The sequence below is a fragment of the Phascolarctos cinereus genome, unplaced genomic scaffold, assembly GCF_003287225.1.
Source record: "Phascolarctos cinereus isolate Bilbo 61053 unplaced genomic scaffold, phaCin_HiC Scaffold_726;HRSCAF=1367, whole genome shotgun sequence".
Taxonomy (NCBI): domain Eukaryota; kingdom Metazoa; phylum Chordata; class Mammalia; order Diprotodontia; family Phascolarctidae; genus Phascolarctos; species Phascolarctos cinereus.
The window spans coordinates 264,305,947-264,557,470 of NW_027556098.1; the positions used below are offsets into that span (position 1 = coordinate 264,305,947).

The window sequence follows — 251,524 nt, forward strand, 5'->3', positions numbered from 1 at the left end:
TGGAGAGGTAGATTCAGGAAAACCTAGAATATGAAACTGGAAAGGACCTCAGAGAGCTAACCCTTAGCCAATCCATAAAGCCTATCTATGACTTGCCAATCCAGCCTCTCCTTGAAGAATGAGGGGAATTTTGCCTCCCAAGGCAGCCCATTCTATTTTCAGACAGTTCTAATTGTTAGGCAGTACTTTCTCAGATTAAGTCAAAGTCCACCTTTTTATAATTCCTACCAACTGGTCCTAGTTCTGTTCTCTGAGACTAATCAGAACTAACTAACTATACAACCTGATAACACTTCAAGTAAGACAACTTTCCTGTCTCCTCCTTAAACGTCTCTTCTTTGGCCTAATACCGTTAGGTCTTTCCACTGTTCTTTATACAGCAGGACACGTGTCTAGGCCCTGGTCTATACTCACCTACCACCAGTTGGGGGCCATTTTAATAGTCTAGGCCTGAAGTATTAAGAACTTGAATTGGGGTGGGAATAGCAAAGACATCTTGAATAAATAATCAGAAGAACTAGGCTGCTGAATCAAATTCCTCTCCACCTCCTCACCAGCTGCTCTGCTCATCTCAAGACAACTGCCCTCTTGTTTGGTGAGTCCCTGGCCAGGACTGCCTTTTCTTTTGGGACCCTAGCCATGCTGTTCACTTCATTCCCAGGTCAACTCACTTTCTGAACTTCCTTACCTCCCGAACTACTGCTGTAAAAATTTCCCTTCCTCTGAGCTTTCCAGCTCTTTATGATTTGTTTTCTCCTATTAGAATAGAAGGCCGATGAGAGTAGAGACCATCTTGTTTTCTTATATTCATATCTCTAGTACTTAGCACAGTGCCTGGAACATAGTAATTCCTTAATAAATGTCTGTCTAGTCTATCTCTCTCTCTCTCTCTCGCTCTCTCTATCTATCTGAATGGATGTGGGGGGAAAGGAGGAAGAAAGAATGATCCTTACACTTTTGGCCTTTCTGACTGAGTTAATGATAATAATGATGATGATGATGATGATGATGATGATGATGATGATGATGATGATGATAACATCAGCAGAAATAAGGATGTTAAGGAAAGGGTCTGGTTTCAGGGGAAAGGCAAGTTTTTAAAATATATTTTTATTGATTTATTTGGTTTTTATATTACCTAAATTTTCCCCTAATATTTTTCTCTTCCTCACTCCCTCCCAGAGAGCCATCCCTTAAAACAATTTTTAATAAAATAAAAAGAGGAAGAAGGGGGAGGGGGGAATCAGCAAAGCAATCAACACATAAAAAAAAATCTGAGATTACATGTAATGTTCCACATCCATGTAATCCCACATCAGCTAAGGAACAAAGGGAGGGCTCTTTCCCTTTCTTCTCTGGGGCCAAACTTATTTTTTATAATTTTGCAATAAAATAATCAGTTTTGTTTGTTTTGTGCTTGTTCTTTCTATTTACTGTCCATCATGCTAAGGATGACTCATTTTCCCATCCTGGCTTCCTTCAAGTTTTAGCTCAAAAACGACCTTTTGGCATGAGGAAAGGCTAGTGGGGATAGGATTTCCTCCCACTTATCCTGCACATGTATGTATATGATTGTTTTCATGTTGTCCTGTTCTTTAGAATATAAGCTCCTTGACGGCAGGGGCTAGGTTTTTGCTTTTCTTTGTGTCCTCAGAACTAACTCAGCACCTATAGTAAGCCCTTTATAAGAGCTTGTTGCCTTGTTGGTTTGTTGACATGACATTTTTGTAGCCTTTGGGTATATTGTTTTCCTGGCTCTACTTATCTTCACTTTTCATCAGTTCATGTAAGTTCTTGTGTGTTGCTCTCTATTCATTATATTCCTAGAGTATGAAGTATTACAAAATCTCAGTGATGGAAGGGCCCTCAGAGGACATCAGACCCTGCTCCCCTTCCCCTAGCCACTCTGCATAAGATGGTCCCAGGCAGGTAGAAAAGCTATCTTCTCTTCAACTTAAATAAGCAAGCAAGATTCCCAACTTGTGAAAACTCAAGTCATGGAAAATGAAGAGGAATAAGAGCAGTGGGAACAGTAAAGAAAGGGAGGAATAGTACCCTAAAAACCATAAGTGTCCTGTAGGTGTCTTCTCAATCCTATTTCCATGAGGTCTTGGTTTGAGGTTTGAAAAATAGCAGAAACCAGGTGGAACGAAATGGATTAGAGGTGCCATCTTCCTCTTCCCCTCACCCTACTTCCTTCCTCACTGACACATTCCCTTATAAAAATAATATCTGTAAAGTGCTTAGCACAGTGCTTGGCACATAGAAGTTGCTTAATAAATGCCTATTCCTTTTCCCTTTCCCTTAGCCTGGTGCCATCCAAAATTGACAGATCGGGGGTCAGAAGAACTGGGTTTGAATTCCAGCTCTGTCTACTTATGTGATCTTAAGCAAGTCATTTAACCTGATTGGGGCTCAGTTTCCTAATTTATAAAATGAGAGGTTTAGATGAAATGATCATTAAACCTCTCCCAGCTCTGATCCATTTACCATATACCAGGTTATGGCTGATGGGGCATTTGGATAAGACTTCATTGAAGCTCCTTATGGTACTCACAGTCTAGCAGAAGCTAAAATAGCATCACATTATTATATAATGCAATATATCGCATAAGAAGGGCATTAGAGGGATAAAACAAAGTGATATGTGAGGTCTGAGGGGGAGAGCTGAGTGACCTTGCCTCCTTCAGCCTGTTGGCCCCACCTGGAGAAATGTCTCTGTTGGCTCTTTCTGTCCTTTCTTTTTGCTAGTTATCCATGAGGCTGCATAATCTGGGGGCTTATTTCCTGCAGATTTGGGGAGAGGATGTGTGTAGGGACCTATCATGAGTACAATATCAGGTCAGGATATTTCTTGCCATTTCAATTCCGGCTACCAGAGCTCTCTCTCCCTTTAAACAATCCTCCGAATGTGGGTAGCTCCTCTAGAGTCCAAGCCACTGATAAGAGAGGGAAAGTTCAGGCTTTCGAAGCCACTACTCCTTCAGAAAGGGGCTTTCAGGCTCACGAATGGCAGCTTTAGTGTTTTAGTGAAGAGCAGTGAAAGCCTCAGGGAAAATCAGAAATCTTATACTATGAGTCTTGTCTCAGTGTTCCTCTCCAGACCCCAGTTCCCCTTTTCTTTATTTTTGCCAGGGATGCATCCTCATAGTCAAGAACCTTTGTCACCTGGGACTACTTTACCCACTGCTTTTGATTAAGCTAAGAGTACATGGAGGAAACACCACTAATGTTTAACTAAGTAAATCATAGAGTCATGGATTGTGAAAGTCTGTAGGGGCCTGAGAGAGTGGCAAATTCAACCCTTACCCAAACTGGAAATCACATTTGCAACATTTCCCAAGATGACGTCATCCAGCCCACGTTTGAACACCTCCATTAACTGGGAACTCACTACCTCACATAAAAACTCCATTTTTGGGAACTGCTGAGATTATAAGCCTTAGAACTCAAAAGGGCATTTAAGATCATCCAATTAAAGTCCTTCATTTTACAGAATAGGAAATGAAGTTCTACAAAGGTGAAATAATTTGACTGAAGTCACACAGCACAGGTAGTAATTAGTTGGTTTAGGATTTAAACCTAGATCCCTCTGATTATAAATCCAGTCTTTTTTTCCATACTATTTAGTAACTTATAAAATTTTTAATACATTAAATGAAAATCTACCTCCCTGTAACTTCTACTCACTCATCCAAATTCTGCCCTCTGAAATGACAAAGGATAAATCTTATCTTCTTCTTCCATGTGAAAACTCCTCAAACGTCTGAAAACTTGGACTATATCCGTGAGAAATTGTACATTTTCTCTTCTCCAGGCCAAACGTGTGGTACCCTTAATGTCCTCAAAAGCAAATAAGTTGCTTTAAAATATGGTGACCAAACATGAATGCAAACATTCCAGATGTGATTGGATAGATAGGCTACATTTTGTGGCTATAGAACTGAGTTTTCACTTCCTCCATGTAAGTATTTTTGTGTTCCAAATATGTTCATTCCTCTTTCACTTTTTTAGAGACATTCTCCATTATGGATTGATTTTTCCTAATCTGATAACTGTTTTTTTTTTAATTCTGTATTTAGACCTTTACTTTCTAACCTATATTCATTCCTAATTTCTTCTTTTATGGATTTGCCTTTCACTTTTGAAACATTCGGTAGTTTCTTGTTGTTGTCCGTGCTCTCTGAAGGGATTTGCAGGATTCTGTCTTTCATTGGACCCTATTAGTTTATTTTTCTTCATATTATAACATTTTCCTTTTTTAAAATTTTATTTTTAGTTTATGGAATAAAACAAGAATGTCCATAACATAGTACAATAGAAAAGATTATTGTACATGAAACTGCAAATCTACTACGCACAACTTGCTATTCCTTTCAAATATACAACAAAATTACCATGTAAATTTCTTTTTTTCTTTTTTTCTTCCCTCTCCCTGCCCCAGAGATGGTTACTATTAGACACAAATAGGTATGTGTGTGTATGTATATATTTGTGTGTGTGTGTGTGTGTAAAATTATTCTATACATGCTTTTATTTACCAGTTCTTTCCCTGGATGCAGATAGTATCTTTCTTCATATGTCCTTTATAGTTAATTTACAATGGACAAAATAACTTATTCACTCAGTTGTTCTTAGAACAATATTGCTGTTATTGCAAAGAATGTTCTCTTGGTTCTGCTCATCTCACTCTTCATTATTTCGTTCATGTTTTTCTAAAATCATTGAGCTCATCATTTTTCATAGCCCAGTAGTATTCCATCACAATCATATACCACAACTTAAACTAGATAAACTAGAGGCCTTCCCAGCAAGATCAGGTGTGAAACAAGGATGCCCATTGTCACCAATATTGTAATGGAAATTCTAGCAATAGCAGAAAGAGAAGAAAAAGAAGCTGAAAGAATCAGAATAGGAAATGAGGTAATAAAACTATCTCTTTTTGCAGATGATATGATGTTATTCTTGGAAAATCCCAAAGACTCACCTAAAAAGTTAGTTGAAACAAAAATTTTAACAAAGTAGCAGGATATAAAGTAAATCCACACAAATCATCAGCATTCTTATATAGCACAAACAAAACTGCCAAAAGAGATAGTAAAAAATACCCCATTTAAAATAACTCCTAGACAGTATAAAATACCTGGTAGTATACCTGCCAAAACAAACCCAGGAACTATATTAAAAAAAATTTTTTAAACTTTCTACACAAATGAAATCAGATTTAAATAATTGGAGAGATATTAATTGTTCATAGGTAGGCAAGTCCAATATAATAAAAATGACAATTTTACCCAAACTAATTTGTATATTCAACTCTACATTTTTTAAAAATTTACTAAATTAGAAAAAAATAACAATTCATTTGGAAAAACAAAAAGTCAAGAATATCAAAAGCAATAATGAAAAAAAAAATAAGTCTAAAAAAAGGAGATGTAGCAGTACCAGATCTTAAACTGTTTTATAAGGCAGTAATTATCAAAACTATCTTGTACTGCCAAAGAAATAGTAAAGTAGATTGATAGAATAGACATACAATTTAAAATAGCAAATAAATGTAATAACCTTGTATTTGACAAGTGTAAAGTCTTAAGATTTTGGGATAAGAATCCATTATTTGGTAAAAAAAAATTATTGAGAAAACTGAAAAGTAGTATGGCAGAAACTGGACATGAACCAATATCTCACACTATTTACCAAGATAAAGTCAAAATGGATACATCACCTAGATAATAGAGATTTTACAAGAAATACTATAATATTTCCTAAGAGACCTTTGTATTCTCCTTTAGTTTTACTTATTTTTCCCTGTGTTTTTAGGATCCTTTCTGTTTTATCTGTTTGTTAGGCGGTCTTTTATTGGAATGTTTTCTCCTGATATATTTGGTGTTTCCACTTTTTTCTTAGATTCTCTATCATTCATTTTCTTTCTACTTCCCCTTTGCTGGTGAGTAGATCCTCCAAATGTGGGCTTCAAGGCTATTGAGCCTTCTTGGGTTAGGGGCTATAGAGACCACTGGCCTGGGTCCCAATCTTAAGTAACCTCAGTACGTACAGGACTAATCCTGAGTTTCAATCTCTTTTCCTTCAAGTATTATGGAGATGTCCTCTCTAGTACCCAACCCAATTCCTCCCTCTAACTTCTACCTTTCCTTCATATAGTTTGGTAGAATCAGTGTATTCTACTCTTGCATGATAAGAAGGATGTGGGAAAGGAATATTTGGACAGTTATCACAACAGAGGGGGATCCCAAAACAGAACCCAGTCACAAGCCTTTGAGTTTGCTTGTGTTTGCTCCTAAGGGCATGTGGAAACTGATGAACATGTGAAAATTGGTGAAGGCCATATGCAAAGAACATGCAAAGGTTGATGGGAGAGGGGTGCTGAGTGAGCCCTCTAAGTATTAAAGTTCTCCAATGGTAGTTCATAAAGGATTTTTACCTTATCAGTGGTTCTATCTTCTATGGGTTTAGGTATAATTATTCTACATCTGACATAATTCCTCTTTTGGGGGTAGCAGGTAGAAGAATGATGATAAATATTTAACAATCATCTCCCAAAAACAAAAGATAAATTCATGATACCCTTTTCAGATTAATCTGCATTATTAACATTTTCTTTACTACTTTCTTAACTATAAACAATCAACAGAACAAACCAAGCCCTGATTTGTAGTGTTTGTTATTTGCCAAGTTGTAAATGCTCACGCTGAAAATTTTGTAATTGGCTCTCAAGCTGGTATGAGATGGTTCCAGCACATTCCTGGTTTAGTGGAATGAAGAAGTCTGCAGAAAGAAGACAATCTTACATCTTGCACATCATGTGGCCCAAAGTATCTGATTTATTGGGTTGAGGGCTTATAATCTAGACTTGGTCAAAGAAGGCCCTGCTTGTTTTTTCATTCAATCTTCATATGACATTTTCTCATTCCTTCACAATACCAATTGCCCTTGTCTAGACAAGGCCCAGTTTGTCAGCATTCTTCTTTTAAAAAATGGTGCCCAGAGGCAGGTAGGTGGTGAAGTGGATAAAGCTCCAGCCTTGGAGTCAGGAAGACCCGAGTTCAAATCCAGCCTCAGACACTTGACACTTACTAGCTATGTGACTCTGGGCAAGTCACTTAACCCCAATTGCCTCACCAAAAAAAAAAAAAGTGGTACCCTGTAGCACCAGTCTCGAATATTACTTTGAGATTAAGCCCAAATACCAGCCAGACATGGTTTCACGTACCTTTAATACCTGATGTTGGGGAGACTTTGGCTGGTGGAGTGCTTCAAGTCAGGAGTTCTCAGATGGAATGTGCTAAACCCACCAGGTATTCACACTAAGTCTAGCATCTCCTGAGGCAGAGGTGGGAGCCACTAGGCTGCCTAAGGAGGGGAGAACTGGCCTGGCTGGAGCAAATTGAAGCTCTCATGCCAATCAGTAGTGGGATTTGGTCCCTGAGTGTGGCCACTGGAGGTGAAGCTGCGAGGGAGGGGGTAGAGACAGAGACAGAGAGAGCAAGAGACAGAGAGTGAGAGTAATCCTACAGAGAAATAACCCAAGAGTAGAGAGATACACCTTCTTAAGAGAGAAGGGGATCTTAAATAGAAGAGGATTACCTACAAGGCTCCCTCAGCTGGAGAAACAGTAAGGAACTAAAGCCACAGCATGAGGAGCAGAAGACCTGTACTTTTAGGGACCTGTACTTGCAGGTGCCTGTACACAGGCATTTAGCCTGTGAATTATTTAGGCAGTGTAGGTCTGATGGGAAGCACCAAAGAACATTCACATTTCAGGGAAAGACTAAACCACAGGGTCACAGTCAGAGTCATGGAGGGACTGTGTAGGACCCTATGGAAGAGGTTTCCCCAGATTCCCCAGATTTCCCCAGTGAAAGCCCCAAGTTCAATTCCCTTCTGGAGGGTGAGTTTAAACCATGGATGGACCTGAGTCAGGAGGACTCTAGGACCTTGGTGAAAAAGGGAGCCCCACAGACAGGGAAGGGAATTGTGTTGATTGCTTATCAGCTACAATGAATGCTTTGTGTGTTTTCTCTATCTGTTTGTGGGTTCCTGTGAGTCTTCTTTGCCTTCTGCATTCTCTGTGGAGTGAAATAAAGGCTGCCCTGTAATAAGGGAAAAAAAATGTGGTGCCCAGAAATAAACACAGTACTACAGATGTGATATGACAGATGGGCTCCGAATATGACTGTGGAATTGAGTTTGAAGTCACTTCCTCAAGGCTTTCTATTCCATGAGATGTCAAGGAGGGGCCTGTATCTTCTGCTTTCTCAGGTCACAGACACACCTGGTCCCCTGAGGAAATGGAACAATAACCCTCCCAGACACGGCAAAGTGGAGTCCTGCCCAGATGAGGGCAAGCTGGGTAGTCAGAGGCCTGAAGACAAAGGAACAGGGGACATGGATCTCAAACCAGGGCACATGGCTTTAAAGCCTGGCTCTACCCCCTCAGCTCTCGGTGTAACTTTGAGCAATCCAATGAACCTTCTTTGGCTTCAGTTCCTTCTCTAAAAAGATGACGAGATGATCTCTAAGGTTCCTGCCAGCTTGAAGTCCATGAGCCTTCAGTTAGGCTTGGTCGAGAGAAGAGACTTAGCAGAGATATAGAAGAGGGATTAGAGTTGTTTTCTTTGGCCCCAGAGAGAACCAGGACCAATAGGTGTAGATTTCAAAGAAGCAGATTGAGGCTTCATGCAAGGGAAAACATTCTAATAATTTGTTGTTTAGTCATTTTTCAGTTGTGTCCCAACTCTTCATGACCTCTTCTGGGATTTTCTTGGCAAAGTGATTTTCCATTTCCTTCCCCAGCCCACTTTACAGATAAAAAAAAATCGAGGCAAACAGGGTTAATTGACTTCTCCAAGGTCACACAGCTAGTAAGTGTCTGAAGCTGGATTTGAACTCAAGAAGAGGAGTCTTCCTGACTCCAGGCCCAGCACTCCTTCTACCATGCCACCTAGCTATCCCTTGAAACAGCTCCTTTCTCTTCCTTGTGCTGACTGGGGATGTCACAGAAATATCACTTTTAGATTTGTTTATGGGCAGACCCTGAGGTACCATGTTTAAGAATCCCTGTTAAACCAAAAGGTCCAACCAGTGTGCTCAGAACTACAGAGGGGATCCATTGGCCTCGTGTATTTGACCCCAACCAGCTACCAGTGGGATTTCTGAGAGGTGAACAGAGGGAACTTGGGGCAGGTTTTGGACAGAGAGAGAAGGTCCAGGAAGGAAAGACAGGAGAGTGTCCCAAAAGTAGAGGCATCATAGGGTTGATGTTTGCCTACTTTAATGAAAACAAGATTCAACCTGCTTTGAAACAGCTCCATAGTAATCAGAGCTCTGTTAGTGATTGGAGTAGATCAACTACTCCAATGCACTGGGGATAAAGTCCTAGACCGCTAGGTTGCACAGTGGATAGAGTGCTGGGCCTGGAGTCAGGAAGATCAAATCCAGCCTCAGACACTTACTAGCTGTATGACCCTGGGCAAGTCACTTAACCCTGTTTGCCTCTGTTCTTCATCTATTAAATGAGCTGGAAAAGGAAATGGCAAACCCCTCTAGTATCTTTGCCAAGAAAACCCCAAATGGGGTCACAAAGAGTCAGACACTGAAATGACTGAACAAGAACAAAAGTGCTGGAGTTAGCTTAGAAGGCTCCCTGGATGTACTTTTCTCTCATTGAAAGGAAATGCTCTACCCTTCCCCACTTTACTGCTAGAGAAATTCCATCTTCATCAGAACCACATTTCCACCTCCATTCCCCCAGAACAGGGCACTGCATCTGAAATGAACTTCATTTCTCTCTGATCTTGGAGAGGAAATCTTAATCTTAATTCCCTCCACTTCTATCCTTTCCCAGAAGCCCCTGCTGCAAGTGATACTAAAACCACACTGTGGGTCCATTTAGGATCACAAGATCATTTAGAGCTGGGAAGAACTTTTAAAATCATCTGATATAACCCCCCTCATTTTATATATGAGGAAACTGAGGCACACAGAGATTAAGTGGCTGGCCAAAGATCAGACAGGAAGAAAATGGTAGAACCAAGATTTGAACCTTGGCCTCTCTTATTCCAAATCTAGTATTCTTTCTACTGTACCCCAATCACTCAAATAAACTTTTACCTAATCCCAAAAACATATTAACTAGGAAGGGAGAGAAAGACAGAGATAGGGAGACACAGAGAAAGAGAAACAGACAGAGAATTAGGATCAGCTGGAAAGCTGGGTATTAGAGTGGATACTAGAGGTGCTCTCCGGGGTGTTAATGTGGCCCCACCCCTAGGCAGGCTTGGGTAGATTCTACACTAAGACAACATTTGGGGCCCTATCTGCTCACCAAGCTCCCAACAGCCCAATTCTAGCACTTCCCATGATGAGGAAGTAAAGCTGGCAATTACTAAGGAGGGAGGAGAAAGGCCTAGGAATATGATGCCTCAGCAGATTCCATTCAGGATGGGGGAGGAATAGGGGTCTTACTCACTGTGATGCCTCAGCAAGTTTAAAAAATAATTATCTCTGAGCCACACTTCCAAAGTTATTGGAATAAAAAAAAAACAGCTTTACTCAAGGGAAGAAAACAAGGGACAGAAATTAACAGACCATTATAAAGTGAGTAGAAGAATTTGGTTTCCCTCTTTCATTTCTTTTCTTCTTTCCTTCCTTCTCTTTTTTCTGCTTTTCTTTTTTCTTTACTTCCTTCCTTCCCTTTTTTCTTCTTTCCCTCCTTCCTCCCTCTCTCCCTCTCTTTCTCTATTTTTCCTACCATGCACCCTCTCATTCTCCCTCTCTCTCTCTCTCTCTGCTCTATGATTTTAATAGAATTGGGGCAAAGGTGCAGAGGTTTCCTCTTCACAGGATGGGGCTACTGGCAAAGATCACCTCTTCTCATTGGCCCCTGTTGGGCACATTATTAGCAGTCAGTAAAAAATAAAATAAAATAAATGAGATAGATCACAAAATAACAGTAGAGAACCCTGCTCCTGGGTGTTGTCAGGGCAAAGTCTCATTTCCCCTAAGCCATTCACCCCACACAGAAATTACCTTCTTTCTCAGACAGCTCAGTTTCTATTCAACTAAAGGTCAGTCTTGCTAGAAAGCTGACTCAGTAAGTTTCTCTACAGTCAACTTTCAATTATCCCTGGGTAGCTCATCTTCTTTTAATCACTGGCAGGTGCTCCCTTGTTTTGCAGAAAATAGACAAACATAAAGCCAACCCCAAAATAATATGCAAAGGAGTACTCTCCTCTGGATGAAGCCAGAGTAATCGAAATGTAATTGGGTTTAGATATGCTATTATTTTATGCTAATATTTGTCAGAGAAAACAAAACTTGTAAATGTATAGGTGGTACCATGTTACTCAGGTAGGTTAGAGATTCTGAGGAGCAAGTGAAGTTCTAATGAAAATCAAGGTTTCAAAGGAACTGTAGTTGCAATGGTATAAAATGGAAAGGGCCTTGAACTTGGAATCTGTGAGCCAAAGTTTGAGTTTCAGTCATGCCACAGTTAACAGTATGAACTTGGGAAAATCATTTAACATCTTGGAGCTTCAGTTTGCTAATCTGTTACAGAGGGATAAATGAGTAATAATCAGATTACCTGCTTCCAATGGTTGTCATGATTAAAGCATTTAATGTAAGCAGGCAGTGTGAGATTGGTGGGATGGGAATGGAGAGCCACAGTCAGGATTACACAAGATTTAGCAGCCACCATATTAAAAGAGTAGAGGGCTTGGAATATGATATTCTGGAAGGAAAAAGAGCTGGGATTACAACCTACCTAGCAAGACTGAGTATAATCCTTCAAGGGAAAAATGGATTTTTAATGAAATAGAGGACTTTCAAACATTCCTGATGAAAAGACCAGAGCTGAATAGAAAATTTGACTTTTAAATACAAGATTTAAGAGAAGAATAAAAAAGGTAAACATGAAAGAGAAAGCTTAAGGGACTCAATAAAGTTAAACTATTTGTCTTTCTAGGAACTTCATCATTATTAGGGCAGTTAGAAGATAGAAAGAGAGTGTGGGAGTGAATCAATTATGTTGGGATGACATTAAAAAAAAAGATTGGTAAGAGGAATGCCCTAGGAGAAGGGAAAAGAGGAAAAATGGGGGAAATTATTTTACATAAAAGAGGCATGCAAGGAAAAGTTTTTACACTGGAGGAGAAATGGGGAGGGGGCAAGCAATGCTGAACCCTTACTCACATTTAAATTAATTTGAAGAAAGAATGTGTGTGCATTTGTATGTTCACTCAATTGGTAATAAAAATCTATCTTTCCCAACAGGGAAGTAGGAGGGGAAGGAGGTAGGAGAAGGGAGGGACAATAAAAAGGACAGTGGATAACAGAAGGCAGTAGTCAGAATCAAAACAGACTGTAGGGGAAGGACAGGATAAAAAGAGAAAGAGGCGAATAAACAGAAAAAAAAATAGGATGGAGGGAAATGCCACAGTTAGTAATCATAACTACAAATGTGATTGGGATGAATTCACCCATAAAACAAAAGCAGATAGCAGAATGGATTAGAAACCAGAATTCAACGATATGTTGACCACTGAAAGCCAATGAACTAATAAATAAAAGAGGGGAAAACAATAAGATAGATAAACCATTGGTTAATTTGATTTTTTTAAAAAGAAAAAACTAGAATACTAATATCAAAAATGAAAAGTGTAAATATGCCACTGATAAAGATGAAATTAAAGCAATTATTAAGAGTTATTATGCCCAATGTGCCAATAAAACTGACAATTTGAGAGAAATGAATATTTACAAATATATAAACTGCCTAAATACTTAAATAACCTTATCTTAGAAAAATAAAATGAACAAGCCATCAATGAGCTCCCTAAGAAAAAATCCTCAGGACCAGTTGGATTTATAAGTGAATTTGAGCAGAAGGGATTTATAACAGAAATGTAGAGCTGGCTTAATATTAGGAAAACTATAAGCATAATTGACATAATAACTAAAACAACAAAAATTATATGATTATATTAATAACACAGAAAAAGCCTTTGACAAAATACAATACCCAGGCCTATTAAAAACAGCAGAAAGCATGGGAATAAATGGATATTTTCTTAAAATGATAAGTAGTATACATCTAAAACCATGAGAAAGCATTATTTGTAATGGGGATAAACTTGAAGCCTTCCCAATAAGATCAGGGGTGTAACAAAGAAGTCCATTATTACCACTATTATTCAATACTGTACTATTGATGCTAGCTACAGCAATAAGATAAAAAACAGAAATTGAAGGAGTAAAAATAGGCAATAAGGAAACAGAACTATCATTCTTTGTATATGATCTGATGATATACTTAGAGAAGCCTAGAGAATCAACTTAAAACAAGTTGAAACAACTAACAACTTCAGCAAAGTTGCAGGATATAAAACAAGCCCACATAAATCATCAGCATTTCTATATACTACCAACAGAAGCCAGAAGGAGGAAAGAGAAAGAAAAATGCCATTTAAATTACCTGTAGACTATATAAAATACTTGGGAGCCTACCTGCCAAGACAAACCCAGGGATTATATGAACACCATTACAAAACACTTTTCACACAAATAGATCTGAACAATAGGAAAAATAGTAATTGCTCACAGATTGGTTGAGCCAATATAATAAAAATGACGATTCTACCTAATTTAATTTACTTATTCAGTGCCATACCAATCAAACTACCAAAGAATTATTTTATAGAGCCAGAAAAAATAATCACAAAATTTACCTGGAAAAACAAAAGACAAAATATCAAGAAAATCAATGAAAAAAATGTAAAGGAAGGTGGCCTAGCTGCATCAGATTTCAAACAATAGTACAAAGCAGCAATCATCAAAACAATCTGGTACTGGCGAAGAAACAGAGTGATGAATCAGTGGAATAGATTGGTACATAATACACAGTAGTAAATGACCATACTAATCTAGTGTTTGATAAAACCAAAGATCCAAGCTTTGAGGGTAAGAATTCACCGTTTGATAAAAAATTGCTGGGAAAACTAGAAAGGAGTTTAGTAGTAACTAGGTATAGACCATCATTGTACACCATATGCCAGGTTAAGGTCAAAATGGATAAATTATTTAGACATAAAGGATGATATAACAAGTAAATTAGGAGAGCATGGGAAAATGTACCTGTCAGATTTATGGATAAGGGAAGCATTTATGACCAAACAAGAAATAGAGGGGATTATGGGAAGTAAAATAGATATTTTTAATTACATGAAATTCAAAAGTTTTTTCACAAACAAATGCGACCAAAATTAACAAGGAAAACAGGAAACTGAGGGGAAATTTTATAGTAAGTTTCTCTCATAAAGGCCTTGTTTCTCAAATGCATAGGGAACTAAGCCAAACTTATAAAAATAAGAGCCATTTCCCAGTCAATAAATGGTCAAAGGATATGAATAGGCAGTTTTCAGAAGAGAAATCAAAGCTATCAATAATCACATCAAAAAATGCTCTAAATCACTACTGATTAGAGAAATGCAAATTAAAACAACCCTGATTGTTTGTCAGATTGGCTAACGTGACAGAAAAGGAAAATGACAAATCCTGGAAGAGATGTGGAAAAATTGGGACACTAATGCACTGTTGGTAGAGTTGTGAGTTAGTCTAACCATTCTGGAGAACAATTTGGAACTATGTCCAAAGGGCTACAAAACTGTGCATACCTTTGACCCAGAAATACCACTACTAGGTCTGTATCCCAAAGAGATCAAAGACAAGGGGAAAAGATCTATTTACACAGAAATATTTATAGCAACTCTTTTTGTGGTGGCCAAAAATTGGAAATCAAGAGGATGTCCATCAACTGGGGAATAGCTGAACAAGTTGTGGTAAATGATTGTGATGGAATACTATTGTGTAATAGCAGATGATAATAAGGATGGTTTTGGAAAAACCTGGAAAGACGTATATGAACTCATGAAAAGTGAAGTGAGCAGATCCAGAAGAATGTTGCACCCAGTAACAGCTATATTGTAAGGATGGTCAACTGTGAAAGACTTAACTATTCTAATCAAGACAATTCCAAAGGACCCAAGATGAAAAATGTTATCACATCTCCAGTGAGAGAAGTGAACTCTGAATGTAGATTAAAGCATACTTTTTTTTTAACTTTATCTATTTTTTTTGTTTCATCTATTTTCATTTGCAACATGGCTAATATGGAAATATGTTTTGCATAATGTCACATTCACTGTTATTGTTCAGTCACGTCTGATACTTTTTGTGACCCGATTTAGGGTTTTCTTGGCAGAGATACTGGAATGGTTTGCCATTTCCTTCTCCAGCTCATTTTACAAGTGAGGAAACTGAGGCAAACAGGATTAAGCGATTTGCCCACAGTCACATGACAAGTAAATGTCTAAGGCCAGACTTGAACTCAGGAAGATGAGTCTTCCTGACTCCAGGATTAGCACTCTCTCCACTGCACCACCTAGCTGCCTCTAATATCACATACACAATAGATATCAAAATGTTTGCCTTCTTAAGAAGAGGAGAGGGGTGGGAGAGAATTTGGAACTCAAAATATTAAAAAATGAACATTAAAAAAATTTTACATGTAATTAGGAAATATTTAATGAAATCAATAAAAATATATTTAAAGAAAGAAAAGAAAAGAAAAGAATCAGGGACTGAACTAAGAGCCAGTTCTGGAAAAGTAAGTGAATTTGATTGCATCAGCAATGGCCCAATTGACATTAGATAATATAAATTTGTTGTGGGCCCAGTCAGCATAGGGGAAGGGTAAGGGAAGAGTAATTTATTAAACATCTACTATGTGCCAGGCAGTGCTAAATGCTTCCCAAATATCCCCTTTGACCTTCACAACAACCCTGTGTGGTAGGTGCTATTATTATCCACATTTGAGACTGAATGATGGCATCTAACTTCCCTTCCAGCTCAAAATCTGTGATCCTTTGAATTTATGACTATGAGTATGTTATTGAACTCCATGAGAAAAGAGAAAGAATGACCTGGGGGCTAATAGATAGCAGTCACTAGGATATGAATTAGGTGATATATCTGGAATGCACCTGAAAGGAAGAAATGTTGACAAGTGCAGAAAGAAGGGAAAATTTATGGGGCAACTAGGTAGCACAGTGGATAGAGCTCCAGCCTTGGATGCAGGAGGACCTGAGTTCAAATCTGGCCTCAGACACTTCACACCTACTAGCTGTGTGACCCTGGGCAAATCACTTAACCCCAACTGCTTCACCAAAAAGGAAAAAAAAAGAGAAAGTTCTGGAAGGGGCTCTGAGGAGCAAGAAGCATGTTGACTCCCCCCACCTTGTCCCTAATACATGTTGTAGTCTAGGCAAGAGGCCTTCTTCATACATTTGGGGGTTTTTTTATTACTATTTTTTATTTTTGTTTGTAGCTTGGGCTTTTTTTAAATTGTAAAACTAATTTCTTTAAAGGATATGGATTTTATTGAGGACGCCCCAGTGTTTGATACAATCAACACAATGTCATCTGCAAATAAAAGCATCTGGAAGAACTCACCATTCTGCAATGAATCCCTTTTCAACTTGAACTCCATTGGCTCTCCTCCATGGCAGTGATGAATTCCGCTGGAAAACATGTCTCCCTGTTTTATGTCTCACCTGATATTAATGATCAGAAGCTCATCTTGTCTCTGTTATTATTTCTTTTATAGAATCTTGAATAATTTTGATGGATGCAGGAGAGATACCTAGATGGAAAAGAACCTTTATGGCAGCATTTTGATTTACTGGACCAAAGGCTTTTTTATAATCAACAAAAAATAAGAACATTGAGATTTTGTATTCTCATTATCTTTTAGCCAAATGTGTGATGATGAAAATGTGATCTACTGTAGAATGTTCTTGCAAAAACCTCCACATAATAAATTAGTAGGCAAAAAGCCTACTAATCACATCATCAAAGATATCCTCAATACACATGTAGATTATTCTTATAAAAATTACATATATATATATATGGGAAAGTAAGCATATGGGTTAGTAAGTGCTACTCTTATGGTCACTTTTTTTGTAGTCTTAACTAATAAAACTAATAAATTTCCATGCCTTTGGTGTCTTTCCCTTGTTCAGGTATGTTGTGAGTCAGTCCCTCAAGACCTTCACAACTGTGTAACCTTTGGGCACAGATCCCCTCTGTATATCCTTGGTCTAATCTAGCTGCTGTCCTCTGATTTCTTCTCATTACTGACATTTCTACCTCCCCAACAAATAAATGACCAGGGCTGGAATGCTAGAGTCTGAGTACAATCAATGGCTCCACTGATCTCGATGGTGAAAAAAAGTTTGTCATAAAAATCCTTCAACATACTTTCCATGTTTCTTCTGCTTGTAGCCCTCCTTTCATTTTTATTCTTAAATACCCTGAGGATGACTGTTTCATTGGGTCTCTTTCTTAAAGTGTCTTTTTATCCTACCCTGGTTTCTCTCTGTTTTATGAAGCAATGATACCCATGATTTTCCATTAGCCTTTTCTGCAAGATTTTATAAGAGACCACATTCTAAACCACTGCTGATAAGACTTAACAGGGATAAATTGTGCAATCACAGGACCATAAATTCAGAGCTGGAAGGGATTTTAGAGATCCAATTCCATCATTTTATGAGGAAACAGAAAATGGGAAGAAGTTATGTGACTTGACCAAAACCACTGAGGTAGTAAGTGCCAGAGAGAGGATTTGAACCCAAGTCCTCAGATACCAAATCCATCATTCTTTCCATTGCATATACTTGGGTTCAAAATTATCAAGTTCACAAATACTAAAAAGACAAGGCATACCTGGGCAGTAGTTTGAAAAAAAAGATCTGGGAACTCAATATTGAGTTAAATATGTTCTATGACAGCCCCTAAAGCTAGTGTGATCTTGGACTGCTACTTGGCCCTAAAGGACAGAGACAGGTACAACGGATAGAAGTTGAAAAAAGGCAAATGCATGTTTGATCTAAGGAAAAACCCCTCATAATTAGAGCTATTCACAAGTAGATTGGGCTGCCTGGAGAAGTGGTAGATTCAATGGAGGTCTTCAGGCCAAAGCTAGAGGACCACTTGTGTTAAGTTATAGGGGCTCCTTTGTCATGTATAAGTCAGGTTAACAAGTAAAGTCAATAAGCATCTACTATGTGCAAGGCATTGTACTAAGTGCTAGGGATACAAAGAAAGGACATACACCAAAGAAAACCAAAAATCAATCCCTGCTGTCAAAGAGCTCACTTTGTAATAAGCTAATATAGGATATATATGTTGTTGCTGTTTATTGTTCACTGAGTCTGACTCTCCATGACCCTATTTGGGGTTTTTTTGGCCAAAGATACTGGAGTAGTTTGCCATTTCCTTCCCCAGCTCATTTCACAGATGAGGAAACTGAGGCAAACAGGGTTAAGTGACTTCCCCAGCCAGAAAGTGTCTGAGACCAGATCTGAACTCATGAAGATGAGTTTTCCTATTTCCAAGCTCAGTGCTCTATCCATTGCACCACCCAGCTGCCCCAGGATAATGCCTTCTCTCAGTTGATTGCCACTAAATTATCCTATATATCTCATACATGTGTGTGCACATATATATATATACACGGGTGTATATACAAACACATATGATATAGTTCATATATGTATATATACACATATATGTATATTTGTGTGTATATGTGCATGCATTAAATAGGATCATTTAGAGCTAATCAAAGAGAAGACACTAGCATGAAGGAGGATTAGGAAAGGCTTCTAGAAAATGTAAGATTTTACCTCGACTCGAGGGAAGCCAGGAGGCAGAGATAAAAAAGAGAATTCCAGGCATAAGAGACGGCCAGTGAAAACACTTGGAGTGTCTTACATAATGAACAGTAAGGAGGACAGTGTCACTTAATGGAAATGGGGGTGAGTAATGTGTAAGAAGACTAGAAAGGTGGGGTGGGGGGAGTTGCAGGTTATGAAGGGCTTTGAATGACAAACAGAGGGTTTTATATTTGATCCTGAAGGTGATAGGGAGCCAGTGGAATTGATTGAAGAAGGGGTTGATGCAGTCAGACCAATGCTTTAGGAAGATTCATTTGACAGCTTAGTGGAAGATGGATAGAAATGGGGAGATACTTGAGCCAGGAAAACCAACCAGCAGCCTATTGCAATAGTCTAGTCATGAGGTGACAAGATCCTGCACCAGAGGAGCTGTAATGTCAGAGGAGAGGAAGGGACCCACACTCAATGGCTTCTGAGGATCCTGACTCCAGGAGCTTCTCCTCTGGAAAGGGGGCCAAGACTCACACACTTGAAGTGATACTCTAATTGTAAGGCACATTACATGATCAGCAGTACTGTGCTACAGCAGAAAGAGGCATTGTTTTGCAGTTGGAACACCTGTGTTTGTATCATGCCACTGACCTGACCTGTGAGCCCCTGTGCAAATTACTTGACCTCCCTGTACCTCAGTTTCCCCATCTGTAAAATGAGGAAATTGTAGTGATGACCTCCGAGGTCCCTTCCAGCTCTAAATTTCTGTTCTTATGATTCTGTGATCCTTTCTTTGCCACTTATCACCTGGATGACCTTGAGTAAGACATTACCTCTCTCTGGGAATCAGGTTCCCCATCTGTAAAATGAGGTGGCCCTGCTAATTGATCTCTAAGGTCTTATCCAGCTCTAAATCCCATAAAGCATAGGCTTTAGGATTCAAAGGAGCAGGAGAGAATTCAGGGCTGGGCAGTTCAGGGAAGGCTTCACAGAGAAGGTGGGATTTAACCTGAGCCTTGAAGGGTTAGGGAGATTTAAGATTCTAGGCAATTCTAATTGCCTGGGCAAAAGTATTCAACAAGCAATAAATATTTATTAAGTGACTACTTTGCAGGAGGTATTATATTGAGACCTGGGAATAAAAAGACAACAGATAAAACAGCCTCAACCCTCAAGGTGCTTACATTATGCTGAAAATATGGGGGCAGGAAAGCACAAGATGCGTTCAAAGAACAGAGGAGAGCAGTAACACGCAAAAATGAGGGATGGGTGAAAGGGAGGTTGGGATCAGATTATGGCAGGCCTTGAATGCCTGGCTAGGGAGCTTGGACTTTATGGAAATACATTAAAGAATGTTTTTGGGTTTTGTTTGTTTATTCATTTACTTTAAACTTAAATAAACAATAAGAAAAGAAAAAGAAACATTATAAACTTAAATATTAAAACTTAAATACAAGATAAGAAAAGAAAAAAAAGCATTGCCATGTGCACAGCAGAACGTAAGAAAGGATTCAAAATATACAGCAATAAATTTCCATTTCAATAAAGCCTATGTAACAAACACTATGCATTGTGTTCAAAGCAGTCCATCTTTTCTTTTTTCTTTCTAAGTTTTCTTTTGTTCTCTGCTGTACACTTTTTACTTTGGTTTTTCCCCCCATCCTCCATCACCCCACCGCACCCCACCCTGCTCCCAAGAAGGTACAATTAAGCATGGATATATTTATATACACATATACAAAGATATATACATATATATGCATACTTACACATACATTTGTTTAGATAGCTATAATCTTACTCATATAAACATATACACTCATATGCCTCTATGCAAGACTGTACTATACTTAATTGTCCTCTGCTTCTCTCAGGGTGGATAACATCTTCCTTCATAAGTCCAAGTCTTTCCATATTTTTCTAAGTCCACCAACTTGTCATTTCCTACAATACAGCAATATTCCAACCTTATAACTGTCTAGTTATTTTAAATAGTCTAAAACAATATTAATTAATATGGCTGACATACAGTGTAGTTTCCCTATTTTTCTCTTTTGATTAAATCTATTTTAACTTTAACTTTGTATGAGATCACAATTACTACCTGTTTTTTTTTTCCCTAATAAATTCTACTCCTGATCTTTATTTTATCTTTGTATCTCTTATCTCTAATTATTTTTTTAATTAGGAGTTTGACATGATGAAATTGATATTTCAGGAAGATTATTCCAACAGCAGGGAACAAAAAGGCCACTCCCTCATTTTGTGTTTCTAACAACTCAGATTTAAGCAGAGTTCATTTCAGGGTCTCCATTTTACATATGGCAAAACAGAGACCTCAGGAGTGAAATTACTGGTGCCAGGTCACACACTGAAGTAGGGGGGAAGCTACAGCCCAGTCCAGTAGGGCCTCTGCCCAGGAGGGAAATGCCATTTTCCATTCAGCTATTCACAGACCTGCCTTCCCTCATTCTATCTTTCCATCTTTAAGTGTACCAGATGGAGGGACTTTTGCTGTTTTTTGCTCAGGGAGGTATTTTCTTCCATCAAATGGTAAGAAAAACAAAATGGAATCATCGAGGTCTTTCTAACACAGTTTATCTTTAAAATACCATTTGTCCCTTTCTCTCTGTAGGAGGCAAGGTCTCCCCTTTTCTTCCATTATTGCTCTGGACACTTTCGTAACAAGATCTGCGTTTCTTCATCAAGTCTTCTGCTCTACAATCTTTGCCTTACCTCCCTCGCGCTCAGCACAGAAGCTGAGGGTAAGGGCCCACTGTTGTTGACCATGCAGGAAAGAACCAAGACCCAGGAGGGCGGAGGCAAGAGTTGCCACCTGCTTTCCCGAATGTACGATTTTCACATAGAGGAGGCCCTTCTAGCCTTAGGACAACGCTGCGAGGTAGGTAGTTTAAATAGGATTATTCCAATTTTACAGAGGAAGAAATGAAGGCTCAGAAAAGCTAATTTGATTATGTCGCCCCACCTATTTGATAAGCTCCAGTGACTCTCTATTGACTCGAGGAGCAAATTTGCCATTTAAAGCCTTTCACAACCCTGTCCCTTCCTACCGTTCCAATCTTCTTATATTTTATTCTCCTCCAATCCAGCAGCACCTGCCATCTGGCTGTTCCTCATATGGGATGCTCCATGTCTTTTCACTGTCTCCCATGCCTGGAATGCTCCTCACCCCTGTCTCTACCTTCTCTATAGCTTCCTTCAAGACTCAGCTCAAATTCCACCTATGCAGGAGGATTTTCTCGGTTTCCCCACACCATCACCTCCTGCCATACATACCCCTGTCCCAGTCTCTGAGACTATCTTCCATCCACTCTGCATATATTTTGTATGTATATCGTTATTTGCCTACTATCTGCCCCCCTTAGAATGTCCTTAAGGATAGGTCCATGGTTTTTGCTTTTCTTTGTATCCCTAGTGCTTATCCCAGGGCCTGTTACATAGTAAGTCCTTTGTTGTTGTTGTTGAGTTGTGTCAGTCATGTCTGACTCACCGTGACCCCATTTCAGGTTTTCTTGGCAGAGATGCTGGAGTAGTTTGCCATTTTCTTCTCCAGCAGGAACTGAGGCAAACAGGGTTAAGTGACCTATCCAGGGTCACACAGCTAGTAAGTGTCAGCTCCTCCTGACTCCAGAGCTGGCACTCTATCCACTGCACCACCTAGCTGTCCTCCAGTAAGCCCTTAATAAATGCTTATTAACTGACTGCTAGCTAGTGTCAGAACCTAGACACTCTTTCCATTATAACAAAATAGAGAATTTAGGGAAGGACCTAGGTGTGCCCTGGTTTTGATGGTAGAAAAACTACAGTTCCCTTTGAAACAATATGGTGGCTTTATATAGCAACTGCTCAAATTATTCAGATTTCTCTCAAAAAATCATCACATTTGGGCCTGAATAATTCAGGTGACTTGGACCAAAGAAGGAGTTGCTTGAAGCTAACATATTACCAGTCAGTCTAGGGAAGTGGAGTTATGTACGTTGCTTTCCATGCCCTCATATTCCAATTTGCATACGTTGGCAACTTACTATTCAAAGAGCCCTAACTCTAATAGGGATGTCAAATAAAATACAGTTAGCACGTTTATGTTACCTCTGCCATTTGTACTTATAGAGGAGTCTATGAGGCAGGAACCCTGATTCTTGAGGCTGTTCACCCAAATTAGAAGCTTGGTGTGGAGACAGAAGAATGCCAAGGACATCTTCCCTGGGTATGATAGTCCTTGGACTTTTGATTGAATGACCTTGGTCACTGGCTGTGACCCTCCCTCTGTAGAGTCCCTACAGCATATGTATGTAAGGTGTTTTGCAAATTCTAAAGCATTACATACGTACTAACTATAATCATTTCTTTATTTTTATTGTTACCCCATTATCATCATCAATCATCATCATCATTTTCATCAACATTATCACAGAGACTGCATGGTATCATAGAAGGAGTGTTGGATCTGGACTAAAAAAACACTGGATTTGAGTCCTCCTATGATATTTACAAGCCGTGTGACCTCAGGTAAGTCACTTAATCTTCCCAAGATCTCCTCAGAGCAGAGCTAATGATGCTTATACTCCATTCTTCACAGAGATGTTGTAAGAAAAGTCCTTTGTAAACTTTTTTTTAACTGAACTGACTTAAGTGTGTAGGAAATTTCAAGAGAGCCATTTCCTCTATTGAAAAAGCTCAATGCCTTCTCTGCACCTTAGAAAGCTGCTTGGGGGACTTAGAGGTTAAGTGACATGTGGGACAAAAAAAGGTGAAGCATAGGCTTGGAGCTACTGGGGCATAACCACTTATAAACAGAAGATGCAGATTACCCATTGATTCCTTTTCATTATTTGTCTTTTCAGAAAGAAGGAAAGAGGGGGAAAAATATTTCTGATGGCCTCACCAGACCTCCATTAATTGTGGAGCCATATGTGGGGGTCACTTCATTTTTATCATTATATGAGGCCAAATGCATGTTGTTTGGGTCTGATGTGCTGATGGAACGTTAATAGGTTGCTTCTCTTCTGCACGATAATGCTAATGATGATATTAGCATCTTAACCTTCCCAGGGGGAATTCTCTATCCCCACATGGTAAGATAAGCCATTTCCAGGCCTTATGATGCCCATCACTTTGAGCAGCTCCCTCTGGACAATCTTATCATAATCATACCTTACATTTGTATAGAGCCTTATGGTTTCCAAAGAGCTATCATATTTATTATATCACTTGATTCTTGAAATAGAGCCATGAGATGAGGGGAGTAGGTATTATTTCCAACTTCTATAAAGACACAAATGATTGGAGAATCAGCATGGGGAGCTCTTGGTGTAAGAAGCCCCATCTCTGATGGTAGATTGTGACTCATCTATGACTTTGTACAGGGGTTCTTAAAGTTTCTGTGTCATGGATCCCTTGGGCAGTCTGACAAAGCTTTATGGACCTCTTCTCAGAATAATGTTTTTAAAAGATAAATATATAGAATTACAAAGGAAATTAATTAATTTTTTAATGTTCAAAGATTCCAGGTTAACAACCCCTAATGGTATATAAACCCGAAAGAGTTGTCTGAGGCACATAAAGATTAGGTGACCAGCCAAAGGTCGCATAATTAGGCAGTATTAGAGGTGGGATTTTAACCCAGATTTTCCTAATTCCAAAACCAGCACTCCATTACCTTATCCTCACTGCCTCTTTATACCCACTTCTTTTGCTGTTCAGTTGTTTCAGTTGTGACCGACCCTTCATAACCTCGTGTGGGGTTTTCTTGGCAAAGACACTGGAGTGGTTTGTCATTTCTTTCTCCAGCTCATTTTATAGTTGAGGAAAGTGAGGTAAACAACGTTAAATCCCAGAGTCACACAGCTAATAAGTATCTGAGGACAGATTTGAACTTAGGAAAATGAGTCTTCCTAACTCCAGGCCCAGCACTCTATCCACTGTACCACCTAGCTCCTTTCTACCCATTTTACAGATGAGAAAAATAAGGCTTAGAGAGGTCAAGTCACACAGTTAGTGAGAAGCAGAGCTGGGATTCGAACTCAGATCTCCTGACTCCAGGTCCAGGGACCTTTCATTTTGCCATATAGTCTCTTACACTAAGGGGCAGTTAGGTGGCACAATGGATAGAATGCCTGGACTAGAGTCAAAAGGACTCATCTGCCTGAGTTCAAATCCGGTCTCAGACACTATCTGTGTCACCTGTCAGGTCACTTAACCCTGTTTGCCTCAGTTTCTTCATCTTTAAAATGAGCTGGAGAAGGACATGGCAGACCCCTCCAGTATCTCTGCCAAGAAAACCCCAAATAGGGTCACAAAAAGTTGGACACAACTGAAATGTCTCCGTCACTATATCAAGGCCCCAGCTCAAGGCTCATACTAAAATGCTGACTACTTGTGAGTGTGGCTATAGTTTTCAAATATTCCATATAGTTCCCAGAGTACTTTAGACAATAAATATTTTAATTCAAAAGTGTTTACAACCAAGAAAAATTTCATGTCGTGTTAAATTCAAGGGGTAGAGAGGTGAGGTGATTTGAGTTGGGGCAGGAGTGGGGGGAGAGGACATTTTGAAGAGGAGGCAAATGCCAGGAAACAGAAAGAATTTCTGGAAAGTTAAGAATTTCCAAGTAGAACTGAACTGGATCATACTGTGTTATATTTAAGATGACCAGATATTCTAATTTTTATTAGGACACTCCCAGGTGCTTTTTTTTTTCACCAATACTGTGTGGGTAGGAATCTCTGGAAGTATACCCACAAAAGGTTTGGCTATGCCAAGGAGGAGGTAGTTAAATTGTAAAGAACTTAACATTGCTTTGTGAATAATTACCAGCTGAACTGATTCATTATCAGCTTGATATGCTTTATAAATTGACTTATCATGAAAGAATCCAGGGTACCAAGCAGTTAGTATATGGCTTAGAGTACCAGGAATCTTGGCCGTGACAACAAGGTACTGGCCAGCCCCCGCAAAACTGCAGCCTCCCCAAAGGCAATGGGAAGCTCCTGAGCTATGAATGCTAGGTATCCCTCCCCCCAGCAATCCTAGAGCTGCGGAGGAAAGAAAGCAATGAGTTCTTTTTTCTCTACCTCTGCCCCTCAACCTACCCCTTCTCCTAATCCCACACTGACTGGTCAGGAAATGGTCACTACTACTGTTCCCAGAGAGCAACAAAAGGTAGGCCTGGAGCCTGGTTCGGTGTAGGAGGGAGCCCAGAGTGGTGAAATGCTCAAAGCAAGGAGAGGGCTTCTCCCCAGGAGACTTAGAGGACAATGGTCAAGAAAATCTTCAAGCCCCACCCCCTCCCAATGTTCCTCCAGTGACAAGGAAAGAATATTGTCCTGCTGATCTTAAGGAAGCACATCCCCTTCCTCAGAATTGTGTTCATATTTTTTTTCCCTTAGAGGCTTAATCAGGAAGGGAAAATAATCTTCTTACATTATTATTAAAAGCATCAGCTAATCCTGCTGTGAAGAACTGTAATTTACTTCTGGGGGGAGGGGGTGCAGCATGACGGCCAGAGGGAGAATTTTGCCTTAGGAAAACACAGCACAGGCTCACAAACACTCTTGGTTTGGCCAAGCTCCTTACCTTCAGTCCTACATTTTCCTGTTCTATTGCTATTGCTATAGAAATGTAATCATTGTACTGGGAACTCAGAACTACTCAATGGCCATCCTCTCCTACCCCTCTGGTGTCCAGCACCCCACCTTCCTTTATCATGCCAAGAGGGGCAGCTCCAGGCAAACCTACCAACCCACCTACCCCATCATCCACAGTTATTTCAGGTGGATGTCATCAAGGGGCACAGCACTTAGAAAGCACAGGAAAGATTATCCTACAGTCCTTGTCCCCATGGACTGCCTAGTCGATTATTATTAATAGTAATGATAGCTTTTAATTTTATTATTAATAATACTGTTAGCAACTTTGTCTAATAGAAGAGGCTGATGAAATGGCCATTCTCTTATGGCCTATGTTCTCATCATAAATACGTGCAAGTCATTGGACTATTATAAAGTTGTGAAATGATATTCTAAGATGAGATGAAATTCTAGAATCCCTCTGAGGAGGGGCAAGGAGCCACCTTGCAAATGTGGAAGATTAATGGAGCCACACTAATATCTGATGGGCAAGAACTGTGGAGAAGGAAATAAAATGAGTTCTCAATCTTCTCTGGCCCTGGATCCACCCCCCCCCCCGAGGAGTAGAAGGAGATAGAGCGGTGGAACTCATGATCTGGCCTAGGGAAGTTACCTTAGGATGGTCCTACCACCATAATGAAAGTAGTCACAGCAGTATAATGTGGTGAAAATGGAAATGGACTTGGAGAAAAGAAAAGACTTGGCCACCAATTTCACCTCAGATATTTATCAATTGTGTGACCCAGAGCAAGACATTTAACCCAAGTTCCAGTTGCTTGTAGATAAAATGGGTACAAAAATAGTATCTACCTCACAGGGTTGTTGTGAAGATCAAATAACAAAGTATGTCAAGGGCTTTGAAAACTGAGCTATTATTATTGATTAATTGTTCTATTGATTGGATTGGCATTCCCACCAGGATGTTTAAAGGTGCCTTGATGAGAAGGGAGCTAGTGTATTTTGAATCGTATAGGGGGTGGCACATGGTAAATCTATGCCAAGAAAATCCCGTGGACAGTATTGACATGCTAGGGACCATGGGGTCATGGAGAGTCTGATACGACTGCATGACTGAAGAACAGTGTGGTGAATGCAGAATAGAGACCCATGAAGGCTGGGAGGGACAGCATAGCTCCCTGTTTGGGGGGCCTTGGATCTTTCTCCCCCTGTGGTATCATTTTGGTGGGTAGGCATACTGATATATGTTTGAGTCAGCCTGTGATGCTAGTGACTTTAGACAAAAGTAGAGGAGTGATGATGAGAGTTAAGATCAGATTCAGACCAGAACTGCCTTTCGGAATCCTACCAGCTGAGCTCACTCCCTGTTTCCTAATCCTAGGGAAGAGGCACAAGGCAGAGTTCACCAGGCTACATGACAGTGGGAAGGACCAAGAAAGACTTGAGGTTTAAATCAAAAAGCAACCCAGAAGGTGACTGGAGATGTTGGCAGGGATGGTCATAAGATGGTTCCCCTTCTAAGGAAGAATCATTTAGACTTACCATATCACTTAGACCATAGATTTAGAGCTGCAGAAGAACCTTAGTTATTATCTACTCCAACCCTTTCATTTTGTTGTTTCAGTTAATTTTTAGTCATGTCTGACTCCCCATTGGGGTTTTCTTAGCAAAGATACTAGAGTGGTTTGTCATTTCCTTCTCTAGCTCATTTTACAGATGACAGAACTGAGGCAAACAGGGTTAAGTGATTTGCCCAGGGTTACACAGCTAGTAAATGTCTGAAGCCGCATTTGAACTCAGGTCTTCCTAACTCCAGACCCTGAGCTCTATCCACTGCACCCCCTAGCTTCCCTCCCTTTCATTTTACAGATGAGGAAACTGAGGTCCAGAAAGGCTGTGACTTGCCCAAGGTCACACAGGTAGTCAGTAGCAGAGTCAGCTTCCAAACTCAGTTCAATAGACTCTCAATCCAGTGTTCTTTCCATGATGTCACACTGGCTGGCCAAGTCAGGAGGGAAGGTGGTTGGGAAAGGGACTAATTAGTCCATGAAGCTGCCTAAGTCACATGTGGCAAAATGAGTGATATCTTAGGGCAAAGTTTTCAGGTTCCATATCTCTTCAGTTCTGTATTTTCTAGGTTGGTTTTATGCTATGTCCTTTCCCTTCATCACTAGGAAAGTCCTTTTTGAAAAAAAAACACAACCTCTGTCTCAAGTGGACTAATGGGGGAAAAGAGGGTGTCCATAAAAATATCAGGGGAATCTGGAGGGGTCTTAGGATGCCTGGAGGCCAACTAAAAACTCATGACAAGAGTAGAGAAACAGGAGGGGCTGCCATCCCCAACAACTCTGAGATGTGGCCTGGATGAAAACTACAGCATAAAATAAGCAACCCAGAAGATCTGGGGTCTGGAGGCAAAAATTGGTCACCTTACCATATCGGATCACTCCTTTTGACAGTTTGGTGGTACAGTGGATAGAACACTGTGCCTGGAGTCAGGAAGATCTGACTTCAAATCCAGATACTTCCTAGCTGTTTGACCCTAGGTAAGTCACTTAACATCTGTTTACTTCAGTTTCCTCAACTGTAGAATAAGGATAATAGTAGCAGCAATCTCCCATGGGTGTTGTGAGGATCAAATAATATTTGTAAAGCTCTTAGCACAGTGCCTGGCACATAGTAAGCACTTTTACTTTCTTTACAAGCATCCATGCCCTTCTGAGAGATAGAAAGTAAGGGGAAATGGATCTAAGCTACTGTAAGTCATATGGTAGAAAGAGGACTGTGCTTAGAGTCAGAAGACCTGAATTCAAGTCAGTCTGTCTGGGCCTCAGTTTCCTTATCTGTCAAATGAGAAGGTGGAATGGGATAGCCTCTAAAGTCCCTTTCAGACCTAATATTCTATGAACTTGTCCTTAACCTATATTTGCACTGTGCACTTTACTTTCCATTCATGTCATTATTCTGCTGCTGATCTTGTCTTCTCTGTGTGCTTTTGTGTCCTTGCCTCTGGTCTCAGATAAGCAGTGAGCCCCTCAAAGGTGGGGGCTGCCCCTGGCTGGTCCTCTTTGAATTATGCTAAGAATTTAGAAGTTGCTAATGAGGTTCTTCTTAAGGGTTTTTTGCTTGTGAGGATGCCAAACTAATTACAAAAGAAGGGGCTATGATCAGATATCGAGAACAATTTGGGAATGCATTAGAATCACAGGATCATTGAAATTTAGAACTGGAAGAGAGCTTAGGGACCAGCCATTCTAATGCCTTCATTTTATAGACGTGGACATCCGGCCCAATAAGGTTAAGTGATTCACCCAAGGTCGCACAGATACTCAGCTACAAAGGAAGGTTATGACTTCTCTTTTGGAAACGGCTAAATGTCTGAGATGCTTTAAGTGTCTGGAAGTGGTTGCCTTCAGTACTCAGAGAACCAATAATGATCAAACATTTGATCCTGAGGGCTGAAAAGGACCTCCAAAGGTTATTTAATCATAGAGAGGCTGCAGGGTTTCATGGAATGAATAAGGAACCCAGAGTTAGTAAGCTCTAAGCTCAAGTCTTATCTCTGATGCCTATTAGCAATGTGACCATGGGCATGTCACCGTTATCTCTCTGAGACTCAGTTTCCTCATCTGCAAAACAGAGAAACAATATTTGGACTATCTTTCTCACAGAAGTTTTGTGAAAAATTTGTTGTCAGATCGTTTCAGACTCTCCATGACCCCATTTGGGGTGTTCTTGGCAAAGATACTGGCATGGTTTGACATTTCCTTCTCCAGCTCATTTTACAGATGAGGAAACTGAGGCAAACAGGACTAAGTGTATTGCCCAGGGTCATATAGTTGGTGTCTGAGCTTTGATTTGAACTCAGGTGTTCCTGAATCCAGGCTCGGCGCTCTATTGCACCACCTAGTGGCCACTTTGTGAGGGAAGCACTTTGTTAAAACCTTACAGCTCTAAATGAGTTATTCTTTTGTCTATCACCCTCCTGTCCCCTTCTGTCCAGCATATACTTCAAGGCAAAATGATATTCTTCAACTCTGCTCCAAAGACATCAGATAAAAAAAAGCCAGTGATGAAAATTAGCTTGCTTTCGATTCATAAACACTTGGGGACTTGAGAACAAGATTTGGGTTAAAAAAAAAAATGAAGTTTTCCTTTGAATCTTGTGTTTGTCCATCCCTGAGCCGAGTGCTAAACTCCTCCAGGAGGGCAGGTGATCGTTTGTATAGCGGCCTATGGGAGTAACCTGCATCTTTGGTACTTTCAGGAAATGGGGAGATGGAGAAGGAAAAGTGGTGTTTTGAATTCTTAGAAACTCTCCTTAGTGCTACACCTGTTTAGGGATAGTTTGGTCAACTTCATGATGACAGCTGACATTTCTATAGCTTTTTAAAGTTTATAAAGTACTTTATACATTATTTCATACAAAGTTGTCTCAGTAAATTCCTCGAAGTTCTTTGCAATCTGGCCCCTTCCTACTTTTCCTGGCTTCTTACACATTACTCCCTTCCATATGTTCTATGGTCCATCCATGCTGACCTACTTGCTGGTCCTCCATCTCCCATCCCTGAATCTCTGCGCTGGCTGTCTCCCATGCCTGGAAAGGTCTCCCTTCCCACCTCTGCATCATGGAATCCTTGACTGCCTTCAAGACTCAGGTCAAACAGAACATTCTACAGGAGGTCTTTTCTGGTCCCTCACTTGCTGGGTGGTAGTTGTGGCTGTTCAGTCATTTCAGTCGTGTCCAACTCTGTGATCCCATTTGGGATTTTCTTGGCAAAAATACTGGAGTGGTTTGCCATTTCCTTCTCCATTGAAGCAAACAGGGTCAAGTGACCTACTCAGGGTCACACAGCCAGTAAGTGTCTGAGTTCAGTTTTGAGCTCAGACCCAGCACTCTATCCACTGTGCCAGCTAGCTGCCATATGCTTGTTTCTTCTCTTCTAAGGTTACCTTGTATCTACATTGTGTGTAATTTGTATATACCCATTTATGTACGTGTTACCCCCTCCATTTGAATGTAAGTTTCCTAAGGGCAAGAACTATTTCCACTTTTCTCTGTAACCCCAGTGCTTAGCATATCGTAAATGTGTACATTAATGCTTATTTATTAACCAATTAATTCTCATTACTGGTATCATCTCCACTTTACAGATGAGGAACTTGCCTGTAGTCATATAACTAGTGGATGCCAGAAGCAGGATTGAAATATGGTTCTCCTTCACAGGATCATAGAGCTCTAGAACTGGAAGGGACCTCAAAGACAACCTATTACTCATTTTGTAGATGAGGAAATTGAGACCCAGGTAGGTTAAGTGGCTTGCCCAATAGGTAGTAAGAGTCAGAGACATGATTTGAACCCACATCTTCTGACTCTGGAGCCAAAGCTCTTTCCACTGTACCACACTACCTCCCTCTGCTTTTCCCTTTGGAGCCTGAGAAAGAAGTCCCACTCCCCCCTTTTTTCTCCCCTTCTCCTCCTTCCAAGTCCCTCCAGTGTAGCACCATGACAGGCAGGCTCCAGCTTTCCTCAAGCACATGGGGAAGATCTAAATGCCACGTAATTCAGTTAAAAGAAAAGGAAGCAAACCTCATCACAACAGTTGAAAACATGAAAACAACAAATAAACAGCTGCTTTGAGCGTGAGCCCAAGTGGCCAATTTGATCCTTCTTAAAAGAAAAATGCAATCTTGTGTATGCAAGCTTGGTTGGCAGCGGGGAAGGGGGAGCAGGGAAGGGGGGTGTCTCTTGAAGGAGCTGCAGCTGTACAGAGCTCAGACAGCAGCATTAAGCAGGCTTCTGTAACAATGTGGTGGATTAGAGAAGCAAAATCCACAGAATACCAACTCATAACCCAAGTCTAGCGACTCAGTTTAGGAAAGCAGGGTATATGTGTGCGTGTGCATGCACGTGCACACACACACACCTGTTGAATTCCTCTACAAAATGGATGCACCCTGCATGAAGCAATCAATCAATCAATCAGTCAAGCTCTGGTATAAGAAGAATCCCTTTACCCATTCACAGAACCCCAGGATTGGAAGGGACCTCAGAAACCATCTATTCCACTCCATCTTTGAACAGAAATCCCTTCTCACATTGCTGACAAGTGATCATCCAGTCTCCACTTGAAGACCTCCAATAATGGAGTCTTTTACACACACACACACACACACACACACACACACACACACACACACACACACACCCCTTCCAAACCAGCCCATTCCACTTTTGGATAGTTCTGATTATAGGGAAATTTTTCCTTCCCTTTAGTGGAAATCTCCCTCTCCGTAGCTCTCACTTGTTACTCCTATTTTTACTCTCCATGGCCAAACTGCGCTGTTAACTCTATCTTACCTAATAATATCACTACCAATAACTTTTGCATTTCATTCAACAAGCCTTTATTATAGACATACATAAACACACTTGGAAACACAAGAAGCTTTATAGTGAAGCCTTATAGATAATTAGGAAAGGAAGGAAGGAAGGAAGGAAGGAAGGAAGGAAGGAAGGAAGGAAGGAAGGAAGGAAGGAAGGAAGGAAGAACTTACTAAGTGTTTATATGTGCTAGGTATAGAGTAGCTAGGTGGTACAGGGGATAGAGCACTGGGCATGAAATCAGGAAGACTTATCTTCATGAGTTCAAATCCAGACTCAGACGCTTACTATCTGTGTGACCCTGAGCAAGTCACTTAATCCTGTTTGCCTCAGTTTCCTCATCTGAAAATGAGCTAGAGAAGGAAATGACAAACCACTCCAGTATGTTCACCAAGAAAACCTCAAAATGAGGTCATGTAGAGTCAGACACAACTGAAAACGACTAAACAACCATGTATTTGGCACTGTGCTTAGCTCCTTTACAAATATTATCTCATTTGATCCTCATGACGACCTTGGGAGATAGGTGCTATTATAATCCTTTTTTAATTGTTGAGGAAACTGAGGCAGAGAGAAGTTACATGACTTGTCCAGAGTCACATACTTAATAAGGGTCTAAGGCCAAAGTTGAACTTAGGTCTTCTCAACTTGAGGTCCAACACTGTATTCACGGTACTACCTACCTACCTATAAGCTTAGAGTGTGTCAGGCACTGTATTAAGTGCTGGTGATACAAATACAAACAAATAAAAAAGACAGTGCCTGCCCTTAAGAAGTTTATATTCTAGTAGAGGAAGGCAACATAAAACAGGTAACTGAAAAGCAGGGAAACAGCTAGGTCATGGTGGAAAAGTCTGGAGAATGAAGGATGGCTAGTCTGGGCCCTTCCACAAAGTGGAGGTTCTGAGAAGAACTCACCGATAGCAGTAAGGGTCAATAGGTGCACACAGCTGAATCATGGCATTGAATTCTGGAGAAGTATCCTAGATATCGGGAATATGCCCACTGCTCTCTGCCCCGACAGCTAAGGCCCTTGTCCAGACCTTGGTGATTTAGACCTAGATGACTTTCTTCTTTTGTCTCTCAACCTTTCCTCACTCCAAACCACCCTCTTGAAAATCCCATCCTTCAGTTAGTTCCAATCCTGGAATGATCCTATCATTGTGTAGATTAAATATCAGCTTCCACACATTTAAGATAATGCTCCCTCCATTTGCCCAATAATATTTCCTTCTATATCTCAACCTAGCCGCTCTATTACAGTACATCTCCCTAAACGGTATCTCCATTCACGGAGTCATTGGTACACGGATTCTTCCAATCCATGTCTGGGGTCTGTGGGCATGACCAGCAGAGGGAAAGGGCTGGGCAAGGCCCCAGAAGTCTGAGATATTGTACTTTGAAGCACCGTTAGAAGCTAGGAAAGTTACGTGACTAGCCCAGGGCCACACAGCTACGTAAGTGTCTGAGGCAGGATTTGAATTTAGATTTTCTTGACTCCAAATCCAGCATTCTTACCACTATACCACCTAGTTACCTATGTGAGCAACAGACTAATGGCTCGGGGAGGTGGGGCGGAGAACTAGGAGCTGGACTCTGGTTGAAAGATGCAGAAAGGAAACTTTCAGCTCAAGATAGTGAAGAATTCCCTTATAATTATGTCTCTGCAAACATGGAATGGGCTGCCTTGGGAAGAACTGAGTTCCCCATGACTAGATATCTTTAAAAAGAAGTTCTATGAACCTTCATCAGGGATATCATGGGGGAGGTGCCTATTTTGCTGTGGGTGAGACGAGATAGTCTCTCAAGTCTATTCCAATTCTGTGATTCTGTGAAGGCTACGAAACTCTGGGGAGACATTAGTAAGAGAGAAACACCCTGGCAACCTATCTATTGTTGTTGTTCAGTCCTTTCCATTATGTCTGACTTTTCATGACCCCATTTTGGGGGTTTTCTTAGAAAACTATAGATAATAATAATATCTAGTATTTTATATTTGTTGTTGTTAAGTCATTTTTCAGTTGGGTCCAACTCCTTGTGACCCAATTTTGGGTTTTCTTGGAAAAAACATTAGAGTGATTTGTCATTTCCTTCTCAGTTCAAACAGGGTTAAGTGACTTGCCCAGGGTCACACAGCTAGTAAGTGTCTGAAGCCAGATTTGAACTCAGGAATTCTTGACTCCAGGCCCAGCACACCATCCACTGAGTTATCTAGCCCTCCTAGGTCTATATATAGCACTTTACAATTACCTCGTTTTATCTTCACAGCAACCCTAGAAGGTAGGTGCTATTATCATCAATTTACAGATGAGGAAACTGAGGCAAATAAAAGTTAAATGACTTGCCCAGAGTCACCCAGCTAGAAAATGTCTGAGGCCAGATTTGAACTCAGGTCTTCCAAACTTCAAATCCAATCCTCTATCAATTGTGCCATCTAGTCACAGAGATACTGAGTAAAGTTAGCAAATTCTTTCCCACCTATGAAACAGGATTATATTATAGAATGAAGGAGAAATGAGGGAACAAGTGGGACAGGAGAGGGCTGGGGACCTGAAAAGTAAGTAGAGTCTAATATATGGAGAATAAATAGTATACAAAAGCAATGTTGAGCATAGTTAGAGAGGCATGGGCAGGGAGTCTTGTTTAAGGGCAAAAGGGTTCTCACTCACTCCACATATCTAATCAGTTGCCAAGTATTATCAGTTTTACTTCTACAGCATCTCTTGTGTCTATCCCTTTCTCTCCATGCTAACAATCCTTTCTATGTCTCCCTGGCACTTTGCACAGTGGCTAACATATAGTAGGCAATTAATAAATGCTCACTAACTTGACTCGACCACCACCCATGGTTAGACCCCTGTCACTTTCAGCCTATGCTACAAGAATCTCCTAAAAGGTTTCCCAGACTACTGTCTGCCCCTCTCCTGATCAACCTCCACGTAGATGCCAAAGTGATATTCCTAAAGCACAGACGTAGCCATGTCACTCAAAAAACCCCCAGCAGTTCCCCATTGCTTCTAGGATAAAATACAAAATCCTCTCTGGTATTTAACAATGGGGCTCTAGCCTACCTTTCCAGGCTTATTCACACACTGTATATGCCATCCAAACAAGACTATTTGCTGTTCTTTATACACAACAATGCATCTCCCAACTCTCCGTGCCCAGAATGTGCTCCTTCAACTCTTAGGATTCTTAGCTTCCACTAAAGCTCAGCTTGACCTCCTACATAAGGCTCTTTCTGATCTGCTCAGCTGGTAGCATTTCCCAAAATTACTTTGTATATGTTTTATATTTGCATATATGCTATGCAAATACACAAGCATATTTATGTACGGACATATACATACATATGCACATCCCTACACATGTTATTTCTCCCAACAGAATGAAAGCTCCCTAAGGGCAAGAATGGTTTTACTTTGGTATCCTCAGCACCTCACACAGTGCAGTCTATTCAACTGTAAAATGAGGTTGGGCCCTGTGGTCCCTCCTAATTCTGTATCTATGATTCTGTAACCCATCAGTGTTTGAAAGCAGAATGGTACCTTAGAGAGAGCATTGGAATGGCAAACAGTTGACCTGGATTCCAGTCTCAACTCTGCTACTAAGCTCTTTGACCTCGGATAAGTCACTTTAGACCTCAGTTTCCTACTCTATAAAATAAAGAGTTTAAACCAGACAATGTCTGAAGTTCCTTCCTGGCATTCTGAGGCTCCATGAAACATTCTCACTCTGAGTCAAATCTACCCTCATCAATGTTAGATTGAAACCTATTTCATGTAGTTCTGTCTGCAAGGTAGATTAGGACATGGTGATCTTCGTCCAGTACATTCACCTCTCTGCAGGTATAATTACATCATCACCCATGCAATTCTATTACCAAATATAGTTTTGGTGATAGGGATGGGCAAATAACCCCCAACAGGCTTGATTGTCAACATTTGCAAACAATTCATATCTTCATCTCCTTCCTCAAGGTATCCTCTAGAGGAATATCTCAGTGCCCAGCTTTTCTAGAAATATCTCCCTGGACACTGGACTGCCCATGAGTCTGCCTTTCTCTTTTCCATCAAGTGCCTGGATTCTTAATTTAGGAGCTAATTCTGGTTTAAATTACTCATCTCAGAGATAGAATTAGAGGCTGGGTGATGATTTGGAAAATACAATCAATTTACTCCAGTTCTTACATGTCAGATCCCTCTAATAATGAAGCATTTACTCTAACCCTGATACTGACAAGGAGCCATTAGCCATGGGAGTCAGGAATGGGCTGTCAGAAACCAACAGCACAATCTCTAAGTGCCCCCTCTGACCCGAAGGAAGGCAGCAAGAGGAGAAGACAGAAGCTCTCAGGTGGTCAGAAAGTGGAAGGTCTAGGTCTAAGCAAGTAGTTGCTCACTCCTCAGCAAGGTAGAACAACTTCCTGAGAGCAGAGAAGGTATGTTCCCATAGTACTAGATCACAAATCAGTGTGCTTTCTCTTCCCTCCCCTGGGGAAGCCAAAAAAAAAAAAAGATCTGATGGGCTAAGGGATATAACCCCATTGTCCTCTAGGGAACTTCTCCCATTCCCCCAATCCCTGGCAGATGTCCAACCTGAGGCCCCACAGTGGTCATCAATGTCCAGAGCCCGATCTCGTGTGTTGTAAGAGATGGCTCATCCCATCATTTATCTCCACTGTTGGCTCAAGGAGGCTTAAATGGCTTTGTAGGAAGAAAACTCTATGCATATTTCATGAAATACATTTCCCTGCCTGTTTAATTGTGGGATCCTTCAGGGAGGTAGGGAGACTCACCACTCCTAGTGAAGCCATTTGAACTGACGGATGGGGCTCCGGCCATTAGCTGGACAGGGAGGGGAAAAAATAAGCTTCTTACTGACCTCTTCTAAATCCTGCAACAAAGTCACAATACAAGAGGGCTCGAGGACCTTCATTCTGACCTTGGGCAAATGTCCTTCCCTTTCTGGGCTTCAGTTTTCCAGGTTATAAAGTAGGTGAAAATCCCTTTTCACCTACAGTCTCCCCTCTTTTCATACACACCCCCCTTCCCAGCCATACCTACCACACAGGGATATACTGAGCTTTCATAGACATACACTCACCATATTTAGCACAATACTATTATCTTACATTCATATATCATCACACTGTTCTCCAAAAGACAGGCACCCCCTTCATTTTCACTTCTTTGCAACTATAAAAAGAGCTACTATACATATCTTTGTACATATGAATCTTTTTCCTCTTTCTTTTGGTCTCTTTGGGATATATAGGCTTAATAAGAGTATTGTTGGGTCAGAGGGTATGCATAGTTTAGTGACTTTGGGGGGCACGTTTTCAAATTGCAAATTCCAAAAGAGCTAAACCAATTCACAGCTCCACCTACAGTGCACTAACATACCTGTTTGCCTCCAGCCCCTCCAACATTTCTCTCTTTTTTGTCATCTCTACTAAATTGATTGGTATGAGTTCAAACCTCGGTTGCTTTAATTTGCTTTTATCTAATCATTAGTGATTTAGGGCATTTTTTCATCCGGTTGTTGATAGCTTGGATTTCCTCCTTTGAAAACTTTCTGTTTACATTCGACCATTTATCAGTTGAAGAATGTAGTCACTAAATACAAATGTTTCTCTCTCAGGGGAGCCTAGAAACTACACACACACACACACACACACACACACACACTCTAGGCAACATGGAAACCATTCATACTAATTTCTAGGAAACCTGAATCATCTACCTTCAGTAGATTTAGAGATACCCCCAAATTTTGCCTAACATTTAACTCCAGTATATTGGTTCTTTTTTCTCAGAAATTATGAGACAAAATAATAATTCATATTTACAAGAGTATATAGCATAGCCCTATCTTCGCAACAACCCTATGAAGTAGGTAGTGCGAGTATTATTATACCCATTTTAAAGATGAGGAAACCGAGGCTCAGGGAGGTTATTTAATTTGACTTGATCAAGTCCAGACAATGAATAAGTGATAGGCCCAGGATTTGAATCTAAGTGACCTGACTCTAAGTCCAGGGTTCTGTTGCCCTATACAACAAACTGCCTAGGTAGGTCCTTCTGGAGATAATATTAGAGCTGTCTCTATGGATCACCACAGCTCAGCTAAGTATAGGAGAGGGCTCCCTTCCATCCAAGTAGACTTGTAGGTGATCTGAAGGCAAGGCTAATATATCTGGGAAAGAAGTGGGTCTGGGGGGCTAAGAACCCAGAACTTCCAAAGGTCTTCCATCATCTTCCCTCTATACTGATCTCAGAGAGATAGACCATTGAACTCAGCCTCTGAGCTATGGAGAATCTAGAAGAACAAATCCCTCTTGGGTTCTCCTACCTACCCAACCACCTACCCCCTCACCCCCATCTCTTTATTTCAAGCTGGCCGAAGGAGGCTATAATCACTTTAAATAAAAATCCTGTTTTGTTCAGAGTAACATAATCACGCTCACTCACACACAAACACACACACACATCTCGCAAGCTTTCCCACACACCCTCCAAATGTCACAGAACTGGATTGTGCACAGATGGTTAGCTTAGTCTCACGGATCCCTCTCCTGCCAAGCCCAGGTATGCTGTCCGGATTCCTGAAATCACTGGGTGTCCAGATGTGGGAGCATATGCCTCTCATCACCGAGGCCAGCCTTGGTGCCATAACATAGATATGTATATATGAGACAGTAAAACCTACATTATTGGGGATTTAGGGTGTTTGCATTGCTGAATGAGGGATTAGAGACCAGAAAGCCCAAAATGACCATCCACTTTCAGAGAACAGAGCTAGAAAGCTCACACCATAGTGTAGGGGCTGAAGGTTCTAAATGGTTCACCCTCATGGCAAGGACACTGCAGGCCTGACCTCAGAGCTCCCTAAATACATCTAGCCAACCATCAAACTATCTCCATTCCAAAGTTTGCCCACCTCCCACCAGGCTGGTGTAGCTACCTCTGGGTTATTTTTAAAGACAAAAAGACAAGACTGAGGCTAAAGGAGAGACACAGGTGGAGGGAGAATATACAGTGTTCACTGGGGCCAATTGAAATAACAGGAAAAATACTCATTGTAATATCACTAAGCTACCCTACTCCCAGCAACTCAGGGGTAGGGAAGCTGCAACAGTGCACAAGCAAAATCTATCTCAAACACAATCCCCTTGGTTCTGAGACACCTGGTCCCACCCTCCCACTCCCAGGCTTCCTCTCCAGGACCCTAACCTTTGTCTCATCAGCATTGTTTCCTTTGCCCAGAGTCAAAAGGCTAAGGTTCCCTCCTCCTCTTCACCAATATACTTGTCTCACCTTTCCCTTTTCCCCATTGTTTCCTGCCCCTCTGTTCTCAGGCTCTGGTTTATTCCATAATGCCAACGTGGCATTTGTTCTGGGTTCTCCTCTGCTGGCTTGTCACATGTCTATGTGCCTCCCCTTGGGCTCCAGGGTCCCCAAGGGCAAAGAAGCAGCTGTTTGCCATGCTCTGTATAGGCACCTATGGAGCCAAACCAGCCGTGGTGGAGAGAGTCAGACCCCACTGTTTCTGAGCTCGGCTCTTTCTTCAGCTTTGGAGAAACTGGAGAAATTACTCTCTGGGAAGAGTGGATGAGAGTATCTCTTCAGTGTCACTGTAGGTCCACATTCCTCCCTTCTTTCAACCCGCTCCCTCTCCCCACACCCCCCACCCACCCTCAAAAAAAGCCTCTCAGCAGAAACAAACATTTCCAATGAGAGTTCCCATGTTTACTGCCAGGTGAATTGCATTTACTGTGCCCAGAATTTGTCTGCACAGCATTCTGCTAGTCAGAGCCCTCTTCTCCCACCTCCGGAAGCAATTAGCCCTCAGCACCTTCAGTGGGGGGAGGGAAACAGGCCAGCCCAGACCAAGTGTTCTTAACCTGTTTTGTGTCATGGATCCCTCTAGTTGTCTGGTGAAGCCTATGGACCTATGTAATGTTCTTTTTTTTTTTTAATTCATAATTGAAAGAAAAGCTAAATTTCAGTTAGAGATGAGTGAAAATAAAGATATCATTTTCCCCCATTCAAGTCCAAGGACCCACTGAAAACTTTCCTCAGATCTCAGGTTAAAAACCCTTTCACTACATGCTGGGACAGTCTTCCATAATAATTCCTCCTTACTTTCCTCTCCCCACAGGGCCTTCTCTGGTCCAGGTCTGCAACTCTAATACGGGTTCCTTTGATCATCCTTCATGTCTCCAAGTATCCCCCAGCTCTAGAACACAAAGTGGAGGCATTCTGAACCACAGAAATCTCAGGCTGGAGAGGACCTGCAGAGGTCAGTGCATCTAGGTTCCTATTTCCCAAAAAAACTCTCCCTTAACTGTTTTTAAATGCACATTTCAAATCTAAGCAGGGGCAGCTCTATAGACAACCTCACCCCCAAGTTCTCACATTTCACCTAATATGCTAGCAATGTGGACAAGGTAGAAAAGTCCCAGATATAGCAATAATAACAATAATGATAACACCTGATATTCATACGCTTGGTGACTTTTGAAGCACCTTCTCATCTATTATTTCATTTGATCCTGCCAGCGACACTATGAAGTAAGGTATTACTAATCTCAGCTGGTAGATGAAGAAAGTGAAAAGCAGCATGGTGTCGCTGAAAAAGCACTAGCCACGGCATCAGAAAACTTGGGTTCAAGTCCTGACTGTCCTACCATGGGACTTTAGGCAGGTGACATAGCTTCCCCTGTCCTATTTCCTCATCATTAAAGTGGGATGATAAGAATGTCTGTATACCTTCCCCCCCCACGGATGTTGGATGGATTAAATGAGATAATGTAGAATAATTATATTCCATAAATGTAATAAGCTTTTATTAAATGGTATGGTCAAGATCACACAACAATCCACCAGTAGGGGAATAGAGGCCAGGAACTCAAATCTTCTGTCCATCTTTTCAGTCCCTGCTGCCTCTATGATGTCAATAATTCTGATGTTTGTTGAAAGGTTAAGCCAAGGGTATGGACCATGGGGAAGTCCTGAATGGGTTGAGCCTCACTCCAGGGGAATTCAAGTATGTTTGGGTGGGTCTGTAAGGTTCTTTCTGCACTTTTCCATCAGAAAAAGAGAAGTAGCGGCCTTGGCTCCTAGAGGCTCAGCCCACACAGCACCAAAGGATCTGGTGACCTCCCCAGCTTGCCTCTGGGAAATCATTCAGCCTGGACACTATTTGGATCTATCTCAAGCCCCCTCTGTAAAGCACCAGAGGCTATCTGAGTCTCATCAAGAGGAGATAACTTGAGAAAAACAAACGGTAGTAGTGGAGGTCAAGAAAGCCCTGACTCAAGGAAAGCAAATGTCAACAAGACAGATGGTATCACCCAGAATAACAATGATCTATGCTCTTGAGCATACTACAGTGGGAAGGTCCTACTGTGCTATGATTCTCTCTGATATGTTTCTTAATGTTGTTTCATCAGCAACAAGAAAACGGAATTATACTTGTCGGGCTGCTTGGCCTCCACAGTCTGGCCCCAACTCACCTTTTCACTCTAGCCAAACTATCTAGATCCCTCCAATACACCCTAGACTTTCTTCTTCCTATTCTTTATACCTAGAATCCCCCCTTCGTATTTTTCTCTCAACATCCTACTCACACTACAAAACCCAACTCAAATGTTGCCTTTTCCATGAATCCTCCCTTGCTTCTTCCAGACAGAAACAGCTTTTCCCCCTTTTCTTATGGCAAGAGGCTTTCCCATTAACTTTGAATGTGAGGGCTTCCAGGCAACTTCACCTCTGAAGAGTTTAGTTTGAGGACAGATGATTCATTTCTTCCCCTGCTCCTATTCTAGAAGTACCTACCTAGATGGTACAATATATAGGGAGCTGGCCCTGGAGACAGAAAGACCTGATTCCCATGTGACCTCAGACCCTTCCTAGCTGAATGACCCTGGGCAAGTTACTTAACCTCTGTGTGCCTCAGTTTCTTCATCTGTAAACTGTTGATAATAATAACACCTACTTCCTAGGGCTGTCGTGAGACTCAAACAAGATATTTACAAAGCATTTAGGACAGTGCCTGGCACACAGTAGCCCAGTAAATGCTTTTTCCTTTCCCTTAGCCCGTGGTTTCCTGAAGCCCCTTGAAAATTTCCAATAATAGGGGCACAGTCCACGTACAGAAAAAATCCCTGCTGTTCCCACAACAATAAAAGAAGAATCAATTCACCACTGTTCTTAGCCCTTTCAGAGCCTCCTCCTCTTCCTTCTCTGGACCACCCTGTGCTCTCAAAATGCCCCAGATCCCTCCAGTTTCAGAGGAAAGTGATCTCATAAACAAATTCACCGTAAGGTGTTAATGTGTTAATATTCCTAAGGGCATTTTGTTAATACTCCTTGAGGCATTTGATTTTTTTTAAAGACCCTGAAAGTGATTATCCTCAAATTGATATTCTCTATTGATATCCAAATATTCAAATGGATATTCTCTATTGACAGAATTTCAGGCACTGGGTGGGAGAAAAATTGGGGGCTAGGGCCTTGCAGGCAATCCTTAATGACCTCTAGGCACTTCATGCGCTGACTGGCCTAATGGGAAGGTAATAAGAGGGTGGGAGTCTGGGGCTAAAGTGGGAGGGGCAGCTGCTCCTTTTTTCTTCTCCTCACCACCTCAAGTCATTTTGCTTGGGTGGCTAAGGCAGAAGGAGAGGCTGGCGAAGATGAGAAGCATAATTACAAGTCAGGAACAGACAAAAGCTGCTACTGAATCCGAGGCCTAGGCAGTTGGAATCCACAAGGGGAACAATTAACTGATAAGAGTAAACTAATTGTTATTCATATTAAATTAGGGCACAGGTGATTTGGAAAAAATCTATAGACCCTCCCATATGCTTTGCGGGTTTTGCATTTTTATGGGGCCCTTCTGGGATTCGGATTATAGAAGCAGAGCATGGAGCAAAATGGAAGGCCAAGATCTTGTCCCTGCTTAACTACACAATAAACACATGAATGTTCATACAAGAGGAGAGGGCTATGGGTTTGCATATTAAGCATTTCTTGTGTTGGGCTTTAGGGGCAGGTTTTGGAAGGGCAGAGTATGGAAGGCCAGATACTCCTAGTAGGTGGGAGGATAGGCTTCGGGGAGAAGATTCAGTCACCTGAGAATCAGACCGGGAAGGTACAACATCAAGCTGTGGGGTGGACAATTCCTGAGAGCTCCCCGGGCTGTAGGGTGAGCTTGCGTATGCACAGCAGTGGAGAGTGGGGGTGGGGGGGAGGGGGTTAGGGGGCGGTCTAGACTCCGCTCAGTGTGAATCTGGTGAATGGAGGGGGTGGGGTGAGAGGGAATTATGGGGGGGGGGGGAGATGGAGTTTTGTGTGAGCAGGATAATGCAAGCAGGGTTGCAGTTAATCTGCCTGGGAAGCTTTTTTTTGTGGACCATTCCAGCTTCACCAAGGAGGCCTCTTCATTCTCATTTTAATTCTACATTATTGTTTTAAGTCGGCTCTAAAAATTAATATTTAAAATAAGAAATAGGCCATAAACAGAGCCTGGGGCTAACTTGTAGGATGTGTCCCTAGAAAAGGGATTTCATGATGATTATTGTTATTATAAGGACGAGGGTGGTGTGTGGATGGAAGCCATGTATCCTTTCTTGTTCCATGCATACAAATTCCCATTAGCTAAAGAGAGAACCAAAGTCTCCTTCTCCCAACAACCCCACCACCAAGAATGGCAGAAATACCAGAGCTCATCTAGTGCGATTCTGTCTTTTTACATAGGATGAAGCCTTGACCCAAAGGAATGAAAGGATCTGTCCAAGGTCACACACTGAATTAGTGGCAGGCCTGAGGCAGCTAAGTGGCAAAATGAATAGAGTCAGGAAGATCTGAGTTGAGATCTGATCTCAAGCACTTACTAACTGTGTGACCCTGTACAAAGCATTTAACCTCTGTCTGCCTCAGTTTCCTCAACTGTAAAGATAATAATAGGTTGTTCTGAGGATAAAAATAAGATATTTGTAAAGTATTTTGCAGACTCTAAAGTACTATATGAATGTTAGCTATTATTATTATATGAAAATGATTTGTGAAGCTTAAAGTGCTATATAAATACTAGTTATTATTACTTGAAACTATTCCCATCTTATTCTCTTTCCCCTATACCTTCAGGTATGTCTTTACTCAGTCCTACTATGAGAAAGAGTAGAAAGGCATGGTCCTTGTTCTCGGGGAGTCAAAGGATAGATTCTTTTAGGGTTTTGGAGCTTAGAGAATCATATACACATACAGAAACCAACCAAAGCACATAATTATCATCACAACAATGTTGCAATGACACCTCTTGGACCTGATCTGGCTCAGATGTGGGTGGCAGTGATAGCAGGTGAGACATAATGGGACTCTGGATTCAAATGAGGTTGAGAGACAGGATGTGAAGTCTGGATAGGTTTTTGGGTCCCCTCCATAAATCTCATCCCTCCCCCCTTTCTGCTGTCTTTTATCACCCCTACTTAACCACCTCTGTCCTCCTTGAAGCCTAGGGAGTAATTTATGGGATAATTTATCAGAGAAAAGGGAGATGTGTTTGGTAAACAAGGAATCTGAGTTATTCAACTTGGAGAAAAGACCGAAGGGGTGAAGTATATGTGCATGTCTGTTGGGGTTAAGGGTAAGAAATACTGTTGTTCAGTTGTGTTGGACTGTCTGTGACCCTAATTTGGGATTTTCTTGCCAAAAATACTGGGTGGGTTTGCCATTTCCTTCTCCAGCTCATTTTATAGATGAGGAAAGTAAAGCAAACAAAGTGAAGTGACTTGCCCAGGGTCACACAGCTAGTGTCTGGGGCCAAATTTGAACTCAGGTTCTCTTGATGCCAGGGCAACCACTCTATCCACTGCACCACCTAGCTACCCAGGAAAGAAATTACTACACCACAATCTGATGTTTTGAAGGATGGTATCACAGATAGTATGCCCCACTACACTTCATTACTAAATACCAAAATGAAAATGGATTTAAACTCCAGCAGAAAAAAAAATTTAGGTTAACATAACTCCTGACTATGAAGGCTGTAAAACATTGGAGTGTTTAAACATTCCCCACCACCACCACCTTTACTGGCATCTGGAGGGTGGTGGTGTAGGATAACAGAAAGGGCTGGATGGCCTTTTAAGGCTTTCTTCCTCATTTAAGATCTTAGCTGATTTAGAAATTTCATCTTCTTGGGATCTTCCTCTACTCTGAAGAGCAAGCAGGCAGCCATTAATTCCTGGGCTTGGTACTGGGCCACAGGTGCTGTGTGTGTGAGACTGGGGTAAGGATGCAGATGATTAGTGGATAAAGACCAACAGCTCTAGCAGAACTGCAGAAAGCATTTATTGGGAAGTGATGCCCTGATTTAGCATCACCTGAACATGAGGTGTTAGGTGGCCGCCCAGGATAAAGCAGGAGCCTTGTTCATTCTGCTCTTTTAAGAAGTATCTCCATTCCAAAACAGCACAGCAACACATACAGGAAACTTGGCCTTACCCAAAGGATGTGTATACTTTGGGCATAGCTGATATGGCCATGCCTACAAGCTAAGCCCCAGTGGAGAAGTAGCCCTTGCATTGAAGTCTATTAAAAACATGCACAAAGATTTCTTCTGAGCCTTCCACAATTTAACTGAAAGCATTTTAAATGGGCCATAGCTCCACAGGACTTCAGAAGACCGTATCTATGAGTACAAGAAAGCAATCACACATTCATACATGTGTAACTCCCTTCCCCCTAAACACACAGGCATATATATCACACTGCAAACATGTACCACAGGGACACAAGTACAGTGGGCCCTTCTGACTAAAGCCTGGAGAAATGCATGCTCATTCCTTGTTTCAGACCTCATGGCCTCCGGTATCAAATCTTAATTTCTTAAGATCTTAATTTGTGTTCCAAATCTTAATTTCTTAAGATCTTAATTTGTTGCCATCAAGGCCTTACTAAAACCCTAGGCCCCCAGGGTAGAGACAAACACTCAGATCCTCCTAGGGCTGGCACAGTTGTCTTCACCTTGGAAAGTCCTGGGTACAATGGTGAGGAAGAAGCACAGTAGCCAACATCCTACTGCCCTCTGACCCCATTTTTATGTAAGTGGCAGGAGGCAGAGGAAGACATTTCTGATCTCAAGCTCATCAGTGCCTTCAGAGACAAGACATACCGGGTACCAGAGTAGAAATCCCCACCTTGACTCAAGTGTTAGACTTCTTAAAACATAAATGTATACACACACACTTTTAACCGGGCCCACTCTCTCCCACCAATAGATCTCAGGGTAAAAGTCATGCCCCAAACAGGAGCCACAGTCTAAACTTGGGGTGGGAAGAGTGGCCCCTTCAGGGCCACCTCTAGCTCTGCCTCTTCCCTTATGGACCTCTCTCCCTCTTCTCAATCTTCCTCCCTTCCCTCCACGCACACCCATCCCAGCCCGGAAACAATCACCCTTTGACAAGCGAAGCTGCTGAGCTGAGAGCCAAGAACGGCTCGGGTGGGGGTAGGGGGTGGCAGCGGGCATCCCGGCCGGGTTTAACTCTAGAGGAGCGAGAGCGAGATGCCCAAGTCCCCTTCCCCAGGCCTGCGGCCCCCTCCCCACACATCCGTCCTTGATCCGCGCCGTGGGAGTCCCGAGAGGCTGGGGTGATGGAGAGGGTGCTGGGGGAGGAGGGAGTAGATACCAAGCCCACGAGGGGACCTTTCCTCGCTGCTCCTCCCTCCCTCTCTCCTCCGCCCGTTGCAGGGAGGGCCCCCCGCCTCAGCTGGCGAGGTTGGTACAGACCATTAGCAGTGCAGGTCCCGCTGGCAGCTCCCTCTCGGAGGTGGGGAGGAGGAAGAGGGGGATGGATGGGGCGGGGGAGGGGGGAGAGGAGGCAGGGTGAAGAGGAGCTGTCAGTGCTGCTGGAAGCACGGGCGCATCCGCCGCCACTGATGTGATTCTCCGCTCCGACCCCGGGCTCTAGCACCCCTAGTCGTCCTCCTTCTCTTCCTCCTCCTCCTCCTCTCCTTCCTCCTCCCCCTCCCTCTTTCCTCCCCCTCCCCTCCCTCCGGCCCCCTTCCCTTCCTGGTCCCTGCTCCTTCTCGCCCTCCGGCTCCGGCTCTGTATCTCGAGCCCAGCCTCCTCCAGACTCTGGCCGCCTCTGTCGCCTCCGAGCTACGCGGAGGTGCCGGGTCGGAGCGCAAGAGCCCCGAGGCGAGGCGAGCAGAACCAAAGCCGGGGGTGGCGGGGCCGGGGTCCGCGGGCTGCCGAGCTGCCAGAGAGGAACGCGGCAGCGGGGAAGGCGGCGGCGGCGGCGGCGGCGGCTATGAAGTGGCCCCCGGTGGCCCGGAGCCCGAGCGTACCCAGGCAGGGAAGCGAGGGAGCCCGGCGCCCGGGCCCCGGGCAGCACCAGCGGGGCGCCGCGTCTGGGGATTAAGGGCTGGAGAGAACTGCGCGATGGAGCTGGACCGAGCCGGGGAGGATTCAGACTCGCGAAGCCAGGTAAGTCTCCCCCCTTCTTAGCCCCCCCTCCTCCCGGTCTCCCCGGCTCCTGCGTCCTCCCCCATCTCTGCTCAAGGCTCTCCCTCTTGCACTCTTTCAGCCCGCCGCCGTCACAGCCGCTGTACAGAGCCCCTTTATGCATCTCTATCAGTACCCATCCCATGTCCGTCCCTGTGTGAGGAGGGGGAAGGGCAGGCTCCCCACACACACCCCAACCCCAGGAGGGAGTAGGCTGAGGCTGTCAAACCAGGCTAGGGAGGCACCGGAGAGAGGGGGGACTGGGGGGCTACGGTTGGGGAAGGCGGTGACTGGGAATGGTGATGGTGCGTGGCTGTAAGGTTTCCTCAAAGGAGAAACCCCTAAACAAAACACAGCAGTTCCAGATGAGAAAGGCTTTCAGTTGCAGGGAGGTGGGGGGAAGAGACAGAGAGCTGAAACCTACTCACCAGATTCCTACAAACTGTCCCAGGCTAATGGGCCATCTGCCCCTTCCTCCCAATCCCTAAACAAGTCGTTTACTATCAGGCTCCCCACTAGGGATGGAGGGGAAGAAAGAAATCAGGGGGGGATGCGAGTCCCTTTACTCCATTCCTGCTTCCACCACCATCAGCCATTGGTATTCCCATTCATCTTTAGCTTGAGCTAACTTCTCTGATGGGGACACAGGATCTGAGGGGCTCCAGCTCGAAAGAATCTTAGGAGTGATGGAGGAGAAAGAAGAAAATAGGAGGCAGAGATTTCCAAGACTCAGTGATTGCCTATGGCATGATGAGGAGACAGCTAGTGACTCCAATTTACAGCTCACCTCCCCTTAGTTCTCTCCATATCTGAAATCCCTGGGCCCCCTGCTCTCCAAAGTCAAAGAGTACAACTTTAAAAATAGCAGCTGGGAGGCAGAGGAAGGAGGAGAGGAAGTCACAGGACCCATCATTGCCAGGGAATAGAGGTGACAGCCTGGCACAGAGTAACTAAGGTCAAGAGACTACACATATACACACACACACCCCAGATATACATACCCTTCATACCTAGTAATTTAAAAGGTCTTAGTACCTAATTGCTATCTTCAGTTCAGAATGAAGTTAGGATGACTTCTTGAGGGAAGGCATTAGAAGTTTCCTTGACACAGGCCTTTGGAATAAATAGACTCCTTTACTAACCTCTTGTCTGCGTCTCATAACTGGTGGAAGGGTATTGCCAGGAGTTTTTTGTGACATGAGGCACCTAGAAAATGGGAGAACTCCAGGACTAGGCAGTACGACCATGTCTTGTGGTTCGATTACATCGCACAGCATCGTGATGGTTTGTGAAGCATTGCATTGTTGGAACACACCCTTCAGTTTGTGTGGCGGGTGTTGGACAGCTCTACAAGTTAATGTGGCATGGTTGGTAAGCATCCCTGGATTGTGTGGCATAATTATATGGCACTATAAGAATTGTTCTGTTTTGCTGCTGTGTTCTATAGTTTGACAATTTCACTACCCTACCCCCTGGTACCATGGAAGACAGGAATTGTGACATTTCCCTTAGATCCTGCAAGGTAATGACTGCTAACGGAACAGAATCAGAATCTAATACATCCCTCTCTTTCAGCCAAACTAGACAAAGACATTTACCCCTTGGGTCACTCAAGGTGAGAATCCACTTCTAACTATATATAGCCCTTCTGCTACCATGATCTTCACATCCTTCTTGGTGCTGTCAAAAAGAGGAAAGATAGTTTGGAGGGAGTAGAAAAGGTTAATGCCCTTGACTGTTCTCAGAGGCGCCCTAGTGTGGCTGGGGGCACCTCTTATGTAATTGCTTTTTAACCTGCCATGATATTAAGAAAATAGTTGGGTAGGGGAGTGATTGTGTGTGTGTGTGTGTGTGTGTGTGTGTGTGTGTGTCTACATATAAACAAGCTGAAGGTATTTGAACTAGTATACACATATGCCCCAGCATCTCTGGTGGGGGAAAAGAGAATTGCCTACATATGTTCCATGCTTTGGTAAGTGAACATGTAGATTTGTTCAGACTTTTCTAGGCTAGAGTATTGGCAGAAGCAAATCACATAGAAACAAAGTCCCCCAACTACAAGACTTGTAGGAAAGAGTTGAGGAGAGGCCCAAGTCCAGGGGTAGTGCCCCACTTCTCCCATTCATTGCTAGAGTTAGATGCAGTTCTCTACAGTGGCCATGGTGGGGATGGGGGGGACAAGCTCCAGAGAGGAGGAGGGTGGTGGTCAAGGTGGGCTTTCTCCTTTCCCCAAAAAAATTCTGGGTGGAAAAGAAGTGTTGGCCAGAAGCAGGTTTTGAATTGAAGTGAGGGGAGCAGAAAGGAAATGGGCCCTGGGTGGGAATCAGGATTAGAGATAGGGCTCTGGCAACAAGGTTGTCAGGGGCAGTATCTTTGATGCACCCCACAAACTGGTCTAGCTAATAGGAACAACCGAAGAGCCACCTGAAGGCTGCACCAAACTAGAAAATTAGGGGAAGGTAGCAAGCAAGGAAGAGAGAGACATAGTTTCTGAGTGTATATATTGGACACTGGATACACCACTCAGATGTGGCATGCAGTTTCCCAGATTTCACAGTCAGAGTTATGGCTCTAATAAGACCAGGGAAAGAGAGGGCCTTCTTTGTCAAGCTCTAGGACAGCCTCTACTTTTGCTTGGGAAAATCTAGCAGGGAAGTGAGTCCCTGTTGCAGGGTGGCAGGGCATCTAACTTCCTACCTAAAGGGAAAAAAATTCATTCCAGTGAATTGAATGGGGACACGGGGGAAATTTAGGTAGAATAGCTAGCTGGGCAGGGTTCCAGAAGTTGATGCACATGGATAGCATTTCACCAAGGCTTCCACTCAAGTTGAGCATACCAGTGAGACCTAGCACTCCAGGCTCTCCCATCATCCCCCTGCTACTGTCGATGCCTTTCCATAAACACAACCCAGACCTCAAGTCTGAGGAGTGGCCTTGGCAACAGAATGAAAGAAAAAAGAAGAAGATCACCAAAGGGGACATGACCTTCCTGAAGCTGGTTCCAGGGAAATGCTAAACAGTGGCTCAGGTTCAGGCCATGGACTCTCCATCCTTATTCTCCACTACTTAGACAACAGAAAAATCATATGTGTTTCCTCCAAGACAATTGAGTAAAATGTCTGATGATTCCTTAGCAAGGACAGAGGGAGGTCTGGAGGGATCCCATAGTTGTAATTAGTTAGAGATGTCAAGGACCCTGCCTCCCAACCTCCACTTCATATCACTAAATAAAGCCAGGGACCCCAGAATCATTTATCATGGGAGTTCCTACACTAACCAGCACCAGAACAAGTCAGAGTATCATTGACGCAGCCTCCCCGCTTCCCTCCTGTGGTCCGTGTCTTTCCCAAACAGCAGTTTCTTCTCTCACCAAAGCCATGCTTTCTCCAACACCCCAGAACTGTGCTCAACATAACTCTTACTTAACCTGTGCCAAAAAGAAACCAAACTTTGCACCTCTAGGTGAGTCATTCTCTTGCAAAGTTACAATAGGATTTTAAAAATAAGGACAAGCTATTCATTGGAATTGTCAATAAACAATATTTTACAGGTTTGCCATAAAAGTGGCCATTTTAAAAAGAACCTATAGGGATGGACTCGACCAAGAAATGAAGAAATAAAACCCAATACAGTAAACTCTTGATTATCCATCCTAATTGGCCATATGAATTCATAACCTCTGATAACCCAAAATAACATATATGTGTATTTCTTTGGAATGTATTATGTGGTGTTGGCGGGGGGGCGGGGTTTGCAGCAACAGCAGATTTACCTTCTTAATGAGGTTTGGCTAAAGCAATATTAAAATGAGTTTGCATTCCCTGAGTACACACCAACTGATGGCAGGGCAGACAGCCCAGAAGAAAACTGGATGGCAAGGGTAAGCCAACCAGGATTAAAACTGGGCCACTGATAAGCTATGCAGTGGTTTATCCACAGGTGGATAATCAAGAATTGACTACATACCAAAAAAAAAAAAAGAATCTTGAAACTTTACATTACTTTTCCTTTTGTTTTGAAGTTAGAGGTATAGAAGTGATTTCTCAATGCCTGTGAATAATTCAGAGATACATGATATGGAGGCAGCAAAGCAAAGAGGAAAGAACCTTGTATTTGGAATCAGAGGACAGGGAATCTGAGACTGGGGAAAGTCACAATCTATCTGTGACTCAGTTTCCTTTTCTGTAAAATAAGGAGGTTGGACTCAATACTCTGTAGGGTCACTTCAGCTCTAAATCTATGATCCTATGATAAAGACATATATACATACACATCAAGGATCTGAAATCTCATCAGTAACTTAACAGATAAGTGTTAGAGGGCTGACTGAGCTCTAGAACTATATATAGCTATATACTTGTCCATGGCCCTACAGTTAGTAAGTGTAAGAAAGAGGACTTTCTTTCTGGAAGTCTTCCAGACTTCAAGTCTGAAACATTATCCACTGTGCCACACTGTTTCTCAAATACAGCATACATATTCGTCATATATATGTATGTATGTATGTATATGTGTGTATGTTGACATATGTGTATGTATGTATGCATGTAGATATGTATACACATATAGATTATAAGCTTGGGTTTCCTTTCCTTTTTTCTAGGGCAAAAAGTTTCCTCTTCAGGTGTTAGACACTTTTAGATGAACTCAGGTTATTATCCATACCTTTCCTGTGTAGCTATAAATGGAAAAATGCCCATACTGGTTGCCAAGGCACAACATCAACTGACCTAATGTTGTTTCCTTCATGAGACTCCTGCACATCAAGTCCAAAGGACAAATGGCAGACAAGTTCAGCATCAGCTTCAACAATTCATCAGTAGCAACAGTATATGTGATTTCCATGAAAAGTGTGGGGTGGCTATCTTAGTATTACCTTGAATACTGGAATGTTTCCTGACCAATGTATCCCAAACATTTCTTTCATACCATACCATACCATACCATTACCATACCATACCACACCATACCACACCATACTATATACTAATAGTTTCAAGTCTACCAAAAGGATGATAGAATTATATATCTGTATAATAATTTTACCTTTTCAAAGTACCTCTGCATTGATTACCTCATCTCATCTTCACAACAGCATCATGAGGCAGGGAGGGAAGGAACATTTATTTTACAAGTGAAAATCCAAAGACACCAAAAGTTTGAGTAATTAGCCACCTTATTAAGTGGCAGCCAGAACTAGAATCCAAACTAAGGAATTAACATAGAACCTGAAGCCTTAAACTTGAATTTTTTGGGCTGGAATACATAGTATGTTAGATGTGAAGTGTGATGTTACAGTCTGGTTCTATTAGACTTCACAAATACCCAGCAAAAGGAAAAGGGTGTGAACTAAGTCTTAGGAGCTGTGAAAATGAAGTCAAGGATTTCCGGGCAAGGAAAATTGCTTATAAAAGAGATCAGGGGAAGGGGATGATGACAATGGAGAGAAGATGCTGGAGTTATGAAAGTACCTAAAAAATTCTGAAAGCATCCTAGACTGTCAACTCCTTGAGGCCAGGGATGGTATCTTTTATCTCTCCCAAGTTCCCAGCACAATGTTTTACACATAGCAAATGCTTAAAATAAATGTATATTGAGTGAATGAATGCTGCTGACAAATAACTACCCCCAGTGAGACAGGGACTGGATCTGTAATTTCATTTATATAGGGAACTCCTCGACGTTGAGATTCCCCCGCCATAATACAGATTGGCACCTTCTCTACAATTCAGAGTCCTAGGGAATTGCTTAGGCTAAAGCATTGATAAGTTAAATGACTTGCCCATTGTCCTAGAGAATTGTGTATCATTGGTAGGATTTAAACTAAGTTCTTCCTGGCTCTGAGGCCAGCTCTCTCTTGATCCAACACCATGATGTTTCTCTTTCCTCACCTTATCTAGGTCTATTCAGGGATTTCTTTTTCCAAGGGAACATTTCTCTAATTTTATAATGGAAATCAATGAGAAAATACAATTTGTTTTGCAGGAAATTTTTCTGGAACACATTGCGTCTATGAAGCAAGCCATGTTTGTAGTATAATATTCTATCAGGGATGACTGTCTGGTTGGATTATGTTGTTTTCACTTCCACTGAAATGTGCTGGCCAAATGTAGCAGATTCGTTCTTGGGAAGATGTATGCAGCTGAAGGCATGTATTTTCAAAAATCAAAATGTCATTACTGACAACAAGAACCTGTCCACAGAAAGCAAGTGGGACAAATTCAGTTTATATCAAAGGAAAAGAGAAAAGAGAGGAGGGAAAGAAGAGGGGAGACTTAGTCTAATACCTCATTTTACAGATGAAAAACTGAGGCCCAGGGGAAAGTAAGTGACTTTCCTACAGTCACACAAAAAAATTTTGAAAGATGATCTAGAACTGGGGTAGCCACAGGAACACTTGACTAAGAGTCAGTAAAAATGAATTACAGTCCCAATGCCACCACTACTTGGTAGTGTGATGTTAGGCAACTCATATGCAGCTGGTAGCCCAGTAGATAGACCCTTAGAAGATCTGAGTTCAAATCCAGCTTTAGACACATACTAACTGTGTGACCCTGGGCAAATCACTTAATCTCTGCCTGCCTCAGTTTCCTTATCTGTAAAATGGAGATTAATAATAGCATATACCTTATAGAGCTGTTGTGAGAATAAAATGAGATAATATTTGTAAAGTACTCTGCAAACTCTAAAGCACTATATATGTACCAGCTGTTATTACTATTTTGTTTCCAAGCCTCAGTCTCCCCATCTACAATATGAAGAGAATGAACTAGAAGTGTTTCTTGAACTGTGCTTCAAGGAACCACGAAATACCCCATTTGTTGTTTTGTTTTAGTGAACCTTATATTGTTTGTTAGTAGGCATTAAAAATTATAATTTTAGAGGATTTTACTAAACAGTTCTACTACTGCGGAAAGTTTGACAGCCATTAAACCAAGATAATAGAATTTTGTCATAAGAAAGGGCTCTAACATCTTTCATTGACCTGCCCAAGATCACACAGCTTGGCTGGTGGCAGGCAGAACTGAGGCTGTAGTAGAACCCAGGACTGTTGATCAGCAGTTCAGTTCTCTTTCTACTAAGCTACGTTGCCTCTCTCCAAAACCACAGCAGAACAAGGATGCCAAATAACAGAGTAGTATACCTAGGCTAAGGGAGTAAGAGGCTCTCCCTGGGGCCCTCCTCTACTAGGAATGTAGAAGGAAAAACAGCTGACCTTTCCTAGTAAACCATGTGCAGCAGGTCTGCATTAAGCAACGTCAGGCCTCAGGAAGGTCAGGACCTCCTACACCATCATCAATAGATTATTTATTTATTGTTTTAATAAGCCTCAAAAAACCCCAAACATTCAAGTACAGAACCAGAGTAAAACATTATTATATACAAATATACAAAACCATAAATTATTATTTATGTTGTTTTTAATTCTGTTCACTTACCAAATTAACAAAAAGGTCCCGTTAGTTTCCATGCCCCTTTCTCAGCAACTTTAAAAAAAAAATAATAGTTCATATTTATATAGCTCTTTAAGGTTTAAATCCTTATATTACAACAACTCTGTGAGGCAGGTAATATAAATATTATTATCCCTATTTTGCTGGTGGAGAAACTCAGACTGAAAGAGATAAAGTGACTTATTTATCATCACACTAGTATTAGAACCCATCAAACTCAAGTTTTCTATCTCCAAATACGTTTTCCCCCACTCCACCACACTGAAATAGGAAGAAAGCAAGTAAAACAATGACTCAAGAGAACTGAAACTAGGGTGGACAATTAGAACTTTGGCCCAGGTGGGAAATTTGCATCAGAGTTGGAAATTTAGAGGGTAATAACAGCATTCATACTTCCCTCAAAGAAGGCAAGAGGATAGAACCAGTGATAACAGAATGTTGAGAAAAGCAGTGTAGACCATTTCCTCTAGAGGTGGGGAGGTGCGTAACTAGAGACCTGCTTTGGTTTCATTTGGGAGTAGAAAGAGAGAGAAGACCAAGGAAAGGGGAAATAAGGAAAATAATAAAGAACAAGAAGAGAGCTCTGGCCAGTCTGAGGGGTAAGGAGAGAGGCCTAGACCAACCCAGTCCATAAGATTCCATCTTCTCAGTGCTGGAAGCAATGGCTAGAGTTTCAGAGGAGGCCAAGTGAGGCAAGAGGTATGCAATGTACAATTCTCTACATCTCACCACAGGCTGGAGTAGCCTCAGATCTCTGCTACCACTGTGGGAAGCTTCTAGGCTGCCATTCCAAGGGTGAGTAGATTGGGGACTTCATTACTGGGATTCGGGACTGGGAAAGATCAAAGGGCTCCACTCCCCTAACATCTGTTTATCCTGAGTCATAACACCAGGAGGCAGTACTCCCAAAGGAAGGGCTCAGTCCCAGATGAGCCTTGCTTATATCTCAAGTGGCTAAATGTAAGCAATGTGGCTAAAAGAGTCCTGGACTGAAGTCAGGAGACCAGCGTACTAGTCCCTACTCTGACACTAACTCTGCACCCTTTTCCTCCTTTGTAAATGAAGTAATGGGTAAATATAATCTCTAAGACTCCTTCTATTGTTAGCAGTATGGGAGTCAATGAAATTTGAGATTGATTTGACTTCACCTCTTCTTAGCCTCAATTTCAGCAAGAACTGAATGAGTCTTTGTGATTTTGAGCAAGTCTCTTTAACACCTCTGAGGCTTTAGTTTCCTCATATGTAAAATGAAGGAGCTGGACTCAGTGGTCCCCAAGGTGTCATCTAGCACTGGTGTTCTGCTGTGATGCTTTTGAGGTTTTTGGGGAAGCAGATTGGCTTCAAGCCTCTTTCCAGCCCCTTTCCCCAAAGTGTATCTCTATTTACCATAATAATCCACCTCTGTCCCAAAGGAGTCATGCTTCTTGGATGCCAAGCATGAAAAAACAATTGACCTTAGCACTTAGTTATCAAGAATAATTAGTTAAAATTAAAAGTTTATATGGCTCACTTCATTTTCCCAGGGGCCACCCCACAGCCAACCCCATGGATCCAGGCTTTCTCTGCTCACAAGGGCAGATGTCACCACAGCCTCTTTATCCCTGACATGGAGTAGTCTCTTCCCACCCACCCTTGGCAATGAAGAGTATCTTTTAAGCCAGTTGTCTAGTTTACAAACACTCTTGGTGACATCTTTGACCATCAGCCAAATAGAATTTATACATGTTGAATTCACTTGAAATTCTAAGGCTTACAAATGAAGAGGCTAGATAAAGTACCAGGGGCCCTCTTGTCTTACAACCCAGTTCCCAAGATCCATTTCCTCACTATTTAATCCTGCTTGAAGTCCTGCATTCCAAACCTGCCCTCCTGAGTCCTATTCTTAACTGTCCTAGGGTCTTGTCTATGAAAAGCATTATTGACAGGAGCAGAGTCCCACAGGAATCTGAACCTTTATAGGGGACTGTTTTGAACTAAGAGAAGGGAAGAAAAGAGAAGGAAAGAGAAGGGAAGGGAAGTGAAGAAAAAGGAATGGAAGGGAAAGGAAAGGAAAGGAAGGAAAGGGAAGGGAAGAGAAGGAAAGGAAATCCTCTAATGTATTTCCCTTGATGGGGAATCACATAACCTTGTAGGGTAACAAAGTGAGCTGAGCCCCAAAACATCCCTACCCCTGCCCTGGTGTGCTCAAAGACAAGGGGCTGCTTTCTAGGAGTCATTAAAGATGTGTCCTCTACACCACACCGTTAATTTAATAATTCATCCAGTGTGACCAGGCAAGATTAGTGATTTTGACAGGTTGTCGTTAAGGAGCAAGACCCTTTCACATGACCAGCCTGGGGCCTCTGCGCTAGAATTCCCAGCAACTTTCACAGGCAGACTTCTCAATCTCTTTTTTCTTTTCCCTGCTTTTTGGCAGTCCTCCACCCTCACCCCCATCCCCACCCTCTCTTTCTGCCTCCTTCCTGATGTCTCATTTTCCCCCTCTCTTTTCTGTCCCTACAGCTCAATCTCTCTCACCTCTTCTTTCTCTCTCACTGCTTCAATCCAGCCCCTTCTCTTTATCTTCCAGTCCATTCCTTATATACTCTAGCACAGGGGTTTCTTAACCTGGGATTTCAGGGAGTCCATGAACTTGGGGGGAATATATCTTTATTTTTATGAACCTTTGGTTTCTTTTGTAAACCTATGTATTTTATTTTATGCATTTAAAAACAGTATTCTGTGAAGGGGTCCATAAGCTTCATCAGACTGCAAGAGAAGTTAAGAACCCCTGCTTTGAAGTCCATCTCCATCATTTCCCCTGAACTGACATTAGAGAGATAAGCCCAGAGAAAACTTCTTTACTGCTAAAGAAATGTTCTTCCCTGAGGCAACATCCCATGCTTCATCTCCAATGCAATGACCAATGGTTATACTTATCTATGTACCTTCAGTATTTACCTCCTAGTAACAAGGTGGTCATATCTCACCTATGTCTCCTCTAAAAGAGACAGCCACCCAATGTGCCTGCTCCCATGTTCAGTGTTAGGTTCCCTTAGAGAATCAGAACTGAAACACAACCTGGAGAACCCTAGGAGCTCTCTCCCTTTCCCAAGTTTATCTGTGAAGAATCCTGCAATAACCTGAAAGGTCTGGAGATTGGGATGCTAGAGGAAAGGAGGAGGTAAACCGGTAGTTCTAAGAAGTCTTGTTGAGGGGAAAAAATGACAAGACAGACCATTTTCAGATCTCCAGCTGAAGTAATATGACATTCCCAAAGCAAGCCAAGTAAAGCCCCTTGATGCCAGGCCAGCTCTGGCCCCTGCTGCTGCCTTTCTCTTAATAAGAAAACATTGCCCCCAGAGTCATAACTAGAAATTCTGGACACTCACCCTGGGCATATTCAACTGTGGCGGGGTGGGGGAGAGGGAGACAATGTAGACACAGAAAATAGTCCATGAATTTCAGGTACAACTGAATCAGGAAAACCTGGAAGAAGGGTATAGGAAGGTGGAAGGTGGGGTATCAGCCTGTGGAAAAACAGAGGGACAAGACAGAAAAGCAGGCCCTGAGAGAGGGACAGTCTGAGACCAGCAGGCCAGAGGACTGCCATGGGGGAAAGTATGCCTCCTCCTCGGATGTTGGAGCCCTGGAACAAAGTCCCACTCACCCTGCTCTCCTCACCCCACTAACTGACTGACAAATGTCTTTGGGGGACTTCCACTCCTGTCTTTAATTTAGCCTCCATCCCTAGTCATTGCAATCCTGGTCTTTCCAATTGCCATCCCAAAGCCTCAAAGAGTGCAGTCCGTCATGGAGAAATGGATCAATTCAGGCCTTAAAGAGGCATCAGGAGAGACAACCCACAGGAGTGAATCCACAGAGCTACTGTTTATAAAACATTCTGTCTACACAATATATAATGGCTGCCTATAACCCAGCATCTATACAACGCACAGCAGCTGTCGCTTTGATATATGGCTACCCTGCGACTGTCTATATAACATATAGATAGTGTCAGCATAATCTACAGCCAACGAGACCAGAGATTTAGAGACCTTTCTATCCATCATTATCACACAATCCTGCCTGGTAGGTGTAAGCATATGCTTTCAGTGCTAGGTTTTACAGAAGTATCCATGCTGTCTCAGTTTAACCTTTGCCCACAGGGGCATGAAGCCCCCACCCTGGAACCTTTTTGTCATGAGTCAATTATTCAATCAACAAGTATTTATTAATCACTTACTATGTGCCAGTGTTACACACAGTGCTAGGTTCTGGGGATATAAATAATGAAACGAAAGAGTCACTTCCCTCAAGAAGCTGACATTTTATTGAGGAAGACATTGTATTCATATGTCAATCAATCAATATTTATTAAGAGCCTACTATGTGCCAGTAACTACAAGATATATATAGATATAGATAGATAGATAGATAGATAGATCGATCGATAGATAGACAGACAGATAGATAGATATACACACACATATAAATTAAATATAATGTAATGGGCTGACTATGCTGATCTTCTGGGGAGATCAAGAAAGGCCTATATAGGAAATGGTACTTGAGCTGAGCTTTGAAAGAGGCTAGGCTTTCTAAGAGGCAGAGGTGAGGGGGTAATGAATTTTAGGCATGGGACAATAAGTTGTTCAAAAGTTTAGGGGCTAGTGGTGAAATGTTATGTATGAGAAGTGGCAAATAGGCCAGTTCAGTTGAATCATGCCACATGAGGATGAAGTGAAAAGGAGTAATATGTAAAAAGCTTATAAAGGTTAGCTGAAGCCAAATTGGGAAGGCTTTTAAATGCCAAACAGAGGAGTTTATATTTAATTCTAGAGATAATGGGAAGGGGTTCTTAACCTGAGGTCTGTGAATAGACTTTAGGGGCTCTATAAACTTGAATGGGAAAAACTTACATCTTCATTTTCACTAATTTCTAACTGAAATTTAGCATTTTCTTCAATTATGAATGTGGCAACAAACATTATTCTGAGAAGGAATCCATAGGCTTCACCAGACTAGCCAAGGGGTCTGTGGCATATACAACCAAAAAAGGCTAGGAACTCCTACTCCAGGGCTTATTGAGTAGGGCAATGACAGGGTGAGGTCTTTGCTTTGGGAATATCACTTTGACCAGTCTGTGGAGAATGGATTGGAAAGGGGAGACACTAGAGGCAGGGAGACCAACTAGAAGCCTATTGCAATAGTTCTGGTGAAAGATGATGAGGACTTGGATTAGGGTGGGGACTAGGGGAATGGAGAAATGTGAATTGATGCAAGAGGCGTTGTAGAGCTCAAACAAAACTTGGCGTCTGATTGGATATGTGGGGTCAAAGAGAATGAAGAGGTGAGGATAACTCTAAAAATGTGAACCTAGGTTACTAGGAAAAGTGACAGTATCTCAACAGAAATGAAGAAATACAGAAGGAGGATAGGTCTGGGGGGAAGAGATAATGATTTTGGGGTTTTTTATGTTGAATTTGAAATGTTTACAGGACATCTAACTCAAAATTTTCAATAGACAGCTGGTGATACAGGTCTAGAGCTCAGGTGTGAGGCCAGGATATATATGTATATGTGTATGTATGTGTCTATGTCTATGTATATATACATATATGTGTCTATGTGTATATATATACACATGTGTATATATACATGTGTGTTGTGCACAACTAACTCAGCTCACCACTAGAGCAAGGATCCTATACTAATTTTGAAGGGATAAGGCCAGCTTAACCTTCTATCTCGAACGCGCATTGATGAGGCGGGAGACAAGATGGAAGCAACTCCATTTTATTTTTACAAAGCATTCCTTTAAGCAGTAAAGTAACAGGAACTTCTTATCAAGTTACAATGACATAGAGTTCATGCTGTACTAAGGACAGTGTATGCACCTTCTGTGCGCTTATCTGACTCCAATCCCAGAATAGACTGCTAATGACCATACAATAAATAGGGGAGTGTTAAAGATCCATAGAATGGAGCACTGAACCAGGCAACCTTTGCTCAGAGTCACCCGAATCAGCAGCATGAACAGTGACCCTCAACATCGTTACAGATCCCCAACACATGTGTATGGGGTGTGTGTGTGTGTGTGTGTGTGTGTGTGAAAGAGAGAGAGAGAGGAGTTATATACCTAGAGATTATCACTGAACCCATCAGAGCTAATGAAGTCACCAAGTAAGTGTAGAGAGAGGAGAAGAGGGTGTCCAGGACAGAGTCTTGGGGTATATCCACAATTAGTGGGCATGATATAAATGATAATCAAGCAAAGGAGACAGAGAAGGAGAAATTCAACAAGTAGATGTCAGCAGTGTCACAAAGACTCAGACAGGAAAAAGTATCCAGCAGGAAAGTGATCAAGAGGATTAAACAGTAACCTTTGTATCCCATCAGTCACTAGAGGGGAAAAACATGAGTCTGTCCCATGTCTTTCATCAGAACCCCTTGACACACAATATTGTCTCCACTGGGGGAGGTATAGGGAATATCCAGAGTGGGCTCACATGTAATTTTCACAAAAAAACAAAGGGCAAATATTCAGCACTTGACCTTTTGCTCTGACCTGTAGAGTCACAAGTCCCAAAGATCAGGGCTAAGGCAGAAAGTCAATACAGGGAAGATTTATTTTCATTCTTCTCCCCTGGATTAGGCTCTAGGGAATACTTCTAGTTGGGATAAATTTCAAGGCTACCAGTCCATTTGGCAGAGTTTCTAGGGGTTCTGGTCATTGTTATCACCTCCTCCATCTCTGCTTGGAAAAGTCCATGTAAGCTCCTTGAGGGCAGAACTGTATCATTCAGATATTCACAGAACCTAGCAGAGTGCTTTACACCTACACCATAGTAAATGTTTATTGAAATGAATTGAAAAGGTACAGTTACTTCATAGATCTGATTACCTTCTGTGTGAGTCACATCTTGGATGTAGCCTCATCTAGATGGGGGAGTCTGACTATAAAAATTTCCCCTTCCCCATTCCCCAAGTCTGGAAAGTGCCTGCCCAAGAAAGCATAGAAAATGAAAGCTCTCCTTTTCCTCCACCACCTGTGATTCTAATGCTTCAGAGGTCAAGTCACTCCTTTTTGTTTTGTTTTTCTAATTCATTTTATTTTTTAATTTATGGAAAAAAACAACCATTTCCATAACAGAGTATAATTTTTTAAAAAAAAAAAGGTGATTATACATGAAACTACAAATCTATTATGTATAACTTGCTATTCCTTTTAAATATACAACAAAGTTAACATGTAAATTTCTTTTTTTTCCTTTTTTTTTTCTTCCCCGCCCCTGCCCTACACCCTAGAGAGGGTCACCATTACATACAAATTAGACACACACAAAAAAGTCACTCTTAATAATACTTTTGCTTTCCTGGTTTCTGTTCCTTCTCCTCTCTCCCTTGCTTTCACTGAAGCCACACAAACCCCATCAAAGAGCATATTGAGCCATGAAGGCTCTGAGTAGCTCTGTTCAAATCATCTCTGTGGGATGAGAAGGAAGGGAAGGTATGAGGTCAGGACTGTAACAGAGCTGTGTTTGTGTGTCCATAACAGAAGTTATGGGACCTAAGAATTAGGGGCAAAACAGGGAATAGGATCATGGGATCTGGAGCTAGAAAGGACCTTATCGGGCAGTTTTTCCAACTGCTTCATTTTACAGATGAGAAAACTGAGGCCATGAAGGGGGAAGTTACTTACCCACATGGTCACATGGCTAGTAAGGGGCAGGGCTGGGATTTGAACCCAGGTCTTCTGACTATTGGGCAACTAGGTGGCATAGCGGATAGAGTGCCAGACTTGGAGTCAGGAAGACTCATCTTTCTGAGTTCAAATCTGGTCTCAGATACTTACTAGCTGTGTGACCCTGGGCAAGTCATTTAACCCTGTTTGCCTCAGTTTTCTCATCTGGAGAAAGGAAATGGCAAACCAATCCAGTATTTTTGCCAAGAAAACCCCAAATGGGGTCATGAAGAGTCATACATGACTGAAAAACAACTGAACAGCCACAACCTCTGACTTCAAATCCTGCACATTTTCCCATAAGAATCAAGGCATAAAATATAGGACTTTAATTTTGGTAAATTTTAATTTGCCCAAGGGGAGAAGGCTCAAGACCTCAATTGAAACACCCAGGGACACCAACAGGGAGCAGGGGCACTGAGAGAAGGATATAGCCAGGGTGGCTAGCACCCAGGGATTCAAATGGGACTGATCTTTGTACCCTGTCAGAATAAAAAAGAGGAGTCAGTGATTTTCCTTCAGAAAATCCACCTTCATCTTCAGCATCCTGAATTCAAATAAAGCTCTCAATCTTCCCTTCTAGTTGATATGGGATACCTGTTTCACAGGGAGTAGCCTAGGGTCACACTTGGGCAAGTCTGGTTGGTTTTCCATCTCCCGGGTGACAGAAGGGGATTTTAAGTATTAGATAATGCAAGGGAGCTGGCTAAAACAAACAGGGAACAGAAACATGAGTATGGAAGTTTCTAGAAAACAGCAGGATTGTGGCATTAGGTAGCAAGGAAAAGCATGCACAGTATCCAGAGCAGAGACAGCCTGGAGTTAGGAAGCTTTCAAAGGGCTCATAAACTCTAGTATTTGGTGGTCATCCCACTAAAGACAAGCCACCATTTATACCATGGCTTAGAAATGACATTTTTTTTAACTTATCCATAAGGAAAATGGGTGAGCAGCCTGAGCCCCTGCACATGAATCTGGGTACATGAATTTTCCTGGTCTAAGTAACAAGTCATCTAACACTTGCCAAGACTTAGCTGACCTGGCTCCCAGGCCTGTACAACATCCAACAAGTTGCCCTATTTGAGCCACAAGTTAAGATCCCAGATCTAGAGCTGAAGAGGACCTCCAGAATCCCTAGAGAGGTCAGCTAGTCCAACCTTCTCATCCTTCAGGGACTCTCTGAGTCTCAGAGAGATTTAGTGATTTGCCAAGGTCCTACAAGCAAAAAGTTTCAGAGTTGGGACCTGACCCAGGCCTCTAACTCCAGAGTCAGTGTGGTATTGCAGGAAGTTCATCGGATTAGGAGAATGGAGACCTGGGGATTATATTCCCAGTTCTGCAACAGTGTGAAAACTTGAGTCTCTCTGGGTCTCAATTTTCTTATCTATAAAATTGAGAGCAGGACTAAATTAAATCCAGCAGGCATTTACTATATGCAAGGAACTGTGTTAAAAGCTGGGGAAAGAAAGATGGCGACTACAAGGGGAAGACCAAGTAGGCAAAATAAAAAACCTGATACAAAGCAGAATGAAAAAAGGTCAAGGGGAGGGCCAGGCTTCTGAATAAAACACCTGAGAAGCTAGAGTAATGTATCTCCTATTTTCCCTCTGTGTCAGTCTGTTGAAGCCCCTCCCTCCCTTCGACCACTAAGTCCACTGCCTCCTTTAGGAAGCCTTCTCTGATTTCCTCAGCTGACTGTGATCTCTTCCTCTTCAGAGGCGGAGGGAAGAGGGCAGAGAGTGTCAAGGGCATTGTGAGCCAATGTATGCTAAGAGGAAAAGAAGGCAGCAGAGAACAGGAGACAGGATGGAGTCTAGATTGGGTGACAAAGTATAAGTGAAGGGGAGTAGTTTGAAATGAGGCTACAAAGGCAGGGTGGAGCTGCATCACATACAATCTTGAATGTCAGGGTCAGGAGTTTCTAGTTTGTTTGGTAGGCAGTGAGGAGCCAGGGAACATGTCTGAGAGGAAGAGCGATGAGGGCACATGGATAGAACAGTATTGCTCAGGCTGCTGTGTCAAGGGTAGATCAGAGAGAGGGACAGACCCGGTGTTGGCAAACCCATTATGATACAACAGTCTGTAAGAGACAAAGAAGTGATGGTATTAATGAGGCTGATTGGAGTGGGAATGGAAAAGAGGAGACAGTTTCAAGATTTGACCAGGCTTGGCAATTGATTAGAGGTGGGTAGTGAGGAAGAAGAAAGAGTCAAAGGTGATTCTGAGGTTTGGAGCCTGGGTGATTGAGGTGCCATTAACAGAAATGGAGGAGTTAAGAGGAAGGGCAGGTTTTGATTGACAAAGCTTATTTCAGCAATGCCAAACCTTTCAAATACTTTGATTCTAAGTTCAGTGCTTCCAAAGAAGGGGCCACTGAGCTTTGATGTCCTTCACTAGCCCCAGGCCTTCTTTAATCCTGGGTCTTCTGTAGAACAAGCAGGGAACATGTTTCCTTCCCTCTAAATGGACTTTTGGGTCTGGCATAGATGGGCGGGAGGTCAAAGGGATCTGCTGCTCAGCTTCCCTGAAAAATGACTACTGGTGTTGCCCTGCTACATGAAACAGCCAGGCTATTGACTCTATAATGTAACTATTAACATGCAAGCTGTTTTCAATGGAATCTACCTAATCATCTAACATTCAAATGTCCTGAAATTCACCCATGTTCTTGTTCTCCCTTATGAGCCCTCCTGTGTCAAGTCAGGCTGGGCAGTGTACTATAGATAAACACCTGGGTTAGGCACCACTCAAGTATGATTAGAAGTGCCCACAAGATACTAAAAACAGGCTTAAATTTAGCAGGAATAATTTAGTTTAGATAGAAGAAATAACTTACTTATAGTGTAGCTTGTTACACATTTAAATAATTCTGGGGACATGTTATGGAATCTTCCTGTGAAAAGGGGAGGGACTCCTTAAAAATAGGATCAATTCTCTTCTGCTTGGGAACATTTGGCAGGGCCAGCTAATCCACTGGAAAGCAGAGTAAGGATCTAAAAAGATCTTAACAGGCTAGAGTACTGGACTAGAGCTAATAAGATGAAATTTAATAGGGATAAATGTAAAGTACTTGGGTTCAAAAAATTAACTTCACAAGTATAAAATGTAGAAGGTAATGCTAACAAAGGTTCACCTGAAAAGGACCGGGGATTTTATTGAATTTCAAGCTTAACATGACCCAGCATGGTAGCCAAAAAAACTAATGAGCTCTTAGGCTCCCTCAAAGAGGCAAAGCGTCCTGAACCAGGGAGATAGTATACTCTGCCCTGGTCATACCATATCTGGAGTATTTTGCTTAGTTCAAGGTGTCATGCTTTTATGAAGGACACTATCATGCTAGAGAGGATGCCTGTGAGTGCAAGGATGGGATCGTGCCATGTGAGGATGTACTAAAGGAATTGGGGATATTTAGGTTGAAGAGGAGAAGACATGATAGCTTCTCCAAGAATTTGAATGTTTGGGGCAGCTAGGTGGCACAGTGGATAGAGCACTGGCCCTAGAGTCAGGAGGACCTGAGTTCAAATCCAGCCTCAGACATTTTGGCCTCAGACATTTAACAACTGTGTGACCCTGGGGCAAGTCAATTAACCCTGCTTGCTTCAGCTTCCTCATCTCTAAAATGATCTAGAGAAGGAAATGACAAACTACTCCAGTATCTTTGCCAAGACAACTCCAAATGGGGGCACAAGGAGTCAGACATGAGATTGAACAGCAACAAAACAAGGAGTTTACATTCTAATAAGAGAAGAAAATGCCTAAAAGGAAGCCAAAAAAAGGGAGGAGTGAGAAGGCATGAGGCACGATGGAGAAAAAAAAGAGTCAGGAGTGAAGGTCGGAGACGAACAGAAGAGTAAACATTGCTGGTCTGGGCACTTTCCTTAAAATGAAGTGTCTGGGAGGAAATGAACAATCATAAGGAGGGGCCAAAGGGGCAGAGAGGTCTTCCAGGGAGAGAAGGCTGTTGAGGTAAAGAAGGAAGTCTGGAGAGTCGGGAGCAGAGCCAAGAAAAGAACGAAGGAATAAACCTCATGGAAGACAGATTAGTTTCCTGAGTACTGCAACAAAAGACCCAGAGCTCTTTTTCAGATGAACTGCAGTCTAGTCACACCTCTTCTACCTTGAACTTGAGAAGTTGATTCTTTGAACCCAAGTGTAGGACATTACATTTAACCCTATTAAATTTCATTAGGTCTAGGTTACTGAGATCTTTTTGCATCCTGACTTGTTCAATTCAGTATGTTAGTTATCCCTCCCATCTTTGTACCATCTGCAAATATGATAACTATGCCACTTAGGCCTTCATCCAAGTCACTGATGAAAATGTCAAACAGCACAGGGCCAATGACAGATCCCTGAGGCACTTCACTACAAAGTTCCCATGAAGTTGATATCAAAACATTATTAACTAATCTCCAGATCCAGTTCATAAGGCAGTACATTTAAAGCTGAAAGGAACCTAAGAGATCATCTAATCCAATCCCTTCATTTTACAAATGGTAAAATTAAGGTCTGTTGACTTGTCCAAGGTCACGTAGGTAGTAAGTGGAAGAGTCAGGTCAGCTGATTCCAAATCCAGTCTTCTAACTGTACCCACACTGTCCTCAAACAGTTTGGGTTCTGCCTTAATTTTTTTGTTTTGGATCATCATACCTACGTCTCTTCATCTTCTCTCCAAGAATAGTATTATACACTTTGTCAAATGCTTTACTGAAATCTAGCTAAACTATCTGTATGGCATTTCTGTTACAAGCCACCTTGGAAAGAGACTTTACTAGTCTCCTTACCCTACCATGTCCTTGGACACAGGGAGGGAATGGGTTTTGGTTAAGGAAGAAAATGAGTCCATTCACGTAAACAGACAAAGCTAAATCCCCATAGACTGTCTTCCTAAAACACCAATCCAGGCAGATGGCTGACAAGTAAACCAAATACAGAAACCCTTTTAAATTGAGGAACCCTCTACCCACCCCCTTCAGCTAAGAACAACTGAAAAAACAACTCAGAGCAGAAACAATGCTAACCAGGGGAAGGAACCAATCCTGTTGTATCATCATCACACAAAACAGCAGCGAACCCTCCAGCACCACAGAAGGTGACTATTGTGTGGTCCAGAGTCATAAGTACTAGAATGCAGAGGAGAGGGTGCTCTGGGAGAGTTGGAATAGTCAGGAAAAGGCCTAGGACTCTAATGGTTAGGACTGGGATAGGAGTAGGGCGAAAGCATGCTACAACAGAGGAAAAAATCCAGGATGTGAAGGAGCCCATGATGGGTTTGCAGGACAATGAAAAAAGCAAATTTAACTGAGCAGAGGATATGCATAGGGAAGTAAGAGGTTTTAGTGGAATTCATGGTCAATGCAAGTCAACACAGCAATATGGCAGACTAACATGATCTTAGGGTGCATTGTGAGATTCAGAGTGTACAGAGGAAGTAAAGTAATAGCCCTGCCTTACCAGAATGCCCTGGTCAGAGGACATCTAGAAGACCGCGTGCAGTTGTAAGTGGCACATTTTTGACAGGACACTGAAAAGCTAGAGAAAAGAGGCAGCATGCGAGAAGCAGAAAGACCACTGTCTCTGAAAGCAGAAGATCTGAGTTCAACACCCACCATTAGCATTTACTACCTGTATGACCTCATCCAAATCATTTAATCACAGCTGGCTTCAGTTTTGTCATTTATAAAATGAAGGGGCTATACCAGAGGATCTCTAAGATCCCTCTCAGCCAGGGATTTGCTGGAGTCAGCTCATACCTGTTCATTGTTAAATTTTCAACGTAAGCATTTACACCTCAGAAATCAACAAATGCTACAAATCAGGGTTAGATTTACTGTTTTGTTGATTGTCTAAACAAGAAAGTGATGGAGGAAATGTTCCTAATGCTTATTAAATTCAAAAGTGTGTTCTACTTGGGACAGCTAGGTGGTGCAGTGGATAGAGCTCCAGCCCTGGAACTGGGAAGACCTGAGTTCAAACTTGACCTCAGACACTTACTAGCTGTATGATGCTAGGCAAGTCACTTAACCCCAATTGCCTCAAAAAAAAAGTGTGTTGGTTTATTTTTTTTTCAAAGAGCCTGTTGTTAAACATTTATCCCTGCTTCCAGCCCAAGTCTGCGATCCTGTGATCCTATGGTGTCCAGATGTGGATGACCAAGATGGGCGGGCGCTCAAGATAATGCCATGTGAGGATGTGTTAAAGGAACCAGGGTGGGGGGTTATTTTAGAGAAGAGAAGCCCTAGGCAAACATGGTAGCTGTCTTCAAGTATTAGAAGGACTGACAAGTGAAAGAAAGGTTAGACTTGTCCTATTTGGAACCAGAGGACAGAACTAGGTGGGAATGACAGAGCATCAGATCTGAAAGGAAAACTTCCTAATAATTAGAGCAATCTAAAATTAGAATGGGCTACTTGATGAAGTAGTGAGTTACCTCTTACTGAAGTTATCCAAGAAGAGACTGAATGACTGCTTTGTCAGTGATGAGCTAAAAGTCATTCTGGTCAGGTCAGGATGGCTTCTGAGATTCTTTGACTAACAGCTAGCTCCTGGAGACTTTGAGGCCATAAACTGACCTCTTCTCACTCCAGCAAGAAACTCTAAAGTAAAGAAAATATAGGAGATACAATGACAAAGTCCTGGCTCTCGTCCCTTCCCTAATGCCTCTCCATGGAAACCTGGGAAGTTGGGGAAACAGTGGTCCCCTCAACCGAGTTCTGGTATCCCATAATCTTTTTAGGAACCAAAAGTTCATTGTTGAATTCTCTTAACTGAACACTAACACATACTCCAGAGTCCAAGTTCATTGTTGAATTCTCTTAACTGAACACTAACACACACTCCAGAGTTCATTCCACAGCTGTGAAATAATGCCACTTGTATGTGGGCAAATGCACAGACACCGTTAGCATCCCTCATTTGGCCTCTGTGCAAGAGGAAGTACATGCACTTATGAGAAGAAGAATAGCCACAGAAGTGTGTGTGTGTGTGTGTGTGTGTGTGTGTGTGTGTGTGTGTGAGAGAGAGAGAGAGAGAGAGAGAGAGAGAGAGCTAATTTCACACACCATGTTGATATTGATGATATTTCAGTTTAAGCACTCTTCACTATAGGAGTCCCTTTGATTTGTATTACTCATCAACCAATGGGTAATTTCAAATTACTGCTGGCCTAATTTTTCTGGAATCCAATTTGATTACTCATTTGAACTCTTATCCAACATTGGGTTAAGCATGTTGCAAGGTCAGGCCTGTACCATTTTCTTAGTTGTATGACCTTGACCAAGTCATTTAAGGGCCTCAGTGTTTTCATCTGTAAAATAAGGGAGAGAGGAGGAAGGAAGTGGATGTGATGGCCTCTAACTCTGACAACTGTACACATTTTCTGACTTCCCAACTACAAAATGTTAGTTACAGGCAACTTCTTTGGAGTGGGGGGATGTGTGCCTAGTAGAGGCACTATTGGGTATATCAAAAGACACCACTTTCAGAGAGGAGTGATGGTGTCTGCCAGGCTTTAAGGAGTAATAGCAGAGGTCAGCCTTCAAGTTTTCTCTCCTCCTGCTGAAGGAGATACACATACACCCAAATGTCAGAAGCACAGAACTAATTCCTCATTTGCCTCCATCTGCCTTTCTCAGGTAACTTCTGGAAGTGGAAGGAGTATTGACTACAACACACAAAAACATATTAAAATACAGACATCACAATCCCAAATACCCACAATGAAACACTTACACATACAGAGATACATTCTGACTCACAGACCAGGGCTGAAATCTAGCAGACCTGTTTGGGGACACTGGAAAATAAATAAGCTATTCAGTGAGACTTCTGGAATAAGCAGAGAGGGAGAAGGCCTTAGAGATTAGTGGACTAAAAGTACCCAAAGGTGCAGAAAGGAAGGTTCAAGACACCACGAAGCAGCTGGTGGCATGGTGGATAGAACACTGGACCTGGAGTCAGGAAGACTTGAGTTCAAATCCAGCCTCAGACACTTATTAGTTGTGTGACCCTGGGCAATTCATTTAACCTCTGTCTGCCTCAATTTTTTCAACTGTAAAATGAGAATAATAATAACATCTATCTTAATAGAGTTGTTGTGAGGTCCAAATGAGATAATATTTGTAAAAGTGCTTAGCATAGTGTCTGGTACATAGTAAGCATTCTGTAAATGATTATTTCCCTTCCCTCTTCCCTTTCTTTCTTCTCCTCATGCTAGTCACTGGGCACATTCTCTAAAATTGTACATTCTCTAGTCTAAGGGGATTGCAGTCTAGCAAGATGGAAAAGACAGATACATAAATAGCTACAACAGAAATTAGAATATATGAGTTAGTACATAGGAAGAAGCAAACAATAGCTTCAGAGATTCAGTGAGGCAAAGATCACGTACAGAAGGATCAGGAAAGTCTTCTGGAGGAGGTAGCATCTGAGTTGAGCTTTAAAGAAAAAGAAGGACTCCTAAAAGGTAGAGATGTCAGGGTCCAGGGAAGAAAAGGGAATCTATTCCTAGCTTCAAAAAAAGGGGGCAATACATACAAGTGGATAGAGTTGGGAGAGAATGGGAAGGGGGCAGACATTTGGAGTGTAGAGGACATGAAAGGGAATTATGTGAAATAATTCTAGAAATGTAGGGAGTAGGAGCCAAGCTGTAGGAGGCTCAGATGTCAGGCCAAGGGATTTGTAATATACATGGTAGAGAACAGGGAGACAGGGATTACCAAACGGCAGACGCTCAAAGCCAGAAGGGACTTCAGAGTCCATTCTGCCCAACCTGTATCTAAACAAGAATCCTCTCACAACACCCCGATTGGTCATCCAGCCTTTGCTGAAAGAGGGCATAATCCCATACCTCCAGAGGCAGCCTATTCCATTCTTAGATAAGGCTAGTTGTTAGTAAATTTGTCCCTTATCTCAGCCTAAATTTACACCATTTGCCAATTCACCTACTGCTCCTAGTTCTGCTCTCTGGGTCCAAGCAGAATAAGTCTCCCACATGAGTCTTCCAAATACTTAAAGACTGCTATCATGTCCCCTTGAGTCTTCCTCATGCTAAACATCCCCACTTCTTTCAATTGACCTTTATATGGATCTTCACTTTCCTGGTCATGCTTTTCTGGATGCTTTCCAGCTTAACACCCTTCCTAAAATGTGGCATCCAGAGCAAAACACAGTAGTCTCTGGTCAGACGGATCAATGTGGTGTAGATCGGCAAACTGCCAGCAACATGGTGCAATGGCATTGGGCTTGGAGTCAGAGGACCTGGGCTGCAGGTAGAGATCCTGGTTTGAATTCCCTGGCTCTACTGTGACCTTGGGCAAGTCTGAGCCTTACTTTGTTTCCTTCTTTCTTTCTTTCTTTCTTTCTTTCTTTCTTTCTTTCTTTCTTTCTTTCTTTCTTTCTTTTTTATTTGGACCCTATCCCTGGAACACTGGCTCTGACGGTGAGCTTCCACTTTCTCTTTTCTAAAACTAGCCCTCCGTGGCCATTTCTTCTTTATTTCCTCATCCCTAGGTTTATCCTTTGGACTCCACCCATGGGGTTGCTAGCCCTGACAGGTAAGCTTTTGCTTTATCTTATCCAGAACTAGTCCTCCATGATAATTCCTGGCTGTCTCTTCACCATGATACCACACACACACACACACACACACACACACACACACACACACACACACACACACACCCCTTCCTTTTTCAGCAACACCATTATGCACTGTCTTCCCTCATTGGAATATAAGCACTTTGAGGGTTAGAGCTATCTCACTTGCTTGTTTGTGTATATATCCTCATCACTTAACATAGTTCATTCCTGGAATATAATAAGTGCCTAATAAATGCTCTATCTGAAAAATGAAGGAGGTAGACTAGATTATCTTTGAATTTCCTCCCAGCTCTGAATCTAAAATCCCCTGACCACCCTTGTCCTGGATGCTATCCTGCTCTTAAAGCAGCCTAAGGTCACGTAGGCATTTTTAGCTTCCATATCATACTTGATGTATTCCATTAAACCCCCACATCTTTTCCCAAATGAACAGTAATTTAGCCATGCCTCCCCCATCTTGTACATGTGAAGGTAATTTTTTTAACTCAAATGTCAATTTTACTCCTACCCTTATTAAATTTCATCTTATTAGATTTAGCTTATTGTAGTAGCCTGTCAATATCTTTTAAAAACCCAATTCCATATTTAGTGTGTTTGCTAGTTTGCCTGGCTTTTAACCAATTGAAATTGTAATACGTATACCATCTATGCCTTTATCTAAGTCACTGACACAAATGTTAAATATCAAAGGACCATGCAAATGTCTCTTAGGCATTCCAACGGAGGTCTCCTTCTAAATTCATATCAAACCATTATTGATTATTCTTTGAGTACAAACATTCAAACACTCTGAATACATTTAATTATACTATTGTCTATCTCACATCTATTTATATTTTCCACAAGAAAGGCTTTATCATATGCTTTGCTGAAATCTAGGAAAACTATACCAATAGCATGCAGCTCACCTGCAGTCTAATAACCCTTTCAAAAAGGGAAATAATGTTAGTTGGCATGACCTATTCTTAATTAAGCCATGCTAGCTTTTCCTTTTTTAACCATCCATTTAACGATAGGCTCTAGAATTTTATCAGAAATCAAAATCAAGCTTATGGTCTTTATAGTTGGCAGGCCAGTCCAATTCTGCAGGCATTATTTAGTGCCTACTAAATGCAAAGCACAGTAGGCCACATGGCATGATGAATAAAGTGCTAGTCTTAGAGCTAGAAAGACCCGAGTTCAAATCCTTACCTCTGATAGCAATGTGATCCTTGGCAAGTCACTTAACCCACTATGTGCCTTGGTCAATTCCCTAGGACTTATCTACTAAATAGAAATGGATTGCACTTATCAGATTTCTGGACAGAGACAAAAACAAAGATCCCTTTCATGGTTACATATGAGCAAAGTGCTATACTTGGAGCATGGCATACAGAAAGAAAAGGAAAAATAGCCTCTAGTTTCAAAGACCTTACGTTCCATTGCAGGGGATTAAATTGAGTGTAAATCATGCAGGCCAGGTGACTAAGCTCATTAAGAAAGCCTAGTCCTAGGCCTTCTCTTACTGACTCCTCACTTACCTTGTATCTTAATTCCCTTCCTTTCTTCCTTCCTTTCTTCCCCTTCCTTCCTTCCTTCCTTCCTTCCTTCCTTCCTTCCTTCCTTCCTTCCTTCTTTCTTTCTTTCTTTTTCTTTCTTTCTTTCTTCCTTCCTTCCTTCCTTCTTTCCTTCCTTTCTCTTTCTTTCTTTCTTTCTTTCTTTCTTTCTTTCTTTCTTTCTTTCTTTCTTTCTTTCTTTCTTTCTTTCTTTCTTTCCTTTATTTAACAAGGAGAAGGACCTTTGGTCTGAAAAGGATGTAACAACCAAAAAGAAAATTTTAAAGAAAGAAAAAGAAGAAAGAGTTGTGCCCCTTTGCCTTCTCTCCATCATTACTTATCACCATCCCATTCACCTTGAGCTACAGTCCTGTCGTGCCTTCTTTGATCCTCTTCTTTTTCCAAAAATAGCTTTTAAGCAAATCTCATTTTTATCATTCTTAGCTTCCTTCACCCGCCTCAGCTCATTCTGAATAGCCAAATTTGTCTGCAGCCAAGGCTTTATGTAAAGGAGTACCAAAAGATAAAGTTGGGGCTAGATTGTTACAGTCCTTAGATGCCTGGGTGAGGAGTTTGGAGAGAGAGAGAGAGAGAGAGAGAGCGAGGTGGTGTTATTTTTGTAAACTGAATCTTTCAAATGGTGTGGGGGAGAGGACTCAAAGCAAAGAAACCTACTAGGAGACTAATGGTCAAGAATGAAGTAATAAGGACCTAAATTATGGTAGCAGTAATGAGAATAGAAATGAAGAGGCAGATCCAATAAACATTAACTGCCAATATCAGATGGAGAAGGGACCTTGATCTTCTTGGACAGTCTCCTAATTTTACAATCAAGGAAACTGAGGTCCAGAGAAGATAAGTTACTTGCTGACTTACTGTGCTGAAGGAGATTAAGTGAGGGAAAGGTGACTACAAAATTTTAAGCTTGTGTCACTAGCAGAATGAAGGCACCATTTACAGAAATAGGGCAGTCAATAGGGAGAACTGATTTGGAGAGAAAAGATGAACTCTGTTTTAGATATGTATAGTTCAAGTTGACACAGCAATACAATTCAATGGGAAAGCAGAGGTGTACCAGTTAGTCCCATTTTGTGGAAGGTGAAACTGAGGTTTTGAGATTTTTTTTCCCAAGAATTAAGGAGCCAGCTCCCTAGTCAGCTCTCCTTCCTCCTCTCCTGTTTCTTCTTAGAAGCTATCCAGAAACTTTTTTGGACTCAAATATCAGTATCAGAAAGCTGGCTTGAAAGGAAGCAGAGGGGTAGCTGTCAAGACCATTCACCAAGGCTGCCATGTTGTTGCTCTATTAATGGGAGGAAAGTAAAGAGGAACCAGATGAAAATACCTGTCAGACAAGTCTCCACCTTCCAACACTAGAGGAAAAGAGAGGTTGAGTTTGTGCCTAGTACAGTCACCATAAAAAGAGAAATGAGTCACCTCCATATAAGCATGGAATAAATTTCTCCAGGAGTGGCCTTTCTGCCTCATTCCAGGGGCCAGTATTCATTCATTCATTCATTCAATGAGCATTTATTAAGTAACAATATGTTGGGGATACAAAAAGCACAACAGTCTTCAAGAAGCTTATTTTCTATTTTGGAAAATAACAAGTACATATTAGTATCTAACATGTGTGTATACAAAGTAAGTGCAAGGTAATTTGGGGGAAAACCTGCATCCAGAAGCATGAAGAAAGGTCTCACATAGAAGTAACACTTGAAATGAACTTCTAAGGAAGCTGGAGATTCAGACGTAGAGATGAGGAGGAAGGGCTTTTCAGGCAAGAGGGAGATGAGGTGCAGAGGCACAGAGATGGAAGAGGTCTTTTCAGGTATGAAGATCAGAGAGTAGACTGGTTTGGCTAGAACCTGGAGTGTGCAAAGGGGAGTAATGGGCAATACACCTAGAACAGCAGATTGGAGCCTAACGGAACACAGGCCAACTTGGCTGGAAACTAGAGTGTATGGAGGGGAATAATGTGTGAAAGGGAGTCAAGTATAGAAGCCAGGAAAGAAAAGCTGAAGGACATTAAAAGCCAGGGAATTTGCTTTCTGTCCCTAGAGGCAATAGGGAGTTACTGGAGTTTTTTGAGCAAGGGAGTAGCGTGGCCAGATCTATACTTGAGGAATGTTACTTTAGCAATTGTGTGGAAGTGGACTAGAGAGAAGAGAAACAGGGCAGAGACACTAACCATGCAAGCAGGAGGTGACAATCCAAGGTGGGAGCCGTGAGAGTAGAGAGAAGATGGAAAGGACAGACATTATTGGAAATAGGATTGACAAGACTTGGCAAGTGATTGAATAAGGGGAGCACAGAAGACCAATTGAAGATGATTCCCAAGGGTGCAAACCAGGGGGACTTGAGGGCTCCCCTGGGCAGAAATAGAGAAGTTAAGAAAAGAAATATTTCCTCCAGAGTGATGGACCTGGAGTCAAGAAGACCTAACCTCTGATGCTTAGTAGCCTTCTATTCCTGGGCAAATCTTTGAACTCTTTGAGCCTGTTTCCTCATTTATAAATGACGGGGTTGCACTAGATGGCCTCTAAGGTCTTTTCCAGCTCTACATCTATTAGGTCGGGGCAGCTAGACAGCACAATGGATACAGCAGCGGGCCTGGAATCAGTTTAAATCTGGACTCAGATACTTAATAACCGTGTGACCCTGGGCTGGGTAAGTCACTTCACCTCTACCTGCCTCATTTACCTCATCTGTAAAATGGGAATAATAATAGCACCTACCTCCCAGGGTTGTTGTGAGGATCAAATGATTGATGATAATTGTAAAGTGCTTAGCACAGTGCCTGGCACATCCTCAGTGCTATATAAATTTTGCTACTATGATATCGTCATGGTCGATGTTATCTATACCCTGGGGTGGAGGGTCATAGAGGAGGAGAAAAAGGAGGAATATTGACCAAGAGCCGCCTTCTGTCATTAAGACTTAAGGCCATGGACTTCAGATTGGTTCCCATGTTAGGTTTCCCCTCGCTTATTATGTCCTGGTTGTAAACTATGGTTTAAGAAGCGGCGAAAGGGTCACTAGTGAGAAAAGTTTAAGAAGCCCCTCGGACAGGATGGATATCATCACCAGCCGGCCCCAAGTAATCATAATAACCACTGTGCTATAAACTGCCTGGTTCACTTGTGATATACAGCAATTATTGTGTAATAACAACATTCATGCCAGTTGTCCCAGCCCCCCCTTTTTCTCAAATTTATATACCTTCCCCAATATCCTTAAATCTTCCCTCACCTCCCTACTGCACCCCTGAAATCTGGGTGGGGCAGGTGGAAGGGTGGATCACAGCACAGAGAGTAGAGCAGAGCCTTGCACCCCCTGTAACTCCATCCCCGCAAACGTTCCAGGGAATGGGACTGTTGGGGATCCGTAATAGCATAATGATAGCTTTTGAAGGCTTGCAAACCACTTTCCGCCTATTATCCTGTTTGGGAGGCAGGTACCATTGCTACTTCCATTTTACAGGTGAGGAATCTGAAGGTCGGATTGGTTAAGTGGTCACACAGCTAGTGAATGGCTGAGGCAGGATTTGAAGCCAGGATTTCCTAAACCCAAAGCCAGAACTCTATGTACTATGTCACATTGCCCATCAAAGACCACAGCAAAGAGGTATATTTTGTACCTGTACATCTTGGATCTAGAGCAGTGAGGTGGTACACTGGATAGAATGCAGGGCCTGGAGTCAGGAAGACTCATCTTCCTGAGTTCAAATCTGGCCTCAATCACTTACTAGCTATGTGACCGTGGGTAAGTCACTTAACCCTGTTGGTCTCAGTTTTCTCATCTGTAAAATGAGCTGGAGAAGCAAATGGCAAACCACTCCTGTATCTTTGCCAAGAAAACCCCAAATTGGGTCATGAAGAGTCAGACATGACTGAAAATCTTGGATCTAGCCAGAAAAGAGATACATGTGGGCAGTTAAAGATTTTATTGCCTAAAAATGATTAACCTGAATGATCCAGGAACTTGAATAAAACTAGATATGCATTGAAGAACTATTTCCTCCTTTGGTTTGAATTCTGGGAATAAACCCAAATGAATAATAATTTGCTTAGCTCCCAACCCAACCCAACCCAAATAGTCTCTTTCTTTTTTTTCAACTGAACAGCAAAATAAAACAAAGGATTTTTCCCCCCAGAAAACATCTGGAGGAAAGGCAGCAAATTATATTTTCTAAAGCTACTGAGCTGAAACAAAACTTAAGCATCAAAATAGCCTGTGAACCGAGCCTGGCTTGAACCAGCATTTCATTCTGATGAGTCCTTGGCATGGTCCTCCATTAGATTGAAAAAGGATTGTGTTGGGATCCAAAATCTGCATCTCCTCTTTTGAAAGGAGTTAGAAGTTAAGAGTCAGCAGTATGGGGGGGCATAAAACCAAACAGTAGGATAAATAGAACAGAACCTATTCAAAGAGCAAAGAGCCTTTCTGCCTCGGGTGCTGCCTTTGGATAAGAAAGCCCTCAGGAACAGGACAGATATTATCAAAGGGAACACCCAGGCTACCCTAACAGTGTGCATTTCTCATAGGCCAGCCAATGACAGATGCACCAAGGTGGGTAGGATGGAGTTGAAAAGACAGGAACAATGTTTCTCCATAATCTCTCTCTGCTGAGGGGCTTCAAGAATGTCTACCTATAGGAACAGTAGCTATTTTCCCATTTCCCTAGGAATGGCCTCAACAATCCCAGGCAGCAGAGCCCCAGAGTGGCCCCTGCACAGAGAACCTTGTCACTCCAAGCAAGACAGAAGATGGCATGGAGCCAGCCAGTGTGAAAAGCCCCTAGGCTGGGTGAAACTGGGGCCTTCTAACCAAACAGGCAGCAATTTGATTAGAGTTTATGATTATGATTATGTTTACTGAGTTAGATTGTGTTTACTGAGGTATAAATTCAGCAGTCTCCACCCTCTATCACCTGATAGACACTGTCAGTCCTAGCACCAAAGTGGAAATGATTCAGGAAATTCCGCATCTGCAAAAAGACTTGAGGTCAGAGAATAAGCAGACATGACCATCCCACTTGGCCAATCTCTTTCTGATCCTCAATGAAGGAGGTTGGGTAGGAAATCTCTTATAAGGGTATAAAGGCCAGGCTGGCACATGCTCCAAGTTATCACCATCACCATCTTCATTGATCTTAGCAGGCCCTGGCATCGTGATATGTGTGAGTATCTGTTCCTCAGCCTCCTTTCATGTGGGTCTGGGGAAAATGCCAACAGACTAGGGGCTGAATAAGGACTATCTTCCACTTTCTGATCTAATTGAGGCATTGACAGTCTTTAACAGCATGGGGCAGGGAGACAGGAATGCAGAACAGAACTTACTGAAAGAGCAAAGAATTGTCCTACTTAGGGTCTGGCCTTTGGAGAGTTAAAAACAGCCCCCAAGAGCAAGACAAGCCTGTTTTCCTTGTGGTCAGTGAGCTTCACTTGACATACTCTTCTTTGCAGAGGTTGCCAGTCACTTGAGTCACCTTCTTAGAGAATGTGCTGGGTTCTCTGTCCAGGGCCAGAGCTGAGCTGTGGGATTTCTGTGGATAAAAGAATGGAGCTTCTGCTTCTGAGTCAGATCATTTGATCAGAGCTAGCTCTAACATTGGCATTTCACCAAGGCCAGTCTTGAATGGGAGTTCAAGGAGAGAGAAGGGTATGAATAGGGTTACTACTTGGCTTGGGACACCTTTCAAAGCAAATAAAATCAACAAATATTTATTAAACAACAATTCTGTCCAAGGCTTTAATAGGATTGCACTACTTCTGAGTGAGTGGAGACTTCTCCAGAGGACTCTGTTTCTTCTCTATTCCTTTTCAAGAGAGAATAGAACAAGGTACACTTGAGTAGATGGCTTAGGATGGGATAGGATGGCATGGGGTCAGAGTGGACAGAATGGAACAGGAGAAAAATCACACAGTGCTAGATCTAGACAGGACTTTAGAGATCATCCAAGCTCCTTATTTTAGAAATGAGGAAACTGAGGCCGAGAAAGGTTAGTGACTTGACCAAGGTCACATTGCTGGTCAGTAAGAGAAATAGGACTGGACACAGGCCTCCTGACTCTTAGTCCAAGGTTCTTTCCACTACACTATACTGCCAAATGCGTTAGCAAAGTTCTGCTTTTCACCGCCGCACACACATAAGCCATAAGCACACTTCCTTTGTATATATGTGCGTGTGTTGTGGGGTAATTTGCCAATGCCTTGGATGCTCTCTCTCCCACTCTAGGGGAGCTTGCAAGGTTCAAATAGGGGTTACTATGGGAAAAGGGAGGACAAACTTCCAATCAATGGCTTGGGAGCCAGGACTGATAGAAGGGAGTGGGGGGATTGGGGCTGTGTTAATGAAGTATGGATTGACTGGGCTGGAAGCTGATTAGCTTCAGCACTGGGCTCTTCCACAGCAGTGGCAGCAATAGCAAAGGAGAATCAATACTAATCCCTTGATCCCATTAGGGGCTCTTGCAGAGGTTTCTCTGGCTCTCCAGAACTGAGAGGACAGCCCTCCTGCCCTCCACCCCACTTTCCAGATCTCCTTCATCTCCCCACTCACAGAACCCCAGTTCTCGGCAATTCCTCCCCCAGTGGCTACAGCCCAGCTTCTAGGAGAACAGTCAGAGGGTAGAGTGCATGTTTCAGAACTGTCTGGCTTCCCCCATCCCCAATGGCCCTATCACTGTTCCTCACCTGTCCTTTGTCCCTCATCCTTGGACTCTTGCCTGTAGGAGGAGAAGCTGAGCTCTGTCCTGTGGAACCTCAGCTAGCCAAAGGCCACCCCAGCCTCTCACACCCACAGTCCCAAAGCAGTGCCCATTTCCCCTAAAGATCTCTCCTGTCCCAACATTGTGGAGTTCTGCTCCCTCTTTTTCACATTTGCTTCATTACTAGGAGAGAAGAGGAAAATAAGACATGTAGTATGATGTGGTAGATAGGAGCCTGGAAGCCAGGAGGCCCTGAGTTCAAGTCCAGATTCAGACACATCTTGCATGTGTGACCCTGGACAAGTCACCCAACCTCTCACTGCCCTAGGTAACTCAGACTCTGAGTTGCAGATAAGGTATTCACTTGCATTGGTAAAAGTAGCTCCCCTACCCTATGCTAACAAAATCACGGTCTTGTGTCCATCTCTATGGCAGGAAAGGAACAGTGGAGACAAAAGAGAGACCTATATAGGCAGAGGCAGCCAGGAAGGGCTGAGTAGCACCATGTTTTTATTTTACTGCGCTTGTGGCAAAACCACATCTGGCGCTCCCCCTCACAGACACCCCAATCCTTAATTTCCCACTTCAAGGACTGAGGAAATTAATCATACTTTCTCTTGCAGGCTGAGGCTCAGAAGAAATCTTTGCACACATTTTAGAGCTAACCTGGAGCTACCCATAGCAACCACACCTTCAGCCTGGCCTTGTCTTTCTGCATCTCGCTGAGCCTGCCTGCCCTTTTCCCTTCCTCTTCAAGCCCGACTCCTTACTGGAGTGACACATGTGTCACTGCTGCCATCTTACGAGCCTCGGTGATATTGCAGACAAAGATCTCCCTCCTTCCTCCCAGAACTGACCCAGCCTGCCCAATACCCAATCCACCCCTTCCTTGGGAGGCAGGGCCTAGGAAGTCAAAAGAGCAAACAGGACCATGGCCAGAAAAGCTACCAAAATAACCATCTGGTAAATATGTGTTAGGTATTTACAGGGTGTATCACGTCAGGATCCCTGCTTTCCACACCCTTACAATCAAGCTGAGAAACAAGCCACATACATACAAGTGAAAAAACATGATTCACACAAATTGGGGATATTACATGATAAGTACCTAATAAGCAGTAGGCACAATGAGTATTATTAGAACTCATAAGAGGAAGAGATGACCACGAGCTGGGAGTGGTTAAAGAAAGCTTGTCATTTCCACCTTCCCAGCACCCACTCACACAGCCACCACCCTCGTACAAACCTAGACTATTACCAAGTGGTTCTCCTGTTCAAGGCTCTCCCCACTCCAATCCCTCCTTCACTCAGCTGCCACAGTGATTTTCCCAAAGTGCAGGTCTGACCATGTCACCCCCTCCATACACACCCCTACTCAATAAACTCAGTGCCTCCCTATTACCTCTACGATCAAATACATAAACCCTCGGTTTAATTTTTACCAGGCCCCTTCTTACCTTTCCATATTCTTACATTTTACTCCTCCTCCACAGCTCTATATAATCCAGCAATATGGACTTGAAGTTCTTCACAGAAAAAAACTCTACTTCCCATCTCCAGGACTTTGCAGTGACAGTGCCCTATGCCAGACATCTTCTGCCGCCTCACCTCTGCCCCTTACCCAGATTCCTTCAAAACTCAATTTAAAGGGGCAGCTAGGTGGTACAGTGGATAGAACGCTGGCCGTGGTGTCAGGAGGACCTGAGTTCAAAGCCAGCCTCAGACACATAATATTCACTAGCTGTGTGACTCTGGGCAAAGTCACTTAACCCCAATTGGCCTTACCTAAAAAAAACAAAACCCCTCAATTTAAATCCCACCCTTACAGAGTTCTTTCCCAGGTTCACCAGCTCCTAGTACCTTCTACTTTGAGATTACTTTTAATTTTTTAGATGTTGTCACTTACACATTTTCTACTCCATTAGAATGTGAGCTCCGTGAGGGCAGGAACTTTTTTTCTGTATCCTCAGAGCTTAGCTTGGGATGCATGTACCAGTATTTGGTACATAGTAAGAGCTTGTTGCCCACCTGACTTGAATTAGGCCTAAAAGATTGGGAAAGGCAAAGAAGAGGACATCGAGGGTAAAGGTAAGAATTGACATGGCCTGTTAAGGGGGCAGGATACTAGTGACGTAGGATCCACATACCCAGGGAAATCTACCAGCAGGCCAGATAAGTGGACATTAGGAAGGGAAAGTAAAAGAAAACAGATCCTCCTGTGTCCTTCACATTTCCCAAGATTCTCTTGGGTGATGAGGTCATCAATGGGTTTGGGGCAGAAACTTCTGTTCTTTGATGTTGAACAAATAAGCATCAGAACATGAGGAATATAGGAGAGGCAAACAGGCTAGGAAACAGAATGAGTGCAAATGTTGCATCAATTGAGTTCATTACCTATGACTCTTTTTAAAAGCAAAATTAAAATCATGCCAAGGAATCCTGGGGTATCCCTTGGGTTTGCTCCGCCTCCAGCCCAGAAGCCCAGCTTCTGAGCTCCACACTGGCCAAACATTCTCAAACAGAAGGGTCTTCCCGTTGGCATCTCATCTCTTCTACATAAGCGTAAAGAAGAGTGTGCCCTTTTTAGACCTTGGGACTACAGCCCTGCCATACCATCCTGGGCTGCATTCTGGTCTGCCTCTTCTGTCACATTCATATCCTTGCCCATTGAGATGACAAAGGCTACTTTACAATAGTTCAACTAAACAAACCCTGTACATAACATTCAGGACACTGAGTTGGGCACTGAGAATACAAAGATAAGATAAAGATAATGCAAAACAATCCTGCATACATTCAAATCAGAGTAATGGGACATATACTCAAATAGAAATGCAAGGTAGGATGGGATGGAGGATCCTGAGAGAGCCAATGTTATCTAACTAAGTTTGAGGGGGGGAGATCACTTTCTGCCTGGGAGATGGAGAAGAGGGAGCAGTCTCATACAAAAGGGAGCTAGTGAACGTTTCTGAGCTGGACAGTGAGTGAAATGACCAGACCTGTGCATTAGGCAGCTGTATGAAGAATGGAATGGAGAGGAGGGAGTTTAGAAGGGGGAGATCAGTTAGGAGGTAATGAGAATAGTGTAAGGGAGAGATGAAAAACCTTGGAGAATAAACTGTAGTGTGACTGTGGGCACACCTCATCTCTTTAAGACTCAATTTCCCATGCTGAAGAGAGAATCTCTAGGATCACATCCAGCTCTCAGACCCTATGTCTCCGTGTAAAGGCAGGAAATTACAGGCATCCATATTCAACTCAAATATAGCAAAAGATGGTTTAATGCTTCAGTCTAACTTTCCAATTTCGAAACTGTTTCATACGCACCTCAACCTCTAGTCCTTGGGGATCCTATGGCTTTCCTTTGTGGCTCTCAATGAGCACCCAGGCTTCAAGTTAAAACTGCTTTTTGAAAGGCTACAAGAATGTTAGAGCTAAAGAGGACCTTAGAGGTTATCCAACTTCCTCATTTTACATGTAAGTAACCTAAGGCCCACAAAGGGTAAGTAATTTGCTCAAGGTTACATCAAACTTGGGATTCTTTTTTTTATTAATTTATTTTGATTTATCAACAATCACTTCCATAAGCTTTTGAGTGATAACTTTTTCTCCCTCCCTTCCCCACTCCCTCCTCAAGACGGCGCACAATCTAATATAGGCTATACATTTACATTCCTATTAAATATATTTTCACATTAGTGATGTTGTAAGGAAGAATTAGAACCAATAGGAGGAACCACAAGAAAGAGGAAACAAAACAAAAGAAAAAAATAGCAAATAGTATGCTTCGATCTGCACTCAAACTCCATACTTCTTTCTTTGGATGTGGACAGCATTTTCCATCATGAGATCTTTGGAGACGTCTTAGATCTTTGCATTGCTGAGATGGGCTAAGTCTATCCATGTTAGTCATCGCACAATGTGGCTGTTACTGTGTACAACATTCTCCTGGTTCTGCTCACTTCACTCAGCATCAGTCCATACAAGTCTCCAGGTTTTTATGAAGTCCACTTGCTTATCATTTCTTATAGTACAACAGTAGTCCATTACATTCATATACCACAACTTGCTCAGCCATTCCCCAATTGATGAGCATCCCCTCAATGTCCAATTCTTTGCCACCAAAAAAAAAGAACTGCTATAAATATTTTTGTACATGTGGGTCCTTTTCCCATTTTTATGATCTCTTTGGGATAGAGCCCTAGAAGTGCTATTGCTGGATCAAAGGGTATGCACATTTTTATAGCCCTTTGGGCATAGTTCCAAATTGCTCTCCAGAACAGTTGGATCATTTCACAACTCCACCAACAATGCATTAGTATTCCAATTTTCTCACATCTTCTCCCACATTTATCACTTTCCTGTTTTGTTATGCTGGCCAATCTGATAGGTGTGATATGGTACCTCACAGTTGTTTTGATTTACATTTCTCTAACCAATAATGATTTAGAGCATTTTTTCACATGACTATAGATGGCTTTAACTTCTTCATCTCAGAACTGTCTGTTTGTATCCTTTGACCATTTATCAATTGGGGAACAAACTCGAGACTCTTAACTCCCAATGTAATAAGTAGTTCTTTCCATTATAGCATACTGATTCCCTCTGTCCTAGGTTCTGTTGCTCCATTGGCGTTAATGAAATAGGCTTATCCAAAACTCTCAATTTCATGACCCATTTATAAATATGAGGCATTTGGCTCCTCTTTTGGCCAGAAGACCAGCTTTGGAGTAAGGAAGTCCTGGGTTCAAGTCCTTTCTCTGTGACCTTAGGCAAGTCATTTAATCTCTTTACATCTTATCTTCTCAAACTCTTGGCAACATTTGATGCCATTATCTTCTCCTTTATACTTTCTCTCCTCTTGGCTGCTGTCATAGTATAGTCTTCTGTTCTCCTCCTATTTCTTTAGCCACTCTGTCTCTGTCACCTTTACTGATCCCTTGTCCTCTTCTTGACTCCTTAAGACGGATGCTCCCGAAGGTTCTGTATGTGGCCTGCTGCTTTTCTATACCTCACTTCTTTGCAGTAATGGTCAGCCATTTTTACAGATTCAGCTATCACTTCTACAAAGGTGAATCTCCATCCCTGGCCCCTCTCCCAAGAGCCAGACCATTTCCAACTACCTACTGTAAATCTTTACATAGATGTCCCAATGGCACTTCATACTCAACATGTCTACAAGACAAGTTATTATTCTACATAGAGGGGCTTAGATAGAAAATGAGGATATTCAAAGTGAAAACAGAAGAGAGGAAATAACTCATATATATCACTAAGGAAGATACCATAGAGAAAAGCAGGTATCACATAAAAAGATAAAATCTGTAAAAGGATACAATAATTCACAGGAGACATACCTAAGATGAGGAGCAAGAATAATACTCATAGCTACAGCTGATTCTACAAACTGTGTAGAATAAGGATTAAAAGCCAAATGAGGGGGCAGCTAGGTGGTGTGATGGATAGAGCTCCAGCCTTGGAGTCAGGAGGACCTGAGTTTAAATCTAGGCCTCAGACACTTGACACTTACTAGCTGTGTGACCCTGGACAAGTCACTTAACTCTGATTGCCTCACCAAAAAGCCAAAAAAAAAAAAAAGAAAAAAGCCAAATGAGCTAGAGATCTTAATGCAAGGAGGTGAATTTGAGTCATAGAGATTACTAGGACATGGTGAGATGGGATTCATGATTGGAATGAAGCCATGGAAAAAGATGCTTATTGAAAAGGAATAAATTAAACAAAAGGAATGTTAGAGTACCATTGTATATCATGTAGTTGAACTCTGGCGTGGAATTCCACAAACCAAAGGGTGGGGAGCATTTGAATGAACAACAGTGAAGGGAAACACAAAATCATTATCATTTCTAAAAACCACCCAACCAGTACTACATGGAAGGTCAGAAAATTCTTAACTTTCCTTCATTCTTCAAAAGATGGAAGAAGCCTCAAGAGGAAATGCCATTCTGAACCTGATTCTGGTTGCCCAAGTAGAAATGATGTGAGAGCCTTGGGAGGAAGTAATCAAGCCATCTTAGACTTAGTTATAGATAAGGCAAAGAAAGGTGCCCATGGTCTGAGTCTCACCCTAGTTTAAGAAAGATCAGCTATCAGAGGATTCAGAAAAAAGACAGGCAAGATCCTATGGTGTCCAGAAAGAGGCTGCCCACAAGGACACAATTCTAATAAGTAGAAAAAAATTGGGAGGGAGAGGAGATGTTTAAAGACAGCAGTGTGAACACATAGGGAACTCATTTGTAACATATGGGTGCATGGAATGCCTCTGGTATGGACCCGCACACTATAATATCTCACACAGAGACTGGACTATCTTCTCATTCTCTGGGCTAGGTCAGTTACTGGAACCTGCCCTCATACTAGCAAGTCTGGGTTCCTAGAGCAGAAACACCAGTACATAACTATACTCAAGTTCTCTTATGGTGTTGGGGTAAGCAACCCTGCTGTGGAGGAATACACTCCCTCTAATCACCACTATAGCTGTCAAGCCCACACCAGTGCACTTCCATTTACACAAAACAAGCCAAGAAAAGGCTAGTTCTTTCCCCAACTTCTACAGATTTTTATCCACAGATGCTATAATATAATCTCCTGTTTTGGTAGCGACGTGTTGTTGTGAAGAATCGAGTCAGGAAGACTCCAGGTGAAGTCATTCAACCTCTGTTTGCCCCTGTAAAATGAGGGTACTAATAGCACTTACCTCCCAGGGTGGTTGTGAGGCTCAAATAAGATAATATTATAAAGAGCTTAGCACAGTGTCTGGTACATACTAGGCACTATATAAATGCTATCATGATTATTATTCTCATTATCATCATTGTTATTGTTATTCCTCAGTGCCTAGCATGGTGTTTTGCACACAGTAAGTACTTAATGGTTGCTAAATGAATGAAGCTCAGTACCCTCCCAGAGCCCACCTTCCTATCCCCTCCTCAGCGCTTTCTGAACATCCCACTGGCCCCTAGATTCTTCCTCACTCTGCCCATTCCTTTGCCTCTGGAAGACCCAGCGGCTTCTTCTGGGAACTAGGCTACCCTAGAGCCCCCAAGAAAGGAGCCACCCCAATGCTAAGGGAGCAGGTAAGAGACAGGAGTTGGCTTTCAGTGCTTTTCATCATAAAACTTTAAAATGCTTTCAGCTAAGGACTGAGAAGAAACCTTTGCACGGATTATAAAAGTTTCTTGCTTCCAGGCTTACCATTTGTTTCTACATGGAGCCTTTGGGACTAGCCACAGCTACTGAATCCTCAGCAAGCCAATCCTGAGCCCACAAGATGGGGAGAGACATCTTGAACTAGAGACGCTGCTGAGGGAAAGACCACCCACCTCCCCCTGCCTGCCACCAGCGAGGCCGGGTCACAAGTCACGCCCAGACCTCTCTCCCTTCCCATCTCTGCCTCCGTCCTCACTCCCCTGACTTCTTTCAAGTCCCAGCCAAAATCCCACCTTCGGTAAGACACCTTTCCCAGTCCTCCTTAGTGCCAGCGCCTTCTCTCTGTTGATTATCCTCAGTTTATCTCGTCTATCTCGTGTCTGTACACAGCGGTTCCCGTGTTGTGTCTCCCATTAGATTGTAAGCTCTTTGACGGCAGGGACTTTTTACCTTTCTTTGCACACCCAATGCTTAGTGAGTGCCTGGCTCGTTAATAAATGCTTGCTAACTGACTGACAAACCCAAGTCTTAGGACAGAGTGGGTCACACCATTCTTTACCTGAACCCCATGGCCCCTCGCCAGCTCCCAGTGCTGCAGACCGTGGGAGAAGGAACATCATGGGCTCTAGAGCAGCTAGCTAGCACATGAATAGAGCGCCTGGCCCAGAGTCAGGAAGCCGCATCTTCTCAAGTTCAGATCTGACCTCAGATGCTTATTTGCTGTGTGACCCTCAGTGAGTCACTTAACCTTATTTGCCTCAGTTTCCTCATCTATAAAATGAGCTGGAGAAGGAAATGGCAAACCACTCCTGTATCTTTGCCAGGAAAACCCCGTTTGAGGTCACAAAGAGTCAGACACAACTGAAACTGCTTAACAACAATAACATTAGGGGATCAGAAAGTGGTTTACCAGGGCCCTGCTCCTTGCTGGCCTTGGCTGCCTGACAGGCAAGGTAGCTCTTTTGCTCAGCTTAATAACAGCCTGGTAATTAGCTCCACAATTTTGCTCCTATACTTATAATAGCCTCCATTAAAGTTATGGGGTTTTCAAGCAGTAATGGCTTCCAAAGTAATTAATACACAACTGGGTTTATTGCTAAGTTTATTTTTAGAACTATTTTCTCTCTCCACTTCCTTTTGTAAGTTGCTTTGGCCAAAAAGAACAGATTGGATGTGAATCATCTCTCCATGACCTCCTCATACCCCCTGCTTCTCCTCACCCCCTCCCTGTGCCTGCTGGCCTTTTAACACTTACGTGTCCTCTCCTCTTCCTCCTGAGTCTAACATGGAAGCAATCAGGCCCTGGATTTGTTCTGGATTTTGAGGACCTATGGCAGGCTCTCAGCCCTAGAGCTAGATTTCAGAAGTTATCTGATCCCGCATTTCTCAGCTAAGGAAACTGAGACCCAGAAAAATGATGTGATTCATCTAAGGTCCCACAGGTGGTGAGTGGTAGAGACAAGATTTGGGCCAGCACACACACACACACACACACACACACACACACACACACCATTGATCTTTTAACCTCCAGGTACTAATGTAGCATCTAGAGGGTCTGCAAGATCAGGGTGTGGACATGACTGGGAGGCTGGTGTGGGCTTAGGACTGGACTGTGGAATTCTAAGGTCTCAGGCCAAAGGTGTTTCTTCCCTTAAAATTAATTAGATAAATAAATGAATAAAGAAATAAACTATGGATGGGGTGGGTTACTAGCGCCATTTTTAGGCATGCTTATTGTGGGCTATTGGTACTAGAAAAGACCCAGTGGTGGTCTCCGATGTGACGGTCATCTACTTGTCTCTGGCTTTTCTGCTGCCCGTCACTGACAAAACTTTGAGTACAGTCCAGAAGTCAATAGCCCTTTTGTCTACCTCTCCCCTTTTGTTCTGGTCTTTCTTCTTTTCCACCCTTCCTTCCTACGGCTGGTAGCAGTTACTAAGTTCACACAATCAATCAGCCAGGATTTATTAAGCACCTACTGTGTGCCAGGCACCCAAAATACAATTACAACCCCAGCTCACCAGAAGATTCCATTTTAATGAGATCCAATCCTCTCCTAGGTTAGGTTGGAGGCAGGGTGGAGGAAAATCAATGCAAAGCTTGGTTGGGGGTTGGCATTACTATTGCTTGGGATAGGAATGAATGGGAAGAACAAAGGGGTTGGAAGTACTGGGACAGGAATGATGAGACTTGAAATTAGGATCCAAAGCTGCTTTGAAATCAGACATGGAGAATTTCAAATGAAGCTCCTTACCAGCTCATGCCTCCAGGGGCCTAGACCAGAAGTTTAACCTGATTCCTCAGTCCCCCTCCATTGCTGTCATTGAGCCCTTTACTCAGAGGACCCTTATAGATCTGGGACTAGGCTGCTTTAAAATGCTCTAAGTGCAGCCTCAGGGAACGAAGGAAGGAAGGAAAGAAGGAAGGAAGGAAGGAAGAAGGGGAGGAAGGAAGGGAGGGAGGAAGGGAGGGAGGAAGGAAGGGAGGGAAGAAGGAAGGGAAATCCCTCTTCTGATGCAGATCAGTGACTTCCCAGCAGCTTTTTAGGTTTTTTGCTTAGGCAATCAGGGTTAAGTGACTTGCCCAGGGTCACACAGCTAATAAGTATCAAGTGTCTGAGACCGGATTTGAACTCAGGTCCTCCTAATTCCAGGGCCGGTGCTCTATCCATGGCACCACCTAGCTGCCCCTAGCTTTTTAGTTTCAAAGGGATGTTTGGGGCACTGAGCAGTTCAATGAGTAACTTCAGTCAATAAGTATTTATTAAGTCCCTAGTATGTGCCAGGCACTATGCTTAGTGCTAAGGATACAAAGAAAGGCAAAAGATAAATCCCTGCTCTCAAGGAGCTCACAGTATCCCCAGCTTCCTGATTTTCTGGCTAGTCTTCTGTTAACTCTAGCATGATGCCCTTTAGCACTTTGTATTTACTTATATGTTTTATGTTGTGGGTGAGGCAGCTAGGTGGCACAGTGAATAGAGCACTGGGCCTGGAGTCAGGGAGATTCATCTTCATGAGTTCAAATCTGGCCTCAGACACTAGCTGTGTGACCCTGGGCAAGTCACTTAACTCCGTTTGCTTCCGTTTTCTCACCTGCAACGTGAGCTGGTGAAGGAAATGGCAAACCATTCCATTATCTCTGCCAAGAGAACCCCAAATGTGGTCAAGAAGAGTCAGACACAACTGAAATAACTGAACAACAATTATAATGTTGCATCCCCAAGTAGAATGTAAGGTCCCTCAGGCCAGGAACTGTTCCTTCCTTGTCTCTGTAACCCCAGTGCCTAATACAGTGCCTTACACATTTGGGGGGGTTACCTGACCTGTGATTTCATTAGGGGTTAGGAACTGCCCATTGAGGAAACTCTCTCTAATAAGGAAGTTCAGCAGCTGTTCTGCAACTGGGCTTTGAGAGCTGTCTGAGGTTAAATGACTTGTCCAAGAGCCAGAAGGTGGCAGACTCAAACCCAGGTCTTCCTGACCCTGGGAGGTTTGGGAACACTCCTAACTTGCTGTTGCCCTGATCTCTATGAATCCTTTTCTGCTGCTTATGCTTAATAAATAAATATAATTACATAACCTACCAATTGTTCCAGACCACCTCTGCCTTATATATATACAGTAGGTACTTAATGCGTGCTTGATGAATTGAAATGAGGGTAGAGGTGGTGGACACCATAGTCATCTTCCAGAATGAGGACCGTTATGTGGGCCGGGGTTTGGATTTGTTATGCTGTTGTTTGACACTGTGTCAGCCTCAGAGGGCTGAACTAGGAACAGCACGGGAAGTTGCCACAGCCTAAAGGCTTAATCTAAGAAGAAGGAAAAAAACTCCTTATAATTAGAATTGCTCAAAGGTGGAGAACACCGTCTCAGGAGGGTTCCCTCTCACTGGAGGTCTTCCAGTAGAAACCAGAGAATCATGGCCAAGGATCCTGTAGGGGAAGCTTCTAATTCAGGTATGGGTTAGAGTACATGGCCTCTGAGGTCCTTCCTCAGGCCTGCGAGATGGCCTCTGTCCCTCTCCTTCTTGAAAGCTGGGGCATCTACCCTGCCCATCCAAGACAGGGTATAAGAAGGGGATTAAAAGGTAAGCTTCTTTGGCATTACAGACAACCTGATGAATACCTCTCAATAATTTGCACCTTCTCTATGTGTCCTGTCATCTAGATTGTAAGCCTCTCAAGATGAAGGATTGTAGTTTACACCTGCTTTTATTCCCAGCCCATCCCAGTGTCCTGGACCCCATAAGTTTCTAAAATATATTTGCTTTCCAGCTGCCACTTCCTCCATGAAGCTTTCCCTGATCCCACCCTGCCAGCAATCATCTCTCCTTCCTCAGCACACATCTGATGCACATATTTTCTAATTTGTATTACAATTATTTGTATATGTGTCTTCCTATTTGAATGTAAGCTCCCTGGGGGTAAGAACCAACATCCTTAAGCACTGTGGCCCATATACATATTTATAGCTTAACAAATGTTGAATTAAATGGAACTGATTGGTGATGATCACAAAGAGAAGTGTACTCCAGATGTTTCTTCACAGATTTGTCTGCACCGCTCCATCTCAACCAAAGCCCTGTTTTTAGGGCCTTCTGCCTCTTTTCTGGCAAGAACAGTCCTGGTGTTATGGTCTGGTGTAGGCTTTTGCTCAGGACCACAGCCTGTTAACTTCTTGCCTTGACTTAGAGGTTTGGACATTAATATTTCAATGTATTTGAAGACAGCAGATTGTCTGCCTTGACAATCTTTTGGAAGCCCGCGTCATTCTCCCACAAGAGCTCTTTCTGGAAATGAGGCTTATCTGACACTGCAACGTCTTACATCTACAATGGGAGACTTTGGTCTGACGTTAGCTTGCTGCGTATCCTAAGAAAGTCACTGCTCCTTTCCGAGCCTCTGCTTCTCAACAGCTCTCTGGCTATGGCCCTTTGCTTTGTATTTCAGGCCTCCATCCCCCTGGGGCCCTGAGCTCACCCCTGGACAGCTGCCCTCTCCCTGGACTCCGGCCTGACCAGACTTCCTAAACCTGCTTCTGCAATGGGTGGGTTGTAAGAGCTGGTAAGACCTTTAAACCGACAATTCCCCTTCTCTGTCTCTCTCTGTCCTGGGGCTCCTTGGCCCATTCATGTTCTCTTCTTCCCTCTCTGCTCTCTGCTACTACCACTTCCCCCTTCCTGGACTTGCCGCCATCCAGGTAATGAGGAGCTGTGGGTCCAGTCAGCCTTGGAGATGCCGAAGAGACGGGACATCCTGGCTATTGTTCTCATTGTGCTTCCCTGGACACTGCTCATCACCGTGTGGCATCAGAGCCCCATCGCCCCGTTGCTCACTGTGCACAAGGGTGAGTGAGGCTACACCATCCCTATACACACATACATATGCATACAAAGGTACACATACACTCACACAACCTTCCCCTCATCTCCAGCAACATACCCCTTCTCCTAGCCTTTGCTACCCTTCAGCTTCTCCCTGGCCTTCCTCTTCCAACTTCTACCCCTCGGACTCATTCCCAACTATACCCCTTCAATCTATCCCACTCCCATCTACCAACTCAGGCAGCCAAATGCCATATCCACCCCAGCCCCCCCAGCTCTCTCTGAAGGTTTAGAATAGGTCCATGACTACCCCTTGGAGGCCCTTAGCTTCACCAATTAATTTAATTAAAAAACACTTATTGAATGATTGGTCTGAGCCTAGCTGTGAAGGATCCATCCCTGCACCTCAGGCTTTGCTGACCTCTGTCAACATTAGCTGACATGAGGGCATCAGCTACTCCTTGGTATTCACCTAGGGTACTCATGCCTTGGTATTCACCTAGGATACCCATACCTTCAGCCCCAGGGGTTTTCTACCTCACTAGTTTCCAAACCTCAATAGTCTCTAACCTCTGACTCAAGACATCAAGCCCCGCAACCTTCCCCACTTCTGAGGATGTTTAATTCCTTAATTTCAGCCATACCCAACACCTAATCACCATGCCTGCCCTTCTTCCATTACTGCCACCATAACTGAATGTCCAATTCTAGCACCATTTCTTTCCTTCCCATACCACATCTTGCAGTTTACCAAGTGACTTGAAGCAACATGGTATAATAAAAAGAGTACTAGATTTGCAGTCAGACTGTATTTAAACTCCCAGCTCTGCTGCTGTCTGTGTGACTTTAGATAGGTCAGTTAACTTCTCTGGGCCTCAGCTTCCTAATCTGTGAAATGAGGGAGTTGGATTTTATGACCAATGATTTTGACAACGTAAGGAATTCCTAGTGTATGAATTCCCTCCACCAATGCTAACCACCACCCATCTATGACTTAGTAAAATCCTAGGGGGTTGTCTGAGATACACAGAAGTTAAGTGACATGCACAGTCATGCAACAAAGAAGCCTCAGAGGCAAAATCTGAACCCACATTTCTTGCCTTCAAGCCAGTACTCTACTCTCTGTGGCACACTGCCTCGACTATCTTGGTATCAAAGCAAAAATATTGATTTACAAAGGAAAAGAAAATACTAATTCAGAAATAATTCACCAGAGTAAGGTCATTAGAAATGCATGTTAATGATCCACAGCCCAGGTAGACATGGTAAAGAAAGGACTAACCCACTGTCCAGCCTCTATGATTGCTGTAGGCATAGAACCCACAACAAGAGTTCATCTTCCTTCTTACCCCAAAAGTGAATGGCAATTCATTTCCCAGGACAATCTTGTTGACAGAAGATTGATCCAGGCAGACGTTTTGAACTGCCTGGATTCATCAGTTTACAAGCCCAAATTCACTCTCAGCCAGTGAAGACTTCAGATTGTTGGCAGCTTTTGGTGATACACCCACAGCCACATAATCATTTTGCTAATTAGATATCTTTTTTACTTCCTCCAAGCAAAGGAGGGAGGAAATAATAATATTACAAACCACCTAAGTGTTTCACATTACCCTAAGAATAGAATGATTCCATCTGAGACCCCTTTCACCTTCAAAATTTACAAAGGACAATCACTTCATTACATTGGCACTATGATAAAAGTGAAGAAGACACAGTCTCTGCCCTGAAGGAACTCACAATTCTAATTGGGGATATAAGACGTGCACTAATAACAATTCTACAGTGTCAAATAGGGTTACATAGAGAAGCACAGAGCCATTAACTGAAATATGGGAGTCAGGTAAAGTGAGCTAGTTGTCTGGGGAAGATGATGAGTTCTGTTGATCCCCAAGCCTTGATGCTTACTTCATCACCCCCAGGAATGAGGGATATTTTGGAATGTTTTTTATTTTGTCCATTGGGCATTCCAAAGCAATCTTTCCACATGTGCTTATGGTGCCCTTTTCCCTCTTCCTTCCCATACATACGTACATAGAGACGTGGAGACTCAGAGACTGGAGAAGACCCTAGAGGTCATTCAGTCCAACCTATATTCAAATAATCATTCCTCACTATGACTCCTCTAACAATAAAGTCATCCAATCTCTGTTTGAATCCCTCCAGTGACGAGGAACTTACTGCTTTCCCTTACATTGCCCATTCCACTTCTCCATAGCTGTTAGGAAGTTTTCCTTATTTTGAGCTCAAATCCATTTTCCTGTAAAATGTGCCCATAGCTCCTAGTCCTGTCTTCTTGGAATTAGCAGAACAAGTGTAAACTTTCCATATGATTACCCTTCAAATATTTGAAGATGGCTCTCAGGTTTCCCCTTCAATCTTTTCTTTTCTAGGATAAACACACCCAAATCATTCACCCAATCCCTATGTGGAATAAGTATCTCACTCCCTCACAATGTGGCTACCCTTTTCATGCTCCAGTCAATCTAAAACATAGTGCCCCCAACTACACACACTATACTGCCAAGTGCAGTCTAACTACAGCAGAATATTATTGTCTCCTTTGTTCAGGACACCATACTTATGTTAATAAAGCACTTTAATATTGAATTAGCTTTTGGGCTGCCACATCAAACTGCTGACTCATACACAGCCAGCAATCCAATAAAAGCCCTGTACTTTTCACGTGAAATGCTTTCTAGTCTTGCCCTCCCCACCCTATCCTGTATTTATGAAGTAGATTTTTGAACCCAAATGAAACATATACTTCCACCTAAAACATTTGTCATTTTTAGCTTCTGCTCCCCATTTTAGCCTGTAGACATTCATTTGGATTCCAATTCTACTAGCCAATGTAACAGCTACGAGAGAAACTCTCACTCTTGAATTTGTGACCCCAGATTCTAACATGGCATCTGGTCCATAGTTTAATACATGCTTGTTGACGGATTCATTAATTGGTTATCCACACATCTAAGATGCCTTCTACCAATGCTTTCATCCGAGTCCTTGATAAAAATATTGAATACAACATAACTAAAGGCAGATGCTAGTGGCACTCCAATAAAGGCCTCGGGGGGTGGGGGTAGCAGGGGAGGAGAAGCATTTATCACCACTTTGAAGCCAGTCATTCAACCAGCTCTGGACTCCCTCTAATCGAACTAACTACCATCCACTCCACATCTCTCCTCCTTGCTCATGGGGATTTCCTGATTTTGTCAGAGGCCTACCTCAAAATCTGGTATACTATAGAAGGCATGGTATGGTGCAGGGCCGAAGGTTCCCCACCTCTGGTATAGTAGAAGGATGGATCTGAAGCCAGAGGATCTGTGTTGAAATCCTAGCCTTGCCATTTGCTGCCTGTGTGACTTTGAGCAAGTCTCTAAACCTCAACTTTCTCATTTGTAAGAATGAAGGTGTTGGACTAGAAGACCCTTCAGGGGTTCCAATTCTAAATCTATGATCTTATCTATGTCTATGGTATTCCCCTAGCTACCATTCTAGTAACCTTCTCAAGAAAGGCAATGGGGCAAGGGAGAGAAGGAAACAAACATCTACTAAGCACCCACTGCGTGCCAGGCACTGTGCATTATCTTCATTTGATCTTCACAACAACTCTGGGAGGTAGGAACTATTATGAATCTCACTTTTTGGAAACCGAGGTAGATGTTAAGTGACTTGCCCAGGGTCACATAGCTAGTAAGTGTCTGAGGTCATATTTGAACCCAAGTCTTCCTGACTTTAGGCTCCCCTGGGCTACCAAGCTGCCATATCAAACCAAACTAGTCTGGTGTGACTTGTTCTTAATAACCATGATGGTTAATAATAGTGACCACTTTGCTTTCTAAGTATCCCAAAGTACTCTCCTCCCTTCTCTCTGCCCCATTTCAGGGTAGTGAGGTGTAGTGGAAAGGGTATCGAGAGTCACAGAATCTGAATTCAAATATTGGCCCTGCCATTTATTACTTTAGTGACCTGGGGCACATCATTTAGCCTTTCTGGGCTAAATGGGTTCAATTCTGAACAAGTTATTTATCCTCGGATTAATTTCTGAGCATTTAAAAAAGAAAATGAATCTTTATCACATAAAACTCAGAATTGATTCACTAACAAGTTAAATAACTTTATTTCCTTTTTCAGTGGGGTTACTAGGAGAATGCAATAAACATAATGTATCTGGAATTTACAAGGCATTTGACAAATGCTTGTTATCTATCCTGATTTGGTCAAGATATAGATTGTACAATGGTATAACGAGCTGGTTTATTAATAGCCGATATGTCAAAGTTTACACCTTGCTTTACACATATATCATTTGTCATTGAGAATTTGGTGCAGTGGCTAGGGTGGATAGAGGGCAGGACCTGGAATCAGGAAGGACCAAGTTAAAAATCCAGCCTCAGACACTTATTGGCTGTGTGACCCTGGGCAAGTCACTTAACCTCTATCTGCCTCAGTTTCCTTATCTATAAAATAGGAATAATAATAGCACCTACCTCCCAGAATTGTTGTGAGGATAAAAGCAGATACTATTTGTAAAGTGCTTTGTAAATCTTAAAGCTTTATGTAAATGCCAGTTATCAGCTCATTGGGTCATGATCAGACTATGGTTATGTGAGAACTAGCTGAGGAAGAGCAGAAAAGACCACAGGGCTTCCAAGGGGGAGGAGTGAATGAACTTATTCTGTACTGTTCCAGGGAGTTCCAGGGGGCTGGACTGAGATCAATGGGAGGTAGAATTTAGCTCAGTATAAGGCACAACTGGTTTATAAGCAGAGCTGCCCAATAAGCCAACGAGCTCACCCACCATCACTAGAAATAAACAGATTGGCGTTTCATCTCTCAGGGATTTTTGCAATAGGTGGGAAGTTTGCATTAACCTGCTGCACATGGAGTCAAGAATTCTCAGGTTCAAATACTGCCGCTGACATTTACCAGCTTTTAATCTCTTTGAAGCTCAGTTTCTTCATCTGTAAAACGGGGGTAACAATACTAGTGCCTTTTTCACAAGGCTGTTGTGAAATAATGCATGTAAAGCTGTAATCAGTCTACAAGTATTTATTAAACGTCTGCTCAGTGCTAAGCATCGCAGATACATGGACCAACGAACTTTTGGTAGTGAGATAAGGGAGAACTTACATCCCAAAGTGTCCGGATTGCCTGTCACTCGTGTTCTTTCCCTTACAACCTGCTGTCTCCATGACCCGTCCTTTGTCCCCTTCCCAGATGATGGGAGCGACTCAAGGCGGGACCCCAGTGTGGACTCCAGGGAGTTTTGCATGTCTGACCGGGACATCGTGGAGGTGGTGAGGACCGAGTACGTGTACACGCGTCCCCCGCCCTGGTCAGACACCCTGCCCACCATCCACGTGGTCACCCCCACCTACAGTCGCCCTGTGCAGAAGGCTGAGCTGACCCGCCTGGCCAATACACTGCTCCATGTACAAAACCTCCACTGGCTGGTGGTGGAAGACGCCCCACGCCGGACGCCCCTGACCGCCCGCCTCCTCCGGGACACGGGCCTCAACTACACACACCTGCACGTGGAGACGCCGCGGAACTACAAACTCCGGGGGGACGCCAGGGACCCCCGCATCCCCCGGGGCACCATGCAGCGCAACCTCGCACTGCGCTGGCTCCGGGAGACCTTCCCCCGCAACGCCAGCCAGCCCGGCGTGGTCTACTTCGCTGATGACGACAACACCTACAGCCTGGAACTCTTTGAGGAGGTGGGGGCAGCCACCCACCTGGCATGGCTCCTTCTGGGGGGGAAGTGGGGAGAGGAAGGCGGAAAAGGAAGATGGAAGGGTGGGTCTGCTAGGGCTGCACAGAACCCCGGAATTCTTCCCAGACGTGGAGGGAAAGAGGGGCAAGAGGGTAGGGGCCCCAGTAGATTGGCTAAAGGGTTGATGAATAGAGGGGAGAAGGGAATAAGTGACCACGGCACTGGGTCCGAAGGGCAGGATGGTGGAGAGACTCCCTTTCCGACCTTGAGGAATGCGGTAGGGTATGGTGCGATGCCAACAAAGAAAGGGACATGGTGGGGGAGGGAAGAATCTCTCAACCATCCAAGGTAACAGGAAACCAGCCTCCCCATCTCTAACCCAGTGGCCTCAGAGATATTTATAGAGCCTGGGCTTCCAACTAGAATCTGGAACATTTATCAGAAATCTTAGTTGAGACACAAACTCTCTCTATAAGAGACACTGCCATCCCCGTACACCTCTCTTCCCTACCCCACCCCTTTAAGTTGAGATAGGACCCAAACATCCCTGAAGCAAGGAAGGGAAGGAGCAAAAGGGTTCTTGTTCATTGGATCACAGATTTAGAGCTGGAAAGGATTTCAGAGGCCATTTTGCAAATAAGGAAACTGAGGCTTAAGGTTAAGTGATTTGTCCAAAGTAGCATAGTCAATTTCTATGGCAGGATTGGAATTCTAGTCTTCCTGACTCCCAAGTCCAGCACCCTAGCTGTTATGCCACCTAGTGTTCAGTTAGAGTTGGGTTTGAAGACAGAAGGCCAGACTACCTTTTGAGGGCATTGAGGTTCCATGATTCTGTGAACAACCATTAGGTCCCACTTTACATAGGACTGGGTAGCTGGCCAAGGGACAGAGAACTCAGGTGTCATCGCTTTCCCCCACCCCAACCCTACCTCCTTCCTTCATTCCCCAACTTGTAGATGCGCAGCACAAGAAAAGTGTCAGTGTGGCCTGTGGCCTTCGTGGGAGGTCTCCGGTACGAATCACCTCGGGTGAATGGGGCAGGGAAAGTGATTGGCTGGAAGACGGTTTTTGACCCCCACCGGCCATTCGCCATTGACATGGCTGGCTTTGCAGTCAACCTTCGGCTTATCCTGCAACGGAGTCAAGCCTACTTCAAGCTTCGAGGAGTCAAGGGTGGTTACCAAGAGAGCAGCCTTCTCCGTGAGCTCGTCACCCTCAATGATCTGGAGCCCAAGGCTGCCAACTGCACCAAGGTAGGGCAGCTTTGGCGACTCAAGGCATCATGGGGATATCCAAGTACTTTAAAAGCTTCAATGCTGTCAGAAGAAAAGCCCAGTCTTATAAAACGGCTCCAGTCTGGACTTATTTCCTGAGAGGAAGGGTGGTAGAGTGAACTGAGCGCTGGACTTGGACTCAGGAAGACCTGGGTTTAAATCCTGCTTCAGCCACTTACTAGATGTGTGACCCGGGGCCAGTCACTTTGCCTCAGTTAAGGGAAGATTGGACTTGATGATTTCTAAGGTTCCTTCAAGTTCTAAACATACGATCTAAAACACATAATAATGATATGAAAATATATAACCTATATATGATCTATGATCTTTTGATTTAGTAAAGAAACAGTATTACTGCTCTAGATGCTGACTAGGTAGAGAAATAGGGAAAATCTAGGGAGACAGAAACGAGTGACCCACCCAGGAAATTCACCTACACCTCAAACTATGAAGTGTTCCAGTCTTTCCATACCTATCACTATTAATTTCTGCTGCTCCAGTTGGGATGAGACTGGGAAACCTACAGAATTTTCCTTCCCTAAAACTTTCTACTTCTAGGAATTGGAATTGGAAACTGTCCCAGCTGGATCCCAAAGGAAATGGGGAGGGGGTTGACACAAAGGAGCTCAGAGGTTCCTTTTGCTTTATTTTTGCTTTATTGTTTCTGAGGGCCTGAGCACAAAGTTAATGTGCCCATTTCATGTTATAGACAAACACGTCAACAAAGAAGAACCAAGGAATTGAGGATAGGGGTGGGAGGGCCGGAAAAACATGCCTGAGGGGGAGGAGAAAGAAGGGGAGAGCAGGGAAGAGAGGACAGAGTTGTCACAAACAGAAATGGAGAAATAATAGTAGGGCCTGGGAGAGGAAAGGGATAGCAGGAAGTATGGGGTGAGTAAGAAAATGAATGAGGATGTCTGGTCCTCTCTCCAACTCACGGCATCTCCTGACACAGATCCTTGTCTGGCACACACGAACAGAGAAGCCAGTGCTGGTGAATGAGGGGAGAAAAGGCTTCACTGACCCCAATGTGGAGATTTGACATCGGGGACCCAGGTATGCAGGAATCAAGAGAATTGGATTTGGGTTGACTTGGGGTTAGACTGCTTTCTCTAGTGGGCCCCTCATGCTGGAGATGAGGTTGAGAATTAGATAGGGGAAAAGGTTAGTCAAGAGGGAAAGGACTTAGCTAGATAGTACACCCAATTCACCAGGCTCTGAACCCTGTAGAAAAACAAATGCAGAACCACTTCTTAACCCTGTACTGCCTAGTCTTGCTGAGGTCAGCATCTAAGCAGATACCTCTCCTCTGCACCTTTGAAAAATTCTTATCAGTGACCCCAGTGATGTCCCAGCTCCCTGACTTCCAACCCTTTGTCCTCTGGGTCTATTTTCCCACATTCTTACTTTCCCTTGGTTTTCTCTGCCCTTGTCACTTCCAATTCAGCCTCCACTAAACAGGTAGAAGTGCAGCCCCAGAGATCAGACACTCAGAGGACTCCTTTTTCTAGCCCCTTGTTTGAGGAAGACCTTTCTATCTCCTCTCCATTCCTTTCTTCCTCATAACACTGGGAAAGTCAGTCCCTTAGCCAATTCAGGCCCCGAATCTGAGAAAATTAACAATCAACTCAGAGTGCTAGACAGAAAGACTTGAGTGCAAATCTTGCCTCATACATTTAACAGTTCCATGACCCTAGGCATGTCATTTAAATACTCTTTGTCTCAGTTTCCTCATCTGTAAACTGGGGCTAATAATAGCCCATTCCTTCTATGGTGGTTATGCAAATTGAATTGGATAGTATTTATTAAGCACCGTGCCAATCCTAAAATGCTATATAAATGCTAGCTACCACTATCATTATTATTATTAGATAATACATTGCCTTGACATCAGCCACAAGAGCTTCCTCCAGGCTTTTTGAGGTTCTGGGCACTTTCCCACTGCAGCACTTCAAAGAATCAAGGAAGCTGAGCTTTGAGGGGTACAGGTGCTAAACGTCCCTGTTTGGAGACTCAGACTCACCTTAGTTACTTCCTCCTCTCCCATTTGCAGGAGACTCCCTCTCACAGACCCTGCTCTTGGCCTCAGAGCCTCTCTCCCCCCTGGCCGTGGGGGCCCTCATGGCAGACTCCTGAGCAATCCCTGTCACCTGTCCTTCCATCCTGGAGGCTATGGAGAAAGCCTGGTGGGACACAAGGAAGAAAGAAAAATCGTCGAAAGCACAGAAATCCCAGGCTGGTTCTCCTCCTCTGCCCAAGATGACCAAGAGACTGAGTGGGAGATCCTGGGAGTTGGGGAGTCCAGCTGATGCCAAGTGTCCCAGCCTGAGGAGACGGCCCAATGCCCCTGCATTTTTTCCCCAGAAGAATCTTCCAGCCAACACCCAGGTCCAAGAGAGGGGAAGACCCTGATACCAGGCTTGTGACTCTGAGCACTGAATGACACTCAGTGTGGGAGCTAGCAGGGGGCAACAGGAGGCACCCCAGGGGAGAAGTGCTCTCTTTCCCTTGGGTTCTTATGCTCCAGCTAGGATTTATAACATTGCACAACACAGGCCAGCCAGAGCATTTCAAAACCCCAGAAATGACCAAGAGAAAGCGTGAAATCTCTCTTCCCTCTGCCCTGTCTCTCCCCTTAGCGCCTCTCCTTGCCTCCTTACCTGCAAGTTGCTCCAAAATCAGACAGACCTCTCTCTGGCCTGGGTGGCTCTTCTTTGGTTCATGTTTACAGAACTTATGGCTGTGTTTAACCCTGGCACCTGACTAACCCTGCATGGGGGCCTGAGCCTGTCAGCAGGCGCCTACCTCAGGTTGCAATGGGACTGGCTTCTCATCTTCTATCCCTTCTCAGAACCAGCATCAGTTGAGACACCACCTCTTGCACTAGGAAGAAATCAACCCTATTCCAAAATGCTGAACTTGGGTTACAAGGCCCCACTCCCGAGCCAGGGTAGGGAAAGGGGCGTGGGAAGGGGAAGGGGTTGAGATAGTTAACAAGGCTGGAGACTAGAGCAGATTGTGGAATCCTTTCCCAGTGTCTCTCAGACCAATCAGTCACCCATCAGGCCAGGTATTAGGTATTAGGAATACCTGCCTAAAGGTAGGGAGAGGGAAGAGGGGAGGGGAGTGGCGGCAGAGTATAAAATAGAGATTCCTTCCAGTTGGGCATAGAGGGATGGGATTGGGATGGTGGCAAGAATGTGATGATATGGTGTGGCTCTGTGACTGTCACCTACCCCTTCAGTTTTTTGGGCTTCAGAGTAATAGCAGGGACAGAAGGAAAGCAGCCAAGATAACCTGGATGCTGGAGAGAGAGAGGAGCTGAGCACATATGATAGATTGGAAATTATTTAAAAAAAAATGGAGAGAAAAATGTATCTTCTCACTGAGCCAGGAGCAGCCAGATCAACCTCCCTCTATCTGCAGAAGTCACTGGCCCCCTCATTCCTTCACACCAGAGAAAAACAAATCTCCTCCCTCCTCCCTTTTCACTCCCTCCAGTCCCATTCATTACCATACCTTGGGCTCGTGGTTTTCAGTTTGGAGAATGTAAAAACTCTCCCACTGGACTGCTCTGATAGGACCCTGCCCCCAAAAGCTCCTTCTTCCTTCCCATTCTCCTGGCTGCCCATCTGTTTTTCATCCATAATTTCTCTCTCCTATTCCCTTCTTCCCTCTCCTTCGCTCTTCCCCTTGAAAGTTGGAAGCACAATTTTCCTCCTTGATGAAGGAAAAAGAAGGGATCCTACAAGAAGAGACTAACTTTTCTTAACCCCTAACAGCCAACATCCTATTCAAACCCATAGGGTGTCTCTTGAGGACTAAGGGGCATGCATAACCCACTCCTGGGTTGGAAGGAGTTTGGGGAGAGGGACAGCCTTGCAGTATTATCCTATTATTTAAAAATAATAGTGGTGACTGCCAATTTTGAGACATACTTTTAATGTCCCTCAATATTTATAACAATGGAAACCAGAAGAGTTGAACAATTAAGCTAAGCATGAATCAGGGCTTTTCCCAACAGCTTTTATTTAATGTTTTTCTTTACATTTAGGGTTGGTTTGTTTTTATTTTTGTGGGGACTTTTTGGGTTGTTGTTATTCTTGTTTTGATTTTAGGAAGCAACTCCTGTTGGGTGAAGATGGGGTAAGAGGGACAGGAAACTTCTGGATAGGCTGAATTGCAATTTGCCCAAGCCTTGGCCTGGGTAGGACAAGAGATAACCATTGTGCCCCTTTGTGGTAGCCAGCCCTGAGAGCCCAATTCATGCAGGGCTTAGGCTGGATTTAGCAAAAGCAGATCTCCTACCTGGTCAGAAACCCAGGCCTCCTTTTCAGGAAAAATAAAAGTCAACAGAAAAGGGGGAGGGGGAACATTGAAAAAAAATAACACCAAAATTTCCAGATGCTAGTCTAGTTGTTCTCACCAAAAGTCCTCTTTTAGCTGCATGTATATTTATTTATAATCATAATCCCAGTGGACTGCAGCTTTCACCTCTGCTCGGGAATGGGCTTGTTGTAGACCAGATGGACCATGTCCCTGACTGTAAACGTTTGTTCCAAACCCAGTCCCTCCCTCTACCCCAGGGGGAGTGATGTCAGTAGGATTGGGAGGTCCCAGGAACACAGACTGAGCTAGAGGGTGGAGCCTCCTTCAGCTGCACCATCTCTTCTCGGTTTTAATTGAACTGTATTTAATTTGTTTTAAAAATTAAAAGTCAAATATGGTTTTTAACAGTCATAATCCCCCTCAGCCCAGCTGGTTTTATTGAAATGTGTTTGCATTAAGAACTGAACAGGAAAACCCAGAGAGCTGACTGGGAAAGTGGGAGGCTTCAGACTGAATGTAAAAGTAATCTCCTTCAGCATGATCTGGGGGCTTTTAAAATTGTTGTCCAGAAGAGCTCTGAGGCTATAATAAGAAAAATAATAATATTTTATTATAATAGTATTTATGTAACGCCTACTATGTGCCAGGCATTGTGTTAAGTGCTTTACAATTATTATCTGATTTTGATCCTCACAACAACCCTGAGAGGTAGGTGCCATCATTATCCCCATTTTACAGATGAGGAAACTGAGGCAGAGGTTAAGTGACTTGACCAGAGTTGCCCAGCTAGTAATTGCCTGAAGCCAGATTTGAATTCGGATCTTCCTGAATGATACTCTATCCATCTTGCCATCTCTTCTTTATTTACACCTTATGGAAATGCCAGTGGAAAAAAACTCAAGATTCCAGTTTTCTGCTTGTGAATAAGGAGGGATGGACTGGTGAATACAGGTACACCTCATGGCAAGTAGATTCATCTTAGCAAATTGTCTAAAAAGAGATATCCAGAGGGGTCATTTTTTGCTTTGCAAAAAAGGATTCCCCATAGAATTCTTGAGTTAGCCAGTTCTTTGGGCATAATCCCAACAGGATTTGATCTATCTGTATCATTTAGGGAACATACCCATCATGTAAAACCCGCCCACCCCCCCACCACCCCACCCCCGCCCCTGTTCCTTCTGCTCTTTGCCCTTTCGTTCTTCCTCCACCAAGAACACACAGCTTTTTCTCCTTAGCGCCAGCTGAAGGCTGAGAAACTTGTTCAGTATTCTTTCAGTAGAGAAACATAGTGACTCAGTGTTAGGGTCTGCACCCAAACTATAGGGGCAGCTATAGGGTATGGTGGATAGAAAGCCAGGTGTGGAGTCAGGAAGACTCCTCTTCTCAAGTTCAAATCTGGTTTCAAACTTTTACTAGTTGTGTGATGCTGGGCAAGTCACTAAACCCTGTTTGCCTCAGTCTCCCTATCTGTAAAATGAGCTGGAGAAGGAAATGACCACTCCAGTATCTTTGCCAGGAAAACCCCAAATGAGGTCATGAAGAGTCGGCTATGACTGAACAACAAACACCTATACTACTTGCCCCAAGCACCACTTCTGTCCCCAGCTCCTCCAAACAGCTCTGAGTCAACTCTCGATGAGCCACATTCTGAGGAACACATGGAATAGAACCCCTGTCATTCACATGGTGTTCAACAATGCCTGGGCCTCCCATGTGCCCACAAGCACTTCAAGGCTGGACACATAAGCTGCATGGCGCGAGGCTGTTTGTGCAGCAGGGTCATTTTCATCGTCACACTTACCCTCAGCTGATGCTGAGTCTCATCTGCCTTAGGTAACAACAGGCGAGGTAGTAGCCTGAGAGAGAAAAGCATGCCTACCATCGATAATCCATCAGGTATATAGTTGAGAGATGGCTGTTCTCCACCCCAACTGCTGGGCAGAAGAGGTATGGTAAAAGCCCCATGAATGGGAACACACAGGACCCACAAAGCCCTTATTCCCACCCTTAGGCAAGGGTGTGCTGGGGGCTTTTAAAATTGTCCTCTCTAGAAAAAAAAATGTATACGTGACACATTTAGAAGTTTTAGTTACATTATTAACACTTTCTTAAGTCTAAACAATTTCTTAAGTCTAGACCAGAGGTGTCAAACATTCCAGAACCAGACGCTGACAGAACCAGATTAATATGTAATTGGGAAATATTTAACAAAATAAATAAAAATACAATAAAACATAGATAAAATTACATCTTAAAAACTAAATCAGTATGTGGCCTGCAGGGAAGCCTTATGTCAGGATTAGTTTCTATTTGAGTTTGAAGTCACTGGTCTAAAAACCAACAAAATGAATGTTTCAGTTTGAGGGTTTCAATTTCTGAGGTATAAATCCTCACTCTGCAAATCTAACTGCCTTCCCAGCTGTTCAGCACACCCCTAACCTTAGGGCTGTGGGTCTTCTTTTTCCAGGTATAGCCTTATCAAGACCAACCCCATGGTTTCCTCAGGGCCTCCCAACTCGGCTTGCCTCGCTTTTCTTGCTACTTGGAGGGATCTTGCTCAAGTCAGAGCTCTTAGTCATTTAGGGTGATACAATGCAGGGTGATGGCAGGCTTCCTTCACCTCCGCTGCCTGGGAAGAAGATCACTGGTAGAATTTTCTCTCCCTCCCTCGGTGCCCCTGCCCACCTCATCCTGGGGAGAGCTGCCCACTGAGCGGTGCAGACCCCAGAAAAGCATGGAGCCAGATTGAGAGAAGTGAGGGACAACCTGAAGACTGGACTAATCCCAACCCCCACCCCTGAATTGCCCAAGAGGCAGATCTCATTGGTCCTCTGCCTGTCCTAACCCTATTTTGTCTCCTGGCACAAATGAGCTTTTACTAGTGGAGTTCAGGAAAAACTTCAAGCAATGACTTTATTGCAATTCAGACACAACTGAACCAACCCATTGGGCATCATTCCCAGAACAGCAACACCTCAACTGAGGAAAAAGAAAACCATTCCCAAAGGAAAAAGAGGGCCAGAGCCGGCCTCTTCCCCTGAGGCCTCTCCTGCTGTTTGGATTTGGGAAGAAAAGACAGGCAAGGAGAGTCAGAAAGGTGGTTTGTGGGAGGGGAGGTAGGAGGGATCTGGCAGAGACCCCTCTGGAGTAGTCCCACATTCTCTGAGTGTTTAGTGATTCAAGGTGAAAACCTCTTGCAGGTACAATGGTACCTCAGGACATCTACCTTCCCTACCCACAAGTGCTTCCTTTACTGTTTAAATAAAACTTGCAGTAGGTTTATCCATTATTTTAAAAATGGGGGCAGGGGGAGGGGAATCAGATAAATTGGCTGGGCCCTCCTGACCTGACCACCACATACTTTGGCCTCTCTACTAGTTACATTACACTCCTATTCTAGGGGTTTGTGGTGGGAAGGGGTGGGAAGAGAATGTCTTATGTCCTGCAAATAGAGCTTTCTCTGCTATATATATCCTAGGGCTCCAGGCATTTATGGAGGGAGAGAGGGGGAGGGAAGGTCAGAGTGTCCCTCAGGCTCCACACCATTTCCCAACCCCCAATTGTCAGTGACTGGTATCAAACTGACTTCTTCAGCAGATGGGAAATACCTAAGAAATAATGTTCCTTGCTAGACAGCAGTAGGCTCTGCCTTGAGAAGTGTTCAAATTAAATTGTTACTAGGGCTAAAACAGAAAGTGATATTTACCTCCCAACTGATCAGTCAGAGAATGGAGGCTTCGATTTGCCAAATGTCTTCTTACCTACTGGTCTCAGCATCTAGTCTAGAGACCCACAGCAGTTCGCTCCGGAGAGTTTCTCCCCTTCATCTACAATCTGGCAGGGCAAGCATGAGACCCACCCCCCACAAAAACAACCCAAGAAAGGGTTCATGTTTATAATGGCAGCTAGGACAACTGTCCCCTCCCTCCACATTCTTTCCAGTTGGGCAAGAGGCCACGAGGTGATGAGTAAAAGAGGTTCCTCCCCAGAGCTGGTTCTGAAGAAGATCCTCTCGCTGTAGAGAGACATCTGAAAAGGCATCCGAAGGCTCTGGAGAGAAGAGGCTCTCGGCCTCCTTCTTCTCTGCCCCAGCCAAGAATTTCCTGAGTAATATGGAGCCAGGTGCTCAGTCAATGTAGTGACTCCTGCCTAGGTAGGGTGTGTCCATGCTCTGGATGATCATGCCTGATTCTGTTCCTCAAACACGATGACCTGGCAAAGAAAGAGAGGGGCTGGTGCCTGACAGTAGCTACAGCCAGCTCTCGTCTCATTTGAGATAGTATTTGTAAAGTCCCTCGCATGGTGCATGGCACAGAGTAGACCTTTAGCCTTCCTCTAGGCTTATGTTCTACTTCTGAGGGAAAACTAAGGCAGGAAAAGGCAGAGGCAAAGGGATGAGAAGCTTGGTAGGGAATCTCACCTCATTGTCTCCCGAGTGCAGCCAGGGGCCTGGGAGGTAGAGAGTTTCCTGGGGACCGATGTTCCAGAAGCGCCCAAGGTTCCGGCCATTGATGAATACCACTCCCTTGACCCAGCCCTGAAGGAAACAAGTCAAAGGGTTACCAGATGAGGCTTATATAGGACAAAGAAGCAAAGTAGCAGAGAAGGGGACAGTTGCAAAGGCCTAAATGTCCTTATGTCCTCCAGGCCCCTGGCAGGTGGGAGGACAGCTCCTGGGAGCTCTGCCCTACTGCCCTTAGGCCTGGAGATGATAGAGAAAGCCATGAACTGAGGAAGCTAGGAGGTGCAGTGGATAAGGCACCAGCCCTGGAGTCAGGAGGACTTGAGTTCAAATGACACTTACATATGACAAATATGACTCAAACACTTACTAGCTGTGTGACTCTGGGCAAGTCACTTAACCCCGACTGCCTCCAAAAAAAAAAAAAAGAAAGAGAAAAAGAGAGAAGAGAGAGAGAGAGAAAGGCATGAATTGAGCAAGCCCTTATTAGGGTTCTGTTGTGATCCCATTATGACTGTGGATACACCATCCCACCCCTGCAGGGCTAGTACTATTCAGCCTACCACCAGGAACTGAGCACAGCATATAGATGACAGCGCCAGGGTGGTATATACCAAATCTTCTATGCCCCTGTTGAAGACAGCCTTGGCTCTGGCAGCAAATGTTATCACAGCCACAGCTGCTAAGTTGGGGTTTCCCTTCTCTCTTAGCCCTCTGAACCCCAACCCTCTAGAGCAGGCCTGTGCAACCTGCAGCTCACAGGCCACTTACAGCTTGCCTCACACCAAAGGATTTCGGGCAGCCCATGAAAAATCTAAAGCAAAATGTCCTTTGTATGTAGAGGAAATCCTTTGGTGTGCCACAAGAGGCAGGTTTTACAGGCCTAATCTACAGCAACAGTTCTTAACCTTTCTCATGTCATAGATCCCTTTGGCAGTCTGGTGAAACCAATGGATCTCTTGTCAGAATTGTGTTTTTAAATGCATAAGAATAAAACTCATAGCATTACAGAGGAAACCAATATTAATAATGATTAAAATAATTTCAAAATTATATTTTTAATCCAGCAATCTATGGATTTTATAGAAATATTTTTTTTAAAATCCAGAGACCTATGGATTAAGAGCCCAGTTTCTACAGCACTTAGCCAGTCTCCCACAAGGAGGCCACACTGGGAGCTTCTCAGGGTCAGGGCCTTAGTTTGGAGAGTACCTCTGAGCTGTGGCCCTAAAAGCAAAGATGCCAGGGATTAAAGGACTCTCCTGGGAAGGGCAGCTTCATGAGGAAGAGCAGCTAGCTCACCCACCTCCAGCTTCAGGAAGGTATCCAGGGCTATTGAGTCAACATGAAGAGTCCCCCGGAAGAAGGCTGGACCTGTGGCTTCCTCTGGGACCTGATTCCATTTGATGGAGGACAGACTGCAAGAGGAACCCAGAAATGAGAGGAAGGGAAAGCCCAGGTCTCAATGGCAAATTCCTTCCTCTCCCTAGGGTCTCAGATAAATAACATGGACATAGAAATGGACGTCAGTGTGGCATAAAGGAAAGCACCCTGGGCTCAGAATCAGGAAAGCTTCTAGTCCCACTTTTGAAACCCACCAGCCAGGTGACCTTAATCACTTTGCCTTCTCTCTAATCCTAAATGCTCTAATCTGTAAAATGACTGGTCTGGACTAGCTAATTGCTAAAGTCTGTGGTCTTTGTCCTCAGCTTTCACAGTCCTGAAGGCTTTTGAGGTCTTGGAATCAAAGAGTACGCACATACCTCTGGAAGAAGTTTTCTTTCATCTCTAGGCTGTAGATTTTGAAATTCCGTAGGGGGGATTCATTCAGATAGATATCACCAATTAATCCTGTAGAAGCCAGGGAAGCGAGAGGGAATGAACAGGGCTGGCACAGCTCCCGAGGCCCCGGGGCAAAGACATGAAGATGGGGGCACTTATTGTATCCAGGCTAGGCCAAGAAGTTGGTTTTTTTTTCACAGAGGGCTCTGAACAGAAGGTTTCTGCAAACTATTTGAGTGGGTTTTTCTTCTGAGTACAAACTCAGCAGGATTGCCTGAGGACATGAAACTTTTCTAACAAATCCTAAAGGAATATCTCTTCTCTCTGCCAATTCTGACCAGGCCAAAATTCAAGAAAGAGCCCCAAGTGGTCCTGCCTCCTAGGGAGCTAGTTAACCTTTGCTTCTTGGAGTCAGTTTAGACCAGGGGTGGGGAACCCATGGCCTTGAGGCCACATGTGGCCCTCTAGGTCCTCACGTGTGGCCCTTTGACTGAATCCAAACTTTGGATTCAGAAGTGAAGTTTGGATTCAGTCAAAAGGCCATACTTGAGGACCTGGAGGGCCACATGTGGCCTCAAGACCCCTGCTTTAGACTTGGGGGACCTTACAAGGATAACAGAGAATGCCTCTGTGCAGCCAGTCAGGGGGCTGGGTGTTTGCCCTACTCGCGTGCCTACATTCATGAATCCCACAGGCTTTCAAGATCCCAGCCCAGCTTCCGGGATTCAGGTCACTGAATTGCCAAAGCCAGACTACACAAGGCATCTTGGTGCTCAGGAAAAGAAAAGACCTTGGTTCCCTGTAGTCTGATAATTACAACCTGTATGACCTTGGGCCTCATCTGTAAAATGACAGAATTGGACTAGATTATCTCTAACATCCTTTCCAGGTCCTATGGTTAGCAGGACAGCACATTATGGACAGAGAATGACCCTGCAAATTTATCGAGCCATGAGCAGATGACCATGCTGTGTGAGCAGACAACCATGCCAAATGAGCCATTATTAAGAATGAGTGAACAGAGTTCAGTGAGTAGCACAGAAAAGATGTCAGCTATGCTGACAGATATGAGGACAGTGCCTTGCTCAGGGCACAAACTGTAAGTTCTGGGGTTTTTCCTTAAATGAATCAATCCTCCTCAGTTCCAAAAAATCAAGTCATCCCTCCACTCCAACAGGTAAGTCATTCTATGGGACAGTCAGTCAATAAGCATTTATTAAGCACGTACTATGTACCAGACACTATGCTAAGTGCTGAGGCCACAAAGAAGGGCAGAAGACAGTCCCTGTCCTTAAGGAGCTAACAATCTAATGGGAGGAGACAATATGCAAACAACTACGTGCAGATAAACTATATACAAAATAAATTAAATACAAAAATAATTAACAGAAGGAAGCCGCCAGAATTAAGAGCGGTTGGGAAAGGCTTCCTGTAGAAGATAGGATTTTAGTTGAGACTTGAAAGAATCCAGGGAAGCCAGAAGGTGGAGAGGAGGAGGAAGAGCATTCCAGGCATGAGAGACAGCCAGAGAAAATGCCTGAAGAATGGAGATGGAGAAGGAGAACAGCAAGAAGACTGGCATCACTGGATCAATGAGTAGATGGGAGGCTGAAGGGAGGGGTGGAAGACATAAGAAGACTGTAAAAGCAGAAGGGGGCAGGTTGTGAAGGGCTTTTAATGCCAAACAGGTGATTTCACATTTGATTCTGGAAGTGATAGGAAACCACTGGAGTTTATTAAAGAGAGTGGAGGGGGTGGGGAAGGAGGCAGCAGCATTTTATGTGATCAGACCTGTGCTTTAGGAAAACCCTGGTGGCTGAATGGACGATGGACTGGAGTGGGGAGAAACTGGAGGCAGGCAGACCTGCCAGCAGCTACTGCAGTAGTCCAGGCACGAGGAGATGGTGGCCTGCATTTGGCTGGTGGCAGTGTCAGAGGAGAGAAGTGGGAATGTCTGAGAAAGGTTGTAAACGTGAAATCAACGGGCGTTGGCAACAACATAGATATGGGGGAGCTGGGGTGACACAGTGAAGAGTCAAGGATGGCACCTAGGTTTTGATCCTGGGGGACTGAAAGGATGGGGGCAGACAAGTCTGGAAGGGGGATGGAAGTTTGAGGAAAAGATAATGAGCTTGGACATGTTGAGCTTAAGATGTCTATAGGACATTAAGTCTGAGATGTCTAATAGGCAGGTGGAGGTATAATACCGGAGGTGAGCAAAGAGGTTAGGACTGGATAAGTAGATCTGAGAATCATCACCACAGAAATGATAATTTAAGCACCAAGTGAAATAGTATCTAGAGAGGAGAAACTCCAGGACACAGCCATGGGGGATACTTGTGTCAGTGGGTATACCTGGATATAGATGCAGCAAAGAAGCCTGAAGAGAGGTCAGATAAGTAGGAGGAGGACCTGGAGAGAGTGGTGTCTGGGAAACATTGAGAGAAGTACCAAGGAGACAAGGGTGATCAACAGCAGAGAGGATGAAGGATGAGGACTGAGAAAAGGCCACTCGATTTAGCAATGAAAAGATCAATGGTAATCTTTGAGAGAGCAGGCTGAATGATGAGGTCAGAAGCCAGATTACAGGGAGTTAGGAGACGGAAAAGAGAGGGAAAGGAAGCACCTACTATAGAAAGCATTCTCAGATTTAGCCACCAAGAGGAGAGCTATGGGACAGTAATTACCATTAGTGGGGATGGGTAAATGAAGGGAGGGTTTTTCAAAGATGGGGGAGACATGAGCATATTTACAGGCAGTGGGGAAAGCAGCCAACATTCAGGGATGAAGATAGGTGAGAGTGGGGGGTCTGTGGGTAGTAGAGCTTTCCTAGGGTTAGGTCCTGAGGGAGAAATCTGGGACTCACTGTAAGAAGCACATACCGTGTTCAGGGTCCCTCAGTAACCTCACAGGAGAATCTAACTCAATAAGCATTTATTAAGCATCTACTCTCTATAAGGCACTGTACCAGGCACTGAAGACACAAAGACATAATGAAATTGCTACCACCCTCACAGAGCTTAGATTCTACTTGGGAACAAGAGACACAAGGTGATGGGTGGGCCTGATGAAGGAGCTTACAGAAGCTGGGAATCCAGAGAACATCACTAGACTTAGCTGGAGGGGGAGGGGGAAGAGTGGGGGGCAGGGAAGGAGACTGGAGGGAAGAAGGGGGGAAGGACAGGGCCGCTGAGAATGCAGAAAGCTGCTTGGAATCCCCTCATGAGAGCCCTGGTTCTCTGCACCCCAGTGGGTCCAAGGAAGCTGAGATTCCTCACTTCTCTGGCAATGTACCAAAAGATAGGTCCTGCCCAAAGTGGTACAATACCTGAGATTTCAAGAACCAGAAAATCATTTGGGTTAACAAGTTTCTTCTTTTTAAAATGCAAAATACCTTTGGGAAAGTGAGGGGAAGAGTGAGAAATGGGAGGGGAGGTCTATAAGTCATTTATCTTTCATGTGAGTTAGTTTAATAGTATTGTTCTCTTTCCTATACCGCCTAGCTACACAAATGTCACTCACACAATAAGAGTTTTGATAGTGGAAGGTGAGAATTTTGGAGGATGAGTCGCTTAAAGGAAGAAGGGCAGACATGGTTAAGGATATAAATTACAAATGGTAGCATAGAGCACTAGATGCCCAGGGAGTGAAAGAAGAGAGGACAGTGGAAGAAAGGAGAAAATAAGAACCTCTCTGTCTGCCTCCTCAGACCCATATTCCTGTAATTAGGAACACAACCCCCATAAGCAGGAAAGATATACTACTATTTCTAAGGTATTCTCCTAGGTTCCAAACTAGTAATACCCCACCACCATCATAAAAAACAACAACAACAACAGATATGAGGTTAGATTGGCATGATTTGTTTTTGTTGAATCTGTCTGAAGAAGTTACAGCTTTGTATAGAAAATAAGGTCCAACAGGAAAGGGACTTCTCCAACCTTGCTTACACTCTCCTCTGGCCCTACAAAGCATGGGCTTATAAGGAAAGGAGAGTGGCCATGGCCATCTTCTCTAGTCCTGGAGAATTCTCTCTTTAGCTGAGAAATTTGGCTCTTTTCCACATCCCTCAAGTTCTGCCTGATCACACCTGAGAAACTTCCTCATCCTTTCTCTCCTCTTCACCTGCTACTAGGAACCTGGGAAAGCTTTCCAGGAGTAGGCCCTGGGTAAACAGCACACAGAAATGGGACAAGTTCACGGAGGGATCTGGGGCTGTGTCCGCCTAAAGTCTGAAAGGATAGTGCCCAGGACGAGGCTGATCTCTCTGGCCTAATACACTGGCGATCCACCTGGTGGGACCAGACCAACCTCAATGTTATTCCATTCTCTGCCACATTGTCCCACGGTTGGCTGATGGGGAGAAAGAATTCACACGTGTGCTTTTTCAGCCTGAGGAAGGCAACTCTCACTGGCCTGGCCCTAGGCTCCCCTTCTCTGCCTTTGGAGCAGAAGCAGATATTAGCTGAGAGGTGCTCAATCCCACCTGACCTGGCTTCCTTCATCCTCCCAACCCTGTCCTGGCATCTCCCAGAGCCCACCTTTCCGCTGTTTATTGAGCATCCGGCCATAGTTGACTCGACCACGATTCTCCACTAGGATACTCAGCTTACGATGACCCTATAAGAGATGCATAAACCCCCCGTGACTCCATGGCCTCAGCATCCATGGCACTGGAGCAATCCCTCAAGGCTTCTCCTGTGGCATTTTCCAGCTCCTCATGAAGCCATCTTTGGGAATGAGCCAAACACAGCTGCCTTATGGGGGGGATCCATACCCAGCACAAACCCCAGCTGCTCGACGCTCTGTCTCCCACAACATCCCTCCCTTCCCACTGACTTCCTGGGACACAGTGCAATCTCAGCAACTAGAACAGGACTACATGATATTGGTTGTCTTTGGGGCTGGGGAAGCTCTGGAAAGAGCTTGCTGTACAAGGAGACAATTAGAACTGGAAAACACACGGAAGCTTGACCCTGCAATTACAAACCTGACTCTTAGGGATAGGCAGTTCTTCAAATCCATAGGCCATGTATCCAATGTATATCTTGTTCACAAACACCTGTGAAAGAGAGAGCAGAAGCACTGATGAGCTCCCCAAAAGGGATGAGATGTTACTGCTAAGAAAAGAAAGAAGCCATCAGGGGCAGCTAGGTGGTGCAGTGGATAGAGCACCAGCCCTGGAGTCAGGAGGAACTGAGTTCAAATGTGTGTCTCAGACTAGACATTTGATATTTACGAGCTGTGTGACTCTGGGCAAGTCACTTAACCCCAACTGCCTCGCCAAAAAAAAAAAAAGTCATTAAGGGAGCAGTTAAGTATATCAGGTAGGGTTAGAAGCTGAGAACAAATGATGGGTCAGAGTAGACCACAAACTGAATGACAGCTGCAAAGTATACTGGTTTCTCTCTCTTTTTTTCATATAAACATAACTGTGGAATGTTTAAGGTCACCCTCACCACTTTATTCAGCTCTGGTCAGAAACTGATGAGTCTAATTCTAGACTCTACCACCAAAAAAGGATCGTGGAGAATGAAGTGAAATGAATGAATGAATGCTCAAAGAAGAAGGCTAAAGAATAAAGGATGAAGGAAAAAGAGTATTTACTTGGCATGGCCAAAAGGAAATTGAAGAGAAATGAGGCCAATCAATAAACCCACCCCAAGTGCAGAGAGAGGCTCTCAGTGGGCAGCAGTTGCCTCCCTTGCCAGTCTCCTGGCCCATACCTGGGCCCGGTCCCGAATGTGGTCCTTGGAGGAAAGAGTGCCTCCTTCATAGATAGAAGTCTCATAGAGTATGTACCCATAGGATTGGCCATTGCCTTGGTTCACTGACAGATTCTCCATATTGATAGGCTTCTCACTTTCAAATGGCTGTGAAAGGAAGCAGGAGATGAGCACAAAGTGAGGGTGAGCTCTTTAATTCAACAAATATTTAAATACCTATTCCATGCAAGAATAAAAAAAAAAGTCTCTGTACTCCAGGAGCATAATTATATTCTACGGGGAAGATATGACATGTGCATAGTGAAGTAAGGCAATCTGGGGGGGGAGGGGAAGAGAGATAAACTCACAAGCGGGAAGGCTGAGCAGATTCTAATATGCAGATGGGAGGGTGGGAGAGGAAATGGAAAGGAGGGAGTGCATTCCAGAAATGAGAGACCACTGGTATAAACTCAAAGAGAAGAAATGATGGATTTGGGGGAGCAGCTAGTCATCAGTCAACAAACACTTAACAGGAGCCTGCTATGTGCCGAGCACTGTGCTAAACATTGAGTGTGCAAAGGCAGAGATCCTGCCTTCAAAGAGCTCACAGTCTAATGGAGGAGACAACCTGGTTGTAAACAACCATGGACAAAACAAGCTACCTACAGGATAGACCAGAAATAATCAACAGAGCGAAGGCACTAGAATTATGGGAGATCAGGAAAGGTTTCTTGTAGAAGGTGGGATTTTAGCCATCCATGGGGGACAGCAAGAAGTAAAGATGAGGAGGCAGAGACTTCTTGGCCTAGGGAGACAGCCAGAGAAAGTGCCTGGAGCTGAGAGAGAGTGCCTGGTGTGGGGAACAGCAAGGGATCCGGTGTCACGGGATCAGAAAGTATGAAGAGATAACAAAAGGGAAAGAAGACTAGAAAGGTAGAAGGGGGCCAGTTGGTGAAAGGTTTTCAATGCCAAAAAGAGAGTTTTATATTTTATCCCAAAGGGAACAGGGAGTCAGTAGAGCCTACTGTGTAAGGGGCCAGTTTTATGTTTTTTATGTTTTAGGAAAATCAATTTGATAGAGGACTGATTAAAGTCCCTACTGCAACAGACCAGGCTTGGGGTGAGTGATGAGGACCTGCACCAGGGTCCAGTGCTAGAGAAGAGAAGGAAGGATACACAAGAAATGTTCAAATCAACAGGGCTTGGCAACAGGTTGGATACCGGACAGGGGGGTGAGATATAGTGAACGTTTGAGGATGACTCCTAGTTTGTAAGCCTGGGTGACTGAGGATAATGGTACCCTAGAGAGTAAAAGAAAAGTTGGAAAAAGGGAAAAAATAGTGAGGTCAGTTTTGGCTATGTTGGGTTTAAGATGCCTATGAAACATTCAGTTAGAGAAGTCCAATAGACAGAAGGAGATGCAATACTGGAAGTCAGCAGAGAGGTTACCACTAGATAAGTAATTTTAGAATCATCATCTTAGAGATGACAATTGAATGGAAGGAAGGAAGGAGGAAGGAAGGAAGGAAGGAGGAAAGAAGGATACCAGTTTGGCTGGTACATAGAATGTTGAGAATAATAAGAGATAAGCCTGGAAAGTCAGACTGTAGAAATCCTTAAATGTCAGCCTGAAAAGTTTGTATTTTATCAGAGGGGAAACAGAAAGCCTGAAAATTTTTGATCGCTTTTAGATTCTTTTCGAAGCTGTATGGAGGATGGATTGGACAGAGGAGAGACTAGAGGCAAGGAAACCAATTATGAGGCTATTACAATAATCCAGGCAGGAGGGGATGAGGGCCTGAACTAGGTTAGTGGCCAAGAGAGTGGAGAAAATAGGACAGAAGGGAGAAATGTCAGGGGCACTGAACTGACAGGTCTTGGCAAATGATTGGCTATGAGAGATGAGGGGAAGTAAAGAATCCAGTTTAAATTGGAAGTTATGAACATAGGTGACTTCCCCACAACATAAACAGGGAAGTTTAGAGAAGATGTGGGTTTAGGGGAAATGAGAAGTTCCAATTTGGACATGTTCAGTTTGAGATGCCCATAGGACTTAAGGTGAAGATTATCCAGAAGGGGCAATCCAAGACTCAAGGTATGGGAAGGAAGGGAATATAAAGATCTGTCATTTAGCTGGGAGTAGATAAGATTAACAAGACATGAGAGTGTAGAGACAAAGCCTTCAGCAAACTCATAGTTAAGGGACAAAAGGTAGACAATGACCCAACAAAGAAAGATGAGTGGTCAGACAGGCACAGAGGGGAGCCAGTGAGGGAACAGTGCCAAAGAAGTCAAAAAGGAAGAGAGCATCTGGAAGGATCAATGGTATCAAAGCTGCAAGAAGATCAAGAAGCATAAGGTCTGGGAAGGCAACCTGAATCAATTGAATTGAAGCTTGTGAAACTTCCTTACTGAAGCCCAGTATCATAACCATAACAGTTCACACTTACATAGTGCTTTATGGCTTACATCCCAACAACTCTGTGAGGTATAAGTGTTATTATCATTCCAATTTTGTAGGTGAGGAAACAAACGAAAAGAAATGAAATGACTGTTCCTAAGTCTCCAGAGCTGACTCTAGTGCGATTCTTTCCATTACACCATAGCAATGGTCCCCCAGGGTCCATTTGGAACACAAGAGATTTGTTAAGAAATGGCATGTGTACATGTATAATCGATACCAAATTGCTTGCCTTCTCAAGGAGAGACAGGAGAGAGGGAGAGAGAAAGGAGGGAGAGAATTTGGAACTCAAATTTTTAAAAAATTAATGTTAAAATTTGTTTATATGTAATTGAGAAAAAATAAAATAAGAAAAACAAGATTTAAAAAAAAGAAATGGCACATGTAATAATGGTGATTATATTCCATACCTAGCTATAACAATTTGACTGTTTCAAACCCATCTGTCACAGCATGGCTGTGAGTAGGCCAGGGAGACCTGACATCCAGAAGCTAAGTGATTAGTGTGAGGTCATTCGACACACCCCAGTAAAGCCAGGACTAAAATCTTGGACCCTAGACTCTCTCTGAACTGCTTCTCAGCTGAAGGAGTACACCAGAGTCCAATCAGGCCTAAAAAGGAGAATGTGCCCCATGTCCTGTTTCATGAGCCAGCATTTTTTCTTCAGGTTCAGTCTTCCCTTCTTCAGATGTGCCTGGCCCAAGTTGGGGCTACGTTCCCTGTATTTCTAAAGCTTAGAGACATGTCCAAGAGCTCAAAAAACCTGACTTTCCTTTCCCCTGGATTGTGGGTCTAAGCCGTTGTCTTCTCCTTCTGCTTTTAATCTCGTCTAGAAAGTACCCACCTTGCCCACGTGCTCCAAGGCATCCCACAGTGACATGTAGTGTGAGGGCTTCACAGCATGGTAGGAGGCCTTCGGCATTGTGGCAGGCGGGTGGGGCAGTGGATTATCTGTAATGCCAATGAAGAATAAGGGAAATCCCGGAACCCTGCAGCATGGTCCCTGACTCCTCTGTTCCCTCTTCTACTTTGCTCAGGCGACAGATCGTGTTTCTTTATCTTTAGGCCCACAATAGTGGACCTAGGCCTGGAACAAGCGTGAAGAATCCAAGGAAAGAAAAGCTGTCTTTGTAGGTTTTCCCTGTGTGGGGTTCTCTTAGTCTCTGCAAGCTGGCACTGGTCTCACTGGACACAGTGCCCACTGCCCTGAGAGGGCAGCTGTACAGTTGAGGAGGCACCAGACACTATGGCGCTATCTACCAGCCCCTCACATCTCCATTCAGGATTTTCTGGGAAGCTGAGAGTATGTTTCTGAGCTAGATCAAGAAGTAAATAGACCAGCTTCAGAATCAAGTAGGTGATGGATACCTATGATGGTGCTGAAGAACTCCCGAAGCTTGAAGAACTTGGGTGTGTAATCCCCAGCTTCCGTCAGTACGGCATCATAGTCTGTAAGAAGTCACAGGAACCATAAGTGGGGAGGTCCCCAGGGCAACCGAATTTACCACCTTCTGCAAACCAGACTGTTCTTAGTCAGTAATCTGTAATGAAACACCTCCTGCTATGCTGAGCCCTGTGCTACCCACTTCAGGGAGGCGACAGATCAAAGTGACGCTTTCCTTGCCTTCCGGGAATCATGACACAATGAGGAAGAGCCCATTCCAGCCCGGGGCAGATAGCATGTCCCTAAGAGGAGAACTAAGGATGCTCTGATCCAAAAGTACCTCCCTTTCCCATCTCAATACTGCTTCTCTCCTTGCCTGCCACCTAGAAACAGCAGTTACAAGGCAGTTAGACACACCTGTCAGTATTTCTGGCCTGCAGTTGCTAGGAGGTAAAAAGTGAGTGATATTTGCAATGGCTCTTTGTGTCTGGGAATCTAGGCAGTCAATTAATCAGACAGTAGCATTTATTCTTCGGCCTATAAAGTCCAACCTGTTGCAAACTACAGTGATGGTCTGTGACCAAACTGATGCAGTGAAGTGAAAGGAAGGGAATATGATGTACATATCACCCTAAGCCCAAGTCTCAGGGAACTTTATATGCAAATAAGCTAATGGTGTCAGCAGGTATCTTCAGGGACCTTTCCTGGAAAAGGTCCAGAGTCACAAATGCTAAGGTTTATTTTCCTGGGAACGATCCAAACCATAGGTTCGAACTAGGTCACAAGAGTAGGAAGATGAAAACCAGAAGCAACATCAGGGCATACTTACCATAGCTCGTGACATCAGCCTTGTATTCACCAAAATGCTGAGCCCCGTTCATGAAACCAAAGTTGGTTCCTCCATGAAACATGTAAAGGTTGAGGGAGGCACCCATCTGGATGATAGAGGAAACAGTGACCACCACATCTACAGGAGAGTGAGGGGGACAGAGTTAAGTGTCTGAGGGCCCTGAAGGACCCCCGCTACCTCTTCCAGTACCATCTCAAATTCAATCTAAGCTCTGTTGTCCAGAACCCACCAAGCACTAGAGCTAGAAAATGGTTGGATTGATCAGAACCTCTCCCCACATCTCCATCAACTGAAATCCTTCTCATCCTTCAGGCTCAACTCAAATCCTTCCTTCTCCATGAAGCCTTCCTTGATCTCCCCACCTGGAAAAGTTTTTCCTTTGGGCCTTTGGGGTCTTTCATTTTTATCTCTTTTATGTGATCAGTACATCTTGTTTGTATTATTTATAAACAAATAGTAGATTTACATACTGTATAGTATATAAAACAGATAGTATATAATACTATACATACTAAGCAAAATATGAAATATTATATGCACTATGCAAAATACAAAATAGCATATAGTAAATAACATGTAGTATTCATATATACCATATAATTATATATGTGTATGTATATACACACAGACACAGACACAGACACACACACACACACACACACACACACACACACACACACGGAAGCAGCTAGGTGGCTCAGTGGATACAGTGCTGGGCCTGGAGTCAGGAAGACCTGAGTTCAAACCCAGACTCAGACACTTACTAGCTGTGTGACCCTGGGCAAGTCACCTAACCTCTGATTGACTTAATTCACTGAAGAAATGGCAACCATTTTATATCTTTGCCAAGAAAACCCCATGAGGGGCAGCTAGATGGCATGGTAGATAAAGCTCCAGCCTTGGAGTCAAGAAGACCTGAGTACAAATCTAGCCTTAGATACTTGACACTTACTAGCTGTGTGACCTTGGGCAAGTCACTTAACCCCAACTGCCTCACCAAAAAAAAAAAATAAAGAAAAAAGAAAACCCCATGGACAGTACTGATGTGACATGGTCCATGAGATCGTGAAGAGTCAGACATGACTGAAGAACTGAATAACAACAGCAAAAAAAAATACATATATATATATACTATATATATATATACATATATATTATGTTCATATTATATTTGTGTGTATAGCTATATACATATATACATATACATACATACATATATGTGTGTATCTATATATGTATATAGCTATACACACAAATATAATATGAACATATATATATGTATATATATATACATATATATATATATGTTCATATTATATTTGTGTGTATAGCTATATACATATATACATATACATACATACATATATGTGTGTATCTATATATGTATATTATTACAGATGAGAAAACTGAGTCCTGAAGAAGCAAAGGAGCTGGTCCAAAGTTCTAAGTGCAGCTCCACTCTGTGGCTGGAGCAGGCATCACGTTGTCATGGAGAAGCCTTCATTCACATTTCCCCCCTCATAGCTGTGGGATCACAGGCAAGTCACTTGTACCCCACCCCGTTTCCCCCAGGGTTGTTGTGGCATCAAATGAGATAATGTATGTCAAGCATCTAAGAAACCTAAAAGCACTACCTACAGGTCAGTTATTGGCAGTAGCAGCTGCAAAGATGGGTCTAAAACCCACATTTCCAATTAAATATTCTTTTCAGAAACATCACTATGTCTCAACAAGACATAAGAAAGTAAATTTGCTTTTTTTTTTTGGCCAGGGGTGGGGGGAAACAACAGAGGTTAAGTGATTTGCCCAGGGTCACACAGCTAGTATCTGAGTCCATTTTTGAACTCAGGTCTTCCTGAATGCAGAGCTGGTGTTTTATTTACTGCGCCACCTAGCTGCCCCAAATTTGCTTTATTAAAAAAACAAATTATCATTTCAGAACTGAATCAAAATGACTTATATTATCCACACACTGTCCTCTGTCCCTCCTCCTTCCATTGTCATAGATAATTGAGAACTGAGTTACCTAGCCACTGCAGACATAGATCCCCACAAATGTGCTTGTGCCCAGAGTGTAGCTATCTGGCCAGAAGGTTTTGTGCTGATGAATGATGCAGGAGCCTGTGTTTTGCTTATGCTCTGGATTCCCCAGCTGCAGATTACTCACCGTCAGCATCCACGATGTTGTGGGGACCACCCCATGTGTCAAACCATCCCGTCCAATATTCTGTCACCATTGTGGGCTTATTTTCCTGGGAACAATCCAAACCATAAGTTGGAACTAGGCCGCAAGAGTAGGAAGATGAAAACCAGAGGCCACGAGTCCCCTAGAAGTTCCCCATGAGTCCCAAAAGGACCCAGATATCCATCCTCTTTCCAACCACAAATGAGTTAACTGTGGGATCTGCCCAACGTCAATGCTGCTCGCAGAAATAACGAAAGCAGCAGGGATCGGTCCAAGAATGGCAGAATGCTCCCTGGTGCCAGGGCTGGGGCCTGCCATCCTGCCTCCTGAACACGCTGACCTGCCAGGGGGTGATTGCTGAGCCTACAGAGGCAAAACGAGAGAAGGGGCCAAAGATGATGCCACAGATGCTGGCTATCAGCTTAACACACCTGCAGCACTGCACAGGGTATCGGAAGAAAAGCTTCAGACCTTATTGGAGCTAGGTCTTCATCATCATCATAGCTAGTAGTGATCCAGAGTTCTTTAAAAGTCTGCAAAGTGCTTGACCTACATTGCCTCATTTAATTCTCACAGAAACCTTGTAAGGTCGGTGCTATTAAGGTTGTTGTTGTTCAGACATTTCAGTCATGTGTGATTCTTCGTGACCCCGTTTGGGGTTTTCTTGGCAAAGATACTGGAGTAGTTTGCCATTTCCTTCTCCAGCTCATTTTAGAGATCAGGAAACTGAGGCAAACAGAATTGAGTAACTTGTCCAGAGTCACACAGCTAGTCAGTGTGCGAGGCCAGATTTGAGGTCAGGTTTTTCTGAATCCAGGCCTGGCGCTCTACCTCCTGTGCCACCTAGCTACCCCAGATGGTGGCTAGAATGGGAGTCAACGAAACACAAGCAGGGGAAAATGTAGGATGGCATTATGAAGTGAGGCATTAGATAAATTCTCTGCATCCTGTACTTGCTCTCCCAGTCACCCAGGAGACACTGTGATAGTATTTGATGCTTCCATTCCCTTCGTCCATTTTTGAGATACACAAAAGAGGAACAGGAGATGATCTGAACAACCTTTAAAAGCCGTCTGCCAAAACAGGCGTATGATCTGGTCAGAGACTGTCTCTCCAAAGAGTACAGAGACAGAAGAGCCTTTGGAGGAACGGGCAGGCCCTCAATGAAGCACTTCTTTGCACAGAAAAAAAAAAGTCCTATCTTGGTGAGATGCGGGGATAGTGAATAAAGTGCTGGGCCCAGAGTCAGGAAAACGTGAGTTCAAATCTGACCTCAGACACTTACTAGCTGTGTGACCCTGAGCAAGTCACTTGACTCTGTTTGCCTCAGTTTCCTCATCTGTAAAATGAAACGGCCAACCACTCCTGTATTTTTGACAAGAAAACCCCAAATAGGGTCATAAAAGAGTTGGACATGACTGAAATGATAACAACAACATTCACAACTAGCGACATTACCACGTGTCTCTGGGATAAAGAAAGATGTGTCATAAGATCCAAGGCCACTAGACAAGAAGAGGGTGGCTCCTCAAGACCAGAAGCTAAAGAAATCTCCCAGGCTTTTTGTTCCTGTCCTTTGCCCAATATAGTCCTTGCAGGTAGACTGACTCCAAGTGGTAGCTTTGCACCCTGGTACAAAAGAACACCCAGATTTACAGATCTGTCACCCAATATTCATAATTGTGGTCCTGCTGCTCAGCTTGGATTCAAACATTCTCCATAGGAATGTATAATCAGCCACCACCACCACGGGAACGGTTGTTACAAACACCACACTCTTTCACAGGGAGAAGAAGGTTGTCTGTTATTAAGGTAAAAGGATTTACTGCTTCATTGATTAAGGGAGGTCGGACTCAGCAATTTCTGGCTTAGAATGCTCGTCTTGAACGTCTGTCCTAGGGAACAAGATTTGGGAGGCAGCACATCTCCCTTCTTATTCTGGGTACTAGAAATACTTAATCAATATAACAAGAAGAATGGGTCACCGGGGAAGGAGATGGAAGAAGGTGCAGGTAGCACCTTGCAAAGCCATGTGGGAGATTCCCCTGGGAAATCCCTATAGCACTGGGATTGTGGGAAGCAGCCAAATGGACAGACAGCATCAGCATTTTCTCTGGGGATGCCTAGGGGTGTCAGGGAGTAGAAAGAGGGCCAGGTTATACACAAGGATGAATGGCACATGGGCTGGGAGTGAGTTATGGTTAATAGATGCTGGAAGCTGTGCAGCTATGACATGTATGATGTTGGGGCCTGAGAATTTCCTCCTTATGTCTTGCCTGTGATGAGTGGGGTTTGTTCAAAGGTGTCAAAATTGGCCTGGGATCTTAGCTTCTGCTACTCTAAGGCCCATATGCAGTGTGCCCCAGAAATGATGAAGCTATGGTCAGAGCAAGCCTAGGGTGACTTCTCTGAATTGTACCAGCTGAGCTCACTCTCAGTCCTGTGGGAAAGGTAACCAGAACTAACCACTAGAAATATAACATATACTGCATCAAAAACTCAAATTTCAAGAACAGAGAATAAATAATAAAGATAAAATTCATATAGTGCTTTAAAGTTTGCAGAACTTTATAAATACTGTCTCATTTGATCCTCACCACAACCCTAGGAAGTAGGTGCTATTATTATCATTCCCACTTTACAGATGAGGAGATTGAGGTAAACAGGTTAGGCGACTTGTCCAGGGTCACACAGCTGGTATGTGAATCCAGATTTGAACTCAGAATTTCCTGGCTCCAGGAAATCCACTGTATCACCTAGATGCCTAATATGGACTTGTTCCATGTCCTAAAGGTCACTCCAGAAAGAGTGACAATTTGACACTTAAAACCTAGCTTTTACAAACAATAGACCCTTGCCCCCATGGCATAATTGTATTTCACAGGGTTTAGTTATCGAGTAAAATAGGTTCCTGGCCACCACCACAGCATACTAGTACACATCATGACCCTTGAAGAGACTGAGGAGCAGGACCCTGGATTATTCAGGATGCCAGGGTTTTATCGTTGCTTATAGGGGAGTGAAAGATTATTGAGGCTCTTGATTCACTGCAAGATTTGAAACTTTTACAATAGGCCACTTAGAGACACTGTGTGTCTAAGATGCTTCCAGCATCTATTAACCATAACTCACTCCCAGCACCTATGCCATTCACCCCTTACGTATAACCTGGCCCTCTTTCTGCTCCCTGGCACCCCTAGGCATCCTCAGAGGAAATATAATTGGACTGAACACCCATTAATACCTCTATAAAGCTCAGTGAATATTAAGTGATCTTCACAGGGGTATCACCTCAGAGGATCCATGGGACCTCATGGAGGTAGAGTCTATGACTCAAGAATTCTTCTCATTGAAAGCCAAGAACATGTTTTGGCTTTGGCACATAACTGTGTGACCTGAGGCAAGGCCCTTCCCCTGCTGGGCCTTTCATTCATCCTCCCATGGCACAGTGTGAACTAAATAACAGCTAAGGTCCCTTCCAGCCCTAAATTCCATGACTCATGAAGTTCCCATGCCATCAGGTTTAGGAAGAACTAGGTCAGTGCTAATTTCAAGAAGAAACTCTTGAGTTTGGGCTGGACGTGGACCTGGCTTTGAGCCAACCCAGGACCTTGTTAGAGGGCCCCAGAAGACCTCTGGACATGGACCTAGGCCCCATGAGAATCTCCAGGGGGACCTGCCGTCGTGCCGGCCCTTCATTCTTTTGCAGTGGTGACAACTGGTGGTGATATTTCTACGAAGCAATGTTCTTTCCCATCTGCTGTTTCTGTGCCCAGACAGTGAATCATCAATTCTTTCCCCTTTCTGCCTCCTGAAATCCTGTGCATCCTTCAAGATGGAGGTCAAATCCCAATGCTCCATGAAGCCTTCTTTCCTCAGCAACCTCACTGGAAGCTTGGGCCCTAGCCTATGCCACAGCCTCTGTCACTAATGATTCATTTATCACATACCTGCTGCTATTTATTATAATTATTAGTCTTGAATGTGTGTGTGTGTGTGTGTGTGTGTGTGTGTGTGTGTGTGTGTGAGATATCCCCAAACAGAGAAGTCACTTGAGGGAAGAGACCTTTTTCATATGCCAGAGCCCAAGCATGATGGAATGGTGGAGCAGGGGATGGAGTCTCTGGTGGAAATACGCCCTTTCAGAGCTAACACTCAGTATTTCCTAAAGGTTCCTCTTCTCCAACATTACTGTCTAGCGGACTGGGCTCGGTGTCCAGAGCACTCATGCCAAAGCCAGTGGAAGCAGGAGTAAGGCCTTCAACTCTTCTGACCAGGCCTGGGGCAGAGCTGGCGCAGCTCCTGAGAATGGGAGCCAAGGCCTGGGCAGGATGTGGACACCTGACCCAAATAGAGCCTATGCTTAGGCCATTTCTTTCCACTTAGGAGAGGTGCACAGATCTGGTCATCAAAAAAATCAATCTGCAGAGGATTTAGCAGTAAATTCTCCTTAATCCACTGGATATTAAGTACACATCCAAAGAACCTTTTTTTTTTCCCTCCAGCTTCCCTGAAATCAGATTCACTGTCTTCCTGATGCCAATGAACTTCCCAGAACCTGAGAGAGGGTTTGCAAGCTGGAGATGCTGCAGAGGCTCTTCAGGACATGACAAGGCCCAGATTCCCCATCCACCACCACAGTCTTTGGGGGTTCTAAGAAAGAGCCATCCTCAGAATGTGGGTCCCGGGGCACATGATGATTTTAAAGTGCCCTGTCCCAAACATTTGTTTACTGATAATAAAAACCTAAAGGGAACACCAAAGGCAGGCCCAAAAGAGATGAAGTATTCTGGAAGGACAAGCTATGAACTGAAGGGCAAGTGTCAGGGGATAGGGGTTTTGCTGCCAGGTGCACAGCACTGCTTTTGATGCTGACTCTAAGTATATTAGGAGCACTTATGGCACTTTTCAGCAGTCATCACCTCTTCTGACTCTCTGCCTTGTGCCAACTGTGATTCCCATCAAAAGACATGAATCCCATGGCATGCACGGTACAGTGGAAACAGCCCTGGATCTGGAGTCAGAGGACCTAGACTGAAATCTCACTTCCTGGCCTTTACTATCTGTGTGACCTAGGAAGGGTCTCTTATCCTTCCTGCATCTCAGTTTCTTCATCCAAAAAATAAGATTGGACTAGATTTGTCTCTGAGATCCCTCCCAGCTATAGATCTGTGACCTCATACAATGATCTTATGCATAAACAATAACCCATATTTGCCAAACTCTAAGGACAGCTCTGGCCATATCTGGAGTGATGGGAGAGTGGAGAGTGGATGCTCAAAATTAATAGGATCTAATAGGTTTTCCTCCCATGATCTCCATTGCCTGCCAAGACAAAGCAGATCCCCAAACTACCTAACATTAGAAAGACCAGATGTGCCAACTGATGCAAAAAAAATTGGGCGGGTATGCTTACTATAATTTACTCTATGGTACACTTTGTATATTTTATTATAATTTGCTATCATTTCTCCTACCTGTGCAAATGCACTTTAAATAAAAATGATTATTTAAAGTATAACATCTTTCATTCTATCTCCATTTTCTTTGCCTTGATGGACTTAAAAAAATGTACTGCATCAATTGCTGCAGCTGGGGCCTTCAAGACATTCTTAAATTCTTGTCCTTCAGGCCCCAGTGAAACCCACACAGACGTTGGCCATGGGGATCTCTGGAGCTGGGAAAGTGTGAAAACTCATGCTTACAGATTCCCTTACAGGACTTCAAAATCTTAAAAACCTGCTGGAGTCCAAGAGGAGTCTTATATCTGCTTTACCCAGGAGGGGCAGTGAAAAGAAGGGAGAGGGCCCATCTGTGGCATGACAGAACAAGTCCTGGGAGGGACAGAAGCCAGGAGCATCTCAAGCCTCTCTTATTATCCCTGAGAAGTCTTTTAACTTCAGAAGCTTCTGGAAGCCCAGGTTACCAGTGAGGAGGAGGAGGGAGTTTACATCTTCCTGCCAAAACTCCTTGACTTGACTATGCTCATGACCACTGAGAATACTCAGATGCTTAGACAAGAGAGGCTCTTCTACTCATAATATCCTTACCTGGAATGAATGGAGATAGTTGAAAATCATGGAATCCACATGCTTCAAATTGACAGTAGCCAGCACTGTGGAAGAAAAGGAGAAATGCTGTAATAATGACATTAATAATAGCTAGAATTTATATAGTGCTTTAAGGTTTGCAAAGCACTTTACATGTTTTATCTCACTTGATACTCAAAATAACCCCATGTAATAGGTGCTATCCCCATTTTTACAGATGAGGAAACTGAGGCACCAAAAGGTTAAGTGACTTGCCCATGGTCATCCAACTAATAGGTATCTGAAACAGAATCTGAACTCAGAGAAACTTGATTCCAAGTCCATCACTCTATCTACTGCACCACCTCGATTCCTGTACAAGTTGTATTGCCACCAGGGACCACTGGGAGAAGCAATGTTATCCACACCAAGTTAGGTCAAAATGCCCCTGGTCCCAGCCAGGAGATATAGGACCCAGCACCTCTATTTACATTCTACATTGGCTTATCCAGAGGCATCCTAAGCTAGATGTAAGTGGGAAAAAGTTTGTGTTCCTGAAAATCCTTGGCCTCAGCTACAGAACTCACCATGAGCAATATTCAAGGGATGGTAAAAAAAAAAACCATTCATCATTAGAACCAAACTGTTCTTCAACCCACCATTAAAATCTCTGGCCCACTATTTATCTCTTTCCATCGATGTGTCATTTCCCTAACTACACTCTCTATTTCTATTGATTATATGTTTGTCCAGACTGTTATTTAATAACAGGTTCCCAGAGGGCAAGGACCACATCCCGTGTTGATTCTGAATCCTGACAGTCCAGCACTTTGGGTGACTTTGGATCACCACTGCCCTGGTGAGGAAAGCAGGAAGATAGGGCTTGGCCACTAGCTCCATTCTCCTTGACAAAGCAATGATAAGGAGACAGTGACCTCTGGTGGAGACGACTCAAAATTGTTGCTGCCTTGGGAAAGGCTGGGAGATCTGGGCTCTCCTCTACCTGCCTCCCCTCTCTCTTGGACCAAAGGAAAAGGTTCAGGGGCCAGTCCCTGAAGATAATGGAATTCCCTCCTCTCTTCACTGCTCCTCAGAACCTGAGCCTTTGGCAAGACTCCACCCCTGAGTTACTTCCATGGTATTCCCATCCTCACCCCACTTCCATGGCCCCAGATAGGCCCTACTGCCAGAGATGGGCACTCTGAAAAAAATTTCAAAAGGAAATAGGAAGAGACAAGTACCCATGAATGAATGGGGGTATATGCCCACAGTTCAAAGGACTTGTGTGAGGCTTGTCTCCCCAGTGGCCATGCTCTCTCAACACTACGTGGCAGGGTCCTCCCATGGAGACTTTCACCAGTGGTCCCTCCCTAGAGGGTGAAGGCAAACATACGACGCCTACAAGATGGCCCCACAATCCAGGGCTGCCAGTGTTCCTGTGCCCCATGTGAAAGCACAGTATCACAGGCAACAAACAGCATGAGAGGGGTCAGAGCTAGGAGGAAGGGTGACCAGTGCTCAGCTGTGGCCAAGGTTAGGAAGGTCCACCAAAAAGCCCAGAGACATGAACAGCAGGGCCTGGGCAACACACACAGTGAAGGGCTTTGCTAAGGAGCTGCTCAGAGCTGCTTATCTGAATCTAGTTCTTTCCCCACTTTCCTTTTCTTCTACCCCAAACCATACTTGCTCTTCACTTGATAAGACCTCATGGATTTGGTATTCACTGGTCCACTCACTGCTTCTCTCCTCTTAGTAGCCAGGTGCTTAAGACCTGGCTCTTACCTGCCTCATTTCGTTCACATGGTTTGCAAATACAGGATCATTTTTTAGATAATTCTGATGGCTCCTAACTCTATTGTGGGCCCATCCTGGCATGGGTCAAAGGGAACTGGGAAGGATAGAAAAAGTGTCCTGTGACCTGCAGAATCCTGTTACCTCCCTTGATGGAGTGAAGCAGCCAGGACAAAGAAGCAGACGTGTGAACGATTTCCAGACTCGGTCCTGTCACTTAGCCCTTTGAAAGATGGAAATTGTGAAAATAGGGAAGAGCAGGTTCAAGAAAATCCCTGATACTGAGCTCTGCCCAATTCTCTCACTTGTCTAGACAATGAGTTCAGGCCAAAGTGACTGCTCGCCCCCTGTTCCACGTGTCTGTACCTCCTTCCAAGAAGCCTCCACTCAGGCCATCCTTGTTGTCTGAAGTCATAAGCAGCTCAACGATCCCTCTATTCAACAGGGCCTGAAGGGAAACAAAACAAGATAAACTACTCACTTTCCTCCCTCCTTCCCTCTGGGGTCCCCTCCACCATTAGAAAAAGTAGTGACAGTCACAAACAAATTGTGGTCCTGACAGGTAGGATGCAGAGGAGAGGCAAAGGAATAAAACTAAGTGTCCACATCCCTACAGCACAGAGATAAGGAGAAATTGCTACCTTGGCAGCGGCCTCACTTAGCAGTGCCAAGGGGGTAATTAAGGCCTCAAATTGTTTTTGTGGGAATCACAGCTGGGGATGCTGCAGTGAAAATCTGGACTTCTGGGTAGCTGCTCCTGATCTGGGTCAGGGTGGCTGCCTTCTTTCGGACACCGTGACATTCTTAGGGTCAGTCAGTCACACTGAAGCAGAGATCCTATGATCACCTGCCTTTAGTCTCGAGGGTGTGCTGATTTGACAGGGAGCTAGGTTTGTTTCTCTGTGTTTATACTGGAGCTAAGAAGCACAGGGATAGCACCTCCTATACCCACCAGCAGCCTAGTTGCTCAATTCATCGAAAACAGCCTTCTGAGCCCCAAAGAAGCTTTTAAATATCTCTTGGGAGCAATCACCCAAGTGGCTAATCTCACTAGTGACAGCATTAAAGTGTTTCTGACTGGGCCAGTCCTGCCCCTACTTAGGCAGCCTGATGTCCCCCGGATCCTGAGAGGCTCACCACACTGGTGCAGGCTTACTGTGGACAGGATCCTTAGTCCTTATGCAGCTCAGAATTCCCGAGCTCAAAACCATCAGGCTCAGCCTCTCCACTAGAAAGGATTACAGGTGTTCACTAACACTCCGGGCAGTCCAGTATATGAGCAAACATGCTACATGTTATACTCTGACACTTTGGTGAGCTTTGGTTCAATCTACCCACTCAGTCACAGTCCTTGGAGAAAGGCATATTTGTTAGAACATTCTTACCAGCTGTACTCATGAAGGGCACACTGAGGCCAGAATCATCTGGGGAGGGGGATAGGGGTAAAGATCTGGTTATTTCATTATCCCTAGTAATTATTAGAATCAGAAGGCAGGATTGATGAAGTGGTCTCATGAAGGAAGTAGAAAAATTTCTCTAAGAGCCCACTGGTTTTATCTCTTGAGAAAGGCAATTTCCACTTCCACAACTCCTATCACCTTTTGACCGCAGGTCTAAATGTTAGAGATTTTTTTAAAAAATCCAATGTAGATGAGATGACAATTCTAGGACAGCACTCTGTTCAAAATTAAAACGAATGAGGCCAAGAAAAAAATCATGCAAGGTCAGTCTGGCAAAGATCAGAGCCTGGCAGAGCACAATCCACTGAAGAATAAAAACCTTTCTTTCCCACATTAGGTCCTCTTGGTCCTAAAGATTTTTGTGTAGCTAGCTACCTATACATACAGAAAAGAATCAAGCAAGGTGCAAGAGAAAAAGGACACAGTAACCCTCCTTACACACCTAAGCCATGGGAACTCTGAGGTGCCAATTCTCACATGTGAGGGTATTTTTCCATGCTGAACACAAACCACACAAATAGGAGAAAACAAACACAGCTACACTTTTCAGCTGCACACCAGGCTTATCCAGATCCATCAAACTCATTCCTGGCACATAAGTTCTCAAGAACAATAATGCTCTTTAGTCAGTTTCTCACAGAGAGACAAAAGAGCACACGCCCCTCCTATATAAGCACACTGGCTGCAGGCAGCCTATATGCAGGGGAAATTTAGGAAGAATATTGGGAGTGGCATCTTAGAGTAGGATGTCCAGTATGGTACAGGCACTCCAAATCATGCCATGGAATGATGAATCAATCAACATTTATTAAGCACCTACTGTGTGTCAGGCACTAGGCTCAGCTGAAGGAACCTGCCTGTCGTGGCACATTTGAAGGGCTGACACATGGAAAAGAGATTGTTCTGTGTGGTCTAGGAAGGCAGATGGAAGACCCAGTGGATGGAAGGAGACAGATTTTGGCTCACCATGAGAAAAAAAAGAAAGGAAAACAAAGCTTCCTAATAATTAGACTTGTGCAAGAGGGGAGTGAGCTAATAGTAAGCGCTTAACAAATGTTTGTTGACTTGATTTGAAAATGTTGAAGCAGAAGCCGACTGACCACTATTCACAGAGATCTTTGAGAAAGAGTTCAGTTTCAGGCTAGGCCATGTTGAGCACTGAGCTTCCTTCTAGTTCTAAGGCTCTGCCTCTTCTCCTCCAAAAGGCCACACCTGGGGCCCTGCCGCAGCTACACTTCATCTCACTGTGATACCACCAATAAGGCCCATGTTTCTTGCAATTTGGAATAGAAACTAAGGCAGGGTCATATATACCCTGGCACTGGCCCGCAGGGACATGGTACTGTGTGAGTGGCTTCAGGGGGGTCAGTACTTTTGCAGACATAAATCTTGCCCCATCCAGGCCTGCCCATCCTATATGACTCTTGCCCATGTAATCTTATAAAGCCACCCAATGTGCTGGGATCTTCCACTACATTTCCTGGGTGGAGAGCTGGTCTTGCAGTCAAGAAGGCTTGGGTAGGAGGCCCACCTCAGACACATCCTGGCTACATGACCCTGAGCAAGTCGCTTAATTTCTCACTGCCCCAGGTAACTCTCTAAGACTCCAACTTGTAGAACAGGGCTTCCTTACCAAGAAGGTCCCTATACCAGTGAAATTTACAGGTCTGGGCCAAAAACAAAACAAAACAAAACAAACAAAACAAAACAGCTGTTAGGATTGCGTGTGAATAATTATTAGGACTGATTAAAGCAGTTCCTGATGCAAAATAATTATCTGAGGTAATGTCCCATTTTAATGAGTACTGATTTGCATATTTATTTTTGAGCTAAATTTTCCCCAAAGTGATCAATGCATAGTTTAATTCCATACACTTGAAAAATACACTCTGCTGTCTTCAAGGAGGCAAGTACAGCTATCCCTTCTGCATCACACTTTCCCCTCTGCGGTTTCAATATGTCACGGGTCAGCACAGGAAATTAAATGGGAATTTTGGGGGAGTTTTGTGGAAGCCACAGATGACACAGAGCCGGTGACCAAATACTTAGCCCAAATTTTACAATGTTACTGTAAACACACCATGAAAGAAAAAAAAAATTCAGACTACTTCGGTACAAAGGATTTTCCAGACTGTGGGGGCACTGTACCCCTAACCCCCACACAATGTGGAAAGAATAACTATATAGACTGCCAATATGCACTCTTAGCAACATAAAACAATCCTAAATTCACAGGCCTTTTTAGCATATACCCACAGAGGGCAGCTCCTCCACACAAGGGTTGTTATCTGACATTCCCCAAGGCAAAAACCTCCTTTGGAAGCAGAGAATAAAGCAGAAGCACGGATGGGGCTGTATGAGATGGTAGGTCTGACGGGAAGCATTCCCCCATAGGTTATAAATAAAAGAGGAGACCCCCCAAGACACAGGCTGCTCATGTTTGAGGGGAAGATGCTAAGACTGCAGATGTGACAACCTCAGGGAAAAAACAGGTCCCAGGGACTGTCTCAGTCAGGTTCCTCAACAGGGACCGGTTTCGAGAACTACTCATGCCGACAGATGTTTTCACCAAGAAACTCACCCAACAGAAAGAGGGAGGAGGTTATGGCTGCTGGCGGGGCTGGGAACTTTCCAACTTATTTTTTCAAAGAGCTTTGGGGAATAGAGTAGAGACAACAGACAGAGGAAGTGAAGGAAAAAAGTGTCCAGTATCTAATCACCGAACACCCCACCCCTTTCATCAGGTCCCACCTACTGAAACAAAGCATATTCAGCTACCCAAAAACAAATAACAGCAATGGCCTCAATTAGATTGATAAGATACAGCCTAGCAGCAACATCAGGGCAAGGAGAGGGCATTGGCAACCTTCACCTCCAGGAGTCAAAGTTCCAAAGCATGAGTCAGTTCATACTAATGGGTCCTCACGTCACAGATTTTCTGCATGGATGGGTTGATTCTTATTAAAAACCACCTCTTAGGGGCAATTAGGTGACACAGTGGATAGAGTACTGGCCCTGAAGTCAGGAGGACCTGAGTTCAAATCCAGCCTCAGATCAAACACTTGATACTTACTAGCTGTGTGGCCCTGGGCGAGTCACTTAACCCCAACTGCCTGAAAAAAAAAAAAACACCTCTACCTCTCATGTTGCTTGATGGACTCACCCCTTAACCTATATTAACCAAACCAGCCCACTTCCCACACAACCCCCTAGCTGTCATTACAACTGTGATATGCTATAAAGAACACAGGATGGGGAGAGGGGACGACTAAATTCAAAGATCTACTTTGAAGTTCCATCACTCATTAACAAATTCACTTCATTTCTCTGGACGTTAGTTTGCTCACCTGCTAAATGAAGAGGTACTGCAAGAAACAGAATCTTAGATTTGTACGACACCATGCAAAGCTAACTGCCTGGAAAAATAACTTATATTAGTAATAATATATAATATATAACATATTATATATTATATCTTTACTTATAGTACTTACTCTACTTATATTACTTTTTCAAGGTTTGCAAGGCACTTTCATCACCACAACCCAGTGAAGTAGGTAGCACAAGTATTATAAGTCCCATTTTAATGATAAGGAAACCCAGGTTCAATGAGGTTACATTACTTCCCCACAGCCAGACAGCTGATAAGTATCACAGCCAGGTCTCCTGGCTACAGAACTCTTTCCACTAGGCCAAAATGAAGAAGCCACCTCATCCTGGCTCCTCAAATGAAGGATTCAGGTTTAATTTGGAGCTTAGCCAATTAAAGTGTTAGGAGCTGGCCAAGGAGGAGAGGCCAGATTCAACTAAAAGGTCACCTTGGTAGCCAGTGGCCCCAGTTGGCCTTCCAGAGTAGTTTATATCTGAAACATAGGCACCACAGAGAGGGAAAAATCACAACAGATTTTAGTGAAAGAGAAAAGAACAGAGAATTAAGATTGACCTGGAGATGAAAAAGCTAAGAAGTAGCTTGATTACTGCTAGATAAAGATGGATAAAGATGACTTAGTCTCCAACTAGCATGAGGAATTTAGCGTGCAGGACTGACTGTAGAATTTCCCACAGCCCACAAAGTTCGTAGGCTGATCCAGGTGAGTAAAGGAAGTCTGCCATTTAGGACAAACAGATGAGGCTTTAAGCCTGGACTAGCTCCTCTGCAATCTTACCTGAAGCTAGAGAGGAAGCCCAGTATAGAAAGAGCCTGGTCCTGGAGTCAGGAGCTCGGGGTTCAAACAGTACCTCTGACACTCCCCACCTGCAGGATCTTGGGTAAGTCACTTACCACCTTGGGCCTCAGCTGTAAAATGAAGGGCCTGGTCCACATGACTCCTGAGTTAGGTAAGTAATTCCACTGGCAAGACACAATGGTGACTGTTCATGGCTGTACCAGGAGGGGGCTAGGAGTGGCCTGCCATCCACTTGGCCGATGAGTCTGTCTCCGGTAATGTAAAGTATACATGTTTGCACACACTCCAATTTTCCTCCCTCCTCTCTTCACCATGGTAACCACTACCCCTCCCTACCTGGCCAGGCCAAGAGCTGGCCAAAAGAGAATGAAGAATCCCCAAATGCAGTGCCACCGAGGGTCATGCCCTTGTGTCTTGATGTACTGTTTGGGTAAGAACGGTTTAGGTGACAATTTCCAGGAGTTGCTGAAGAAACTGACACCTCAGCCACCGGAGGGTCTGTGAGAAGCCTCTGCCCCAATCCCACTTTCACCTCTTGAATTTATAAACCTCAGTCTCGAGCAGCTTCAGGGAAGCAAAGGTTTTAATTTGACAGTTACCTGTTCCTTCCCCACCCTCAACACAGACCCATCTCCCTAGACACCAAGGGAATCAAGTATAAGCAGAAGGTGAGGTCCCCGAAGCCACTCTGGGCTCTTCGCTCATGCCACTGAGACTTCTCTCTCCCTACAGCAGAGTAAGAAGATAAACAACTCCCTGCAATCCTAAGGCCCCGGAGACCAGCTTGGAGAGATGTGTGAAATGTGTAGGAGACAGTCATTAGGCCTGTCTGTGATCTCGCTGTCTTGTACCTTGTAGGTACTCATTCGACATCTATGGAACAAAGGAAAGGCTAACTCAGAGAAGGGGTTGGGGAAAGGGCAAGTGGGTGCTCGGGAATCCCTCTGCACTTGATTCAGTCATCAGACAAAGAGGCTCAGAAACACGCAACTTCCCTTCCCAGGGCTGTGCTGGGTGTCCTCCGTTCCCAGACAGGCCAACTTGCTACACAGACCCCATAGGGAGAGGAGAGGAGAGAGGCAAGTGAGACTAAAGAAAGGATGTGAGCTGTGGGAAGGGATGAAAGTGAGGGGTGAGGGATCACAAGTTTCTGCGGAAAAGAGTTAAGTGGGTCCAGAAAAAGAAGTCTCTAGGTGGGGACCAGTCTGTTCATTACAAGAGAGATTTCACCACAGAGAACCAAGAGCCCAAGCTAGATATGGTGGATTAAATGGGGATGCTTCTTTGGGTCCCTTCCCACAATCTACCCACCAAGATGCTCCATGGCCCTTAAAGCTAGTCCCTCATCTATCTGTATATACCTTGCAGGGAAAGGGAGAGTCTTCCGGGAAGCCCGCCCCCAATTAATCCTACTCAATCCTGTTAACTCAATTATTTGTGAATTCAGTTTGACTCAGTGACAGATCTTTCCCTTGCCTGTATGCTGTATCCCTATGTCTGTACATATCATTTTCAGTCGTATCCGACTCTTCCTGACCCCTTTGGGTGTTTTTTGGCAATGATACTGTAGTGGTTTGCTACTCATTTTACAGACGAGGAAATTGAGGCTAACAAGGTTAAGTGACTTTCCCAGGGTCACACAGCTAATAAGTGTCTGAGGCCACATTTAAACTCAGGTCTTCCTGACTCCAGGCCCAGTCAGTGCTCTATTCACTGTGCCAAAATGTTTTCCTTTGTGCCTTTCCCACCTCCCCAGCTAGAGTATAAGCACCTCAAACATCTGGTCAGGTCTCTCCTCTACTTTAAAAAAAATCTTCCCTAGTTTCCTACTGCCTACTGAGCAAAGTTTCTATTTCTTTGACTGACTTGAAGTCCCACTACAATGTGGCACCGATCTACCTTTCCAGCCATTTCTCATCCTATTCCTCTCCATATAATGGATGTTCCACTAAAACTGGATTACTCGATGTCCCCCTCACAGGCTGTGAGTTTTCCCATTCCTGTGCCTTTGATCACATTGTCTCCTATTCCTAAAATATCACAGAATCATAGAATCAGAGCTGGAAGGGGGTCTCAGATCATCCTTGTTTTATACATGAGGAAACAGGCCCAGAGAAATGACTTTCCCAAGGTCACACAGGAAGTAGTCATCAGAGCTGGGACATGAACCCCGAAATGCAGCACTCTTTCCCCTGCACTGGGCTGCCACAACTTCCCCCCACCCCCATCCCCTTTCACTTCTTAACTTTATAAACCTCCTTTAAAGACTAGTTCACAGCACCCCTCCCCCCAGGAACCTTCCCTGCTCCTCCCAGGCAACAATGAACTGTTCTCCCTCAGACCTCACCCCCCCCCCCAAAAAAACACTTCATTTTATATCTAAGGTCCTTATCACATGCTATAGTTATCCCTAAGTGCTATCCGGCTACCCATGAAACCTGAAAGAACTACATCTGAAGTCTGTGGAAATAAGACCTGTTAAGGGGTGAGTCACCAAGTTTATCTAAACTTGACAACAAGGTGACCTGCACACAGTAGGCAAAAGAAGGGCTAGGGCAGCATTTTTGGTTTCTATTCTATCTCTTCTCTCCACATATCTCTAGTTTCTAGTAAAAGACAATTACTAACTGATGCTGAGCACATGATGCTGATAAAAGACTATTTCTATCACTATTTCAATCAAAGTGAGAGAAGGGACCCAGGGTCTGGGACAGCCCTAGCACTAGACAGCTCCATTTTCTATTTGGATGAGCCAGGGATGAATTTATCTCCAAGAAGAAGCAGAGACTTCTGTGGTTGTGAAGGATGATGGGACAGAGAAGAAACCTTGGGAGACCCAAAGACCAAGAGATGCAGCTCTTACCGTCTTAATGTAGGGCATATAGTTTGAGTCCTTGTCATAGGAGCCGTATTCATTCTCCACCTGCACGGCGATGATGGGCCCTCCCTGCTTGTACTGAGAAGGGAGATGGGCGTTAGCACCGAGTCCCATTACGTGGTAAAGGTAGGTAGGCCCTCTGATGATATCGCACCAACCCATGGTAGCCTCTTCTCCAAATCACATCATGTTCTGCACTCTGACCCCCCCCCCCAAATCCCACCTCACCTAACTCTATCTGGACCCACCAATTTCCTGGGCTATGATCCCAAGAGGAATGTTGGTGCAGTATAAACACTAGCTGTACCATCAGGAACAATCACTCAGCCTCACAGAGACTACTTCCTCACCTGTAATATAAGATCAGTACTCTTACTTCCCAGGGTGGTTGTGAGTGAAGTGCTTTATGAAACTCAAAACTGCATTAATGTGCATCATTACTCTAAGCCTTGCTCCCCACCAATAATGCTCACTTGTGATCTATGTGAGATATATGGAAGCATTGAGACACATCCAGAAGAGTGATTTTCACCACTGTCTGCAGATCCTGTTCTAGATCATCAATATCAGTACTGTTGAGATTAGAGAGTAAACCTCTTAGCTAGGAAATACCAAGAGATGCCGTGACAGTCTCAAAAGAAAACTAAATGCAATTCACTTTGATTTAAACAAAGAATAGTAGCCATACAAGACTTATTTTGGAAGGCGATAGAGCAAATAAGGATGTCACAACAAAAAGATGGGAAATCACAGACCTACAGATCAGGCTTTGTACCTGAGCATGCGTGCATGCATATGTGAGTATGTATATGCGTGCACACTCAGCTTCTCTTGTACAGGATTTAGTTGTGTGCAATTAGAAGCCAAATAAAGGCTTTCTGGAGATCATCAAGGTATTCATTAACCATCCATCTGCATGTGATGAAAGGCTCTATAAAGCCCATAAATACATAGGTCCTGACCTCAGCATCTAATGATCTCAGCCAACACCATGATGCATATACTCTGAAGGAGATGCTGCAAACAAGTGCCAAAGTACTCACAGGCAAATGGAGAAGTCTTCCATAATGGTGCATGAAGAGAATCCTGGGAATCAGAAGGTGGGGCAGGATAGGATAGGAAACCTGCCACCCCAAAGTGGAAGAATTGGAGCCAAAGTCTGTCCTATGGCTTGTGTGTTTTTCAGTAGCCTCAGGGCTCAAGGATTTAATAAGACTCACCTGTTTCCCTGGAAATGAAGGGGATGTGGGGTTGTTTGGTTTTACCTGCAGTGGAACCACTCTGGGAATCAGATGATTAAAATAATGATCCACAGCTGAAATGAAGCCATTATAGGTTGTTCTCAGCTCCATGTGGGAATCTTGGAGTAACCAGCTAGAAGTGAAAAGAGGAGAGACTCAGGGACATAAAAGCGGGGTGGAGACTAATTAAGGGATGAAGCTAAAGACCAGGGCTGACCTAAATTCACACAATTCTCAAGCAGCCGCCAAACCCCAGAGGCACAAGCCACCAAAGCTTGGACAACAAACACCTCAAGCCCTTCATCCATGACTGCTCCCTGGTAGAGGGCACAGGCAGGAATTCAGCACGGGCTCCCCACACAGGCTGCAGGTCAGGGAGCCAGCCAGAGGCAGAAAAGCATCTCACCACAAGGAGCTCCAGGGCACTGGGGGATCAGCTTCCTGAGGACTTCTACCCACAATCCTCCCATCTACAGGCAGTCCAAGCCAAATCATTTAAGGGTTTTCTGGGAGCAGAAAATCTAGCAGGACTCAACCCGTATCCCTTTCCAATGTCAGCCACGAAAATGAGCTTGAAATCAGAATGGCACAAGTAGTCCACTTTTTTGAGTCACCATCAATTCTGATGGAGGCTGTGGGTGCTAACAGAAATTACTAGGCTTCATCAGCCTGGTCAGCAGAGCAACCCTCAGAAAGTAAGGAGGGACTGGGATGCAAGATGGGCGTAGCTTTCATACCATCTACCCTATGATCCCCAAAACTCCACAAGGACAGCCACTGAGCCAAGGGTGAGATAGAAAGTCCAAGCTACTAACTTGAGCACCTCACCCTCTCTTACATCTAGGAGAACAATGCTCATTCTGCAAGCATCGTCTGTGTTTCTAGAGTCCTGATGCCAGTCCAGAAATCACAGGCAGAAGCGCAAAGTGATCTGCTAGTGTATAATCAAGGGCATAGAGAAGGTGGCAACCTTCTCCAATTTAAACATTCGTTTAATGCCCCCCACTCACCCTTGAACCAAACTGGACTTGTATCATACACTTCATCTCTGGCTTTTGGAACTAGTCCTGATTTACTAATACTCCTCCATTACAAGACTCTGCCTTTTTGCCCTTCGCCCAATCCTGACCCTTCTTGGGGGTGTGTGTGTGTGTGTGTGTGTGTGTGTGTGTGTGTGTGTGTGTGTGTGTGTGTGTGTGTGTGTGTGTGTGTGTGTGTGTGTGTTCATGTTTATGCTGCCTTTCCTAATGGATGTCACGTCCCAGCATAAGCAGGTGACAGCACACAGAAATCTCAGTGCCAAAGGTACTTGCTGCTGCCTTAACATTCCTTAATCCCTTCCTGCTGCTATTAGCCCAGCTCAATTCAACCTGATGAACTCTGAAAAGTTCATAAGGATCTTTCAACCACTTGGGCACAAGAAGGTATGAAAAGAAGAGGAGAGCAAAGTCACTAATATTCTGTATGCTGGCAGCCTCCTCTGGGCACAGGTGTCATGGCTATGAACAATGGGAAACTAAATAATCAGGGGGATTACAGTTTGGAAACTGCTGTGCAGGCAGAGAGTTACAAGCAGACATAACAGCATTTGTTTTGGGGTATTTTTGTTTTGTTTTTTTGGTTTTTGGTGAGGCAATTGGGGTTAAGTGACTTGCTCAGGGTCACACAGCTAGTAAGTGTCAAAGTGTCTGAGGCCAAATTTGAACTCAGGTCCTCCTGACTCCAGGGCCGGTGCTCAGCACGCATTCTTATAAATGAAAAAGTGAGAAGCAAAATAAGCATAAAATACTCAGGCGAGTTTTATCCCAACTATGGGTCAACCCTTCCTTCATCCACTCCTTTCCACTATATCAATATTGCCCATACCATGACAACAAGAGAAGATCTAAGATATACCAAAAAAAACCCAAATCCTCATCTTTATGTGCCCTTTCTGCCTTTCAAAGCACTTACATGTTTTCTCTCATATTTTATCCTAAACACCAGGGAAAGTGAGATGCAGAGAAGTTAAGTGATGTGCAGTAGCATCTACTTAGAAGCACAATCACTTTGTTGAGGCAATGAGTGTTGAAGATGCCCTATCCTGCCAGTTCCTACCTGGCACCCTACAGTAAAATCTCATAGGAATTCTGCCTGGATAATACCCATTGCTATGTCTACAGTTTTTTAAACTTATTTTGTTTTATTTAACATGTGTTTTTAAAACTTTGGGTTCCAAATTTTCTCCCTTCCTCCATCCCCACCCACCCTCATTTAAAAGGCAAGCATCCTGATACAGGTTATAGATGTGTAGTCATGCAACACACTTCCATAGCAGTCCTGTTGTGAAAAACCAAGTATATTTCCCCTCATCCTATCCTACCCCCATTTATTCTGTTCTCTCTTTTGACCCTGTCCCTCCTCAGAAGTGTTTGCTTTTGATTATCCCCTCCCCCAATCTGCCCTCCCCTCTATCAACCGCCTACTCTCTTGTCCCCTTCCCCCCTTATTTTCCTGAAGGGTAAGACAGATTTCCATACCCAATTGAGTATGTATGTTATTCCCTCCTTAAGCCAAATCCTATGAGAATAAGATTCACTCATTCCCTCTCACCTTCCCCCATTTCCCCTCCACTGTAAAAACCTTTTCTTGTCTGTTTCATGTGAGATAATTTACCCCATTCTCCTTCTCCCAATAAAATCCTCCCTCACCCCTTAATGTTATTTTTCAGATATCACCCTTTCATCTTCAATTCACCCTGTGCCAGCTATCTATCTATTATATATGTATGTGTATACATATATATATACATATATATACATATACATACACATAATTTTTTCCCTCCCACTACTCTAATACTGACAAAGGACTCATGAGTTACAAATATTATCTTTCCATGCAGGAATGTAAACAGTTCAACCTTAATAAGTCCCTTATGATTTCTCTTTCCCGTTTACCTCTTCCATGTTTCACTTGAGTCTTGTATTTGAAAGTCAAATTTTCTATTCAGCTCTGGTCTTTTCATCAAGAATGCTTGAAAGTCCCCTATTTCACTGAATGACCATTTTTTACCCTGAAGGGCTATATTCAGCTTTGCTGGATAGGTTATTCTTGGTTGTAATCCTATCTCCTTTGCCCTCTGGAGTGTCATACTCCATGCCCTCGTGTCTACAGTTTTAAGGGCTCATATTGTTGATTTTTAACATAAAGAGGAAAATAAACTTTAAAAGAGAGTGCATACTTCTGTGGTTTATATTTTGGAATATCTGGAATCCCTGTGCTATATTGATCACTTCAACCTTACCTGGGCAAGCCCCCAAGGTCCCACTCACTGCAGATGTAGGGACCAGGGCGCAGAATCACCCACAGCCCAATATCTGCTGCCATCTGGACAAAGGCCCTAAAGAGGAGGAAGACAATACGAGTGCCACTTAATAAAGCCAAAAGCAGAGGCAAGGATGTAAGATCTCAATTAGCAATCCTGGATAACTGCACTGCTCAGGTGCTCTCCAGACTGAAGTTCTTCTCCCTCAGTTTGGAAGTCAGGAGAGAGCAGAGCTCTTGGTTCTGACTAAAGAAGAGGCAGGAGCAGCTGTTACCCAGAAGGGAAAGGAATTCATCTTACCCTAAGATGCAACAACCCTTCCCTTTCTCCTCCCCAGCCCCCACACACAGAGTCAGGGGTTCTCATCTGCCTAGATCAATAAATCTGCCTAGGTTCTCTGGGGGTACAGGGAAGGAGGAGCTCAGAGGGGTAACTCACTCCAGCTTTACCTTGTCTTACTAACCAAGGGCATGGGAATCCCTTGTCACATCACAGGTGGCAGGTTTCATACTGCTGACTAGACCTGCAAAACCCTGGGCTTTTAAGCCGATCTCTAGATTAAGGCAAGGGAGGACTGACCACAGAAGCTAGGTCATAGCCCTGCTGGGAGAAATCAGATTATCTGCTGGAAAGGACCTGGCTCTGAATACAGGGACAGTGTTCCCAGCGTTTTAGAACCTGGACCCCAGAGTTTTGGTTTCCAAGAATAAAGATCAGATTTCCCCTTCTACTTTCCTTTCCCATTTACAGTATCCATCCCCCAACCTCCCCACAAAGAAATAACTTGGCACTTAAGACATACTCTACATCCAAGTTCCCACTGAAGTTAAACTTTCCTCTTTCCGGCTCATGGAGATTCCAGGGAATATACCTGCAACCAAAAGAAAAAGAATCAGGGGGCAGGGTAGGTGGCGCAGTGGATACAGTACCGGCCCTGAACTCAGGAGGACCTGAGTCCAAATCCGGCCTCAGGCCAAACATTTGACACTTACTAGCTATGTGACCCTGGGCAAGTCACTTAACCCCAATTGCCTAAAAATAAAAAAATTTTAAAAAAAAGAAGAAGAAGAAGAGTCAGACAGACTCACCTCATTCCACCTGTCTCCAAGTAATCTTTCCTACCCTGAGCTTTGGGATCAGATACCTGGGAGTGCTCCACTTCTGTTAAAAACCTATGGTGATATACCCAAGGGATTCTCTCCAGGCTCTTCCTGCCACCCAACTGAGGCTGCCAACATTAAACTGCCTCCAAAGAACTGACAAGCTGAGTGTGAACCCTGCTGTCTTGGCATGTCTCTGAGTGTGCTCAAAAGCAAATGGGAATGATTTGGGGATTTACCCTCATTTTGGATTACCCATTCCTCTGATCCCTTCCATTATAGAAATGGCTCTTATCTGTGACTTCACTGATATAGGGAACTCCTGGTAAGGAAACTCCCTCTACTAACAGAGACTAACAACAATTCTACAACATACAGTCTTAGGGAGCTGCCCTGGACCCAAGGGAAGCAAAGCCATTAGCCTCAGACCCAGCTTCATTACCCACCTGATACATCAGACTTAGCCATAAAACTTTATAGTCACAGCTGATGTGTAGAATTTGCCCAAGAATCTTGTGTTCCATGGACTATTATTGTGTTTAGGTCTTTGTGAAGGAACCCACTGGACCATGTCAAATTCGTAGTGGTTCAGGGGCCTTGGATCACTCTGTTCAATCTGAACTCTAGCATCCCATGTCCCTTCTTTATATCCAAGGACCTGAACAGCTGTGGTGGTATGTGACCCACAGCATTCCCATTTTCATTATACCTCCACTTTTCCCTCACCACATTAAATGCCATCTTAGCTAGATAGCTGCCTTTTTCCCTTTCATAGCTGAACCACAACTGAAGGTTGAGCAAGGGTTTTTCTTTACAAGGTAAATTTAATTTATCTAAAGGGTACAAAGAATCATACATCTGGCCTGCAACAAGTATATTAGTTTCTGCTAGATTCATCCTGAATTTCAAAGGATAAAGCTCCATGAAGACAGGCCCCATCCCACATGGGCTATATTTCTTCCTCCCAAGTTGATAGTTAAACAGCCTTCTTCTTGCCAAGATACTCTGCCACACACCCTTGGCTTCACTTACGCTTCCCAGCAAGAAACAGCATCAGCCAGTCCGGCCTCCTACAGGGTGCTACCTATGTTCTCATTATGCCCAAAATACATCGCAAATATCATTCCATCACAACTTTATCTTCCTTACTGGTCTGAAAGTTTCCTAAGAGCAAGAGGTTCTCCCCTAAGAGCCTGAGTGCTTCCCTTAGGACAGGGGCTGTTTTTTCCCCTCTTCCTTGTCTCTCTCCTGTCTTCCACACCCAGCCCTGCCCTGTTTCCCCCTCCCTTCCCAATACCAGTTTTCCATACCTCTACCCCAACCAGGACCAGTCTGGGCATCTCCCAAAACAAGTTTGCTAAGTGGCAGTGGCTCAGTTATTTGGGGGCTAAGCAGGAAATAGCCATAAATTCTGATCACAGGTAGCCAGAGCTAGAAGTTATGACCATGGTTTCTAAAGGTCTTTGTGGATAACAAGGGTAGGATTTGGGGAGAGCGAAGGACCCTCAATACTTACGTAGTGAGGGTGTTTAAGCCACAGGCCTTCAACTTCAGCAATCGATCTCTCCAATATTCCCTGGGCACTCGAAAGTAGTGTATAGAGCCCCCCAAAATTTGGAAGTTGGAGCCCTCCAGCAAGAAGTTCGGTCCCTCAGCCTGCAGTCCCAAATGCCGGTTCCAATGCCTTATGGAGACCAGTTCACTCCAGTTAAACCTCCAAAGGGGAAAGGGAATTTGTAAATCTTCTGAATTCAACTCTAGTTATAGGCAATGGGGTAGCAAGAGAGATGATCCTTGCTTTTCCTCCAAAAGCCTTGTACAGTGGGTATATGGGGCGTCCTCCCCCCTCAAAAAAAGAAAAAACTTCCCTTTCCCTCAGTAAGACCTCAGGAGTCCTTCCTCAGCTCCACTCACACACAGCCTCGTGGCTGTGGAGGAGCAAGCTGACAAGGGTGAAGGAAGAAGACAGGCATAATTCTCACTGGGAAGGCCACTGTACTAAAAGGAGAAAGGATGGAGTGGGAGTCATACTGCAAACAGGAAGACAGCGTGTGATCTGGGGATGGGACAGCTCAGAAGGAGGATGCAGGCTAGGCTGTTGGCTAGAGCCGATGAAGGAAGCAAGCGGGAGGTTTCCTGACACAGAGACGAGGGCCTCTAGGCTACTGCTCAGTACAGTACCTGGGAGCCACCTTACGCCCACAGTCGTCCAACTTAAGGGGCAGGTACCTGGAAAAGGGCAGCTGGGTTAGAAACAGCACCTGTTACTGAATCACCAAATGTTCAGGTTCTATTTCTTTTCTTAATATCAAGTGTCTGCCAAGAAACTTTGTAAGACATAGACCTAGTCCTAGAAAAGGAGCTAGAAGCCTGTGGTCTTAAAGTCAGAATTGCTTCTACACACCCTCAGCTGAAATCACAGTCCTGTGATCTCTTGGGCTGCAGAAAGAGGAGTTTGTGCAACCAGGCCCCAGCCCACCTCTCACATCTTGCAACGAGTTATAATGAGAGCTTCAGGCATCTGTGATTTCCATAGTGCAGCTATTCACTCTACCAATAAAGATTGCAACCCCTCTAGAACTGAATGAATATTCTTTGAGAGTTATTATAGTTAATAATTCATCACCTGGTAATGAGCCTTTCCTTACTTAGCTTAGTTGACCCTAACATGACAATTTATAAATAATAACTTACAGTCATATAAGGCTTTATAGTAATAAAACACTTCATAGACTGTCTCACTTAATCCTTGTAAGTTTCTGAAGTAGAAAGAGCAAAAATTATTATCTCTATTTTACTGATGAAGAAAAGTAAGGAGGGGCAGGTAGGTGGCGCAGTGGACAGAGCACCGGCCCTGAAGTCAGGAGGACCTGAGTTCAAATCCAGCCTCTGACCAAACACTTGACACTTACTAGCTGTGTAACCCTGGGCAAGTCACTTAACCCCAACTGCCTAAAAAAAGAAAAGAAAAGAAAAGAAAAGCCACCAAACTGATCATTCACCAGACAAACACTAAGCACTTGTATGTCTCACCTTTGCTCACACTGCTCCCCTTGCCTGGAATGTCTTATATTCTCTTCTCAGGCTATCAAAATCCTACCTATATCTCCAGGTATGGTTCAAGTTTCACCTCCATAAAGTGTTTTCTGATTCTTCCAGTTTCCACTGCTAAACTGCTATAGCAGATTAATTCAAGACAGTGGGGGAAAGGAATAAAGGTCAAGGGCTCCTTACAGTTCCCCTTGAAAATTACAATAGAAACACCAAAGAAAAGAAAAGTGGCTAAGACCCCACACAATAAAAAGAAAAATTATCCAAAAAAATGTAAATGAGAAAAACAAAGTACAGATACAATTTTTAGAAACACAAGTGAATAAATTAATCATCCAAAGTACAGGAGCAAAGCAGATGTAAAAATAAACCACTTGTGGTCTATCAAGAGATATCCTCAAATGGCTGACACATTCAAAGAAATTAGGCAATTACTGACACTGAAAGGAATCATCATAAGACTAAAATAAAAGGAAGGGTTTTTTTAGAAAATTGCTCAAAGAAAGGTACAATTAAAAGATGCTAAAAATTATCCACAGTAAATAATGAAAAAAGGTTTATATTGAAACTGCACCAAAAAAAATCTATAGAAATAACCAATATATGACAACAGAAAAAAGAATTTCATAACTACGAAGCACAGCTAAAAATATCGGTTCCCAAAATATTAATAATAATCATCCACCTAGAGGACAAAGCTTAAAATAGCAACTTCAGGATTACTGATACTTCAGAAAATTTAGAAAAACAAAAGGATATTGGAAAAAAAAGTTTCATATAATTTACAAAAACAGTGAAGAAATACAATTAGAAAGAATCCACAGAACCTTGACAAGGAAAAATCCAAGATTTAACATTCCTGAAGACATCATAGTTAAATTCTGGCATTACAATGATAAGGAAAAAATACTTCAAAAGCTGCCAGAAGAAATTAATTTTTTTTTTTAGGCAATTGGAGTTAAGTGACTTGCCCAAGGCCACACAGCTAGTAAGTGTCAAGTGTTTGGTCCGAGGCCACATTTGAACTCAGGTCCTCCTGACTTCAGGGCCGGTGTTCTATCCACTGCACCACCTAGCTGCCCCTAAGAAATGAATTTATCAAAAGATTCATACACACATACATACACACACACACACACACACACACACACACACACAAAGAGTTGCTCAATTTCTACTTTTCTTCTGATAGTTTTTGAAGTGCTTTGGAATAGAGGCAGCTAGGTAGCTCAGTGGATATAGTAATTGGGCCTGGAATCAGGAAGACCTAAGTTCAAATCTAACCTCAGACACTTACTAGCTGTGTGATCCTGGGCAAGTCACTTAACATCTGTTTACCTCAGTTTCCTTAAGTGTAAAATAGGGATAATACTAGCACCTATTCCTAGAGTTGTTATGAGGATCAAGTGAGTAAATATCTGTAAAGCACTTAGCGCAGTGTCTAGTATACAGCAGGCACTATATGTTAAGGAATGTTACACTAGACTGGGAAACTGCTTGTACAGCTGGGACCCTTGTAGATAAGCAGAGCATCATATCTTCATAGTAGTTCCCAAGGGAAAAAATGCTGCTTTTGCCATCTTGATCATTCATGATTTCTCCCCCTTTACCACTCCCATTTAGGTGGGCAGTTCTATTTCTCTTCATCTCTGTCGAAATTTCATAAATATACAAGCTTCTGTTTGGATTGTGAACTCTTTGACCTGGCTTAGGGCTCCACATGCAAGTTCATTTCTCTTGTAATAAATCTAGTTGCAACTCAATGTCTCATGGACTTGTGATACTGTTTTGGTTAACAGTAAGTGCTATCTAGTATTGGTATTCTGACAGGTACCAAGAAAAAAATAGGATCACAGCAAACTTTTAAAGAACAAGAAATGGCTAGAGAAATTGGAATATAACATTTACAAAACTAATAGGCCAGGAGCCATCACCCTGTAATTGTCTACCCAGAAAAAACACAGTATACGCTATGAAACCATACATACCGTGAAAATTTACAAAAATTTACGCATTCAAGAAAGTCTTCCAACAACAAACAAGCCTTTTAGCCAAAACAAATAAATTTCTAAAACAGCTCACACTTTGCAAGTCAAATTAAACTAGTTACACCAGGGCCTTCAGAAGGGAAACAAAAGTAAAGAGAAGGAAGGGAGCAGGAAAATCCCAAAGCAAAGCTCCTATCATTGATAAAATGGGAATCCAAATTAAAGAAACCTTCATAATAGTTACCAATGATAGGGAATATTTATTTAGAGTGGTTCTATCAAGTTCGGCTTAATAATAGAATTTTTAAGATGAGAGAATTTATTCCTATCTAATAGAATGACTGAAAAAAGACAAATCTTAAGAATTCTAATGCTAAATGGAAAATACTTAACTTTCCCATAAAACCCAAAAGAGTAACAAAATAGATTAAACAGTGCTTATAGAAATCCAGAAACATCTAAATGGATTCAAAATAAATGGACAGTCTAAAATTTCCTACGCTACTGCCAAATCTTGAAAAGTGGGAATAGCATTAATGATACTGGACCAAATTGAACTTCTCTTGGACTCCTGACCATGGGCTATGATTAGAGAACCTTTCCAGACTCCTGAAAATTATACCAAATGTTCATTTCCTCTGCATATCTCTTCCAACTTTAGCTCTCTCATGTATGTAGTCTTCCCCCTTTAGAATACAAACTTCTTGAGGACAGGGGCTATCTTGTTCGCATGTATTTGTATCCCTAGCACTTACCACAGGACCAGGCACATAATAAATGCTTAATAAATGCTTTCACTCATTCAAAAAGAAAATATTAAAAGAGCAAGGACGTTATAATATTATGCTAAAAGATTTTCTATGAGAGTATATCAATCTAAAATAGACATGTATTAATAACTCCGCAGCAAAGGAAAACCTTCCACCCTTACAAGAAGAAAGAAAAAAACCACTACTAATTGAAAATTTTAACATCCCCGTCAGATCACCATTCACAACAACAAACTAAAGAGACTATTAAACAAATGAAATTTAATAAATACATATACTTAATGAAAAAAGCAAAGACCATATACTTTTCTCCCATGTTCACGTAAGAAAAAAATAATAAAAATAATCAATAGCTGAGCCAAAAAGAAGATAAAGGCAAATATAAAAAGCAGTAATTATTTATACTATAATTACAGGCCATAATGCATTGAAAGGTACTAAAGAATAATGATGCAAAGAAAAAATGTATAGGAAACTTAAAAAAGACAGTAAATAATAACTAGATAAAAAGGAAATTATAAAAACAGTAGACATACATTAAAAGCAATGACAACAGAGATTCTTCAATGGATCTGTGATCTCATCCACATGATTACTTCCTCTAGCCATACAGACTTCAGCCCATTCATGTCTGCCCCTCCCTCTGTGACTTGGTCCATGTTCTCTTCCACCAAGGGTACACCCAACATGATAATGGCCTTCTCTCAGATCTCTTGACATTTCCTCAATAACAATGGAGCACATGGGCTGCCCATCAATGATCCCTTGTTGTGTGACTGGCCTATTTTTAAAAATTCCATAACATAGCTTTTTGATGACATCCTTAATGATGCTTCTACACAATTCTTCTTTGCTTGCTTATACCCACCACACACTCCTATTATCTTTTGGATGACACTCAACTTTTAGTTTTTTGGACACTATTCTAAGACTCGCAGCCATAAAGCACCAGTAGAAGAACACTGTTATTAAGAAAAATGGGCCTTTATTTCAAGGAGGGCCTTGGGGTCATTAAAAGTACTGCAAAATATTCCAAAGACAATCCAGTCCATTATTTCTTCCTACCCTACACCAGGCCCAGATCATTGTCCAAATCTGCAGTTTCTGTCCAAGATACAGATGTTCTAATGGGCCAGCTCTGGTGTATACTTGGTGCAGGACAGTTGTCCCTTCCAGCTTCATCTCCTTGAAGACGATTTCTACTTCCTCATTCTGTGCTGTATCTCAGGTCTTGTTGTTTCTGGGCATATGATGAATCCAGTTGGGCTAAATCTTTCATAGGTCTCTCTGAGAAGAATTTTTGAAATGACTTTCCTTTTTTTTTTTTTTGCCATGTCTTATACCCAATACTGGGTGCCTCATCGTAGGAAGCAAGCTTAGCCTGCACGTTATCTCTGGGCAGCATCTAAAACACAGCTTCGCTATCACTTACTCTTCCAGTTACGGTACATGCAGTCTGTGGGGCTTTGGAAAGGTATGATCTAGATCTAGGACCATCAGAGAGATGCTGAAATATTCCCACTCACCACAATAAAGACCACAAATATTATAATTACACTCTTGTTCTAGGCCTTAAATGCCCCCTCTCCCTATACTTTCATTTATACGTTCATTCATTCAACAAACATCAAGGCAGCTCACCAGAGACTAGAGATACAAAGATTATCTGAAACCCAGACCTTCTTTTCAAGAAGCTCCCAGTGTAAGAGAAGGAAAAAAATGTACAAAAGTCATGATGATACAAAGAGTTATGAGGGAAGAGGGAAGGAGAGATCCTAGGGCTATGAGGGATCAGAGGAAAGGGAAGATCCTTTCCTTTGCCTTGTGTGAAACAGGGAAGCAGGGCAGTGCGGATGGGAAGGTCAGGGAAGGCTTCACAGACAAAACAGTGTTTGTGGTAGAATATGAAGGAAGGGAGGAACTTCATCAGACAGAGATAGGATTGAACATATGCATTTAGAGAAATAGGGATGGGAACAAGCCCAGAAATGGAGGGTGGCAGTAAGCCAACAGAGTACAAAAAGAGCTGTCCAATTTGATTGAAACAGAGGTTACACAAAGGGAAACACTTTAAGACAGGAAAGGTAGGTGGGGGCCAACCTACAAAGGGCTTCCAATGCAAGGATCAATACTTTGGGAGGTGACGGTAGTGTCCTTCATTTTCAAAGCAGGCCAGTGACATCACAAGGTGGTGTCTTGACTCAAGCAGAAATTGGATTGAAGTGAGGCAGAGCTGCACAAAGTCATCAGCCTCACTCTCTCTTCCAGGAGTCACTGATGTCCACAGGCAGGACAAAAGTCAAGACAGTTGGCAATGACCCAGGATGCAGTGGATGACCCTGGCATCTTCAATGTCTGATCAAGCTCTAAGTGTTCCATAGCACCTGCTTCAGCCACCTTCATGGATACTGGAACAAATTGTTCCATTTGTCCATTCCACCGGGGGAAGTCTCCACCTGCTTAGGGTAGGCACCCTTCTAATTAAACAATGGGTTTCAGGCCCATGGGTTACCCTTAACCTGATTTGGCCCATCTGCCAAAATGTTTTACCAGGTATGGCTGCTGTGCATGCTACAGCTTCTTGGAGCCACTGGTGAAAGTCGGATGAAAAGATAGACTCCAAAGGTGGAGGAGCAGCCCTGAAAAGAGCTTGGCAAATCCTCATACCAGAGGCGCTTGCTAGTCCCCCCAGTCATCCCATACTAGGTGTCAATGGCAGTTTTAGAACACAGGAGAGACATGGGCAGGACCATGCATTAAGAAGACCAAACAATGAAGTGGATGAATTGGAGAGAAGATAAATTGGAGGCAGGAAGACTGTAATAGAAGGCTTTTATGACAATCTAGGGGAAAAAAGATGAAGGCTTAGGCAAGAGTGGTTGAAAAGTCTTAGGAAATAAATGGAAGTGAGAGATGTTTTGGAGTTAGAACTGACAGGGAGGCTTAGCACCTGACTGATATGTGAGTCAAGAGAGCCAAAGATGACTAAGAAGTGGTGCCATGAGCAGAAAGAGAGTCTTTAGGAGGAGAAGCAATACTATAACTCCATCAATCAGGAAATTCCATGTTTATCAAAAATGGGTAATTTTCTAATGCATCAACATCAGTGTTTCTATTACTCTTTTGGGAAATTTCCAGGAAGAAAATGGAATTGAAATCCTGATTTTGGAATTTAGCAAGAGATGACATTTTTGGCTGCAGGGTTTCTTTAGAACCTCCTCTCTAAGCCACTCTGGATAGTGGTATTGAGAGGAAATCCTAAAGAAAGAGAAAAAAGACAAAGAAAAAGAGAATAGGAAAAGAATGACCCATGTTAAAAGGTTGCTAATGATTGACCAACCCACCAAAAATGAGTTGGGTAGAACCTTACATGTCCCAAGGAGACCAGGAGGAAACAGGTTCTGTGCTGCTTGGGGAAAGAGGAGGCTTGAGCCCTGCTCCAGCCTTACCTCATGCACCAATCCACTCCACGATACCCAATCCAATCTCTGGTAGAAGGCCCCACTTTTAGACAGCTCTGATTGTTAGGAAGGTCTTCTACTGAGCTAAAAAATCTATCCCCACATAACATTCACCCTAGTTTTCCCTTCAGGGGCTGAAAAATGATATGTAGCCTGGCTTATTTAAGAGCCAGTCCTCTACATCTTCAATTGGAAGCTGAGTGACCATTTGCCATGGATGTTGTAGACGGGAATAAGACTCATCCCATTTCCACACTATAACCCTTCAAATATGGGAAGTAGCCATCATGGCCTCCCCTCAGTCTTATCTTCTCCAGACTAAACATCCCCTATTCCTTCAACAAGTCCTCTCATAGCACGGTCTCCAGTCTTCTAACCTGTCTGGTTGCCTTCTTCTGGGGATACTCCAGCTTGTCAATGGTATTCCTTAATAGTGATACCTAGAACTGAACACGGTACTCCACACATGGTCTGACCAGGCCAAAGAACAACAGAACTAGTGCCTCTACCATTCTGGTGACCAGGCATCTCTTAATGAAGCCATTTTGGGTTGCCCTCTCACACTGATGACTCACACTAAGCTTGCAATCCACTAAACACCTTAATGAACAGCCATAAACACTCTTCCTCCGTCCTGGACTTATAAAGTTAACTTTAACCTAAGTGTAGAATTTCGCATTTATCTCTACTCTATTTAGCTTATTAGATATGGCCCATCATTCTGGCCTGTCAAAATCTTTTAGTTGACTGCCATTCTGAATGTCAGCTACCCATCTCAGCTTCATGCCATCTGCAAACGACACATGCAAGCCTACCATTTAGGCCACCAAGTCACTGCTGGAAAAAAAAAAAGGGGAAGGGCACAAGACCAAGGATAGACTCCTGGGGCACTCCACTAGAGACTTTCTCCCAAACTGACATTGAACCACTAATGACAACTCTTTGCCGATGACCACTTACATGTTTCCAAATCCTCCTAACTCTACTATTATCTAGCCTAAATTTCTCCATATTTTCCACATGAAAAGCGTGACTCTGTCAAGAGCTTTACTAAAATCTAGGTAAACTAGAATATAGCATTTTTCCTATCAAAAGAAGGAAATGAAGTTATCTTGGAATAATTCATTACATAATCCATTGGCTCTTTTATAGGTGTTCACTAACCATTTTCTAATACTGTGCTCTAGAATTTTGACAAAAATGGAAGGCAAGCTCTCTGTACTGGAGTTTACAGACTCTAATCTTTTTTTCTTTTAGTAAACTGAGGGAAAATGTTGTCAGGCAGCATTCGTTCATGATCGTTCATTCAACAAACATACATAAAGCACTTAATAAGTAAAAGGTACAGTCCCAAGCCTTGGGAATACAAAGATAAAACATGACAGTTAATGTTCTCAAGAAGCTTATATTTTACTAATGAGACTCATATGTAACGAGGTACCTATAATACTAAAAAGGAATAACAGAAGAAAAGGAGAGATCCAAAGAAAGTATTCTTAAGTTCTAAACTGACCTACAAATGAAATTTTAGAACATAAATCCTAGTAAGTCAGAGACTGCTTAGACCACTTTGCATGATTTATTACATTTTTATGCATATGGTCTCTTCAACTAGATTATAAACGACCTGAGGCTAGGAATGATGTCTTATACTTCTTTGTATCACTCAAAGAGTTTGTCTCTCCCTGCTGACTGATGAAGGCTCATTCTCTACACATGGTAGTCTCTGGGCAGTATCATAACCAGGTCAAAGAAAGCCCTGCTAATGGGCACATATTAGACTCATATCAATCAGGAAGAAAGCCATGCTTTATGGGGAAGCTTCATCACAGCCTGTCAGTGAATGAGGATCTGAGTCCTAAGCTCTGTCTATCCCCAATCCTGCCTCAGCTGTCACATGATGACTGCCCCATAATGTTGATACAGCATCTTCTAGTTGTTTTGGCCACAAGTCTGCTTATACCAAGCTGGCTGCTATAATCTTCACTTAGGCAGAGAGAAAGATTTGTTCATGGCCCCACAATAAGTCTCATACTTGCTTTTTGTTTTCAGTTTTTAATCTAGGGCAAGGGTTCTTAACCTGGGATCCATGAACTTTGCTTTGTTTTGTTTCCTCCCAAGTATTTTGCTAATAATATTTCAATGTAACTGGTTTTCTTTGTAATTCTTTGCATTTTATTTATGTACTTAAAAACATTATGGTCCATAAGCTTCACCAAGCTTCTAGACAGGCCTAGGACACAAAAAGCTTAAGACCCCTGATCTAAGAAGGTAATGAGGATACAGGGCAAATGAGAACAAAGAACGAGAATGTATCTAATGCGAAATGTCACTTTCCAATTATGCACAGTAACTCACACTTTAATAACACTAGAAAGTTTACAAAGTACCTTCCCTACAACCACCCTGTAGGAAAGGTAGCATGTGTACTGTCCTCTACTTTTTGTGGATGAAAAGAATGAGGTCAGACAGAAATTCGGTGACTTGTCCAAGGTCATACAGTTAGTAAGCACACTCAAATCTTCTGATTCCAAGACCACACATTCCAATAAAGTTTTGGCTCAATTGGTCCAGAAGTTGGCTACCAAGCAAACAACCCCTATCATTGTGACAAAGCCTGCGTATCCTGGGGCATACTCAGGAGAATCCTCTGGCTTCCTCAGAGGGACAGTGGGACAACAGCCTAAAAGCCTCTCTAGAGTGTCCCCCTTTCAAACCACAAAAATAGGTTCCTACTTTCCCTCTCCCAAAGAGCCAATGCTCAGGGCAATTTTACTCCATGTGGCTCAGATCTGAACTTTGAATTTCCATGTTTAGAAGTCACAGGGCCCTTAACTTGGCATCAGGGAACTTCAAGCAGGCTGGTACAACATATAGCACACATTCCGTGCCAGGCACTGTGCTCAGCATTTTATAAATATTTAATTTAATATTTAATTAACAAACATTTAATCCTCACAACAACCATGGGAGGTAGGTGCTGTTACTATCCCCATTTTACAGTTGAGGAAACTGAGACAAAAAAAGACTGACTTGCCCAAAGTCACACAGCTAGTAAGTATCTGTGGCCACATTTGAACTCAGGTCTCCCTGATGCCAGGGCCAGCATTCTATCCACTGAGCACAGCCTCTAATACCCCTCTTTTTGTACCTCAGTTGAAAATTTATAGAATCATAGGGTTTAGATCTAGAGAAGGAAACTTAAAGATACTTAGAGAGTTCGCTTTTTTCTCCAAACAGGCTATTCCTATCCCTAAAAAGAGTCTGAAAAGTACAATTTCCCAGCTAAGCTGTGGACTTTAGAAGTTATACCCCTGGCCTCCTCCCTCAAGGTGCATAATAGCTTCCCTACTCAGCCTGGTAGGTGTTTTCCCAGGTACCTGTACGGTAAACAAAGACAGGACAGTCCAGTAATAGCAATTCTAGGGCTATATCCCAAAGAGATCAAACAAATGGGAAAAGGACCTACATGTACAAAAATATTCATAGCAGCTCTTTTTGTGGTGGCAAAGAATTGGAAATTGAGACGATGCCCATCAACTGGGGAATGGCTGAGCAAGTTGTGGTATATGAATGTAATGGAATACTATTGTGCTATAAGAAATGATGAACAGGCTGACTTCAGAAAAACCCGGAAAGACTTATATGGTCTGATGCTGAGTGAAGTGAGCAGAACCAAGAGGACTTTGTACACAATAACAGCCACGTTATGCAATGACTAATATTGTTAAACTGAACCCTTATCAGCATTACCAGGATCTAAGACATCTCCAGAGGTCTCAGGATGGAAAATGCTGTCCACACCCAAAGAAAGAACTATGGAAGTCGAATCGCTATCACTTATTTTTACCTTCTGTTGAGTTTTGTTTCATCTTTCTGATGGTTCCTCCTATTGGTTTTAATTTTTACTTACAACTTCACTAATGTAAAAATACGTTTAATGGGAATGTAAAGCCTGTATCAGATTGTGCGCCATCTTGGGGAGAGTGGGGGGGAGGAAGGGGGAGAAAAATTTTCAACTCAAAAGCATATGGAAGTGATTGTTAATAAATCAAAATAAAAATTAAATTAAATTAAATTAAATTAAAAGACAGGACAGGTCACTCTAATTGTTATTCCTCCTCCCCATCTGAAGGGGTCTCTGATTTATAACAATGAAAAACCAGTTTCTCAATATGAGAAAATTTAATAAGCCCCTCCTGGGTTTTACTGGCATTGCATAATTTTATAAGCTTCAGAAAAATCACGCGTTCTTCCTTACCTCCCGCCACTTCTCTGTAAACCTGTATAGTTCTTAGCCTTGATTTATATCTTCTCAGCATTCAACAAGTATGTGAGTGCCTACTATGTGCACCTTTCCTTTCCTATAGGAAATAGGACCTTGAGACCTAGAAAGCCAGAGGGTTCCAGGGCAAGAGCTGAGAACGTGCTATAGGGAAGGTAAGGTTCCCTGGAGGAAGTTCAGTCCTGTTTTATGGGGCATGAATGTTTGCTGCTTCCCCTAAGTTCTGCCCCTTCTCTGGAAGAGATACATATCAGATCTGAGATGAATTCAGATTGAATAAAAAAAGCAAACGAGACTGATTGTATCAAATAGACATTCTTGTGATGCACAGAGAGGGTGGAGGAAGGTGGAACTGGCTTATACTATTAAGCTCTAAGTTACAAATCCTTCCACCTCTGAAGCCACAGGTTCAGATCCTGCACCAAAGGTCATTTTGGTCCTAGAAGCTTCCTTCACTAAATAACTGCCACATCCAAGTGACAAATCATGAGCCATCAGAGAGCTTCCTCCAGCACAGATCTGACCATGCAACTTCTCTATTATATAAACTCCAGTGCTTCCTTATCACCTCCAGGATTCAATATAAAAAGACAGCACAGGTCTCCATTTGGAGTTCAAAGCCCTTCACAACGTACTCCTTCCTACCTTACCAGTGATCTTACACTTTACTGGCCTCCCAGCTATTCCATCAACAAGGCTCTCTATCGCTTGGCTCTGGGCATTTTCTTTGGCTGTTCCCTGTGCCTGGGACACCCCAACCCTTCCTGGCTTTAAGTCCCAACGAAAAATCCCATCTTCTAGAGGAAGCCTTTCCCAAACCCTCTTAATTCCAGTGCCTTGCCTCTGTTAATTATTTCCTACCTATCCTGTATATAGCTTGTTTGCATATATTTATTTGCATGTTGTCTCCCCCCATCAGACTGTGAGCAAGGATCATCTTTTGCCTTTCATTCTATCCCCAGAGCTTACTTACCACAGTGCCTCAACATATAGTAGGTGCTTAATAAATGTTTATTGACAGACCGGATCTGCAGTCTCACCCCATTGTCAAAGGGGCTGTCTTATACCTTTCTTTGTATCCCAGGCTCCTACTCTCTGCAAAGTGCACAGTGCCTGGCACATAGTAAACTCTTAACAAATGTTTACTGACCAACTGACAGCATCTGTCCTGGGGGCAGCTCATGGAAAACTGTTTGCTTCCTCTGCTACCGCCCCACTGTGTTCCACTCAGGTCCCCCTGGGCCATGGAAAACAGCTTATGGCAGGTACAGCTTCACAGTGTCCTAGCTTCCATCTGACCCTGTATTTTAGCTGCTTAGTTCATCAGGCTGCTACAAGAACAGGAGATTCCCCTCCACCCCACCCTGCTCCCACCCCCACAAAACTAGGGAACAGAGGCTTTTCAGTGAGATACTTGAGGGAAAAGTGACCAGCTGTCTTTGTGGGACTTGGAGTTACTTGCTCATTATCAGTCCAGCCTAAGCTCTTTTTTTCCTCTTCTTTTTTTTCTTAATTCTGAAGATGGGGGAGATGAAGAGGCTGTTCACAAGGGAGAGAAGAACAAGAGATCTATAACAGCAATATTCCAACAGGTGGGTCCTGAGGGATGATGGCTCCTGTGCCTAACAAGGAACCTTCTAGTCCTGCTCCTTTTACAAAAGGTAAAGAGTCAAAAGTCCCTAAAGTAAACAAGGCACTTTCCAGGGGCTCAGGTCACTCCCGATCATTCTCCAGTCTCCATAGGAAAAACACAAGCACAGTTTACCCTGAAAATGTCTGACTGTTCCCTGGAATCACACTAATGGGTGAGCATGCAAAGAACAGCTTAGAAAGTGACTCTAATCAATTCAGCATAACGTTTCAGAAAGAAAGACAGCATTAATCATGTATCTTTCCTCATACTATCCCACCCAGGTATCAACAAATTCAGTCTTCTCTCCCTCAATTTCACTCCTCTGAGCCACAAGGAAGGGGTGGGGGTGAAGACAGAAGCTATACTGAAGCCTCAAGTCTTCTAATAACAACTTCACACCCCAAGAGGCCTCTCCCTGGGTCCTTCACTGGGCCTACAACACCCTTAACTCTCAATCAACGTGGGAAAAGTACACAGGTGGTAGAAGGGTCAGCCTTCTTCTCTAGGGTCACATCTGATGTTTCACCAGGTCACTGGGTCCCACTGCTATTCACTGAAGGCTCTTGCTTCCTTGGCTTTAAAAAAAATAAGTTTCTGGGGTTTATACTAGTCCTGAAGAGCATGCATTCTACTGAATTAGATTAAAGCAAAGAAGAGGGACCAGAAAGGAGGCGAAGAAATGGGGAATAACCACTCACCAATGTTTACTTACTTTGAGGGGGAGGGGTAGGAAGAGTATCTATTTATTTCTCAAGGCAGTATCACGAAGGAACTGAGGAGAGAGCCGACCTTTCACCTGAAAGACTGTGCTGATAACATGTGCACGGTGAGTGGTAAGAAACGTTAAACGGACCAATAAAAAAAAACACTAAAAATTTAGTATCCACTGAGCATTTCATTACTGGTGGGAGAAAGTATAATATATATGTAGGTGGGGGGGGGCATGATGGAGGAAGGAGCTGACTTAGGGGAATACTGGTTGAAGCTCCAGAGGCAATTCAAACACCTCGTGCCACTTCTCTCCTTCTGCCATCCCAACATTAACTCCTTCAGCGCCAAAACTCAGTGCTTCCCCAAGCAGGTGAGCATTTTGCATATGGAAAGACTCCGTATCTGCCTTACAGAAAGGCTATAGGGCCATATTTAACACAAATATGCCGTTCAGAAAAATCCAGGACCTGGGGAATACTAACCCTTTCACCTACTGTAAAACCACTTGAAATCTGTCCCTGGGAGTCAATAAATTTTATCTCATTTTATTCTATTATCTTCCTTTTTTGTAGATGAAGAAACTGAAGCAGACAGAAGGAGTGAGTTGCCGGGGGGGGGGGGGGGGGGGGCAGAGCTAGCAAGTGTCTGGGGTTGGATTTGAACTCAGCTCTTCCTGACTTCAGTAAGTCCAACACTCTCTCCACTGCATTAAGCCCCATACAACCTGTAAACTACACCCTGGGGTGGGACTTTGGGGGGGGGATATGGAGGAGTGGAGAGAATGAGGGAGGGGCGTTTTAGGATGGTCTGGGAAGGTCAGTTTATCCCAGGGCAATGAGCTATCCTGTGGCCTGGCTGCGGGGCCAAAGTCCCACGCCTGGTCCTGTCCTCCCGGCAGGCTGGAGCCCTCTGGAGGAGAGTAAAGCACTCTGAGGTCTCGGGGACTGGAAGGCGCCCAAGGAAATGGTAAAAAGGAGGAGAGAGGGAATTGGGGGGTGGGAGGGGGAGGGGGAATCCTATGATTGGGATACCCTCCCTCCCCCGAGAGAAAGGGCTGAGAACCTGGGAAGTGGGGCACGGGTCCGAGAGTGAGTCCTTGCAAGAGGCAGAGAAGCATTCCAGGGGATAAGTGGGTCTCAGGTGGGGGATGCGCGTGGAGGCTGGAGATGACTGGTCCAGGGGAGGCATCAAGGTGGGCGGGAGGAGGAGGTCCTGGAGAAGGGGACCGGGGCGCGCTCGGGGTGGGGGGCTGTTCTCGGGGCAGAGGGCGGACCCCGGCCCGGGCTGGGAGCTCCCGGGGGGGGGGTGCGGCTCTCACCTGCGGACCAGCAGGAAGCTTATGACCGCCAGCAGCAGGAGGCTAAGTTTCCGGCGTTGGTCTCGCCGCCGGCTGGAGCTGCTCCACATCTTGGGCGGCCGCGGCGGCGGCGGCGGCGGCGGCGGCGGCGGTTGCTGCTCCTATCAGGGATCACGGTCACGATCCCCGGTCCGGCTCCGACTCCGGCTCCGGTTCCGGGTCCGGCTCCGACTCCCGCTCCGGCTCCAGATAGCAGCCAGCCAGCCGGAGCCCGTTCCTAGGAAACCACCCCTCCCCGGCCCGCCCCTTTGGCCGCTCTGACTCGCTAGGTCCTGCCCAGTCGCGCCCCTTATTGGCCCCACCCCCCGCGGCCTCACTTGGCCAAGCTCCCAGACTGAAGGGGTGGAAAGGGCGGCCCCCGACGCCCTGGGCTCTTTGTGGCTGAGAGATGAGAGAGAGAAGACCCGGCCTGCTCGGGTTCGGATTGTGAGACCGAAAGAGGCTGGGGGCTTTTCCGCCTCCCTCTGCCTCCCAGGCGAGGCGAGGCTCTGAAGTGGAGGCCCTGGGGCGCTGCCTGCCATCCAGTCTACCTCTGCATTGCCCGTGCTTGCAGTGCGCAGACCCTGCGGGTCCCAGAAGTGAAAGATCTGGGCAAGGCAAAGCCCAAAGCTGACGCCAACGGGAACAGAGTCAAATGCACGGGGTGAATGCCAGCAAACGCGCAGACACATCTGAGCTGGCACATTCTCCAAAATCCCCCCCTTTTGCAGAAGAAAAATACATTTTAATTACCGTGCCAACCTTGTGGGCATTCTTTCCACCAAGACAAGCCCACAACCAGTTAAAATTTAGTAGAAGTTTTCATGAGGCCAAATGCCACCTCAGACTCTTACCAGTCGAATGACCCTAGGACAATCACTTAACCTCTCTCAGCCTCAGTTTCCTCATCTATAAAATGGGGATAATAATGGTGCCTACCTCCCCGGGTTGTTGTGAGGAGCAAATCAGATAACCTATGAAAAAATGTTTTGCAAACTTCAAAGCATTATATAAATGCTAGCTATATTATAATTATTATAAATTGCTGTGCACAAAAAATAGCCCCCTGTTCTGGTGATAAACCTCTCCACACTTAGGTCATAAGGTCATAGCTTCAGAGCTGGAAAGGACCTTCAAGGGCCATCTGACTCACCTCCACCCCTTCAATTTACAGGGAAGGAAACAGAATGAAAGAGGTTAAACAACTTGCACATTTAGTGAGCATCAGAGGTGAGATTTGACCCAGAACTTCTGATTCCAGAACCAGTATACCTACCACTGTACCAAGTCATTATCCTGGATGGCCAGATTTAAAACAAAGTATTGATACCTTTGTAGGAACTAAAGATAATAATAGCTAGAATATATATGACATCTAAGAGCTTGACAAAAATCTCCTCTCCCTGGGAGGTGTTTTTACAGTTGTAGAAACAAAGATAAGCAGATTAAGTGACTTGCTCAAGGTCACACAGTTAATGTCCAGCTAACTTTGTACTCAGATCTTCCTGACTCCAGGCCCAGTGCTCTATCCACTGATGTGCCTACCAGAGTTTGCTTTTGGTAAGCCTACAAGAACTCAAGGTCACCTCTACCACCTGGTGAAGCATCATCTTTTGATCATAGTTGCTTGTAAATGGAACAAATAGATTAAAGGATGTTAGATTTAGAGGTGGAAGCAATCTTAGTTACATCTAGTCCAACGTTCTCATTTTACAGATGGCCTGGCAGAGCCCAATACAGCTTTGACAGAGTCAGAATTTGAACCCAGGTCCTCTGATTCTAGGTCCCGTACTCTTTCCACAGTAGCACACTTGCTAAATCCTCACACCAGTGAGGAACCTGGGATTAAGGGACTGGCAAAATGCATTCCCAAAACCTCTCTGGAGCACACTAAACTGTGTCTGAACTTCAAGAATTTCCAGGAAAATCTTCATTTTGGGGGGGGAGTGGAGGGTAGCATCGATAGCAGCAGGACCACAGAAAATGCCACCCCTCATTTTACTTTGCTTTAAATCCATTTGTCCTTCTGTTGTATAAAGTGCTGAGTGTGCAAGCCTATTTCTGAGCCTAATGAGGCCTTCCTCCTTAGGAGCCAGACTGGTCGGCGATTTTTAGCTGCCTCTCTCAAGCACTGGGCAAATATTTAGTCCAGTTTAATGATAAACAAGCAAATGCCAAACCAAAAAAAAAATGATAAAGTAAAACCAATCTGTTATGTTGGTCTTTGTTTCCATTTTCTATCCCTGCCTCACCACTCCTGAAGGGGAAGGGAAATACCAAAATAAAAATGGGATAGCATGGGCATAATGTCTTCATCCTTATGACATTAACAAATTATTTGAAAGACCATCAGCTCAAAAAAAAAAACTTGAGACAAAAACAAGAATACTAGAAGGACTTTGTAACAGGGCCTGTAGGAAGCCTGAACTGCTTAGTCTACTTCTGTCCTTAATGTTTTTACTAAGGCAAAGGGGAGGAGAAAAAATTTTTAAAAAGCAGACTCTTTAAAAACGGCTGACAGCTTAATTCTGCTCCCTGTTCTCCACTTCTGTGTTTTATCTGGGCATCAATTTTCCTGAGCATCTTTGGCTTCTGTCCTTTCCCAATGGGTCTAGTAGAGGGTTTTGTCACTGATTAGGAAGCACTCATGGGTAACAAAGAACTTGTCCATGAAGCAAATGGCCTCAAAGCCTTCCCAGTCCATCTGCAAGGCTGGTAGTAAGGTATGGGCCATTGGCCATGAGTTAACCAGCCAGTCAGGTTACCATGCCAGTCAGTTTGAACTAGCACCCTACGTAAAAAATTAGGAACTTCTGCAAGATTGCCCTGGAGGCAGGTAAGGCCCTTTCTAATTTAATGAAGGGAAAATGCCAAACTTTTAAAATTCTGTGCAAAACTGAGGTAGTTTTGGTACTCCTGCTCCTGGATTTAATTCTTGGAAAAAAGGAAAAATAAAGAAAATGATGATTTTGATTCAATCTCACGAGGGGAGAAAAACTGAAGGTACCTTAATGTCTCACATGGCGTGAGTGCTTTCCCTGATAACAGGGGGAAATGCCCTAGAAATAAGGGCAGAAGCAAAGGAAGAACGATGTAACTGGGGTATAGTGAACTCAGGGAGTGAAAAGAAAGGCCAGGAGAAGCTGGAGATGATTGCGAATTAGAAAGAATAGAACAACACAGCATGGTACAGTGGACAGAACCTTGGATTCGAATCCTGCCTCAGCCGTTTTCTTATCTGTGGGATCTTGAGCATCTCTGGGCCTCAGTTTCCTCATCTATAAAATGAAGGTGCTGGATGTGATGCCTCTAAAGTCCTTTCCAGTCCTCAACCTGTCATCAACCAGTAAACATTTATTAAGTACCCTTTCTGTCCCAGGCCCTGCACTAAGTGCTGGGGATGGACACATAGGCAAAAGTCAATTAGCCAGTACCTTCATGGAGGCTATGGGGGGGGGGTTCCTTTTTTTTTTTGAGACAATTAAGTGACTTGCCCAGGGTCACACAGCTAGTAAGATTCTGAGGCCAAATTTTAACTCCAGTCCTCCTGACTCCAGGGCCTGTGCTCTTACTGTACCACCTACCTTCCCCACTAACCTGTTTTTAAAAGGAAAGATAATAGGCACAGATACAGAGGGTTTCAAAAATCCTGATACAGTTCTAAACTACCAAGATCACTAAAGCTCAACACGGCACTGAGATTTTGGGAACACCTTGCAGAAATGTAGCAGGCTCTAAGACCAGTTCCTCTGACGACCAGGTCCTGGCTGCCTGAATGCATGGAAAATGTAGCATCAAGGAAACAGTAGTATTCTTCTCACTCTGGAAGAAATAGGGAAGGGAAGAGAAGAGGGTGGGGAGGAGAGGAATAGCAATGGTGCTGTGTGTAGAGCCCCGGAGGTCCAACTCTGCCCACTGGGGAGCATACAGGGTGTGTCTAATTATTAGGGAAATTTCTCCTGGCCAAGAATTGAAGTGGCTAGTGAAATGCCAAGTCCTCCTTCCCCCTTCCCTCCTCCCTTTCCATCCAAAAAGACAGATGTTTAAAACCAGACTTTTCTGTTCTTCTAGGTTGATTTTTTGCTGGTTTAAATATTACTTTAAAGCCTGCTTTCTCAAAATAATAAGATTTGCTTTGAAATGGTACAGGTCCTTATTCAATAGCAATGGGGATGGCGAAAGACGTTAACATAGTAACTGAGGTCGGTATGTTATACCGAGAAATTAGCGAGTTGACCACCCAGGCTAATTTTAAATTGTGGACTTTATTAGCGCGTGGCTGCCAGGGGTATTCACATCCAAATCGAGCAGCCCCCATCAGGGATTGAGCTAGGGTTTATATAGGGAGTATACAGGACAGGGAGGGGGATGGATCTTTGAAGTCTGGCAAGAAGAAGAGGTTTTTGGGGGCTGGTCAAGGACACCCCTCTCCCTCTGTGTAGATATGATAATGCTCTGCAAACTTTCTTACAATGGAGGCTTCCAGAGATATGATCTGAGGGCTAGGGCCTGAGCAGCCAGATAAGGGTCTTGCTGACGCCCATGCATGAATACTGCTAGGCACAGCGTCCTTAGGCTGGGGAGTGGTTGTTAGAGATAGTGTTTCTGAGACTAGGGAGGCATTTTGGGGGTAAAAGTATAAGCACAAGCATCCAAGCACCCCATCATTACAGGTCAGGGATCACACAAACCAGACCAGGTGTCCTGGTTTCTGGTATAAACATAATTATCTAAAGACATTGTATTGCAAGTTTTCTTATCCATTTGCTTTGGAGGTATGGGCTGTGCTTAAGCTATGCAGGAGTACATTTCACTATTGTTTAGATTTAGGAGGAAAGAGGTCTGGGGCAAGATTAAGCAGCAACTTCTGCTTTCCATGGCCTAAAGGGCCCTACTACCTAAATGGTAAAATAATGTTCTGCATTACAGGTAGAGAGAGGCACTGAAGTCCAACCCATCCAGTTAAAACTGGAGTGATGGTGATGGTTTTTCTCCTAGGTAGGGGCTCCTCAATATGAGAGAGAATCTTATGGCCTTGACTTAATTGATTTTGGATACGCTTCCCAAAAGGAAGAACAAATCTGGATCTGAGGATTTCCTCCTGCCCCTCAGGCTAAAGGGAACTGGTTTCCATTACAATGGGGGGGGGGGAGTCTGGGAGAGGAGGAGCATGTAATTGAACTTTGCAGTCCTTCCCATTGTTTTCTCTCCATATCTGCTCAGTGGAGCTAGGGTGGTGACTATGGAGGATGTCCAGCCCAGATGGAGGAGCAAGGGGAGGGTTTGGGAAAAAATGACTTTCCCAAATTCTTAGGGTAGGGCCTGGAAGAGGATCTAATTACCCTCTCCCTTTATTTTTCATCTTAGCTTCACAGGCAGCTAGATAAAGAAGGTTACATAGATATATACAAACATAAAGACAAATAGTAAACAGTATAGGGGAATACCATGCTTGATTTGGAGTAAGGAAGATTAAGTTTGCATCCTTTTTCTCACACTCACTGGCATGGACAAGGTGCTCAGCCTTTCTGTAAACTTCATCTATTCTTTCATCTAAGAGTGAGTGTAAATAGCAACTGTTTCAGCTTTGGCCAGAAATTCTGAAGGTCTTCACCTCTCAAATTGATTTTTTTTTTTGGAACTAAGTAAAACAGGCCATTCTTTGCCTTATTTCTTACCTAGCCTTAATCACTGAATGAGCGTTGCCTCAGTCAAATTGAGACCTGGCAAAGACATTAGCTTAAAAAGGACAAGGTCTCCCACTGCATCCTGGGCCATCTCCAGTCCTCCTGATCTATATCTTGCCACTGGACCCAGATAGCTCTGGAGGAAAGAATGAGGCTGGTGACTTTGCACAGCCTTCCCTCACTTAAATCCAATTCACTTGTAAGTCATGGCATCACCTTCCGGATGTCATGGTCTTCTTCGAGAATGAAGACAAACAACAACAAAATGGGAATAATAATACTCGCACTACCTATCTCATAAGGTTGTTTTGAGGCTCAAATGAGAATATGTGTAAAACATTTTGGAAACCTTAAAGCGTTATAGAAAGGTACACTATTATGTGGAGGGGAAGCTGATGTAAAATTAATTAATATTAATGACAATATTAATTTATTTAATAAAATTAATAAAATCCTTTTTGAAAAAATGTAAGCTATTGCTATAATAAAAATAATTACTATGGTAAAGAAAACCGGTAGGCTACTTTTGACCACTACCTGGGAATATTCACACTTCGCACTATGTATGTCTGCCTTTATCCACTACCCGATTTCCTTGTGACCTTGAATTAATTTTGACTGCCTGATCTGGAGATTGCCTAAATTCTGTCATCTCATATCAATCATCCTGAAACTGTCCCCTCTCCTCTTTCAGGCTGACCAGTTTAAAGAACTATATAGGACCTTCTTTCCTTTATCATCGCAATCATAGATGTGCATAGAACATAGATCAGGTATGCTGGCCCACCAGGGCATACCTAGCCCATGTTCTTTGCGTGCAAAACCCAACTATTGATTAGGGCATTAAAACCTTGCAAACAAATGTAGAAAAACAAAAATATTGTAAATGCAACTCTGACCATCCATAATATAATAAAAATTACATTCAATAGAATGTAACAAAGATTAAAAATTAATTGGAAACTAAATGTACTAAAAAAAGGTGGGTCAAAATCATGGAAATAATCAATAATTTCATTAATGATGACAACAATTAAACGACACCAAAATTTATGGAATACAGCCAAAGTAGTACTTCAGGGAAAAATGTATATCTTTAAATGCTTTCATCAATAAAACTGAGAAGAAGTAGATCAACAAATTAGGCATCAATAAATTGAACTCTCTCCCTAATTAAACAACAAAACAGAAATCCTGAAAGTCAAAGGAGAGATTAGCAAAATTAAAACTTAAAAAACAAATCATTAAACTAATAAATTAAACTAGGAGTTTTTTTAAATATACATAATACAATAGATAAGCCATTGGCTACTTTTATTTTTAGAAAAGAAAACCTAATTATTAGTATCAAAAATTTAAAAATGAATTCACAATTGATCAGAAAGAAATGAATGTAATTATTAGCTGTTTCACCCAACTTTATACCAACAAAGCTAATAATCTAAATTAAATGGATGAATATTTACAAAAATATAAATTCCCTAGATTAATAGGACCAGAAATAGTATACTTAAATAATTATATCTTAGAAAAAGAAACTGAATAAACCATAAATGAACTCCAGGGTTGGGGATGAAGGGAGAACAGGACCAGATAGATTTACTAGTAAATTCTACCAAACATTTAAAAACCTATTTCTCAGCTATGCTTGGCACCTTCACAAATACTAAACATGTATCAGGCCATAAAAACCTCACCAACAAATGAAGAAAAATCATTTTCTATGCTTATCTATGAACATTGTACAGCTCTACCCCAACCTCCAGATTCTCTTTCTATTCAATCAAAATGCTTCCCACACGTACTCTTGATTTCCGTCCATCCGAAATTCCATAAGCAGCAGTCAGTAACCAGGTGACTGCCAAGGCCTAGACCTCAGCAAAATAAAAAACTAAAGCTGAAGGTAGAGGTCATCAAAACAAGACAAAGTCTGTCCAGTAGCAGCAGCTTCAGGAACTGCCAAAACCTTCGACTACCTTTAGTGCTGAGTCGGCCCAGAGCTTCCTGCCCACCCCTCCTGCCTGGATAGTTCCCTTTCTCAGAAGACACCTTGTCTATCTTCACCCAACAAATTATTACAATCAGTGTCACAAGGCAAGTCAAGCCCTCAGAGAAGAACAAGGAAGCTAAAAGTGAGTCTGGACTATTCATTTTGATAGATGGAAAGAGAATAGCCCACATTTGGATCCTTCTCTGTCAGAGATGATTCTTTTAAAGTGTGATCATTAACCCTGGATGCAGAGACTCTCATGGAATACATTTTTCCTCACCCCTTCTGGTATCCAGTTTGTTGGCCTAGAGATGGGAGTGTGCTTGTCCCAGTCAGGGATTATTGCACATTCCTAGGAGTGGTCTTCAGGGCTTCCTTCCGATGGGTGAAATACTGGAGCTGCTAGTGGAAGATGTCCAGGATCTCATGGACCATGGAGTCCTCGACTTAGCCAATGGTGACCTGGGATATAGGCACAGGCTTTGGGCTTATAGCTCTGTCTTGAGCCTCAATAGACTGTGAAGAGAGACATTGCCCACCTCACTGTCTAGTTCCATATACCAGATAGGCACCAGCTCTGGCAGAAGCAAAACTGTTGTGAGCACTAGAGAAGGAAAAAGTAGGGCAAGGTCAAGAGTCTATCTCAGCTGCAAGCCATCCTTTGGAGGACAAGTGACTTGCCCAAGGCCATGAAAGCTAATCAAGTAGTCAACATTTTCTGGAGGAGAGTCCTGATCATGAGAACCCCTCCCTCTCTCCCCTCTCACCACTATCTCCATTCTCTATTAACTATGGCCTCAGTTCCACTTGCCATCTCTGGCTGTTTATCTTAAGGGAGTGTATAGATTCATCTGTCCCTGACATCCTAGAAAGACTAGAGCAAGGACAAAGCTTTGTATACCTTGAGCAAGGTTTAAAAAGTGCACACACAAACACACACACATACACACACATCATTTAGCCTTCACTTTAAAACATGCAAATTGGTTTATCACAAAATAAATATCTGCCTATAGTGGAAGCCAGAATTTTATGGCATTAAAATATGTCCATTATGAAAAATTATATAAAATATCATTATATTAAAAAGTATGTGCCCCTTGACACCCTGCTCCCAGACTTTGTGGCTGTCTGTACTGTGGGGTGCATGTAGGGAATTTCCTGAAATTAAATTTAACCAAAAAAAATTTTTTTTAATATAGGAGTAGGACTCTGTCCAAGGGTTTGGCTTATTATCTTAAAGGGGACTATACTTGTACCAAATACAGGAATTCCCTTAAGAAAGACAGGTGGGTTCACAAAGAAACTTCTATAAAGTAATGATCAGAAGGTTTTGTCCAAACACTTTCTTCTAACATAAGGATTCCTACAGCTTGTATTTCAGGTTTGATTTCTTATTTACCCTGATGGATTATAGCTTCAGTTCCTTGCACCCCATTTCCCCCGACTTCCCCAGGCTGTCAAGGACCAAATCTACCCTGGGCTAATTATCCTAGAGGTCAGCAATGGAGATTAGCATGTGCTTCAAACCAGGTCGCTGCTGCCACCTACCGTCCTCTACAAAAATTTTGGCAATCCTAATTTCCCTGTGCAGTCTCCATCACACATCTCTACCTTAAAACCCCTCTTTGGGCCATTTAATTCAATTAAATAAACATCTACTAAGCCTATATGTGTAATCATTAATCCACAAACATTTCCTGAATATCTACTATGTGTCCACACTGTGCTAGCTCTGGAACAAAAAGACAAAAATTAAGCAATTTCTACCCTTGAGAAGTTCAATCAGGGCAAATAGCAGTACAGAAAGTACATATAAAATACATACGAAGAATATACAAGGTGATTTTAGAGGGTGAGCAGCTAGGCTGGGGAATTGGGAAAGGCTTTGTGTCAGGGGTGGTCCTGGAGTGGAGCATCAGAGCTAAGAAGGGAGGGAGAACATGCTAGGCATGGGGGCAGCCTATGGGAAGAAATGGGAGATTTATCAGGGATTGCAAGTGGGCTGGACCACATAATATGTACAAGGAATTAAGTGTAATAAGCCAGGAAAGGTAGGCTTGAGGCAAACTGTGAAGGATTTGAAATGCCAGAGATTTAAAATTATTATTTCTGTGCCAACAACTAGACTTCCATTTCCAGACATAGCCTCATTCCCAAGCTTCAGTCCTATCACAATGTCTATTGGACATTTCAAATTGTATCACAAGATCACAGTACCATAGAAAGCTTGAAGGAATCTTAGGAGACATACAAAAGTGGCTAACATTAATATAGCCCTTTAAGGTTTGCAAAAGTGTTACACACACACACACACACACACACACACATACACACACACATACACACACACTTTTATCTGGTCCAAACCCCCTCATTTTACAGATGAGGTAAGCAAACCCCGGAAAGTTTAAGTGATTTAACTTATTAACCAATCGATTAACCAATGCCAAGTGAGTTAAATGTTGAGTCAGAAGTTGAACTCAGATCTGTTGATTCCAAGTTCAGCACTTCAAATTCAGTTCTCTTTCCTTTCTACCATACTGCCTATCCCAGAGGATAACTCCACATGTACAACACAGAACTGGTGATCTTCTCCTCACCCCAACCTACTCCTTCTTTCAAACTTCCTTGAAGTTTGGAGGCCACCACTATCCTTTCACTCACCCGAGTCGGCAAGCTTAGAGTCATCCTCAGTCCCTCACTCCATACATCCAGCTACCGGTAAGATCTACAGTCACTTAAAAGATCATTTAATCAGTCAACGATCAACATCTGCTAGATAAAGAATGTCAGTTGTCCAGACTATGGAATTTGGGAAGTTCTATCACCCTGAGGAACCAATTAAATAGTTCTTTGATTCAAATTACAAGGTTCTAGAAATGACTCAAAAAAACATTTCTAAACTAAAGATGTTTATTGAAGTTTAAGCAGGATCAGATAGAAATTGGCTGTCTTGTAGTCTGTTGCCACTAGCCCTCAATGGCAGTTCCATTCAGTACAGATGGCCCTGTGCCTCAACTATAAGTTCTTGTAGGAGTTTAGAGAGTTTGGATTTCTGTTTTGTTTTTGTATCCCCAGAAATTACCATAGTACTTGGCATGCAATAGGGAATTAATGTTTTTAGATCAGGCCTTCACGACCTGCAGCCCACCAAAGGATTTTGGATAGCCCGTGAAAAATGTAGAGGAAAACATCCCCTACATTTTTCGTGGGCCACCCAAATGCTCTGGCATGCCTCTGGCTGCTTATGGCCCACAGGTCGCAGGCTGTGCAGGCCTGTTTTAGATGGTTCAAAGTATGCAGGCTCCCCTAGTCAAAGTTGTGTCTGCCTGCTCACAGCCTGCTTCAGAGAAGTTTTGTATCCGTGCGCAGTGCACTAATCTACAGCTGTCTACATTGCCTTGAGTTAGTCCACTAATAACAACAAGCATTTTTTTAGTGTTTAGCATGTGTTAGGCAGGCAGGGCAGATGGACACTGATCTGGGCCTAGAACAGAATAGAAGGACTGGACTGCATGTGGGAAGTTATATAACACTTTTTGCAATATCCAACTATTCTGATACACTCAAAAAAAAGTTAACCCTAATATTCTTCCAGTGATGCTATATAACTGTCAATCATGAAACAGAAAATCTCCAAAAACCATTTGGGTGACTCCTTTGGGTCATCCATAATGCATAAATAGGTGGTGAGGATAAGTAGGCTGAAGCATAGAATCAACAATGCTTTTATGTGTACAAAGTATCACATAAATATATCATATATCACAAAAGAGATCATCAAAGAAATGCATGATAAGAAAAGAATAAGGGCTGGTCTTACAGAAAAGGTACTTGTGAATAAATGCCTATTTAGCTTTTAGGAAGAAACACGGAGATTATACCAATAGAGACTATATGTAGTTATAATTTATTGACTCTAAAAGAGATGATGCAGTGAGGATACATGCCGCTCTGTGACATGGCCACTGGGGATGCTTTCATCTTGATACAGGGCACATGAAGTCCATCCAGGAGTTGATCCAATCTCCCAGCACCTCACACTGACCAGGGTGGTTCCTGAATGATGGGATTTCCATTGTTTTATGTTTAGGACTATGAAGGGAGCTGATGGCTTTTATAAATGTATTGAGTCTGCTCCTGTGTTACCTTGGGTGAGTCACTTAATCTTTCTAGGCTTCAAATTTCTTCATTTGCAAAATGAAAAAAATGGGAGCAGATGGCCTTTAGAGATGCCTGCTAGCTCTAAATCTCTGATCCTGTAATGATCCCATAATAATTGCTAAGTGGACCCCAAGTACCTTTGAACAACCCAGGCCTGAGCAGGCTAGATAAAGATACATGTGGGACTGGTAAACTTCTTTTGGTTTGCCTATTATTATTATTATTATTATTATTGTTGTTGTTGTTGTTATCATCAGTCATTCTAGCTGTTTCCATCTGCATGTGTGTCCCCATTCTGAAGGAAGAGGCCTAGTCTAACCACAGCATCCTCACCATAGAATATTAAAATATTATTAGAGTAGAGGTTTGCAATCTCCTTTATATCATGGACTCTTTTGGCACTCTAGTGACCCCTTCTCAAAATAATGCTTTTAGATGCATAAGATAAAATACATAAAATTACAAAGGTAACATGTTAGGGATCTGTAAGGATGTAGAGGGCCACAGACGGTTCACGAGATCTCACTGAAGGGCTGAGGCCCCTCTCGGGTGTTGGTCCATGAGCAAAGATTGCCTGGTTTGGTGCTCCATTCTATGCATCTCTAACTTCCCTCATTACTCATTAGTCATTAACAGTGTATTTGTGATTGGTGGTAGGTAAGTAAGTGCACGGACTGTGCATGCACTGTCCTTGAGCACAGCATGGGTTATACCTCATTGTAACTTGAGGCAGAGTTCCTGTTATTTTACTATATAAGTAAGTGCTTTGCTAGAAATAAACGGAGTTGTTGCCATCTTGTCTCCCGCCTCATCACCACACGGCTCGGAGGGGAAAGATCAAGCTGGACTTGAATCTTTCAGGAGAGCTTCCAAAGTGAGCTCCTAGCCGATTAGGCTGGTCGCGACAGTAACAAATCATACTGACATATGGTTATCAAAACATTTAAAAAATCAAGTTCCACAGACCCCAACATAAGAAGGTCCCTCATCTAGAGGAAAGATTCCAGAATGTTTGGCAGACCCTCTATGAGAGGACACAGACAAGAACACAAGAGGGCTATGTTCTGCACCAAGGGAGGAAATAGCCACCTTAATGAGATTCTGGATCTCCAGAAGCCCTGAAACCTCACAGTGATAGTGACTCTGCCTATTTTGAGATAGACTTAATATTCTACGATATTTATAAAGCTACCTCAGATTTAATACCTCAAAATTTCTACACCATTCAAAATAGAATTAGAAGAAGAAACGGGGGCAGTTAGGTGGCACAGTGGATAGAGCACCAACCCTGGAGTCAGGAGGACCTGAGTTCAAATCCAGCCTCAGGCACATAACACTTACTAGCTGTGTGACCCTGGGTAAGTCACTTAACCCCAATTGCCTCACACAAAAAAAAAAAAGATAAAAAAATTTTTTTTTTAAAGAAGAAATGGGAGTTGTGTCTCAACTTCCTGAATAGTGTGAGGGTTTTCTCACTGGAAAAGTTATGTTCAGGATAAAGGAAAGTACCTCTTAAATCCATGGACACCATGGATTTGAAATAGTCTTATTTCATAATATTTCTTATCACCTTACTGCTTTTACTGAATAAAAATTCGTCACTATTCTCTGTGTGCTTTCTCTTTAGCATTAGTAACATTGCTGAGTTAACACGAACATTTTTTGTGCCCTTATTTCAGGTTTCAAAATAAAGTCTCAAAATATCAGAAAGTATAATGAACTTTTGAAATTGAAAATGATGGTTCCAATAGGTTATAAGGGCAGTGATAGTTTCATTTTTGTCTTTGAACTCACAGTTTCGCATGGTGCCTGGCACATAGATGCTTCACTGAATGTTGTACTGAATCTAAGACAGAATATGCAATATTATTTCATGCCCATGGCCCCCCACCCTCCTATCTCTCCACAATGAAAAAAGGTAGTATACCTTACTTTAAGCAAGCCCAACTTGCTTAAAAACTTAGATTTACACAAAAGAGAAATCCCTTGTTTTACAAAAAGATTTACTATGGGATTACTTTAAGTAGCCAGCTCCCTTGACATATTTTTAATAGAATTGAGTATAAATGAAACTTTTCAAGAAACATACCATTGTGTAAAACAAGCCCACAGAATTCCTTCTGCTTGTTAACTGCCTTGTTCTTCTCCTGCCAAGAGAATACCCACCTTTGCCCTTAGTCCCAGGGAATGGGGAGCAGGCAGGAATAATACAGAACTGTTTTGTCATCAGAAACTCATAACTGCCTCTGCCTGAAGGGCTTTATATGCCCTATAGCTTATGTCCTTTAAAGCACCACTTCCTCCTCCAGCTTCTCCAAACAGCTCTTCTAGGCACAGTCAACTCTCGACTATGTTCTGAGGAATATGTGGAACAAAACCCCCATCTCATTCACAGAAGGCTCAGCGGTGCACTTGCGGGGCACTGTAAGTGCCTACAAGCACACCAAGGACTGGACATGTGAGCTGCATGGGGCAAGGCTGTTTTTGCAGCAAGGTTGTTATTTTTTTTCATAGTCACGTTTGCCTTTGGCTGATACTCAGTCTCATTTGCCTTAGGTAACAACAGAGGAGGCAGCCTGAGAGAGAAAGGCATGCACACCATGTTATTGTTTTTGCCGTTCGGTCCTTTCAGTTGTGTCTGACTCTTCTTGACTCCACTTAGGATTTCTTGGCAAAGATACTGGAGTGGTTTGCCTTTTCCTTCTCCAGCTCATTTTACAGATGAGGAAACTGATGCAAGCTGGATTAAGTGACTTGTCCAGGGTCGCATAGCTAGTGGCTGAGGCCAGATTTGAACTCAGGAATTTGAGACTTTCTGACTCCAGGCCCAGCACTCTATCCACTGTGCCACCTAGCTGCCTACTTTATGTAATCCATAATATATATAGTTGACAGATGGGTGTTCTCCATTCCTACTGCTGGGTAGAAGCCCCATGAGTGTATATTACCATCCTTCGGGCTGTGGGTCTTCATTTTCCAGACTCAATGTTACCAAAATCATCCTCAGGGCCTCCCGACTAGGTTCTCATAGCTTTTCCTTCTGTTTCTTTGCTATGAAGGAATTTTGCTCAAGACAGCCCTTGGCTATCTGGGCTGACACACAGCAGGGTGAGGGCAGAGAACTGAACACCACAGAACCCAAGACTTCCTTCTGGCCAAAGGCTTCATCTTTCTCCACTGACCAGGAGGAATGTTGCTGATGGCATTTTCTTGCCCTCTCTTGTTTTCTTTTCTGGGAGAGGTGCCAATGAGCAGCATAGTCCCCAAGAAAAGCATGGAGCAGGAGCCAGCCAGGCCAAGAGAAGTGAAGGCCCTGGATACCCCACAGACTGGTCAAAGTCTCGTTCTTGATGCAGATCTCATTAGTTTGGACTTTTAGAAAAATCTCTGTCCCATCTCACCCTCTTTTCTTTCCTGACACAACTGAAATAATGTGACTAGTACACCGGAAAAAGGACTCTCTGGAGTCAGAGGACCTGGGTTCAAATGGCCTCAGGTGTTTAGTCCTTGAGTGCTCTTGATCTCACAGGGCTTCTGTTTCCTCATCTTTAAATGAAGAGTACTGGACTATGTGATTGCTGAGATCCCATCAGGCTCTGAGTCTACGGTCCTATGAATCCCAGAATCTCGAAGTTCGAAGGCACCTCAGAAGCTAACTGGTCCCTTTCACAACACATTTGATAAGTTAAAAGCCTTGGAGGATGCCAGCCAGGGAAAACCTCAAACACTGAATTTTACTGCAACTCAAACAACTGAACAACAACAACAATAAACAAACAAATAAACAACACTTGATCTTTAGAATATGAGATCATAAACACAGAAGACAAAAACAATTCCTAAGAGAAATAGAAGGTCAAGACTGGCCTCTTCCCCTTGTGGGTCAAATAATAGGAAGGAGAGAGGACCTCCACTGATTTGAGGGGTCAGAGAAGTTGAGGGAAATCAGGAACACAGAAAAGTTTTAGTTCAGCATTCATTTCCTGAGAGTCTATATCTCCTTACAGGAGACAGAGAGGCTAAGTTATAGTATCAATTGTGATTTATTTTCACTCCCAACAAATACTACCTATACTGAAACTGAAAATAGGTGTATCTGACTTATAAAAATAGGCATCACAGAAACTGGCTGAGCCCAGCCACCCCTGACAATAAGTGGCTATAACCTCTTCGCTCCCATTCTAGAATATCTCTTCCTTTCCCCAGAGTTTGAGGGGTAGGAAGAAAGATCAATTCCTGCAAACTGAACTCTTCCCACTCCAGGAACAGCAGACATCTGTGAAAGCAGAGTGCCCCACAGGCTTCTCATCCTTTCCCAAGCCCTAAACTCAATGAAAAGTGTTTGACTTCTTTAAGTTGGGAGTTACCGTATGGCAGAGCCTAGCTGGTATGTTAAAATTGAATTGGTACAATGGCTAAATAAAATAAAGAACATATTTACATCCCAACGAGTCAGTAAAAAAAGAAACAAAACTAAGGCTTCAACTTGCTAAATAAGTTTTGCCTTGCTTATTGGTCTCAGGGTCTAGTCTGGTGACCCAGGGAAGCTCACTATAGGACAATTTGATTTAGTACTGCTAATCTCCATAGAGATTTCTCCCATCCACTTCCAAGTAAGCAAAGCAAACACAAGATCCACTCCCCACAAAACCAGCTAAAGAAGGGGGCTCCTGGCAATAAAAGCTTCAGACCAGTCCTCCCTGTTGTATTTCCTCTTTGGACCCTCTGGCCTTGTGGTGGAGCGAGTGGGGTTGGAGCCTCCCTAGAGATGGAATCTGGGAAAACCCTTCTACTCTGTAGACTGTAGAGGGATGACTAGCCAGGCCTATCAGGCAATCTGAAGAGAAGATTTCTATCCTACCCTACCCCCCAACCCAAAAGTTCCTGAATAACTGGAGCTAACCTGCTCAGGGAAAGAAATGACTGTTGCCCAAAGAGGGTATATCCTGGGACTTGATAACTTTGCCTGACTTTGTTTCCTCAAATATGATAACCTGTCAAGGAGAGATAGGTTGAGGCTTAACAACATGTAAAGCAGCTCTATGATAGCACAACAGCGTGAGCTGAAAGGTAAGCCTAAGGCTCAGGGCAGAGGGGAGATGAGTAATTAAAAAACAAGGGAGCAGTGCCCATCTGTATGGGATAGGATACAGTTAGGTCAGGATCAGTCCTGTGTGCAGCTCTTGACAGCTCTTCACCCTGTATAAGGGGCCTGTAGTATTTTTTTTTAAAGCCTTCTGTGGGCAGAGCAAAAAGGGGTTTAAGTGGGGAGACATTACAATTTGGGCCTTTGCCCTAGATTTATATATCCTGACACCAGGGAAAACACAGGGTTGAGGAAAGATGAGGCAGTGCATAGAGGACAGGGAGGGGAGGTGGATGGGGATCTCACTTCATTGTCTCTGGGGTGCAGCCAGGTGCCTGGGAGGTAGAGGGCTTCCTGAAGGCTATGGTCCAATAGCATCCTAGGTTCTGGACATTGATGATGTCCACTCCCTTGATCCAGTCCTGAGAGATGCCAGGCAGGGAGTGATCACAGGGAGATAGGATCACAGGAGATAAAGAAATAAAGAGACAAAGGAGATACAGATACATGGATTCTAAGAAGCTTGAGGGTAAGAGCTGGCTTTTTTTTTTCAAATCTTTGAGTCCCCAGCAGTTAGCATAGTGCTCTGCACATAATAGGAGCTTAATAAATGATTGGGGAATTGAAACGTCTCCCTTATTTCATCAAAGGCCCTGATAGGCTCAGGCTAGGACACGACTTAGGGATATTGTCCTGTGCCCATGCTTGCAGAGAAAGATATGGCTAGAGTAATCTCCTTCTGAGGTTTTGTGATGATGCCACTGTGATCATGGGAAGCCCTGTGTTAGAACATCATCTTCACTCCACACACCACAGAGTCTGGGGACAACTTACCTGTTTCTCCCCCTAAGAATCCAGGGGCAGCAGCTAGGTGGCACAGTAGAGTGCCAGGTCTGGAGTCAGAAAGACTCATCTTCCTGAATTAAAACCTGGCCTCAGACACTTACTAGCCATGTGTCACCCTGACAAATCACTTAATGCTATTTGCCTCAATTTTCTCATCTGTAAAATAAGCTGGAGAAGGAAATGGCAAACCACTCCAGTGTCTTTGCCAAGAAAATCCCAAATGGAGTCATAAAGAGTTAGACACACCTGAAATAACTGAACAACCACCACCACAATTAACCATCATACATTTGAGAATTGTTTCTAGCCATTCCCAGTTTGAGCACTTGTTGATTTGTGAATTTCTCCCTCCTTTACCTTTCTCACCTCTCCTAGGAAGGAAGGAAACACTTTATCCTAGAGACCTCCAATAGGTCCTAAAGTCTAGCTAGAGAACACTGGTGAGTTTTCTTTGTTTTGTTTTGTTTTTTTAATGGGGCAATGGGGTTAAGTGACTTGCACAGGGTCACACAGCTAGTGAGTGTTATGTGTCTGAAGTCGGATTTGAACTCAGGTCCTCCTGACTCTAAGTCCGGAGCTCCATCCACTGAGCCACCTAGCTGCCCCATTGGTGAGTTTTCTGTAGCATTTGGCAAACTAGGGAAGCTACACTAAGGCTCTCTCAGGGATACGGCCCTGTCCAGACTGTGGAAAGGTCTATGCCTCCAAAGGCATGAATTCCCAGAGTTAATGGATACCATAGTAAGAGATAGGATATGGGTATTAGACATGGCTCCTTTGGGGTGAGAGGCTAGAGGCCTTGGACAGAGCATCTAGTTCACTCACCTCCAGGGTAGAAAGGTATCCAAAGGGGAAGGTCCAGACTGCAGGGTGCCCCAAAAGAAGGCAGGAAATGAGACTTCATATTGGATTGGATTCCACATGATAGACTGCAGCCTATGAGAAAAACTGGGAAGTAAGGAAGAAGGAACACTGCTTCCATGTGTAGTAATTCTGCTATTAGTTCCAGAGTCAAGTCCTTTTTTCCTCTAGGGTGTCAGCTTCCCAGTCATAACACTAGTACAAGAGTGACACACAGTATGATGTAATGAGGAGGGGAAAACAGCCTAGAAATCAAGAAACATGGGTTCAAGTCCCAAGTTTGCCACTAGCCAGCTATCTTAATCAAGTCACTGAGCTTCTCTGAATCTCAGTCCCCTCTACATTAAAATGAGTGGTTTAGGCTAACAGAACTCTATGTTCTCTTCATGGTGTAGATGTCTGATCTTAGAATCACTCATACTTAGCTAAGAGACAAGAACCCACTTTGGAAGAAGCTCACTTTCATCTCCAAGCTATAGATTTTGAACTTCCTCAGGGGTGAATAGTTCAGGTAGATATCACCAATTAATACTGTAAGAGGCAGGAAGGAAGGGGGCATTTTCCAAGGTTAATTCAAGTTGACATTTTCATGATAAAGAATCACAGAAGAGGATTCTGGTTGTAGGAGGTAGTTCCCTTTTCATGACTATCGTAGAAGGAAGGTTTCTGAAAGCACTACATACAAATGTTCTCTTCTCTCTCCAGAGAAATTCCTGCCCATTGTCCAACCTTACCTAGAAATCCCAGTGGAGGTTTTTGGGCCCCATTAAATCTGGTCAAGCCAGAATATCAGAAAGAAGTGAGAGTGACCCTGGAAAAGACCATGAAGACCTAGAAAATTTTTGATTCTGTAAGCGAGAAGAATTTTCAGGGATGGTCAGGAACATATAGGTCCTTACAGGGGTTCTTAACCTGGGGTCCATGAACTTTATTTTTCAATTTTACTAAATATGTTTCAATATAATTTATTTCCTTCATATCTTATTTACTTTGTGCATTTAAAGACATTATTCTGAGGGGGCCATAGGCTTCACCAAATTGCTAAAGGGTTCCCTGGCCTGGGAAATGTCAGGGTAGGAGGTGGGATTAAATAAACATTAATAACACTCAACAGGGCTAGAGATCAGAACACAAGACTAAATTCAGCAAGGAGACTAGATGTTTGACCTTCTCTACCATTATATTCCTCACCTTCTGACAGTCGGGGCTACTCAGGTCTTGAGCTAGCTTCAAGGATTGAGGTCACCTTAGGAATGGGTCTGGGAGTCCTAAATATCTACTCATACCAAGTCACCCTGTCATCCTCTGGACTAGAAATCATGCAAGAAGATACCACCTGAAGCCGTAAAACTGTGTGCAGATACATCACCATGCAACATGATTAGACAACCATACCACATGAACAAATTAGAAGACTAAATGAATTGGGAACAGTTTAGTTACTGGATTGAGATAAGGCTACCTATCCTGAGGGTCTAGCTTCTAACTAAGTCTTGAGTATAGTAGATGCTCAGTAGCTATCTGTTGAATGAATGTTTCCATCTAAGAATCCAAGAGGTAAATGTCTAGGTGCATGTGTGGAGGTGGTGGGGCTCACCTCAGTCATTGCCTAACCTCCCCAGAGAACAAAATAATTAGATAATGATTAGGCCTGGGAAGAAAGGGGCTATAGCAGCTGGTATCAGGAGACGATTTCAGGAGACAGCTGGAGAAGGGGGGAAGAGGTAGCATACAATGTGAAGGGGATTCTGGAAATGCAGAAAGATAATATAAGAATTCTCATCAGAGTCCTGGATCCTTGTAATTGAAGAGGCTTCCAGACGACTGGAAATTTTCACTTTTCTGACAAATCCCAAAAGATACCCCCTGCCTAAAATTATTTCTATCACAATTACTAATTGGTATCCCATCAACTGAAGGTCCATTTGTGCTAACTGCTGGGAAGGGTTAATGGAGAGTAAGTCTATAAATCATTCATACTTTAGTGTGTGTTAAGCAAATTACTTTTCTCCTATACCACACACCTGAGATCAGCCTTACTGAGAGAGTAAGAGTTTTGACAGAAGGAGACATAATTGTGAAGAATGAGATACTTGGAGGAAAGAGATCTGCTTAAAGCACCATAGTGGGGACTATGGGTAGCCAAATGGCTCCATGAAGTCATTAGATACATGGGATATGAAGGAGAGAAGACATCAGGAGATGGGAAAGAGAAATATAATGGCCAATCTGCTCCCACATCCCTCTCATTAGGATCACTTGACCCCCACCTGAAGACAACTCACACTCCATCTAAGGAATTCTTTTGGTTGAACAACCTTAATAACCCAATAAAAAAGTACAAGAGATCATTTTGGCAAAGCTTATTATTAGGAAAAAGGCCTGCTTGTCATGTGAACAGTTCCTCTACTGAAGGCTCCTGGTCTCTAGAACATCCCAGAATGCTACCTGACCTGACTTGAGAAGTTTCCTCTGTCCCATAGGGAGGCAGGAGCCAAGTGAAGCTTCACAGAGAATGGTCTAGGGAAAACTGAATTTGTTTATGGAAGAATTTGGGCTGTACCTGGCCAAATCTCACTAGAAATACTGCCCAGGGCAAGGTGGACCTCTCTGGCTCTGTGTATCGTAGTCCCACTTAGAGACCAGACAAACCTTAATTTTACTGTGGTGTCTCTCACTTCATCTACTGGTTTAGGAAGAAAGAGCTCACACATGTGTTCAGTTCCTTTTTAATAGCAAGGCCTTCAAAAAGTAGCTATTACAGGACCCAGTCATACCTCTGCTCATTTCTGCACAGCTGGAGCTGTCAGGATAAACTTCCCTGGAGCTTACCAGGTGAGCAAGAATAACCCATCCCATGTTCTTCCTGTCTCTTTAAAGAGTTGGCATTCTATCTCCTATTTTTGTGCTTTTGCCCAGGTGACAATGCCCCTCGCAGGGAATATTCTCTGCCTTATCCCTCATTTTCTTCAAGACTCATCTCAGGTTCCAAGTCCTATCGAAAGCCTTTCCCAATTTCCCCAAGTTAGTGTTCTTTCCCTCTTGAAATTTCTTGTATTTACTCATCTGTTCACATGTATTTCTTCAGCAGGAAGTGAACTCCTTGCTGTGAACTAGTCTAACTATTCTGGAAAACAATTTGGTACTATGTCCCAAAAGCTATTACACTGTGTATACCCTTTGACCTAGCAATACCACTCTCCCCTAAAGAGATCAAAGAAATAGGGAATGCACATTTATACAAAAATCTTTACAGCTGCCCTTTTTTGTAGTGTCAAAGAATCAGAAAATGAGGGGATGCCGTCAATTGTTGGGGATGGCTAAATAAGTTACGGTGTATGAATATGATGGAATACTCTTGTGCCATAAGAAATAATGAAGGAGATGGTTGCAGAAAAACCCTGGTTAGGCTTCAGTGAACTGATGCAGAATGAAATTAACAGAAAAAGGAGAACAATTTATGCTACATCGGCAATATTTTAAAGATGAACTTTGAAAGACCTAAGAACACAAGGCTTAAGGACTTAAGAACTCTAAACAACACAATGACCAACGACAGTTCCAAAGAACTCATGATGAAACACATCTCCACCTCATATGGAAAGGTGACGGACTGAAGAGTGCAGACTGAAGCATATTTTCTACTCTTCCCTTCTTTTTATTTATTTGAAAGTTTTCTTAGACATGGCTAATGAAGGAATTTATTTTGTGTGACTATACTTATTTGTAATGGGTTTATTTTTCATGCCTTCCCAATAGGTGGGAGAGGGAGAAGAGAGTTCAGAACTGAATTGGATTGCATATAGTAGGGAGTTAATAAATATCTGTTAAACTGAATTTCAATCTTGCTTATCCATCTCTCTGCCTCAACCTCAGCTTTTTTATCTCCACAAGCTCCTTTCCCTCTGCCTTCAAACATGCTCTGGTCTCTCCTATCCCAAAAGCATAGACAAAACCAAAATCCTTTCTTTGACCCACTACCCTCCCCAGTTCTAGAATTCTATCTTTCCTCTCCTCCAGTTTTCAAATTCTAAAAACAGTCATCCTGAACCTTCTCACTTCTCAATTCTCTGCAATCTGATACCTTCTTCATTCTATGGAAAGTGCTTTCTCAGTCTCCTGTTCTGTAAAATATGGAAAAAACATTGAAGCATTGTCGCATTGTGGAAGGCTGACCTGGGTTCAAGTCCTATTTCTGACACATAGTAAGTGCTTACCCATGGAAAAGTAACTTCAATTCCCAGTGCTCAGGCAATTTTCTAAAACAGAGGTGTCACACTTGAAGCCTGTAGGCAGCACCCAGTACTCCCAATGGGTGGCTCAAATCAGATTAAATTGTAATAAGGAAAAGTTTAACAAAATTTATAAAAATCCAACACAGGTAATGTTAATGTGTAGTATTCCAAGTCAACATGTGGTCCACAGAGATCTGCATCTGTTTGAATTTAACATCACTGCTCCAAAGCTTTGAGTTGCACAAGAGTGGCTGATCTGCCTCAGCAGAGGGAGTTTCCACAGTGGAAGTCACTCACACCAATGAAATCACAGGTCCAAACCCCCACAAGAAGGGGGGGAAAATACACTACTTACCTCTGTGGACTGTCAAGATTGAGAAGATTCAAGCCTCAAAATGCTGTACAAAGATGAGTTGTTACTATCCGAATGAAGCAAAATGCCCCTTGGCTATCCAACTGATTCCAAAACCTTACAAATTTGATCTTCCTTCCCTTTTCTCCTGGTCACTAACTTAATATTTGACTTAGACCATGACAGCATTTCTACCCTCTAGATACATTTTGCTGACCTAATTTCTTGACTTGTGAAATTGAATGACACTCTGATCCTGGACCCTCAGGCTAAGTTCAGAGCCCCTAAACATCAATCATTCCTGTTGGTTCCTATCTGCAGCATCTGCCCTCACTGAAGCATTCTACTATACCTTGTTGGAGACCTGTCCCTTTTATCCTAAATTCTACCTTTCTTTGCCTAGCCCCAGACCTGCTGCTATCACAGAGGACCATGGCTCACTATATTCCATAAGCCCTATGGGACAGGGTAGAACCAGAATCTTTATTTCTCCAAACAGTCCTCTCAGATGACAAGCCTGGATCACCCCTTCCCTGAAGCCAGGGCAGCAGTAGAGTTTCACAGTTATTATCTCCATCTCACTGAGTCTAAACAACAAACCCTGTCTCAATTTCTCCTTTTTTCCCCATTACACTTTACCTTATTGTACTTATTTGTGCATACATCCCCATTTCCCCACTTCTCTCCTCAGCAGAATTTAAGTTCTTCTTCTTTTTTTTTTTTTGGTCATTGTATCCCCAGCACCTAGCACAGTGCTTTGTACATAGTAGAAGCTTAATCGATATTTGTTTAATTGAATTCTTGGCCCCTCAGCTCCTGTTCTAGCATTTTGTAGAACCCACCTTTACACTGATCATCCAAGTATGGCACAAAGTTGAGTTGCCCACTATTCTCCACCAGGATACTCAGCTTTTGTACATCCTACAGAGAAACACATGAATCCACGGTGGCTGCCTGGCCACACTATCTTTAGTGAGGCCACACTGGACACTCAACACTTTACAGTGAATACATCCCTCCTGACCACTGGGTCTGAAGACAGTGCACCAAACCCCACTGACTCGTGGTCGAACAACCCTGAGGATAGGCCTTCTCTCATGGGGGCTCACAGGTCTCAGTATCTCCCCATTCTTTATAGAGTCATACAATCTGAGAGCTGGAGGGGACATTAGTGGTCATTTAATCCAACTCATACCTCATAAAAGTCCCCACTACAATACATTCAACAAGAGGTCTTCCAAAACCTTTACTTCAAGGCTCCCTACCAAGGCAGCCACTTCACTTCCAGATGACCCCAAGCTAACAATTGCTCCAGGTTTTTCCCTCTTGGGACAAACAAAATACGTTTAATCCATCCTTTCAGGTACCTGAAGATGTGCTTACATGCTTTCCCATAGACTTTTCTTCTCCAGGTTAAATATACCCAAATGCTTCAAGCGAGTCTCTCATGGCAATGACTTGAGGACCTTCACCATCTGAGCTCTTCTCCTCTGGATCACTCTGCAGCTCATCAACGTCTTTCCTCCAGTGTGGTGCCCACAATGGAACACAACACTCCAGTCCTCCTTTGTGTTTGTTATTCTTAATCAGGGGAAGAATCACAGAATCAGATACTCTTCAGATATTTTTTGAGGAGAAAGTCCTTTACATGGGAAATGAGAAGACAGAAGGGACTAATGAGGAATTGATACCCAAGATAAGTGAAGAAAGAATAATAAAGCACTTAGCTGTTCCTGATGAACTTAAGTCACCTGAGTCAGATGAATTCTCAGGCCCTAAAAGAACTAAAGGATATAACTGCTGAGCCACTCTGAGTACTATCTGAAAGATCATGGAAAACAGAAGAGAAACCATAAGGATTACAGAAGAGGAAATATTGTCCTAATTTTTAAAAAGGAGATGAGAGCAGGGTCTGCAAACTATAGATCAGTAAGCTTGACTTCAGTCCCTGTGACAGTTATGGAAAGGTTCATTAAAGAAATGGATGGTGACTGAATGTTTAGAAAGAGAAATGGTGATTAAAGGCTTCATTAACAACATAATCACCTGAAACTAGCCACATTTCTTTTTTTTGGCAGGACTACTAAATTAGTAAATTAGGGGAATGCTGTGGGTATAGCTTGCCTAGATTTTAGTGAAACTTTTTTTCAAATATATTTTATTTTTACCCCTAATTACATTTTAAAACAATTTTTTAACATTTGGGGTTTTTTTAAGTTTTGAGTTCCAAATTCTATCCTTCCCCCCATCCCTTTCCCCCTCCCTGAGACAGTAAGCAATCATATATAGGTTATACATGTACAAACATGAAAACATTTCCATATCAGTCATTTTGTACAAGAAGACTCAAATAAAATAAAAAGAATGAAAGAAAGAAACTGAAAAATAGCATTCTTCAGTCTGTACTGAAACAATATCAGTTCTTTCTCCAGAGGTGGATAGTATGCTTCATCTTTAGTCTTTTGGGATTTTCTTGAATCATTGCTTTGCTGAGAATTGCTAAGTCATTCACAGTTCTTCATTGAATAATATTGCTGTTACTGTGCACAACGATTTCTTGGTTGTGTTCTTAGTGAAACTTTTGATGAAAGATTTCATACTATTCTTGTGGAGAAAATGCAAAGATGTGGATTAGGTGATAACACAACCAGATGGATCCAGAACTAGCTGGATGGATATTAATGGTTTAATGTCAATATGGCAGGAAGTCTTTAGTGGGGGACCCTAGGGATCTGTACTTGGCCATGGGCTATTTAACAATTTTTTTTTTTTGCTGAGGCAATTGGGGTTAAGTGACTTACCCAGGGTCACACAGCTAGTAAGTGTCAAGTATCTGAGGCCAGATTTGAACCCAGGTCCTCCTGACTCCCAGGCCAGAGCTCTTTCCGCTGCACCACCTAGCTGCCCCCTATTTAACATTTTTATTAATGCTTTGGATATGGGCTTAGATGGTATATCCATTGAAGGTTAGGTATCACATTGGATGACAGAGACAGAATCCAAAAGGATTTTGACAGGCTAGAGCATTGGGCTTGACTCTAATAAGATATAATTCAATAGGGATAGATGCAAAGTCTTACACTTTCACGCCAAAAAGCAATTCCATAAATCTAGGAAGGGAGAGGCATAGAGAGACAATCATTATTCTGAAAAGGATCAAGGGGTTTTCATGGATTGCAAGTTTAGCATGAGTGTGATATGGCATCCAAAAAATGGCATCTTGGGCTACATTAGGAGAGGCATAGATAGCTCCCAGAAATAGGGAAGTAATAAACCTACTGTACTCTGCTCTTGTCAGATCCCATCTGGAATTTGGTGTTCAGTTTGGGGCACCATGCTTTAAGGACACTAATAAGCTACAGAGTGACCAGAGGACAGCAACCCAAATGGTGGAACACCTTATTAATTAATGATATATGAGGATCATTTGAAGGAATTGATCCTGTTTAGCCTGGAGCAGAGAAGATTCAGGGGGTACGTGATAACTGAGTTCAGGCATTTGAAGGGCTGGCTGTCATGTGGAAGAGGATGGGTGGAACCAAGGAGTTTTGCACTAGGTGGCAATTGCAAAGAAGAAAATGCAGGTTTGATGTTGGGGAAAATTCCTTAATAACCAGAGCTATCCCAGAGTAGAATGGCCTGTTCTTTGAAACTGTGGGCTCCCCCTTCTTGGAGGTTCTTTTGCAGAAGAAGCTGGGCAGCCACTTGCTAAGTTTGTTACAGTAAGGACTCCTGGTAGAGTCTGAACCAGACAGCCACAGAGGCTCCTTCTAACCCTCCAGTTCTGTCTTTCTGATTTTTCTGGTCATCTCCACCTCCAGCTAGGGCTGCTAATCTAGTGTCTTAAAAAGAGCACCCAAGGAGGCAGCTAGGTAGGCAATGGATAGAGCTCTGGCCTTGGAGTTAGGAGGACTTGAGTTCAAATCTGGTCTCAGACACATAACACTCACTAGCTGTGTGACCCTGGGCAAGTCACTTAACCCCAATCGCCTCATCAAGAAGAAAAAAAAAAGAGCATCCAAGGGGAAAGGTCCTGAAGCCCCAGAATATCTGAGAGAGGCTACACCAACAGCACTCCTAATCCCATTTGACTGCTTGGGGCAGAAAGCAGTCTCCTATGGGGCTACAGGAGATTTGTTTTATCATAAGGATGGGGAATAATTGGGATAATTTAGTAAGCAGGTAAACAACTGTGATTAAAAATCACAATATCTAGATCCTGGAATTACAAACTTGACTATGAGGGATGAACAGCTGCTGATAATATTGGTCTAGGTATCCCAAGAATTTCACGTCCACAAATACCTGAGAGGGAGAGAAGGAAAAGCATCCATAAAGTTCTCAGGAGCGAAAGGAATAGAAGCATCCCTTCTAAGGAAAGAATGTGGTAATCATGCCTTAGAATAGCAGTAAAGAAAGTAGAGGGCCAGAGACGAGGGCTGGCAAGAGTGCTGATCTTTTTTTTTTTTGTATAATCACAAAATCAGAGTGTAAGGGATCACTCTCCCATGATGCTCACAGGGCCCTCCCATTAAAGAATGTCTTGATAAAGCAATGGTAAAAGGAAGAAGCTGAAGAAAAAGATTTAAAACGAAACATTATAAGAACAGTAATTCTTTGCCGGGACAAAGACATGGTAAACAGAGATCTGGTAGTAGTCTATAATCTCACCTGAACTACAAAGAAAGGCTCTTGGTGAGTGACAGCTACCTCTCTGCCAAGCTTGTTGGCACATACCTGGGCCTTGTCCTGAACCTTGTCCTGAGAGCAGAGGGTGCCTCCTGAAGACATCAAAGTCTCATATAGTATGTACCGGGAGGACTGGCCATTACCATTGTTCACAGACAGCTTCTCCAGGGTGATTGGCTCTTTGGACTCATTTGGCCGTTAGGGAGACCAAGAGAGGGAAACAAGGTGAGACTTTGAGCCCATAGAACTTGCTTCCTCTTGGCCCTCTCACACATTCCCAAGCTCCCCAGGGTCACAGAGGGATGGGATTGCTAGGAATGGAATAATAATGACAGCAATTATTATTTGTCTACAAAGAGAGTCAATCAGTCAATAATCATTTATTAAAAATTTACTATGTGCCTGACATTGCGCTATGTTGCTGAGGAAACAAACTAAAAAAAAAAAAAAGGGCAATCATAGCCCTTGGCCAAGGAACTTAAATTCTCCTGGGAGGGACAACATGTAAATAACTAGGTAGAGAGTAGATGAAAAATAATCTCAGAGGTGATGATAACTCTAGCAACTGGGGAGCTGCGAAAGGCCTCCTGAAGAAGGTGGGATTTGAGCTGAAGCCATAGAAACTAAGAGATGGAGGTGAGGGGTGGGGGTGGCCAAGCATTCCAGGCATGGGAGACAACCAGTGCAAAGGCATGAAGAGGAGAATGGGGTATCATCGTCCAGATGCTGAAAGCAGAAAAGGTAGGGTGGTAGGGTATAAGTACAATGGTGTGGGCCGAGAAGACCTAGGTTCAAATTCTGGTTCTACCATTTAGCAGTAATTGTATGACAATGGGCAAGTCACAAGATTTCTTAAGGCTGTTGGGAAGAAAGTACAAAGTGTTGTGAAAATGTGACTTTTAATTATTAAAAAGAAGCATAGCACAGTGGGAAAAGTACTGGCCTTGGGGATATAAAACTGGACTGACAGAACTGAGAGTTATTAGCTGTGTAACCAGGGGCAAGTTCTCAAACGTCTCTGAGCCTTGGCTTCCTCACCTATAAAATATAGAATATTAATGTCAGCATTACACAGCTCACAGGACTGTAGTTAGGAAAGCACTTGGTAAAACCTTAAAATGTCACAGAAATGTCAGACGGTTTTATTAAAGTGATTTTACTATTTTTAACAAAGTGTTCTTCCTTAGGACACTTCTGTCAGAGAACTAGGGCAGATATTCTCATTTCACTTATGGGTAAAGTGAGGTACAGAGAATTGAAATGATTTACCCAAGGTAATACAAATTATCCCTGGTGTCAAGAATGAACAGATTTTAGGACTTCCAGGGTTTTTCTCCTATACTATATTGCCCTCAAACTTCTTCAGATAAATGTCCATGACATCATCTGGGCAAAAATAAGAGGTAGCCCCCATATCCTGCCCTATCACTCACTTCTTCTAAAGCTTTGGTCTTCCTTCCTGCTGCTAGTCCTGGCCTGAATTAAAGTTCACAGAAGTGTCTCAAGGATAAAGCCTTTCCTATTGCCAGGCCTCTCTCCCTGAGAGATTCTCTACTTTCCGATCCAAGCCCTTCCCTCCTCCCTCTTCTCACAATAATCCATTTCCTATTCTTTTGTCCAGGAAGCACCTACCTTTCCCAGGTACGCTAGGACATCCCACCATGACATATGGTGTGATGACCACACAGCATTATTCGTGGCCTTAGTTTTTAGGGCAGGTAGGTGAGGCAAGTGATCCTCTGAAATACAAGTGAGCAGAAGGGACATCCCAGGGACCTGTGATATGGTCTCTTTTCTCTCTGTTCCCCTCCCAATTTTCCACATGGTTATGCAATATTCCCTCATTGTAGTGTCAACAGGAATATTGGGCCCATTCCTGGGACAGGCCTCTGGAATTCCAGGGAGAGTCAACTTGCATTTGTAAGTGATCCCTAAGTGGGGCTCTCTTAGGGTTCACAAGTCTCTGACTGGTAATAGGAGTGCCTACTGCTCTGGAAGATGACCATCGGCCACAATGGAAACTGTATCCATCCCTCCTACCCCAGCTTAAGTGCAGAAACTAGCTGAGGAGCTGCAATCCAGTGGAAATTAATGTATGAAGCTGGATCAAGAAAAAGGCAGGCTTCAGAGTTAGCAGAGGTACTGGATACCTATGATGGTGCTGAAGAACTCCTATAGTGTGAAGAACTTGGGTGTGTAATCCCTAGCCTCTGTCAGGATAGTATCATAGTCTGCAAGAAACCAAAGACTCATAAGTGGGCATTTCCCAGGGCAATGATTTGCTATAGAACAAAGGAATAGAAATCCTTAGACCAGAGGTGAGGAATCTGTGGTCTGGAGGCCACATGTAGCCCTCTAGGTTCTCAAGTACAATCCTTTGACTGAATCCAAACTTCACAGAACAAATCCTTTTAAAGTTTGGATTCAGTCAAAGGGCCGCACTTGAGGACCTAGAGGGCCACACGTGGCCCCAAGGCCGCAGGTTCTCCTACCCCTGCCTTAGACCAAAAAGCAGGCTCCTCACTGTGGCAGGTTTGGGAACAAACCTTTAGATATGGGCCTGGAAGATCCCAATTCTCTGCAAACCAAAGCTTTGAGTCCTTCTTTAATCAGACTGTTAGCATCCAGTAATGAATACAACCTTGGTATATCAAACCCTGAACTCTGAGAACACTGTGGGGAGAAGACAGGAGAGACTCCTTTACCTGCATATTAGAAACTCATGAACAAATGAAGAAGGGATCAGTCCCAGCCCACAAAGAGTTTACAAATCCCTGGCTGAAAAACTAAGGCTGTTGAGCTCAACAAAACCTTCTCTTTCACAATTAAATGATATTTTTCTCTTTCTTTGGCCCTGGCTTTTCTCTCTAACTCTGGAAAAAGCAGAGCTACAGTTGACAGACATACTTACAAGCATCTCTGTCCTGCTGTTGTTGATGCTGGAAAGTGATGATGCATGAGGTGTTAACACCACGTTGTCTATTTAGAAGCATGGATGCTTCTCTCTGATTGAATCATAAGGGACAATACCATTGGCCAGACTAAAAATTGATCCCACCCCTGGAGGGCTTTAAATAGCTAAGCCTGACAACAGAACCCTGTCAAGGCATTTCTGGTTGGTCCAGGCCAAGGATGCTTTGTGGAATGGAAACTTTGTAGTGTGGAAGAGGGGATTATGTCCTTCATCCCTGGCCTCATAAGCCAAAGGGTCTAATCTGTCCACGAGCACTCCTATCCAACAACTGGAGGAAGTTTAAGATATAGCTGAGAAAACAGACACACCAACCCAGGGGTTTTTAATTTAGGGTTCATGGATCCTCAAGGAATCCATGGATGGATTTCAGAGTATCCATGAACTTGGATACGAAAAGAAAAAAGTTATGTCTTTACTTCATTACAATTGGTTTCCTCTGTAATACTACATATTTTATATTATATATTTTAAAACATTGTTCTGAGATGGGTTCATAGGTGTCATAAGACTGCCAAAAGTGTTCATGACACAGGAAACATTAAGAACCACTACTTGCAGATACAAAGAGTCACTCCCTGGAAGCTAGAAGCAACATCTAGGAGCATGAGCTGTGGCAGCAAAGAAGAGAGCTGTCTACAGACTCAAGAGAGAACTAACTCACGCTGACACTTGAGAGCTGAGCTGCAAAGAGAGGCCAAGCCCAAGGCCCAGCTGATTGAGGACTTCATGAAAAGGAAAGGACATTCCAGAAACATGTGCAACCTTAGCCACATCTGTCACTTATATGAGTGTCTTACTACTATTATACTCTCTGTGCCCACTCTTACCAAACATGCTATGCACATTTGGGGGAGCCTATGTTTCAGATTTCTGGGGGGTTTTCATGGGAATGTTCTGTAGCTACTGTTCTCACTATGCCATCTTGGTAATGCATTTGCTACAGTTGTATCCACTGGTTCATGGTCCGTGGAAAGCATTCAGATGGGGGCTAGCAAGCCCACAAGGTAGCCTAGAGCCTGTGTCAGTAGCAACCATTTTCTGAGGGCCTAGTCTGAGAGCTCCAATGCAAGGGTGACCCAGAGGGAGGCTTCACTTGCAGCAGCTCTTCAAACTGATTACTAGTTCCTTGAGGACAAGGGCTGTGTCATTTTTGTCTCGTATTCCAGCATATAGCCCAGTGCCTGGCACACTGTAGGTCTTTAATAAGTTCTTATAGATCGATTGGTCCATTTTTCAGAAATTTGAGCAACAGAGGTATCAAGCAACACTATTTGTTGTTCTACCTGTAAAGTCACAAATAGCCCAGGCTACTCACTGTCTGTGGCCAAGCTCCAGCACAAAATCCCAGTAAGAGAGGTAGGAAGTTAGGAAGAACTTAACTCCACTCCCATCCTACAATGGCACTTTGGAGGCAAACAAGTCACACAGACCTGAAGGAGTGGGAAAGGGAGAGAATATCAGGGATCACTTACCATAGCGGGTGATGACAGCTTTGGATTTACCAAAATGTATGGCCCCATTCATGAAACCAAAGTTAGTTCCTCCATGAAACATGTAGAGGTTGATGGAGAAACCCTTTTTGATGATAGAGGACACGTTCTTCACCATTTCTACAAAAGGGTAAAAACAAAAGGAAAACCTGGGTTAGAATTTGAGTCAGAAAAGTAAGAAAAGTTCCCAAAAGATATTCATCAACTCTTTCCATTCTAGTTTACATTCAGCTTAACAAGCTGTCTCTCATCACCTTCCTCAAGTCCTCAAACCTAGGAAATGGGTAGGTTTGGCCAGCAACTCTTCTGCTACTTCCACCAATCAAAAAACCATGCATCCTTCAAGGCCAAATTCAAATGTGTGGTGTTTGTACTAAATAGTGGTTATTATAATGCAGTTATATCTTACATTGCATTATTAATCCTTAAGTATGTGCCTTATCACCTTTGCTACATCCTTATATATTCCTTGAGGGCAGGGACTGCCTTATTATTTTAGTACACTAAGCGTCAGAGCTGAACACAGAATCTTAATACAGAAACAGCAAGCTTTCAACAACTATTTTTGACTACAGTAACTATTTAATGACTACAAGGGTGGGTCTAGACATATTCATATACTTGGAATAATTTGGGTAGTTTACTGAATTTGATCAATTTAATTAGAAGGGTTACATATTAGTATGTATCTAGCCACTGCCTGAAGACCTGCAGGGCGCTAGAATCCACTCCATTCCAGGCCAGCCTATCCGTTCCATTTGTGGCCAGCTCTGATGACATAGAAGTACATCTTTACATGATGTCTAATCTGTCTCTCTGGGAGTCTCTGAATCGCTCCTATCTCAGCCCTGCAGGGTCATGCATGATAGATCCAATCCTTCTTCCTTCTGATAGCCCTTCAAAACTTGAAGCCATATTCATGACTTCCCTACTCCATGTCTTCTTCAGGCTAAGCCTCCAATTCTTTTTTCTTTTTTTTTAATATAAATTTATTTATTTTTAGTTTTCAACATTCAATTCCACAAGTTTTTGAGTTCCAAATTTTCACCCCATCTCCCCCCTCCCCACCTTAGATGGCATGCATTCTGAATATCCCTTCCCCTAGTCTGTCCTCTCTTCTATCTCTCCTTCTCTTATCCCCTTCCCCTTCTATTTTCCTGTAGGGCAGGATAGACTTCTGTACCCCATTTCCTGTATTTCTTATTTCCCAGTAGCATGTGAAAACATTTTTTTAAAACACATGTTTTTAAAACTTTAGGTTTCAAATTTTCTCTCTTCCTTCCTCCCCACCCACCTCATTGAAAAGGCAAGCAACTCAATATAGGTTGTACATGTGCAGTTATGCAAAACGCTTCCATAGTAGACATGTTGTGAAAAACTAATTCTATTTCCCTTAATCCTATCCTGCCCTCCCATTTAGTCTATTCTTTCTTTTGACCCTGTCCCTCCTCAGAAGTACTTGTTTCTGATTGCCCTCTTTCCCAGTCTGCTCTCCTCTCTATCATCCCCCTGCTCTCTTGTCCCCTTCTCTTCCTATTTTCCCATAGGGTAAAACAGATTTCCTTACCCAATTGAATGTGTATGTTATTCCCTCCTGAAGCCAAATCCTATGAGAATAAGATTCACTCATTCCCTCTCACCTTCCCCCATTTCCCCTCCACTGTAAGAGCATTTTCTTTTTTGTTTTTTTTTTGTGAGATAATTTACCCCATTCTACCTCTCCCTTTCTTCTTCTCCCAGTACAATCCTCTCTCATTCCTTAATTTTATTCTCCAGATATGACCCCTTAATCTTCAACTCACCCTGTGCCCTCTCTCTATCTCTCTATCTACCTATACATACGGATAATTTTTTTCCTTCCAACTACCCTAATACTGACAAAGGTCTCATGAGTTACAAATATCATCTTTCCATGCAGGAATGTAAACAGTTCAATCTTAATAAGTCTCTTATGATTTCTCTTTCCTGTTTACCTCTTCATGTTTCTCTTGAGTCCTGTATTTGAAAGTCAAATTTTCTATTCAGCTCTGGTCTTTTCATCAAGAATGCTTGAAAGTCCTCTATTTCACTAAATGACCATTTTTCCCACTGAAGGATTATACTCAGTTTTGCTGGGTAGGTGATTCTAGGTTGGAATCCTATCTCCTTTGCCCTCCGGAATATTATATTCCATGTCCTGCGGTCCTTTAATGTAGAAGCTGCTAAATCTTGTGTTATCCTGATTGTGTTTCCACAGTACTTGAACTGTTTCCTTCTGGCAGCTTGTAATATTTTCTCCTTGACCTGGGAACTCTGGAATTTGGCTATAATATTCCTAGGAGTTTTCCTTTGGGATCTCTTTCAGGAGGAGATCTGTGGATTCTTTCAATTTCTATTTTGCCCTCTGGTTCTAATATATCAGGGCAGTTTTCCTTGATAATTTCTTGAAAGATGATGTCTAGGCTCTTTTTTTGATCATGGCTTTCAGATAGTCCAATAATTTTTAAATTCTCTCTCCTGGATCTATTTTCCAGGTCAGTTGTTTTCCAATGAGATATTTCACATTGTTTTCTAATTTTTCATTCTTTTGGATTTGTTCTACTGTGTCATGATTTCTCATAAAGTCACTATCTTCCAATTGCTCTATTCTAATTTTTAAGGAAGTATTTTCTTCAGTAAGCTTTTGGACTTCCTTTTCCATTTGGCCAATTTTGCTTTTTAGGGCATTCTTCTCCTCATTGGCTTTTTGGACCTCTTTTGCCATTTGGGTTAGGCTATTTTTTAAGGTTATTTTCTTCAGTATTTTTTGGGTCTCCTTTAGCAAGCTGTTGACTTGTTTTTCATGATTTTTCTTGCATCACTCTCAGTTTTTCCTCTACTTCCCTTACTTGCTTCTCAAGATCCCTTTTGAGCTCTTCCAAGGCCTGGGGCTGATTTGTATTTTTCTTGGAGGCTTTGGATGTAGGAACTTTGACTTTGTTGTCTTCTTCTGGTTGTATATTTTGATCTTCTTTTTCACCAAAGTAAGATAATATAGTCTGACTCTTTTTGTGCTGCTTACTCATGATCCCAGCCAATTACTTGAGTTTTAAGCTCTTTGTTAAGGTATGAATCTGCTTCCAATGTGGAGAATGTACTGTCCCAAGCTTCGGGGGGTTTGTATAGCTGTTTTCAGAGATACTTGTAGAGACCTGTACATTTTCAATTCTTCCAAGGTGGTATGATAAGGGGCGAGGTGTTTACTTCTTTCCTGGCCTGTGACCAGAAGTATTCCTTTCTGTCCTGTAACTGTGAGGAGGAGTTCCTCTCCACAGCACTACAAGCTCCACCAAGCCAGCGTTCCTCTTCACCCCAGCACCGCTGCCCAGAACTGTGGCCCAGATCCAAACACGGGCAAAGCAAGAGATTCCTGCCTCAGCACTGGCAAAGAGATCCTTGCAATCCCTCTCTGATTAGCCACTGGATTCCCCCTCAGTCTGTGGGCCGGAAGCTCGGGAAGCAGCTGCCCCCCCCCCCCCCCCCCCGCTTCGCGCTTGGAGAATGGAGCTGAGACTCTGCCTTCCTTTCTCAGCACCGACAGAAACAAACTTTTCCCACTGACCTTCTAAGTTGTCTTTGGCATTGGTGGATTGAGGAGTCTGGAAACCCCCACAGCTGCCCGTGATTCAGTCCTCTGAGGCCTGCTCCAGGTTTGCTGTGGCCTGCGTGCCCACACTGCGCTGCGCTCCCAGCCCAGCGCGATACACCTTTCTGATCAATCATCCAGGTTGTCTTGGGCTGGAAATTTGTTTCACTCTGTCTTTTTGTGGGTTCTGCTGCTTCAGAATTTGTTTAGAGCCATTTTTTATGAGTATTTGGAGGGGTTTGGGGGACAGCTCAAGCAAGTCACTGCTTTCACTCCACCATCTTGGCTCCGCCCCCCCACCCCCAATTCTTTTAATCAGCCCTTTTATTTCCCGGCCTCCAGTTTTCTCCATACTGGTTTTCCTTCTCTGAGCATGTTCCAACATGTCAGTGTCCCATCTATGTGACGCTCATAATGAGATACAGTACTCCAGATGTGGATCTGAAACCAGAATGGACATCCAGATTCCCCATATGGTGTCATTTTACTATGCTACTTCTTCAATAATACTTCCCCAAGAAAAAATAAAGTGCTTAGCATAGTGTGTGGCACACAGTAGGTGCTTAATAAATGCCATTCTCTCCCCCATACCCCCTTTCCTAAGGCAAGTAACTCTCTGTGAGGGCCAGGAGAACATATATTTAGGAAGGTAATTATGCTAAATAAAAAATGACAATACTCATTTAAAAACTAAATAAAATGGACTTCCAAATCATCCACACGACTCTTCCCTTCCTGTGAATATTCCCTGACATCACGTCAAGGGCTCACCACAGTGCTATGTATCTATAATAGGAACTTTTAAATGCCACATGGTATTGTAGATAAAATGCCAGACTTGAGATCAGGTAGAACCAGGTGAAAATCCCCATTCTAACGTATATCAGCTGTGTGACCACTCTTCTAAGTCTCAGTTCTTCAGCTATAAAAATGGGGATGATGATAATAATAACTGTGTTATCTACTTTATAACCCTGTAAAGTGCTTTTCAAATGTTAAAGTATTACATAAATATCACTATTATTGGCTGAGTTGCATCGAAATTAAATGCATAATTGAGAACTAGCTATTTGATCTGCTCATATATAGATACTGACAAAGTGATGATCCAGGAGACTTTCTGCCAGCTCTAACTGCAAAGTTTAATTGACAATGATACAGGTGATTGTCTTGCACCCAAGCCGTGAAGTCAAGAACTAACCGCAAAGCAATCACTAACATCAGTGATGTAGTGTGGGCCACCCCATCCATCAAACCATCCTGTCCAAAATCCCATCACCATCGTGGGCTTGTCCTCCTAGGAACACATTAAACTACCCGTTGTAGAAAATGAATGGCCAAAGGACAAAGTTTCAACTCAGTTCAATAGACATTTAGTAAGCAACAATATCTAAGTGATGTTGTTTTATTCTCATTGCTCAGAAAAATACAAAGTTTGCATAAAACATGGTACCTGCCCTAATGGGGATTATAATTAAGGAGACTAAGACTATAATACACAATGTTACATGGAAGTTTGTGAGAAAGATATAAAACAAAGTGCTACATCCATTTACTAACTGCTAAAGAAGGAGCCAGAGAAAGCTCCTTTGAGTCAGATTTTATAAGGGGACTCAAAGGCCATTGTCAGGGGTGGAGAAGAGTGGGGACATTCTTTGCATGGAACAAAGTAAATGCAGGAAGCCAGACAGTGCAGGCCGTATTTAGGGAACAGAACTTTTGTCAGGAGCACAGAATGCCAGGAAGGGATTAATGTAAGTCTAGAAAGGTAGGATGGAATCATTTTGTGAAGACCCTTGAATGCCAAGTAGTTAAGTCTGAACTTTTGTTAGCAGAACCACTGGTGATTTTTGAGGGTGATATGACTGGATCTATACCTAAGAAAGATTATTCTGGCAGGAAATAAAGAGTTGCAGTAAAGGTTGCAGGAAGACCTGCTGGAAGATTTTTGCCTTGATCAGGCTGGTGATGATGAGTCCCTACACCAAAAGCCCTGAATCCCCTAAAGGGGAATCCCAGAAAGACCTCAGTGATCCTATCTTCTTCTTAACTACAGGCTGATAACAACTGATCACTATAGAGTAGAAATAACCAAAGTAGCAGGAAAGGATTAGCCGAGAGCAGACTGTTCCCCATTTCAAAGGTTGGTCTCTAGTATCCTGCCTCCTATGTCTATCTGCCAAACCGTGGCTACTGTGCCTAGAGGTATGGAGCAAGAAAAGGGACCAGAAACTGATACAGAAGAATCTTTGTAAGGCTTTTAGGCTTCATATGGCACAGAGGTAGGTCTATTTTGTTGGAGGTAGGTCTATTTTTAAAAACCTCCAAATCATTCCCTTGCTTCTAAAGTCAGTGCCCAAAGTTCCTTTACCTCATTTAAATGGAGCCAAGCTTTGTCCTGCCCTGTCCCACCTCTGTCATGTAGTAGCTGTGCCCTGGACAAGTGAATGCCTCCTGTTTATCTATTGAAATTTGAAGCCAGTATTCTAACATTAACTTTCTTCTACTTGCTGTTGAAGGGAAGGAAGAGGCAATTGTTTAATCCCCTAAATATCTAGTGGTTTGACGTCGTAGGAATTTTTCCTGATCTGCTTATAGACATTGCTAATATTGGCTGCAGATCATTGGGAACGTTTGTGTAGTTTTGCGGGAAGCAGGCTGTTAAAGAAAACAGGCAGGACCATTTGACCCAGCAACTGCACTTCTAGGGCTATATCCCAGAGAGATCATACATATGGGAAAAGGCCCATATGTACAAAAATATTTATAGCAGCTCTTTTTGTGGTGGCAAAGAATTGGAAATTGACAGGAGGCCCATCAATTGGGGAATGACTGAACAAGTTGTGGTATATGAATGTAATGGAATACTACTGTGCTATAAGAAATGATGAGCAGGTAGACTTCAGAAAAACCTGGAAAAACTTGTATGGTCTGATGCTGAGTGAAGTGAGCAGAGCCAGGAGAACATTGTACACAGTAACAGCCACGTTGTGCGATGACTAATATTGATAAACTTAACCCTTCTCAGCAATACAGGGACCTAAGACATCTCCAAAGGTCTCATGATAAAAAATGATATCCACATTCAAAGAAAGAACTATGGAGTTTGAATGCAGATCAAAGCATACTATTTGCTTTTTTTTCTTCTGTTTTGTTTTGTTTCTTCTTTCTTGTGGTTCTTCCTATTGATTCTAATTCTTCTTTACAACATGACTAACGTGAAAATATGTTTAATAGGAATGTATATGCATAAACTATATCAGATTGCACGCCATCTTGGGTAGGGAGGTGGGGATGAAGGGGGAGAAAAATTTAACACTCAAAAGTTTATGGAAGTGATTGTTGATCATTCGAAATAAATTAATTTAAAAAATAAAATAAAATGGCTTCAGAAAAAAAAGGAATACAGGCAGAACACTGGAGTTCCTGAGTTATAGAATCTGAGAAGCAATAGGGGAGCAGACCAAATAATCATCTATGAATGTCTTTGACTCAAAGCAAAGAAAGCCAAACAGCACACTCCAGATAACGAGTTGGCCCAAAGTATGGTGGAACTATTGTAGGCCTTTGTTCTGAACGTTATTCTTATTATTAATGCTTTTATGATAACAATCCATAATTTTTGGGTCAACTGCTTCATAATGGCACATGACTACTAGCCAAGTCCTTAACCAGATTCCTCTCAGATGCAAGCTTGATCTTATCTTGTTAGTGCTTGTTGCAAACTTAACAATCATTAACAAATATGAACATTGCAAAATACAAGGAGGAACAAGGAAGAGGACAGTATGAGAAACTGTGAACATATAGTTTTTTAAAAAAGAAAAATATAAGCTGTGTGACCCTGGGCAAGCCACTTAACCCCAATTGCCAAAAACAAACAAACAAACAAAAAAAGAAAAATATATGTTTAACAAAGTGGTAACAACATTGCTCTATTTGTTTCCCTTCTATAATTTCTCTCCCTCTGTGCATTTAAATTTTTTTAAACTTGTTAAAAAAAACTCTTGCTTTATTTATTCCAAGAATTTTAATTGATTTGGTATACAGGCTGTGTTTCTCTTTGAGGTTTTCCTTGTAGATGTTTTATAGCCTTTCCTTTTTTCCTGCCAGCCTGAAGGATGTACAGTGAAATCTCAAAGTTGTTTTAATTTACATTTCTCTTGTCATTAGTAATTTAGAGCATTTTTTTTCATTTATTTGTTGACAGCTTGCATTTTTTTCATTTGAGAACGGTCTCTTCATATGGCTTTTATCATATATACTTTCCACATGCAGATGTTTTTCAATTTTACATTTTATCTTTCATGACCACCCCTTGTTTAAGTAAGAACTCTCTCCCTAGTCATAGTTACAAAAGTTATCACCATCCTTTAGCCCATAATTTTTAATGATATAACCTCTTATATTTAGGTCACATATCCATTTGGAGTTTATTGTGGCTTAGAGCAGAAGATATAACTAGTCTAAATTCAATTTCTTCCAAACTCATTCATAGTTTTCCTACCAGTTTTTGCCAAATAGAAGTCCTTCCCAATTTGGGATATCAAATACTATGCTACTATGTTTGGTTACTTCCGAGTCTTGAAAACTTAATCTTTTACATGACTCAACTTTTCTATTTTTTCATCAGTACTAAATTGCTGAAGATTATTCATTTAAACTATAGTTTGAGATCTGGTACTTCTAGGCTGCCTTCATTCCTTTTTTTCCCGTTATTTCCCTTAAGATTCTTGACTCTTTGTTCCTCCTGGTGAGTTTTGTTATTATTTTATTTAGTTCTATAAAATTGCCCTTTCATAGTTTGATTGATAAAGTACCAATTCTATAAATTAATTTATGTGGTATCTTCATTTTTATAGTATCAACAAGAGCCCAAACATGAGCAATTAAATCTCCACAATTGTTTTAGTCTTCCTTTATTTTTGTAAAAAGTGCTTTGTAGTTGTTTTCAAGGGCAGTGAGGTGGTACAGTGGATAGAGTGCCAGACTTGGAGTCAGGAAGACTCATCTTCCTGAGTTAAAATCTGGCTTCAGACATTTACTAACTCTGTGACCCTGGGCAAGTCACTTAACTCTGTTTGCTTCAGTTTCCTCACCTATAAAATTAGCTGGAGAAGGAAATGGCAAACCACTCCAATATGTTTGCCAAGAAAACCCCAAAAGCGGTCACTAAGAGTTGGACATGACTGAAACAACTAAACAATAACAGTTGAATTCATATTCATCTTGAGTATATCTTAGTAGAGAGATGCCCAGATGTTTTATACATTCTGTAGTTATTTTGAATCGGATTTCTTCTATCTCTTCTTGCTAGATTTTGTTAGTAATAAAGGGTGTTTGAAAAGTCTTTGTGCAATTTTAAGTTTTAATAGCATAAGAAAAAGACTCTGCACAAGCAAAGTATGTGTGAATAATAGCCATAAGAAGAGACCATTCTCAAATAAAGTATATTTTTTGTTTTAAATTTTGTATTTTTATTTTCAGTTCAAAATTCTCTCCCTCCCTCCACTCCATTCCTACCCAGTGAGATGGCAAGAAATACAATGTCCATTACAAATATGAAGTCATGCAAAACATTTCCACCTTAACCCATGTTACCCAAAAACACACATAGAGGATAAAAAAAAAAAAAGAAGAAATGTGTTTTGACCTGTACTCAGAGTCCATCACTTCTCTTTGTGGAGGTGGGCAGCATTTTTCACTGAGTCCTTTGGAACTGTCTTGGATCACTGTATTGATCAGAGTAGCTAAATCTTTCAGAGTTGACTATCATTACAATATTGATATGACTGTGTACAGTGTTCTCCTACTTTGGCTGACTTCACTTTGCATCAGTTTATATGTCCTCCCAGGTTTTTCTGAAATCACACCCTTTATCACTTCTTGTAGCACAATAGTATTCCATCACAATTATACTTGTTCAGCCACTCCCCAATTGTTAGACATTCCCTCAGTTTCCAATTATTTGCCACCACAGACACAAAAGCTACTGAAATACTTTTGTACATATTGGTCCTTTCCTTTTTTCTTTGATCTCTGGGGTACAAACTTAGCAGTGGTATTGCTGGGTCAAAGGGTATGCATCGTTTTATTGTCCTTTAAGCATAGTTCCAAATTGCTCTCCAGAATAGCTGGAGCAGTTCACAGCTCCACCAACAGTACATTAGTGTTCCTATTTTTCCACACCCCACCCAGTATTTGTTATTTTCTTTTCATTTCATGCCAGCCAAACTGATAGGTGTGAGGTGCTATAAGCAACTAAATGAAAAAATGCTCTAAATTGTTAATAATGAGAGAAATGTAAATTAAACAGCTCTGAGATTTCTCCACAAATCTTTCAGGCCGGCAAGAAAAAAGGAATGACTACAAAATATCTACAAGAAAGCCTCAGATAAAAACATAGCTTAGACAAAAAATCGACTAGAATTCTTGAAATAAATAAAGCAGGAGGGTTTTTTTTAAGTAATTTTCTTAAAGAAAAGAAAATGCAGAAGAGGACACAATAGAGCAACTTCATTGTTTCTTTGTTAAATATATATGCATATTATAAATGTATATTTCATTTAGCTTTAATAGCTCAAAACTGCACAAGGAATTTTGGAATATCCTGCATATGAAAAGGTTGATAATTTTTCTGGGTTGATTCTATATCCTGCCACTTTACTAAAGTTATTATTTCAATTAAGATTTATTATTTCAATTTGAATTTCTAGGGTTCTCTAAATAAACCATCATATGATCTAGCATTTCTAGAGCTATATTGAGTAATAGTGGCAACAATGAACATCCTGTTTATCTTTCCATTAGATTTGTCTAAGGCTGAAAGAGGTATGTAGAAGTCTCCAACAATTATTGACTTAAAATATAGATGTTATTGTAATTCAACTACTTTATCCTTTAACTGCTTAAATGTTATACCATTTGGGGCAGATATATTTGTATTGACATAATTGCTTCATTTATGGTACTTTCATTTATAACATAGTTTTCCTGCTTGTCTCTTTGAACTCTATTTTTTATTGCCTTTGTCTAATATCAAGACCATTATTCCTGCTTTTAAAAAATTCAATTGTGGCATAATACACTGTATTCCAACCCCTCATTTTCAACTCTTAAATGAGTCTTTGTTTTAAATATGTTGCTTTATACCTGATCCTATTAAGAAACTAACTAGTATTTCTCCATACAGATAATGTTAGCTTGTGGTTTTAGATGGATAGTTTACCATTTTTTTAAAAAGTCCATTATTTTTATGTTTCTTGGTCTCCATATCCTACTGCTATGCTTTGGTACACACCGACTCCATATATGGAATCACTTCTGCCTGTTAGAATCCCTAGATTTCCTCAAGGCCTGGCTTAGGTGCCACATTCTACATGAGATCTTTCCTGACCTCCCTGGTTGTTAGTACTTGTCCCCCATAAGCACTACTTTATATCTATTTTTGTGGAACATGTTGAACTTTCCCATTAGAATATAAGCTCCTAGAGGGCAAAGGCTACTTCTTTTTGTCTCTGTTTTCATGGTGCCTACCTTGGTGTTTTGTGGATGAAAAAGTGGTCTAAGCCAATGTATCAGAAAATGGGATCTGGCTTTCTGTGGCATAGTTTAATATAGAAGAATGAATTCTTTCTTGGTCATGAACAGATTGTGCCTTCAAACTCAGGACAGATTAGGAAAGGAATGCAGGGTAGATTTTGGTGTGTACCTTGAACTTACAATGGCAGATTACAAAGATTTCTGGGGAAAGAAAAGTCCATGAAGTGCTACATTTATTTTTAAACTGGACAGAAGTTCAACTCCAAGGCCAGTTCTCTATCTACTGTGCCACAATGCCTCTGCTTACAAATTATGTATATAATATATACAAACTATGTATATAATAATGATGATGATGCTAGTAAATCATCTTTATAAACTTCATGGTTTACTGTGCACTTTCCTCACGACAATCCTATGAGATAGATAGTGTAAGTATTATCTCCATTTTATAGAGAAGCAACTTGCCAAAATCACATAGCTCATCAAGTGATGGACCTGGAATTCAAACTTAAGTCTTCTGATGCCAATCTAGTACAGAGCTCTTTCCACTAGTCAACACTGCCTCCATTCTATGGTTCTAATTTAATTTTAATATAAAGTTCATTAATATACAGCACGGGAGAAAACTCTTTCTCCACTTTTTAAAGGTTGAAACATTTGCCCATCTCATGTCTTCTAAAATCTCTCTTATCTCTGTAATTCTTCATAGCTCAACAAGAGTGATTCAGCAATTATATCTGTAAGATCTGCAGGTACCTTGAGACATCATTTGTCTGAGCCAAGAGATAATTCATTTTGAGTTGCCAGGTGCTCTCTTACTATCATTTCACTTTTTATTTGATCCAATTCCCTTTTTTTAAAGTGATTTACTGTGAAATTAATTTTTACCAACAAAACTAATTAAACTTTTAAAAGAGCTTTACATTTAAGTAGAGTGTTGAAATTGGAGTCTGAAAACCAGGGTTCAAATCTTATTTTTTCTTTCTTAATAAATAACTGACAAGTCATCTAACCTATTTCAGTCTCCATTTCTTTATCCTCATGGTGAGGAAGTTGGGCTAGAAAGTCTCAAAAGTTCTTTTTACCTGTAGAGCTAAGTGACAAAGAGGATAGAGTGCTGACCTGGAGTCAGGAAGACTTGAGTTTGAATGCAGCCTCAGCACATTATTGGTCTGCTGACCCTAGGAAAGTCATTTGATTGCTCTTGGCCTCAGTTTCTCCATCTGTGAAATGAGGATAATACCAACCTCATAGGTTGTTGTGAGAATCAAATGAGATAATGTGTGTGAACGACGTTGTGAATTTTAAAGGACTCTATACATGTTAGCTATTATTTAATCCTGTAATCTTGTGTTAAAAAAAAACACCTGCATACAAATACCTATAACACCTAATCAGTTATTTCCACCCTGTGTCCCACTGAGCCCTGTATTTGTATATAGAGTTTCCTTTTACATTGCTATTGTCAATATGTACACTGACCCTCTGGTTCTACTTTCTCCATTTTGCATTCATTCATGTTAAGTCTTTCCATATTTCTTTATATTCCTCATATTTGTCATTCTTAATTGTATTATAATAGCTGAGTACTTTAATATTCCACACTTTGGGCATAATCCAAATGTTGAATATTTAGGTTGTTTCTAGTTTTTTAATTAGAAATAATTAACATGTTTAAATAAAATTTGATAATGTTCTTAGCATATGTTGTCAATTATGAAATCTTTTAAATAATGTTTTTATTTTTCTCAATTACATGTAAAAACAAGTTTTAACATTTGTTTCTTATAATTTTTGAATTCCAAATTCCCTCTCTCTGTCCCTACTCTCCCCCCCTCACCTTGAGAAGGCAAAACTTTTGATAATAGGTTATACCTATGTAGGCATGCAAAATCTATTTCTACATTAGCCATTTTGCAAAAGAGAACACAGACAAAAAATAAAGCAGAAGAAAGTAAAAAAAAACACTCTAAGCTTTATTCTGCATTCAGACTCCATCAGTTCTTTCTCTGCAGGTGGATAGCATTTTTCATCATAAATTTCCCTTGGATCATTGTATTGCTGAGTCATTCACAGCTGATCATCATTCAGTATTGCTAGTACTGTGTAGAGTGAGCTCCTGGCTCTGCTCACTTCACTTTGCACCAGTTTATATAAGTCTTTCAAGATTATTTCTGAAACCATCCTGCTTATCATTTCTTATAGAACAATACTATTCCATCACAATTATATATTACAACTTGTTCAGCCATTCCCCAACTGATGGGCATCCCTTCAATTTCTAATTGTTTGCCACCAGAAAAAGAGTGGCTATAAATATATTATACATATAGGACCTTTCCCCTTTTCCTTTGATCTCTTTGGGATACAGACATAGTAGTGGTATTGCTTAGTCAAAGGGTATGCACAGTTTGATAGCCTTTTGAGCAGTTCCAAATGGCTCTCCAGAATGGTTGGATCTGTTCACAATTTCACCAACAGTGCATTGGTGTCCCAATTTTTCCACATCCCATCCAACATTTGTCATTTTCCTTTTCTATCATGTTAGCCCAATCTGATAGGTACGAAGGTGTACTCAGAGTTATTTTAATTTGAATTTCTCTAACCAGTAGTGATTTAAAACATTTTTTCATGTGATTATAGATAGCTTGGATTTCTTTTTCTGAAAATTGCCTGTTCATATTCTTTGACCACTGGGTAATGACTTATATTCTTATAAATTTGACTCTGTTCTCTATATATTTGAGAAATAAGGCCTTTATCAGAGAAACTTGCTGTAAATGTTTTTCAAGTTTCCTGCTTTCCTTCTAATCTTGGTTGCATTGGTTTTGTTTGTGCAAAACCTTTTTAATTCCATGTAATCAAAATTATCCATTTTACATCCCATAATGCTCTTTCTCTCTTGTTGCTCATAAATTCTTCCCTTATCCATAGATCCGACAGGTAAAATTTTCCATGCTCCCATAATTTGCTTATGATATCACCTTTTATATCTAAACCATGTATCCATTTTGACCTTATCTTAGTATACCATGTGAGATGTTGGTCTACACCTATTTTCTGCCAAATTGCTTTCCACTTTTCCCAGCAATTTTTGTCATATAGTTAGCTCTTGTCCCAAAAGCTTGGATCTTTGGATTTATCAAACCCTACATCACTATGGTCATTTACTACTGTGTCTTGCATACCTAATCTATTCCATTGATCTACCATTCTATTTCTTAACCAGCACCAGATTGTTTTGATGATTACCACTTTGTAATACAGTTTGAGATCTGGTACAGCTAAGCCACCTTACTTCACTTTTTTTTTTTCCATTGATTCACTTGATATCCTTGACTGTTCTTCCAGATGAATTTTGTTATGATTTTTTGCTAGCTCTATAAAATAATTTTTGGTAGTTTGGTATGACACTGAATATACTGCTTAAGGTAGGATTTTCATTTTTATTATATTGTCTCCACTTACCCATAAGCAATTAATATTTTTCTAATTATTTAGATATGACTTTTTTTTGTGTGTAAAAAGTGTTTTGTAATTGTATTCATATAGGTCCTGGGTTTGTCTTGGCAGGTACACTCCTAAGTATTTTACATTGTCCATAGTTATTTTAAATGGAATCCCTCTTTCTACCTCTTCCTGCTGGATTTTGTTGGCAATATATAGAAATGCTGATGATTCATGTGGGTTTGTTTATACCCTGCAATTTTGCTAAAGTTGTTCATTATTTCAGCTAGTTTTTTAGTCGATTCTCTAGGATTCTCTAAGTATACCATCGTATCTTCTGCAAAGAGTGATTGTTTTATTCCCTCATTGCCTATTCTAATTCTTCAATTTCCTTTTCTTCTATTATTGCTATAGCTAGTATTTATAGTACAATACTGAATAATAATGGTGATGATAGGCATCCTTGCTTCACTCCTGATCTTACTGGGAAGGCTTCTAGCTTATCCCCATTACAGATAATTGCTGGTGGTTTTAGATAGATAATACTTATTTTAAGGAAAGCTCCATTTATTTCTTCACTTTTTAGTTTTTAATAGGAATGGGGGTCTGAAAGTTTTCAGTTCTTCTAAGATGGGATGATCTAAGGAGACATGTGTCACTGCTTTCCTGGCCTGTGCTCTAACCCAGGAGGTTCCACAAGCACTCCTCTCCAGCCTGGAACTGTGATCAGTGCTCCTGCTCTTCAAGGTCTGCAACCACCAGTGCACTAGTGCTCTTTTTCACCCTGGAACCATGACCCAGAACTGTGTATGGGGAATGTAACAGGTTCCTGCCCCCAGTGCCAGCAAAGGGTCCCCTGTAAAGCTCCTTCTGACCATTTGTCTGCACTGCCCTGCCATCTGTAGGCTGAGAGCTCCTGAAGCTGCTACCTGCTGATGTAGCCACTCCCAAGTTTTGGCCTACCCTGTCTGTGCTTCACTCTTGGGGCCAACCACCATTATGGTGAGATGGATATTTCCTGCTGACCTCCTAGGTTGTTTTGGGTTGGAAAATTGTTTCTCCCTAACCTTTTGTTGGTTCTGTCACTCCATTTCAAGTGAGTTCCTGTTTCTCTGCCATCTTGGCTCCACCCTCCCAATTATGAGATTATTGAATCAAAGGATATATTATTTTTCTAGTTCTTAATTGTTCTGCCAAAAAGATTTACCAGCTGCCCATTCCACCAGTAATATTATTAATATTAATATTATCTTTATAACTCTAACAGAATTGAGTTTTGTCATTGTTGCTAATTAGGTAGGTGTGAGGGGAGTACCTCAGAGTTGTTTCTGTAGTGCCCTTCTCATTCTATCAGCCCCTCTTTGATGTGTAAATGGTGAGGGGAGAGGAAGGAAAAGGAGAGAGAAGGGAAAGAAAGAGCTAGAGAGAGGGAGGAGAAACAGAGAGAGGAGGAACAGAGGGAGAGCAAGAGGGATAGAATAAGAGAAGAAGGAGAAAAAGAGGGTCTAGGACTCTAGAACTCTCAAGGTTCACCAACCACCAGGTCCATAAAGCAAAAATAATAACTCACTCTACATCCCCACCCCATCAAAAGGTAGGCAAAAGGTATCACATCTCCAGCTGAGATAGTAGGCTAATTTCTCTAGGCTATCTGCTTTGAGAGCCTGGCTTCTGCAATGAAGACAGTGTTTAATTGCAAGTCATGTCTGTTCCTTTAGTTTCTAAATAAAATTCTTCTACATTTTTGGGCTCTCTAATTCTCAAGTTCCACCTGGGTAGGCGATAGGTCAGATAAGACAGAGATTCCCAAAGTGGATTGGGGCCCTTTGTGTCAGGAGAGAACCTTTGGCACACAGATTACAAATATAATATTGACTCTTGGTTTCAAATAGATTCTTTTTGTCATATTGAGTAAAAAAAAATATTATATTCCTATACTTTAAAACTTTAAAAAATCATAAATAGATGCAGCATTTATCACAGACTCACAATTGGAAAAGGTGTCAGAGGTCATTGGGTTCAACCACAGCTGAGAAACAAAGAACCCCCATGATACCTCTCTCTAGCAAATGGTCAGTTGGACTTCCCTTGAAGCCTTCACTTTTGTAAACATCCTGTTTCCTTAGACAGCCTATTTTGCTTTTGGACAATTCCAATTCTTAGAAATATTTTCCTTCTATCGAGCTAAAATATGCCTATTTATGACTCCTCCCCATCCCTCCTCATTCTTCAATTTGGGGCCAGGCAGACAACTTTAGCTCCTTTCATACTTGGTAGGTTAAAGTACCTGAAGCTCTCATGCCCTCCCTGGGTTGGTCTTCACTTTTTTCCAGCAGAATCTTCCCAGTTTCAGCCCCCCTCCCCACTCTGGTCGCCCTCCCTGGATGTGCTTTCCTATGTCACTGTCCTTGCTAAACTGTGATGCTCAGACTTGGAAAGAGTGTTCCAGATGTTGTTCTGCCAGGGAGGAGAACAGGGTTCTGTGGTCTTCAGTTTGAATTCTTGACTTCCTCGGCACTGTCATTTCATACCAAACGTGCAGTCGGGCTTTTTCATGTAAATTGTTGTCTGTTTCTTTCCACTTCTCTCTTGTACAGCTGAGAAATTTTGGTGTGCCTTGTATCAAAAGGGATACTGAGAGATTTCTTCTATACTCTAGTTAGGATAGCCTTAAGTATTTAAGTCTTTTGTGTGCCCTAGTAGCCAAACAAAAGGTTTTTTCTTTATCTAAGTCTCACAGCCATACCTTTCATATAAAATTTCTCTGGGTAGAGGTGAGAATTGCCCTTACTGGGGAAACAAATAAGCCTATTTTTCATTCAGGGGCAGCTAAGCAATGCAGTAGATAGAGTGCCAGACCTGGAGTAAGGAAAACCTGAGTTCAAATCTGGCCTCAGACAATTACTGGTCTTGTGACCCTGAGCAAATCCCTTAATCCTGTTTGCCTCAGTTTCCTCATCTGTAAAACAATGAGCTAGAAAAGGAAATGGCAAACCACTCCAGTATCTTTGCCAAGAAAACCCCAAATGGAGTCACAAAGAGTCAGACATGACTGAAACAACTGAAGAACATTTTTCATGCAGATTCATTTATGGTGAAACAATGCTTCTGGCTCTACCTTTTCCCAGCATTTGGGGTGGCTCCTACCTATGTCATTATCCTTTACTGAGTCTTAGGGCTCAGAGGAACATTCCCACCACCTTCTTTTTATATGCCTTGCTACCTTCCATCTTCCTCCAAAATAGCTGGACCACATTATATAAATTACCCTGGACTATTGCCCACAATATCTTCAAAAGGGAGGGGCAAAACAGCCCACACAGGCTTTAGCAACTCCAAAGTGAGGGTCAATATCTTCCATGCATATTTAATAGAAGAACTCTAATGGCATGTCCACTAAAATAGAAACAAATCAGGTGTTCTTTCACCATTTCCAGTATATATTTTCTAAAATGCTAACTTGTAGCATTTAAATATGAAAAAGAAAATAAAGAACTGATAATCATGAGGATATTTTTATCTCCATATTACATGATTTTGTCTAGAAAAATCTAAGAGACTAAACAAAAAGTTGAAATAATAAATTACTTAAGCAAAGAAATGGGTTATAAGATTAATCCACAAGAAATAATTTGCATTTGCTCATACCTGTAACAAAGACCAAAGAGAATTGGTTTTAAAAAAGGGAAGTGCTATTCATAATAATGAACAAAAGTCAAATATATGAATATTAACCTGCCATTATATAATCTTTTATAAAGACAATTTCAACTTTTATAAATACAATTTCAAAATTGTTTTTAACAAAAATAAAGGAAGAATTGAACAAGTGGAGAACTATCCCTATATGTAACTTTAACTCAATATTTCCCAATATTTTCCAATGTCAATATTCCCTAAATTAATTTATAGAATTGAATAATATATTATAATATCTATTGCTTATTTTACAGTCCTGGATCAAATGATGATGAAATATATATGAAAAACAAATATTTATCTTTGTATACATTTATAGTATACAAGTGTATTTAAGAGGAGCTATTAAAAATTAAAATTGATGGCTGGGAACTCAGCTTGCCAGATTTCAAAACACCCTATAAAAAGAATTTTTATCAGATATCTGGCACTGGACATAACATAGAAAAACTAATCAAGAGAACAAAAAATGAATGTATATGATATGTCTTGCTCAATACTTATTTTTATATTCTCCCCACAGAATGTGAAAGAAAAAGGAATGATGCATTTATTTCAATTATGGAGAGTAGATACATTTTATCTATCAAACAAATGGAATAAATTATTGGGGGAAATATATTTCCTTATATTAACATTTTTAAAATTGGGAACAAAGAATTCATCTAAGTAAAAAGAAAATTAACAGATTGAAAAAATAAGATAAATATAACTGATAAAATCCTTACATACAGAATAAACATTTTAAAGAATAATCCAAAATTCTCAATGGATAAATGATTAAAGGATGAAAACAATGTGTTAAAAAAAAATGACAAATCTGGGACAGCTAGTTGGCAGTGGATAGAGCACCGGCCTTGAAGTCAGGAAGCCCTGAGTTCAAATCTGACCTCAGACCAAACACTTCATACCTACTAGCTGTGTGACCATGGGCAAGTCACTTAACCCAATTGCCTAATAAAAAAAAAACCTGACAAATCAATACGATCATAGGAATAAGAGCTAGAAGGTACCTTAGAGATGATCTAGTTCAATACAGTCATTTTACAAAAAAGGAAACAGGTCCAGAGAGGTCAAGTGTAAGTAGCAGAGATAGGCTTCAAACCCAGGACTCTTTTTTAAATCATATTACATTTCTGTAAATAAACATTTGAAAAAAATCATTCAAGCTCTCTAATAATCAGAGAAATTGAAGTTAAAACAACTGTGAAGTGCCACCTCATAGGCATCAAATTATCATACTTAGATGTTAATTTTAAAGTGATGGCATTACAAGTGATTTTAAAGTGACAATATTCAGTGTTGGCAAGGATTTAGGGAAAGAGCTACTCTATTACAGTGTTGCTAGTAATATGAAATTAGTGCTATATTTTTTGGACAGCAATATGGCTATACACAATGGGTTACCCTTTTGATGCCAGTACTAGGACTCTTTTGAAAAAATGTAATTTAAAAAGGAAAATGGGCCCGTCTGTACAAAAACAGTCACATCCTGCTTCATTTTTAGTATCAAAAGCCTGGAAAGGAAACCATAATGTCAAATAATTGGGGAGAATTTAAATTATGTGTTAACGTAATGGAATGTTATTTTATCACCAAAATGGCAAACAATTTAAAGTAATTTAAAGACATAAAAAATTAAGTTATTTGAAGTGAGGCAGCTAGGTAACACAGTAGATAGAGCTTAATGATCAATACCTTACTCTTTAAATGCTCACAAGCTATTCCTTTAATGATACATGCTATAGTTTTTCCAGTAAACTCAATCTCACTAACCTTAAGACAATATCACTTGTTAACCTCAATGCCTGCCTCTGGGTAACTGGACACTAAAGTCAAGTTTGACTACATCGTGTTCTTAGCAAAGTCTTAATGAAGGAGTAAGTAATTTGGGGTCCTGAAGACTGACCTATCAACGGTGCAACAACGGTGATGCAGAGCGCACTGCCTAGTCTCATATCTCATCACATTCCTGTTATTTTAAAGCATCCTACCTCCCTACAACCCTGTAATCAAATATCCCTCTCCTAACTCTTGGTGAGAATTGCATGGAAATTACATAGAATCTCAAAGTTGGAAGGGATTCAGAGGCCATCCAGTCTAATAAATTAACCCTAATAGAATTATATTGGGTTTATATAAGGTTACTGCTGTGTGTATATTACAAATATGATATTCTAAACTTAAAAGGTATTCAGGTGAGCATTTCTGCAGTGGAAAAGTATATAAGACATGACTTCAGAATGAACTTGGAGTGGAGCCTTGAAAACGTGAAAAAACTCATGGCATTTAGAACCATTATGCCTAGAATTTCATGGGAGGGGCCAGAAGAAGACACTAGAAAGGAACGTGGGAAAAGGTTGCAGGAGCCCAGGAAGAGGGTCTTGTCCTGAAACCCCAAGGCAGCTTGTCACACAGCAATGTCAATAGTTAAATAATTAGTCTGGGAAGCTCTGCCAGCTATTTGGAGCTAGATTGGGAATATTTCAGGTTCAGAAGTTGCTTGCAAAATCTTTTTCTTGTAAAATCTAACTTTTATCACAGATATACTAAGGAAAGGAAGGGGGCATTGACCACAAAATCAGAATAATTTGGAAGAGGAATAGATAAAGATTGGTGACTAGTACAGGGACAGAAAGGGCTTCCACCTCAATAATTCAGGAGTAAATGGAGTAGAAATAAGAGAGAGAGAGAGAGAGAGAGAGAGAGAGAGAGAGAGAGAGAGAGAGAGAGAGAGAGAGAGAGAGAGAAACAGCTAGGGCTGCAATCTATCTGTGAGTTTCCCTCTTGTCTTTTATCATTTTAATTCAGTCAACATTTATTAAGTGCCTACTGTATGCTAGGTGCTATGCTAAGCCCTGCGGATACAAAAAGAGTCAAAAGACAGTCCCTTGCCTTCAAGGAGTTACAATCTAATGGAGGAGACAACATGCAAACAAATATATACAAATCAAGCTATATACAGGACAAACAGGAAAAATTAACAGAGGGAAGGCATTGAAATTAAGACGGATTGGAGGAGGCATCCTGTAGGAACTGGATTTTAATTGGAACTTACAGGAAAGCAGGGAGGTCAGTGGTCAGAGTGTAGGAGGAAGAGTATCCCAGGTATGGAGACTGAAAGAATGCCCAAGGCTGAAAGATGGAGATCTTGTTCATCGAACAGCCAGAAGGCCAGTGTCACTGAATCAAAGAGTATATGTTGGTAAGTAAAGTATAAAAAGATTGCAAAGGTATGAGGGGGCTAGATTATGAAGGACTATGAATACCAAACAAAACAGTTTGTATTTGATTCTGGACGCAACAGGAAGCCAATGAGGTTTATTGAGTAGGAGAGTGACATGATCAAATCTATGCTTTAGGAAAATCACTCTAGTGGCTAAATGGAAGATGGACTGAAGTGGGGAGAGACTTGAGGCAGGCAGACCCACCAACAGGCTATTGCAGGAGCCCAGGTGTGAGGTGATGAGGGTGAGCACCAGAGGGGTGGCAGTGTCAGAGGAGAGAAGGGAGGGTATTTGAGAGATGTTGCAAAGGTGCTATCAACAAGTCTTATCAACAACTTGGATATCAGGAATGACAGAGAGTGAGGAATCTTTACAGGTTCTACCCTAGACCTTTCTCAATGTACCCACAGGCTCAGCTGTTCTTTTTGTAGACAAGGAATGAATGACCAGAATGAGTATGACTGACTTGGCCCTAGACTCACCTACGTAGCTCAATGGATAGAGCAGTGTGCCTGGAATCAGAAGACCAAATCCAGTCAAACCCATCCTCAGACGCTTACTAGCTAGGTGACTACGGGCAGGTCACTGCACCTCTGTTTGCCTCAGTTTCCTCATCTGTAAAATGGGGATAATAATAGCACCTACCTCCCAGGGTTGTTGGGAGGATCAAATGAGATACAATTGGTAAAGCACTTAGCTCAGTGCCTGGCATAGTAAGGGAGTTAAGACCCCAGGTATCTCTCATGCTGGGGATCGTGAGTGCCCCCGCGCAATGCCTCTCCTCAGAAGCCCAGGGAGAGGAGGCGTTTCACAAGTCAGATCATACAACACAGTTAGGTGATGGAGGGAATGCGTTGGGCTAAGCGGAAGAGCACAGCGGCCAGTGTAGCTGCTCGTGAAAACATTGATAAGAGCGCTAACTGGAGCCCTGGTACCAAAGCCCTGCTGCCCTTGAGATGCAGGAGAGCAGAAAACAGGTGCAGGGATTGCTCAACGAGCCCCATCCCACTGGTTCGCTCAGGAATGGGGACTGCGTGACATCTAATGGAGAAGACGGGGAACTGCTGCTGAAACAGGGAAGGGCTCAGGCTTCAGGACCACCAACATAAGCCTGGGAATTCCAGGAATCCTAAAAAGAAAACCTCTCTAGGATCTGCATTCTCATTTGTGGAGAGGAACAAACCCAGAGGCGTGCTCTCTTCCTATTCCTTAGCAAATGGCATCCCTGCCCCTGATCCTCTGGCATGAACTGCCATGCTCTCAGGAAGCCCAACCCTGGGGTTGCAGTACTGAAATACTTTCCATTGTAGAGAGAAGGAATCCCTGCCAACTGCTTAAAAGCACAGACCCTTAGGATAGCTTGGTCTACACCCTGTGCCTCAGACTTCCAAGAGACTTTTCTAACACATTGAAGAGGTGCAGAGAGACACAAAGGGGAAAACCACAAAATCCAGACCTGCCAGGTCTCTTATAACCTACATAAAAGCCAAAAGTGAAAAATAGCCCCACCCTGCCCAAACCTGGAGAACTGCACAACTGTGGAGTGGGAATAGTAGATAAGGGGGAAAGCTCACGCCCAAACACTTATGGGAAACGATTTTCCTGGACCTGGACCCCTTTGGCTATTTCAACATGCTTCCTTGCTTCTTTTTCTGAAAATGCACTCACTCTACATGTGTATGTCATATTAGCAATGTAGGGTTCTGATACCTCTTGGTGTAATGCTTTTGTTCTGTCCTATAACTGTTCAAATCAATGTATTTGAAAGATTAGAATATGCACGTACCCCTTTCAGTTTGCTTTTGCTCAAATCATCCTTACTGTCTGAGGTCATGAGGAGTTCTGCAATTCCTCTCTTCAACAGGGCCTGGAAGAAAATAATTTAACCAAAAAAATTATTAAGCAATACATTCAAGGCAACTACATTCCCTACCTCAGGGTTCCCCACCGTCAAATGAGGCAGACAGGCACATAGGAGCAAAAATGGCAAGGTACATAATCAAGGAAAAAACACTTAAAATTAAACATCTAAATCCCTGACTCCCAGAGACTGGAACTTAGCATCATCCATGCTTAGTAGCAGCAAAGTGGTAATTAAAGCCCCAATTAGCTCAGGTTCTCATCACAGCTGGGGATGTGACTAGAAAGACTACATGACTGCTTCCAGTTTGGGTCAGAGTAGACTCCCTTGGCTGGCTTAGTGTCCCTAGACTCAGTCACAAATGGAGACAGGGACACTGGGAATATCTGTCTTGCCTCAATGTCATGCTGACCGAATAGAGACTTGACTAGTAACTGCTCTCTCATTTTACAGTTGTGAGTTAGGGAACTTGTAGATATCATTCATACCTAGACCACACCAGCAGTCCATCTACTCAAAGTAACAACCAAAGTGTTTCACCTGGCTAAGACCCTAAGGTATCAGCTCAGCACATTCTGGCGACAGGACTCCCATATTATATTTTGGCTGCTACTTTTCCCTCTATTCTTTAATTCAGAACTCACAGGGTGCTTCTCTTTCACAGCTATAGTGATGCAGCTGGTGGCAGAAATCATGAGCAGACCAAAACAACAAGAAATATTTAAACAAAGTCAAAAAAGTAAAAAAAAAAAACGGAATATAAACTATCCCAGGTCAAAAACAACTGATTTGGAAAATAGATCAACAAAGAAATAGTTTAAGAATTATTGAACTACCAGGGCAGCTAGGTGGCACAGTGGGAGGGCAGCTAGGTGGTGCAGTAGATAGAGCTCCAGCCTTGGAATCAGGAGGACCTGAGTTCAAATCTGACCTTAGCCACTTGACACTTACTAGCTGTGTGACCCTGGGCAAGTCACTTAACCCCAATTCCTAAGGGGAAAAAAAGGAATTATGGGACTACCAAAAAGCCATGACCATTCATTCCTGCTTCCAACCCAGCCCTCATAGCCATCATCCAGGAAAAAATGACTCCTATGGAAAAAGAACCAGTCATTTTCACCAACTGCCAATCAAGTGGCACACACAGGGCACAAAAATCAACCTTGCTGAAGAAGTAAGCATCCTGATGAAGGGACCAGAGACAATATGTCCTAGGCTGTTCAAATCACCAGGACCGCCTTAATCACCATCTCTACTCAGACTCTGATGGGGACCGCCTAGAACCCTGACCCAAGAGCTTTGGGAATAGCATTGCCCCCAAAACCACCAGACCTGCTTCCAGCCCATTTCCCACACTCATCATTGAGGGAAGAAATCATTGCAGAGAGGGGACCTACTCCCCTCATCACCAACTGCCGCCAACGGGCAATAGGCAACACCAAGTGACGCCCCAGAAAGTGGCATAGCTCCTCAGATCACCATCCCTACTTGGAGAAGAATCCAGCCATTCTCACCAATTGCCAATAAACATCACACACAGAATAGGCAAGTCAGCCTGAAGCAACAAGGCACCCTGAGGGAGAGACAGGAGAGAGTATATGCCCAGCAAGTAAAACAACTACTAGCACCTTAAGCACCATCTCCCCTCAGAACATGATGGAGATAGCCCAGGACTCTGAAACCAAGAACCGTGGGAATAGTAATGCTTCCAGCCCAATGCCCCCAGACACCATCCTGGGAGATATGGACAGGAACTGCTCCTGCAGGTGCTGCAGCGACAGTGACTGAAGACCCAGAAAATTAGTTTCCCATCACCAAAATCCTTGACATTGTCAAATGTTTCCACATCAGAAACTAAAATGATTTTATCAGTGGAAATGATATTAAAGAAGGGGCATTACCAACTGCTTTGTTGTTATTGTTCAATCATTCAGTTGCATCTGGCTCTTCATCCCCATGGACCACAGCACTCTAGGCCCTACTGTCCTCCACTACCTTCTGGAGTCTTCCTATGATCATGTTCATTGCTTCCATGACAGTATCTATCCATCTCATCCTCCACTAACCCCTTTTCCTTTTCCCTTCAATCTTTCCCAACATCAGGGTCTTTTCAAATGAGTCCTGTTTTCTCATTACATGGCCAAAATATTTAACCTTCAACTTCAATATCTGACCTTCCACTGAATAGTCTGAATTAATTTCTTTAAGTATTGACTGATTTGATGTCCTTGCTGTCCAAATGACTTTCAAAAGTCTTCTCTAGTACCACAATTCGAAAGTATTGATTCTGTGGTACTCAGCTTTTCTTATGGTCCAATTCTTACAGTCATACATTGTATTGGAAAGACCATAGCTTTGATTACATGGACCTTTGTTGACTAGGTGATATCTCTCTTTTTAGTATGTTGTCCAGATTTGCCATAGCTTCCCTTCCAAGGAGCAAGCATCTTTTAATTTCATGGCTGCAGTCACCATCTGCCGTGATCTCTGAGCTAAAAAATATAAAATCTGATGCTGCTTCCGTTTCTTCTACCTCTATATGCCAGGAAGTGACAGGACCAGTTGCCAATATCTCAGTTTTTGGTTTGGGTGTTTTTGTTTTTTTGATGGCTTCAAGCCAACTTTTAAAATCTCCTCTTTCATCCTCATCAAGAGGTCTCTTAATTCTTCTTCACTTTCTACTATGAGAGTGGTATCATCTGCCTATCTAAGATTGTTGATATTTCTCCTAGCAACTTTAATTCTGGCTTTTGATTTATGCAGCCTGACATTTCACATGAAGCCCAAATGGGGTCACAGAGAGTCAGACACAACTGAAACAACTTAACAACAACAACAACTCTGTATATAAGTTAAATAAAATAAGGTGGCGATACATGGCCTTGGCATAGTCCTTTTCCAATCTTAAACCAATCAGTTGCTCCACATTTGATTCTAACTGTTGCTTCTTGGCTCACATACAGGCTCCTCAGGAGACAAGTAAGATGATCTGGTAATCCCATCTCTTTGAGGATTTGCCACATTTTTGTGATCTACACAAAGACTTTAGTGTGGTCAATTAATCAGAAGCAAAGGGAACTCTGCTTTTTTTCTACTTTTTTCTGGAACTCCCTTGCTTTCACCATAATCCAGCAAATGTTGGCAATTTGGTCTCTAGTTGCTCTGCCTCTTCCAAAACCAGTCTACTCTTCCGGTAGTTCTTGGTTCACATACTGATGAAACCAAGCTTGCAGAATCTTAAGCATAACCTTGCTGGTGCGTGAAATGAGTGCAATTGTTCAGTAATTTAAGCAATCTTTGTCATTGCCCTTCTTCAGGATCGAGCCATAAACTGATCTTTTCGAAACCAATAGCCACTGTTGAGTTTTCCAAATTTGCTGGCATATTTAACGAAGTATTTCAACAACATCACCTTTTAGGATTTTAAATAGCTCAGCTGGAATCCCATCACCTCCACTAGCTTTATTGTTAGCAATGCTTCCTAAGACCCACTTGACTTCATTCTCTAGGATGTCTGGCTCTAGATCAATAACTATACAATTATGGTTATGGGTGATGTTAAGATATTACTTGTATAATTCTTCTGTATATTCTTTACATCTATTTTTTTCCCAAAGAGAATTTTTTTTATTTATTCATTTTTAGTTTTCAACATTCACTTCCATATGATTTTGAGTTCCAAGTTTTCTCCCCATCTCTTCTCTCCCCCCTCCCCAAGAAGGCCTGCAATTTGATATAGGCGCTACATATACATTCATAATGAACTTATTTTCACATTAGTCATGTTGTAAAAAAGAATGTTGCAATCTTTTCTTAATATCTTCTATTTCTGTTAATTCTCTACCATTTTGTCTTTTATCACATCCCTTTTTGCGTGAAACATTCCCTTGATATCTCTAATTTTCTTGAAGAGATCTCTTGTCTTTTCCATTCTATTATTTTCTCCTATTTCATTGCATTGCTCACTTAAGAAAACTTTCTTACTCCTTGCTACTCTCTGGAATTCAGCATTCAGGTGAGTAAATCTTTTCCCTTTTCCTTTACCTTTCACTTTATTTCTTCAGAGATTTGTAAAGCCTCATCTGACAGCCATTTTGCCTTTTTGCTCTTCTTTTTCTTGCTGTTGCGTATTAAGAACCATGGGACCTTCCCACCTGACTTGCAAATGAAACCTCCCATATATGTTTTCTCCCCCATTAGAATGTAAACTCCTTGAGTGCAGCAATTGTCTTACTTTTCTTTTTTTTTCCTTTTTTTTTTTTTTTTGGTTAGGCAGTGGGATTAAGTGACTTGCCCAGGGTCACACAGCTAGTAAGTGTTATGTGTCTGAGGCCAGATTTGAACTCATATCTTCCTGGATCCAGGGCCAGTGCTCTACCTACTGCACCACCTAGCTGCTCCGATTGTCTTACTTTTCTATCCCTAGTGCCTAGCACATAATAAGAATTTAATGTATGTTATATTCATTCATTCATTCATTCATTTATTCATGACCAAAAATACAGCTTAGACAGCAGATTTCAAGAAAACTGCCCAGAAATTAGAGCCAGAGTGTCCACTGAAAACCTTCTAAAAGAAACTTCTGAATGAAACTACACTCTCAGGAACATTGGAGCCCAAATCATGAAAAAGAAAGAATTCAGAGTCAGTCAGAATCACATAAGATTTACCAGCTACTAGCATAAAGGACTAGGGCAGCTAGGTGGCACAATTGATAAAGTGCTGGGCCTGGAGTCAGGAAGACTCATCTTCCTGAGTTCAAATTTGCCCCCAGACACTTCCTAGTTATGTGACCCTGAGCAAGTCACTTAATCCTGCTTGCCTCAGTTTCCTTATATGTAAAATGAGCACGAAAAGGAAATGGTAAACCACTCCAGTGTCTTTGCCAAGAAAACGCCAAATGGAGTTATGAAGAGTCAGATGCTACCGAAACAACTGAATAACAACAATAACAAATATAAAAGACAAAGAACTTGGAACACAATACTCCAAAAGGCAAACAATAAATATTATAACAAAGAAACCTCATCAGAAAAAATGAATATAATTCTACAGGATAAAAAAAAATGGATCTTTAATGAAATAGAGGACCTCCAAGCATCCTTGATGAAAAGACCAGACGTGGGAAGAAACTTTGAAATGCAAACCCAGGAATCAAAAGAAATTAAAAAATTAATATAGGTTAGTAATAGTAAGGAGCTAAATATGGATGAAGCATTTACATGATACAAATTATCCCCTTATATCCTTAATGTCATCAGGGTTAAGAGAAGTGGTTAAATAAGACAGGAAGCCCAGGAGCATATGGTCAAAATAATGGACTGGGACAAAATCTATTATTTTAGCTTTAGCTAAAAGTCAAAAAAAGGTTCACTTCAACCCAGACCAGGAGCTTGTCACTCATGTGTGTGTGTGTGTGTACACACATGTGCACACACACACACACACACACACACACACACACACACACACCCCTTCAGCTAAAAGCCACAATTCCAAATCCCATTCTCAGACACCATCTTCTTAACTATCCATTTACTTCCCAAATCTGCCTCTTTCTTGTCAAGTTCTTGCCTTCAGTTTGTAGGTATTGTCACAATAGAAATTCAGAGAGACAAATTTCCGAATATGACAAATTTATATAAATTTATGTAACTTATAATTTATATAAGGCTAGTAGTTACCAGTAAATTAGGTCATTGGCCTCTCTCCATGATCAAAGACCCTACATTAGGGATGACAGGATCTTTTACACTAATTAACAAAATGACAGAGCAAAATCTCTAGCAACATAGGTGTGTCTTCTTCTGACTGGCTATATTTTTCAATGAGATCAGATAAGTGTCATTTCAGCTTCTCCCTATTACATCATTGGGAGATGAAATCAGTTCTCAGTTGATGACTAGCTCTCAGGCAATGGATTAGAGTTGATGCAACAGTTTTAAATTGATGAGCTTGACCTTTAGTCCAACAGTTTAGATTGATGATATTGACCTTTAGGTTAATTAATTTTCTCTGAAAAGTGGATGATGAGTAAAGTTACAAGGGTTTGGGTACCAATCACAATGTAAGGGTACTATCCCCTATTATGACAAATCACAAGTTTAGAATCAGTAGCATCATGACCCAAAGACCTGAGGTTACCTGAGTGAACTTGCAAAAGCAAAGTATTTAGACACATACAGTGGAAAGGAATATTAAACCTACGCTAGCTTGATTAAATCTTAACAAATAGGATAAAAAAATCAATTTTCAATTTCATTGTATGATGAAAGAATTACTCAGGTTCCTAAGATGCAGCAAGACTAGACAGGGAATAATTTGCATAGGGTATTACTTCATTTTTCTTCCCTATTTTCTTCAGTGTCACTATCCTTTTGTCATTTAATATTAAAATATACTATTCATCATTAAAAAAGACTAGACAGGGCAAATATTGTCCCAACTTTCAAAAAGGGGGTCTTAAAAGTCAGGCCAATGAGTTCATTTACATGTAAGAAAACTGAGGCCCATATTAAGTTAAGTGACATGCCCAGGGTTGCACATCTAGTAAACATCTGAAACAGGATTTGAACCCACATCTTCCTATTTCCAAGTCTGGCACTTTAACCCTTTGACCATGTGGCCTCAGAGAATAAAGGCTGAAAACTTCATAAAGGCCTATGAAAGATTCTAGAATAAGAAGGATCATTAGTGAATATCTGAACAAGAAAAGGGTGATTACAAAAAGCCAGTGAAGTCTCATCAGGAAAAGGTCAGGCCCACTAAGCACGTTTTCTTTATTGTCATGATCATCAAAGTGATAGATTAAGTGAATAATGCAAATAAAGTTTACCTAGATTTTAGCAAATTATTTGACAAAGTCTCTCCTGCTATTCTTGCAGACAAAATGAAGATAGTTAAGCAGATTTAAAGCTGGTTGAATGACAATACTCCAAAAGTTGCCACTTGTAATTCAATGCCAGTTTGGAAAGAGGCATCCAGTGGGATGCCCCAGAGATCTGTCCTTGGTCATGTGCTATTCAACCTCATCCAAAGACTTGAATAAAAGCACCTTCTTTGATAAAGGCAAGCCATGCTGGGCAGTCCTTTGCCAGTGTCTCCCATGTCTCATAACTGATACCAAAGTCCTTCAGAAAGACCTTGAGAATGTTCTTGTATCCCTTCTTCTGACCTCCATGTGAGCATTTGCCTTGTGTGGGTTCTCTGAAAAATCAACTTTTAGGTGAACATATGTTTGGCATTCAAACAATATGGGCAGCCCATCAGAGTTGCACTCTCTGAAGAAGAGTTTGAATGCTGGGCAGTTCAGTTCAAGAAAGGACCTCAGTGTTTACCTTATCTTGCCAGGTGATTTATCTTCCTAGGACCTCAAATGAAAGTGATTCAGTTTCTTGACATGGCACTAGCATACTGTCCAGGTTTCACAGGCATAATACAATGAAGTCAGCACAATGGCCCTGTAGAACTTCAGTTTGGTAGGCAACCCAATACCTCCTCTGTCCCACAGTTTCCTTCAGAGCCTCCCAAACACTGAGTTAGCTCTGGCAATGCATGTATGAACTTCATCATCTATGTGTACATCCCTGGAAATTATACTGCCAAGATTAGTGAACTTATCCATAGCATTCAAAATTTCTCCATTTTCTATAACCAATGATTCCACATATAGATGGTGGGCTGCTGGCTAGTAGAGAACTTCTGTCTTCTTGGTATAAATTGTTAGGCCAAAATTAGCACAAGCAGCAGAGAATCGATCCACACTCTGTTGCATCTCAGCCTCAGAGGCTGTACTGAGTGCACAATCATCTGCAAACAAAAACTAATGCACCAACTCTCCCCCCACTTTAGTCTTGGCTTCCAGACATTTCAAGTTAAATAATTCACTGTTAGTGCAGTAGTTGACTTTGATGCTATTGTCCTCCTCACTGAAGGTGTCTAACAACATCACTGAAAACATGCTAAAAATCATAGAAGCAAGCACATAGACCTGCTTCACTACACTGGTGACTAGAAAAGCTCAAGAGTATCACCTATTATCCAGAACCCATGCAAGTATGACATCACTGAACCAGTGCACAACACTGATGGAACTTCTCCAGACAACTAAATTTTATCATGATCTTCCACAAGTCCTCACAACTAACAGTATCAAAAGCCTTGGTTAGAGCAATAAACATTGCATGCAGACCTCTGTTCTACTCCTGGCATTTCACCTGGGCAGCAAACACCATATTGACCATTCCTTGGCCCTTTCTGAAGCCATACTACCTCTCAGGTAGATGGCTATCTTCCAGGTGAAGGATCATCCTATTAATAACTAAGAGAGAGTCCCAATCTTCTAGCTACTACAGAACTCTGAAAAGCCCAACCCCTAGAGGCTCTCGGGCCATTTTTAGACCTGTTTCTGCTTCTCAAGATAGAACTCTCTGACTACCAAGGAATGTCAATCCAGGCGTTGATGGAGTCAGGAGCTTCTGAGAAATTCCTAGCCTGATACTTATTCCTGTAGTAGCAGATACCTACTCAACCATGGGTGGGAGAGACAATGAACAAGCAGTCATTCAATTCAGAAGTGTTCACTCAGGAGACCTGGCCCTCTCAGGAACAACTGGCAGAGTACTGCAGGTTGCTCAACTGTATCTTAGAGTGCTAAGGTTTAAACAGACAGTTGGATTCAAATCAGACATTGCTTTGTCCTTGGGGAAGAAGGTATTATTTATTCTCTGAATTAGCAAAGCCAAAGCATAACGGGCACCTCCATCAGAATCTGAGTACAAATAATGTCATGATGGCAGTCAGTGCTAGGTTATACCTACAAAAATCCCAGGACTGTGACATAAGTCTGATTCCTGATGCCAAACAGTTATTTTCTGCTCTTTCTCCTGAGCTTACCAGGTTCCACATATCCTGCATAATAATAACTGCAAAGGCTCATTTACTTCACTCACTAGGGTCCAAGAATATTTTGGTATGTGGGGGGAGGAGGGGAGAAGACAGATAACTGAGGATCTTCCATGATTTTTGCCTCCTACATACTATCACCTATTATGACTAGCATCCTGTCATTAATTCTAGACCTGCTAGATTAAATGAAACAGACAATGAATGGTCTTTACCAAGCTGGGCCTCCAGGGACTGGCAACCTGATGCATACTTAAGAAGGCAAAGCACAGAAATGGCCTTCCAGACATAGTTTGAGCAATATGAATAGTAGATCATGCCTGAACAGTTCTGATACAAAGATCGCCAGGGACAGAGTTGATGATTTACAAGTCACAGAACAGAAAATTTAGTCAACATAGGAAGAAGAAGCAAAGGTCCAGTATGAAGAAGACAGGAGCAGGGCATATTGGGAATAGTCTCAGAGGAAAGGCACCAAGATTAAGGAGGACCAGGGAAGGCTTTTTACAGAAGACAGGACTTTAGCTGAGACTTGAAGGAAGCCAGGAAAGTTAGGAGACAAAGATGAGGATTATATATGGCATGGGGGACAGCCAGAGGAAACACTTGAAGGGAGGAAATGGAGTGGCCTGTGTGAGGAATAGCAAGAAGGGCAAGTAGCAAGTCTGACACAAGTTACCAAATGAGGCAGATTTATAAAATTGGGGGCTTGTTTTATGATTGGTGAGAACTTATTGGCTCAGGTCCCTTAGAGTCTAAAAGATCTGATGTTCTGCCACCCAAATTGATCAATTCCCTGTCCTCCAATACATGTTCCCCATACTGATTCATGATATTCATGGGGTATAAAACCTCCATCCCAACATACAAATTCATAGCATCACAAAATTCACAGTGACTTTTTTTGTACTGTCTCTACCTCCCATCCATGTCTCTCAGTGTTAGCATCTAGGAATACTATTTCCCAGTCCTAGTTTCACACTTTCTCAATTATCTCAAGAACCACTGTAAAAGATAAAAAGGAAAATTAATTGGAATTCACATTGACCTAAGCAACAACAATATGTCACAAAGCACTCTGTTGGAAGCAATTGGGTGGGGAGGGAGAACTGTTTTACTGAAAAATCAAATGAGAGAGTATTACAACTACAAAAAGAATGGGAATCATGGCCTAAAAGTCAGGTCAATATGTGTGTTTCTTAATGTAGAGGACTTAGTTCTATAAAATTAGAAGATTAATAAAGACTTTTTGGTTAGTATTATCAAGGCATCAATTAATCATTGTGTGATACACTGCTGACCATCCCATAAAGGAAGATATGTCCATATCGATTATTTATTTTTAAATAATATTTTATTTTTCCCCAATTACATGTGAAGACAATTTTTAACATTTTTTTTTTAAATTTGGAGTTCCAAATTTTCTCCCTCCTTTCCTCACCTCCGCCCTCTCTGGGACAGTAAGCAATTTGATATGGGTTTATATACATACAATCATGCAAAATACATTACCATATTAGTCATGTTGTGAAAGAAGACAAAGACCCAGAGGGAAAAAAAAAACAGAAAAAAAGCGAAAAATAATGCGCATTCAATCTGCATTCAGTAGTTCTTTCTCTGGAGATGGATAGCATTTTCTTCATGAGTCTTTGGAATTGCGCTGGATCATTGTATTGCTGAGAACAGCTAAGTCATTTACAATTCTTCATCACATAGTGTTGCTGTTATTATGTACAATGTTCTCCTGGTTCTGCTCACTTCACCTTGCATCAGTTCATGTAAGTCCAGGTTTTTCTGCGAGCATCCTGCTTGTCATTTCTTATAGCATAGTAGTATTCTATTACAATCATATACCACAACTGGGTCAGCCATTCCCCAGTTGATGGGCATCCCTTCAATTTCCAATTCTCTTTCACTACAAAAAGAGCTGCTATAATTTTTTTTTTTTACAAATAGGTCCTTTTCCCTTTTGGGGATCTATCTGGGATACAGACCTAGTAGTGGTATTGATGGATCAAAGGGCATGTACAGTTTAATAGTCCTTTGGGCATAGTTCCAAATTGCTCTCCAGAATGGTTGGATCAGTTCACAACTCTACCAAGAGTGCATTAATGTCCTAATTTTCCCACAACCCCTCTAACATTTATTATTTTCCTTTTCTGTCATATTAGCCAATCTGATAGGTGTGAGGTGGTACCTCAAAATTTGCATTTCTCTAATCAATAGTGATTTAGAGCATTTTATTTCATATGACTATAGATAGCTTCGATTTCTTCATCTGAAAACTGCCTGTTCATATCCTTTGACCATTTAATTGGGGAATGATTCGTATTCTCATAAAATTGACTCCATTCTCTATTATATATTTGAGAAATGAGGCCTTTATCAGGGACACTTGCCGTAAAAAAATTGTTTTCCTCAGTTTTTTGCTTTTCTTCTAATTTTTGTGACATTGGTTTTGCTTGTGCAAAATCTTTTAAATTTATGTAACCAAAATCATCCACTTTATATCCCATAATCCTCTCTAGCTCTTATTTGATCACAAAATCTTCCCTTCTCCATAGATCTTACAGGTAATATATTCCTTGCTGTCCTAATTTGCTTATGGTATCATCCTTTATGTCTAAATCATGTACCCATTTTGATCTTATCTTGATATACAATGTAAGGTGTTCCTCTACACCTAGTTTCTGCTGTACTATTTTCCAGTTTTCCCACTGGAATATTTTGTCAAATAGTGAGTTCTTGTCCCAAGACCTTAGATCTTTGGGTTTAACAAACACTAGATTACTATGGTCATTTACTACTGTGTCTTGTGTACCTAATCTATTCCGTTAATCCACCACTCTTTTTCTTAGCCAGTACCAGATAATTTTGATGATTACTGTTTTATAATACAGTTTGAGATCTGGCATGGCTACACTACCTTCTTTCATATTTGTTTTCATTAATTCTCTTGATATTCTTGACCTTTTGTTCTTCCAGATGAATTTTGTTATGATTTTTTTCTAGCTCTATCAAATAATTTTTTGGTAGTCTGATTGGTATGGCACTGAGTAACTAGACTAATTTAGCTAGTATTGTCATGTTTATTATAATGGCTTGGCCTACCCATAAGCAATTAATATTTTTCCAGTTGTTTAGCATGCTAATTATTTATATTAATATTGATATAGTCTTCTAACTACTTAACACTTTTACCATCTTTGTAGCTTGTAACCATTTGGATAAGACAATGTCTATATACCACTTATTAACTAATAGCAAATAAACCAATAATGCCTAAATATCTCCATTTGCTCAAACCATAGGGCAGGGTGAATTTCATAAAAGTGTGTAAAGAAAGCTGTAGCAATCAGGAAGGTGTCAGCAACAGTAAAGCCTACTGTCTATAAAATGCAACCTGTGTTTGTTCCCAGGTAAGTTAGGTGCCATCCAACAATAGAAAATGCAAGAGTTTGGGGGTGAACTGTCCAGAATTGTAAAGAGAATAGCCAATATTGATTGGGGCCTTCAAAACCAAAAGAGTGGAGGGTTTGACCTCAATCAAGGCAAATAGCCAGGCATACTAGGCACACCAGAGGGAAACCGCACAAGCAATAGGCTTACCATGTGGGAATCAATCTGTGTAGCAACTAGAGGATTTCCTCCAGATCACAGGTAGTACTGATAAAAGAATGCCAGCAAAGAATGAAATTATGACATATGGCAAGCCAGTTAGAGATACTGCATGGGCGGAAAGATTGCCACATGAGCTTTTGGAGATTATTTGATCACTATCAGGAGCAGAACGTTTGCTGGAGACTGGCCAAAAATCGTCTGCCAGAGTAAACTTTGTGGAGACACTACATTACCTTTCTGTCACTTACTCTGGAACTGGAACACAGGAATATGCTCCCCTAAAAGTTGAAGACTGGAAGGGGAAAGTGAAGTTTTTCAAGTCTTTACTATAGCAGCCAAGATTTCTAATACTGAATCTCTTAAGTTATTATTCTGTTCAGTAAATGGGCCCTAATTTATAAAGTGAATGTGTATTCCTTTGATTAATGTGAATCTGAGAAGGAAAGAATCTCAACGGGAAATGAGGGCACAAGTCAATTTTGAAATTGCGAAATATTGTATGAATGATCCTTACATTTTAGACCCTAGATTAACTGAGCAAAGACCAAAACCTGATGAGAACTCAGGAGGCTGAGTGTACTTCCTGCCATTGGCAGAGATCTAGAAAGCAGCTTACTTCTATGTTTTTGCAGGATGTCTTGACTGGTGGCTCCAGCACCTGAAGAGAGACAATTCTAGGGAGCTCTTCCAGACCACGATGCTGGGAGACACATGGGCGGTGATGTTCAAACACTTGTCTTTCCTTCTCCAGAGCCCACTTAAGGAGCAGGTGCATCAGTCCAGAGGACAAATGCCCATGTCTTTTAGAAAGATAAGCAACCAGAATCAGAACTTGAGCCTGATTACTTTTTTTCCACCAAGATCAGGTCCAGCTCAGTCCATGATAAGAATAAGAACAAACTACTTCTCTGAGGATGACAGAAAGGTGAAAGGGAAAGAAAGGACTTTTACCTACAGTGGGACCACCTTGGGAATGAGGCAATTAAAATAAAGATCCTTTGCAGGTTGTTCTCAGCTGCATGTAGGCATCTTGAAGTAACCAGCTAGAGGAGAAAAGAGAGAAAAGATAAAAGGCCACATTGATAGAGCACTTTAAGGTCTAAAAAGTGTTATCCTCAGATGCACTCTGCAAGGGAGGTGGGATATTATTATTATTATTATCCCCATTTTATGAGGCTCGGAGAGGCTAGCTAATTACCCATAGTCACAAAGCTACTAAGTAACAGAGTCAGGATGCAAAATCATTGCCGCCTTCAGAGCTCTTCACCTTAAACCTCACACTGCTTCTTCAAGGTAGTCCTAGGGTTACAGGCAATTAAATTGGACAAGAAGATAAGGCTGAGGATCAAAGCAAACTGAACACAAATCTCCCAAAGAACTACAGAGCCTGATGACAAACAGCTCACACCTTTCGCCTCTCCTGATAGAGGAGTGAGGAATTCTTCAGATGGTAGACATTCTGAGTGCAGAGCCAGGCACTGTGGAGAGATCACTGAATATGGAATCAGAGGCACCAGTAATGCCTATGAACACCTTCTAAAGATAATGGCTTTTTAAAAAAAAAATTCATAATTTAGGGAAAGGTTAAAATCAATTCTAGGTTAGTGAAAATAAAGATATGAAAGATTTCCCATCTATGTTCATTGATCTCCTGAAGTCTATCCGCAGACATCTCCCCTCCTCATGGTTTAAGAACTCCTGACTCAGGGAACCAAGGCTCAAACTGTCTCTCTTGACTCATTCTTTTTTTTTCAAATGTTAATAATACTTTATTTTTTCCAATTATATGTAAAGACAATTTTTAGCATTCACTCACTTTTACAAGGTTTTGAGTTCCAAATGATTTTTCCTCCTTTCTGTTCCCTCCCCTCTTCCTAAAATGGTAAGCAATTTGATATAGGTTATATATGTGCAATCATGTAAAACATATTTCCATATTAGCCACACTTATGAAAGAAGAAACAGAACAAAAGGAGAAGCGAAGATAGTATGCTTCCGATCTGCATTCAGTCTCCACCAGTTCTTTATCTGGATTTGGATAGCATTTTCCACCATGAGTCTTTTATAATTGTCTTGCATCATAGAATTGCTGAGAAGAGGAAAGTCATTCATAGTTGATCATCATACAATTTTGCTGTTGCTGTGTACAATGTTTTCCTGATTCTACTCATTTCACTCAGTATCAGTTCATGTAAGTCTTTCCAGGTTTTTCTGCAATCTGCCTGTTCATCATTTCTTATAGCACAGTAGTATTCCATTACATATACCATAGCTTGTTCAGCCATTCCCCAATTGATAGGCATCCCTTCAATTTCCAATTTTTTGCCACCATGAAAAAGGCTGCTGTAAATATTTTTGCATATGGCGGTCCTTTTCCCTTTTTTACGATATCTTTGGGATACAGACCTAGTAGTGGTATTGATGGATCAAAGGATAGGCAGTTTGATAGCCCTTTGGGCACAGTTCCAAATTCCTCTGATATTAAGATATACATTGTCTATAGGGAACTAATCCAAACATACATGGCCAAGAGCCAAGGAGTAAACTGCCTAAATGGGACAGAAAGCCAGCCACTGCAGCAGTGAAAGTCTCTGCAGCCCTGGAAGCTGAGGGAGGAGGCCTAGATCCTAGCCAAAGCTGAACATAGGGAATTACTCAAACTACCCTCAAACCATACCATACCAAACCAGGGAGGTTTGAATTAAGCACATGAGCTTTCTGGTTTTTTCACTCTGTACTGGGAGGCAGCAAAAGTGAGGTTCATCTCTGGAGGATGAAGAGAACTGAGATATTTTCAGCTTCTGTAATATACCCTGGATGCTTGTGTTTTATTATATTTTAGCAGATTCAATTAAATTGCTAAGGTTAGGACATAGTACGTTAGAAAGGGATGCAAAGGGAAAAATCAATCAGATGTAGGCAGATTAATAAACATCAATCAAATGTGTTGGACCCCTAGATAAGAAAGGAGTTATGGAAGGGTGTTGTCAATCACCCCCATCCTTGTGTTCCCATACTGCTCATAAAGAACATACAAACTGTTATCATGGCACCCAATTACACAAAAGCATAATTAAGATGTGATAGCAGGCAGCAGCTTTCTCTAATTTAATATCTATTCAGTGATTCTTTTCCAGATCTCTACTCTCCTACACATCAGACTGGTCTTATCTGTCATTTCATCTATAACATTTAAATCCTGAGAGATAAAGATTTTAAGGAAGCTCCCAGGGAAGAGGAAACAAAAAGAAAACTTAAAAAATATAATGTTCTCTGAGGAATACACCTGCATGAGATGATATGGGGCAAAGGTATGGGTTGAACTAGATCACCTAACTTTTGTTTCAGCTCTGAGGTTTTATGCTCCTGCCATAGAATCTCTAACCCTCCCACCAAATCCTTCTCACTCTTTCCTTCTCAACAGCCTAGCACACACACACATGCACACACACGCACACACACACACACACACACACACACACACACACAAACTAATAATGAGTGAGCACCTTGGCTACAAAAAAAATGAAGCTCAAAGGTTATAATCATGTGCATTTATATTTCGCCTGTTGCTTTTCAAGGCCCTTGTGTGTTTTTCTCATATTTTATCCTTGAAAGGCCCTTGGAAGATATGTAGGACAGTTATGATTATTCCTATTTTATAGACTGGGAAACCCAAAATTGCTCATTATCTAGGAGAAAAAAGTCTCATAGATGTCCACCCTGAACATCACAGTCATGGAAATATCATGTAGATTTATCTGTACAATGCCCATTACTTAAAGGGTCATTTGTTGCTTTCTGATGTAAAGGGTACATTACAGATGAAAATAACCTTTAAAAATAAAGCATACTTCTGTGGTTTACACTTTGGACAAGTTCACAGAACATCTGGAATCAATGCCCTATACCACTCATCTCACTTTGCCTGAGCAAGCTCCCAAGGTCCCACTCACTGCAGATGTAGGGGCTAGGGCACAGAATCCTCCACAAGCCAAGATCTGTTGCCATCTGGACAAAGGCCCTAGAGAAGGAGATGGTGTCAGAAATAGAATTCAAAAAAGCTGAGCTGAAAGATGGTAGGGAGTGGGCATGAGGGCTAGTTAGAGATAGTAGGTTATCATGCTGCTCAGTAACTCTTCTGATTAAACTCTGTCAGTCAGGAAGACTACAGAAAGTAGAAATCCAGATCTTTCTGAAGAGGAAGATGCAACAGGGGAATCTATCAGTTATTAAGAGGCAAGAAGTTATAAAAATACAAGTAATTCCCCAATTGATAAATGGTCAAAGGATACGAACAGGCAGCTTTCAGACAAAGAAATAAAAGCTATCTATAGTCATATGAAAAAAATGCTCTAAATCACTATTGATCAGAGAAATGCAAATTAGGGTACCACCACACACCCATCAGGATTGGCTAACATGGTAAAAAAGGAAAATGGAGGGAAATGGATGTTGGACAGGATGTGGAAAAACTGGGACACTAATGCACTGTTGATGGAGTTGTGAACTGATCCAACCATTCTGGAGAGCAATTTGGAACTATTCTCAAAGAGCTATAAAACTATGCATACCCTTTGATCCAGCAAAACCACTACTAGGTCTATATCCCAAAGACATTAAAAAAGGGAGGGGAAAGGAACTATTTGTACAAAAATATTTATAGCAGCTCTTTTTGTGGTGGCTAAGAATTAGATATTGAAGGGATGCCATCAAGTGGAGAATGGCTAAACAAGCTGTGGTATATGATTGCAATGGAATATTGTTGTGCTGTAAGAAATGACAAGCAGGATGATTTCAGAAAAACCTGGGAAGACTTATGTGAGCTAGTACAAAGTGTAGTGAACAGAACCAGGAGAATGTTGTACACAGTAACAACAATGTTGTACTATGAAGAATTGTGAATGACTTAGCTATCTCAGCAATATAATGATCTAAGATAATCCCTAATCTAAGATAAGCACTAATGATGAAGTATATATCCTCCTCTAGAGAAAGAACTGATATTGTTTGAATACAGATTGAAGCATGCTATTTTTTACTTTCTTTCATTCTTTTTCTTTTGAGTCTTTTTGTACAGAATGACTAATATGGAAATGTTTTACATGATTGCACACATATAACCATATCTGATTGCTTACCATCTCAGGAAAGGGGAAGGGGAAGGAGGAAAGGAGGGTAGAATGTGGAACTCAAAACTTTTTAAAAAATGTTTAAAATTGTTTTAACATGTAATTGAGGGGGGAGGGCGGCTAGGTGGTGCAGTAGACAGAGCATTGGCCCTGGAGTCAGGAGGACTTGAGTTCAAATGCGGCCTCAGACACTTGCCACTAACTGGCTGTGCAACCCCGGACAAGTCACTTAACTCCACTGCCTAGCAAAAAAATAAAATAAATTTAAAAAAACATGTAATTGGGGGAATTAGATAGTTATAGATATAGATATATTCCAAAAAAATATTTCTAATCTCTCCTTACCCTGCCAAAAAAAAAAAAGAGGCAAGAGGCCTGAACAGAGGAGGAGGAGGAGGGTTCATAAAGGTGGTTCTAGGGCACAAAAATAGAAATTCAAAACTTCCCTATCTTATAAACTTGCTAGCTTAGATGGCAAGGTTCATACTGCTGACAAAGGCTTCAAAAATTCTAGGTTCTTAAGCAGTTTCTCTGCTAGATTATAATGGAAGAGACCTGGCAACAAAAACAGAGATCAAAGTCGCACATGGAGGAACAGGACTCATTCACTGATGAGTGCTAACACCGGGTTTGGATCCATGGAACAGAACTTCTCAGCACTTCAGGAAAACACAAACATAATATCCAAATTTCTACCTGCTCCCATTCCTATTGCAATCATCCCTCCGCCTCCCAGTCACAGTGCTACTTGGCCATCAACACATACTCCAGATCCAGGTTTCCACTGAAGTTAAATTTCCCTCTTTCACATTCATGGAGGTTCCAGGGGACATCCCTACAATAATCAGAACATGAGCAGTTAGTCAGAGGAACCTTCTCACCTTTGGCGCTGCTTGACCTCAAGCTCCTAAACTCTGTACCGGGGCAGGTCTCCTTCAGTGCTCAATGACACGCAAGATGCTGACATCAGAGCCAAGAGAACAGAGCACCAAGACCAGGGAGAGGGGCTGAGTGTTAACATGGTTGTCCGAGTGTGTCTCTGACTGCACATTATCACCCAAAGTGAATGGTTTGAAGATTCTCACTTTGGATTAGCCACAATTCTGTCCCCCACTATTATTGAAAGGAGTCTAAAAACTGTCATTCCCTTTTTCCAAAAAGAAGCACTTTCACTGGAAGAGAAATTAAAATGGGAAGTGGAGATATATTGGTCCTGCTATGACTTCAGCACCAGGGACCTTAAATGAGGGTCTGATTCTGAAAGGAACATAGGTAAATGATTAGCAGTGCTCAAGGCACTTGGGGTCAAGCCAGGTGAAAGTACAAGCTAACCAGTTCTTTCTTTTTTTGATTTAGTATTTTATTTCCCCCCGGTTACAAGTAAAGGCAATTTTTAACGTTCATTTTTAAAACTTTGAGTTCCAAATTCCCTCCCTTCCTCCCTTGCCACTCCTTCTCATTGACAAGGCAAGCAACTTGATACAACTTATACATGTGTTGTCATATCCATAATAGTACTATTGTGAAAGAAAACATAAACAAGAAAAAAAACCTCAAGAATAATAAAGTCAAAAAAAAAGATAAACTTCAATTTGTATTTAGACACCATCAGTTTTTTCTCTGGGGATGGATAGTATTTTTCATCTTAAGTCCTTCAGAGTTGTCTTGGATTGTTGTATTGCTGAGAATAGCTAAGTCATTCACAGCTGACCACCTTATAATACAGCTGTTACTTTGTACACAGTACATTTCACTTTGCATCAGTCCGTGCAAGTCTTTCCAAATTTTTCTGAGAGCATCCTGCTTATCATTTCTTGTGGTACAATAGTGTTCCATCATAATCACATACCACAACTTGTTCAGCCATTCCCCAATTGATTGGCATCCCCTCAACTTCTAATTCTTTGCCCCTAGAAAAGAGCTGCTATAAATATTTTTATATATGTGGGTCCTTTTCCTTTTTGTTTTTTATCTCTTTCAGGATACATACCTAGTAGTGGTATTGCTAGGTCAAAGGGTACACGTAGTTTTATAGCATTTTGGGCACAGTTCCAAATTGCTCTCCAAAATGGTTGGCTCAGTTCACAACTCCACCAACAATGCATTAGTGTTCCAATTTTCCCACATCTTCTGCAACATTTATCATTTTCCTTTTTTGTCATATTAGCCAATCTGATAGGTATGCATTGGCACCTCAGAGTTGTCTTAATTTGCATTTCTCTGATCTATAGTGATTTAGAGCATTTTTCATATGACTATAAATAGCTCTAATTTCTTCATCTGAAAACTGCCTGTTCACATCCTTTGATGATTTATCAATTGAGGAATAACTTATGTTCTTATAAATTTGACTCAGTTCTTTATATATTTGAGAAATAAGGCCTTTATCAGAGACACTTGCTATAAAGATTGTATATTACATATACAAATGGTGGGGTGGGGTGAAGTAATAGGTGAAAGGGTTAATAGTTCACAATTTACAAAGATTAAGACTCTGGGGATACCTGAGTAGAAAGGCAAATAGCTGTCGAGGAAAGGCAGCATGCACATGCAGCTACCTGCAAACTGCTGAGACTACTTGAAAGCCAGTATGATTCTGTTCTGTTGTAGGGCCCATTACACCATGACTTCCACAGTTCATTTCACAGTGTCTGGTATGTGGTTTCTATGACCCTCTGGGGTATGTGTAACACTGTGTAGGTAGCAACAGCTTTCTCCCCAGGTGGACAATCTGGGCCAGCTGAGCAGCCACGTAGAAGGGATTGGCTTCTCCACTATCCCGCAAGAGTTCTCAGACCCAATGTAATGCATCTCTAGCTCTGTGTAGGGCACTTTGGCCCTAAGGTTACTGAGGGAGCTTTACAGATCTTTATGTATTTTTATCCCTCAGAAAAATCAGCCACCTTATTTGAAGCCTTTGGCCTCAAATGCTCTTTGGGAAACTTTTCTTGTGATGCAATAAGTTTGCTTCTTAGAGTTTTGAAACTACAGGTGTCTTTTTTCTCCCCAAGGAATGTAAATTAATTGGTATCACTAGCTATGAAATACGTACATGCAAACACACACACATTTATACATAGCTACATAAATAATTAAGGCCATTTCCCTTTGTTAGAGGCCTTGTGTGCTGGAAGTTTATTCCCCCTCCCTTACAGAATCCCCAATTCATATGCACCTCCACAAGATCTCTGAGCCTCACTCTGAGACTACAGCTCAAGGTCACCTCCTTCAGGCTCTGGCCAAATAAATTTAGAATTGAGCACTCTACGTAAGCTGTGTAGTTTTAGTTTTGGTTTCTTGTTGCTTTTAGGTTCCTCTTCTCAGTCTGGGCACATAGATCAACTTTGTTCAAATTCCGCAACTATGGCAGTGGGGGGCAGGAGAAGTGCTGTCTTCTACAGTCCTCTGAACTCACCTTGCCCATCTTCCTAGGGCCTATGGAAATCTGAGCCTGGTTTGAATTTCCTTTCTACCGCTTCTAGCTCAGTCTTCTAAATTTACTTTTTTTTTTTTTCGGTGAGGCAATTGGGATTAAGTGACTTGCTCAGCTGTGAGTGTTGTGGGTGTGTGTCTGAGGTGGGATTTGAACTCAGGTCTTCCTGACTCCAGGCTCAGTGCTCTATCCACTGAGCCACCTAGCTGCCCATCTAAGTTTAGTTCTTGCTCAGCTCTGTAATTGAGAGTAGTCACATTACTTCTATAGAAAATCCAGTCACATCTAATTCAACACAATATTCTCTAAGGACCAAATGAGATAATATTAGTAAAGCACTTAACACAGTGCTTCACATATAGTAGGCACTTAATAAATGCTTCTTTCCTTCCTTCTAAGTCTGTTAAAATGTTTTTTATATCTTCCAGTTAGGGTGAGAACTATTTGAGGGCATAATTGCCACCCCCCCCCCCAGTAGCCTGGATACTTTCTGAGTCAGAAAACACCTTTCTCCCTCCCTTCAATTCCCTCTACCTCCCAGCACACAGTCTAGGAACCTGGTCAGAAGAGGAAACCAACAAAATGATAGGAGTTTAGGGCTATGAACTATTAGGTCTGTATCCCAAAAAGACAAGAGACAGAGAGACAGAGAAAGACAGAGACAGAGACAGAGAGAGACAGAGAGAGACAGAGAGGCAGAGAGAGAGAGAGGGCGGGAGGAGACGAGGAGAGAGAGAAAGAGAGAGAGAGAGAGAGAGATGGAGAGAGAGAGGGAGGGAGGAGATGAGGAGAGAGGGAGAGAAAGAGGGAGGGAGAGAGAGAGAGAGAGAGAGAGAGAGAGAGAGAGAGAGAGAGAGAGAGAGAGAGAGAGAGAGAGAGAGAGAGAGAGAGATGGAGAGAGAGGGAGGAGAGAGACAGAGAGAGGGAAGGGGAGAGGGGGAGAGAGAGAGAGAGAGAGAGAGAGAGAGAGAGAGAGAGAGAGAGAGAGAGAGAAGAGAGAGAGAGAGAGATGGAGACAGAGGGAGGGAGGGAGGGGACCTATTTGTAAAAATATATATCTATAGCAGCTTTTTTAGTGGTGGCAAAGAATTGGAAATTGAGGGAATGCCCATCAAGTGGGAAATGACTGAGCAAGCTGTAGTCTATGATTGTAATGGAATACTATTGTGCTATAAGAAATGATAAGCAGGCAGATTTCAGAAAAACCAAGGAAACCTTACATGAACTGATGCCAAGTGAAGTGACCAGAACCAAGAGAACATTGTACAGTCACAGCAGTATTGTACAATGATCAACTGTGAACAACTTAGCTAGTCTGAGCAATACAATGATCCAAGACAGTTTCAAAGGACTCACGATGAAAAATGCTGTCCACTTCCAAAGAAAGAACTGATGGAGTCTGAATGCAGATTGAAGTATACTACTTTTTTACTTTCTTTATTTTTATGTGTTCTTTTTGTCTTTTGATCTGTTTCTTCTTTCACAACATGACTAATACAGAAATATGTTTTACGTGATTGCATGATTCTACATGGCATAACCTGCATCTTAGGGAAGGGGGAGGAAAAGGAGGAATGGATAAAATTTGGAACTCAAATTTTTTATTTTTTTAAAGTTTTTTTCCTTGTGTGTCTTTTTTTATTCCCTCAGTGACAATTGCAGACAGTGTGATTCCAGAGTTATAGTTATATTATCTCCCTTTTTGCAATTTAAGCGCTCAATCATCATTTAACTATTTCTAATAACTCACATATATTTATCTTTCTAGCCTATTTTAAGCATTGCACATTTAAAAGATTCTGCCCGGGTCATTATTTTCCTCAGGAATGTTTGAACATTCTATATTCTGGTTTTTTCCCTGTAGTATTACACTTAGTTTTTATAGGACAAGTTATTATTGGTTGTAAGCTTTTTTTTATTTTGCCTTTTGATATATTGTAATACAAGAGTTTTTCCTGAGAAAAGTTACAGTATAGTCCTATGTGATCTGTTCTGTTGTTCCTTTGTTTTTTCTGATTGCTTCCAGTATTTTTCCCACTTAAAATTATTTTATTTTTCCCAATTACATGTAAAGATAGTTTTCAACATTCACTTTTACAAGATTTTGAGCTCCAAATTTTTTCTCCCTCCCTTCCCTTCCCCTCTCCATGACAGCATGCTATACATGTACAATCCTATTAGACATATTTCTACATTAGTCATGTTGTGAAAGAAGAATCAGAGCACAAGGAGAAAACCACGAAAAAGAAAAAAAAGAGAAAGTAGTATGCTTCGATCTGCATTCAGACTCCATAGTTCCTTCTCTGGATGTGAACAGCATTTTCTATCACTAGTCTTGTAATTGTGTTGGGTCATTGTATTGCTGAGAAGAGCTAAGTCTATCAAAGTTGGCATCACACAGTATTGCTATTACTATGTAGAGTGTTCTGGTTCTGCTTACTACATTCAGCATTAGTTTGTGTAAGTCTTTCCAGGTTTTTCTGAAATCTTCCTGCCCCTCATTTCTTATAGAACAATAGTATTCTATTACATTCATATACCACAACTTGTTCAGCCATTCTGCAATTGATGGGCATCCCCTTAATTTCCAATTCTTTGCCACCAAAAAAAAAAAAAGCTGCCATAAATATTTTTGTACATATAGGTTCTTTTCCTTTTTTCTTTGATCTCTTTGAGATGCAGATCCAATAGTGGTACTGCTGTGTAAAAGGGTATACAGAGTTTTATAACCCTTTGAGCCTAGCTCCAAATTGTTCTCCAGAACATTTGGACCAGTTCATTACTCTACCAACAATTCGTTTCATTTTTTCCTCTACCCTACTTATCTCTTTCTTTAATGTTTCTAGGAATTCTTATTGGGCTTGGGTCCAATTAGCATTTTTCTTTGAGGCTTTGTGGCCATCTTCATATTGTTGTCTTTTTCTGTGTTTATGTCTTGGTCTTCCCTGCCACAGTAATAGCTTTTTATGATCAATTTCTTTCTATCTTTCTTTCTTTTGCTCACCTGGGGGTGGGGAAGCACTGTCCCAAGCTTGCTGCTTTTTTCAGAGGTAGTTCTAGGGGTCTGCAAGTTTTTGGTGCTTCCAAGGTAATGTGATCCTAAAAGAGATGTGGTCACTGCTCTCCTGGTCTGCACTCTTATCGTTACCCTGGGAGGCCCCTTGGTCCCCTGCAGCCACAAGCACTAGCACTCTCTTTGCCTTGGAACTGTGACCAGGATCCTTGCTCCCTTGCAGTTAACCCCCACAGCTCCTCTCTGTTCTGGAACTGTGACCCAGAACTGCATATAGAATTGCCCATCAGTGCCAGCTGTACCCAGTGCCAGCAAAAGGACCCCTGTAATCTCTTTCTAACTAGTTGTCTGACCCCCTTTCCATCTCTGGGCTGAGAGCTCCTGAAGCTGCTGCTATTGCTGCTGTTGCTGCCAACAGGCATGTGAGATCTAGACAGGTCTCTACCCACAGTGTCACAAACTTCTCCTGCCAACCTCCTAACTTTCCTTAGGCCAGAAGTCTCACTCTAACCTTTTGTTGGTTCTGCCACTTTGAAATTTGATTTAGGCATTATTTTACATTTGATTTGAGGGGAATGTTGAAAAAGTTCAGCTGTATCTCCTCTAATCTACTCTGGGGACCCGACTTTTAAATACAAGTGGGAATATGATTAGTCACCCTAAGGTATCTGCTATGAAGGAAAGAGCAACCCAACCAGTTATGCTAGAATGTAGAGTGCTTGAGGGGGAGCAATATATAATTAATCTGGAAAGGTACGCTAAACATTGACTGCAATTGGCTTTAAATGCCAAAAGGCAAAAATGCCAAAGTCCAAAAGGTAGAATGCGAAGGTCCCAATGCAAAAGGAGGGGGAGTATTGAACTTTATCCTGAGGGAATGAGGAAGTCACTGGCATGCTCAGGCCTGTTCTTTAGACAAATCAATTTGGCAGTGGTGAGATGGAGAAAGTGAGGAAGGGAAGAAAAAAAAGAAATGTACATGATAACTATTATATTTATAAGGAATAGCAATTTGTACTTGATAGATTTGCAGTGTTTCATGCAATCATCTTTTCTTATTATACTATGTTATGGAAATGCTTGTCTATCCCATAAATTAAAAATAAATTTTTTTAAAAAAGAAAGGCTACTCCAATAGTTCAGTCTAGACATAACAATAGTCTGAATTAGGGTGGTTATATGAATAAAGGGAAGAATACAGATAAAAGAGATAATGAATAAGTAGAGCCAACAAGACTTGGCAATTGAGAGGTGACTAAATAGAAGGGATAAGAGTGAAAAGATGAGAATGACTACTTAGTTGTGAATCTAAGTGAATGGAAGAATGGTGGTGCCCTCAACAAAAACTGAGAAATTAGGAGAAGTGAGTTTATATGGAAAGTTAATGAGGTGTGCTTTAGGAATATCAACTTTGACATGTTCAGGGCTCCCAATGGAGATGTCAAATAGGCAATTGGAGATTTAGAACTGGAACCAAGAGAGAAGTAAGGCTGGATACATAATTTTGGAAGTCAATTGCATAGAGATGAAGGTTGATTTCACTGGAAACTAGGGAGAATGGAAGAGAGGAAGGGAAGAGGTAAGAAAGAGAGGAGAGATAAAAGAGACAGGAAGAGAGGGGAAGAGAAAGGACAGAGAAAGGGAGGGGAGGGGGGAAAGGGAGAAAGGTGTGGATGAGAGCCCAGAGGAAATTCCTGGGCAATAACTACATATAGAGGATAGAAGATGGAGGAACAACCTGCCAAGGAGACCAAACAGAACTGGTCCAAAAAGCGGAAGACAAGACAGCTGGGGTGAGAAGGGGAGTAGCTATCCTGGAAAACACCATAACTGGCAATTTGTCCAAATGCATAGCACCATTTATGAAGCCAAAATTAGTGCCTTCATGAAACATGTAAAGCTTGCCTGAAAAACCCATCATGATGATGTAAGACACATTATTTATCACTGCTATAGAAGTGGAGGGGAAAACAAAGAAAGCATGTAGTAAAGTCAAAGCCTGAGTCCCCAGTGTACATTCATTACCATCATGGGTCATATTCAACTTTATCATTCATTATCCCCAAGCACTTACACCCAAAAAATGGGCAAGATTGGCTAGAACCTTAAACCTGAAAGGGCTACAGAAATGTAAAGTAGAAGTGGTAGCAATAACACTTCTAATGTCACCTATTGAAATTCAAATTCAGCAAACATGAAGTAGCTACAATGTTCTAGGCCCATCCCTGAAACCCTGCCTGATCCCATCAGCTGGAAGTCATATTCCCCACCTCTAGACTCTCTAAGTCCTCTGTTTTCACTTAGGCAATCATCATATCTTATTTTTTTAATTCTAGTTATTCTGGTATCTGCATCATATCTACTACTACACTGTTAACTCCACAAGAACAGACCTTACTTCGTATTCTCCTAACAGATAAGGTACTTTACCTTAGAGCACCACATTGATGAATCCCCAAAAGTGAAAGTTATAGCCACAGGATGCTGAGGTTGGAAAAGATCTTAGAAATAATGTAATACTGCTCTTTCATTTTTCAGATGAGGGGAGGAATGCCTACAGAAACCAAGTGTTTTGCCTGAGTTCACAGCTAGTTAGTGGAAGAGTTAGGACCTAGGACTCCAGACTACTAAGTAAGCTAAGCAAATGTATATCTGATCAAAACATAATTAAGAAGGCAAACCTGATCAATAAAAATTGTTAGCATTCATTCTGAGAACAAATAAAAATGCTTTGGGTAACAGAGATAACTATAGAACTATCTTATACAAAGACCACTGACAATGATGCAGGAAGACTGTTGCCAGCCCCTAATAGAAGGTGCAATGGCCAATGATCTAAGTGCCATTTATATTGGAGATCCAAGAACTGCGAAATTCTAGCCATTCATATCAACAGCTTCATGTGAGCTACCCCACATGTCATATTTTCCCATCATATAATTTATCACTGTGTGGGGTTTATAATTCTGCTACAAAGCAAACCACATGTTATAGGAGCTGAGTCATCAGTGAACAAAGAAGGAAACCTGAAGCTTTTAAAGGGCAATCTTATGAGAACATCCCCATTGCAAGCACTTTCACCCCCACCTCTGTCCAGTTTCCTGATATGTGTTGTCTTCCCCCACTAGAATATAAGCTTGAAAGCAAAGACTTTTTGCTTGTAGCAGCATCCCTGGCATTTAGTTCAGTGTTTAGAACATAATAGGCACTTAAAGCTTATTTCCATCCTTTTCCCTTCCCTTGTGGACCTGAATTATTTCAAGCAAGATACTCAGTCTAACTGGGCCTGTTTCTTCATCGGTCAGAAGAGGAGACTGGACTAGATCAATGGCAAAGGATCCCTGCAGGCTGCGTATTGATTTAGTTTTAAAATGCAATATTATCTATGTTTTATTGAATTTTTATTTATTTTAACAAATATTTCCCAACTACATTTTAATCTTGTTTGGGCTACATGTGGCAGTATTGCTGGCTATGTTTGTCACCTCCAGAACAGATGAAATTTAAGGTCTCTTTTAGCTCTAAATCTTCAATCCTACTAAAATCTCTCATGATCCAACTACATGGTCTTCATTCCCCTCCCCTTCAACAGAGCTCAGAGTGTGGGGTCCATACTTGTCCTATCCCAGAGATAGCCCTGACTCTACAATAGGTAAGGAGATTCTTGCATTACTGAGGATGTCTGTGAAGGGAAGAGGAGAAACAATTGGCCAGGGTGGTGTGGGAGATAAACTGAAAAGGGCAAAATTAATTAATATGTCTAAATAGTGTTTTCCTTCACACGATCTCACTTGCTTGGTAATGACAGACCCCAAAACTACTTAAGAGTCCCAATTTAGACTCCAAGAAATCCTAGTTAGAGCCTGGAAATGGGGCTACCTGGTGCTGAGGGAAATACTGAGACCTACATTACAGCCCTGTAGGATCTCAGCATAGAATAGACTAATTATAGAATAATCTCTTCCGTCTTTGTCCACAAGGCAGGTACACATCTGTTTAACTTGGGGTGGGGGCTGAGAGCTTGGCATGAGTGGGAAAAGGTCCAGATGAGCCCAGTGGCAGTGATGGTAGAGGCCAGGAGTCCCTGTCTCCTAAATCCCTCCTCTTCTGAAGTCCCCAATCTTCAGAATCCATGATGGCTGCTCCTCAGAGCTATGGGGGCAAGCTTCCATCTTCCTGTCCAAATTCCTTGTTTTTACCATGCCTGTGACTTCTGAGAATTTTTTTGTGTTTTTCCTAATGCCAAGGATAGAGAGGCTCCAGCCTGGGTCAGCAACCCAAAAATAAACTCCCCACTCTGACCACGATTGCTTCCAGAGACTTAAAAAAATTTCCCTGTGTTCTCTTCAAATAGATGGCAGGCAGTGCTGAAGAGGAAACAGAGGAAGAAAATACAAGCTGCCTTCATTGAAGGGATTACCAGGAAAGAAATGCTGGTTGGACTGAGGAAAGACGTGCTTGCTGGACCAAGGAAAGACAACAAACCTCTGGATACAAGCAGGGGATCTAAGGTCTTGGCTGTTCTTGATATCCCCCAATCAGAGGGAGTGCATTCCAAACCATTTTTCATTTAAGTGAAAAATAAGTTGAGTTCCTGAAAACCCCTGGCCTATAAAATATTCAAGAACATAGAATAGAGCATAAAATACCTTCAACTCAATTTACTGACTTCTCATATAGCCAGAGCCCTAGAAAAGATTAGAATACTTACTCTTTGTATTACTATATATGCTCTCTACATTAAATAAGCTTTAAGGGGTATAAAAACCATAGCTGATCTTAACTCTGAACCCAAAGTGAGTACCTAATAAATGTTTGTTGAAGTTGAAAATGAAGTGCAACCCTCCATGATTCTAGACTAGACTACACCATATGAGCTCAGTAAAGTCTTACTAGCTAACTGAACTAGAATCCCTATGAGATTCTCCTAGATTCTTGGGAGGTATAGTTTCAACTCAGGTTATCCTCCTTACCAAAAGTTTTTTTAGCACAGCAAACCTTGCTCAGCTCCCAGAGAAAACCTAGTTCCTCCTTTCCACACAACTATTGGAAATGATAACTATTCCAATTCACCTAAAGCCACTGATCCCATCTCAAATTGTGTGTCCAAAGACATCTCAAACTTAACACGTTCAAAACAGAACGTATGGTCTTTTCCTTCACACTCTTCCTTCTTCCAAATTTCCTATTATTGTGAAGAGTACCACCACCTTTCTAGGTAGCCAAGCTCAAACTATGGTAACATCCTTGACTCACTTACCCTCCCTATACATAGCCAATCTATTGTCAAATATTATTTCTACCTCCATGACATCTCTTACATGGTTCACTCCTCTCTACTCACAGCCACCATTCTAGTTCAGGCCTTCATTACCTTCTGCCTGAAGGATAGCAATAACCTTCTTTTTGTTGTTGTTTTTGATTTTTTTAAATTCTGAAGTTTAACAAACACTCAAAAACAGATCATCTCAAGATGCAAAGTAGAACACAAAGAGATGATTATATATGAAATCATGAGTCTCTATTCCAATAAATTCAACCTATTACTTTCAAATCTCTGCTGCTTATCTGCACTACCTTCTAGGATGCTCTGTGAACTTTAAAAAATGTTTCCATTACTCTCTTTTTTCCTTTTTCTTTTTTTTGGGGGGCATTACCATCCCTTCTACCTTCCCCTCTACCTCTTTTCCCACCCCACCTAATTGCAAACAGAAAAACAAAACCCTTGAAACAAATAAGCATAATCAAGCAAAACAAATCCCCACAATGGCCGTGTCCAAAAGATATTGAGTTTAGGGATAAAGTGCTTCATCATAAGTCTTTTGGAGATGTAGTTGCTCATTGCTTTGAAAGACTTGAGAACTTTGATTAAAGCAATTTTTCTTTATAATGTTATCAGTGTATAAACTGCTCTCCTGGCTCTTCTCACTTCACTATGCATTAGTTCCTAATTCTCAGGATTCACTGCAACCATCTCTTTCATCATTTTTTACAATGCCATAATATTCCATTATATTTATATACCACAATTTATTTAGCCATTTCCTAATTGATGGGTTAATCTTTGCAAAAGCCTTCTAAATGGCCTCCTGCTTCATGCTTCTCCCCACTTCAGTCATGCTCAATTTAGCTGCTAAGGTGATTTTCCTAAAGTTGAGGTCTGACCATCTCTTTCCTCCACTTAATAAACTCCCTTGGCTCACTATACCTACAGAAACAAATATGAAGTCCTCTGTTTGGCATTTAAAGCGTCTCGAAATCTGTCCCGTTCTACCTTTCTGGTAGAGAGCTACAATCCAGTCTACTGGCTCTTCTCTTGATGTTTGGTCCATTCTTCCTTGGAATAAGCTCTTGGGGAAGAGTTCATATCCAAGGAGTAGTTAAGCTATCTGCTATGCAAAGAAATGTTGAGACAAGAGAGGAATGTGACAATCCAGAGAACACCAAGGTGTCCCTTATCTTTTTGACATAAGTCATATATAATTGATCCTTAAAGGTTCCATATTCATTCTCCACCTGCATGGTAATAATGGGACCTCCCTTTGTGTATCAAGGTGAGAGGAGGGAAATGAGATTTAGCGGGGAGGCCACTAGTAGGAGAGACTGGATCCTCCAAAGCTGTACATATCATGGGTCTGTCTTCCACTAGTAACTTTAAACTTCTTCCCAAGTCTCAAAGCCTGACATCCCCTTATCTACTCCATTCGTCCAAGTAGCCTCTCTCTGCTCCACCTTCTCTAGAAATTCCCCCTTGTCAAGCCTTATCTGAACATATAATCCTCAATATCTGCCCATCTTGTGTTCATCTATGACCTACAGGGTGCTTAAATGTTTTAACCCAATGCATTGAGTAGTAGTTGTTTTCTGCCTTGTCCATGTTTGTTACTTTCAAGTTTCTCAAGGTACTGACCCCTAGATCTGGTCTCATGATGTCTTATATAATCAGAAATATCTCAAGAGACATTATGACATTAGCCTTTCCCCTTCTCTGTGATGTCCTCACAAGTTCTCTGCAGCATATGGCCTCTGAGCTGGTCACTCTGCTCTACTGCTAGACTAGGCTTGCTCTTCAGATCTTCCCTCCTCTTCCACGTACTATCAAAATTCCCCCGAGAAGGCAAACTACTGTCAATCTTTCCACCTGCTGATGTCTCCATCAATTAACAAATATTTACTAAGCATTTACAGTTATCCTTTCCACACAACTTTCCCCATTGCAGCTTCAATATATCAAAGGTTGGTATAAGAAATTAAATGGAATTTTTCTTTTAGTTTTGTGGAAGCAGCAGATAGCATATGAAGGCCAGCAGATGACACAGAGACTATGACCAAATACTTAGCCCTAATTTTATAATAAGGTACTATTAACACCCCATAAAAGAAAAAGAAAAAAATTCAGACTTCATTTCTGGTATGAAAGGAGGGCCAAAAAATTTCACACAGATTATCCACAGAGGTGCTGTGCCCCTAATCTCCATGATGTGGAAGGGATAACTATGTACTATAGGAGAAACAGATCTCCTGGCCATCAAGGTCAGATTCCAGGTCTGGTGGCACCGAAAATCATGAACACGATTATATTCTAGAATATCTGTGGATGCTCCATAACCTGAGCCAAATATAAATCAGACAGTTCATATTATTACTCTCCAGATTCAATTTTAAGATTGTGTACATTCCAGGCATTTGAATTGGAAGGCTATTACGCTGTCTCACAAATTTGGGAATTGGGAGGCACTGTCAGATACTGATAGGTACATACTTATGTCCCCTGAATACTGCAGTTATAAAAGCCCAGTTAGGCAAGGTCATCTGCAGTACAATGGGAAAGAATGTAAAGGGCTTGGGTTCAAATCCCTTTATGACCTGCAGCTTTGGTTCACCTACCTGCACCATGAGAGGGTTAGATGAGTTCAGAAATCTATAATCCTCCTTCACTAATTGCCATTCAGAGACCACTTCACCAGCAGGCAGCCTTCTGAATTGGGTTGGCCCCAACTCCTCACCGAAGGAATCTGGCTTACATGGGTGGCTAAGCCTCCACCCCTTTCTATTCATTCCTCCAAGGAAGGAACAAGTTCAGTTAACCCAGGTACATTGACTTCAAGACTTTCTACAGTCACCTAGGATTTCTAGTAGCCTCATGTCCAATAGGACACAAATTAGCCACTACAAGGTGCACTTATGAATGCACACAGACACACACACACACAGACACAGACACACACACGGAGATAGTCAGGAGTCAACCTTTAAAAGAGTTCACTGCAACAGTACTGAAATTTGCAAAAACAAAAATGGCCAATATTTCAAACAAATAATTTTCAAACTTCTTCATGATTTGTTTTAATTCCTATATGATGCTTATAGTTGCATTTATAAAGAATTCTGTATATTAATATCTATGAGGTCTGCATCTGAGTTAAAGACCAACTCGGGGAGCCCAAAGCCTTCTATGGCCCCTGCCAATCTTCCAACATCCATGAGCCAAGGTATTC

General features: G+C 42.2%; 3 protein-coding genes and 2 long non-coding RNA genes across 8 annotated transcripts; 2 read left to right on the forward strand and 3 right to left on the reverse strand.

Annotated features, from left to right (window-relative positions):
• The first annotated feature begins 11,746 nt into the window (after positions 1 to 11,746).
• LOC110195829 (uncharacterized) lies at positions 11,747 to 17,075 on the forward strand. The gene is made up of 2 exons (XR_002321023.2): positions 11,747 to 11,927; positions 16,446 to 17,075. It is a non-coding gene; the product is annotated as an uncharacterized LOC110195829 (long non-coding RNA).
• A 30,544-nt stretch (positions 17,076 to 47,619) lies between these two features.
• On the forward strand, positions 47,620 to 105,741 carry B3GAT1 (beta-1,3-glucuronyltransferase 1). Of its 4 annotated transcripts, none has more exons than XM_020968802.2 (8): positions 47,620 to 48,240; positions 88,489 to 88,747; positions 93,404 to 93,517; positions 93,654 to 93,800; positions 99,004 to 99,506; positions 100,459 to 100,755; positions 101,732 to 101,832; positions 102,830 to 105,741. In XM_020968802.2, exons 4-7 carry the CDS (start codon positions 93,689 to 93,691, stop codon positions 101,816 to 101,818), a joined length of 999 nt encoding a protein of 332 aa, XP_020824461.1. In that variant the 5' UTR covers positions 47,620 to 48,240; positions 88,489 to 88,747; positions 93,404 to 93,517; positions 93,654 to 93,688; the 3' UTR covers positions 101,819 to 101,832; positions 102,830 to 105,741. The 4 variants fall into 4 exon arrangements, with proteins under 4 accessions (XP_020824461.1, XP_020824459.1, XP_078003220.1 ...); XM_020968800.2 differs by having other exon boundaries at positions 93,404 to 93,500; XM_078147094.1 differs by lacking the exon at positions 93,404 to 93,517.
• Positions 105,742 to 107,176: 1,435 nt separating this feature from the next.
• Positions 107,177 to 164,127, reverse strand: LOC110195857 (beta-galactosidase-1-like protein 2). The gene is given in 21 exon segments (XM_020968792.2): positions 107,177 to 109,296; positions 109,299 to 109,317; positions 109,526 to 109,642; positions 110,874 to 110,985; positions 111,331 to 111,418; positions 115,891 to 115,969; positions 116,340 to 116,411; positions 117,076 to 117,222; positions 120,361 to 120,467; positions 120,885 to 120,965; positions 121,730 to 121,867; positions 123,918 to 124,002; positions 129,986 to 130,050; positions 132,122 to 132,203; positions 140,266 to 140,358; positions 141,546 to 141,654; positions 144,808 to 144,903; positions 145,631 to 145,699; positions 147,445 to 147,642; positions 148,110 to 148,157; positions 163,146 to 164,127. Coding segments are annotated over 21 exon segments (1,959 nt in total). The 5' UTR covers positions 163,235 to 164,127; the 3' UTR covers positions 107,177 to 109,231.
• Positions 163,289 to 201,565, reverse strand: LOC110195871 (beta-galactosidase-1-like protein 2). The gene is given in 8 exon segments (XM_078146178.1): positions 163,289 to 163,771; positions 190,621 to 190,692; positions 191,125 to 191,276; positions 192,714 to 192,815; positions 193,227 to 193,307; positions 195,523 to 195,649; positions 200,346 to 200,441; positions 201,557 to 201,565. Coding segments are annotated over 8 exon segments (1,122 nt in total).
• Positions 201,566 to 214,615: 13,050 nt separating this feature from the next.
• LOC144454568 (uncharacterized) lies at positions 214,616 to 238,832 on the reverse strand. The gene is made up of 3 exons (XR_013483083.1): positions 232,400 to 238,832; positions 218,849 to 218,929; positions 214,616 to 214,971 (listed from the first exon to the last, which is right to left on the reverse strand). It is a non-coding gene; the product is annotated as an uncharacterized LOC144454568 (long non-coding RNA).
• Positions 238,833 to 251,524: the final 12,692 nt, after the last annotated feature.

Coding starts and splice junctions, on each gene's coding strand:
- B3GAT1 (XM_020968800.2), top strand. Junction 93,801..99,003: donor GTTGCTCACTGTGCACAAGG/GTGAGTGAGGCT, acceptor TCCCCTTCCCAG/ATGATGGGAGCGACTCAAGG. Junction 100,756..101,731: donor AGGCTGCCAACTGCACCAAG/GTAGGGCAGCTT, acceptor CTCCTGACACAG/ATCCTTGTCTGGCACACACG.